The sequence below is a fragment of the Daphnia carinata genome, unplaced genomic scaffold (assembly GCF_022539665.2).
Source record: "Daphnia carinata strain CSIRO-1 unplaced genomic scaffold, CSIRO_AGI_Dcar_HiC_V3 NW_026453105.1, whole genome shotgun sequence".
NCBI lineage: Eukaryota > Metazoa > Arthropoda > Branchiopoda > Diplostraca > Daphniidae > Daphnia > Daphnia carinata.
In genome coordinates this window covers 1-246,134 of record NW_026712534.1, presented here as the reverse complement: position 1 = coordinate 246,134, position 246,134 = coordinate 1, and the positions used below count along the sequence as shown (strand labels likewise).

At 40.5% G+C, this 246,134-nt stretch overlaps 8 protein-coding genes, 12 long non-coding RNA genes, 2 other non-coding genes and 1 pseudogene across 41 annotated transcripts; 12 read left to right on the top strand and 11 right to left on the bottom strand.

Moving 5' to 3' along the window:
• Positions 1-1,960: 1,960 nt before the first annotated feature.
• Positions 1,961-2,566, bottom strand: LOC132088554 (uncharacterized). The gene is made up of 3 exons (XR_009422030.1): positions 2,339-2,566; positions 2,134-2,282; positions 1,961-2,076 (listed from the first exon to the last, which is right to left on the bottom strand). It is a non-coding gene; the product is annotated as an uncharacterized LOC132088554 (long non-coding RNA).
• A 2,826-nt stretch (positions 2,567-5,392) lies between these two features.
• On the top strand, positions 5,393-47,668 carry LOC130699943 (endocuticle structural glycoprotein SgAbd-1-like). Of its 3 annotated transcripts, XM_059497459.1 has the most exons (5): positions 5,393-5,433; positions 5,507-5,624; positions 5,685-5,814; positions 5,897-6,137; positions 47,506-47,639. In XM_059497459.1, exons 1-5 carry the CDS (start codon positions 5,425-5,427, stop codon positions 47,590-47,592), a joined length of 585 nt encoding a protein of 194 aa, XP_059353442.1. In that variant the 5' UTR covers positions 5,393-5,424; the 3' UTR covers positions 47,593-47,639. The 3 variants fall into 3 exon arrangements, with proteins under 3 accessions (XP_059353442.1, XP_057377981.2, XP_059353441.1); XM_057521998.2 differs by having other exon boundaries at positions 5,507-5,814; positions 47,506-47,637; XM_059497458.1 differs by lacking the exon at positions 5,897-6,137 and having other exon boundaries at positions 5,507-5,814; positions 47,295-47,668.
• LOC130699939 (synaptojanin-1-like) lies at positions 21,736-23,729 on the bottom strand (annotated as a pseudogene).
• Positions 45,435-46,258, bottom strand: LOC130699944 (endocuticle structural glycoprotein SgAbd-1-like). Its single transcript, XM_057522000.2, has 3 exons — positions 46,230-46,258; positions 45,898-46,160; positions 45,435-45,815 (listed from the first exon to the last, which is right to left on the bottom strand). The coding sequence occupies exons 1-3, from the start codon at positions 46,236-46,238 to the stop codon at positions 45,524-45,526; spliced, it is 564 nt and encodes a 187-aa protein (XP_057377983.2). The 5' UTR covers positions 46,239-46,258; the 3' UTR covers positions 45,435-45,523.
• Positions 47,089-62,497, top strand: LOC132088555 (pupal cuticle protein Edg-78E-like). Its single transcript, XM_059497468.1, has 2 exons — positions 47,089-47,209; positions 62,206-62,497. Exon 2 carries the CDS (start codon positions 62,258-62,260, stop codon positions 62,495-62,497), a length of 240 nt encoding a protein of 79 aa, XP_059353451.1. The 5' UTR covers positions 47,089-47,209; positions 62,206-62,257.
• On the top strand, positions 49,618-51,424 carry LOC132088551 (uncharacterized). Of its 2 annotated transcripts, XR_009422027.1 has the most exons (5): positions 49,618-50,082; positions 50,141-50,298; positions 50,379-50,568; positions 50,643-50,907; positions 51,050-51,424. It is a non-coding gene; the product is annotated as an uncharacterized LOC132088551 (long non-coding RNA). The 2 variants fall into 2 exon arrangements; XR_009422026.1 differs by having other exon boundaries at positions 50,141-50,568.
• On the top strand, positions 52,819-52,891 carry Trnar-ccu (transfer RNA arginine (anticodon CCU)). Its single transcript has one exon. It is a non-coding gene; the product is annotated as a tRNA-Arg (tRNA).
• A 27,215-nt stretch (positions 62,498-89,712) lies between the features above and the next one.
• Positions 89,713-159,539, bottom strand: LOC130699942 (endocuticle structural glycoprotein SgAbd-1-like). 4 transcript variants are annotated; one of them, XM_059497461.1, is made up of 4 exons: positions 159,494-159,517; positions 90,298-90,415; positions 90,108-90,237; positions 89,713-90,025 (listed from the first exon to the last, which is right to left on the bottom strand). In XM_059497461.1, exons 1-4 carry the CDS (start codon positions 159,500-159,502, stop codon positions 89,728-89,730), a joined length of 555 nt encoding a protein of 184 aa, XP_059353444.1. In that variant the 5' UTR covers positions 159,503-159,517; the 3' UTR covers positions 89,713-89,727. The 4 variants fall into 4 exon arrangements, with proteins under 4 accessions (XP_059353444.1, XP_059353445.1, XP_057377980.1 ...); XM_059497462.1 differs by having other exon boundaries at positions 90,108-90,240; positions 90,301-90,415; XM_057521997.2 differs by having other exon boundaries at positions 90,108-90,415; positions 159,494-159,539.
• LOC132088552 (uncharacterized) lies at positions 93,361-93,966 on the top strand. The gene is made up of 3 exons (XR_009422028.1): positions 93,361-93,588; positions 93,645-93,793; positions 93,851-93,966. It is a non-coding gene; the product is annotated as an uncharacterized LOC132088552 (long non-coding RNA).
• Positions 127,346-128,690, bottom strand: LOC130699955 (uncharacterized). Its single transcript, XR_009003604.2, has 4 exons — positions 128,569-128,690; positions 128,297-128,499; positions 127,774-128,238; positions 127,346-127,704 (listed from the first exon to the last, which is right to left on the bottom strand). It is a non-coding gene; the product is annotated as an uncharacterized LOC130699955 (long non-coding RNA).
• LOC130699952 (uncharacterized) lies at positions 128,691-129,490 on the bottom strand. Of its 4 annotated transcripts, none has more exons than XR_009003596.2 (3): positions 129,082-129,488; positions 128,839-129,023; positions 128,691-128,786 (listed from the first exon to the last, which is right to left on the bottom strand). It is a non-coding gene; the product is annotated as an uncharacterized LOC130699952 (long non-coding RNA). The 4 variants fall into 4 exon arrangements; XR_009003599.2 differs by having other exon boundaries at positions 128,693-128,716; positions 129,082-129,489; XR_009003598.2 differs by having other exon boundaries at positions 128,698-128,781; positions 129,082-129,489.
• LOC130699953 (uncharacterized) lies at positions 130,235-131,782 on the top strand. Of its 4 annotated transcripts, none has more exons than XR_009003603.1 (5): positions 130,235-130,355; positions 130,419-130,602; positions 130,671-130,872; positions 130,930-131,394; positions 131,464-131,782. It is a non-coding gene; the product is annotated as an uncharacterized LOC130699953 (long non-coding RNA). The 4 variants fall into 4 exon arrangements; XR_009003601.2 differs by having other exon boundaries at positions 130,239-130,331; positions 130,384-130,602; XR_009003602.2 differs by having other exon boundaries at positions 130,308-130,331; positions 130,389-130,602.
• Positions 135,719-135,791, bottom strand: Trnam-cau (transfer RNA methionine (anticodon CAU)). Its single transcript has one exon. It is a non-coding gene; the product is annotated as a tRNA-Met (tRNA).
• On the bottom strand, positions 137,186-138,809 carry LOC130699958 (uncharacterized). Of its 2 annotated transcripts, XR_009003609.1 has the most exons (5): positions 138,528-138,809; positions 138,312-138,469; positions 138,042-138,231; positions 137,703-137,967; positions 137,186-137,560 (listed from the first exon to the last, which is right to left on the bottom strand). It is a non-coding gene; the product is annotated as an uncharacterized LOC130699958 (long non-coding RNA). The 2 variants fall into 2 exon arrangements; XR_009003607.1 differs by having other exon boundaries at positions 138,042-138,469.
• On the top strand, positions 142,372-143,198 carry LOC130699946 (endocuticle structural glycoprotein SgAbd-1-like). Its single transcript, XM_057522003.2, has 3 exons — positions 142,372-142,403; positions 142,473-142,735; positions 142,818-143,198. Exons 1-3 carry the CDS (start codon positions 142,395-142,397, stop codon positions 143,107-143,109), a joined length of 564 nt encoding a protein of 187 aa, XP_057377986.1. The 5' UTR covers positions 142,372-142,394; the 3' UTR covers positions 143,110-143,198.
• LOC132087715 (cysteine-rich and transmembrane domain-containing protein 1-like) lies at positions 144,372-168,566 on the top strand. 2 transcript variants are annotated; one of them, XM_059497467.1, is made up of 2 exons: positions 144,372-144,386; positions 168,270-168,566. In XM_059497467.1, the coding sequence occupies exons 1-2, from the start codon at positions 144,378-144,380 to the stop codon at positions 168,564-168,566; spliced, it is 306 nt and encodes a 101-aa protein (XP_059353450.1). In that variant the 5' UTR covers positions 144,372-144,377. The 2 variants fall into 2 exon arrangements, with proteins under 2 accessions (XP_059353450.1, XP_059353449.1); XM_059497466.1 differs by lacking the exon at positions 144,372-144,386 and adding an exon at positions 168,178-168,199.
• Positions 151,214-154,936, top strand: LOC130699957 (uncharacterized). The gene is made up of 5 exons (XR_009422031.1): positions 151,214-151,580; positions 151,650-152,207; positions 152,276-153,796; positions 153,859-154,034; positions 154,095-154,936. It is a non-coding gene; the product is annotated as an uncharacterized LOC130699957 (long non-coding RNA).
• Positions 164,005-165,897, top strand: LOC132088556 (uncharacterized). The gene is made up of 3 exons (XR_009422032.1): positions 164,005-165,025; positions 165,383-165,466; positions 165,551-165,897. It is a non-coding gene; the product is annotated as an uncharacterized LOC132088556 (long non-coding RNA).
• Positions 165,341-166,204, bottom strand: LOC130699956 (uncharacterized). The gene is made up of 3 exons (XR_009003605.2): positions 166,125-166,204; positions 165,942-166,042; positions 165,341-165,855 (listed from the first exon to the last, which is right to left on the bottom strand). It is a non-coding gene; the product is annotated as an uncharacterized LOC130699956 (long non-coding RNA).
• LOC130699945 (endocuticle structural glycoprotein SgAbd-1-like) lies at positions 166,807-209,699 on the bottom strand. 4 transcript variants are annotated; one of them, XM_059497465.1, is made up of 4 exons: positions 209,669-209,699; positions 209,481-209,595; positions 209,303-209,435; positions 208,866-209,220 (listed from the first exon to the last, which is right to left on the bottom strand). In XM_059497465.1, exons 1-4 carry the CDS (start codon positions 209,675-209,677, stop codon positions 208,923-208,925), a joined length of 555 nt encoding a protein of 184 aa, XP_059353448.1. In that variant the 5' UTR covers positions 209,678-209,699; the 3' UTR covers positions 208,866-208,922. The 4 variants fall into 4 exon arrangements, with proteins under 4 accessions (XP_059353446.1, XP_059353447.1, XP_059353448.1 ...); XM_057522002.2 differs by having other exon boundaries at positions 208,868-209,220; positions 209,303-209,432; positions 209,478-209,595; XM_059497463.1 differs by lacking the exons at positions 208,866-209,220; positions 209,303-209,435; positions 209,481-209,595 and adding exons at positions 166,807-167,109; positions 167,192-167,469 and having other exon boundaries at positions 209,669-209,696.
• On the top strand, positions 171,711-172,615 carry LOC130699959 (uncharacterized). Its single transcript, XR_009422025.1, has 3 exons — positions 171,711-171,909; positions 171,991-172,447; positions 172,517-172,615. It is a non-coding gene; the product is annotated as an uncharacterized LOC130699959 (long non-coding RNA).
• On the bottom strand, positions 176,881-179,046 carry LOC130699950 (protein Jade-1-like). Of its 3 annotated transcripts, XR_009003595.2 has the most exons (10): positions 179,002-179,023; positions 178,858-178,934; positions 178,682-178,779; positions 178,460-178,616; positions 178,093-178,308; positions 177,900-178,026; positions 177,712-177,834; positions 177,363-177,630; positions 177,123-177,287; positions 176,881-177,049 (listed from the first exon to the last, which is right to left on the bottom strand). XR_009003595.2 is itself a non-coding variant. In XM_057522007.2 (7 exons), the coding sequence occupies exons 4-7, from the start codon at positions 178,128-178,130 to the stop codon at positions 177,490-177,492; spliced, it is 429 nt and encodes a 142-aa protein (XP_057377990.1). In that variant the 5' UTR covers positions 178,131-178,308; positions 178,460-178,616; positions 178,682-178,779; positions 178,858-179,044; the 3' UTR covers positions 177,362-177,489. The 3 variants fall into 3 exon arrangements, 1 of the variants encoding a protein (XP_057377990.1); XR_009003594.1 differs by having other exon boundaries at positions 178,858-179,046; XM_057522007.2 differs by lacking the exons at positions 176,881-177,049; positions 177,123-177,287 and having other exon boundaries at positions 177,362-177,630; positions 178,858-179,044.
• A 2,847-nt stretch (positions 209,700-212,546) lies between the features above and the next one.
• LOC132088553 (uncharacterized) lies at positions 212,547-213,152 on the top strand. The gene is made up of 3 exons (XR_009422029.1): positions 212,547-212,774; positions 212,831-212,979; positions 213,037-213,152. It is a non-coding gene; the product is annotated as an uncharacterized LOC132088553 (long non-coding RNA).
• Positions 213,153-246,134: the final 32,982 nt, after the last annotated feature.

Genomic DNA, 246,134 nt, shown 5'->3' with positions numbered 1-246,134 from the left:
AGTAAAATCGTTGCTATAAGCTGCCTGGCGTGCAGGAATTGGCTGCCAACACCGTCGGCCGCAACAAACAATACCTCAACAAGATTGAAGCCCTGCTTAAGAGAACATTACCCAACGCAAGAAATCAGTCCTGGGAGAACCTAGTGGAAGACATCAATAAAACGACCAGTATGAAAAAAGTCTGGAACTTTACCAAAAGCTTGCTTGGAGCAAGAAAAATACAATTTCAATAAATGGTCCAACATTCCAGCCCCTCCAACGGTTCCACTGTCCGATAAACACAAGGCTCTAGCGTAAAGGTTAATAAGCCACTTCACCGGTCACATCTCCAACTCCAATACTCAAAGCGACGCAACCTCAAAGGGCCTCCTGAAGCAAGTCAAAATCGCCATTAAAGATATTAGAAATCCTCTAAATGAAGCAATAACATTTGACGAACTCCACCTCTGCTCTTGAAGTGTCCAAGAGCAATGCCACAGGCCCCGACCTTATCCACAACAAAATCATTTCCAATCTGAACGCCCCAAATAGAAGCCACCTTCTTCACATTTTCAACATCTTGCTAGCCAACGGGTACTGCCCAGTCGATTGGAAAACGTCAAACATTATCCCCCTTCTTAAAAAGTGGAAAGATTGCAAGGACCTGGACTCCTACATGCCAATCTCTCTTACCTCCTGCTTTGGAAAACGATTTGAAAGAATTTTGAAGAATAGACTTGCCTGGCACCTCGATCACTACAACATACTCCCATCTAGCCAAGCAGGATTTCGCAAGGTTGTTCTCTACTGGATTCCCAGTCACGTAGGTATCCCAGAAAACGAACTTGTGGACCGTCTGGCAAACGATGCAAGAACGGACCCCAGCTGTAAAAAAATCGACTACGCCGACCCGTCTAAACTCGCATCAAATGTATTCCGCAGAGCTTGGTCCAAACTGATGACTTCATACCTGGAGAGTCACCATGGTTTCTTTGATTACCACCCCAGGAACTCGCTTTCTCCTGAGCCTTGGATGGTGCATCCTGACAGACTTAAAAACAGCATTCTCCAGAAACTCCGCTCGAACCGGCTACGTTTAAACGCTCGTGTCTCGAAATTTGATCCCTCTGTATCCCCAAACTGTAGCTATGGATGTCCTGTACAGGGAACTCCCTCCCATCTTTTAATAGAATGTCCCTACGTCGCTGCCGAAAGAGAGGAGCTAAAAAGCTTCCTATCGGAGCTCAAACTGCAGCTGAACCTGTCCATTCTTCTTCATCCACCGCAAAACTGTGACAACCACGCCAAACTCAAGATCAGGGATCTGGTGTTAAATTTCTTCTGGAAATCAGGAATTCAGGAACTTCACAAACGCTGCTGAACCAAGTCAAAGTCCCCTCATCTACTCAAGTAATTTTCCGGTGCTAATTTTGGTCTCCTAGGACGACCCGTTCCCGATATGGCAACGCCACACGGGAGGCACCTTAAACAACATAAAAAAAAAAGTTGTTGTGGTGTTTACTATTACCGGGTTTGTTGCATTCGAAAGATAAAGGAATGCTCTTTAACTCCAATTATTTATGTCAAATCCGTTCAGGATTCTATGAAATAAATCATAGACATCAAATATTGGATCACCCCTAAAATCGCAAGCATGGAGTGTCCCTACCCGCGGCCTAGCCCTAGGATATGGGGGTGGCAAAAAAAATTCACGATAATATACAATACGTCCCATAATTCGAGCAGAACGTGTATAGCATATAAAACACAGACGAGACTTCCACGCTAAATGCTGACTTCTAAAAGAAGCTGTAGCGCCACTTGTCGATCCCATAGAGGAATGGAACATAAACTATCTCTAAATAAGAAGAGGAGTTCCCGTAATTTTTGTTGGTAGGAAAGTTTTAAAAAAATTAAAAATCCGTACTCGAAAAAATGGAACGCAGAAATGAGACAGATTTGTTGAGCAACCTGAATCAGAGTCATATGTGCTATTATCCACTTGATGTAGAAGGTGAAAGATAGACGCGAGAGGTCAACTGCGATGTGATTCTAGTGCGTGAATCAGCATCTCAAACCAGGCAACCCCCTCTTCGCCTATTGCAAAACAAGGTGTTAAACATTTTGCCGGCTATAGTAGAATCTTATGTTTACCTGATTGCCATACGCGACGGAAAAATGCAAACAGAAAGTTAAGTGCAGCATTAGATCCTACTTCAGTTAAGGTAGCGACAATTGTGTGAGGTGACGACGCAGGATTTTTACTCTTCTCTGATGAAATGCTGGCTATTTCTTCATACACCCTTGCATGTACAGTCTACAGTTGTAAGAAAACAAGACTAAAAGGAAAGACTACTACCATTTTCTCTGGACATTAGATTTATCCAGTTCGTTTTTATTCAGATTTTCAATCCCTCGAGTTCTTGAATCCTCCGCAAGGCGAACTTTCCTCACCTGTTCAATGTATCGACGGGAAAAGGATGAGCTACTTCGTTAAATTTTGAAGATTCAAACTGCTTTGTGAAGATCTGATGCAGAGATCCTCTAACTGTGTCTCAAGATTCTTTCTACATTCTATCACATCCCTCAAACCTAAAAATAAAAGGTGAGTAATCTTCAACCAACAAATAATAATGTAACAAATGTAAATCAAATCTACCAGCAACCTTGTTCCATGTCCATGTGTTACGAAATTTTATAACTAGTTTCTCAGTACATAAAGATCCAATTGAGCTTTGGGACATGCTTTGACATTTTAACTCACATTCCCCATCGCAGCATGCACAAGGGAAATTTCCACTTGGACTTCTTATTGATTTGTTATTTGTAGCTTCAACCAACAGATTAATCTGTTCAGATGTCAGTATCCCATTTTTCTCTAGTTTGTTCCAGTTTTCATTTAAACACTGCCATTCAAGTAGTAATTGGAGATCAAACTTTATGCCAAGATGATGGCCACTTTGAAATGGACTTTTTCTTAGTGCTGAAACAATTGCCAAACTATCCCTTTGAAAACGCATTTGGCTGGGGTGACAAAAAAGGCGGTATACTCGTTTAGACACCTTTCTTTCAAAAAAAAAAGAAATACGTCAATACTAACGATAAATCTAATTTAAGCATTAAACCAATTTACCCACGATCATAGAGCACTATGAAATTAGGCTAAGAACTGGTTTCTTAACCTCATCGTCACGTATATCTAGCCATACGTCTATTGCCTAAACAGAAAGTGATTGTCACAGCTTGAATACAAAAAATTATATATTTGATTGAGAGCTGTGATGCGATTAGGTACGTCTGCTAGTCTTTGGCAGCGCCGGGTTGTCAACAAAATCTCCATACTTCCGTATGGAGAACAGACTACAGTGCTGGTGCAATCTATTGCAATGAAAGCTTTCGTTGCGCGAAGGGCCTTTTTCTCCTACTGTAACGGAATGTTTCGTTGCGCTAAGACCCTTTTTTCACCCTTTTTTTCAAACGCTGCAGCGGCGCTTGGGAAGTTTGGACTACGCAAAGGTTTGCTGTTGAAATCGTTTGTCGTAAAAATCGAAATTGTCGTAAAAAATTCATTTTTGAACATCTGATTTCTCCAGCCCCAAATAGGTCCTCCAACTACTTGGGCTTCAACAAATATAATGTACCTTTTGACTTGAACTTTTGACATGCCTTGCTGTTTATCCAATATAACACTGTCAATTTTTCTTATTCTCAGACATAGTTTTGAATTCCATCGTAAAACCATTTGTTTCATATTATAAGCGTATTTTGCCGCGCAATTCGTCACTTTTTATCATGCGCTACCGTTTATCTTATTCACCCTATTTTACGCTTTTTTCCCTTCTTTCACGGCAACGTGTTGTATAGTGTGAATAAAGCCCATATGAAAGACACTGCAACGCAGCTCAGATTGCCGTAAAAACGTCGCATCGAGGCGAGGCTTGCGTTCCAAATATCGTTATTTTTCACGAATGACGAGTTGCATGATTTTCATGCGATACATCGCAACTGATTATCTTTTCCATTAACATCGGCAGAAGGATTTTTAAAAATTTAGCAGACATCCACGATAGTTCTTTGTGTGTTTTCACCAGAAGCTCCATTCAGACGTGGTATTTGCTTTACGACATTTTTCTGGGCATAGGAGATTTCAGTTCTTCTTTTGGCAACTCTCGTCCACCGATGAAGAAACCATCTTTGCGCTGCGTCGGATTAGGCCGACCGTGCAGAAATTTTTCGCAACAATAGCTATCGTGAGCCACGATACTTACTAGCTTTCCCGATATGTAATTGAATATTAAAAACATGTCCTATAAGTTATATGTGTACATCGAACGCATGATGCAAATATAAATGCCGTCAACGTAAGCAAAATGTCTTTTATTTCTACAAAGTGGTGGACAGCTTTACACGTTTCGTTGTCATAGATGGTCATGCTGTGGACGTCGTTTATGGAATCACACACTACTCTAACTCTTTCGGTTCGGTAAAATTTTTGTTAGTGACAACTATAAAATTATTAAACACTCATAAAAAATATTTTTGAAGTTTAACTTACCTGTAACGTGAGAAAAGAGTGGGTTTGGTCGCCATATCCGTATTAATCCACCGTTTATAATTCATGTGGACACCTAATTTCCATTTAGAGTTGATAGCGTTTGCTTTCCATGGAACCAGCCAGCGTGGTCACAGCTCATCGTTGTTTTACCTGGCACGACCTTTGCGTCACTCTTTCCAGTCATTCCCAGACCTGCAATTAGAATTAGATAAACATTAGTAAGGCATATACACGCAGTAACGGCGCTAGCGAACCAACACCGTTACCAAACATAAATTGTTTTATCAACTCTTTTATACTGTCAATAGATGATCTAACTACCACTGATAAAAGGCTACGGTTCATTATGGGAAAAGCTTACGTTTAATGTTAAACTTAGAAAACAAAATAAACAAAATTGGGAATTTTAATAAATGAACTTTATTCTTTACTTCCTTTAATGTCTGCTGGATAGAATTTCTGTTACGCTAGAACAACAATTACATGTGAAAAAACCCAAATAGAAAAATCGGATGGTCTAATCACGGGTCGGAATTGAGCAAATTATCGTTCACCCAACCTGATTTTAGTAAGATAAATTATATTATTTGTATTTCATAGACACAGACGTGTGAATACTCCTATAACACGATATTGATTTCTGTTCATCAAAGACCAGGAGACAAAATAAATCCTTCACCAGCCAAACAAAATAAAAAATGCACCGTGGTTAACGTGAAAAGCGAAAGTAAGGTATTTTATTCAACGCCCAAAACCTAATTTGCTCTGGCGAAATCTAGCTGCCAAAACAACTAGGTCAACTGAATGCTCTTTGCCTCTCACTCGACTATAAAAGTCCAGGATGGAAGGACTCAGAAAATCAGTTGTTTATCAAACCCTCCTAATACAACATGAAGCTCGTAAGGCATTTCATCTCTTATTCTTATTTTGAAATAAAATTAACTTTATATTTAAAACGACATTTTCTGACAGTTCATCGTCGCCGCTTTCTTGGCCGTCGCTGCCGCTGTTCCATCCAGCTACAAGCCGGAGTACAACGCACCCGGCTACCCAGCCCCAAGCTACCCTGTACCGAAGTACACTACTCCTAGTTACCCCGCAGCGGCCTATCCTGCACCAGCCTACCCTGCACCAGCCTACCCTGCACCAGCCTACCCTGCACCAGTCTACCCCGCACCAGCTTACCCTACTCCCAGCTACAACAAGGATAACAAATACGCCGACATCACCGCCACCAGCCAATCTGACGAGCGCAATCTCGATGGCAGCAGCCAATGGAGGTAAATCTATTTCATACTTTATACTCATTATTTTAAGAACTAAAGATAACCATTAGACAAATTTTATTATTTCAACCGATAGCTATGCCCAATCTGACTACACCACCCGCGAAGAGTCTCAGGTTCAGAAGAAGATGCAAGGAGTCACCTACGATTCCTACGGCAAAGAATCGTACGGTGAAGTCCTAGGCAACACCAACAAGGGATCTTCTTACTGGGTTTCTCCTGAAGGCGAGAAGTTCACTTTGACCTGGGCGGCTGACGAAGCTGGATTCCAGCCAAAAGGTGATCACTTGCCCGTCGCTCCCGTCCACGAATATGAGCTCCCAGTTGCACCTGTTCACATCCCTTTCAACGGCAAAGGCTATAAGATTTACTAAATTATATAAAATCCTGGCTGAACACATTATTTAAATTTATGTTCTGAATGCACTGGCATCTCTTGTATTATCGGTACAAAAAATACATGTGAATATGAATGTCAATCTAAAATCACGTGAGAAAGGAGTGGGTTTGTGCGTCGTAACCGTATTAACTTTAACCACATTTTATAATCGACGTGGGCACCTATAGTTTCTTCGATTTAGAATTAAGTGCTGGTTCCCAATGCAACCAGCCAATGTAGTCGCAATTTAAAGTTATTCAAACTGTTCCGATCCTTAAGTCCCTCTTTCATCCATTATCGCCTTGCAATTAGCATCAGATTTATCAATGAAGTCGAATGATTAACTTAACCTGTATAGATATTTACGAACAGGCTTCTCTAAATTTTTTATTTTAAATTTAATAGAGCTAATTTTAAGGAACATGAAAACAAGGTGGGATCGGTCGAATTACCGGTCGGTAATCCGTGTTGACTCTAGCTTCCTTCATTTAGGGGTACAGCGTTCGCTTTCAATTCGAGCCAAGGTTGTTCAGACTATATGGATCTTTACGACAGTCTTGAAGGCATTTCGACATGGAATGAGCGTCAGACAATCTCCAAATGGTCGGACTACGTTCATCACAATATAGCCACCATATACCATGAGTGCAGCCATGTGTAATAGCATATTGTAGCTAATGTGGATCTTTACGACAGTCTTGAAGCCATTTTGACCTGGAATTAGCGTCAGACAATCTCCAAATGGCCGGACTACGTCCATCACCATATTAGCCACTGTATGCCATCGCACATAGTTGTACCCAGACTTGCCGTCCGATTATTTCTTGAGCGATTATCGGTAACCGTCGATAATCGCAAAAAAAATGATCGGCGATCATTCGTCTGTTGAAAAAATTTGATCGGCGATTAAATTTCTTAGCGATTGTTTTTCCGATTATTTTTGAGCGCCATCTAGCAGTAAGAAAATAGCTTAACACTGTTTAAATTGAAAAAAATTGAAAAAGTGAACATTTCAAAAAGCGTCTGCTACAAAAATGACAAAGCTATGAGTAGACTTTCATATAGTCTCATCTACCGTTCATAGATGTCGCTAAATAATCGAAAAATAATCGCGATTAAAAATTAATTTTTTTCCACTTTAATCGCCGATTGCGATTATTTTTAAATAATTTGATCGCCGATTAAAATTTTAATCGAAATCGCAATCGCGATTAATTTTCAATCACGATTACGGCAGCTCTGGGTGTAACAAGCATTCGTGACGGGAATCTAGCAGTCCCGCTACAAAATTTGGAAACTTCTCTTCGGTTTGGCGCTAGGTGGCAGGTAAGCCGCACATTCACGCATATCTTCTAATTTCTTTAGTCGTCTGCTGTGTAGTGTCACATCAGGAATTTTTCAGAGCAAACAACAATCAATGGTATTTATAATATTATCATTGATTGCTTTCAGCCAACAATCAAGCCAAAGGTATTCTTTTCTCCGCCATGCATCAAAGAAGCCTTGTGTGAGACCTGCCTTCGGTTGTGTACAAATCGACAAAACTTATGCTCACACAGAGAAGTAACGTTTTTCAAACTGTTCATGCCCTGCGTAATAATGCTAAACGTAAATGGAGACATATCATACTTTATTTCACATCAGTAAATTAAACTTGCATAGTACGTTCGTATTTGAAGGCAAGAGATCCGGCATGAGCTTAACGATTTTTAAGGCCTCGGTGTACCAGGTATTAGCTGACGTTGTTACATGCACTGAAAGACCTTATTTAAATACACTGAGTAATCGCTTTTCGTTGTCGCTGAACTGCCGCAAACCAAACGTACAGGCCATTGTTGCACCGACGATAAATGCGTAATAATCCTTACATGAGCTACCGAGTTGAACGTAGCGGATTTTTCTTTCAACAGTAAAGTCTCACGTAGTCCAATGATTTTACCATCATGCGTAATAGCACACAGGGGGAGGGGTACACACTCACGATATTTCCCTAATGTATGGAGTGGGTGAGGGGGGTTATCCTTACGGAAATAATCCTCTCATTATTACGATTTCCACCCTCTCATCTCTTAACCTAGGCCATCTGGGCGGCGTCCAACCCATAGAAAACAACTTGATTTTTATTGCAACACACGTGGAACACAACATGCTCAACTGCTTTTTCAAATCGGCTGCATAATACAGTAGCCCCCCAGTTACTAATTCAGGAGTGTTAAGACAAAAAAACGTCACATGAGAAGCCGCCCAGCATCACCATCACCATAGTTTCACTTATTTATTAATTTGTCTCATGAAAACTAATAAGAATCAAAATCGGCTACTACTTGAGACAGACACTGGTTCGTGAACTAACGGTGGCAAAGTTTCCGCGTGACCGCTCCATATGCGGGCAGGACAACTCGGCCGTTCAGATTTTGTGTATTTGAAAATTTCTAGATGTTTTTATAATTTCAGAAAAATAATTTACTGCATCTAGTCATTTTGCTATGGTTTTAAGCATATGCTGCAACTTACAGTTCATAAAGAAACGTAGTTGTCAGTAACTTGGTCTTTATTACCTTCTATTTTTATGTCTCTTCCCAGCAATCATGTGGCTCCCACAATTGCAGGGCCTGCGAGTACACGTCCATGTTAGGGAGCTGAACTGCCAGGTTGCCAGTTCCCAACAGGACGTGGTGAGAAACAACAGAATGCAGTCATTACAAGGTGCATGTGGTAAAAAAAAAAGAAAATAAAAGATTGATGTTCTGTGTTATTGCAACTGTGGGGAAAAAATAAGTTGAAGCAAATTTAGGATCGTCATTATTCATTTTTGTCATTTATTGTTAATCCTGTAATTCTAGGATTGACATGGCGTTATCATTATAGGACGTATCTTTATTTCCCCTGTAAACTGGTGAAAATCAAGGCGAAAGGTTTCGATTTGTGCAACAGTAGAGAATACCCTAGTTTTCACAGATTATGTGGGTTTCAATCGCAATCGCCAACAGCCGGAAGGGAAGAGAATGTCTTCAGGTACATGACAACGTCATTAAAGGACGGGTTACAATATTATACCTCATTTCTTATTACCAATGCCACAGGCTAGTGGCGTGCATTAGGGGTGCTTATAAAATGAGGATAAAACAAATATGGAATACGTCGAATGGGCTCATGGAACAGCAACGGTAGTATATCGAGTGTCACACAGCTGTTCGCTATCAAGTCTACATTATTTTACAATCATGGGTAAGTATCGTTTTCAAACTTAATAACACGTTTTATTAATAAATTCGTGGTAGATTCTTTCAGAGTTTTGACTTTTCCTTCAATTAGTTGCACCATTTTGATAAGGCCCTTTGTTTGATTCATTTATTAAATCGCATTCGTTTTCCACTTGTAGCTAACTAGGCCATAAGGCTGCTGTTGGCTGTTGTATCTTGATGGCTGGTGAGTCCATGGGTGGACCAATGACGCTCGTTTTCTTCTGGATACTATACACCACTCCGGCGTCCTATACGACACCACCAAGGCACCTGAGCACTACAGCGAAGAAGCCGAGTATTACACAACAGCATACGCTACTCCAAGCTACTACACCGATGCTCCCAAATACTACGCAACGAAAGCACAGGAGCATTATACAATGGCCGTGGGTATCCATCAGTCATCACCAAGGAAAATGATACTCTCTCGATGAGTGTATACAAGGAATATGCAATAGAGGGATATAGTGTTTGCTACCTACTAGCAAACCAGTTCAGTGGTTTCTCATTTATAACGGCCTGGACGAAAGTCAATCAAAAAAGTATGGTTTCTGAGATTATGAAACTGTTATATATAATATTCAGTGGTCGCCAAATCATAAATGATTTAAATCAAAAATGATTTAAATCATGATTTAAATCGGATTTTTATGATTTTGATTTAAAAATCATTTTTAAAATGGGGATTTTGATGATGATTTTATCGTTCACACAAATCGATTCCAAATCAAAATCAAATAGTGTTTAGGTTTACTTTAAGTACAGGACCATTAGCCATTGTTCTTATTCCCTTTTGACAGGATTATAGAACATAGTGTTTATAGTAAAGTATCTAGTGCTGAAGTGTTTGTGAGGATAATAAAAACATGGCTTCAAACGAATCGTTAGATGAAATTGATTTTGAGGACATTAATGTTGTTGGCTTAGAGCATAGTTCGACTCAAAATTCTTTCTTGTGGTTCAAGGTGGGTATTTTTTCCCTGTTTGTTTTTCCAAAAGATTTGACTGATTCAACTCCCTTACAACCAAAACATTCGTGGGAAGTGTGGATTGTGTAAGAAATTGATTTCTGGGCGTCGAGGTGCAAATACCAATTTTTCGAGACACTACGATCAGGTACAAACAATTTTATGCGAAAAGTGTTGACTCTTTAAACTATGCTATTTAGATCCACCCGTCTGAATATTCCACGTTCAAGCTTCAAAATGAAAAGGATAAATTAGCAGAGAAATCTGAAAAAGAAAACGGGTAGAAACCCTGCCAAGACTAAACTTACTGATAGCCAGAAAATTGCAGCTAAAGCTAGGGCGAGTGAGTTTTTTGTCCGAGCTCCACTTCTTATAACTGAGCAAGAAAAAATCAATCAAAGAATTCTAGATTACATCATAGCCGACGCTTTACCCTTATCAACATTGGATTCCTATTTTTCAAAAAGATGTTGCAGGCCTTAAATTCAAAAACTATTTTGTTCTCGTCCAAAACTCTTTGCTCTTTGATCGCTAAAGATTTCGCAAAATTTCATAGCAATTTAAAGGCTACATTTAGCAAAGTAGCTGTTGTTTCTTTGACTACCGATATTTGGAGTTCGAGGCGCAGAAGTTTTCTGGGTGTGACTGCCCATTGGCTAGATGGAATTACATTAAAGCGCCACTCAGCAGCAATCGGTTTAAAGAGATTCATAGGTATTACTTTATACATTATATACATTATGTCATGATTTTTTTCCATAACTTACTTTTACTTATAGGAAGTCATACGTATGACAAAATCGCAAATTTCATCCATTCCATCATTCTCGACTACGAACTTGCAGGAAAAGTCCAACATATTGTCACAGACAATGGGTCTAATTTCGTCAAAGCTATGCGGGTTTATTTTGCCTCTCCCTCCATGGCTTCTGCTGATGAAAACAATAGCCAAGAAATCAGTTCTAATGTTTGTGTTGAAACTATAGAAACAGACAGAGACATGGAAGAAATTCCAGAAGAAATTCTATCCCAATTAGCTGGAGAGGAAGTCGATAGCGTGTCAGTGAATGACAATATTGAAGAAATTGATTCTTACGAGCTTCTAAGTTCTACTGTTTGTGACGACGATGAAGACAGAAACATTTGGCTACCGGCTCATATTCGTTGCGCAGCTCATACTTTAAACTTATTGGCAACAACCGATATGGAAGCTATCTTAAAATCTAACTCGTCTTTTAAGGTTTTTTTCAATCGAGCTTTGAAAAGAGTTACAGATCTATGGAACAAGTGTGGCAGAAGTACCAAAGCTAGTGATCTGGCAAAACAAATACTAGGTACAATTATTGTGTCACAATCATATAACAGTATAATTTTCATCTCTCGAAATCGTTCGGTTTGCCACCATATAGGTCGTTATCTCCCAACTCCTTGCCCAACGAGGTGGAATTCTTTGTTCGATTCTTTGGCTGTGGTACTAAACCTTGACCATAAACTCCTGATTTCCTTATGCGAACAGCTTGCCATCCCATCTATAAACGAAGAAGATCTTGAATACCTATTTGAATATGTTGCAATAATGCAGCCTATTTCAATTTATCTGGATCTTCTTCAGGGTGAGGACAACTGTTTCTTGGGCCATGTTTTGCCGACGCTAACCAAAATACGAGTTAAGCTTGAAGGCTTAGTGCTGGAAAAGGGCAATTTAATCCGCGACAAATTACTTGAGAAACTTGAGCAAAGGTAACTAGTATTGCTAAATTAGTAGCCTACTGACCATGTAATGTATTGCCTACTTTATATTTGGTGCTCTTTTCACTAAGGATGACTACATATTGGCATCCGTCTCCCATCCTAAATTCAAGTTTACCTGGATGTCATCTAAAGATGATAGGGAACACGCCCGAAGTAGATTAAATTCTAGAATTAATAGTTTTTCTAAACGTGTTGTCCCTTCTGCTTCTTTGTCCTCAAATAACGATCCCTATAGCTTTACTGATGATGAGACCTCCCCAACTAAAGATGAGATTGATCTATATTTGTCTGACAAAGACACTAGTTTGTCAATGTTAGACAGGAATCCATTAATTAAATCTATTTTTATTAAGTACAATACTGCTGTACCTTCCAGTGCCCCTGTAGAACGTCTCTTCAGCATTGCTTCATTGGTGTTAACCGCAAGAAGAAGCCGGCTGAGAGACAAATTGTTAGAGTACATGATTTTGCTGAAAATAGCCAAAAAACTCTAGGAAATTTACAAATTCAAAGTGTTTCTGCTTATTTATTCACTACTTCTTCTACATGACTAAAAGATTTGATTTTGATTTGATTTTGATTTGATTTGAAAAAAAATTCTAGAAAAATGATTGATTTTTGATTTGATTTTTAGTGATTTTTGAAATGTGATTTGATTTGATTTAAAAATCATTTTTCAAGTGATTTGCCGATCACTGATAATATTGGACTACCTACCCGATACCATATACCGTTGCAATCAATTTTGTCTGATGAGTTTATTTTAAAATTTTTTTATTTCGTTGGTTTAGTGTTAAACAATATTTTTTATTTAATTATCACACGGTGCCCAAAACAAACGGATGAAAACACTTTCTCTGTGTGAATGTCGTTGGTTTATTGTTTTCCTCTACTTTCGCCATTATGTTCGCCATCAATAGGATTGCGCGTTGAGATTGTTGTCTACTGTTACGGATGTTGCCGGCGTCGGACCCAGACCGTGGAAGCAGTGGATGATGCGGCGAATAGCGGGGAAGACGAAGATGAAATAATCCGATGGATATACGGGACAAGTATATTTACTACACAATTGGGGTACAACACAATTCACTTAGGGGTTACGCGAAGGGAAGCCAGCAATATGCGGAGCTCCTTCTTAGGACCACTTGGTAGACGGCGAGTTAACTAACTGCTTTTCATGATTGACAGCAGATGACCCGTCGCATACCTTTCGGTCTGCCATCTAACAAGCGGAGGTGGAATCGGGACACTAGATGGGGGTACATGATAGGATATAGGGTTTCTCGTAATATTCGGCTCTTCCTGACTCGAAGTTCCACGTGAAAAACACAAATAAAACACAGAGGGTTTTCTGGAACTTCGAAATGGCCCCGAAGAAAAGAAGATAAACCAAAAAGAAAACAAAAAGGAAAAACACTACTGACTACTGAAGAAGAGAAAAAAAGTACGAGAGAATGAAAGAAAAAAAAAATTCTCCCTGAGGCTCACGGCTCTTTACACCCACCCAAATGACGGCGATTTACGAAAGCAAAAAAATAATAAATAACAAATAACATCCCCGGCATAAAGAAGAAAGAGAAAAAAAAGAAAACAAACAACGATTTATCAAAACAAAAGAAAAACAAAACATCAAATGACATCATCACCCCCCGCCCCAAGAAAAAAAACAGAAAAAAAAACAAAAAAACACTGTAGCAAAACCAATAACTTTACCCCAAAAACGAACACGATAGAGAAAGAAGAGCGTGTACGTGTTATGTGTGGTAGTCTTTCATCCACGCAGGCCTTTTTGTCCGTCTCCTAGCTCTAGTAGTTGTTGTTGGCCTGTCTTCTTGTGGCAGCTCTTCCGACTCGGACGAAGATGCGTCGCTCGAAGATGACGAAGATGAAGACTCGTCGACTGCCACATTTTCCGAAGCGTCCCACTCCACATCCGACCGACCATGGAAGCGACGAATCTGGCAGACGTGGACGTTAAAACGCCTGTACGATGATTTCTTCCGTTGCGCGGGCAGATCTTCGACTAGGTAGATTGTTTGTGATAGCTTCCGCACCACCTGGAATGACCCCACAAATTTAGGAAGAAATTTTTTGGTGGAATTTTTCTTTCTAGGCTTCCGTCGAACTAGAACAAGGTCACCATGGAGAAGCTCGGATTCCGGCTTCCGAACTCGATCTGTTCTTTCCTTGCTTTTCCGCTGTTTTTCCACAATGCGCAAACGAGCTGACGACCTCAATTCCGAAACGCGTGACAAAAAAGTGGTATGTGGTTCTTGTTCGTTCTCTGGCCAAGGAAAGAGATTCTCTATGGCCAGGACTGGTGGACGACCATTCACTAATTCAAACGGCGTTACCTCGGTTGGGGCTTGGCGGGCAGTATTAACAGCGTACGTTGCGGCTGCTAAATGTAAGTCCCAGTCCGTATGTTCGGCGTTGACGAAGGCGCATAATGCAAGGGTTAATGTAGGATTAACTCATTCCACTAATCCATTGGTCTCCGGATGGTCTGCAGTGGCCAAAATGTGTTTAATATGCCAGCGCGTTACCCACTCGGCAAATATCTGAGACGTAAAGGCTGATCCCTGGTCGCTAATAATACGTTGTGGTGTACCGTGGCGAAAGATAATGTTCGTCTCGAGGAACGACGTAACAAATTTTGTCGACGTGTCAGGAACAGCAGCAACCTCGACCCACTTCGACAAATAGTCTATGGAGACAATTATATGACGATGGCCAGAAGCAGTTACCTTAAACGGGCCCAAGTGATCAATTCCGATCAGCTGGAACGGAGAAGACGGTGGTACGATGGGCTTGAGCCGGCCAACCACCTGATCAATTGCGTGTTTGTGTGTTTGGCAAAAAGAACAAGATTGTACAAACATTTTTACGCTCCTATCCAGCCGTGGCCACCAAAATCGACTTTTAATTTTAAAAAGAGTTCTCTCCACACCCTGATGTCGAGATGAAGGAGAATCATGACATGCTTCCAAGATTTTTCTACGAAGGATAGAGGGAATAACGAGTAGCAACTTCCTGCCAGAATGTATGTTTTTTTTATACAGAATTTTACTACGGATGACAAAAACTTGGGAAATTTTACAGGGCGTAAGGGTGTCTAATGCTACAAATATTTTCCGTAGCTGGCCGTCTTGTTGTTGCAAGAGGGCGAGCTCTTTTGAGGCATAACCGACTTCGGGTTCCCTTTACAGTGACTGCTAGACAATCATCTGGCCGAGAAACAATGCCGTCGGCAGGGTTCCTGGACAGTGTGTCCGCAACAATATTATCCGTACCTTTCACGTGCTCTATCGTGAATGTAAACTCCTGCAAATCAAGCACCCACCTAGCAAACTTCCCCTTTAAGTCCCTTTTCCCCATCATCCACTTGACGGCTGAACTATCCGTCTTAACAAAAAAATGTCTCCCATAAACGTAGGTACGCAATTTCTTGAGTGCCCACACCACCGCCAAACATTCCAATTCATTGGCGTGATATCGTGTTTCGGTGTCCGAAAGCCTTTTGCTGATGAAAGTCACAGGTCGATGTCCTTCACCAGCATCTTGCGTCAACACTGCTCCAAGACCAGTTGAAGTAAACAAGACACATATGCCATTTTAAGCCAGCTAAAACCCTATCCATTAAACGTTGGAACGTCGCCGGAGCATTGCTCAACCCGAACGGCAGACGTGTAAACTGATAAAGACCGTCTGGGGTTACAAATGCTGTCTTCTCCCGATCTTCCAACGCTACAGGCACCTGCCAATATCCACTGGCCAAATCCAAACAAGAAAAAAAGTGCGCACCTGCTAGCCTGTCCAAAACATCGTCAATGCGAGGTAACGGATAAACATCACGTTTTGTTACCGCATTTAGACGTCTAAAATCAATACAAAAACGATAGTCACCACATTTTGCTTTACGAACTAAAACGACGGGCGAACTCCAAGGGCTAAAAGATTCTTCGACAACACCGTCTTCTAACATCTCTTCAATCTTTCCCGCAATAATCTGACGTTCGAATGCTGACACCCTGTATGGCGCAGACTTCACCGGACAAGCATTCCCCGTGTGAATATGGTGCTCAACTTCGGTGGTTTGACGATCAATTTCCCTTTTTGACGTCGGGAAGCATTTTCGTCGGCGTCCAAGCATACCCAGAAGTTTTTCTCGTTGACCAGAGTCTAGTCCCTCCCCAATTTTAACTTGAGTGGTGAATTTGGCTTCATCATGTGCTGGAAAAACGGTGGCACAGATCTCAGAGGCCCCGTCTGTCAAAGTAGACAAAACGGCGTCGTCGTTGACTTCAACGGCATAAAAGAAATGACGTCGCCTTAGTTTCAACTCTACAGGGGAATAATTTACAAGGGGTATCTCCGTCAGTCCTCTATTTACCGTCACGACACTGGCTGGTATCACCCACTCCTTCCCCGGCTTCGAACAACAATTGAACTTAACAAAAGCCGTACCAGAGACATTTGACGATAATCTTCACTTCACAAAGACTAGCGAGTTGGGCGGAACTACCTGGTGTCCATCTGCCTTAACTGGCATCCATCCACGTCGTTTCGAAGGCGATTCCTCCGCGAAAGACTCTATCAGACCGTAGCTTACGTCAAAATCTTCTTCATTACTCCCCTCTTCATCCAAAAATGTTTCCTCCCTGCTGCTTTCCTCGTTAATTATGTGCACCTCTTCCGCCCATCGCACTATCTTTTTCTCCTTCGTCAAAACTTCCTCTACCCTCTTTCCTTCGCCCTCTTCGATTTCCCTGTACCGTTTATTTAAATTTCTCTCAATTAACCCTATTTCCCCCCCCTTACACCTTTCCCCGTTACGTTAATCTCCCCCTTACTTGATCTAACTCCCTACTTTCCTTCGCCACTACACTCTTATTTTGCTCCTCAACTAACCCTTCCCCGACTAATTCAATTCTCCTTTCCCTTACTACAATGCTGGTTTTACTTTCCACTACCCAAGATTAACGCGAATGGAGCGGTCCTTAGTACGGTGACGGACTTGAGTTTGACAAAATTGTGCTTCCACTTACGTTCAACGGTAGTGCTCCCTCTACTCGCACTAGCTTGTTGTCGACGCCTCTCAGTTTAGTTTTCGTGGCCTTCCGATGAGGGTCCATAAATTTCCGCACGACGGTTAGCCGTACCGCACTAACGCTAGCCCCCGAGTCGACGAGTGCCGTAACTTCCCCAACGTTTTCTACCCAGACCTTAATAAGAGGCCGGGCTGGACGACTTTCAGACAAAAAAAAACCTTTTAAGGACGCCATTGTCCTCGACGAGATACCCCGTCGTTTTTTGCAGGACAGTCCCTAACGATATGGCCGTGTCGATTGCACGAATAGCACAATCTTTGCGCGGGCCCTCTTGGTGCAAAGCTTCCATCACCCATCCGCGGAGCACTAGGTCCGGGATTAACAGGGAGTCGTGATAGCGACGATGAAATTTGGTTGACCAAGCGGTCGCGTAGACTTTGAAAGAGTGCGGTCAAATCCTGTGTTGCTGGCGCAGGGACAGTTGACTGAGTGGCTGTTAAAACAGGGGGCGTTGGTTGTAATGTATGTGCATTTGTAGACGCTGGCACGCTGGGCACTGGAGGCGTTAACCCAAGTTCCTCCAAGTCTCTGAGTCGCGTCAAGAAGGCCATAAAGTCTACCGGTAAGGGAGAAGTTAAGGCTGCGACGTGAATGGGGTTCACGAGACCTCTCAGCAACATCTTGATGACGTCAGCCTCCGGTAACGGGACGGGACAACGAAGGCACAATCGTCGCTTGTCCAACCCGAATTCAAGGCAAGATTCCCCTGGTTTTTGTACCCTAGACTCTACGAGCGAACTCCACTCCAAAAACGAAAGCGCTCGAGCAAAGTTTGTCACTAGTGCGGCTGACCAAAAAGCCCAGGTAGTGTGATGGTGTCCCGTTTGCACGTGCCATTGGGAGGCAGTGCCCTCGAGACGTGTCACAGCAACCAAAAGTCGATTCTCCTCTGTCCAACCCTCTAACCCACCAACGCGTTCCACATGGTCAATAAACCCTTGCGCATCTTCGCCAACAGCACCCGAGAAGCGTGGTATAGAACTGACAGCAATCGTCGACGGACGGACTGTCTGGGCAGCTGGCAAAGCGGCAGCAAGTGCTTGGATAGCTTCGTTGTTCTGTTGTTGTTGCACGTTAATCATTTCGACGAGTTGGGCAACCTGATTTTGCCTCGCCGCACCGTCAGCCGCTGCTACTTCAGCAAACCTATTCAATGCCACGATTAGCTCGTTATTGTCTGCCATGTCTGTTGATGGAGATGCTTCTGCCGCCAGTACAAACTCCAACTTCGGACAGCTCGTTTTCGTCGCAGGTGAACGCGGCACCGGACGAACAATACGTGCTCTTGCTGTTGTTTGACGAGCTTTTCCCCTCTGATTCCGCAGGTAGTACTGTGGTTCGAAGCCAAAAAAGGGATCTGGGACGTCGGGATTCAAATCCAACATGCAGAACCAACCGTACGAAAATTCCAAAATACCAAAACAAAAATAGAAAAAAAAAGAAAAACAAGCGCGAAAGGCAAAGAAAACAAAAAGAAGGCCCAAAAAATGAGAAGAAAAAAAAACAACAAAAGAGCAGAGAAAAAAAACAAATAAGTACGTTCCTACTAAGACACCTCCCCAAGATCAGAAGGTCGACAAAACAAAGCAAAAGCCAAAAAAAAAAGTTGTTGAACGCAACCAAAATGGCGAGCCAAAAAAAAAAAAAAGCAACACCATAACAAAAAAGTACAACAAAAAAAAAATATTCTCTGTGGGTGAGAGGGGAAACAAATCACAAAAAAAAAACACAAAACGCCGTCAAACCCAAAAAAGGAAAAGTGAGAAGCCGAGCGAGGTCTCACAGCGTAATTCGCACCCAAAAATCTTTTCCTTGTCCACACGAAAAAAAAGTAGAAAAGAAAAAAAAAAACACTTCCGCACCGTAAATCCGATCGCTAAGGGAAAAAAAGAAGAAAAAACAAAATATCACACGTGACAAAAAAAAACGTGTGAGGCGTCCCAAAAAGAAAAGAAAAAAAAAAAAAAAGGCGGAACGTGCAAGACAAAGCGGGGCGGACAAAAGGCACACCGCAAAAAAGATACAATTCCTAACTACACACAGTACAAACCAAAATCATGCGCTGGAATTGTTTATTTAATAGCCCGTGGCTATAGGTAACAAGGGTTGAAATACTTACCTGTACCGTTCCTCCACCCTTTAACAAAGACGTCGCGGCGGGATGGGATCCACTCCCCTTCGGCGCAGGTAAGGACCATCCACAATGGCGGCGACCAGGTACGCGAAAATTTTCCTTCTCACGTGGGCGGTACGCGGGTCCGCTGCAGGCAACTTTTTTTTTTAAAAGTTGTTCGATAGCCTGGCGGAGATGAACATCCTCGATCTTCAATCCTCCTCAATCCCTCTTCTGACACCAATTGTTATGGATGTTACCGGCGTCGGACCCAGACCGTGAGAAGCAGTGGATGATGCGGCGAATAGCGGGGAAGACGAAGATGAAATAATCCGATGGATATACGGGACAAGTATATTTACTACACAATTGGGGTACAACACAATTCACTTAGGGGTTACGCGAAGGGAAGCCAGCAATATGCGGAGCTCCTTCTTAGGACCACTTGGTAGACGGCGAGGTAACTAACTGCTTTTCATGATTGACAGCAGACGACCCGTCGCATACCTTTCGGTCTGCCATCTAACAAGGGGAGGTGGAATCGGGACACTAGATGGGGGTACATGATAGGATATAGGGTTTCTCGTAACATCTACCAGTCAGGTGGGCATTATAGCGATACAAAACCGACACAGCAACGCCAGGCGTGAGTGTATCGCATTCACCAGTGACGAACTTCAGGTTGGCATGGACGAGTAAAGGCAAGACAAAAACCGCATCCAACAAAAAACTCTGCGTATTTTTATACTGTACGCAATAATTTACCGTATACGCGGAACTTGACCACCGGTGTGACGTTGTCGGAACGGACATCGGCCCGTGCTGCTCGTACATAACAGCACCGGGTTTACTATTGGGATGTTACTACTTGTTGAGTTTCCTGTCAAGTTTGATGGTACAGTTGTGCCATTGAGGGTCTGACGTGCGTTAGCTGGACGACGATGCTTGACTCACTACGTCCCACTTATTTCTAATCGAAACTGCTCAGAACGTTGTAACAGAAGGAACTGAAGGCGAATTGATCATCTTATCTGTATAACTTTGTACCGTATAAGAAGGAGTCAATACGATAAGTTTGTGTTTGGAATTTTTAACTTAAATGGATGCAATAGATTTCATTTTATTATCTAAGACGGTTTCCTTGTACCTTGTGATACAAAATTAGGAAAGACAAACAATATAAACGTCGTACCAGTGCCGATCGGTAATACCACAGTTACAGGCCGTGGAGCGCTGCCTTCCGTGCAAAGGTATCAGATTATACTATGCCAACTCCATTGACGATCTTTTCCTGTCACGCAAGTGCCCATTTCGCACATATTCACATTGTCTCGAAGCAAAGCAAACAAACGACCCACAAGCCACGGATAAAAAGAAAAAACAACCGGGAAAGCTAAAAGGCAAAAGAAACGACACCGAGTGCCCCAATATGATACCAGGAAACATTTCTTCCATACCTGAGTCGCAATTTCTGTTACGCAACGCTAGTTAGACATTATTTTCGCTACCTTATTTTTAATAGACGCCTAGTGGTACATGTCACAAGGAAAATTTTTCCACAATAACGTTGGGTAACCAACGTAATCCCTCACCGTACTCGAGAACACGTAGTTTCGCAATGACGATGAATTCACCATAAGCCGTAATTGATTTGAATTCACTACTTCCATTACTAGAACTAAAGTCAAGGACTATTACGGATTATGCATTTTCCTGTACTCTCTATTATGATAAATTGTATGGATAAAATCTGCGTACGTAGTAGTCATGTTAAGCAATCTGCTTTCTTTACACGATTAGATTTCATTTGAGGACAATCACTTAATGATGTTCTTGATCAATCGCATAAAATTGAATGAAAAACATAAAATATTTTATCTCTGGGGCAAAATATGAAAAAAAAGGTGAATTTAACAAACACTTTGTACCTATTGCTGTTAATTGTTTATCTCTACGTGTTCACACGACATGATCTCTTCCGTTAAAACCTCCAAAAGTGGAACGGCATTGCGGTCATGGCGTTTGAACATTTCGCGAGGACGATGGAAAGCAAGTTCCACGTGCGTTCCGCCTCTCGACCCCTTAATGAGCGCAACAGGCTGCTTCATTCAGCCGCTGCGAGGGGCGCGGTCGAGCTCAAGTAATTTACATCACTGATTTATGAAAACTAGACCGTTAGTTTCCTGTAAAACTCTTATAAAAAAAAACGGCGTCAAATTTTGTTACCTGAATACCGTCGGTGACGGTACCGCAAAATTTAATCAGGATTTTCCGAATATTCTCGTGAAGTGTATTTTCATCGAGGCACCATGACGTCTGTTCACTAGCACACGCACCCGCAATCGGGTCAGAGCCTCCCAACCACGTCTTCCAAGACCCATAGAGTTTTTTCTCTGCGTGTAGCAAGAATTTCTATGTCTATGAAGGCCATCACAGGCCTATCATCACTCTGTTTTAGTTCTGCACGACCGTAACAGGCAGTTCATCCTTGGTTTTTGACCATGATCACGTCGTTTGCGTAACAGTACACGATCTATTCATGCCGGGGTGTCATAATCGTGAGAGAAAGGATAGTATTTGTGCATTGGCGAAAGCTGAATTCACATTCAACGTAATTCACGAATGCCTTGCGCTTGTTGAATTTTTTAAAACGAAATCTGCTGCTCCACTTTGTTTCCATGATGGAGAGAGATGCGTCGCGTGACCTTGCGTAGTCAGCATTGCGCTCAACCCACTGAGATTGGCCACCGGCAAAGTGGCTGCAGATAAAACACAGCGAAGTGTTGCGCAGCAAAAAGCGGATAGGTACGCCACTTTTATTTCCCATTGCACCACCAAGCCCGGTTTTGACTGACTCTGTGGCCACGTCTCGCACGTCAACCGCTAATTCGTGTCGAATAAAAACGTAGCGACATACGCCAACAAGTTGAACATAGGTCAGTAACGCGAATGGGCGATCCCGTGAAAGCACCTTGAACGAAATCATTCACACATTACTGAATGTCTAATTGGTTGATTTCATGTCCACTAAAACCTTTTGTAGCTCAGTTGCCTAGGCTTTGGCGTTCTCACTGCTCGCTGCCATCCATAGTCTTTGGTCCACCATGTTAAAATAATACCATGGTTGTTAGGTAGAAGCTAAAAGCAGCTAACACAAACAGTCACTGTGATTCTGGAGGTTTCCACCTCTGCATTCTTGGTGATAGTCGAACATGGTATGAGGCATCGACTCATAACAGCGTTTCTGGTCAGCTTGGAAGAGTTGACTAAGTGAAGCTTCCCCTTCTTTTGCACCGACCATGTAGAGACCGAGTAGATTCACGATAGCTGTGTCATGATAACGCCCTTGCATGAGCTTCAAATGGCGTTCTAGAGCTGGTGAAGAGGCTTCGGGGCCGCGTGAGAATCTGACTTTGGGGGCCGCGTGAGAATCTGACTTTGTGCGACCCTACTTGAACTCCTGGTTTCAACGTACGGATTTCAACACTGCCACATGTTACTCGTAACAGCCAGTGAGAACAATCAATTCCATAGTGTTGCAATGGTAAGTGCAAAAGCCTGCCAATTTTAGAGGATCATTTTTAAAATTATAATTGTACAGTGAACCAGCCTATAGGGAATATCTACCTATTCCAGAAGAATCTGTTGTCTGTTCCACGATTCTGCTGAAGCTTTTGGGTGCATAATGTAGCATCAGTTGGGTCTTCACCAGATGACTAGAGGAAATAGAATGTTCCAGAGTTAAACAGCTTCCGAAAGCTCGGTCACTCTCTCTTCTTCTACTGTCTGTGGCCTTCAAAGGTATAAAAGTTGTTTAATTGATGCGTAAAACTTCAGATTCCCCAATCTTCCCAACAGAAATACAACTTGTAACCAAGACTAGGTATTGGTAAGACAACGTATATTACAAGGGCCCATCTCCTAAATAAATTGAACTATCAAAGTTCAAAATTATTTTCAATTTTTATTCTAGTTCATTTGACAAACCTGTATTAACTAGTAGTACACCAACACATCCCTATGAGTCAGAAAGTTTTGTATACAACATTTTTACTACGTCAACCTCAGCAGGACCTAGGAAATATTTAGGAGTTATATATGCAATTTTGTTGGTTTGTTTTTTAGCTTTTTTGTGAAAAAAATTAGTTTGATTACCCAAAGCAGCAATAACTAAAGATTCAAAGAGAAGGGCTTCGTCTCGGTTCCGTTGTTCAAGCAAAACACTGTCCGGTCCCTGTCCATTAATTTTATGCCAAATCTTGTAACATTTTCCCATAGCCATTTTCGTGATCTAAATTTCAAAACAATACCCGGTCGATTGTATTTAGAATGTCATTAGCTAATATGTGTAACGAAGCCGAATATACTACTTTAACTTTTTCTCGCTTTTGCTTCAGTAGTGAATACAAGTCTGGGCACGACAATTGCAACACTATGTACGCTGTGCAGCTGACCCAAATGAGCACCTGCAGCTGATTCACGCAGTCGATACGCCCCAACACCACGCCACATCGAACGGCATCCTCTGATTGGCTGCACGCGTGAGTTACACAAGCTCCGCCCAATCACGCCACTTTTGCAAGATGCAAAGTTTCGTGATGAACCCAGCTATTGATGAAGATCAGACAAGTAGTTGCAGCCGAGAGAAGTAGTTGCCTTAAGCCTATCTTCCTTGCCTTATTGAGTAGTATTGTGTCTTAGTTAATGTTTCCATACTTAAACCTTTGAGTAAAATCTCGTTCTCGTCCCAAGTTTTTTCGGACATTGTTGTCCACTCTAAAGTGTCTGAACTCTTGTCGTGTACCGCTTGCGTAGAAGCCGAATTCCAAGTTTGCCTTGTGTCGTTTCTCTTCCATTCTTTCACTCGTGAGTTCACGGTAAGACCACCTGGTTATTTGTTCTTTCTTTTAACTGTTTCCTCAAATGTTCCTTCTTATCTGTTACTCTCTTATCTTTTTAATTCTTGTATCTTAGCTATAATAAACACAGACGTCATTGTGGGTAAAAACGCCTCTGAGTTCACTATCATTTTTTTATTGTCTTAATTCCGTAAAGTTCATCTTCCCACACGGGAAGATGCTTTACATTATGGTGGCAGCGGTTTCTCGAACTCAACCACAATGACGGATGGTGTTATTTCTGGCGGACATAGGATACCTCGCACGCCTGTAAGCACCCCCTTGTTCCCCTAACGCCAGTGGTACAAATAACCGACGAAACAGTTGCTAAGTTAATTGATTTTGAGAAACTATCAGGTCGTTCTTCGTCCACGTTAGATAAGTTTCAGGGCTGTAAAGCGTCAAAAGCAGACACTGAGGCCGTTAAGAAATCTGCTTCCCCTGTTTTGAAACCTGAAGTGCAGACAGATAATACTCAGTTACGTAAATTACGGTCGAATCCTGCTTATGAGGAAGTCGCTCCGTTCGTTAAACCCACCAATAAACAAACTGGTACACGTGCTAAGTCTACTGCCGCAGCCACTCAACGTCCACGATCGGTTTATGCTAAGTTCTTTTCTCGTCTTGCTCCTCCAAAATCACCTACGAAAAGCGAATCAAAGGCTAGTCTCCTCTCGAGTACTCTTTTAAGCTTCTTTCAAAAGAAAAGCCCAGTGAATGGACGATCACCTCAACTTGAGTCTCCATCACCTATACCACGAGATCCAGAGCAATCCATCCAAAGTATTTCCGACGCCGTCGAGTCCAATTCCGTCCCTGATATTAGCACTCAAGTGCCTGAAGGAGAGGGTGTTGGACTTCCAGTCACACGACCCGAAAATTTGGGACCAGCTGAACCGGCTACTGAACGATTTCGGGCTGAGGGACCGCCCCCTGGGCAAACCGCAGTTGCTGACGGACGTGGAGACGCCGACAATATTCCTGAAATACTTAGCTGCGATTCAAGAAGTGAGGGCCAGCGGGCAGATAAAGCGGACGACGCGGAAGGCGGATCAACAGGCGTCCGAGTTGACGACGTCCTTTACGACGTATGCGAGGCAGTTTACGACGTTCCTGCTAGGACAGACGTACAGCATAGAGGAACTACAGACGCTCGTACCAGCGAAGGACACGACCCTCTTCGGCTTTGTGCCGAGAGTGACGACGCAAATCAGCGAGGAGGAGAGGCGATACGAGTTTCTGATCCTGGAAACGTTCGAATTCTCGATCCACCTAGAGAAAACCTTGTTGGAATTCCAGCTGTCTCTTCTCACGGCCATACTAAACCTACTCTCGTTCATAAGAAAACTACAATCAATCACCAGCTTGGAATCACTGTTACCCGAACTGATACTCCTCGGGAACAGATTGACCCACTTCCGGAGAGTGGCAAGACCGTGCCACAAGCAGCTATCGGCCATCGTCAAAGACCTCCTCGCCCAGACTGCCAAACAATTGAAACAGTTGCTATCGTCCATTCGGGAAACCCAGGAAGAGCTGGAAATTACCCCAACTTGTCCGACATTATCACAGCAGAACGACAAGCGCAAGACAGAACAATATTGCCATAAGCAAGGGGATAATCCAAAGTCGGACAAAGATGAGATCAAGGATGTTCTTCACGAACTCATACAGGCTGTTAATCGACTCCAGCAAGATAGGAAAGATTACTCTGCGGCTACACCAGGCACTCCTTATAGGAAACAAGTTTCATTCCAATTGAATAACGCCAATCAAGACAGAAACTGGAGGCCTCCCCAGCATCGTCCCAGTAACAATTATAATAATAATAATAATTTTAATCCTAACCCTTACCAACACCAATCTTCTCGATTTCCAAACAGACCGACGCTAGTTGCGTCCTCTTTATCGAGGCCACCTAGCAATAATAATAATAACAGGTCAGATCAGCAGACCATAACGTGTAATTTTTGTGGTTACCGCAGTCACACTCAGTCCAATTGTCGTCAATTTCAGCGTCACACTCTGGAACAAGCCCAGCCTCCAATCTGCTATTCCTGTCGAGAAATTGGGCATAAGTCTAATATTTGTCCAAAATATAGGAATTCGCAAAGACCTAATATTCCAGGCCCCCCTCGACACCAGGGAAACCAGTAGCTATCAACTGTAGCTTCGGGTCAGTTGATAACGAGCCTCATACTAAACCCCGACAAGTCGCAAAATTAACCACTATTACGAATGAATCGACCCCTAGAATTCCATTGAAAATTTTTCAGATCCCGTTACAAGCACTATTTGATACAGGTGCGTCTAAAAGTATTATCCATGAGGGATTATTTAATAAGTTACCCCCTAGAGGTCAGGTGATCTGTAGTCAGCTTGACTTCGATTTATATGATGTAGGGGAAAAAAATTTACATACGCTGGGAAGAGTTATTTTACCCGTACGATACGGAGAAACAGTCTTTGAGCAAGAATTTATTGTAACTAATGGTGTTTCTGAGGACTGTATCCTTGGATGGGATGCAATCCAGAAGCACGGATTTCGGCTTGACGGAGAAGCCAGGAGCATTTACCTAGCGAGGGATGAGCAGGGATCAGCCATCTCTGAGATACCCGACATGGCAGTTACTACGATCTTAAAGACGACGCTATTTCGTCAGACGTCGATAGTAATTGCAGCGGAAATGAAGGGTTCATTTCCGTATGTCCCACAAAATACAGCGTTTATATTTTCCCCAGCAAAAGATCTGCCAGCAGGCAATTATATCGAAGAATTTATCGGCAATGTATCGGGAGATGGAACTTATAAAATTTTGGTCGAGAATCATTCACTACATCAAATCAAAATTCCTAGAAACACTAAATTAGGCATAATTGACATAGTTGGAAGTGTTATCGGAAAAATTTCTTTAGCGAAATTAGAAGATAATCCTAAACCAGTAATTGAGCCAATTTTACTCACAGAAGTAGATTCCGAATTTCAAGAACCGCTTTCAAAATTATTAATCGACTTTCACGACTTGTTCGCGTCCAAAGATTCAGAATTAGGAAACACCAACCTTATAAAACATACGATTGATACACAAGGACGAGGCCCCATTCGACAACGCCCATACAGAGTAACGAATAACCAAAGGAAATTATTAGATGATAAAATTCAAGAAATGCTTGATGCAGATGTAATTCAATATTCGCATTCCCCACGGGCTTCACCCGTGGTTTTAGTAGAAAAGAAGTGTGGAGAAGTAAGATTTTGTGTTGATTATAGAAAATTAAATAGTATTACGAAAAAAGATTCATTCCCTATGCCTAGAATAGACGAAACATTAGACAAATTATATGGGAAGAATTTTTTCACAACTCTTGACTTAGCTTCAGGCTATTGGCAAATTCAAATTGATGGTCCAGCTATTGAGAAAACAGCGTTTGTAGTGGAAACCAACCTCTACGAGTTTAAACGTATGGCATTTGGCTTGTGCAATGCACCTGCCACATTCCAACGGCTAATGAATTACGTACTGAAAGACGTTTTGGGAAGTAAAGCATTAGTTTATTTGGATGATGTTATAATCTTTTCCGACACTTTCGAAGATCATTTACGTGATATTCGAGAAATTTTTGAATTATTACGAGATGCCAAACTGAAATTGAAACTCAAGAAATGCCAGTTTATTAAACGCTCAGTAAATTATCTAGGTCACGTAATATCGACCGATGGTATTAAGCCTGATCCGAGCAAAATTGACAAAATAGTCAATTATAAAACACCGACTTCAGTCGACGAAATCAGATCATTTCTCGGATTAGCTGGATACTACAGAAGATTTATTAAAGATTTTGGATCGATTGCCAAACCGTTAACTCGTTTAACTCATAAAGATTTTAGCAGGAAGCCTTTTAGTTGGGGACCTGAGGAACAAGTTGCTTTCGAGAAATTGCGCAATTCTCTAGTAACGCCACCAGTTCTCGCTTACCCCAATTTCAATAAAAAATTTATCCTTTTCACCGATGCCTGCGATTACGGCATTGGAGCAGTGCTATCTCAAATTCAAAATGGCCAGGAACATCCCATAGCCTACTCCAGTAGACAGTTAACAAAAGCAGAATCGAATTATAGTACGACAGAGAAGGAAGCCTTAGCAGTCGTAGATGCCATTAAGCATTTTAGGCATTATCTTTTGGATAAACCTTTTGAAATTATTAGTGACCACCGTCCCTTGCAATGGCTTAAAGAATAAAAAGATAATAATGGTAGATTAGGTAGATGGGCTATACCATTGGTCGCAACGAATTATGAATTAAAATATAGGCCGGGACGTGTCCGCCAAAACGCAGATTGCTTGTCACGCTTAAAAGTAGCCAGTATCCAAACTGAAAGCAAAATTACCTTAATTTGCGAGAAACAATTGGAAGACGACCTTTGCATAGCCATTCGTAATTATTTGGATAACGGAGAACTCGAGGAATCTTTTTGTTGTAACCCTAGCCTCAGGCTAATGACCGAGTTAGGTCATAGTGTATCGTAGAGGTAACGTTGATGACCCAACGAAGGTCACTGGGTCTTGGGGGTGTTCATCCTCAGTTGATCCTGGATATTACACCGAATAAGACGACTTAACCGCGTTCTATTCCTTGAGTAATTACGGAAGCAATAAAGCAAAACGGAAGCAAAGACATAACAGTGGCGACGAGTAATTAAGAACCATGGGGGACGCATTATTAGAACAAATTCGTGACATTTTGAGGGGGAATCGATCTGGACCTACTTTTGGCCGTATCAGTGAGTTCGACTCTACCAAGGTGTCGTGGTCAGTGTACGAAGAGCGAATGGACCAGTATTTTTCGGCAAACAAAATCACAGAAGAGGAGGACAAGAAAGCAGTGTTCATTACAGTTATCGGCGATGACACTTACACACTTTTGCGCGATCTTCTTTCTCCGGATCTACCATCAACAAAAACCTTCGACGAGCTCCGCACCAAGCTACGTGAACATCTCAGTCCAAAACCTCTGGTAATTGCTGAAAGATTTCGTTTTAATAATCGCGTACAAAAATCAGACGAATCCGCTAGCCAGTTTATGGCAGCTCTCCGTCATCTTTCTCGTACGTGCGAATTCGGGCCATTCCTAGACGATGCCCTTCGCGATCGTTTTGTTTGCGGCTTACAAAATGAAAGCACAAAACAAAAGCTGATCTCCACGGATAGATTAACGTCGGTAACAGCATTAACAACTGCCGTGGCAGATGAAAGCATTAGAAAAGATGTGTCGGAGCTACGTCTTCCTGATTCAAGCGTTACTCCGGGAGTAAGCCGATTACAGCAGCAACGATCAGAAGCATCGGGCGGCTGGGAGTGTAGACGATGTGGAGGCACAAAACATAAGGCGTCGGATTGCCCTTTCCTAACAGCTGAGTGCCACCGTTGTCATCGAACCGGACATATTCAGTCTAAATGTCGAACTAAGCTAGGCAATCAAAAAGACGAAGCAGAGCGGCAAGATGACGAAAAAGCCCAATAAGTCGGCCTTGAAGAAGAGTACTAAATTTCGGCAACATCAAGTTGAGGTAGATTCCTCAGATGAAGAGGATGACGACCGACCAATATTTCCAATTCACACCATGCTTGTTGAGGAAGCCGAAGCAGAGCCTCCGGTTCAACTCAAAGTGCTACTTGACGGGGTGCCTGTGGATATGGAGGTAGACAACGGCGCAGCAGTGTCCGTTGTTTCAAAATCAACTTGGATTCACTGTGGCAAACCTAGTTTGGAAGCAGTCGAGTTCAAGTTGCGGGCTTTCCGATCGTCTTTAACCATTCTTGGTGCGTGGCGCCCGATTGTTAGTGTTCGGGGTGAAAAGATGAAGCTGCCGATCGTCGTGGTAAAAGAAGAAGGACCATCTCTTTGTGGTCGAAATTGGATTCGAAAAATTTGCCCAACAATCCTATCTATCAACCATCAACTACTCGAGCAGCCATCGATTTCTTGGATCGAACGTTTTCCAAATGTTTTTAAGAAGGGCAATGGGACCATTAAGGGATTTGAAGCAGTGTTGGAGCTCAAACCAGGTGCTGTACCGAAATTCTTCAAGGCAAGACCAGTGCCGTATGCGATTATGCCGCAAATAGAAGCAGAATTGTTGAGAATGGAGCGTGAAGGTGTTATTGAAAAGGTCAATTTCAGCCAATGGGCATCACCGATAGTAGTAGTCCCAAAACCATCGGGCGACGTGCGCATTTGCGGCGACTACAAACCCACTTTGAACCCGCAGCTGAAGGTAGACATCTATCCCCTCCCCACTCCGCAAGATTTATTTGCAAAATTAAGCGGAGGTAAAGTTTTCACAAAATTGGATCTATCCAAAGCTTACCAGCAGCTCCGGCTGGCCGTAGAAAGCCGTGATTTAGTAACAATAAACACACATAAAGGGCTATTCAGACCCTTAGTATTTCCATATGGAGTCGCTTCTGGCCCCGCGATTTTCCAGCTATTAATGGATACATTGCTGCAAGGTATTGAAGGAGTCTATGTCTTTTTAGACGACATTCTCGTGTCAGGAAAAGACGACGAGGAGCACGACAGTCGTTTAGAAGAAGTTTTCAAACGACTGAACGACGCTTGTGTCGTGTTGGAGCAAACGAAGTGCCTCATCAAGAAGAAAAGTCTAACCTTTCTTGGCTTTATTCTGGATGGGGATGGCATAAAGCCTACAGCGGCCAAGGTAGAAGCTGTGAAAGAGGTTGCCCGTCCAGAAGATGCCCAGCAAGTACGAACATTCCTGGGTCTTGTAAATTTTTATGGCAAATTTGTTCCTCGATTGGCGACTATAGCTGCCCCACTCTACGACCTTTTAAAGAAAGAGTCCAAATTCCAGTGGACGGAAGCAGAAGAAACAAGTTTCCAGAAAATCAAGACGATGCTATGTAGTAAACCAGCTCTCGTTCACTATGATCCAAAGAAACCAATTCGAGTATATTGTGACGCGTCAGCGGTGGGGGTTGGCGCCGCTCTTAATCACGTTTATCCGGACGGAAGCGAGAAACCAGTTGCCTATTCTTCTAAAAAGCTTTCTTCGACCGAGCAACATTACGCGCAAATAGAGCGTGAGGCATTAGCTTTAGTTATTGGAGTTACAAAATTCCATCAATACTTATTTGGCAGAAGTTTTGAGCTCGTGACCGACCACAAGCCTTTGCTTGGAATCTTAAGCAACTACAAACCGAGCAGCCCAATTGCTGTGTCACGCATACAACGTTGGTTTTTGGCATTAGCTAACTACTCTTACACACTGGTGTTTCGACCTACAGACCAAATGGGGAATGCAGACTCATTATCGCGAGCCCCGATTGGACGTCCTTGCATCGACGAGTGCAGTCGCGAATTTGCAATCTTGACTGCTACATCGATTGCTAAAATCAACCTAGACGCCAAACTAGTTAAATCCAAGACGCAGTGTGACCCCATCTTAAAAGAAGTTTTATTATTTGCTCATCGCGGTTGGCCTGAAGATGTTCCGGACACGTGGAAACCGTTTTTAGCAAAGCGTGATGAGATCGGCGTCTCGAATGGAGTATTACTATGGGGCGGCAGAGTTATCGTACCTCAAGCCATTCGCAGTTCGGTGTTGGACTTGTTACACGAAGGACACAGCGGCGTATGCAGAATGAAATCCGTAGCCCGCAGCACAGTTTGGTGGCCCGGATTAGATTCCGAGATTGAAAAGCGAGCTAAGGAGTGCGAAAAATGCGCAAAATTTAAAGAGAACCCTCCTGCTGTTCCGGTTCATCGCTCGATTTGGCCCGCTAAACCATGGTCCCGCATTCACATCGATTTCGCCGGTCCATTTATCGGCAAAATGTTTTTTATCGTGGTGGATGCTCATTCCAAATGGCCGGAAGTAGGCGTACTCAACATCGGTCAGACGACGACAGCTGCAGTAATAGCTGTTTTGCGTAACATTTTTGCACGCCATGGCTTACCAGACGAGATAGTGTCCGATAATGGCACCCAATTTACTTCCAACGACTTTGAAATTTTTTTGCAAGGCCTCGGCGTTAGCCATATATTGACGCCACCCTATCATCCATCGTCTAATGGCGAAGCCGAACGTTTTGTACGGGAGCTGAAGATAAAGTTGAAAATTTTAGAGACGACGTCGTCTACTATCGATGAGAATTTGTCGACGTTTCTTTCAACTTATCGCACAACACCACATACCACCACAGGCATTTCACCAGCAGAGTTGCTGTATGGACGAAGAATTGTCACTCAACTGGATAAGCTACGCCCAGCCGTGGACAAGACGTTTTCCAGACAATTGCCCCCGCAATCGGCCGAGGAAACGAGAAATTTTTTAGCCGGCTCACCAGTATGGTTAAGAATGTACAATAATCCATTGTTAAAATGGGTCAAGGGGGTTGTGACAAAAGTTCTCTCCCCAGTTTCCTACTTGGTTCGCCCAGAAGATGGCGTCGAGACAAAGCGTCATGTAGATCAACTGATGGCACGAGCGGAAGCAACATTAGCCGAGATTCCAAGTGACCAACAGCCGTCCCAATCTACCAGTGTGGAGCGTTACCACCCCCCACTTCCATTATTGGTTAGTCCACAATATCTACCGAAGCAGCTGGAGAGTGATCATCAACCAGAACGAGGTCAAGATGAAGTTGGCGACAACACTGGAAGTTTTCCTTCCCATCCAGCCGTAGCTGAAGAAATTCCGGTAGCAAGGCAGCCACTTAGTTCAGGTGCGGCAGGTCATCCCGTTGCAGAGCCGTCGGTGATCCGGACTTCAAGCAGGCAAAACAAAGGATACTCATCTGGCAGATTTCATTACAAGCAGTTGGGAGTTCCTTCCCCTTAATTGTGTTTTTTTTTTATGTTGAAATTTTGTTGCCATTGACGCAGTTATAATTGGAACGATCATTCATTATCATGTCATGCTTACCCTAATTGCTCCATGAGGAAGGAAGGAGTGTTGTAACCCTAGCCTCAGGCTAATGACCGAGTTAGGTCATAGTGTATCGTAGAGGTAACGTTGATGACCCAACGAAGGTCACTGGGTCTTGGGGGTGTTCATCCTCAGTTGATCCTGGATATTACACCGAATAAGACGACTTAACCGCGTTCTATTCCTTGAGTAATTACGGAAACAATAAAGCAAAACGGAAGCAAAGACATAACACTTTTCTTCAATCTAAGCCGGATTGGGTTAAAGAAATTGATTATTTCGGAGTTATTGATGGTACACTTTACCGGCACGTGCTGCCACCTGCCGATAGCAAAAGAAACGAAACTAACCATCAGTTAGTCTTGCCTGCATCGTTACGCCATCTAGTGCTCAAAGAATTACATGACGCACCGATGGGCGGACATTTAGCTTTTTATAAAACCTATTTGAAAATAAAGAATCATTATTATTGGCCAAATATGAGAAAGGAAATTAAAGAATACTGCCAGGCTTGTGTGGTGCGCACCGCCAACACTTCTTCAACATATAGGGCAATATTGCACCCTCATGAAATAGCTAAAGCTCCTTTCCAAGTCATTGGGATGGACTTTTTGGGCCCAATTACGCCAATTTCACCCAATGGAAATAGTTTTATTTTAGTCATTACCGATTATTTTAGCCGGTGGGTAGAAGCTGTTGCGTTAAAAGACCAAACAGCACAGACGACAGCAGAATGTGTATATAAGACAATTATAGTTAGACATGGTATGCCTAAAGCTATTCTTTCCGACCGTGGAACCAATTTCACATCGAAGCTATTTCATTATTTCTGTAAAACATTAAATATTGAGCAAAGATTAACTACCGCCTATAATCCAGCTAGTAATGGAGAAACTGAAAGATTTATATGGAAGCAAGAGCCGCAGAAAACGCGGATGTGGAAAGTGCGGAACCCGAAACGGTGGAATTGGAGTCAGCGGAGTTACAAATGGCCGCCAACCTAAACAATAAACGACATTCTCCTTTAGTCAGCGAAACCCAAGAAATATATAATTCAGACGATAATAAGTCGGCTTTTGATGACATGTGCAATAGCCTACTTAACACCACAATAATTCACGAAAACAACGCAGCTGCAATAATAAATCCTGAATCTGATGCTCGTCAGGTGGCGCCAGCCATCGATCAGCCTGAAGAATTGCCACCCCAAAATGCTACCGGACGCCCGCACAGAAATCGAAGACTACCAATGCGTTATAGAAATTAGAAGCGTTTTTCCAAAACAAAGTCAACGATCACATAACGAACGACGTGTATTTAACAGCAAGAAATTTCAAAAGGGGGACTTCACAACGTTTTTGACACTTGTTGAGTCGAGTTCACCAAAACCGCGCTCCAAATTTAAACTTCCGTAAAGATGGACCCGTGCGCCAACTCAATCAATCAGCAAACCCAGGCAGCTTCCGAGTGGCTAAGTGCCGAAGAGCAAGCCGGAAAAGCGATGGCACCAATGGTGGCCATCCCAATCTACGACGATTGGACTCCGGTGCCCGACAAAACTACCACCGTCGTCAGCCAGACGCCTCGGTCCCCGGAGCTCGACGACATGGAATCGTGGGAGATGGAACGTCAACGTTACGAGCGCCGTGTGGAAGAACGTACGGTTGCGCTCACCCGTCAGCTGAACGCGGATCTCTTCGCCGAAGATTGGGGAGGCGCTGTCACCACCCTAAAGCTGATTTTAGACTTGGATCCAGCTAAGCGCCCTCTTTTCAACTGGTCGCCCGACCAGTGGGACACTGGCCGGAAACGTCAGAGGCGCGATGGCCCCAACACTTCCCGTTGAACACATCATGAAGAAAAGGAACGAAAAAAGGACACCGACAACGACGACAACCCCTTTTAGTTACTCTCACCCAGTAGGAACATGTGTTTATTCCCCTTAGAATAGAGCTCTATCCCAAACCATTTTGTTTTCCTCTTCGCATTATATTCTCTACCTTAACAAACAATAAAATAAACACAGTAGGACGCAAACAAAATCTCCGCCGGCTTTTCATTATACGTAAGATAAAATTCAAAAGAAAAGAAAAGAAAAGTTTAAGGTAAAGGAAAAATAAGATAGGAAAAGAAAAGAAAAGCCAGCACATCGTTTAAGGGTATTTCAAAAACAGCCGAGGCAAGGCTCGAACATAAGACCCCGCGAGTATATAACAAATTTTAATTGTTCAGAAAAAAGACAACATTTCGACGAAGGGAATTTCGGCAGCCGAGCCGGGTTTCGAACCCGAGACTCCCGAGTGGTGTTCCGAGACTGAGTCGCTATGGCGTCTAGACATATGTCTACCCTAGCGTAAATATAAAAGCCATTTCAAACCCAACCAGAAATAAAACATAAAATAGTCAATAATAATTCAATCACAGTAGCATAATTGCGAATATGATTAGCTCGCCTACTCTTGAGGGATCTGCCAGAAAATTTTTAGTTAAGATCACAGAGTGATTTGAACCCGACACTTCCGAGCCGTGGTCGAGGGCTATACCATCTAGCCATATAACTATATGGAATACCAAATTCAATACCCAGAATTATTAGAAAATTCGAAACAGGATCAATAAAAATTTTAATATCTATTGCCAATCAACCCACAGAATAGTAATTAGGGAATAGTTAACCTCACCAACTCCTGAGGAATCTACCAGTAAATTTTTAGTCAAGGTCACGGCGTGATTCGAAATTAAGACTCCCGAGTGACAGTCAGAAGCTATAGTATTATGCCACATAGCCAACACCCATACTCCGCATCCCTCTCAAGTTGATATACCCAATTTATCCATAATCAACCTTACTCTCTAGCAGAAGCACTGCACTTCGTCATTTCTTCTTTCACTTTTTCTTCTTTCTCTATCCACAATTAATAAACAGTAGTAAAAAAAATTAACTGTAAAAGAAATGGAAGAAAAATGAACCGTGGTGCGCCACTGGAAGAACGCTATCCGACTCCCCCCCCACAGCAATAAATAAACCCCCCCCAAGCCAACGACAAAGAAAGCTGACACCTGTTGAAACAATCGGGTGACACCTCAAGAGACTTAGTGTTGAACTCGAACTTTTAACAGAAAATAACGAATCTAAAAACTACGGGAAGAAGGCTTGACTATATAAGTCAATACTTCTCGGACGTCGGGACCACACTCGCAACTCATCAACGCTGCCGAACAGTAGCACCAAACTAAAAGCTGACCAATTCCCAATCTAAGATGGCCGGAAACCACTTTCGCCAACCGCGTTTGCCCACTATCGAACGCGTTCGCCGTAGTCCTGGTACCAAAGACACCGTAGTGATTCAAGAAGCCACAAGCACCACTTCAACAAAAGAAGAAGTCGACCAGGCAATAAGCGCAGCCTGCGCAAACAATTCTATCAACAATCAACGTCCGTTCCGGAGGCGGCTGATGGATATGGAGCACCATCTACAGAACCGATGGAGAGTAGCGCGGCTAACAAAAACGCGGACGAAAGAACTTGTCCAGTTAATCGAACAGCAAGAGTGGCAGAGGGCCACAGAAGTATTCGCATCAATCCTCGACTTGGACCCAACAAGCCGCCGTCCACCATCGCAAGAAGAAAATTAAAAGGACTTTGATTTATATTTTTACGCATCCACTCATGCCTGTATGTATCTGTTCTTGCCCTTTACCGAATAAATTAGGCCGAAAACTAGCTATTCATGCTCTTGTTCATATATATCTATATATGAACTACCTCACAATCTAAAGTCAGGTAAAGGAAAGGGAAAGGGGTATAAGAAAAAAAGACCCTATAAGCCGATACACAAAAACATATACCTACACTTAGAATAGAAAGATATCAAAGTAACTACCCGCGTTAGCGTATGCCTTATTTTACAGTAAATTCTCTAAGTTCAGTTCTAAGTCTTGTTTTGTCTTTTTCTTTTTTTTGCGCCAGAATACTCCTTTTAACGTAGGTTTCCTTGAGATTCTTCCCTCTTAACAAAGTCTTCCCCTCTTTTCGTCCTCTCCTTGATCCCTCGCGCATATAGAATAAAATAAATCAATGGCCCATATATCTCATAAGCTTACAGACCTTTTTACATGAAATTTACGCCTATTTTACCCCAACCTCTTGTGTCTGCGACAAATGTCCCTTGTCTCGCACAAGCCGCTTTTTCTTTCTTCCCCAGATGTTCGTTCCCCTTTTTAGCGCCCTTTTATTTCCTTCTCTATACCATTTCTCATGTGTTGGACTTAGAAAATAAAAGCTAGTCTTCGCGTCGTTTCTTTTATCAAAAAACAATGAATGATAACCTTGCGTAGTATAGCACCCTCATAGATGGATGAGTTATCTAGTTCTACTGAGGATTCGAACCTCGAACATCCAGCATCACAGCTGACCGCTCTACCTTTTGAGCTGTTAGCACCTGTATTACGCCTTGCGTTGAGCTTAGGAAAAATGCACCCTTCAAGCCTATCGCGCGCCCTTTTTCCCTTACTCGTGCTTCACTTGCCTTTTGCCTTATCTGTACCCGCCCTTTGTTGTACCTCAAAATGAAAATTGACCATGTGTTTTTCCGTCGTTAAAATTATTTCATGCATCTTTTTATTCTCCTGCCTAAACGATACATTCTATCCATGATTTTTCTTTTGCATCATTGAGGTCATTCTTTCTTCTTTCTAATGACACCAATCACTACACAAAAATATTCACCCTTTATTCCGAATGAAGCGTATTTTCCATGCCCTATATGCGTATTTTTGCTCGCTCGTGACCATCGGCAATTGTCGAAAAGCCGACGGAAGATCGTTGACCTTTCTCCTTGCCGTCTTACATACTCCCCGCTTTTGCTTATTATTTTATCTTCTTTATTATTTTTCGCTATCTAGTTTTAAGAAACCCACATGACGTGATGTTATGCTTTTATCTTTATTATCCGATGCTGACTTGATCATGATGTTCACCCTACGTTTCCATTTATAGAAAATGTCGCTGCTTCCATTTATGCTGTTATTATGCCTTTATGGGTTACACCCGCAGGCATTTGAAACGACTGTATGCGACTGTTCGGAAACATCGAAAATGGGAATTCTACAATTTTCCGATGCTAATTGTCAACCAATTGCGCCTGATGACAGGGCCGTTACGGTGAAATATGCAATTTATAGTGAAGAACGTGCCGCAGCTAAATTTCCCGGTTATGTTTGCGCCCGATGGAAGAATATACGCCGCATCACAATGAACTTTTTCGGTCAATTGGTGATAGTGCCGGATAAAATTCCAATTGATACGTCGCCCGCCGTGTGCAACGACATGATTAACCATAAACGATGTGATGATTATCGTATGACTTTTTCGGACGATAAATATGTTTTTGATCGCGAACCTGAGATTTTTGGATATTGGTTGCAGACGATTGATTCCGAAATTATAAATTGTGTTCTCGAAAAAATCCAACTTTTTCAAGAACATGAAGACGGCGACTTTTCGACACCTATCGGAACGGCTTCTGCTACCACTGGAAATTTATCTCATAATCATTTGACATTGATCTGGGACAAAACCTACAATCAAAAAACTAAAATGAGTGCTCGATTGGTTGAAGATGGAATAGGCTCACTGGTCCGAATAGCAGCAGACGACACAACTTTCAGACTACAAGACGATGCCAAACAACTTGATTTTCATTTAACTCCTATAAAACGCTGTGCCTCACTGCAAAACGAATGCACCAATAGAACTTCATCGTTTGAGGTCATCGGCCAATCAAAACTCACCGTTTCGACGGCGGCCATCATGGAAAATTTAACAGCGCTTTTGGAGGCCCCAGAGCCATCTAGCGACGAAAATTTAAATGTACCCGCGAATATACAATATATTCGAGACCAACTTACTGATCATGAAAATGAATTGGCCAGACAAATTCGACTAATGCAATGTGAAGCTCGCAAAGCCAAACACGAAAGGGCTGTTACAACTGCTCAATATAACGGATGGTTAGCAGCTTCGCAGTTAAATTTACCACAGTGTGCGAAATTACAAGCTTTTGGTAAAACGGTTGTGTTGATTCAATGTAAGGCTTTAAATGTTACATTTGAAACTGTACTGACATCTTGCGGACCGCAGCCAAAATTTCAAAATTATACTATTAATCTCGACGGATGGGAACTTGTGAAATATTCCCCTTGTTACTGGACCAATGGTTTTGTTAATTTCAATGACAAACCTTTTGCGTACCGGAACGACACCTGGAAGCCGATCGAAGCTAATATTGTGTTACCGGAACAGACTCTTGCGCATTCTTTTCGGTATGAGAATGTTGAGTTTTTCGATTATGAGCATCGAAGTAACCCGGCTTACACTGACAATATGCTGAACCATATGAACATTGTGGCCGATATAATCGCCGCAATAAACGAACATCCTCCACCTGAATTTACGTTGCGCCACAAATACAGTGCGTCGAGTGTTTTAGTGACATCGGCTAGCGTTGGAACTTCTACATCTTGGTGGGACACCATCACGAGTTATTTCTTCATCGGCATATTATGCCTTTTGGTACTACTTTTCTTACGCATATGTTACGCTTGCGGTCTTTTTACCTTCATCTGGGCTGTATGCTGCCGCCCTTCCGATGATCCAAGACCTGCAGCTCCCGAATCCATTCCGATGCATCAACTCTGATTACGGGACGTAATCTCACGCCGCCGGGAGTGATGTAACGAAGCCGAATATACTACTTTAACTTTTTCTCGCTTTTGCTTCAGTAGTGAATACAAGTCTGGGCACGACAATTGCAACACTATGTACGCAGTGCAGCTGACCCAAATGAACACCTGCAGCTGACTCACGCAGACGATACGCCCCAACACCACGCCACATCGAACAGCATCCTCTGATTGGCTGCACGCGTGAATTACACAAGCTCCGCCCAATCACGCCACTTTTGCAAGATGCAAAGTTTCGTGATGAACCCAGCTATTGATGAAGATCAGATAAGTAGTTGCAGCCGAGACAAGTAGTTGCCTTAAGCCTATCTTCCTTGCCTTATTGAGTAGTATTGTGTCTTAGTTAATGTTTCCATACTTAAACCTTTGAGTAAAATCTCGTTCTCGTCCCAAGTTTTTTCGGACATTGTTGTCCACTCTAAAGTGTCTGAACTCTTGTCGTGTACCGCTTGCGTAGAAGCCGAATTCCAAGTTCGCCTTGTGTCGTTTCTCTTCCATTCTTTCACTCGTGAGTTCACGGTAAGACCCCCTGGTTATTTGTTCTTTCTTTTAACTGTTTCCTCAAATGTTCCTTCTTATCTGTTACTCTCTTATCTTTTTAATTCTTGTATCTTAGCTATAATAAACACAGACGTCATTGTGGGTAAAAACGCCTCTGTGTTCACTATCATTTTTTTATTGTCTTAATTCCGTAAAGTTCATCTTCCCACACGGGAAGATGCTTTACATATGCGACTTCGAATCAGTTAGCACGTCAGGTGTGATTCCTTCTGCTCAAATCAATTGAAATCAGCTGTGATAGTCCAAATGGTACCGTGTTTATTGTGTATACTTGGAACGTTGAACGCTATGGCGAGGAAATCACCGTGGAAATCGAGGCGCCATCAATTGTGGAAACCACCACCGGAAGGGTTTTCGCGGAACAAATTTGATGAAATCGTGGAATATTTTATCATACGGATAAGATGAAGATGAAGAGCAAGAAGGTGGGGGTTCCCATCAGTTATCTTATAATAATAGAAAGATAAAACTAGACAATTTGAAAACTATTTATATTTTTTAAATCAAAATGAAAATTCAAACAAAGTTCATTAAACGATTTCTTACGAAATTCATTTATTGACACTAAAAACGAATCACTGTTCGGGACTCCCGCAACTTCTTACAAACGCAGTTTTCGTGCAGAAAGACACGTATAAAGCACTTGTGTGTGCCTCTGCTTATTGGAGCCGTGGTGGCCATCTCGTGATCCAGTTGTGAGTCGCGGTTCACAACGCATTGCGTCACCGTTACGGTTCCCGTGAGTTGAGTTTCACCCTGCTACGCCATATGAGGTGTCATCGGCATGCGTCTGGAACAAACTCATGTAATAAGGTGCTAGGCAATATTGAGATGTCTAATCATCACGATATGCCTTCAAACGGTGAAGAAACAAGTAAAAGGGCCTCTCGATGCGTTGAGATTGAGCATTGAGAACCTAACCGGATTTACACTTCTTCCATAACCGCCTTGACGAACAGTAAAGCTTGTTCAAAGTATCTGATGGCCTATAGACTAGGCTTCTTTGGGAGGGATCATCAAGTTGATAGTATCAGCTTGGTGGTGTTGGTTGATTCTCCTGTTAGAAGAAATCTACCCTAGTGGTGATGAAGTTCATCTACCTAAATTAAGTCACAGATGCTTTGGATGCGGGGCTTTAGTAGTTACGTAACGTAGCCTGTTGAAGTCAAGGAGCACTTTTTACCACTATGAATACAGGGCCTTGCGTTAAAAACCCGTGCAAGTTCAGAGACGGAAAACCCTGTATTTTACGACCCTCCTGTAGTTTAAGCGAAAGTCTATCCTATTGTGGAGTTAACAGAATAACAGTCGGTAAGGATTACTACGATGCTAGGCAATATTAATATGTCTAATCATCACGATATGCCTTCAAACGGTGAAAAAACAAGTTAAAGGGGGGTTTGAAGCCAATTGCGGAGGGCAAATATTTCCCTTTTTATCACTTACACACGATGTAAACCTTTTCATAAACTCGAAAGAATCTGATTTAAATTTTGTTCCTATTACATTTTAGTTTTCAGAAACTCAGTGGTCGACAATCATGACTTCCATTCACCTCTGGGCTATTCTAGTTGCCCGTTTGGGACATAGTGTAGTATTCAGCAGCCTTTGTGCTGTAGTAAGATGGGACAACATAAGTTGTGGTGTAGTAGGTAGGTTCCACATAGTATGAAAGAGCAGCGTTGCTGTAGTAACTTGGGGCAGCGTAGAATTTCGGGGCTTCAGTGTAGTAGGTCGTCTCAGCGTAAAAAGATGGAGCAGCTGCGGTATAGTATGTTACGGGGTACGTAATACTGGGCGCCTCTGCAGTGGTGTAGTACAACGCACTTGTCGTGTAGCTCGGAGCAGAGTAATATATTGAGGCCTCAATGTAGTAAGCCGGGGAAGCGTAGATTGTAGTGTAATACTACGAGCGCGAATAGCCATTAGTATAAGTACACTAGCGGACAAAGAGGCGTGTAACAACGAGGGATACCAGTGAGCGAACCAAGAGGTAGTAGAAAATAAAAAAAAGAACGTGATAAGAGTGGGCGATACCAGTGAGCGAACTAAAAGGCAATGGGAAGAAAAGTGGGAGATACGAGTGAGTGAAATAAAAGGCAATGGGAAAAAAATTGTGCGATTCCTCCTATAGCTGGCGATTGAGGTAGGGTTTAATAGTCGTTTGATTTTTAGTTGGGAGGAAAAGGAGGAAACTTTCGTTTCACAGGAAGCCAGTAAATAGAAGAAGGTAGGTATGGCGTAATACAAATCTATCTGTTTAATGTTTAAGGCGGCTAAAAGTATCCATTATGGGTGCATCTTAATCACAGAGGTAATGTAAACGAACTGCTCAGACATGGTAAAAATGTAACGTAGCTCAATCCCAGCGGTAACCTTTCGAGGTTGAAACTGAAACGTGAGACAATATGACAGAAGAAAAAAAAGAAAAAGGGATAAAAATAAGGCAGCGGCCATCATTATTATCATATTTAAAATTATTAGCATTATTAGAAAAAAACAAGAGAAGGAGTAAAGTAATAAAAAAACGAGATTACGTCATAGCTGTTTTTTATTATTAGTTTATTTCAGCAAATTCGCTATTTAATACCAAGGTTTATTGAAAGAGGAACCTTGGACTCTACACTTAAAATTTTAATCGTAAACCGATAATCGAACATGAACAATAATTTTGATTAGTTACTATATTAAGCACTTTTTTAAGTGTTTATCTCTCCGTCCGTTTCTGCTCAATATCCAGCATGGTTTCACATCATGTTGCACCTACATATAATTCAGTCGTATCCCAGTACTCTTCCACAACAAATCAACGCCGAGCAACCAGCTTCGACGCAACAACCCAATTTCATGAAGAACTAAATAAAATTTCAGACGAACACGTTTGCTAGATGCTATTAGTTTTATATGTACACGTTTTTACACCGAAAGCAACAGAGGCGTAAGGCATAGAATAAATGACTTTGAATTATTTACTCAACTGAGGTTTCATTAATTTAGTAGATCTTGTAGCCTTTGCCGTTGAAAGGGATATGGACAGGGGCGACTGGAAGTTCGTATTCGTGGACGGGAGAAACGGGAAAGTGTTCTCATTTGGGCTGGAAACCGGCTTCATCAGCGGCCCAGGTCAAAGTGAATTTTTGGCCTTCAGGAGAAACCCAGTAAGAGGATCCTTTATTGGTGTTGCCTAGGATTTCACCGTACGATTCTTTGCCGTAGGAATCGTAGGTGACTCCTTGCATCTTCTTCTGGGCCTGAGACTCTTCACGAGTTGGTAGCCAGACTGGCCGTAGCTGTAGGTGAATAGAATAGAATTTAATAAAAAAAAATATGAATACTTTTAAACCATACGTTGGTGAGTATAAGGTAATGCGCCTACCTCCATTGGCTGCTGCCATCGAGGTTGCGCTCGTCAGATTGGCTATTGATGGTAACGTCGGCGTATTTGTTATCCTTGTTGTAGCTTGGAGCAGGGTAGGCTGGTGCGGGATAAGCTGTTACAGGGTAGGTTGATGAAGGGTATTTTGGTGCAGGGTAGCTTAGGGCAGGATAGCTGGGAACTTTGTATACCGGTTTGAAGCTGGATGGTATGGCGGTAGCAACAGCCAAAAATGCAGCGACAAAGAACTGTCGGGGAATCCCGGTATTAGTTTAAAGTTCGAATTTTTTCCACTAAAAGAAGAATTAAAAATAAAAGCCTTACCAGCATCATGTTGTACTTTGGACAAAAATATTAAAAACATGTCCGATAAATTATATCTATATATCGAACGCATGGTGTAAATATAAATGCAATCAACGTAAGCAAAATGCCTTTTATTTCTATAACGTATTGAACAACTTATTTACACGTTTTGTTTTCATAGATGGTCATGCAAATATTTGTGGTAAGGAGCTTGTGGACGTCGTTTATGGAATCACACACTACTCTAACTCTTTCGGTTCGGTAAAATTTTTGTTATTGACAACTATAACATTATTAAACAATCATAAAAAATATTTTTGAAGTTTAATTTACCTGTAACGTGAGAAAAGAGTGGGTTTGGTCGTCATATCCGTATTAATCCACCGTTTATAATTCATGTGGACACCTAATTTCCATTTAGAGTTTATAGCGTTTGTTTTCCATGGAACCAGCCAGCGTGGTCACAGTCCATCGTTATTTTACCTAGTCCGACCTTTGCGTCACTCTTTCCAGCCATTCCCAGACCTGCCATTAGAATTAGATAAGCATTAGTAAGGCACATACGCGCAGTAACGGCGCTAGCGAACCAACACCGTTACCAAACATAAATTGTTTTATCAAGTCTTTTATACTGTACAATAGATGATCTAACTATCACTGATAAAAGGCTACGGTCATTATGGCGCAAGCTTACGTTTAATGTTAAATTTAGGAAAAAAAATTAACAAAATTGGGAATTTTAATCAATGAACTTTATTCTTTACTTCCTTTAATGTCTTCTGGATAGAATTTCTTTTACGCTAGAAAAATAACTACATGCGAAAAAAGCCATAATAGAAAAGTCGGATGGTGTAATCACGGGTCGTGATTGGATCGTGTCCCGCCGTAAGACCGGCAAGCTTCTCCTCGGTCGTCACTAGGTGGCACGTGACTAGCACGCATAACTAAATCTTGCCAGTCCTGAAATTGCACCTGTCTTGCAACGTTGGCAATATAATCAGAGAAAACATGATTAGCAGCTTGGTTGATTTAATTTGTGTGTGAAACCGGTCACCTTCGTCGCTTTGTTTTCGACGAATGGAAATGACGGAAATCGGTGGAAACGAAGGTAATAACTGCGCTGGCTACGTCATTCTTCTACAAGTAAAGAAGTTCCATGCGTATAATGAAACATTTGTTTAGTCTACTCAGATAATTAGCTTTTACGGAAATCAAAACATAATTTGCGTTTATTTCTCATCAGTAAATTACACTTGGATGGTTCATGCCATTCAAATTTCACGTAAGGAAAGTTTACAACTTAGTAACCGGGTCCAGTGCGTGAATAAGGGAGAGCAGGCGCAACTGGGAGCTCGTATTCATGAACGGGGGCGACGGGCAAGTGGTCACCTTTGGGCTGGAATCCAGCATCATCAGCGGTCCACGTCAAAATGAATTTCTGGCCTTCAGGAGAAACCCAGTAAGAGGATCCTTTGTTGGTGTTGCCTAGGACCTCACCGTATGATTCTTTGCCGTAAGAATCATAGGTGATTCCTTCCATCTTTTTCTGAACCTGAGACTCTTCGCGGGTGGTGTAGTCAGACTGGGCATAGCTATCGGTTGAAATAATAAAATTTTTTTAATGGTTATTTTTAGTTCTTAAAATGATGAGTATAAAGTATGAAATAGATTCACCTCCATTGGCTGCTGCCATCGAGATTGCGCTCGTCAGATTGGCTGGTGATGGTGATACCAGCGTATTTGTTATCCTTGTTGTAGCTGAGAGTAGGATAAGCTGGTGCGGGGTAGGCTGGTGCAGGGTAGGCTGGTGCAGGGTAGGCTGGTGCAGGGTAAGCCGGTGCGGGGTAGCTTGGGGCAGGGGAGCTAGGAGCCTTGTTTTCCGGCTTGTAGCTGGATGGAACAGCGGCAGCGACGGCCAAGAAAGCGGCGATAATAAACTGCGAAAAAAGCTTTTCAATAAGCTATGAAATTGTAAATAAAAGAAAAATTTAAAGAAATTATATTACTAGTTTCATGTTGAGAGCGGGTTGAAGAGTTGAACAACTGATGTCTTCAATCACCTTCAGACGGCCTTATATAGTCGAAAAAATATTGGGTGTCTTTCATTTTCATTTGATTTCTTTACTTAGTTTTTGAAAGCGGCGATCACCGCCTTGTGGTGGCTAAATGATTTGGTTTGCATTACAGGTCATGGCCCTTGTAATGCAGTGATTGTTTTCGATAAGTAGAAACCTAACACAATTTGCTGATGATTTTCCTTCAGAATTGTCACATATTACCACCGACTGATGATTTAGGAATTGAGCAAATTATCGTTCGTCAATCTGATTTTAGTAAGATAAATTATATTATTTGTATTTCATAGACACTGACGTGTGAATACTCCTATAACAAGATATTGATTTCTCATCATCATAGACCAGGAGACAAAATAAATCCTTCACCAGCCAAACGAAATCAAAAATGCACTGTGGTTAAGGGGAAAAGCGAAAGTAAGGTATTTTATTCAACGCCCAAAACCTAATTTGCTCTAGCGAAATCTAGCTGCCAAAACAACTAGGTCAACTGAATGCTCTTTGCCTCTCACTCAACTATAAAAGTCCAGGATAGAAGGACTCAGACCATCAGTTGTTTATCAAAACCTCCTAGTACAGCATGAAGCTCGTGAGGCATTTTATTGCTTATATTTTCCGAAAACTAAAAATTTTAGATATTTATTTAATTAATACATTGGACGACAGTTGTTGTTCGCTGCCGTCTTGGCTATTGCCGCTGCCGTTCCTTCCAGCTATAACCCTGAATACAAAGCTCCCAGCTACCCTGCATCAAAATTCGCTACCCCTAGCTACACCGCACCCAAGTACCCTACGCCTAGCTACCCCACACCAGCCTACCCCACACCAAGCTACAAGGATAACAAATACGCTGACATTACAGTCACTAGCCAATCCGACGAGCGCAACATCGATGGCAGCAGCCAGTGGAGGTAAATAATTTTCATGGTTTATGCGTAATAACAAAGAGACTATAGATTCTCATATTTCAAAACATGAAATTCCTTTAACCCACAGCTACGGCCAGTCTGACTACACAACCCGTGAAGAATCTCAAGTTCAGAAGAAGATGCAAGGAGTCGCTTACGATTCTTACGGAAAGGCCACCTACGAAGATGTTATGGGCAACACCAACAAGGGATCTTCCTACTGGATTTCACCTGAAGGCGACAAGTTCACTTTGACCTGGACCGCTGATGATGCTGGATTCCAGCCCAAAGGTGATCACTTGCCCGTGGCCCCCGTCCATGAATACGAGCTCCCCGTTGCCCCCGTTCACATCCCCTTCAATGGAAAGGGTTACAAGATTTACTAGATTTCCCGACACGTGATTGAATATTTAAAGTATGTCCGATAATTTTTGTATATCTCGTTTATCGCAAGTGTGGTGTAAATATAAATGCAATCAATCTACCAGGTGCATTTTGGTAAATTTCGACAAGCACATGAAGGTTATATTCAAGTTTAACCATCGAACATTCATGGCATCATGCCAATAATCCAATACTATTTTATTTCTGTCAGATAAGAAAGAAATATTACATTTTTTGAAAGCTGAAAAACCTGTCTTTCAACTCTTTCTAACCTAATCTAACGTTTGAATATGGCAAGACTATTCATCTACAATTGCCATTTGTGTTGTCATTTTGCTGCATTATTTCTTCATAACCAACTGCTCAAAGATGCTTTGAATCTTGTTAATGGAATCCAGAATCCGTATTTATCGAGTATTGTATCCCAAAGTATTGTTACTTATCTGCATTGCAATCAATTTTTCGCCACATACAGCAAGCTTTTCCGCTATGCTCAACTTAAACGTTTTCATTTACGAATTCGAATTGATCTAGGACTATTAAACTAACTGTGTGATGTAGGTAATGGCCAAACAAATTCGGCCCGCTGGCACCCGCTCTATATGCCGGTCGGTACCACCAAACTGGCTAACATTTCGCATAGACAAGTGTGCATGCTTTTTTTGTTCCCAAACCAAAAGTATTGCTGTTCTCCGTTCTTTGTCATCCCACCATGAAAAGTCAACACCGTTGAATTGCAATAGGGCACTGATGGAACCGTACTAGACGATTTAATTAAAGCAATTGAAGAGAAGTGTTGTATCTGAAATTTATTTTCGAAACAAAATGTACCGTGATGGATTGTTGGCATTTCGCGGATAATGAGATCAGTGCAGCAATTTGTCTGCTGGATGCAACGTAGTTAAATGGGTGGCCACGGGCGGCCAAAAAAAGCATCATAACAAAGGACGGATAATTTCACTTTAATTCAATTTTTTTATTTTAGTTTCGGGGCAGCGTAATATTCAAGCTTGTCCCGCAGGGCATCGCGAAAAGGCGGTCGTTTCGGGGTGAAAAACATACATGCTTTTCAAGCGGGGTGGGTTTTCGGGGCAACGGCGGGAACCCCGCTATTTTTCAAAATTATGCCATGGTGGAAAAATGTTCAACAAACAGAAACAAATGTACTATCAGCACCAAGTTTAAAGTCTACAAGAGTTATGAAATTAAATGAATTTTTTCATTTGGTAAAAAAAAATATTGTTTTACAAAGTTTAAAATAAAACTCATATAAGAATGCATGAAATGAATTTGACAATGTCCTAACGGGTTTTGTAACATTAAACTGCTCTATGGAAGGAACATTAAAAGTAATTCGAAAACACATTAAGTTGGGCGTCCATAGCCGAGTGGTTATGGCGTCTGATGATCATCAATGACCCTAGATGAGGCTTAGAGGGATTGAAGGAATGTACATGGAAACATGGGACATGGAACCTGAACTTGGGGCGCGAGTCTACGGTCGATGATCACATTTTTTCGAATTAATGGCATTTGAGAAATAAAATAAAACAAAGGAAAAAGCAAAATGTAAAATTAGCAATTCGACGTAATTATTTTATTAATAATTAACAATAACTTCCGGTAAATTACAACGTTATGTCCGTCCAGACGATCGCCAGGGCCAAAGGTTCAAATCGGGACCCGCACTAAAACATTTTTTCAGCTTCAATTTTAGATTTTATTACATTTTTAGGTTCGTTGTATGTTTTCGATTCATGGAATGGCTTTCTAGAATATTTTCAGCTTATTAATTAGTTTTAACAAAAGTTGAAAGATGCGTGCTTGTCTTTTCAATCTGCCTCGTGTGGGCATGAATTGTACAATACTAACAGGTTAGGTAATGTGTGTATTAAAGTTAATAGAACCCCGCCTTGATTTTGAAAATTAGAGAAAATTATTTTCATTATTTGTGGATCTGGCAACGATTTAGGCTTCAAGCAGACGATGAAATGCGTTATGAAAGTAAACAAACCAACGAACGCCGAACGGAAAAAGGAGAATTCTTAGTTGGCTGGTGCATTCTGCCGTTGTCTGTTAAATAATAAAATCAAAACAATTTGCTGGAGTTTCTTAAAGTTTTGTGGTGCCTTAAGTACTTTTCTTAGCGTATAGTTCTGTGAAATTTTTTTTCATTTCTTTTTTTTTTTTGAGTATCTTTGTAGTTTTACCAAAAGAATAGTAATTTTTCTTATTATATAGATTGTATGATTTTCTTACGCCTATTATCGGCCTCCATTTGTATATACACATTTAATTAGGCAATCGTAGGAGCACAGAGGGCGTCGAAATGACGTGCCACATCCTGATGCACACAGACAACCTGAAGAGCAATAATAACACATCTAATTTCTTTACATGAAAAGGAAAGGCAACACAGATTAAGTGTTGGTTAATGTGTACTAAGACTTGTACTAAAGTGTACGAGAAGCAAGCAGGAAATTCCTATTCAGGTAGTATACAATTTGACTTAGAAATCTTTGCATTTCAATTTCTGCAATCGTATTTCAGTTTATTTTGAAAATCAATCGCGTCATTCGCTTCCGAAGTGGAAAACAACTTTAATATGCACAGCACCTTTGACGTTATTCACCATCGTTGTTGACACACAGAACTTCTTTCTACTAGAAACTCGAGATGGTGTTGAAAACTCTTCTAAACCGTTTGGCGTAGCTATTCATAAAACAACAAAGCCTTTACATTATCTTTTCCCAGTTTCTTATGGCAACGGTATTGTTTTCTATTGTAGCGCTTCATCGTTGAAACTGAATCACGCGTGATTGCAAAGATTTCTAAAGGGACCCTATTTAGCGCGTGAATGAAAACTATAACACCAGGTATTAACATCAATAGCAAGTGCTTCATCACAAAACGAAACTCTAGAAAAACAAAATTCCAACTAGTTGGAATGACTCGACGGCATCCGGAATGAATCACAGGTATAGAATTTAAACGTACTGTACAAGAACAAATTAAACTAGGTGACGCACATTGAAAGCAAATTACTAATTAGGTAGCTTTGGAACAACATGTTGGCGGATAGTTTTGACTAGTGGACACACGCAATTGCGCTACTGATGCTCATTATTCATAGCCATTTCGTGCCATTGGATAACTACACCATCGTCAATAATGACGAAATCGAAACAAAAAAAAGGCGGTGAAAAATGATCATTCCGCAACGTTTATGAATGACGAAGAAAAAGAAGAAATATAAATACTTCTGTATACGCGATACATGGGTTTGCAACGATGCTGGAAGCCTCACAGTTCTTCACGTAAGGAATGATATTGAATTAATAATTCTTACTGTTGAACCTTTATTTCTTTTCAGTAAGTTCTAAGATTCGCAGCAAATAATCTTGAATATAATTTCATTATTGTCGATATTACATTTAAATCAGCATTCGTTTTTTCTAGGCGCTTCATTCGCTCGCATAACAATGGTTAGTGGGATGGGGAAGATAATTATGCGTTTCTTCGATATTTGAAAATGCATACGACACGAGCGATTAGAGGTAGTGTAGGAATAGTGGTTGTTATGTCAGAATGAACAGGTGGACCCTCTGGCCTGAAAAGACGAATCAGGATGATAGAAAACCTTATAAAACGAGGTCAAATCGAAGGTAGAGGTTAGTCGAGTGAACATCTCTGACACAGTATAGTACTAGCAGTCTTTCAAATACCAATAGCTGATTTAATATAGTGTCTTCCAGTTCCAACCTGCAATCATGGGTAATGTACACACTTCAACTTGTTTAATGATTTTAGTTAATGTGATGATGCAATTGTTGATTAAATTGATGTTTGAACGAGGTGAAATGATTCTTTATTGTCGTTTTAAGCATTTCAATGTCATAATGGAATTATGAAAATTAATGTTTGTTTTTTTTTTCGTCAGGTTATGATGGCATTATGCTGCTACTAGCTGTCGTCTTCTGATGACTGGATCGACTTTAAGTGTGCCGATGGGTTCATCTTGTGGATACGGTATCTATTCATACCAGACAACCACTGCTGTGTCGTATTACGCTACGAAGGCGGCCGAGCACTACACCACGACATATGTGGCCCGTACTTCCTACACCGATGCGCCCAAGTATTACAGCACCAAGGCATCTGAATACTACACCACTACGTATGCAGCTCCGACTTACTATACGGAGGCCTTGAAATACTACTCCGCACCGAGCTATTACACAGAAGCGCCAGTGTATTACACAACAACATATGCCACTCCAAGTTACTACACCGTAGCTCCCACCTACTATACGCCTCTGACTATTACACGACAATCTACGCTTCCCCGCCTACCACGTACGCTGTCCCAGCTTACTATACTGAGGTTCGCATGTATTACAAGACGGAGGGTCCACGATACTACACGACGAAGGCTCCCGAGTACTACACCACCATGTACGCGGCACCAAGTTATTACACTGAAGCTCCAACATACTACACAACAACATCTGCCACTCCTAGCTACTACAGCGAGCCACCAAAGCACTATTTCCAAATACTACACTACCACTTACGCCGCTTATATGTCAGTAATGTGAATGTGCGAAGGAATCTAAAGATTTCCGAAGGAATACCGAAATCGCGAGTTCAATCCTCACCTGGAGCGTTGGGTTTTTATTTCTATCTCTTTACGAGGATTGTAGCTGCCTGCGATCACCTGATTGAACTGTGTTACTTTGGTAAAACTAGCAGACAAAATGCTGGAATACATCTCCTGAAGTTGGAAGTTGGACAAAACTCTTGTGGAAAATGGATACAAAGCACTGACTGTTCATTCAATTAGCAAACGTAGTTTCAATTACTTTCCTCTATTTCATTAAACCTGTCGGGATCGGGCAGGTTAAAAATAACACATTCTCCAGGCGAGCATCGAACTCGTGGCCTCGGCATTACTTAGAGAATCGTTCAATCCCGAAACACAATGAAATTACTGTCGCATAAGTTCCATTCGCCAACCAGCTGCGCTACTGGAAACAGAAATACTAACCTCAAAAGTGGTCCTTTAAATGTATCCGCTAGTGTATTAATATAAGCAGAAGAAAACGGACATATTTGCGCTTGGGTCCTTACGATAGTTTGTGGAATAAAGGCAATGATATAAATAACCTAGACCTGACCCAAATGAAAAATTTGCGGCTTGCAAATTGGAAGGCAGGTATACTTTTACAGCCTCTGTGGCCTAATGGATAAGGCATCGGCCTCCTAAGCCGGGGATTGCGGGTTCGAGTCCCGCCAGAGGTTAATTAACTTCCGCTGTATTGATTAAGCTTACCCGTATTAACAGTCTGCCAACATTAGTATTATCTACAGCTTCCTTGTCTTGATTCTTGGGTCTGAGTGATGCATTTCCACAGCATAACCTGTGTAAAGGAAACAAAAGTTTGGCTCGTACGTTTTTCAGCAAAGCTTTTCGGTTGCTCTTTGCGTAAAAACGGAAACCACTTTCGTATCGTATAGCCGGATTGCTTCTAAAAGCCAAGGCGATAAACGAAAACTATTTTTGGTGGTAAATGTTTATCATCAGGAAGGTGCGTACTGCCTGACTTTGTTTTCAACCTCATACGAAATACTAACGCGAAACCACATCATTCGAGCTCCGTAATCGTGAGGCATTAGAATATGCTGTACAAGGATTTATTGAATTTATTCTAGTTTGTTTGCGTCTCAAAGAAACTTCATCTTCAGAGCTTTGGTGTGAACGACACATTTCTATCGATTGCATTTCTTCGATTATCCTCATTTACAAGTGATTTCCAGCTTTTATCGTGCGACCAGAATCTTTAAAAAGATCATGGAATGTCTGATTTGTTTTTCACAAGAAAGTTGGGCTTCAAAATACAAGCCCGACATTATAAGCCCGACTTTTCCTTTTTTTTTATATTTTGATAAGAAAATATGATATAACTATTAAAATACAAGATTTATATTCAAAATTCAATGAGGATCACGAAAAGTGACTTAATATTTACTTGATACATACATTTTGTGAGTTATTTTACATTTGGATAACTGCGGAATCGGTTCAATGCACACCGGCTGTCCGGGCAGTCCACCTTTAGCAATACTGCGGTGACAACCTCTATGAAAAATGTGACGAAATTTCAGCCAGTTTACATATTAAAATATCAAAAAACGGGCAGCGGAAAGCCTATAGCAAGCACACAGTTGCACTCAGCATGGCTGTATTCCCCTATGCAGAGTTTCACTCAATTTGTCATTTTTTTTTAAATTTTCATAAATTTTTGTTTCATAATGAAGTCGAATCGTATTCTACACAATATTTCGAATAATGTCCATTTATTACATTTACCAATTGTTATTTCATTAAATATTTGAAATGAGATTGTTGGCGGAAAACTGCATCACGGCGTTATCAACTGTGTTTCGGGACCCAAGTCACGGTACATAAGGATTGTAATGCAACTTCACAAGGTAGCGGCACTTCCAACGAACGGGTGTTGCACTCATCCCAGCATTGGGCTTGCTAGGCGGCATTTGTCACTCTACGTGCAGTTGGCATGGCTCGTACAGGTGGCGGCCGATACCAGTACTATCCAACCAAAACTGGTTAGAGAGGTAAGAGCTGTCATAACACTTACGGAATCCGAGGTAAAGAAGTGGTAGCTTGTTGGTTAAACCTCCACCTCCAACAAGGTGGGATAGGCAGTGATGACCCACTTCGAAACTCGAATACTCGGTCTTGAGGATATATCATGAATATCAGTCATGAATGAATATCATGAGGATAGCTTAGCATGGAGGAAGTCCGCTTTTTGAGGGAGGTACAAGGGGTACAAAGTAGCTTCCATTTTATTTTAATATATTACATATACTATTAGAGATAGCTTTCCCGTTAAAACACATTAGCCGAATATCTACGCTAGAACTCTTAAAAAACAACAACAACTAACTACGCAATGGTGGGGAATCAGGAAAAATTATGCAAAAGAAATGGAACAGTGCGATGAAGGATTCCCACCATACCCTGTAGCTGTACCTCACCCCCATCGCTGCCGTATTCCACCTGTCGTGATGGCAATGGAGGAACGGGAATCAGAATAAGTTATCTCAAGAGCAGCAGAAATGAAAACAAAACGACTTGGAACATCCTGAACAGTTTTCCGTAGATGAGCAGAGAAGCAAAAGGTTTTAGTAGAGCAAAAGAAAGCCGAAAGCGTTTCGGTGATACCGAAACAAGTTCCAGTAGGTGTACCCCAACCGGTGCAAGTTCCAGCTGTGCAAACGAAACCGGAACAGGTTCCAATAGAAGAAAAGAAACCTGAAGACGTCCCGGTTATGCGTACGAAGCCATTTGTTTTAGGGAATTCATTTTCTACCAACTGATGATGGGAAGTTTTAAAATTCGGAAATCACTGATCCTCCTACTGTCTCTTCTTGTTGCATAAAAGCGCTCTCATACCAATAGTTAGATGTGAAGATCTTCAGCTCCAGTTTATTAGATGACAAAAGACGGTAGGGGAGGTAGGGCGTTGTTGGAACACAAAACTTATTTTTGTTCCGTACGATTACAAAAATCGTCTAAGTAAATTAAAAAATATATAGATTTGTAGCTAGTTATCTCAGCTACATAACAGTATTTTTTTTGGGTAGGTTCGGCAAAGTTGAACATCTGCTATGTGTAAAAAACTGGAGGTACCCCAAGTTGTTTCAATTGCCATTTGTACTCGGCAATTGAAACAGGGCGTCTGGGCAATTGAAACGTGGGTTTTCCCATAAGAGAACTCCCTGTTTTATGAAGAAACTAAAATGACGATATCTCAGAATCTGGGATACGTATTTTGATGATTTTTTTACAGTAATATAAAGAATTTTAATCTTTATTTTTTAAGATATTTTATAACTTTCTATAGTAACTAAATATTATTTAATGATTTTCGGTAGTTTTCTGAATTAGGTTCAGAACCCTGTTAGTAATCCAAAGAACGGTTAATAGTATGGAGATCAAATTTTTATTATCGAATATTGCATGTCCAGCTTTACATCATAATTGTTGTTAAATGTCGGTAATTTAATTTTTAAAATTTAATTTCTTTCATCAACGTTGTAAATACAAACACAGACATTGTGGCAGACGATATATGTCAGCCACCCAGCAGACGAAATAAAACACAAAATAACAACATTCAAAAACAAATTGAAAAAAGAGCTCTGCTAATACCAACTTGGTCTCCGTCACCTAGGCCAACTGTTTGGCTCTTGCATTGAGCCAGACAGTTGGCTTAGGTGACGGGTTTTTCGAAGTCTCTTCTAACTGATGCCCTTATTCCTGTTGAGCGCAATTGCCTGTATGTCGGCTTTGACATTTGAATTTCGTCTGCTTAAGTGACGCTTCAGTGATTTGTTTTGACATTTGGACATTTAAGTGACATTTTTAATTTCGTAGCAGTGAAACCCAAGAGAAGAAATCGTGTAATTTTCAAAATGGAATCTAAAAGCAGGAAGCGAGTCGTAGTATGGGAGGAAAGAGGACCGAAAAAGTGTAGAAAAAAATATATAAAACAACAGATCCCAAGCAAATCGACTGGGCTTCGAGTTAAAAAGCTATTTGTGATCGATAACGTCAGGTGCAAACAGCCTTCGGTCGACACTATATCAAGTATAACTAACACTAACTAACACTACTTATCAACCCATTTTTAAAGTAACGTTTGGTTGTTTTCAATAGGTAACATTGCTGCGATGGAATACCCAGGCACTTCAAGTGCTTTCCAATCTGATGCTGGACCTGCTGCGAATACAGATAACCTTTGTCCGTTTGTTGAGGACTAAGTAAAAAATTATCAATGATTGCAATTCTCTCACAAATTCTCGTTTTAGATAACACAGATCTACTCGCTGTCCTACAAAGAAGCCGAACAAGAAATCACAATTCAAGTCAACTCATTTTTAAAGTAATGTTTGGTTTTGTTTTAAATATGTAACATTACTGATGCGATGGAACAACCAGGCACTTCAAGTGCTTTCCAATCTGACACTGGACCTGCCTAGAGTACTGGTAACCCGTGACTGTTTGTTCAGGACTGTAAGTAAAAAATTGTCAATGATTGCAATTCCCTCACTAATTCTCGTTTTATATAACACAGATGTACTAGCTGTCGTGCGTAAGAACTAATGAAGCATTCTTATGTGGAGACATAATAAGCCATGATACTTGATAGCTGGACCTTATTTCAAGAACAGAAGAAAGGTCCCAAAGGTAGATCATTATTTTATGGAATGTACTGTATTGTTTAATGTTTTTAATATTGGTTTACAAGGGTAAAGGAGTTGCTTGTGTATTATGAGGTAGGTTTTCTGTTTTTAAAGATTAATAAAAGATCTAAAAATCTTTGAATCATTCATCTTTTATTTCTGGATTTTATCCTCTGGGTAACAACAAAGTTTAGAATTACATTCATTGAGGTAAATTATAATTTCTTGAGTCCTGGTGCCGGGGCCACTTTGGAGATAAAGGGAATAAGGACCTAAATATTTAGTTGTTCTTCAGTCATTCTTTTTGCTTAAAACATGGAAAGTTAACTGTTTTACCTCGCTATTCTTTAATTTCATAAAAGTCCCCTGAGCCGTTTTAACAAGAACACCTTGGGGCGCCTTCGCCAATGGAATTAGGGAGATTGGCGGTGAAGTAACCGATGGCGAAGAAGCTGGACCATTAACTCCCACAGCAACCGGACGTTTTGTTACTTTACTTTGAGATGTATCGCGGCTCGGCGGTGAAGAGATAACAACTGTTTGCGACGTAGCAGGTATTTGCAAACAAAATTCCAGAAGTGATTGCGCAGAAGATAGCGGAAACTCTCTTGTCTCAATGGAACCATTATTGGTAACAGGTGCATTCCCACATAGCACAATTCGGTCCCACGGACATCCGTGGTATATCCTAGTTGGATAACGGTGACATCTTACGGACATCCGTGGAACTGCCTGACCTCCGAGTTGGATGTCCTTCGGATACCGACTGAATATTGGAAGACCTCCCGGGAATATGCCGATTGATATCCGAGGGACGTCCTGCTGGGCGGGAAAAGGACAAGCCGTGGACATGTATCAATTATGCAAAAATACCTTTGTTTTACCAATTAAAATAATTCCAAAATGGCAAATAACGGAAACGAAGAAAGAAGTTGAGGGTTCATGAGCAGACTAATGTTTGCTAGCTGAAAGCATTCCTGACTACAGATGGCTCTTCTAATCCTCCCCTCCCCCGCTCCCAAGAACTGAGTAATGAATTAAGTAAAACAAAACAATTGCATTGTTACAAGAAATTTCTTTGTATTGAGAATGATGACATAAATACCGCAAGATAACATTTTACTGTTTACTTCAAACGAGAAAAAAACACCAATGAATTGCATAAAATTAAACAACCCTCGCATTATTTTTCTCTTTTCTTTGCAGTTACGCAGTAAAGCCAATCACCTTGATGGCATTCAGTTCTGTTATTATTGGTTGTGGCCTTTTCGCGGCCCCTATAATGAAAAATATTAGACACTCTTTAAATCTATCACTGTACCCATTATACTTTTAATAGATTTACCATCATGTTTTCCGAAGTTCTGAGCAGTCTATTGTTATCACAGTTTCCATTACATTTCAATGATGGGCTGTTTGAAATGGGTGGAATGTGATTTTCAGAAGCATTTAAATACTTGATGACCAATGATTTCCTCTACAGTCTACAAAACAAACAAACAAACAAAATAAAAATCCAAAACATAAGAACTGTATATATAAGTTTGAATAGTATATACTACCATTATTCATTCTCAACCTCTTTTCCTTGTTAGTACATACATTAGTATTGCAACCCTTTAAGGTAGAAAATCAAGTAATGAATTTGACGAACGCTCAACTGGTGTGCCTAGTAAAAAATAAACAAAATTAGCGTTAGTTTAAAATTGTAAGCGGAACTGGGAATTCTAATAGAAAAGATTTGGTAAGGTAAGGTTTTATGTGAATTTTATTTAGTAGTTACCTATACGAGACGGCAGGGGCAAAGAAGTTGGAGGTGGGGACTCCTCTTCAGAATCGTTTAACAAAGCACCCTGTCAACACCAAGAAAAAAAATTAATTGAATTAAGCGTAGGCAAAGAGCAATTGCCAAACAATAATTAGAAATAGTTAAAGCTTTTAAGCGTCCTGAAGAACTGATTAAAACATCGTTGGCCAAAACCCCTTATCAACGTTCGCGATAAAAGAAAATTAACTAAGACAAAAACAAAGATCAATGGCCAAAAAGAGTAATTAAGAAATAACAGAAGCATTAGAGCGGCTGGTAAAAACAGTTTAAAAAATTGTCGGATAAAGCCCCCTTTTGAAACCCACAAAGAAAAAAAGAAATTAGTAAGGCTTAAAAAAAGTTCAGTTCAAAAAAATGAAAAGAATTATTAAAAGCATTAAGTGGAGTGAAGAAACAAAGCAATTCATCACGCATGGAAAAGTAACACACCCCATAATTTAAATAATAGTTAAATAACTCTTTCTAAAGTATTTCTAATCCTAGTCGGCCTATGTCCCGACTAAGATATTCATCTAACTGAAGGTCCACTGACCATGGCCAGACAATTGGTTTCACGACGACACTGTGAAACCAATCCCGATACCTGTGCCCATTGAGGTGACAAGTCTCAATGCCCTTAAACTTATAGTAACAATGCCAGCACTCGAACCGTTGCCTATCCTTTCCTAGCCTGATACACATATACAACTCAACAATGACTGGCTGAAATTCTGAAACCGCATGCGAAAATTGGTAAGTCGAAACTACCATTATTTGCAATTTTAGTAGTCTTTCCCTAAACACCGGTGAATGGTTTCTTCTAAAAAATCCTTTTATAGAACAACTTTCATTATTGAAGCAGTTTTTTACACGGAGATAGTTTAAATATTACTTTAAGTTTGTAAAGTCTGTTTCAAATACTAATTGCGAATTACTTAAAAAAACAGCAAAAAAATATGGCAAACATTGGCTAACCTGTCGATGCTAAACTTCGATTCAGTTGGCGAAAGGGGCGCGAGTGAAACAGCAACGTAAGTAAAAGGGTAAAAGAAACAGCAACAAAAAGTATTTTTAAACATTGTGCATTATTTGGAGGTAACGTTCAATTCAATATGCCTCGGTTAATATCATTTTAAAATACCTTTTAAAGCTGTTTGGTTGAATTAGGGCCCAAAAGGTATTTTGTATTCCTATTGATGTTGTGGCTCCCGAGCCAAAATGATCCCAAAATGAAGCAGAAATTTCCACTCCACACAATTGGTGAGTTCAACGAACAGTTTCATTAACATGTACGTTTCAGCAAATACTTACTTGTTCTTTTTTAAGGTATCGATGGGATTCTTGGTGGTAAATGGTTACCCAATATTCCTCGTTTTCACACAAACAACTCAAACAACTCTTGACGTGTTAGCAAATGTTTTTAAAGACAATTTGCTAACTGTTCTTTTATCAATTCTGAAGGATACGCTTTTCTGTGTGGATTGGGAGGAATTTTGGCACTTCAAGTGATTGCCAAATGCAGAGTTGAAACGAGCTTCGCGTGAGCTTGAGTTTTTCGTGAGCGCGCTCACTCATTTGGTGAGCTTTGAGCTTGAGCGCGCTCTTTTTAAAAAACGTGAGCTTGAGCGTGAGCTTTTGGTCCATGAGCGAGAAGCTCACAGAACGCAATCTATGAACCAAAATTTAAAGTTTTTACAAGAAATTAAACATGTCAAACAAGGTCCAATCTTGAAGTTTAAACTGAAAAGCAGGCTGGCTTGAGCTTGATGGATTTGTCGCTAGATGGCGAAGATCGACCAATTTTTCGATCGCGATGGCGGTAAGTCTGATCGGAAATTTGATTTATAACAAGTTGTTGACCGCCACTACGCTCGAAACAATTAGTGATAATTAGTTAATTTGGAATTTCAGTAAAATTTCAAAAAAAAATTTAATGGCGGTTCAAACCGGTTATGCCCAGTTGCAAACCGAAAACCAAACCGCAGTCAAAAATGTCTAAACCGAACCGACGGTTTGACGATTTTAAAATGAAAAACCGCGGTTTGCCCCGATCAAAGACGATCGGGGCCGAGCCCTAGTTGGCACTTACTAGTTTTATTTTTTAAATAATTGTTTAAAAATGAGCTTGAGTGAACGTGAGCTTGAGCGGAGCTCAAATTTTTTTTTACGAGCTTGAGCTTGAGCTCCGCTCACTTTTTAGCCATGAGCGAAGAGCTTGAGCTAAGCTCACGTTTCGGTGAGCTAGTTTCAACTCTGTTTAAGATTTTCTATCTAAGACAGAATACTGAAATTCTCTAAACACAAACAAAATGTAAATATGTACTTATAATTACAATTTTTTACACTTATTTACCCTTTTAAAATTTGAACTTGGCGCGGTAAAAAAATGGCCGCCATAATGGTTTATCAAAAACCACTTTTCAAACGTAATTTTTGGGATTAAATAATGCATCCTAAAAATAAACGTTTATAACAACTTGTTCCTGGAATCACCACAAACAAAAATATTATAATGATTTCGTGTTTTGACGAAGGCTAAGCATCAAACAATCAATGCAAAGTTTCGTCTTTTTCACACACCCCCTCCCCTTTCTAAAATCATGAAATCCCTTAATAATTATTTATGAGGAAAATAAACAGTCAAAATTGACAAATTTTGCATCAATCGATAGCTCTTATCAAGAACTATCTAATTCTATGAAAGTTATGTTAAATTTTCAGAAAAGGAAAAGTTTAAGCGTAACATAAATTTTTTGTTTTTATCAGTTGCGTCCATTAGAACCTTAGATCGAAAAACAACAAAAACACATTTTGCCTTTAAGATTTTTTCCCTTTGAAAATGTTAATAACAATTACACAAAAATAGATAGCCCTTACCAAGAGCTATTTACTGTAATTAATCAACTAATTATTGCAATTAATTTAGCTGACAAATAATTAAAAAAATTTCTTTTATATTTTTTATTTCAATTACCACACAAATTGTACATATTCATTATATAAGCAGAATAAATATATATAATATATATTATAGTATTTTATATGTATAATAGTATCGTACATATATAATAGTAATATATATAAATATCTATGTATAATTGTAACTTATATATTAGTATTTATATTGTACATATTACCTCATTGGAAAAATTTACATCAAACGAATTCATGTTATTTTAAGTAATTTCATTAATTTAAAAGACATGCGCTACACGCATTATTGTTTAACTGGTTTAACTTTAGTGGTTTAACCACTAAAGCAACCAAATCAAGGCCCTAGTGGCGACAACGCACACTTTCTCCATATAGAAAACTGTAGGCGCGATTATGTACTAAGTAGTACATATTGCCTCGCGACCAGCCTGCAGCTACAACAAGGATAACAAATACGCTTGGTATCACCATCACCAGCCAATCTGACGAGCGCAATCTCGATGGCAGCAGCCAATGGAGGTGAATCTATTTCATACTTTATACTCATCATTTTAAGAACTAAAAATAACCATTAAAAATTTTTTATTATTTCTACCGATAGCTATGCCCAGTCTGACTACACCACCCGCGAAGAGTCTCAGGTTCAGAAAAAGATGGAAGGAATCACCTATGATTCTTACGGCAAAGAATCATACGGTGAGGTCCTAGGCAACACCAACAAAGGATCCTCTTACTGGGTTTCTCCTGAAGGCCAGAAATTCATTTTGACATGGACCGCTGATGATGCTGGATTCCAGCCCAAAGGTGACCACTTGCCCGTCGCCCCCGTTCATGAATACGAGCTCCCAGTTGCGCCTGCTCTCCCTTATTCACGCACTGGACCCGGTTACTAAGTTGTAAATTTTCCTTACGTGAAATTTGAATGGCATGAACAATACATCCAAGTGTAATTTACTGATGAGAAATAAACGCAAATTATGTTTTGATTTCCGTAAAAGCTAATTATCTGAGTAGACTAAACAAATGTTTCATTATACGCATGGAACTTCTTTACTTGTAGAAGAATGACGTAGCCAGTGCAGTTATTACCTTCGTTTCCACCGATTCCCGTCATTTCCATTCGTCGAAAACAAAGCGACGAAGGTGACCGGTTTCACACACAAATTAAATCAACCAAGCTGCTAATCACGTTTTCTCTGATTATATTGCCAACGTTGCAAGACAGGTGCAATTTCAGGACTGGCAAGATTTAGTTATGCGTGCTAGTCACGTGCCACCTAGTGACGACCGAGGAGAAGCTTGCCGGTCTTACGGCGGGACACGATCCAATCACGACCCGTGATTACACCATCCGACTTTTCTATTATGGCTTTTTTCGCATGTAGTTATTTTTCTAGCGTAAAAGAAATTCTATCCAGAAGACATTAAAGGAAGTAAAGAATAAAGTTCATTGATTAAAATTCCCAATTTTGTTAATTTTTTTCCTAAATTTAACATTAAACGTAAGCTTGCGCCATAATGACCGCAGCCTTTTATCAGTGATAGTTAGATCATCTATTTTACAGTATAAAAGACTTGATAAAACAATTTATGTTTGGTAACGGTGTTGGTTCGCTAGCGCCGTTACTGCGCGTATGTGCCTTACTAATGCTTATCTAATTCTAATGGCAGGTCTGGGAATGGCTGGAAAGAGTGACGCAAAGGTCGGACTAGGTAAAATAACGATGGACTGTGACCACGCTGGCTGGTTCCATGGAAAACAAACGCTATAAACTCTAAATGGAAATTAGGTGTCCACATGAATTATAAACGGTGGATTAATACGGATATGACGACCAAACCCACTCTTTTCTCACGTTACAGGTAAATTAAACTTCAAAAATATTTTTTATGATTGTTTAATAATGTTATAGTTGTCAATAACAAAAATTTTACCGAACCGAAAGAGTTAGAGTAGTGTGTGATTCCATAAACGACGTCCACAAGCTCCTTACCACAAATATTTGCATGACCATCTATGAAAACAAAACGTGTAAATAAGTTGTTCAATACGTTATAGAAATAAAAGACATTTTGCTTACGTTGATTGCATTTATATTTACACCATGCGTTCGATATACAGATATAATTTATCGGACATGTTTTTAATATTTTTGTCCAAAGTTCAACATGAAGCTGGTAAGGCTTTTATTTTTAATTCTTCTTTTAGTGGAAAAAAATTCGAACTTTAAACTAATACCGGGATTCCCCGACAGTTCTTTGTCGCTGCATTTTTTGGCTGTTGCTACCGCCATACCATCCAGCTTCAAACCGGTATACAAAGTTCCCAGCTATCCTGCCCTAAGCTACCCTGCACCAAAATACCCTTCATCAACCTACCCTGTAACAGCTTATCCCGCACCAGCCTACCCTGCTCCAAGCTACAACAAGGATAACAAATACGCCGACGTTACCATCACTAGCCAATCTGACGAGCGCAACCTCGATGGCAGCAGCCAATGGAGGTAGGCGCATTACCTTATACTCACCAACGTATGGTTAGAAGTATTCATATTTTTAAAAATTAAATTCTATTCTATTCACCTACAGCTACGGCCAGTCTGGCTACCAACTCGTGAAGAGTCTTAGGCCCAGAAGAAGATGCAAGGAGTCACCTACGATTCCTACGGCAAAGAATCGTACGGTGAAATCCTAGGCAACACCAATAAAGGATCCTCTTACTGGGTTTCTCCTGAAGGCCAAAAATTCTTTTTGACCTGGGCCGCTGATGAAGCCGGTTTCCAGCCCAAATGAGAACACTTTCCCGTTTCTCCCGTCCACGAATACGAACTTCCAGTCGCCCCTGTCCATATCCCTTTCAACGGCAAGGGCTACCAGATCTACTAAATTAATGAAACCTCAGTTGAGTAAATAATTCAAAGTCATTTATTCTATGCCTTACGCCTCTGTTGCTTTCGGTGTAAAAACGTGTACATATAAAACTAATAGCATCTAGCAAACGTGTTCGTCTGAAATTTTATTTAGTTCTTCATGAAATTGGGTTGTTGCGTCGAAGCTGGGTGCTCGGCGTTGATTTGTTGTGGAATAGTACTGGGATACGACTGAATTATATGTAGGTGCAACATGATGTGAAACCATGCTGGATATTGAGCAGAAACGGACGGAGAGATAAACACTTAAAAAAGTGCTTAATATAGTAACTAATCAAAATTATTGTTCATGTTCGATTATCGGTTTACGATTAAAATTTTAAGTGTAGAGTCCAAGGTTCCTCTTTCAACAAACCTTGGTATTAAATAGCGAATTTGCTGAAATAAACTAATAATGAAAAACAGCTATGACGTAATCTCGTTTTTTATTACTTTACTTCTTCTCTTGTTTTTTTCTAATAATGATAATAATTTTTAATATGATAATAATGATGGCCGCTGCCTAAGTTTCCTCCTTTTCCTCCCAACTAAAAATCAAACGACTATTAAACCCTACCTCAATCGCCAGCTATAGGAGGAATCGCACGATTTTTTTCCCATTGCCTTTTATTTCACTCACTCGTATCTCCCACTTTTCTTCCCATTGCCTTTTAGTTCGCTCACTGGTATCGCCCACTTTATCACGTTCTTTTTTTTATTTTCTACTACCTCTTGGTTCGCTCACTCGTATCCCTCGTTGTTACACGCCTCTTCGTCCTTTAGTGTACTTATACTAATGGCTATTCGCGCTCGTAGTATTACACTACAATCTACGCTTCTCCGGCTTACTACATTGAGGCCTCAATATATTGCTCTGCTCCGAGCTACACGACAAGTGCGTTGTACTACACCACTGCAGAGGCGCCCAGTATTACGTAGCCCGTAACATACTTTACCGCAGCTGCTCCATCTTTTTACGCTGAGACGACCTACTACACTGAAGCCCCGAAATTCTACGCTGCCCCAAGTTACTACAGCAAGGCTGCTCTTTGTACTATGTGGATCCTACCTACTACACCACAACTTATGTTGTCCGTCTTACTACAGCACAAAGGCTGCTGAACACTACACTATGTCCCAAATGGGCAACTAGAATAGCCCACAAGTGAATGTTATTCATGATTGTCGACCACTGACTTTCTGAAAACTAAAATGTAATAGGAACAAAATTTAAATCAGATTCTTTCGAGTTTATGAAAAGGTTTACATCGTGTGTAAGTGATAAAAAGGGAAACATGTGCCCTCCGCAATTGGCTTCAAACCCCTTTTACTTGTTTCATCACCGTTTGAAGGCATATCGTGATGATAAGACATATTAATATTACCTAGTATCGTAGTAATCCTTACCGACTGTTATTCTGTTAACTCAACAATAGGATAGACTTTCGCTTAAACTACAGGAGGGTCGTAAAATACAGTGTTTTCCGTCTCTGAACTTGCACGGGTTTTTAACGCAAGGCCCTGTATTCATAGTGGTAAAAAGTGCTCCTTGACTTCAACAGGCTACGTTACGTAACTACTAAAGCCCCGCATCCAAAGCATCTGTGACTTAATTTAGGTAGATGAACTTCATCACCACTAGGGTAGATTTCTTCTAACAGGAGAATCAACCAACACCACCAAGCTGATACTATCAACTTGATGATCCCTCCCAAAGAAGCCTAGTCTATAGGCCATCAGATACTTTGAACAAGCTTTACTGTTCGTCAAGGCGGTTATGGAAGAAGTGTAAATCCGGTTAGGTTCTCAATGCTCAATCTCAACGCATCGAGAGGCCCTTTTACTTGTTTCTTCACCGTTTGAAGGCATATCGTGATGATTAGACGTCTCAATATTGCCTAGCACCTTATTACATGAGTTTGTTCCAGACGCATGCCGATGACACCTCATATGGCGTAGCAGGGTGAAACTCAACTCACGGGAACCGTAACGGTGACGCAATGCGTTGTGAACCGCGACTCACAACTGGATCACGAGATGGCCACCACGGCTCCAATAAGCAGAGGCACACACAAGTGCTTTATACGTGTCTTTCTGCACGAAAACTGCGTTTGTAAGAAGTTGCGGGAGTCCCGAACAGTGATTCGTTTTTAGTGTCAATAAATGAATTTCGTAAGAAATCGTTTAATGAACTTTGTTTGAATTTTCATTTTGATTTAAAAAATATAAATAGTTTTCAAATTGTCTAGTTGTATCTTTCTATTATTATAAGATAACTGATGGGAACCCCCACCTTCTTGCTCTTCATCTTCATCTTATCCGTATGATAAAATATTCCACGATTTCATCAAATTTGTTCCGCGAAAACCCTTCCGGTGGTGGTTTCCACAATTGATGGCGCCTCGATTTCCACGGTGATTTCCTCGCCATAGCGTTCAACGTTCCAAGTATACACAATAAACACGGTACCATTTGGACTATCACAGCTGATTTCAATTGATTTGAGCAGAAGGAATCACACCTGACGTGCTAACTGATTCGAAGTCGCACATTAGCTAATGACATTCTAAATACAATCGACCAGGTAGTATTTTGAAATTAAGATCACGAAAATGGCTATGGGAAAATGTTACAAGATTTGGCATAAAATTAATGGACAGGGACCGGACAGTGTTTTGCTCTAACAACGGAACCGAGACGAAGCCCTTCTCTTTGAATCTTTAGTTATTGCTGCTTTGGGAAATCAAACTAATTTTTTTCACAAAAAAGCTAAAAAACAAACCAACAAAATTGCTGTTGCAATATTAAATTGAATACTATAATACTTCACTTTGCAACAACTGAGTTTTGTATTTTCACGTGATGCTCCCTTTAGGTCACTCACACATTAAAACAGTACAGTCACTCTGGGTGTTGCTAAACGGCAACCTTGAGGTTTGCATAAAACATCGCAATATTTCAATATCCCCACTCAAAACGAACATGGAAGAACTTGAATCTTGCTCCGCATTTCCCGAAAAATAGGACCTCCTAAGGGCTTAGTGAGAAGATCTGCCAGTTGAAACTTTGTGTTGACATAATCCACATTTACGGATCGTTCTTGGAACTGCTGGCGAATAAAATGATACTTCACATCAATGTGTTTCGTCCGACGATGAAATTCCGGATTGTGTACTAACTTGATAGCACCCTGGTTGTCACAGTAGAGAGTCGATGGACCAGTTTGTTCACATCCAACACTTGCAAGTAGTCGACGCATCCATATCAATTCCTTTGTTGACTCGCACATGGCTACAAATTCCGCCTCCGTTGTCGAAAGAGAGATACACTGTTGTTTGCGACTGGCCCAGGATACAGGACCTCCATTGAGCACAAGGAGATAACCAGATATGGAACGCCTAGTGTCCACGTTGCCAGCATAGTCAGCATCTGAGTAGATGGTCAGGCGATTCGACTCATTCGTACCTCTGTCACCTCTGTAGACAATTCCATAGTTATAGGTTCCACGTAGATAAGCCATAATCCTTTTTACTGCATTCCAATGGGCTTTCTTCGGATTCTGACAAAATTGGGCAACCTGCCCCACAGCAAATGCTATGTCAGGACGAGTGCATACCATAATAAACATCAAACTCCCCACTGCTTCTTGATATAACTGTTGATCGGCGCAAACCGTTTCACCATCATTGCCTTCCGATGAGAGGATTGTGTAGGGATCGGCCGGTACGACTTTTGAGTCACAGTTTTCCATCTTGAAGCGTTTCAGGATTCTCTTGATGTAATGAGGCTGGCTAAGTTGGATTGTGTGTTGAATCCTGTTTTGTTTGACAGAGATGCCAACAAAGCAATCGACTTCTCCTGATGTGATTTCGAAGTTTTTGTTAAGTTGTCTGACCACTTCATTCAGTAGAGCTCGGTGTGTACCGCAGAGCAGTCCATCATCAACCCAGAGTGTAAGGATCATTTCAGATTCACCTTGGCCTTGAAAATAGACGCAAGGATCCGCTGAGCTCTTGATAAATCCAAAGGTTTTAAGAAATTGATCAAATTTTTCGTTCCATGAACGAGAGGCTTGTTTTAAACCATAAATACTCTTTAGTAAATGACAGACATCACTTGGCCTACTTGTGTCTCCGAAACCCTCGGGCTGCTCCATGTACAGTTCTTCCTTGAGGTCACCGTGAAGAAAAGCCGTCTTCACATCAAGTTGAAGGATTTCAAGATTTTTTGCTGCTGCAATAGAAATTACCATCCGAAGTGACTCATGGCGAACCACAGGAGCATAAGTCTCATTGTAGTCAATGCCCTCTTACTGGGAGAAACCTTTGGCAACCAAGCGTGCCTTGAAACGTTGGATTTGTCCATCCGTAGAGTACTTTACTTTGTACACCCATTTGTTCTTGATTGGCTTCCTCTCTGGTGGTAGGCTGGTCATCCTCCAGGTGTTGTTGATTTTTAGTAAGTTGAGTTCTTCCTGCATTGCAATTTTCCATTGATTTGCTTGAGGGCCGTTCATTGCTTCTTCGTACGTTTGTGGTTCATCAAGGACTTGTGGGACATGCTGATCAAAACTTAGAAAATTTGTATCTTGTATCAGTCTTTGTGGTTTTTTGATGATCCGTGTAGATTGACGTGTTCTAGTTTCGTTGTCTGGTGTATCAGTACTTTCAAAGCCATGAAAAGGTTCTTCGTGTTCATTGGCATCTTCTGTTGTTTCAACATTATCAAGAGTCTCCCCAGGCAGAGAGTTGAACTCGGCGGCACGTCCAGTGGACACTTGCAAATCCCCGCCCACTTCAAACTCAACTGGGGTGATTGGATCGCTAAAACTCTCAGTACCGCTTCTTTGTTTTGAACTCAATTGTTCGTCAAATCGTACATCTCGTCCGATCTTAACTTTACGATTAACTGGATCCCACAAGCGAAAGCCTTTTTGCGTATCTGCATAACCAACAAAACAACACTTGAGACTCTTGGATTCAAACTTGGAACGTTCTTCTTTAGGCACATGTAAATATGCATCACATCCAAAAACTCTAAGATGGGAGAGATCCGGTTTGCTGTTGAACCAATGTTCATAAGGTGTCTTGTTAGGAGTAGCTTTAGATGGGACACGGTTGAGAACATAATTGGCGCAATTGACTGCTTCAGCCCACATTTCTCGTGGCAAATTACATGTCAGCAACATACTTCTAGCAGATTCAACTACTGTCTGATTCTCTCTCTCCGAGACTCCGTTTTGTTCCGGTGTTCTTGCAATGCTGGTCTCATGCCGAATTCCATTTTCTTTAAGCCAGGTATCAAGCTCTTGACTCATATACTCTCCACCATTATCAGAGCGAAATGTCACGACAGGATAGCCAGTAAGAGTCTTCATTCGGGCTGCAAAATTCTTGAAATGATTTGTCACTTCCGATTTAGCCTTCATGAATTCAATGAAACAATAGCAAGAAAAATCATCCTTAAAGATAACAAAATATTTTGAACCTCCTATTGAACTTGGTGTGATTGGACCACAGACGTCACTATGAATTATCTCTCCAATTCTTGTAGCACGGGTGCGACCATTCTTTGGGAATGGTTGGCGATGATGTTTGCCCATAATGCACCCTTCACAAATCGATGTATCTTGACAGCCGAAAGTTAATTTCATTCCCTCAACCAGCGACAATGATTGCATCTTCTTGATGGTTGGAAAGTTGACGTGGCCAAGTCCTTCATGCCACAGTTGAATGTTTCCATCTCGTGCCACAGCAGCAAAATCCTTTGTCTCCATGGTTGGTTCTGATACAACAAAGTCCACCATTGCAACACTATGGAATTGATTTTTCTCACTGGCTGTTACGAGTTACATGTGGCAGTGTTGAAATCCGTACGTTGAAACCAGGAGTTCAAGTAGGGTCGCACAAAGTGAGATTCTCACGCGGCCCCGAGGCCTCTTCACCAGCTCTAGAACGCCATTTGAAGCTCATGCAAGAGCGTTATCATGACACAGCTACCGTGAATCTACTCGGTCTCTACATGGTCGGTGCAAAAGAAGGGGAAGCTTCACTTAGTCAACTCTTCCAAGCTGACCAGAAACGCTGTTATGAGTCGATGCCTCATACCATGTTCGACTATCACCAAGAATGCAGAGGTGGAAACCTCCAGAATCACGCAAAATTCAAACAAAGTCTGCAGCCTATCTTTGAGCGCCATTCGTTCTTCTTATTCAAGAATCAGCAAGTTTTTTCTCAACAAAAAGGAGTTATCCCAACCAACTGCCTCGACTGTCTTGACAGAACAAACTGGTAAAAATTACAAATTTGAACGGTAATTTGAACGTGATTCGATTTTTCGAATATTGTTACAAGCTTGTAAATAGTGCGCAGAATTCATCGGCTTAGAGATCTTAGTGCTTCAATTGGATGCTCCAGAACCTCAAACGAAACCCAACAACAACACAAAGTTCGCGCTATTTTTCCGGTCAACGTGGGTGAACAGCGGAAACGAAATCTGTAAAATCTACCCTGGAACCGGAGTTATCGGTTATAAAAGTGACTGTTTGTGTTAGCTGCTTTTAGCTTCTACTTAACAACCATGGTATTATTTTAACAGGGTGGACCAAAGACTATGGATGGCAGCGAGCAGTGAGAACGCCAAAGCCTAGGCAACTGAGCTACAAAAGGTTTTAGTTGACATCAAATCAACCAATTAGACATTCAGTAATGTGTGAATGATTTCGTTCAAGGTGCTTTCACGGGATCGCCCATTCGCGTTACTGACCTATGTTCAACTTGTTGGCGTATGTCGCTACGTTTTTATTCGGCACGAATTAGCGGTTGACGTGTGAGACGTGGCCACAGAGTCAGTCAAAACCGGGCTTGGTGGTGCAATGGGAAATAAAAGTGGCGTACCTATCCGCTTTTTGCTGCGCAACACTTCGCTGTGTTTTATCTGCAGCCACTTTGCCGGTGGCCAATCTCAGTGGGTTGAGCGCAATGCTGACTACGCAAGGTCACGCGACGCATCTCTCTCCATCATGGAAGCAAAGTGGAGCAGCAGATTTCGTTTTAAAAAATTCAACAAGCGCAAGGCATTCGTGAATTACGTTGAATGTGAATTCAGCTTTCGCCAATGCACAAATACTATCCTTTCTCTCACGATTATGACACCCCGGCATGAATAGATCGTGTACTGTTACGCGAACGACGTGATCATGGTCAAAAACCAAGGATGAACTGCCTGTTACGGTCGTGCAGAACTAAAACAGAGTGATGATAGGCCTGTGATGGCCTTCATAGACATAGAAATTCTTGCTACACGCATAGAAAAAACTCTATGGGTCTTGGAAGACGTGGTTGGGAGGCTCTGACCCGATTGCGGGTGCGTGTGCTAGTGAACAGACGTCATGGTGCCTCGATGAAAATACACTTCACGAGAATATTCGGAAAATCCTGATTAAATTTTGCGGTACCGTCACCGACGGTATTCAGGTAACAAAATTTGACGCCGTTTTTTTTTTATAAGAGTTTTACAGGAAACTAACGGTCTAGTTTTCATAAATCAGTGATGTAAATTACTTGAGCTCGACCGCGCCCCTCGCAGCGGCTGAATGAAGCAGCCTGTTGCGCCCATTAAGGGGTCGAGAGGCGGAACGCACGTGGAACTTGCTTTCCATCGTCCTCGCGAAATGTTCAAACGCCATGACCGCAATGCTGTTCCACTTTTAGAGGTTTTAACGGAAGAGATCATGTCGTGCGAACAGGTAGAGATAAACAATTAACAGCAATAGGTACAAAGTGTTTGTTAAATTCACCTTTTTTTTATATTTTGCCCCAGAGATAAAATATTTGATATTTTTCATTCAATTTTATGCGATTGATCAAGAACATCATTAAGTGATTGTCCTCAAATGAAATCTAATCGTGTAAAGAAAGCAGATTGCTTAACAGGACTACTACGTACGCAGAGTTTATCCATCAAGCCTGAACCACAAAAAAATGACAGGCGTACTTCAATCTGGTAGAATGATACAATTTATCATAATAGAGAGTACAGGAAAATGCATAATCCGTAATAGTCCTTGACTTTAGTTCTAGCAATGGAAGTAGTGAATTCAAATCAATTACGGCTTATGGTGAATTCATCGTCATTGCGAAACTACGTGTTCTCGAGTACGGTGAGGGATTACGTTAGTTACCCAACGTTATTGTTGAAAAATTTTCCTTGTGACATGTACCACTAGGCGTCTATTAAAAATAAGGTAGCGAAAATAATGTCTAACTAGCGTGGCGTAACAGAAATTGCGACTCAGGTATGGAAGAAATGTTTCCTGGTATCATATTGGGGCACTCGGTGTCGTTTCTTTTGCCTTTTAGCTTTCCCGGTTGTTTTTTCTTTTTGTCCGTGGCTTGTGGGTCGTTTGTTTGCTTTGCTTCGAGACAATGTGAATATGTGCGAAATGGGCACTTGCGTGACAGGAAAAGATCGTCAATGGAGTTGGCATAGTATAATCTGATACCTTTGCACGGAAGGCAGCGCTCCACGGCCTGTAACTGTGGTATTACCGATCGGCACTGGTACGACGTTTATATTGTTTGTCTTTCCTAATTTTGTATCACAAGGTACAAGGAAACCGTCTTAGATAATAAAATGAAATCTATTGCATCCATTTAAGTTAAAAATTCCAAACACAAACTTATCGTATTGATTGTTTCTTATACGGTACCAAGTTATACAGATAAGATGATCAATTCGCCTTCAGTTCCTTCTGTTACAACGTTCTGAGCAGTTTCGATTAGAAATAAGTGGGACGTAGTGAGTCAAGCATCGTCGTCCAGCTAACGCACGTCAGACCCTCAATGGCACAACTGTACCATCAAACTTGACAGGAAACTCAACAAGTAGTAACATCCCAATAGTAAACCCGGTGCCGTTATGTGCGAGCAGCACGGGCCGATGTCCGTTCCGACAACGTCACACCGGTGGTCAAGTTCCGCGTATACGGTAAATTATTGCGTACAGTATAAAAATACGCAGTGTTTTTTGTTGGATGCGGTTTTTGTCTTGCCTTTACTCGTCCATGCCAACCTGAAGTTCGTCACTGGTGAATGCGATACACTCACGCCTGGCGTTGCTGTGTCGGTTTTGTATCGCTATAATGCCCACCTGACTGGTAGATGTTACGAGAAACCCTATATCCTATCATGTACCCCCATCTAGTGTCCCGATTCCACCTCCCCTTGTTAGATGGCAGACCGAAAGGTATGCGACGGGTCGTCTGCTGTCAATCATGAAAAGCAGTTAGTTACCTCGCCGTCTACCAAGTGGTCCTAAGAAGGAGCTCCGCATATTGCTGGCTTCCCTTCGCGTAACCCCTAAGTGAATTGTGTTGTACCCCAATTGTGTAGTAAATATACTTGTCCCGTATATCCATCGGATTATTTCATCTTCGTCTTCCCCGCTATTCGCCGCATCATCCACTGCTTCTCACGGTCTGGGTCCGACGCCGGTAACATCCATAACAATTGGTGTCAGAAGAGGGATTGAGGAGGATTGAAGATCGAGGATGTTCATCTCCGCCAGGCCATCGAACAACTTTTAAAAAAAAAGTTGCCTGCAACGGACCCGCGTACCGCCCACGTGAGAAGGAAAATTTTCGCGTACCTGGCCGCCGCCATTGTGGATGGTCCTTACCTGCGCCGAAGGGGAGTGGATCCCATCCCGCCGCGACGTCTTTGTTAAAGGGTGGAGGAACGGTACAGGTAAGTATTTCAACCCTTGTTACCTATAGCCACGGGCTATTAAATAAACAACTCCAGCGCATGATTTTGGTTTGTACTGTGTGTAGTTAGGAATTGTATCTTTTTTGCGGTGTGCCTTTTGTCCGCCCCGCTTTGTCTTGCACGTTCCGCTTTTTTTTTTTTTTTTTTTTTTTTTTTTTGGGACGCCTCATACGTTTTTTTTTGTCACGTGTGATATTTTGTTTTTTCTTCTTTTTTCCCCTTAGCGATCGGATTTACGGCGAGGAAGTGTTTTTTTTTCTTTTCTACTTTTTTTTCGCGTGGACAAGGAAAAGATTTTTGGGTGCGAATTACGCTGTGAGACCTCGCTCGGCTTCTCACTTTTCCTTTTTTGGTTTTGACGGCGTTTTGTGTTTTTTTTGTGATTTTTTCCCCTCTCACCCACAGAGGATATTTTTTTGTTGTACTTTTTTGTTATGGTGTTGCGTTTTTTTTTTGGCTCGCCATTTTGGTTGCGTTCAACAATTTTTTTTTTTGGCTTTTGCTTTGTTTTGTCGACCTTCTGATCTTGGTCGAGGTGTCTTAGTAGGAACGTACTTATTTGTTTTTTTTCTCTGCTCTTTTGTTGTTGTTTTTTTCTTCTCATTTTTTGGGCCTTCTTTTTGTTTTCTTTGCCTTTCGCGCATGTTTTTTTTTTTTTCTATTTCTGTTTTGGTATTTTCGAATTTTCGTACGGTTGGTTCTGCATGTCGGATTTGAATCCCGACGTCCCAGATCCCTTTTTTGGCTTCGAAACACAGTACTACCTGCGGAATCAGAGGGGAAAAGCTCGTCAAACAACAGCAAGAGCACGTATTGTTCGTCCGGTGCCGCGTTCACCTGCGACGAAAACGAGCTGTCCGAAGTTGGAGTTTGTACTGGCGGCAGAAGCATCTCCATCAACAGACATGGCAGACAATAACGAGCTAATCGTGGCATTGAATAGGTTTGCTGAAGTAGCAGCGGCTGACGGTGCGGCGAGGCAAAATCAGGTTGCCCAACTCGTCGAAATGATTAACGTGCAACAACTACAGAACAACGAAGCTATCCAAGCACTTGCTGCCGCTTTGCCAGCTGCCCAGACAGTCCGTCCGTCGACGATTGCTGTCAGTTCTATACCACGCTTCTCGGGTGCTGTTGGCGAAGATGCGCAAGGGTTTATTGACCATGTGGAACGCGTTGGTGGGTTAGAGGGTTGGACAGAGGAGAATCGACTTTTGGTTGCTGTGACACGTCTCGAGGGCACTGCCTCCCAATGGCACGTGCAAACGGGACACCATCACGCTACATGGGCTTTTTGGTCAGCCGCACTAGTGACAAACTTTGCTCGAGCGCTTTCGTTTTTGGAGTGGAGTTCGCTCGTAGAGTCTAGGGTACAAAAACCAGGGGAATCTTGCCTTGAATACGGGTTGGACAAGCGACGATTGTGCCTTCGTTGTCCCGTCCCGTTACCGGAGGCTGACATCATCAAGATGTTGCTGAGAGGTCTCGCGAACCCCATTCACGTCGCAGCCTTAACTTCTCCCTTACCGGTAGACTTTATGGCCTTCTTGACGCGACTCAGAGACTTGGAGGAACTTGGGTTAACGCCTCCAGTGCCCAGCGTGCCAGCGTCTACAAATGCACATACATTACAACCAACGCCCCCTGTTTTAACAGCCACTCAGTCAACTGTCCCTGCGCCAGCAACACAGGATTTGACCACACTCTTTCAAAGTCTACGAGACCGCTTGGTCAACCAAATTTCATCGTCGCTATCACGACTCCCTGTTAATCCCGGACCTAGTGCTCCGCGGATGGGTGGTGGAGGCTTTGCACCAAGAGGGCCCGCGCAAAGATTGTGCTATTCGTGCAATCGACACGGCCATATCGCTAGGGACTGTCCGGCAAAAAACGACGGGGTATCTCGTCGAGGACAATGGCGCCCTTAAAAGGTTTTTTTTTGTCTGAAAGTCGTCCAGCCCTGCCTCTTATCAAGGTCTGGGTAGAAAACGTTGGGGAAGTTACGGCACTCGTCGACTCGGGGGCTAGCGTTAGTGCGGTACGGCTAAGCGTCGTGCGGAAATTTATGGACCCTCATCGGAAGGCCACGAAAACTAAACTGAGAGGCGTCGACAACAAGCTAGTGCGAGTAGAGGGAGCACTACCGTTGAACGTTAAGTGGAAGCACAATTTTGTCAAACTCAAGTCCGTCACCGTACTAAGGACCGCTCCATTCGCGTTAATCTTGGGTAGTGGAAAGTAAAACCAGCATTGTAGTAAGGGAAGGGAGAATTGAATTAGTCGGGGAAGGGTTAGTTGAGGAGAAAAATAAGGGTGTAGTGGCGAAGGAAAGTAGGGAGTTAGATCAAGTAAGGGGGAGATTAACGTAACGGGGAAAGGTGTAAGGGGGAGGAAATAGGGTTAATTGAGAGAAATTTAAATAAACGGTACAGGGAAATCGAAGAGGGCGAAGGAAAGAGGGTAGAGGAAGTTTTGACGAAGGAGAAAAAGATAGTGCGATGGGCGGAAGAGGTGCACATAATTAACGAGGAAAGCCGCAGGGAGGAAACATTTTTGGATGAAGAGGGGAGTAATGAAGAAGATTTTGACGTAAGCGACGGTCTGATAGAGTCTTTCGCGGAGGAATCGCCTTCGAAACGACGTGGATGGATGCCAGTTAAGGCAGATGGACACCAGGTAGTTCCGCCCAACTCGCTAGTCTTTGTGAAGTGAAGATTATCGTCAAATGTCTCTGGTACGGCTTTTGTTAAGTTCAATTGTTTTTCGAAGCCGGGGAAGGAGTGGGTGATACCAGCCAGTGTCGTGACGGTAAATAGAGGACTGACGGAGATACCCCTTGTAAATTATTCCCCTGTAGAGTTGAAACTAAGACGACGTCATTTCTTTTGTGCCGTTGAAGTCAACGACGACGCCGTTTTGTCTACTTTGACAGACGGGGCCTCTGAGATCTGTGCCACCGTTCTTCCAGCACATGATGAAGCCAAATTCACCACTCAAGTTAAAATTGGGGAGGGACTCGACTCTGGTCAACGAGAAAAACTTCTGGGTATGCTTGGACGCCGACGAAAATGCTTCCCGACGTCAAAAAGGGAAATTGGGCAAACCACCGAAGTTGAGCACCATATTGACACGGGGAATGCTTGTCCGGTGAAGTCTGCGCCATACAGGGTGTCAGCATTCGACCGTCAGATTATTGCGGGAAAGATTGAAGAGATGTTAGAAGACGGTGTTGTCGAAGAATCTTTTAGCCCGTGGAGTTCGCCCGTCGTTTTAGTTCGTAAAGCAAAATGTGGTGACTATCGTTTTTGTATTGATTTTAGACGTCTAAATGCGGTAACGAAACGTGATGTTTATCCGTTACCTCGCACTGACGATGTTTTGGACAGGCTAGCAGGTGCGCAATTTTTTTCTTGTTTGGATTTGGCCAGTGGATATTGGCAGGTGCCTGTAGCGTTGGAAGATCGGGAGAAGACAGCATTTGTAACCCCAGACGGTCTTTATCAGTTTACACGTCTGCCGTTCGGGTTGAGCAATGCTCCGGCGACGTTCCAACGTTTAATGGATAGGGTTTTGGCTGGCTTAAAATGGCATATGTGTCTTGTTTACTTAGACGACATCTTGGTGTTTGGCCGATCTTTTGACGAGCACTTGGCACGCCTAGAGTTGGTGTTAACTGCTCTAGAGCGAGCAAATTTGACTCTGAACATTGACAAATGCGTTTTCGGCGCCACCAAGGTGTCCCACCTAGGACACGTAATCGATGCAGAAGGCATTCACCCGGAAGGCGAGAAAGTGCGCGCTTTGACTTCCATGCCTGTTACAAATTTAAAATCACTACGAGGTTTTCTTGGACTTGCGTCGTACTATCGGCGTTTTGTCCCTGATTTTGCGTCATTGGCTCACCCTTTGCACGCGCTCCTCAAAAATAATGCTGTTTGGCAATGGACGGAACGTCACGAAGGCGCAAAGATCAGTATTGTAGAGCGTCTTACGACTGCTCCTGTTCTGGCTCATTTCGATGACGCTCTGGAAGTTACCATTCAGACTGACGCAAGTCAAACTGGTCTTGGAGCAGTGTTGACGCAAGATGCTGGTGAAGGACATCGACCTGTGACTTTCATCAGCAAAAGGCTGTCGGACACCGAAACACGATATCACGCCAATGAATTGGAATGTTTGGCGGTGGTGTGGGCACTCAAGAAATTGCGTACCTACGTTTATGGGAGACATTTTTTTGTTAAGACGGATAGTTCAGCCGTCAAGTGGATGATGGAAAAAAGGGACTTAAAGGGGAAGTTTGCTAGGTGGGTGCTTGATTTGCAGGAGTTTACCTTCACGATAGAGCACGTGAAAGGTACGGATAATATTGTTGCGGACACACTGTCCAGGAACCCTGCCGACGGCATTGTTTCTCGGCCAGATGATTGTCTAGCAGTCACTGTAAGGGAACCCGAAGTCGGTTATGCCTCAAAAGAGCTCGCCCTCTTGCAACAACAAGACGGCCAGCTACGGAAAATATTTGTAGCATTAGACATCCTTACGCCCTGTACAATTTCCCAAGTTTTTGTCATCCGTAGTAAAATTCTGTATAAAAAAACATACATTCTGGCAGGAAGTTGCTACTCGTTATTCCCTCTATCCTTCGTAGAAAAATCTTGGAAGCATGTCATGATTCTCCTTCATCTCGACATCAGGGTGTGGAGAGAACTCTTTTTAAAATTAAAAGTCGATTTTGGTGGCCACGGCTGGATAGGAGCGTAAAAATTTTTGTACAATCTTGTTCTTTTTGCCAAACACACAAACACGCAATTGGTCAGGTGGTTGGCCGGCTCAAGCCCATCGTACCACCGTCTTCTCCGTTCCAGCTGATCGGAATTGATCACTTGGGCCCGTTTAAGGTAACTGCTTCTGGCCATCGTCATATAATTGTCTCCATAGACTATTTGTCGAAGTGGGTCGAGGTTGCTGCTGTTCCTGACACGTCGATAAAATTTGTTACGTCGTTCCTCGAGACGAACATTATCTTTCGCCACGGTACACCACAACGTATTATTAGCGACCAGGGATCAGCCTTTACGTCTCAGATGTTTGCCGAGTGGGTAACGCGCTGGCATATTAAACACATTTTGGCCACTGCAGACCATCCGGAGACCAATTGATTAGTGAAACGAGTTAATCCTATATTAACCCTTGCATTATGCGCCTTCGTCAACGCCGAACATACGGACTGGGACTTACATTTAGCAGCCGCAACGTACGCTGTTAATACTGCCCGCCAAGCCACAACCGAGGTAACGCCGTTTGAATTAGTGAATGGTCGTCCACCAGTCCTGGCCATAGAGAATCTCTTTCCTTGGCCAGAGAACGAACAAGAACCACATACCACTTTTTTGTCACGCGTTTCGGAATTGAGGTCGTCAGCTCGTTAGCGCATTGTGGAAAAACAGCGGAAAAGCAAGGAAAGAAAAGATCGAGTTCGGAAGCCGGAATCCGAGCTTCTCCATGGTGACCTTGTTCTAGTTCGACGGAAGCCTAGAAAGAAAAATTCCACCAAAAAATTTCTTCCTAAATTTGTGGGGTCATTCCAGGTGGTGCGGAAGCTATCACAAACAATCTACCTAGTCGAAGATCTGCCCGCGCAACGGAAGAAATCATCGTACAGGCGTTTTAACGTCCACGTCTGCCAGATTCGTCGCTTCCATGGTCGGTCGGATGTGGAGTGGGACGCTTCGGAAAATGTGGCAGTCGACGAGTCTTCATCTTCGTCATCTTCGAGCGACGCATCTTCGTCCGAGTCGGAAGAGCTGCCACAAGAAGACAGGCCAACAACAACTACTAGAGCTAGGAGACGGACAAAAAGGCCTGCGTGGATGAAAGACTACCACACATAACACGTACACGCTCTTCTTTCTCTATCGTGTTCGTTTTTGGGGTGGAGTTATTGGTTTTGTTACAGTATTTTTTTGTTTTTTTTTCTTTTTTTTCTTGGGGCGGGGGGTGATGATGTCATTTGATGTTTTGTTTTTCTTTTGTTTTGATAAATCGTTGTTTGTTTTCTTTTTTTTCTCTTTCTTCTTTATGCCGGGGATGTTATTTGTTATTTATTATTTTTTTGCTTTCGTAAATCGCCGTCATTTGGGTGGGTGTAAAGAGCCGTGAGCCTCAGGGAGAATTTTTTTTTTCTTTCATTCTCTCGTACTTTTTTTCTCTTCTTCAGTAGTCAGTAGTGTTTTTCCTTTTTGTTTTCTTTTTGGTTTATCTTCTTTTCTTCGGGGCCATTTCGAAGTTCCAGAAAACCCTCTGTGTTTTATTTGTGTTTTTCACGTGGAACTTCGAGTCAGGAAGAGCCGAATATTACGAGAAACCCTATATCCTATCATGTACCCCCATCTAGTGTCCCGATTCCACCTCCCCTTGTTAGATGGCAGACCGAAAGGTATGCGACGGGTCATCTGCTGTCAATCATGAAAAGCAGTTAGTTAACTCGCCGTCTACCAAGTGGTCCTAAGAAGGAGCTCCGCATATTGCTGGCTTCCCTTCGCGTAACCCCTAAGTGAATTGTGTTGTACCCCAATTGTGTAGTAAATATACTTGTCCCGTATATCCATCGGATTATTTCATCTTCGTCTTCCCCGCTATTCGCCGCATCATCCACTGCTTCCCACGGTCTGGGTCCGACGCCGGCAACATCCGTAACAGTAGACAACAATCTCAACGCGCAATCCTATTGATGGCGAACATAATGGCGAAAGTAGAGGAAAACAATAAACCAACGACATTCACACAGAGAAAGTGTTTTCATCCGTTTGTTTTGGGCACCGTGTGATAATTAAATAAAAAATATTGTTTAACACTAAACCAACGAAATAAAAAATTTTTAAAATAAACTCATCAGACAAAATTGATTGCAACGGTATATGGTATCGGGTAGGTAGTCCAATATTATCAGTGATCGGCAAATCACTTGAAAAATGATTTTTAAATCAAATCAAATCACATTTCAAAAATCACTAAAAATCAAATCAAAAATCAATCATTTTTCTAGAATTTTTTTCAAATCAAATCAAAATCAAATCAAAATCAAATCTTTTAGTCATGTAGAAGAAGTAGTGAATAAATAAGCAGAAACACTTTGAATTTGTAAATTTCCTAGAGTTTTTTGGCTATTTTCAGCAAAATCATGTACTCTAACAATTTGTCTCTCAGCCGGCTTCTTCTTGCGGTTAACACCAATGAAGCAATGCTGAAGAGACGTTCTACAGGGGCACTGGAAGGTACAGCAGTATTGTACTTAATAAAAATAGATTTAATTAATGGATTCCTGTCTAACATTGACAAACTAGTGTCTTTGTCAGACAAATATAGATCAATCTCATCTTTAGTTGGGGAGGTCTCATCATCAGTAAAGCTATAGGGATCGTTATTTGAGGACAAAGAAGCAGAAGGGACAACACGTTTAGAAAAACTATTAATTCTAGAATTTAATCTACTTCGGGCGTGTTTCCTATCATCTTTAGATGACATCCAGGTAAACTTGAATTTAGGATGGGAGACGGATGCCAATATGTAGTCATCCTTAGTGAAAAGAGCACCAAATATAAAGTAGGCAATACATTACATGGTCAGTAGGCTACTAATTTAGCAATACTAGTTACCTTTGCTCAAGTTTCTCAAGTAATTTGTCGCGGATTAAATTGCCCTTTTCCAGCACTAAGCCTTCAAGCTTAACTCGTATTTTGGTTAGCGTCGGCAAAACATGGCCCAAGAAACAGTTGTCCTCACCCTGAAGAAGATCCAGATAAATTGAAATAGGCTGCATTATTGCAACATATTCAAATAGGTATTCAAGATCTTCTTCGTTTATAGATGGGATGGCAAGCTGTTCGCATAAGGAAATCAGGAGTTTATGGTCAAGGTTTAGTACCACAGCCAAAGAATCGAACAAAGAATTCCACCTCGTTGGGCAAGGAGTTGGGAGATAACGACCTATATGGTGGCAAACCGAACGATTTCGAGAGATGAAAATTATACTGTTATATGATTGTGACACAATAATTGTACCTAGTATTTGTTTTGCCAGATCACTAGCTTTGGTACTTCTGCCACACTTGTTCCATAGATCTGTAACTCTTTTCAAAGCTCGATTGAAAAAAACCTTAAAAGACGAGTTAGATTTTAAGATAGCTTCCATATCGGTTGTTGCCAATAAGTTTAAAGTATGAGCTGCGCAACGAATATGAGCCGGTAGCCAAATGTTTCTGTCTTCATCGTCGTCACAAACAGTAGAACTTAGAAGCTCGTAAGAATCAATTTCTTCAATATTGTCATTCACTGACACGCTATCGACTTCCTCTCCAGCTAATTGGGATAGAATTTCTTCTGGAATTTCTTCCATGTCTCTGTCTGTTTCTATAGTTTCAACACAAACATTAGAACTGATTTCTTGGCTATTGTTTTCATCAGCAGAAGCCATGGAGGGAGAGGCAAAATAAACCCGCATAGCTTTGACGAAATTAGACCCATTGTCTGTGACAATATGTTGGACTTTTCCTGCAAGTTCGTAGTCGAGAATGATGGAATGGATGAAATTTGCGATTTTGTCATACGTATGACTTCCTATAAGTAAAAGTAAGTTATGGAAAAAAATCATGACATAATGTATATAATGTATAAAGTAATACCTATGAATCTCTTTAAACCGATTGCTGCTGAGTGGCGCTTTAATGTAATTCCATCTAGCCAATGGGCAGTCACACCCAGAAAACTTCTGCGCCTCGAACTCCAAATATCGGTAGTCAAAGAAACAACAGCTACTTTGCTAAATGTAGCCTTTAAATTGCTATGAAATTTTGCGAAATCTTTAGCGATCAAAGAGCAAAGAGTTTTGGACGAGAACAAAATAGTTTTTGAATTTAAGGCCTGCAACATCTTTTTGAAAAAATAGGAATCCAATGTTGATAAGGGTAAAGCGTCGGCTATGATGTAATCTAGAATTCTTTGGTTGATTTTTTCTTGCTCAGTTATAAGAAGTGGAGCTCGGACAAAAAACTCACTCGCCCTAGCTTTAGCTGCAATTTTTTGGCTATCAGTAAGTTTAGTCTTGGCAGGGGTTTCTACCCGTTTTCTTTTTTCAGATTTCTCTGCTAATTTATCCTTTTCATTTTGAAGCTTGAACGTGGAATATTCAGACGGGTGGATCTAAATAGCATAGTTTAAAGAGTCAATACTTTTGGCATAAAATTGTTTGTACCTGATCGTAGTGTCTCGAAAAATTGGTATTTGCACCTCGACGCCCAGAAATCAATTTCTTACACAATCCACACTTCCCACGAATGTTTTGGTTGTAAGGGGGAGTTGAATCAGTCAAATCTTTTGGAAAAACAAACAGGGAAAAAATACCCACCTTGAACCACAAGAAAGAATTTTGAGTCGAACTATGCTCTAAGCCAACAACATTCCCACATAGCACAATTCGGTCCCACGGACATCCGTGGTATATCCTATTTGGATAACGATGACATCTTACGAACATCCGTGGAATGGTTGGATGTCCATCGGATGCAGACGGAATATTAGAAGACCTTCCGGGAATATGCCGATTGATATCCGAGGGAAGTCCTGTTGGACGGGAAAAGAACATGCTCTGAAGATGTGAGAATTATGGAAATACCTTTGTTTAAGCATTCCTGGATAAAGTAAAGTATGAAAAATAAATAATGTAACACAACGATGGAATTATGGTGAGAAATTTCTTCGTATTGACATATACCGACATATAAGATACAACATGTAACTTTCAAGTTTGGAAGACAAATAAAAAACTGATCCATTTTAATAATCTACAGTGAGGGGCCTCAGTTAGGAACAGAGCAGGCCGCTGGACAGCATCGAGAGAAGCACATAGGCACTGAAAGTAATCCGGAACGGCACAGCACAGACAAAATCGGAAGACGGTAGTAGCCCACAGAGTAACAGAAGCACTAGTTGCTAACGAGAAAAGTTCCAAACGCGAAATTCACTTAATGTTACACGAAAACTGACGCAGCACATAAACACCACAGACGATAAACTACACCACGAACAACTAAACGATGACTTTGAAATGCTGAATCAGCATGCGAAAATGGAATTCGAAACTACCATTATTTATCATTTCCTTTTCGGGGAATCAAAAATCTTTTTATATAATAACTTGATTATTGAAGGAACGCTTAAACATTACAGTAAGTGTTTAAAGTGGAATGAATTCGATTGTTAAAGTAACGTCTGCTCGAGTGAGACATCAGAAGAATATCAGGCAAGTTTACATTTACTGTAGTTTATTTTGGTTAACGTTACATTTTTCTTATATTTAGATATCAGAGTTCGACAATTTATACTTAGAGATGAATGGGATTTAATTGCTATCTTCCAAATGATTTTTATATTTTTCTATTGAGGTTGTGGCTCCCCGAGCCAAAATGAACACTTTTCACAGTAAAAACTCTACACAATTGGTGAGTCCAACAGACAGTTTCATTAACATGTACGTTTCAGCAAACACTTTACGTGCTCTTCTTTAAGGTATTGATGGGGTTCTTGGCCGTAAATGGTTACCTATCTTCCCCATTTTAACACAAACAACTTTTGAAAATACCTGTTCCTTTATATTCTGAAGGAGACACTTTTCTGTGTGGATTGGGAGATAAAAACAGTCAGAAATCAATTGCCGAATGTATTTACTTTTATCATTATTAAGAATCCATCTACTTGTAGGATGAACGAGGAGATAAGGTATTTTAATCTAGTTTTGTTGAATAATGTTAGGAATTGTAATTATTTAATTAAAAAATAATTGAAAATTAAAATTATTATTGTAACGTATGTTGAAAATTAAATAAGATTTGAGGAGATAAATATATTGCAATGTACAATGTATTATGTAATATGTTAAACATTTTGTCATTTCATTCGCCATGGTCTAATTTTTAATCAAATAATTTTTTTCAACGACCGTTCAATTATATAACATCATTTTTACGTATGGTGATCTTTAACAAAGCTTTTTCAAGTTGAATCAAAACCTAAGAGGTCTTTTCGATATCGATTTAAAACATGGTTTAAATTCTCTTTTTTTAACAACGTTTATTTAGAAAAAGAAAAAAAAAATGAAACTCTTCTTTGCTGTTTTGATCTTGTTTTGGCACCTCCACCGGGCTTCAAATTCTAATCGACGGACATCCATGGAACTCGATATGGCGCAGGAACTAACATGTTAATCGGACATCCGACGGCAGAAATCTCAAAATCAATTTCATCTAACGATTCGTTTGAAGCCATGTTTTTATTATCCTCACAAACACTTCAGCACTAGATACTTTACTATAAACACTATGTTCTGTTATAATCCTGTCAAAAGGGAATAAGAACAATGGCTAATGGGCCTGTACTTAAAGTAAACCTAAACACTATTTGATTTTGATTTGGAATCGATTTGTGTGAACGATAAAATCATCATCAAAATCCCCATTTTAAAAATGATTTTTAAATCAAAATCATAAAAATCCGATTTAAATCGAGATTTAAATCATTTTTGATTTAAATCGTCCATGATTTGGCGACCACTGAATATTATATATAACAGTTTCATAATCTCAGAAACCATACTTTTTTGATTGACTTTCGTCCAGGCCGTTATAAATGAGAAACCACTGAACTGGTTTGCTAGTAGGTTGCAAACACGATATCCCTCGAGTGCATATTCCTTGTATACACTCATCGAGAGAGTATCATTTTCCTTGGTGATGACTGATGGATACCCACACGGCCATTGTATAATGCTCCTGTGCTTTCGTTGCGTAGTATTTGGGAGCATCGGTGTAGTAGCTTGGAGTAGCGTATGCTGTTGTGTAATACTCGGCTTCTTCGCTGTGTAGTGCTTGGTGGTGTCGTATAGGACGCCGGAGTGGTGTATAGTATCCAGAAGAAAACGAGCCCATTGGTCCACCCATGGACTCACCAGCCATCAAGATACAACAGCCAACAGCAGCCTTATGGCCTAGTTAGCTACAAGTGGAAAACGAATGCGATTTAATAAATGAATCAAACAAAGGGCCTTATCAAAATGGTGCAACTAATTGAAGGAAAAGTCAAAACTCTGAAAGAATCTACCACGAATTTATTAATAAAACGTGTTATTAAGTTTGAAAACGTGATACTTACCCATGATTGTAAAATAATGTAGACTTGATAGCGAACAGCTGTGTGACACTCGATATACTACCGTTGCTGTTCCATGAGCCCATTCGACGTATTCCATATTTGTTTTATCCTCATTTTATAAGAATTTTGCACCCCTAATGCACGCCACTAGCCTGTGGCATTGGTAATAAGAAATGAGGTATAATATTGTAACCCGTCCTTTAATGACGTTGTCATGTACCTGAAGACATTCTCTTCCCTTCCGGCTGTTGGCGATTGCGATTGAAACCCACATAATCTGTGAAAACTAGGGTATTCTCTACTGTTGCACAAATCGAAACCTTTCGCCTTGATTTTCACCAGTTTACAGGGGAAATAAAGATACGTCCTATAATGATAACGCCATGTCAAGCCTAGAATTACAGGATTAACAATAAATGACAAAAATGAATAATGACGATCCTAAATTTGCTTCAACTTATTTTTTCCCCACAGTTGCAATAACACAGAACATCAATCTTTTATTTTCTTTTTTTTTTTTTACCACATGCACCTTGTAATGACTGCATTCTGTTGTTTCTCACCACGTCCTGTTGGGAACTGGCAACCTGGCAGTTCAGCTCCCTAACATGGACGTGTACTCGCAGGCCCTGCAATTGTAGGAGCCACATGATTGCTGGGAAGAGACATAAAAATACAAGGTAATAAAGACCAAGTTACTGACAACTACGTTTCTTTATGAACTGTAAGTTGCAGCATATGCTTAAAGCCATAGCAAAATGACTAGATGCAGTAAATTATTTTTCTGAAATTATAAAAACATCTAGAAATTTTCAAATACACAAAATCTGAACGGCCGAGTTGTCCTGCCCGCATATGGAGCGGTCACGCGGAAACTTTGCCACCGTTAGTTCACGAACCAGTGTCTGTCTCAAGTAGTAGCCGATTTTGATTCTTATCAGTTTTCATGAGACAAATTAATAAATAAGTGAAACTATGGTGATGGTGATGCTGGGCGGCTTCTCATGTGACGTTTTTTTGTCTTAACACTCCTGAATTAGTAACTGGGGGGCTACTGTATTATGCAGCCGATTTGAAAAAGCAGTTGAGCATGTTGTGTTCCACGTGTGTTGCAATAAAAATCAAGTTGTTTTCTATGGGTTGGACGCCGCCCAGATGGCCTAGGTTAAGAGATGAGAGGGTGGAAATCGTAATAATGAGAGGATTATTTCCGTAAGGATAACCCCCCTCACCCACTCCATACATTAGGGAAATATCGTGAGTGTGTACCCCTCCCCCTGCGTGCTATTACGCATGATGGTAAAATCATTGGACTACGTGAGACTTTACTGTTGAAAGAAAAATCCGCTACGTTCAACTCGGTAGCTCATGTAAGGATTATTACGCATTTATCGTCGGTGCAACAATGGCCTGTACGTTTGGTTTGCGGCAGTTCAGCGACAACGAAAAGCGATTACTCAGTGTATTTAAATAAGGTCTTTCAGTGCATGTAACAACGTCAGCTAATACCTGGTACACCGAGGCCTTAAAAATCGTTAAGCTCATGCCGGATCTCTTGCCTTCAAATACGAACGTACTATGCAAGTTTAATTTACTGATGTGAAATAAAAGTATGATATGTCTCCATTTACGTTTAGCATTATTACGCAGGGCATGAACAGTTTGAAAAACGTTACTTCTCTGTGTGAGCATAAGTTTTGTCGATTTGTACACAACCGAAGGCAGGTCTCACACAAGGCTTCTTTGATGCATGGCGGAGAAAAGAATACCTTTGGCTTGATTGTTGGCTGAAAGCAATCAATGATAATATTATAAATACCATTGATTGTTGTTTGCTCCTGAAAAATTCCTGATGTGACACTACACAGCAGACGACTAAAGAAATTAGAAGATATGCGTGAATGTGCGGCTTACCTGCCACCTAGCGCCAAACCGAAGAGAAGTTTCCAAATTTTGTAGCGGGACTGCTAGATTCCCGTCACGAATGCTTGTTACACCCAGAGCTGCCGTAATCGCGATTGAAAATTAATCGCGATTGCGATTTCGATTAAAATTTTAATCGGCGATCAAATTATTTAAAAATAATCGCAATCGGCGATTAAAGTGGAAAAAATTAATTTTTAATCGCGATTATTTTTCGATTATTTAGCGACATCTATGAACGGTAGATGAGACTATATGAAAGTCTAATCATAGCTTTGTCATTTTTGTAGCAGACGCTTTTTTGAAATGTTCACTTTTTCAATTTTTTTCAATTTAAACAGTGTTAAGCTATTTTCTTACTGCTAGATGGCGCTCAAAAATAATCGGAAAAACAATCGCTAAGAAATTTAATCGCCGATCAAATTTTTTTCAACAGACGAATGATCGCCGATCATTTTTTTTGCGATTATCGACGGTTACCGATAATCGCTCAAGAAATAATCGGACGGCAAGTCTGGGTACAACTATGTGCGATGGCATACAGTGGCTAATATGGTGATGGACGTAGTCCGGCCATTTGGAGATTGTCTGACGCTAATTCCAGGTCAAAATGGCTTCAAGACTGTCGTAAAGATCCACATTAGCTACAATATGCTATTACACATGGCTGCACTCATGGTATATGGTGGCTATATTGTGATGAACGTAGTCCGACCATTTGGAGATTGTCTGACGCTCATTCCATGTCGAAATGCCTTCAAGACTGTCGTAAAGATCCATATAGTCTGAACAACCTTGGCTCGAATTGAAAGCGAACGCTGTACCCCTAAATGAAGGAAGCTAGAGTCAACACGGATTACCGACCGGTAATTCGACCGATCCCACCTTGTTTTCATGTTCCTTAAAATTAGCTCTATTAAATTTAAAATAAAAAATTTAGAGAAGCCTGTTCGTAAATATCTATACAGGTTAAGTTAATCATTCGACTTCATTGATAAATCTGATGCTAATTGCAAGGCGATAATGGATGAAAGAGTGACTTAAGGATCGGAACAGTTTGAATAACTTTAAATTGCGACTACGTTGGCTGGTTGCATTGGGAACCAGCACTTAATTCTAAATCGAAGAAACTATAGGTGCCCACGTCGATTATAAAATGTGGTTAAAGTTAATACGGCTACGACGCACAAACCCACTCCTTTCTCACGTGATTTTAGATTGACATTCATATTCACATGTATTTTTTGTACCGATAATACAAGAGATGCCAGTGCATTCAGAACATAAATTTAAATAATGTGTTCAGCCAGGATTTTATATAATTTAGTAAATCTTATAGCCTTTGCCGTTGAAAGGGATGTGAACAGGTGCAACTGGGAGCTCATATTCGTGGACGGGAGCGACGGGCAAGTGATCACCTTTTGGCTGGAATCCAGCTTCGTCAGCCGCCCAGGTCAAAGTGAACTTCTCGCCTTCAGGAGAAACCCAGTAAGAAGATCCCTTGTTGGTGTTGCCTAGGACTTCACCGTACGATTCTTTGCCGTAGGAATCGTAGGTGACTCCTTGCATCTTCTTCTGAACCTGAGACTCTTCGCGGGTGGTGTAGTCAGATTGGGCATAGCTATCGGTTGAAATAATAAAATTTGTCTAATGGTTATCTTTAGTTCTTAAAATAATGAGTATAAAGTATGAAATAGATTTACCTCCATTGGCTGCTGCCATCGAGATTGCGCTCGTCAGATTGGCTGGTGGCGGTGATGTCGGCGTATTTGTTATCCTTGTTGTAGCTGGGAGTAGGGTAAGCTGGTGCGGGGTAGACTGGTGCAGGGTAGGCTGGTGCAGGGTAGGCTGGTGCAGGGTAGGCTGGTGCAGGATAGGCCGCTGCGGGGTAACTAGGAGTAGTGTACTTCGGTACAGGGTAGCTTGGGGCTGGGTAGCCGGGTGCGTTGTACTCCGGCTTGTAGCTGGATGGAACAGCGGCAGCGACGGCCAAGAAAGCGGCGACGATGAACTGTCAGAAAATGTCGTTTTAAATATAAAGTTAATTTTATTTCAAAATAAGAATAAGAGATGAAATGCCTTACGAGCTTCATGTTGTATTAGGAGGGTTTGATAAACAACTGATTTTCTGAGTCCTTCCATCCTGGACTTTTATAGTCGAGTGAGAGGCAAAGAGCATTCAGTTGACCTAGTTGTTTTGGCAGCTAGATTTCGCCAGAGCAAATTAGGTTTTGGGCGTTGAATAAAATACCTTACTTTCGCTTTTCACGTTAACCACGGTGCATTTTTTATTTTGTTTGGCTGGTGAAGGATTTATTTTGTCTCCTGGTCTTTGATGAACAGAAATCAATATCGTGTTATAGGAGTATTCACACGTCTGTGTCTATGAAATACAAATAATATAATTTATCTTACTAAAATCAGGTTGGGTGAACGATAATTTGCTCAATTCCGACCCGTGATTAGACCATCCGATTTTTCTATTTGGGTTTTTTCACATGTAATTGTTGTTCTAGCGTAACAGAAATTCTATCCAGCAGACATTAAAGGAAGTAAAGAATAAAGTTCATTTATTAAAATTCCCAATTTTGTTTATTTTGTTTTCTAAGTTTAACATTAAACGTAAGCTTTTCCCATAATGAACCGTAGCCTTTTATCAGTGGTAGTTAGATCATCTATTGACAGTATAAAAGACTTGATAAAACAATTTATGTTTGGTAACGGTGTGGGTTCGCTAACGCCGTTACTGCGTGTATATGCCTTACTAATGTTTATCTAATTCTAATTGCAGGTCTGGGAATGACTGGAAAGAGTGACGCAAAGGTCGTGCCAGGTAAAACAACGATGAGCTGTGACCACGCTGGCTGGTTCCATGGAAAGCAAACGCTATCAACTCTAAATGGAAATTAGGTGTCCACATGAATTATAAACGGTGGATTAATACGGATATGGCAACCAAACCCACTCTTTTCTCACGTTACAGGTAAGTTAAACTTCAAAAATATTTTTTATGAGTGTTTAATAATTTTATAGTTGTCACTAACAAAAATTTTACCGAACCGAAAGAGTTAGAGTAGTGTGTGATTCCATAAACGACGTCCACAGCATGACCATCTATGACAACGAAACGTGTAAAGCTGTCCACCACTTTGTAGAAATAAAAGACATTTTGCTTACGTTGACGGCATTTATATTTGCATCATGCGTTCTATGTACAGATATAACTTATAGGACATGTTTTTAATATTCAATTACATATCGGGAAAGCTAGTAAGTATCGTGGCTCACGATAGCTATTGTTGCGAAAAAATTCTGCACGGTCGGCCTAATCCGACGCAGCGCAAAGATGGTTTCTTCATCGGTGGACGAGAGTTGCCAAAAGAAGAACTGAAATCTCCTATGCCCAGAAAAATGTCGTAAAGCAAATACCACGTCTGAATGGAGCTTCTGGTGAAAACACACAAAGAACTATCGTGGATGTCTGCTAAATTTTTAAAAATCCTTCTGCCGATGTTAATGGAAAAGATAATCAGTTGCGATGTATCGCATGAAAATCATGCAACTCGTCATTCGTGAAAAATAACGATATTTGGAACGCAAGCCTCGCCTCGATGCGACGTTTTTACGGCAATCTGAGCTGCGTTGCAGTGTCTTTCATATGGGCTTTATTCACACTATACAACACGTTGCCGTGAAAGAAGGGAAAAAAGCGTAAAATAGGGTGAATAAGATAAACGGTAGCGCATGATAAAAAGTGACGAATTGCGCGGCAAAATACGCTTATAATATGAAACAAATGGTTTTACGATGGAATTCAAAACTATGTCTGAGAATAAGAAAAATTGACAGTGTTATATTGGATAAACAGCAAGGCATGTCAAAAGTTCAAGTCAAAAGGTACATTATATTTGTTGAAGCCCAAGTAGTTGGAGGACCTATTTGGGGCTGGAGAAATCAGATGTTCAAAAATGAATTTTTTACGACAATTTCGATTTTTACGACAAACGATTTCAACAGCAAACCTTTGCGTAGTCCAAACTTCCCAAGCGCCGCTGCAGCGTTTGAAAAAAAGGGTGAAAAAAGGGTCTTAGCGCAACGAAACATTCCGTTACAGTAGGAGAAAAAGGCCATTCGCGCAACGAAAGCTTTCATTGCAATAGATTGCACCAGCACTGTAGTCTGTTCTCCATACGGAAGTATGGAGATTTTGTTGACAACCCGGCGCTGCCAAAGACTAGCAGACGTACCTAATCGCATCACAGCTCTCAATCAAATATATAATTTTTTGTATTCAAGCTGTGACAATCACTTTCTGTTTAGGCAATAGACGTATGGCTAGATATACGTGACGATGAGGTTAAGAAACCAGTTCTTAGCCTAATTTCATAGTGCTCTATGATCGTGGGTAAATTGGTTTAATGCTTAAATTAGATTTATCGTTAGTATTGACGTATTTCTTTTTTTTTTTTTTGGAAAGAAAGGTGTCTAAACGAGTATACCGCCTTTTTTGTCACCCCAGCCAAATGCGTTTTCAAAGGGATAGTTTGGCAATTGTTTCAGCACTAAGAAAAAGTCCATTTCAAACTGGCCATCATCTTGGCATAAAGTTTGATCTCCAATTACTACTTGAATGGCAGTGTTTAAATGAAAACTGGAACAAACTAGAGAAAAATGGGATACTGACATCTGAACAGATTAATCTGTTGGTTGAAGCTACAAATAACAAATCAATAAGAAGTCCAAGTGGAAATTTCCCTTGTGCATGCTGCGATGGGGAATGTGAGTTAAAATGTCAAAGCATGTCCCAAAGCTCAATTGGATCTTTATGTACTGAGAAACTAGTTATAAAATTTCGTAACACATGGACATGGAACAAGGTTGCTGGTAGATTTGATTTACATTTGTTACATTATTATTTGTTGGTTGAAGATTACTCACCTTTTATTTTTAGGTTTGAGGGATGTGATAGAATGTAGAAAGAATCTTGAGACACAGTTAGAGGATCTCTGCATCAGATCTTCACAAAGCAGTTTGAATCTTCAAAATTTAACGAAGTAGCTCATCCTTTTCCCGTCGATACATTGAACAGGTGAGGAAAGTTCGCCTTGCGGAGGATTCAAGAACTCGAGGGATTGAAAATCTGAATAAAAACGAACTGGATAAATCTAATGTCCAGAGAAAATGGTAGTAGTCTTTCCTTTTAGTCTTGTTTTCTTACAACTGTAGACTGTACATGCAAGGGTGTATGAAGAAATAGCCAGCATTTCATCAGAGAAGAGTAAAAATCCTGCGTCGTCACCTCACACAATTGTCGCTACCTTAACTGAAGTAGGATCTAATGCTGCACTTAACTTTCTGTTTGCATTTTTCCGTCGCGTATGGCAATCAGGTAAACATAAGATTCTACTATAGCCGGCAAAATGTTTAACACCTTGTTTTGCAATAGGCGAAGAGGGGGTTGCCTGGTTTGAGATGCTGATTCACGCACTAGAATCACATCGCAGTTGACCTCTCGCGTCTATCTTTCACCTTCTACATCAAGTGGATAATAGCACATATGACTCTGATTCAGGTTGCTCAACAAATCTGTCTCATTTCTGCGTTCCATTTTTTCGAGTACGGATTTTTAATTTTTTTAAAACTTTCCTACCAACAAAAATTACGGGAACTCCTCTTCTTATTTAGAGATAGTTTATGTTCCATTCCTCTATGGGATCGACAAGTGGCGCTACAGCTTCTTTTAGAAGTCAGCATTTAGCGTGGAAGTCTCGTCTGTGTTTTATATGCTATACACGTTCTGCTCGAATTATGGGACGTATTGTATATTATCGTGAATTTTTTTTTGCCACCCCCATATCCTAGGGCTAGGCCGCGGGTAGGGACACTCCATGCGTGCGATTTTAGGGGTGATCCAATATTTTATGTCTATGATTTATTTCATAGAATCCTGAACGGATTTGACATAAATAATTGGAGTTAAAGAGCATTCCTTTATCTTTCGAATGCAACAAACCCGGTAATAGTAAACACCACAACAACTTTTTTTTTATGTTGTTTAAGGTGCCTCCCGTGTGGCGTTGCCATATCGGGAACGGGTCGTCCTAGGAGACCAAAATTAGCACCGGAAAATTACTTGAGTAGATGAGGGGACTTTGACTTGGTTCAGCAGCGTTTGTGAAGTTCCTGAATTCCTGATTTCCAGAAGAAATTTAACACCAGATCCCTGATCTTGAGTTTGGCGTGGTTGTCACAGTTTTGCGGTGGATGAAGAAGAGTGGACAGGTTCAGCTGCAGTTTGAGCTCCGATAGGAAGCTTTTTAGCTCCTCTCTTTCGGCAGCGACGTAGGGACATTCTATTAAAAGATGGGAGGGAGTTCCCTGTACAGGACATCCATAGCTACAGTTTGGGGATACAGAGGGATCAAATTTCGAGACACGAGCGTTTAAACGTAGCCGGTTCGAGCGGAGTTTGTGGAGAATGCTGTTTTTAAGTCTGTCAGGATGCACCATCCAAGGCTCAGGAGAAAGCGAGTTCCTGGGGTGGTAATCAAAGAAACCATGGTGACTCTCCAGGTATGAAGTCATCAGTTTGGACCAAGCTCTGCGGAATACATTTGATGCGAGTTTAGACGGGTCGGCGTAGTCGATTTTTTTACAGCTGGGGTCCGTTCTTGCATCGTTTGCCAGACGGTCCACAAGTTCGTTTTCTGGGATACCTACGTGACTGGGAATCCAGTAGAGAACAACCTTGCGAAATCCTGCTTGGCTAGATGGGAGTATGTTGTAGTGATCGAGGTGCCAGGCAAGTCTATTCTTCAAAATTCTTTCAAATCGTTTTCCAAAGCAGGAGGTAAGAGAGATTGGCATGTAGGAGTCCAGGTCCTTGCAATCTTTCCACTTTTTAAGAAGGGGGATAATGTTTGACGTTTTCCAATCGACTGGGCAGTATCCGTTGGCTAGCAAGATGTTGAAAAGGTGAAGAAGGTGGCTTCTATTTGGGGCGTTCAGATTGGAAATGATTTTGTTGTGGATAAGGTCGGGGCCTGTGGCATTGCTCTTAGACACTTCAAGAGCAGAGGTAAGTTCGTCAAATGTTATTGCTTCATTTAGAGGATTTCTAATATCTTTAATGGCGATTTTGACTTGCTTCAGGAGGCCCTTTGAGGTTGCGTCGCTTTGAGTATTGGAGTTGGAGATGTGACCGGTGAAGTGGCTTATGAACCTATCCGCTAGAGCCTTGTGTTTATCGGACAGTGGAACCGTTGGAGGGGCTGGAATGTTGGACCATTTATTGAAATTGTATTTTTCTTGCGCCAAGCAAGCTTTTGGTAAAGTTCCAGACTTTTTTCATATTGGTCGTTTTATTGATGTCTTCCACTAGGTTCTCCCAGGACTGATTTCTTGCGTTGGGTAATGTTCTCTTAAGCAGGGCTTCAATCTTGTTGAGGTATTGTTTGTGTAACAAAGCCAAATAGACATCTTCAACATATACTTCTTCTTCACATCTTTATTAATCATCAAGGGTGAACATATTAATTGCACCGCAACATACGCAGCGCAGGTGACCTAGATGAACACCTGCTAGCTAGATGACGCATCCATGTGTCATCAGCATCACGCCGCTTATAAAACATTTTGATTGGCGGCACGGGCGACCCATCATCACACCATTATCACGCCATTTTAAACATCTTTGATTGGTGGCAAATACTCGCACAGCAACTCACCAATTTGCCAATATGCAAAGTTTCCTGATGAACCCGGAATCTGAAGAAAGTCAGTCTCCGACGTGTGCGACTTCAACAGTCGGTTTCAAATCATGTGGAGCCTCCCTTAATTGACCGCCGAATTGTGTTACATTTTTTGTCTTACACTTGTTTTGTTCTCGTGTTCAACTCGTGCTACCACGGTAAGCTTATATTACAATTATCTCCCTTCACTTCTAGTTTCCCTATTGTATCGCAAGACGATTCTTATATTCTTTATTCAAATTCCCCTTGTATTCTAATACCTAGCTTAGGAAAATATATTCATCATTGTGGGTAAAACGCCTCTGAGTTCAGTATATTTTTATTGTCTTAATTCCGTAAAGTCAGTCTTCCCACACGGAAAGATGCTTTACATTTGTTTGCGGCCGACGGTGTTAGCAGCCAATTCCTGCACGCCAGGCGACTTTTAGCAACGATTTTACTGCAGTCTGCAGTCCACCAAGGCCTTAGCTTCTCCTGTTTTTGGACATTTTGGGACCGTGGTGAGAATAACTTCAAGCTTTCATTAATCAATATGGATTTGAATGTTTTTTAGGCCGTGGACGGGTTGTCAATGTTAGTGAAGTTGCTTGCAGTCAGCGAACTGTTGATGGCTTCGTTCCATGAACTCCATTTTCCAGCCCTAAAGGTCCAGGCTTTGCTAAGGGGTGCTGTTGGGGTGTGACACAACAGTGAGATGAATATGGGAAGATGGTCACTGTTCCAATATGGACCAGTCGCGATGTTCTCCGGGAAACCCAGATCAGTGGTTACAAAAGTGAGGTCAATCGTGGATCCGCGGCTGGACCTGGCGCATCTTCTGGTAATTAGGTTTTTTGGAGTAGCTAATACCCAGTTTGTGTTTTCGTGTAGGAACTCTAGGATCACTCTGCCTCCTTGGTTGTCCTCGTGAGTGGACGACCAGAGACGTTGGTGAGCATTGAAGTCACCACCCACGATAGCTGGTCCAGAACATGAATTGAGAATAGATGTAACATATTCTGTGTTGTAATTGTTGCCGTTGGGAAAGTAAACTGAAAGGATGGACACTTCACTTGCGAGTAAGTTATGTATTTTAATGCCTAAAACTTGGATATTCCGATTTACAGTTACAGCTGGAAGATGTGAGTAGTGGATGTGTTTTTTGAGGATGATAGCTACTCCGCCGTAGCCGTCAGGTCGATTTTGGTATACTAGATTGTATGAAGAGAGTTTTCCGATCATGTGAGCAGCAACAGACCCATTCCAATGAGTTTCATTGAGAGGAACAACTTTTGCGTTGAGACTCGCCAGATGTTGAAGAAATAAGTCTTTTTGTGTACCTTTTAAACCGTTGGCATTCCATTGGATGATTGCTGGACTAATCATCGAGAGTGTCATTAGCAGGCTCCGGGTGCGTCGAAGTTGAGTCGCTTGTAGAGTCAGTTGGAATCTGCACGATTACGTGGTCGGTGAGGAGAGCTTGTTTTTCTGCTATTGTAAGGACTTAAAGTTAAAAATAAGTTAGTTAAGTATTTCGTATATTGTTCATGTTGCTTTTTTTTACCCTCATTGACCTCCTTTTACTCGAATTTCCCTTTTATTACCTTTTCCCGTTTGACCGAGGTGTCAACGACACCAACCTTATCAGTTGACCTCGCTTCCCCTCTTGACACTCTTTTTCTGATTTATTTATTAGCGTCCCCACGCTAACTTTAGCGTCCCCACGCTAACTTTAGCGTCCCCACGCTAACTTTAGCGCACCCACGCTAACTTTAGCATCACCAAGCCAAAGCGTGGTATAAAACCCACGCCTGAGCTGTGCCTTTTTTTTAGTCTTCTCGCGCCTTGCCATCCGTGTAGTCGTGTAGTAGTGTAGCAGCGTTTTAGCCACGTTCGAGTATGTAGCTTGCCTTGTGTTAGAGTGTATTAGTTATCTTGTGTCGCGTAACCCTGACTGTGAGAGTGAATACACTGTGACCCAACACACATCTACCGTGTTCCTTAATCTACCGCTACGAGCACCGGCCGAGGCGCTGCTCCCACTCTGTCCGACGCCGCCCTCCGTTCTTCCTGACGCCGCTGCCGTGCTTCCGACGCCACCCTCCGTTCTCCCCGACGCCACCGCCGTGCTTTCCGACGCCGCCTTCCGTTCTCCCCGACGCCGCGCCGTAACATCTCCGACCCGCCAGAGCCATGGCCTCCATGTAAGTATCCTCACGCCCTCATCCTTCTTAACTTTCTACCATTGTTATCATATCCGTGCAGCCGACGTGACCGGCTGGCGGATCCTAACAAACCTTATTTGTGTACCACGCACCAAATGCTGACCAGAATACTAGATTAAGAAATTAACCTGACCGTTGTCAGTATTGTTGCGTATGGTAATCTCCCAGTCGCGTCAGACGTGACTGGGATTCGATTATTGCACTATGTAGTTGCACATTTCTTCGATCAGTGGAAGGCGCGGAGCTAATCTCGCAATCGTTGGAGCTAACGTTTCGATGGACGATTTCAAGGATGTTAGGAGTTTGGTATTCGCGTTACAGTTTTCTTGGATCTTGAGAGCAACAGAAATTGGAGTGCAGCTGTGGAGTTTTCTTTTGATCCCCGAGATTTCTGAATGGAGTTTTTCTAACTCCTGGGTTAAGCTAGTGATCTTGGATTCTATGGCTTCGTTTTGAGGGGATGGGTAGCTATTCCCTAAATGCACGCGAGCGGCCGACTTTGTAGAGAGAGTAGAAGGTTTGAGGAAGGCTTTGCTAACCGGTGTATCATTTGATGAGCATGGTCGTAACTTTAGAGCTTCGTGGAATGAAATATTTTGAGAATGGGCTAGGTTTAGGATGTGAGCTTTTTCCCGATAGGTGAGGCAGTTCTTATCGTCTGCCTGGTGGTACTTGCTTCCGCAGTTGCGGCATAGAGCTGGGGCTGAGCATAACGGAATAGGCGCGTGCGGTGTGGCACAATTTTTGCAGTGTGGCTTTTGGCGGCAGTTTCGGGCAGAGTGACCTAAGAGACAACAAAGGTTGCAGAGTAGTGGGCGTTGTCGGAGCTCATGAGTAGTGAACGATTGATTGGCTATCAAAACCTTTGCTGGGGGTGGGCAGTTGAAAGTGAGGATGATAGTTTCAGTAGCGATGAGAGTGTCGCCAACCTTCTTCTGTAATCTAGAGCCTTGATCGCTCCGTACGACGCTAGCTCTGCCACTATTTCCTCTTCTGAATCGTCAACTGAAACACCGAAGATAATTTTCCTCGGCTCCATTTCCCGTCTTGTACGTGATGTCTGGACGCAGATGGAACTTAATTTTTTTAAGGCAAGGAGTGAGTTCCTTGTCGCCTCATCCGGGGGAACGACTAGTAAATCTCCGCTCGCGGTGACACGATGTGAGGCTGTCGGGAATGAGGCAGTCAGGGCAGACATCAGTGACTTACGATCTTTGATGGATAGTAGTTTGAAGCACTTGTGTTCGGATGAGGATATGATGACAGGTAATGGAGAAGGAGATGGCCGATGATCTGTGGAAAGGTGGCTGTCGATGGGTGAAGATGAGAAATTTCTTGGACGCTTCAATGGTGTGGGCTCGAATGGAGGACTTAAGTCCATTTCTAGCGCGTCTGCGTTCATGACAAAGGTATTCATTTACCGGCGCGAGTTTTCAGAGAGCTACCTCTAAGGTGTGCGGCGGTTCGAACGAGACTGCCACAACAACCTTTCCAACACGAGAAAATTTTCACGATTAACGATGAGAGGTTAAAACGTGTATGCTGCCATGATATGCGTCTTGTGAATTTCTCGTCTATGCTGCAGTTCAGTACTAAATCGACAAAAAGTTTAGCAGTAGTAATGCCTGAAAACAATTTCAGCTACGTATATTACTGCGGCGATGGCGTATTAAACAGCAGAAACTTCATTTATAGGGCACAACATGCGGAGCTCAAGTTCTTTCGTGTAAAGCCTTGTTTCCTTCCGTACTGTTTATCGCAGTAACTTAGCGTAAATATCTCATTTGTAAAATTTTTGTAATCTATAACTATTGTATAATGTAAACTTTAGAGCTTTAAAAGCAGACACATTTCTGGCTGCTTTTACGTAGTGAGTTCCGTCGGGGGACGCTTCGCATATCGGGTAAATTGGTTTTTGACGTTTTGATTCGTTGCCTTATTTTGTTGAAGAAACTACGAGTATATCAACTTCGTAAAACATTAGTTCTAAATCTAATGTTGACAAAACTAATAATAACTTTAATCACACTCCGTTACCAAAAGGTTTTATTTACTTCGACGGTTGGTCAGGCCATTTTTGTTAGTAGCTGATGATGCATTAACTCCAAGTGCCTGTCCGACTGCATTGAATGAAGAACTGAAAATTATTTTGTACTACTTGATTTTAAGAAGTAGGTAACTGTAGCATACTTTAGGTGTGTTGTTTCTACACGAGTGTCACCACTACCAGAGGTCATCTTGTAATTTTTTACTTTAGATTAGAATTGCTATACCTGAATGTAAATACAAATTATTTAGCAAGTTAGAATACATTCACTTTACATAATTTTGCAACATATTTTGTATGCATGTGGCTTCGAATTTAACATCATACTTTCTTGCAGACATTAAGTTCTATTAACAAAAGAATTGTCATATTAAGAAATCGATATATGTCAATATTATGATGGAGACATACAGTGTTAAGCTTTCAATGTCTGCTCTGGTCTAGATGTTTGTCTTAGTAGTTGATAAGGTATTCTTTTAAATAAACACTCCTCATTAATCTTTCCACAAACAATCTGCCACTGAATTTATTTACTTATTATTTTAAGTTTACCATATGTGCTGTGGTGAAAGAGTGATCATATAAAACCCAGCAAATTTGAGGATCTGTGGCCTGTACGCTCCTGCAATGGATAAGGAAAGGTTAAATTAATTTTCATTTGGTGCTGGGCTATTGCACTAGGGTAATCTTTTCTTCATTTACCATTTCTTCAAATCTATGAGAATCTTCATTCGATGCCTTTGCCATTCTGGTTGGGCTGTACTGAAAAAAACTATCCTTCTACCAAAATAGAACTCTTTTCAATCATAAATGAGATTAATGGACGTTTGATTCCTTTCCTTCTAATTCCAAACTGGAAAAAAAAACAACAGATGTAAGAGTTTCATAACCCACTTGATTATTTTCTCATAGTAGCATTCAAATTTCTACTGTAAAGTAGTGAAAGTGAAGTGTGCTTTTAACGTATTCCTCAACTTCTTTTCCAGGTAGAGGAATATATTCCTCATGAGTTTTTAAAAAAATCTTTTGTTAAATTATGTGGGAAATCCGTGCTTGGTTGTTATTTTTACTGGCAGATGGCATGGCGAAATATCGGTATCATATTTACATATCGGATTTTCCGATGTGATATATCATATCGGTTTCAGCCGTGTTTTCCGATATGATATATCGATAGTCGACATCCCTACTGTAAAGCGATAAGTTGCTTTGTAAGCGTAATAAGCCACGCTCTTACGTTTCAAAGCGTGGAACTGGGTAACGTGTTTCAACGTTTCATTTGGTGATTCGCTATTAGTTTGATAAAAAAAATATTGAAATCGCGTAACTTGAAAGAAGACCGGTCAGCCAATGTGTTTTCGTAATAATTTACGCTTTGGCTAACAATTGGGGCCGATGTTCGGTAAAAAGCCAGAAGAAATGCGACGCGTAGGCTCAGTAGAAATATGAATGAAATAAAAACCAAAAGAATGAAAAAGGTTAAAAAGTAAATGGCACACTATTGGTTTATGTCGAACCTTCCATTGGATGTAACACAATTAACAAATAATAGCAAACCGCTTGCGATAGGTTTCACAAGTTACACGGACTTCAAGCAGACGACAAAATACAAGGACGCCATCTTTCATCCTAATTTATAACCACAAAATGTAAGTTTTTAAAACAATTGCAAATTTTTAAAAGGGGGACGTGCATTTACGTGAACTTGTTAATTCTATTTCTATGGCGCTAATTGTAACGCGTAGAGCGGAAAAACAAATTACGGGTGGCACGAGAGAATCAATTTTGTACCCACATAAAATAACACAAATGCACGAGAAATAATGTGTGTACATACTGTAGCTGTTCTTCATCATGTCGGTTTCTTCTTGCATAGTTCTCTAGTTTTCCTCAGTGTTTTCGCGTACCACTTCTCGGCTTAAGTCTTCACCGCCTCTACCACCCTATGGTAAGACCCTCTGCGTTCCAATACCTCCACCATCAGGCCGTCCCAAAATTCAGGTAAGCAAGCATTGTATCATCGATATGCCCGATGAGGTGGAATCCGAAGGCAAATCGGCCTCTTATGTCCGTTACGGCCCAATGCCGCAAGGAGGCGGTAACTCAGGCATCGACGCTTATTGGAACCGAACTCCACCTCTAGCCTTTGTACCTCCACCGCCTTAATGGCCGCCTGTCTCGTACGTACCACCTCTGCCACAAGCGCCACCACCAAATTTTGTACCTCCGCCGCCTTGCTGGCCGCCCGTTTCGTACGTGCCATCTCCGCCGCAAGAGCATACAGCTGAAGCTCGTGTCTGCGAATATGCACCACAGACAACGTTGCAAGAGGTATTCGTAGTGAAAGACGGCGACGATCTTATAGACCTGAACACTGAAGCCTCACCGTATGAACCTACCGGCCATTGGGTTCGTGACGCGTCCAATTATCGTGAACGACCGCAAAATGTGGCTGAGCATGGTTGCCCAGCAGGCGATGGAATACCACTCTCAAGACTTGCTTGGCCTGGCCCCATGTCTTCACTGACGAACGGGCGAAGGACTGCCCAAGGACCTAACATACCATATATGGGGGGTTACTATGCTGAAACGGAAACGTCCCCCCCCCCCCCCCCACCGGTCAAAGAGGCCACTCCATTCGTCGAACAGAGATATGTGCCTCTCAATCCTCAATATCGGAATAATCCATCCTGGGTAACTCAACCACCTGGACGCGTCGTCTTGAACTAAATTCGCTTTCCCTAAAAACGAAATTAAATTCAACTTTGCAGATATGCAACTTGAATTTATGTCCACCGTTTAGCGAAATGTGACTGATATTCATTTTTTATTTTTCCCATCACTGTTCTGTCAGCCGAATATTCTTATCTTTTTGGCACGTAAAAATCCTAAAACATGTAACGTCGTTTATATCGTGTGGTACTTCAACTGAATTGAATGGCAAACCCGTACACGGTGTTGTTCATTGTCGCGAATTTGATTCTTCCATTCACGTTCTATTCTAATTGGCTTCGCCCGGCAAGCTTGTTTGCATGAGTAAGAGAGTAGCAGCACTTTAATTCGTTAAAGGCGCTGGCCAACTTTTCGTAGGGGAGACCGGACCCATCTTGGACACTGTACCAAGTTGTACAGTGCCGCGAAAAATACAAGTTATCATAATAAAAATATAATAATTACAAAATATGTTCAAAATAGGTTTTTATACATGATGTAAAAGTTTGATTGCCGTGTCTGTATTATTTATTGAATTGATTAACAAATAATAAAAATACGAAAAAGTCTGTATTTTTCTTCGTGCTTAATCAATGATTTTTTAAATGTTATTTTATAATTATACGTTAATAGATATTAGAAGTAAGTAGATTAGAGATTTCTAAATAATATTTTAAAAGCAAAATAATTTTCCTTATTCAACTTTAAGCACAATGATTTATTCTGCGAAAATTGTTTTTGGGGGCCAAGTTGTACAAACGGCAGGGGTGATGTTGGACACCAAATTGGCGTGCATGGGATGGGCCAAGTCTAAGCGCGAAAATTTGAAATTTTAGAAATTTAAGGAAACATTTACAATATAACATGACAAACACAAATTAGGGAAATCGACGTGAAAAATTGATATTACCAAATTATCGATTCTATGTTTGCTCCACCTCCCCCTATGTCTTCCTTATCAGTAAAATGAAATTTTTCCGGTATAACAAAAGTATTTTATTTCACATAACATCTTAAAATTAACATCAATTAAAATTACATTAAAATTGTTCACTAACTTAGTAGCAAAAAGTAGACAAAAAATTAAAATTTTCATTCAACACAATCTACCTCTTTTGACCCCGTCCAAAGTGGTACAGGTGTCCGTACAAAGTCACCCCGATTCGGTCGAAATTCACGGCGAAATAGAAATGGTAATAAATTCTAAAAAAATGATATTGCATCTTTGACAAAAATTCAGGGGGTAGCGGAAATGTTGGCAATTCAATTTTAACAAATTTTCCTAATTTCGCGTAAGTAGGATGGTGAATAATGGGGTTAAACCGAAACTGTCCAAGGTGGGTCCGGTCTCCCCTACCACATTAACGTCTGTTGGATGAGGGCAATAGAAGAAGGTGTTGGTCGTTGTCATTTTCGCGACCGTGACACGACTACCTCTACGGGGTATTCGTCATCGTATCTTTCATTATCCTTAAATGAGTCGTTCAATTTCAGTGGAGCAACACACGAGAAAACGTCGGGCATGTTTTAGTGTCAAACTTTGGTTCCAAATTTGTTAGTTCATCAATAAATGGATTCTGTTCCATATTAACCTGTATTTTTAAATTTTTTAAATAGTAAGTATTAATGAGGACATCAAACGAGATCGAGTTACATTTCAAGTTTTAGCATTAAACACTTCGTTAATGATGCATAATTTTTGCATAACGGGAGAATCGAAAGATCGCTTTAAATATTCGAAAAATTGTATATGTTATCAAAACTATCATTCTTGAACTGCGGACTTACATATGAATGGTTCATTTGTCATTAGTATTCGAGAAACAAATGCGATAAAAATGTTGAGTGTTTCTGTGCCTCAAAAATTGATACAAAAATGCCATATGACTAATCTGGCATCATCATTAGTATTGAGAAACAAATGCGTGTCTGTGAGAAAAATGCCATAGCCTGCACCAAGATAGCCAGATGAACTAAATCGGGACAACTGAAATAAGCTTTTCTGTTAAATTCAAGATCGTTACGAGGTAGGGCGAAACAACTACAGATGTATTCTTCAATGATCCAATCACCTGTGTTCCATAGGATAATCCCACTGTCCCTATAACATAAAGAAAAGAAAATTTCGGTCACGTGATTTTCAATGCCAATAAATACGGTGATATGCCTCAAGATATAGTCAACCAATGAACTGAACTGTTAAATGGATGGCCTGGCCTGAATCAAGTTGCTCATGTGATTGTAAAAGATGCTGGATATAATTGGATTGTGCTGGATAAATGACCGTGTACTGCTTCACCCAAACCTTCTGTTATGTTTAGCGACATGTTCCAGAATTGGCATGAGCTCAGTCAACCCTCTCTTAAACTTTGAACATTGAGACTTATCGTCTTGCAGACGCGTTATGTGATCTAAGGCCATACCTAGCAGGAAAAGTCAATATAGAAGAAAATAATTTCCATGCAAACAACAATATTAGCAAGGATATCCAATTACCGAGAACCATCACTTTGACAATGACATCGTCTTTGGAAGTGGAATTTAATAAAATATTGTTCGTCCTGTTTGAAAATCGCGGTTCCCAACGAAAAGAGGCGCTGAAATTTAATATGCGGCTCGTTACATTCGAGTCCTTCAGTGCTGCAGCTCGGTATAGCGAAATGCGCGGTGTAGTACTCCGGGTGCCTTCGTTGTGTACTATTTGGGAGCATCGGTGTAGTAGCGTAGAGTAGGGGAGGTAGGGCGCAATTGGAACACGCGGCAATTGAAACAAAAATTCTACCACTTCAAGTATGTAAGAGATTTAGTTTAAAAATTTGAGGTAACGGGAATTAGGGTTTTACATTTTTAGAAAAAATTGGAGGCTTTAGACTCTAAAAGTTTTCGAGCTATCCCAGAAAGTTGTTTTTTGACTGTCCATTTCTAGTTTTTGCCCAGACAATTGTTTCGTTTTCACACCTAAAACGATGGAGGAAATCATTAAAAAAGGTCTTGAATCATTCTTCGTTCATTACGCAATAAATTGATAACATTAACTTTTTCCTAGCTAAATTTTATCCCCTATAAACATTAAAACTCCGTGAAGACCCATGATAGGGGCAATTGGAACACGTTGTTCCAATTGCGACCCTTCCGTATGCGCGTCTCCCTTACTGTAGTCTGGCAACGGTGTTCCCTACGCAGCAAGATAGGCCAACTGTTTGGCTCTTGCATTGCCAACAGTTGGCTTAGGTGACGGAAGACTGAACTGAGCGCAATATGTCGGCTTTGACATTTGAATTTTCTGTTAAGTGATTCAGTGATTTGTTTTGACATTTGGACATTTAAGTGACATTTTTAATTTCGTAGCAGTGAACCCAAGAGAAGAAATCATGTAATTTTCAAAATGGAATCTAAAAGCAGGAAGCGAGTCGTACTATGGGAGGAAAGAGGACCGAAAAAGTGTAGAAAAAAAATATATAAAACAACAGATCCCAAGCAAATCGACTGGGCTTCGAGTTAAAAAGCTATTTGTGATCGATAACGTCAGGTGCAAACAGCCTTCGGTCGACACTATATCAAGTATAACTAACACTAACTAACACTACTTATCAACCCATTTTTAAAGTAACGTTTGGTTGTTTTTCAACATAACATTGCTGCGATGGAATACCCAGGCACTTCAAGTGCTTTCCAATCTGATCTGGACCTGCTGCGAATACAGATTTTCCGTTTGTTGAGGATAAGTAAAAAATTATCCAATTCTCTCACAAATCTCGTTTTAGATGATATGCCTACAAGAAGCCGAACAAGACAATCAAAAGTACATTAAAACCAATGAATACCAAGAACTGACACTTTGGAAAATGGAAATGAAAGAAAAAAAATTCAAAGAACACCGGTATTTCCTCTATGAAAAAATTCAAGAACAAACTTGTGGTGCAGGGACTTTTTCTTGTATTCGTTGCCATGCACCAAGCTTAGTACGGTGTACGACATGTCGTCAACATTTTGGTGGGAAGTGTGATTTGGACACACACTGCCTACTTTTCACCCATCAGCGTACTCTTTTGCATACGTATCTGCTACGTATCCTTGGGCCATCCGAATTTCTAGGTCATGATCTCAATCGTGTACTGACTAATTCCTTTTTTCTTCACCCAAACCTTCTGTTATGTTTAGCTCCGATGTGGTCCAAATGTTCCAGAATTGATTTAAAAAACACAGAAGTTCCGAATATCAAGCGGTCTCGTTTGGCCACTAATGAGGATCGAAACCCAAATTGAGGAAATCTCTTTGGATTGCAACCGGGTAAGTCGAGTAGAAATAATTAAATCAAAAATGAAAATTCGTATTTAATTAATAAGTAAAAAATTATCAATGATTGCAGTTCTTTCACAAATTCTCGTTTTAGATAACACAGATCTACTAGCTGTCCTACAAAGAAGCCGAACAAGAAATCACAATTCAATTCAACTCATTTTTAAAGTAATTTTTGGTTTGTTTTAAATATGTAATATTGCTGATGCGATGGAACAACCAGGCACTTCAGGTGCTTTCCAATCTGACACTGGACCTGCCTAGAGTACTGGTAACCCGTGACTGTTTGTCCAGGACTGTAAGTAAAAAATTGTCAATGATTGCAATTCCCTCACTAATTTTCGTTTTATATAACACAGATGTACTAGCTGTCGTACGTAAGAACTAAGGAAGCATTCTTATGTGGAGACATAATAAGCCATGATACTTGATAGCTGGACCTTATTTCAAGAACAGAAGAAAGGTCCCAAAGGTAGATCATTATTTTATGGAATGTACTGTATTGTTTAATGTTTTTAATATTGGTTTACAAGGGTAAAGGAGATGCTTGTGCATTATAAGGTAGGTTTTCTGCTTTTAAAGATTAATAAAAGATCTAAAAATCTTTGAATCGTGACTTTTATTTCTGGATTTTATCCTCTGGGTAACAACAAAGTTTAGAATTACATTCATTGAGATAAATTATAATTTCTTGAGTCCTGGTGCCGGGGCCACTTTGGAGATAAAGGGTATAAGGACCTAAATATTTAGTTGTTCTTCAGTCATTCTTTTTGCTTAAAACATGGAAAGTTAACTGTTTTACCTCGCTATTCTTTAATTTCAACAAAGTCCCCTGAGCCGTTTTAACAAGAACACCTTGGGGCGCCTTCGCCGATGGAATTAGGGAGATTGGCGGTGATGTAACCGATGGCGAAGAAGCTGGACCATTAACTCCCACAGCAACCGGACGTTTCGTTACTTTACTTTGAGATGTATCGCGGCTCGGTGGTGAAGAGATAACAACTGTTTGCGACGTAGCAGGTATTTGCATACAAAATTCCGGAAGTGATTGCGCAGAAGATAGCGGAAGCTCTCTTGTCTCAATGGAACCATTATTGGTAACAGGTGCATTGGTAGGTAAGGAATTTGTGCCCTGCGCTCTTACTGTTGAGATAACAATTGTTATCAGGTAAATATTTGGACAGAAGCATAAAGTATAATACTTACTCTTTTGTTGATCATCTACCAACTTCTGCCATTGGTCAGAAAGACAATTGCCAACTCTGCTTTTTAAAAACTGTTTGGCCAGTGGCCCAAATGACTTAACGGTGGAAGACCACACTTTGTCATTAGGAGATGCAGCCAGCAAAATATATTGACCGTTGAAATCCTGTGCCAATGATGCAAGCTGTGAAAAAATAATGTTAAAATAAAATACCCTAGTTTTACTATTGTCAACATGAATCTTACCCTCTCAGTAACTCGGTCCATCCTGTTGTTCTTGGTTCGTGTCCTGCCCTTTATTGTCTTGCAATGCAGTGCACGTTTAGTGGTATTGTGATTAGCCTAAGCAGAAAATGTATAATAATGCAATATAAAAGGTTAAGGTGTAATTTGAGATACTTGCTTTAACAAATTCAACGTTTTTCAATGCTGTGGACTGCCTCAACCTTTTCACTTTTTGGTTGTTTGCACAAGATGTCTCAGTGATTAATAAAACTTCTTCCAACTCACTTGTTGTTTCCTTTTCTTCGTTTGAATTTGAATGTAAAATGATGTTTTCCATCTCAGAGCTCGATGAATTTGATAGATCTTCCATGGCAGTGTTAATGCTATCCATTTTTGTATCTGTAAGAAAAAAAAATAGGAAATCACCACGTTCAAAAAACCAAAACAAATCACAAGATATTATTTCCTTTTTTCCTATTGGCCAGTTTTGGTCAAGTAGCCCAAGGCAAAAACGACAGGCGGCAATAATGGACGACTTAAGGGACGTGAATTCGAAACGGTATATAGCCATTAAACTCTGAATTTCCATGGAAAGACAATGATATAAAATTGATCTGATTGATCAAAACATAGCTATATAAAAGAGCTGCATTATGTCGGAAAAGCAATGCTTAATAATTACGACAAGTAGCCGAACGTGAGACCTTTTGAGTCCAAATTCAGGCATTTATGAACAACTATGGCAGCTTTTAGGTTTTTTTTCTATTACTTTAATACCCCAGATAATTTTACTCATCGGAAATGATGGGGACTAGACAGGGCTATAACATCCTAAAAAATGAAAAATTTATTTAAATAATAAAAGCGAGTAAATGGCAAAATTTTCAATTTATTTAATGAAAGATTTCAGCATATTATTAAATACAAAATTTCACTAAAAGAAAACAAATTTTACTGCGTAATGGCCGCATTTTCTGGAGCTTTAGAAAAACCTACGATTGAAGGATAAAACATAAAATAATAACTCAAAAGAACTTTCAAATCATTTTTTTGCTTAAGCAAAAAGCTTTCAAGAACCTATATGGAACCCGTGCGCAATTTGCAGATATGAAATTTTTTTTTTCTGATCCCATAGTCGCCAGTTTAAATTTTTCGGGTTAAATCATTTATGTTTGCAGAGCTTGAGTCAATGTGGTTAGTTTGCGTACAACATTAAGAACTCTTAATGAGTTTTCACTTAAAACAACCGCAAATAAAATAAAGAAATTAAGCGCACAGAGGGAACAATGCGTATTTTAGCAAATAAAATTTCTTTGGAGTTGATGTACCTATTCCTTAAATAAGCACACAGTGTTCTCATGAATGAAATAGAGTTTTTGAATTTTTTATTCCGTTATTCATTTTTGTTTAATTTTACAATTGCGCTATTGATGAAACATAACACAGTAAAATTAGTTTTCTCCCTCCTCTTCTGATGATTCTTCTCCGCTGTCGGTATAATAATCATCATCAGATGCTTCTTGCAGAGAATCTAATAGATTATCTTCTTTTTCTATTCTGTCTATGAATTCCTGAGGATCAATTTCTATGTCCTCTCTGAACTGGAGCGCTTCGGTAAACACATGAACAGCGTCGCTGATGATTCCGCTGAGGCGGACAATTTCTGTGTTGGCCATTACTGATCGACTATAGTCGAGAAGAGTAATAGGTCTTAATCCTGGATATAAAAATCATTAATATGGTTACATTAACTACAATAAATGAGAACTTACTTTCATAGTTCTTTATATCTCTGTGAAGATCCTTGCAGAGAGACGTGAGGGATCGCGTGAATTCTCCCATTTCCCTGCCCATTTTGTTATTGTAAAGCATTCTTTTAGTGATTGAAAAGAATGACTTTACGTTATTAAAGACAAATTGTAATAAGAAAAATGAACTCGGGAAGGCGTTACCACAATGCCGAATATGTTTTATTCTAATAGGCCAAAGATAATAAAAGCATTACACAGATATAAGATATAAATGGGAAACGGAAATACAAAATGGAGTCAGGCGAATTTAGTCTTACCGTCACCGCTGTAGCGAAGATGGAATAAAGATGTCAAACGTTGAAAGAGAAAAGATAAGGAAAAACGGGACTTGTCGGTCGCACAAGAAGCGATGAAGACACTCACAATAATTATTGAATAAGAACAAATTAAACTCACTATATTTGAAGAAAATAATAGCACTTGGAGCACTAAGAATGAGAGTTGGAACTAGAACTGGAACTAGAACAAGAGAGAGCTGAAGATCTGTGGAACTAACTTTTGGGAACAAAAAGGGTATCCTTTTATACGTTTTACATGTTTGAGGGAAACATAGTATTTCCGACAGATGAGCTCCGGATATAAGTTATTGAATATCTCACGCAGCAACATTTCTTATTCATGGAAATGTATGGCGCGATGTTCTACGCATTAAGCTCATCCAATCAGCAATAAGCAGGATGTAAAGTATAATATAAAAATAGAATTCCAGGAAATGTCAATGACACTTGAATTACTATATTTATAATGTATACTTTAAATATAATGCAAAACAAACATAATATATAATTTTAATATAAAGAAAACAAACAATGAAGATAAAATATAATCAAAAGTTGTATTTTGGTGACTTCGTTACATCACTCCCGGCGGTGCGAGATTACGTCCCGTAATCAGACTTGGTAAGCGATATCAGGCTCCGGTTCTTGAATTGGGCGACAGCATTACTTGCTGATAAGTCCGAAAAATCCACAGCCATAACAAATGCGTAAGAAAAGTAGACCCAGGAGGCATAGTACACCGATGAAGAAATAATTTTTAATAGTTTCCCACCAGCTGGTATAACTAGCCACTCCAGATGCGGATAATAAGACGTTGGTGACACTTGGACGATTATTGGTTGAAAACTCACTCGGCGAATGTTCATTCATAGCTGCGGCAATATCAGCCATTATACTCATATGATCCATAATAGTTTCACTATACGCAGGGTTACTTTTATGTTCATAATAAAAAAATTTCACGTCTTCATACCGAAAAGAATGCGCAAGAGTTTGTATTGGTAACACGATACTTGCGTTCACGGGCTTCCAAGTGTTATTGCGAAACGCATAAGGTATGTCATTGAAGTTCACAAATCCATTTGTCCAATAACACGGCGAATATTTAACGAGTTCCCAACCGTCCAGGTTAATTGTATAATTTTTAAATTTTGGTTGCGGTCCGCAAGACGTTACGACTGTTTCGAAAGTCACATTTAAAGGTTTACACGAGATGACAATGGCGGTTTTTCCAAAGGCTTGCAATTTTGTGCACTTGGGTAGATCTAGATGTGAAGCAGCTAACCAGCCGTTATATTGTGCTGCAATAATTGCTCTTACATGTTTCGCATTTCTTGAATCACACTGTAAGATTTGAATTAATCGTGATAATTCATTTTCATGGCCCGTAAGTTGATCACGAACATATTGTAAAGTAGCGGGATGGTCCAAATTTTGGCCGCCAGGTGGCGCGAGGTCTGCCAATGTTATTGTCGACAAATTTTCCATGATGGCCGCCGTTGTAACGAAGAGTTTTGATTGGCCGATAATATTAAAGGCATCAGATTTCTTTGAACAAGAGTTTTGTATGGGAATACAACGCGGTTGAAAAGTTAAATGAAAATCCAATTGTTTTTTGTCATCTTGAAGGCGAAAAATTTTATCATTTCCCGTTTTTCGTATTAATTTTCCAATACCAGATTCAATGAGATGAGCTTTTGGTTCAGATCGTTGAGTATATGTTTTGTCCCAAACTAATGTCAAATGATTATGCGACAAATGACCTGTTGAGGCAGAAGCAATTCCTATCGGCGTAGAAAAATTACTATCTTCCACATCTTGATATAGGCGAATTTTTTCGAGCACACAATTAATAATTCCCACGTCGATCGTTTGTAACCAATGACCAAAAATTTCAGGTTCACGGTCGAATACAAATTTATTTTCCGCAGCAGTCATTTTTTGATCTTCGCACCGAAGACTGTTAATCATATCGTTGCACTCATTTGGCGTAGTGTCAAGTGGAATTTTATCCGGCACAATCACCAATTGTCCAAAAAAATTCATGGTGACATGTCGAATTTGTTTCCACTTCGCACAAATATATCCTGGAAATTGAACTGCGGCGCGAACTTCACTATGCACTGAATATTGTACGTCAATGGAGTGTTTATCATTTATTTCCGGATGACAATCGTCATCCGAAAATTGAATTATTCCCATTTTTGATGATTCAGTACAATCGCATACGGTCGTTTCAAAGGCTCGAACGTGAAGCCCAAAAAGACATAGCAGTAAGACAATTGGAAAAGGCGACATTTCTACATATGTCAGAAAATAAAAAAAAAAAAAAAAAAAAAAAAAAAACAATACATAAGAAAAATTTAACAATACACAGAGCAGTGGCCAAAAATATTCTACATCGACATTGGGTTTTTATAATATTATGGATTATATATATATATATAGTTGAAATAAAATAAAAGGTAAAGAAAGAAGAGAAGAGAAGGTAAAAGTAAAAAAACTTTCCGACGGCTTTGAAAGGTCAACGGTCTCCCGTCGGCTTTTCAGTAGCCGCGCTACAGCAAAAGATAGGAAAATAAAAGGGTATCGCATTATAACTGTGTTTTGGGCAGAAGGAAAATTTATTTTTAATCGAAAGTGATATTACTGGAAAGAGGAGAAGATGCTCGTATTTTTCAGAAAGAAATAATTGAAAAAGATGGTTTCGCTTAATTATGCGGAGAAGAAAAGAAACGTTTTTTAAAATTTTTACGGCAGAAAAAGTCCGTGCGCCAAAGGTCAAACTCAGATTTTCGATTTTTTTTCTAAGTCCAACGCAAGGGAAAAAGGACTTTGCTAGAAACGGAGGAGAAAAGATGTGAAACATGAACAGGTGGGCGGAGCTAACGCGCTTGGAGGGGGACAAGGAATTTTTGGAAATATGAACGCGAGTGGAAGGGGAGGCTTGTTAGTTGCCCTCTGGCAAAATTGGGGGAGTAAAAATATTTTTTCTTCGCTAGCTGCGAAGTGTTGGAACAAATTCAGTGTTCGCTCGTAAAGTGAGAGACGCGTTGTGAAAAAAAATCTGGGCGGTGGCTACATTCAAGAAGAAAAAGTGACTTGGAGATGCAGTAGAAGAGGAATTGTGTGTGTAAAACAATTTGTGCGTTTAGAAGAAAAGTTTTGTTTCTACATCATTGATAGTTTTTCATGTTTGTGCTATTGCTGTTAATGTAATTGTATGAAATAAAGGTTTAATAAAATGTTCTAAACTTACTCGGTATTCGGATTGTTAATAATGTTATACTTAAGAAAAACGGAACACAGAATTTAAGGGCTTATAATTTTGAAGGAAAACATTTTTCAAAAACACATATAATTTTTAACATCGTTTATAAGATAAAAAGAAAACAAAAGTGAGAAATAGAAATATGAAAATAATTAAGACACAAAAAAGTAATGATGAATGTTGTCATTGTCTTTTCCTTTCTCTTTTTTTTTTTTTTTTTTTTTAACTCAGAGGTTATCCTCTTTGTTATTATTATTATTAGCGAATTCTGTAGTAGCATGTTTTGTGCATTCGCTATAACTTTTTTTTTTTATTATTATTGAGAAAGAATTAAGACAAGACAAGTGTAAGAATAAAAAGTTGTATATAATGAATAATAATATGAAGAAAACAAGAGATACAATTATAAAAGAAATGAATGTGGAAAAAAAACAAACAAAAATAATAGTATAACGAAAACAATAATGAAAGGTCAATCATCAATGGTCACGACAATCGGGCCATTGGGCCGTCTTCCGGCCCGTCCGCAGGTAGGGCAGACGTCTTGTATCCACCATTGGGATAGCGCCCAATTTGGTGGTGGCGGCATGCGGTTCTGTGGGTCAAGCTCTAAAATTGCTTGAAGTTTTTCCACCGCTCCTTGCCAATTCTCCTCGTATAAAGCGTTTAGTAGCGCCAATCTTAAAACTCCGGTGCGAAGGTAAAGTTCATGAAGATTTAAATCGCGTCGGGTAGGCCAGGTGGGGCGTGCGGGTTCCGGCATAAGTGTAGCGATTGGCCTTACGCGCACCGGGTTGGATCTTGTTTGTGGTGGAGCCGGGTTGGGCTGGACCCGGGGTGGAGCACGGAGCCGGATACGGGATGGCAAAGTCACTTGCGGTGGGAAAGGTACCCGGGGCGGAACAGGTGGAGGGGTAATGCGGTTAGATGGTCACGCTTCCGGCTCATCGAAATCAATTGGCCTTAGCCGCCAAGCACTGTTGGAACTATGCCGACGAGTGGTGTACGGGGAAAGCCGATAATCTCCCGTATGGTCCTTAGACATTTTGTTAAAATGATTTTTCAAGACTTGTGAGAAAGGGTTGATCCCTTTCCTTGCACCCACGTTTGTTATATAGGCAAAAAGTGTCATTGTCAGCTTTCTTGAAATAACTTTTAATGTTTCTTCTTGATGTTGTAAGCAATTCTTCTTTTGTTTCTGAATCCATTTTTGTTGCAAAGAAAACGAAGAGATAACCATATATGGGTAACATGAAAAAGGGAATTGATTACAATTTCCAAGAAGTACAAGCATATATATAAAAAAAATTTCATTTATAATAAACATATATATATATAACAGAATTAACAATTCGTACAACTTAAAAATAACTATAAGAAACAGACAAAAATTGTCGTCAAATTCTATTTATATATATTTGAATATATATATATATATTGAACTGTATTCGCACCCTTGCCGTTCGCTTATCCAATTTCTAATACAGTAGTGTAACACTACTCTTTCTTCTGCTATTTTTGAATTTCTTTTATTCATTATTAAACGAACATTTTTTTTTCTAATGTCTACACCAACTGTGGCTCGTAAAAGAAAAGAAAACCCCTTTTTTTTCTTTTATTATCATTCGTAAGAGCCAAAATTAAAATTGTATACCCAAAATTTGTACCTAAAGGATAAGTATATTGTTTCTCGGATAAGCGCAAGAGCAAGAGATACTAAAAGTTGACAAAAGGACACATGAATAGTCATAAGAAAAATAACACATACACAAAAGGAATAATATAATAGGCCACACGAAAAGCACTACAACAAATAAATAAATTTTATAAAGACGATAAAATCTTCAGCTGTCCTGCTTCTTTAATTATTCTTGCAGAATCTGCAACGGTAGTGGGGATTCCAATCCTCAGGAAACCATCCGTAGAGAGGTGGGCTCCTGTTCTCAGGGTCCAGATCCAAAATCCTTTTCAATTTGACAACTGCTTTTCTCCAATTTTCCTGGCGGATGTGGAGTTGAAGTTCGTCCGCCAAATCCCTGGTCCGTTTACGCCTCTTTTCTTTACGCCAGTTGTGTTCGTCTTCTGAATCTTCAGAATGACATTCTTGGTTTCGGTAGGGTTCTAACATTTCATCACAAATCTTATGGGTTTCATCTCTATACTTTCGTTGTTCTTTAGTCACTGCTGGATGCAGAAACTCCTCTAAATCCTTCTCCCTCTTGATTTCTTCTTCTTCGTCAGTGCTTTCTATCTCTCCTTCTTCGAGCTTGCACTTTTTTTCCGCGGGCTCTTCCTCTCCCATGGACAATTGCGAAGTCATCGCCACTTCGATGGTTTGGGCGACGTCCCAGGCGTTCAGCTCAACGGTACTGTCAGAATCCATGTTGTGCTCAAGATCACCAACAAACTGTTGAATATCTGCCACTATGTGTCACGAGCTTATATAGTCCTTTTTCCATCATTAAAAAAAACCGATAATCTCCCGTATGGTCCTTAGACATTTTGTTAAAATGATTTTTCAAGACTTGTGAGAAAGGGTTGATCCCTTTCCTTGCACCCACGTTTGTTATATAGGCAAAAAGTGTCATTGTCAGCTTTCTTGAAATAACTTTTAATGTTTCTTCTTGATGTTGTAAGCAATTCTTCTTTTGTTTCTGAATCCATTTTTGTTGCAAAGAAAACGAAGAGATAACAATAAAATAAGAACCATATATGGGTAACATGAAAAAGGGAATTGATTACAATTTCCAAGAAGTACAAGCATATATATTTTAAAAAATTTCATTTATAATAAACATATATATATATAACAGAATTAACAATTCGTACAACTTAAAAATAACTATAAGAAACAGACAAAAATTGTCGTCAAATTCTATTTATATATATTTGAATATATATATATATATTGAACTGTATTCGCACCCTTGCCGTTCGCTTATCCAATTTCTAATACAGTAGTGTAACACTACTCTTTCTTCTGCTATTTTTGAATTTCTTTTATTCATTATTAAACGAACATTTTTTTTTCTAATGTCTACACCAACTGTGGCTCGTAAAAGAAAAGAAAACCCCTTTTTTTTTTCTTTTATTATCATTCGTAAGAGCCAAAATTAAAATTGTATACCCAAAATTTGTACCTAAAGGATAAGTATATTGTTTCTCGGATAAGCGCAAGAGCAAGAGATACTAAAAGTTGACAAAAGGACACATGAATAGTCATAAGAAAAATAACACATACACAAAAGGAATAATATAATAGGCCACACGAAAAGCACTACAACAAATAAATAAATTTTATAAAGACGATAAAATCTTCAGCTGTCCTGCTTCTTTAATTATTCTTGCAGAATCTGCAACGGTAGTGGGGATTCCAATCCTCAGGAAACCATCCGTAGAGAGGTGGGCTCCTGTTCTCAGGGTCCAGATCCAAAATCCTTTTCAATTTGACAACTGCTTTTCTCCAATTTTCCTGGCGGATGTGGAGTTGAAGTTCGTCCGCCAAATCCCTGGTCCGTTTACGCCTCTTTTCTTTACGCCAGTTGTGTTCGTCTTCTGAATCTTCAGAATGACATTCTTGGTTTCGGTAGGGTTCTAACATTTCATCACAAATCTTATGGGTTTCATCTCTATACTTTCGTTGTTCTTTAGTCACTGCTGGATGCAGAAACTCCTCTAAATCCTTCTCCCTCTTGATTTCTTCTTCTTCGTCAGTGCTTTCTATCTCTCCTTCTTCGAGCTTGCACTTTTTTTCCGCGGGCTCTTCCTCTCCCATGGACAATTGCGAAGTCATCGCCACTTCGATGGTTTGGGCGACGTCCCAGGCGTTCAGCTCAACGGTACTGTCAGAATCCATGTTGTGCTCAAGATCACCAACAAACTGTTGAATATCTGCCACTATGTGTCACGAGCTTATATAGTCCTTTTTCCATCATTAAAAAAAAAGTTTCAAATTAAAATCCAGCGGTGTATCGAATAGGCTTCCTGCGATTTCTTTGTGGACGTCCGGTGTTCGAGACCGTTTGAGGATCATCTTTTTTCAAATTTTCTTGAGAAGTTCCAGAATCTTGTGAATTCCGTTGAATGAAATCCGTCTTCATTGGGATTTCCATAGAATTTTGTTGATTTTCCGTTGCTTGAAATTGCTGTTTCAAATCCATTTCCGGTGTGTATTTTCATCTCTTCATCCAGAAGTGCGTTGTTTACGAGAGAAGGGTTTACAATTTCTTGGACATCACACAAATCATTAAACTCATCTATAAGCCCATCCTCGTTTTTTGATAAATTAATTGTTTGGGTTGAAATCATTTTACGAAATCGGCTCTCAAACTCAAAAGGGGTCTCAAATGGTGGACAATGTTCGGTCTTCCAAAGCATTGTTTCGTACAAAGGTTTTAATCTGTTAACGTGAGTACGTTGACAGATATAAGAGTTATCCGCTATATCTACAGTATTATTAGAATACACTTTTACTACCCTATATGGTCCTTTATATTTCGAAGTGAATTTCCTGCTATCCCCATCTTTAACTACGCGAATATCCAATAACACTCTATCGCCTACCACATATCGTCTTTCTTTGGCGCGTTTGTTATATTGTTCCCTCTGACGCTCCCTAGCTTTTCCGCTTTCTTCTCTAACCCTTGGAAAACTATAACGCAAACGTTCCGCTAAATTACCTACATAATCCGAAGAAGATTTAAATGTTTTTGGGGACGCATCAAGAAATTCATTTATTGGAATATTGGGATCCCTACCGTGGAGTAAATAATAAGGGGTGTCAAGTGTTGAGGCGTGCACTGAGCTACGATAAGCAAATAATACGTCGTCTAACATATCTTCCCAATTGGAATGCTCTCCATGTTTTAATTCTTTACTTAACATTGTTGTTAATGTCCTATTGAATCTCTCTGTTTCCCCATTACTGGCTGGATTATATGCAGTTGTTAACCTTTGATCAATCTTTAATTTCTTACAAAAATATCGAAATAATTTTGAAGTGAAATTAGTTACGATCAGAAAGAATTGCTTTTGGCATCCCATGACGTACAATTATAGTCTTATATATACACTCGGCTGTTGTTAACGCAGTTTGATCTTTTAAAGCGACTGCTTCTACCCATCGACTAAAATAATCAGTAATAACTAAAATATAACTATTTCCGTTAGGCGAAATCGGAGTAATAGGCCCTAAAATGTCCATTCCAATTACTTGAAAAGGAGCTTTGGCGACTTCATGAGGGTACAAAACTGCTCTATATGTAGAGGAGTGTTAGCTATACATATTTCGCAAGCTTGGCAATACTCCTTAATATCGCCCCTCATGTTAGGCCAATAATAATGGTTTTTCACTTTTAAATACGTCTTATAAAATGCTAAATGCCCTCCCATCGGTGCGTCATGTAATTCCTTGAGCACTAGATGGCGGAGCGCTACAGGTAACACCAATTGATAATTTACGTCGCTGCGCTTGCTATTTGACAAAGGCAACTCATGCCGATAAAGAGTACCTTCGATGACTTCAAAATATTCAATTTCTTTTACCCAATCTGGCCTAGTTTGTTGAAAAATTTCATCCAATTCTCCTTTCTCTAAATAATTCCTAATAGCTATACAAAGTTCATCTTCTAATTGTTTCTCACAAATAAACTTAATATTTTTCCCAGTTTGAATACTCGCCACCTTTAAACGTGACAAACAGTCAGCATTTTGGTGAATACGACCAGGCCTATACTTTAACTCATAATTGGTCGCAGCTAATAATATAGCCCATCGTCCTAATCTCCCATTGTTATCTTTTTGATCCTTAAGCCACTGTAGTGGACGATGATCACTAATAATCTCGAATGGCTTATCCAAAAGATAATGTCGAAAATGTTTAATTGCATCAATCACTGCTAAAGCTTCTTTCTCTGTAGTGGCATATTTCATCTCAGCTTTTGTTAATTGTCTACTAGAATACGCTATCGGATGTTCGTGGCCATTTTGTATCTGCGAAAGTACCGCTCCTATTCCATAATCACATGCGTCTGTGAAAAGTAAAAATTTTTCATTGAAATTGGGGTAAACTAATACTGGGGGCGTAACGAGAGAAGTTCGTAATTTTTCAAAGGCATTTTGCTCCTCAGTACCCCAAACAAAAGGTTTTTTGCTAAGGTCTTTATGAGTTAATCTGGTCAATGGCTTAGCTATTGATCCAAAATTTTGAATAAATCTCCTATAATATCCGGCTAATCCCAAAAATGATCTTACTTCGTCTACAGAAGAAGGTGCTTTATAATTCACTATTTTATCGATTTTCCCTGGATCTGGCTTAATTCCTTCAGTCGAAATGACATGGCCTAAATAATTTACCGATCGTTTAATAAACTGGCATTTTTTTAGTTTTAATTTTAAATTTGCATCCTGTAGTAGTTGAAAAATTTCCCGAATATCCCTCAAATGGTCCTCGAAATTATCCGAAAAGATTATTACATCATCCAAATAAACTAATGCCTTACTTCCCAAAACGTCTTTCAGTACATAATTCATTAGTCTTTGAAATGTGGCAGGTGCATTGCACAAGCCAAATGCCATACGCTTAAATTCGTATAGATTATTTTCTACAACAAATGCTGTTTTTTCTATAGCTGGCTCATCTACCTGAATTTGCCAATATCCCGCAGCTAGGTCGAGAGTAGTAAAAAATTTCTTCCCATACAATTTATTCAATGTTTCATCTATCCTTGGCATAGGAAACGAATCTTTCTTTGTGATACTATTTAATTTCCGATAATCGACGCAAAACCTGACTTCTCCACCTTTTTTCTCAACTAAAACCACAGGTGAAGCCCATGGCGAATGCGAGTATTGAATTACATTCGCATCAAGCATTTCTTGTACCTTATCCTCCAATAATTTTCTTTGATTATTTGTAACTCTATATGGGCGTTGTCGAATAGGGCCTCGTCCCTTTATATCAATTGTATGTTTTATAAGATCTGTGTTGCCTAATTCTGAATCTTTTGCAGCGAACAGGTCGTGAAAGTCATTTAATAATTTAGCGAGCTGTGTTTGAAATTCGGGGTCGACCTCCGGAATTACAATAGGCTCTTTTACTACGTTAGGCCTGTCCTCAACTTTATTTAAAGAAATTTTTCCGATCGCTCGAGTAGTAACTTCGATGCCACCTAACTTCGTACCCCTAGGAATTTTGACTTGATTTAACGAATGATTTTCAACTAGAATATTATATTTTCCATCTCTCGATACTTTTCCTACGAACTCCTCAATAAAAACGCCGGCCGGCAAATCTTCTGCTGGGGTAAATATAAAAGCTGTATTCGGCGGAACAAACGGAAATGACCCTTTCATTTGCGCGGCAATTACTAGCGACGTCTGACGAGATAACGTCGTCTTTTTGACCGAAGTAACTGCCATGTCCGGAATGCTAGAAATAGCTGATCCCTGCTTATCTCTTGCTAAATAAATGCTCTTGGCTTCTCCATCAAGCCGAAATCCGTGTTTCTGGATTGCGTCCCATCCAAGGATACAGTCCTCAGAAACACCATTTGTAACAATAAACTCTTGTTCCAAAACTGACTCTCCGTATCGCACGGGTAAAGTAACGCTCCCCAGCGTGTGTAATTTTTTCTCCCCTACATCGTATAAATCAAAATCAAGTTGACTGCAGATCACTTGACCTATTGGGGTAATTTCTTAAATAATTTCTCATGAATAATACTCTTAGACGCTCCTGTATCGAATAATGCTTGAAATGGGATCTGATGAATTTTCAATGGAATTCTCGGTGTCGATTCATTCGTTATGGTTGTTAATTTTGCGACTTGTCGGGATTTACACGGAGGCTCCCTATCAACTGACCCGAAGTTACAGTTGATACCTATTGGTTTCCCTGATTCGGAGGCGGACCTGGAATGTTAGGCCTATTCTGGTTTTTTGCCTTTGGACAGTTGTTTGATTTATGGCCAATTTCCCGACATGAATAGCATATTGGTGGCTGAGCTTGTTCCAAACTTTGCCGTTGATATTTGTAACAATTTGTCTGAGAATGACCCTTATATCCACAAAAATTGCAAATCAGCTGTGGCTGTGTAGGCTTATGGTGGGAGTCACCAGCTGGTTTTGAAAAAGGGGTTTTATGAGCTGTAGGCCTATCCGGGAATTTATTGAAAGGTTGTGCGCCATTGTTATTGTTATTCTGCTGCGGAGGTCTCCAATTCCTATCCTGTTTACTGTTACTAGTTTGGAACGAAACTTGCTTCTTATACGGTGCGCTTGATACGTTTTTATCAAATTGCAATTGCCTTACCGCTTGCGTTAGCTCAAGAAGTGCGCTCTTAATTTCCTCCTTTTCAGTTTTTGGGTCATCGACTTGTTTGCTTCCCTGTCTGATATTTGCTACGGCATTTTTGACGAATTCTTTTTGCTCCAATATTATTTCCTTTAGTTCTTTTAATTCTGCGTCTTTGGTGTCAGGAGGCTCAGTCACTGCCCTAATAAAATCATGTTTTTCCCTATCCGTTTCCATGGCCTCCAGTCGCAATGCATACATTCGTGTTGCCGAAATAAGATCATTAAAATTCTTAAATTCTTTATATTTAACTTTCGATTGTAATTTGGAATCCAACCCCTCAATAAATTTTTGCATAAGAATTATAGCAAAAGATGCTTCTGAATAGCCTACAGGATATGCGCGTTTGAAAATTTCCTGCAAACGATGAGCATATTCTATAATCTTTTCCCCTGGCTTACGCTTAGCTTTTTTAAACTTCTTTTGATAAAAATCAGCATTTTCGTCACCATGAAAATGATCAAGAAGAGATTCTTTAATTAAAGCATAGTTGTGAGGATGACCCTTCAAAGTTGCCTGAATAATCGAGAAAGCTTTATCAGCCAATTTTGCCCTTAACATCTGAATAATTTTCCCCTCAGACCAACCTGATCCTTCTACTATACTTTCAAAAGATTCTAACCAGGTGTCAAAACGCACAAGGGGATTTCCAGAAAAAGAAGGAAGTAGCTGTAAACGGAAAAAAGTGTGTTGATTATTTTGGAAATCGTTCAAATCATCGACTGTGGCCGCTCTTGATGGAGAACAAGATTCCGCCATGTTTGGATTAAATTTTAAAAAATTCAAAGTTCTTCCCTGTGAATTCTGAGGGTGTTCTGAAATGTTGTTCGTAATTGCCTTAAATTCCCCTGCGTTGTATCCGATTGGCTGGGTGGGCGGGCTCGAGGACAGGGTAGAGGGTACGTAGGACAGTGTAGGGTTGGTGACTGATTGAAATGATAGTTTCTTCTGCGCGACCGTTTCCTCTTTGGAATGCTTCCCGACAGCGGCGATGTTTGTTGGATTGGCGTGCTTTGTTGCTGCGTTGGTATCGTTTGTATGAACGTCAGCGATTGTCTCAATTTTTGTTCCGTTTGCGTGATTATTGGCTTGATGTCGCTCGCCTGCTGTGCGAAGAACGGGTTGTTGGCTTCCGGAAAATTGTTCAGTTTGTCCAAAAGGAATATGATTTCCGGCTGTAGTACCTCCAAATTGTTGATGAGTTGTAGTTTCTTTAGGTATGCCACTAGGTTGGCTACTTCCTTCAGGAACGTTCGTTGGGACGCCAGCAAGATCTCTTCCAGATGAAGAGATCTGTCGCTCACTTTGGTGATGATTTCCACGTATCTCCCGTCCTCGTCTCTGTCGGTGATGTCCCGTCTTGGAACGAAGCCGAATAGTTCTCGCTTTGTTGTTGGTGTGACCACTTGAAGGTCTATTATGTTGTAAATTTGTCCGTGTAGGCAAGTCAGAACCTGTCTCGCGTGTCGTGTGAAAATTTCCTTGAGCTCCGTCACAATTTCCTCCGTCTGCTTCTTCGTCTTCTTCGTGATCGGTACACTGGCTTTCACCTCCAGAATGGATGTCAGATACTTCAGAAGTGTCTTCGGTTGTTTCCAATCCGTTAGTGTTAATTTTTCGGCGTCGTAATTCCTCTGAATGTCGCGCATCAACGCGACAAGATGATCCCAGATTTTCGGGTCGCTCGATTGGAAGTCCTTCTCCCTCTCCTTGAGGCTCTTGATGGCTAGCAGTAGGAACGGTAGCTGGCTGTTCGGTAGTTGGAAGATGCTGTCCCCTTTCTTCTTGATCTCTTGGAACAGGTGCTGGAGGTTGACGTTGAGCTGGTCTTCCATTGGTTGTCTTCTTTTTTGCAAACAAACCCGAGACTTGTTCAAAAAAAGCGTTTGTTGGGGAAGTGTTTGTGGAAACGGTTTTCTTGGGTGAAAGACGGTTTACTAGTTGGGCTATGAAGGAAGGAGAATTTCTTACGGTCGAGGTGTCAGCTTTACTTTGGGCTCGTGGTTTGCGAACGTTTGAAAGGTCTACTGGCTTTACCAACTCATACGCAGAGTTCGATCTTAACTTTCTTAGCTGGGGATTATTTGGAATTGCACTAGGCTTCAAAACAGGAGAAGCAGATTTCCTGATAGTTTCTGTTGCTTTTCTCGAAGTTTTATTACCCGTAAACTTATCAGATCCAGCAAGATTTGAAGTGGAAGTTTTATCAAAATTAAGGGTTCTGGCTATACCTTCATCAATTTGAATAACTGGCTCAATAGGACTTTTAATAGTGGATACAGGTGTGCGAGAAAGTTTATGCTTACTAGAAAAAATATTATCCGTCATTGTGGGTGAGTTCGATAGATCGCTGCCACCATTATGTAAAGCATTCTTTTAGTGATTGAAAAGAATGACTTTACGTTATTAAAGACAAATTGTAATAAGAAAAATGAACTCGGGAAGGCGTTACCACAATGCCGAATATATTTTATTCTAATAGGCCAAAGATAATAAAAGCATTACACAGATATAAGATATAAATGGGAAACGGAAATACAAAATGGAGTCAGGCGAATTTAGTCTTACCGTCACCGCTGTGGCGAAGATGGAATAAAGATGTCAAACGTTGAAAGAGAAAAGATAAGGAAAAACGGGACTTGTCGGTCGCACAAGAAGCGATGAAGAGACTCACAATAATTATTGAATAAGAACAAATTAAACTCACTATATTTGAAGAAAATAATAGCACTTGGAGCACTAAGAATGAGAGCTGGAACTAGAACTGGAACTAGAACAAGAGAGAGCTGAAGAACTGTGGAACTAACTTTTGGGAACAAAAAGGGTATCCTTTTATACGTTGTACATGTTTGAGGGAAACATAGCATTTCCGACAGATAAGCTCCGGATATAAGTTATTGAATATCTCACGCAGCAACATTTCTTATTCATGGAAATGTATGGCGCGATGTTCTACGCATTAAGCTCATCCAATCAGCAATAAGCAGGATGTAAAGTATAATATAAAAATAGAATTCCAGGAAATGTCAATGACACTTGAATTACTATATTTATAATGTATACTTTAAATATAATGCATAACAAACATAATATATAATTTTAATATAAAGAAAACAAACAATGAAGATAAAATATAATCAAAAGTTGTATTTTGGTGACTTCGTTACATTATCGATCACAAATAGCTTTTTAACTCGAAGCCAAGTCGATTTGCTTGGGATCTGTTGTTTTATATATTTTTTTCTACACTTTTTCGGTCCTCTTTCCTCCCATACTACGACTCGCTTCCTGCTTTTAGATTCCATTTTGAAAATTACACGATTTCTTCTCTTGGGTTTCACTGCTACGAAATTAAAAATGTCACTTAAATGTCCAAATGTCAAAACAAATCACTGAAGCGTCACTTAAGCAGACGAAATTCAAATGTCAAAGCCGACATACAGGCAATTGCGCTCAATAGGAATAAGGGCATCAGTTAGAAGAGACTTCGAAAAACCCGTCACCTAAACCAACTGTCTGGCTCAATGCAAGAGCCAAACAGTTGGCCTAGGTGACGGAGACCAAGTTGGTATTAGCAGAGCTCTTTTTTCAATTTGTTTTTGAATGTTGTTATTTTGTGTTTTATTTCGTCTGCTGGGTGGCTGACATATATCGTCTGCCACAATGTCTGTGTTTGTATTTACAACCTTGATAAAAGAAATTAAATTTTAAAAATTAAATGGAGGTCGGAGAAAAAGGCCCAGACGAAAAAGGCCCAGACGAAAAAGGCCCGCGAAAAAGGTTCAGACGAAAAAGGCCCATACGAAAAAGGCCCACTTTTTTCCAAATTCAAAAGTGGGCCTTTTTCTCCATTGGACTGGGCCTTTTTCTCCGATCAATTTCCATTTTCTTACAAACTTTATGTTTGTTTCGAAAATTGTATTTCCCACCTTCTATTCCGTGGAATTTGGAATGTACAAAAGTTGCTGAAACCGTGATCTTCTTTAAGGTTTGCAGAGATCAAACAATGTTAGCGTTTGTGCGCTAGTTAATCTTTGATTATTTATTGGGTTGCAATCTAATTTCGGATTATATTAGTATTTATATATTGCTAATATCCCGTTTAATAAAGTTCATTTTTCACAATTTTTGTTTATTGAACTACCATCGCTTTTTTAAATATAATACAAAAAATAAATGTTTTTTGCACTTAGCCTTGTTCTGTCCACCCTCTTTCATTATTCCCCCAATCCCCAGTCCATCTCCCATATAGCTTCTTTTTGTCGATACTTATGCCATAGGTAAAGACCACTGATTCGTTGGGAATACGGAAACTGAATGAGTTCCGCGGGGCTTTTGTGGTTGCTGGGAACAAAAATATATGTTACCACGAAGACTAGTTTATTATCATTAACATTTGATAAATAATGTTTATAGGAATAATATTACAAACTTAAATTATCGTCTGAGGCAAGGACCAAAACAAAGATTATGTAATTCAATATTGATTCTAATACCATTTATTCCTTATACATTTTCAATTCTTTTAACACTTACAAAGAGCCCAATAAATATATTAAAATCATAACCTACTGCTATAAATGATTCTGTTCGTTCTTCGTGTCCTGTTTTCACCTTTTGCACATTTTCAAGCAGCTATTGATTACCTAATTACACATCACATAATACATTGAGATATAAGGAAGCTTTACACTTTACGTTAACAAAGCTACTAATAATGACAAATCAATTTTCTACCATGACGGACTTTTTTTAAAATGAGAGTCTGTTATTAGTGAAGACACTAAACCTTTTTAAATGAATCTAAGATATTTTTTCTTCAAATTTTCCACGATCATGGAAGGCATGCCAGTGTATTTTTCTATAAAACTATCACGACATGGCTGCACATGAAAGAACAAGAGTTTAGCTCATCCATGAGTCAGTATCAGTCTTTCATACGGTAAATTTGCCTTTTTTCTTTAGTTTATTCACTTTATGTTCTTTCTTTTCAGTTTTATTTTTCTTAATGTTGGCTTTTCTCTTTTTCTGTTGTTATTCCTTTCTCTTTTCCTTTTCTTCGATTCGTTCAGCGCAATTTATGTTACTTTCTGATTTGATCTCGTTCATTAATTGATTTGGCAAGCAATTCCACATAGCCTTTTACCTATTGCAATACAGAAAGGTTAAAAGTTTTGAAGATCTTACAAATATTTTTGTCAAATTGAAAGTTTACCTGAAAACCTTCAGCTATTTGCAGAGCACCATTTCATGCCTGTTTCTATTCAATGCTTCTTGCATTCTCAGCTTCAGCTTGGCCTACCAAGATATTCATTTTTGGTTTAAGTTTTATTTTCTTTCATTTTAATCGTTGCCACTTCTGGATATAAAGTGGTCTTTTTCAGAATGGGTGAGGAATTAGATAGTTCTCCAAAATCACATTTGCTGGAAACTAGGCAGCCTTCACTGTTAAAAATTGGTGTTGCCAGTGTACTTGCTAGTCTTGGTTGAGGAATTTCTGTTTTAACAAACTCTGAAAGACCAGAGGTTGATGACACAGATACTGCCTTGGTGGCTCGAGCATGTTTGGCAATTCAGGACCTCTTCTTCTTACTTTTTCTTTTTAATTTCTTCTTCATTCCCTCTAACTTCCGTTTAAATTGGATTTTCGTTGTCTTATCAGACAATTCCAGCTTTTCCCCTGAAAATCAATGGAATAAACTGGCCGGTCTTCCTTAAATGTAAATGTTAACACATACCTGTTAAGTGTGAGGCGTTCATTCAGTTTATGTTCTTTCTTCTCAGTTTTCTTTTTCTTAATGTTGGCTTTTCTCGTTTTCTGTTGTTATTCCTTTCTCTTTTCCTATTCTTCGATGCGTTCAGCCAACTTCTTTTTACTATCTGATTTGATTTCATCTTGTTTCATAATAGATTTAGCAAGCCATTCCACATTGTTTTTTACCTATTGCAATACAGAAAGGTTAAAATTATTTAAGATCTTACAAATATGTATGTCAAATTGAAAGGTTACCTGAAAACCTTCAGCTCTTTGCAAAGCACCTTTTCATGCCTGTTTCTCTTCAATACTTCTCACATTCCAACTTCAGCTTGGCCATCCAAGATTTTCACTTTGGCTTTGAGTTTTTTTTTTATGTTGCTACTTTTCAATCTAAAGTGTTCTTGTTCAGAATGGGTGAGGGATTAGATGGTTCTCCTAAATCAAATTTGCTGAATACTAGGCAGCCTTCGCTGTTGAAAATTGGTGTTAGCGGTGTACTTGTTGGTCTTGGTTCAGGAATACCTGTTTTGACAAACTCTGTGGGATCAGAGGTTGATGACACTGATGCTGCCTCGGTGGCTTGTGCAAGTTGGGCAATTCAGGACCACTTCTTGTTATTTTTCTTTTTTAATTTCTTCTTCTTCAATTTTTCTAACTCCTTTTAAGTTTGGTTTTCATTGTTCTATCAGACAAATCCAGCCTTTTCCCTGAAAATAGATGGAATAAGCTGGCCCGTCTTCCTTAAACGTAAAGATTAACACATACCTGTTAAGTGTGAGGTGTTAGCTGCTAGACATTCTTCCTGTTCAACACCAACCTTATTGCTATTGAGATCGTCAACTGTAGATACACTTTCAATTGCAATGTTGGTCAATAAGCTAGAAATCATGATTTTTTGGGTCCTCATTTCCTATAAATTTTGTTTAGACGACACTTTCAAGTTCTTGTTTTCTCTTTTTCCATTTACAAAAACTGCCTCTCATATTATAACCTTTAAACTTTATTATTATATACCTTGATTTCTCAACATTATCACTGATCACTCCATAGATCAAACTATACGAAACAAGTCTATTGTTATTTTCTTCAGGGAACGGCATTTTCAAGTCAAATCTAGCGTCAGGACGCCACAAACAATGGCGGACGGTTTTTAACATAAAATTTTAAAATTTTTAATTCTTTTATTACAAATTCAACAAAATTTAGTTCCTTTGTACAACAATAATAATGAATTATAATAATAGAACAATAACAAAGGAACTAAATTTTGTTGAATTTAATAAAGCTTTAGCTAAAAGTTTTAATAACAGCTTTCCACCGTCCGCCATTGTTTGTGGCGTCCTGACGCTAGATTTGGCTTCAAAATGCCGTTCCATAAAGAAAATAACAATAGACTTATTGTTTCGTATAGTTTGATCTATGGAGTGATCAGTGATAATGTTGAGAGATCAAGGTAAATAATAATAAAGTTTAAAGGTTATAATATGAGAGGCAGTTTTTGTAAATAGAAAAAGAGAAAACAAGAACTTGAAAGTGACGTCTAAACAAAATTTGTAGGAAATGAGGACCCTAAAAATCAAGAGCCTTATAAAACGCGAGGGTCCATTGACATCGTCGCTCTTAAAAAGCAACTCTCTCCTGAAGAGTTTTTCATTGCTAGCTTATTGACCAACATTCCAACTGAAAGTGTATCTACAGTTGACGATCTCAATAGCAATAAGGTTGGTGTTGAACAAGAAGAATGTCTAGCAGCTAACACCTCACACTTAACAGGTATGTGTTAATCTTTACGTTTAAGGAAGACTGGCCAGCTTATTCCATCTATTTTCAGGGAAAAGGCAGGATTTGTCTAATAGGACAATGAAAACCAAACTTTAAAAAAATTAGAAAAATAGAAGAAGAAGAAATTAAAAAAGAAAATAACAAGAAGTGGTCCTGAATTGCTAAACTTGCACAAGCCACCGAGGCAGCATCAGTGTCATCAACCTCTGATCCGACAGAGTTTGTCAAAACAGGTATTCCTGAACCAAGACCAACAAGTACACTGCTAACACAAATTTTCAACAGTGAAGGCTGCCTAGTATTCAGCTTATTTGATTTAGGAGAACTATCTTATCCCTCACCCATTCTGAACAAGACCACTTTAGATTCAAAAGTGGCAACGATAAAAAAAAAAACTCAAAGCCAAAGTGAAAATCTTGGATGGCCAAACTGAAGTTGAATGCGAGAAGTATTGAAGAGAAACAGGCATGAAAAGGTGCTCTGCAAAGAGCAGAAGGTTTTCAGGTAAACTTTCAATTTGACAAACATATTTTTAAGATTTTAAATAATTTAACCTTTCTGTATTGCAATAGGTGAAAAACAATGTGGAATTGCTTGCTAAATCTATTAAGAAACAAGATGAAATCAAATCAAATTGTAAAAGAAGTTGGCTGAACGCATCGAAGAATAGGAAAAGAGAAAGGAATAACAACAGAAAACGAGAAAAGCCAACATTAAGAAAAAGAAAACTGAAAAGAAAGAACATAAACCGAATGAACACCGCACACTTAACAGGTATGTCTAACATTTACATTTAAGGAAGACCGGCCAGTTTATTCCATTGATTTTCAGAGAAAAAGCTGGAATTGTCTGATAAGACAACGAAAATCAAACTTTAACGGAAGTTCGAGGGAATGAAGAAGAAATTAAAAAGGAAAAGTAAGAAGAAGAGGTCCTGAATTGCCAAACATGCTCGAGCCACCAAGGCAGCATCTGTGTCATCAACCTCTGGTCTTTCAGAGTTTGTTAAAACAGAAATTCCTGAAGCAAGACTAGCAAGTACTCTGCCAACACCGATTTTTAACAGTGGAGGCTGCCTAGTTTCCGGCAAATTTGACTTTGGAGAACTATCTAATTCCTCACCCATTCTGAATAAGACCACTTTAGATCCAGAAGTGGCAACGATTAAAATGAAAGAAAATAAAACTTAAACCAAAAATGAAAATCTTGGTAGGCCAAGCTGAAGTTGAAAATGCAAGAAGTATTGAAGAGAAACAGGCACGAAATGGTGCTCTGCAATTAGCTGAAGGTTTTCAGGTAAACTTTCAATTTGACAAAAATGTTTGTAAGATCTTGAAAACTTTTAACCTTTCTGTATTGCAATAGGTAAAAGACTATGTGGAATTGCTTGCCAAACCAATTAATGAACGAGATCAAATCAAATCAGAGAGTAACAAAAATTGCGCTGAACGAATCGAAGAAAAGGAAAAGAGAAGGGAATAACAACAGAAAAGGAGAAAAGCCAACATTAAGGAAAAGAAAACTGAAAAGAAAGAACATAAAGTGAATAAACTAAAGAAAAAAGGCAAATTTATCGCATGAAAGACTGATACTGACTGATGGATCAGCTAAACTTGTGTTCTTTCATGTGCAGCCATGTCGTGATAGTTTTTTAGAAAAATACACTGATATGCCTTCCATGATCGTGGAAAATTTGAAGAAAAAAATCTTAGATTCAATTTAAAAGGTTTAGTGTCTTCACTAATAAGAGACTCATAAAAAAAAATCCGTCGTAGTAGAAAATTGATTTGTCATTATTAGTAGCTTTGCTAACGTAAAGTGTAAAGCTTCCTTATATCTCAATGTAGTATGTGATGTGTAATTAGGTAATCAATAGCTGCTTGAAAATGTACAAAAGGTGAAAACAGGACACGAAGAACGAACAAAATCATTTATAGCAGTAGGTTATGATTTTAATATATTTATTGGGCTCTTTGTAATTGTTAAAAGAATGGAAAATGTATAAAGAATAAATAGTATTAGAATCAATATTGAATTACAATAGTCTTTGTTTTGGTCCTTGCCTCATACGATAGTTCAAGTTTGTACTATTATTCCTATAAACATTATTTATCAAATGTTAATAATAATAAACTAGTCTTCGTGGTAACATATTTTTGTTCCCAGCAACCACAAAAGCCCCGCGGAACTCATTCAGTTTCCTTATTCACAACGAATCAGTGGTCTTTACCTATGGCATAAGTATCGACAAAGGGAAGTTATAAGGGAGATGGACTGGGGGTTGGTGGAATAATCAAAGAGGGTGGACAGAACAAGGCTAAGTGCGAAAAACATTAATTTCTTGTATTATATTAAAAAAAGCCGATAGTAGTTCAATAAACAAAAATTGTGAAAAATGAACTTTATTTAACGGGATATTAGCAATATATAAATACTAATATAATCCGAAATTAGATTGCAACCGAATAAATAATCAAAGATTAACTAACGTACATACGCTAACATTGTTTGATCTCGGCAAACCTTATAGAAGGTAACGGTTTCAGCAACCTATGTACATTCCACTTTCCACGGAATAGGAGGTTGGAAATATATGAACGGAGAAAAAGGCCCAGTCAATGGAGAAAAAGGCCCACTTTTGAATTTGGAAAAAAGTGGGCCTTTTTCGTATGGGCCTTTTTCGTCTGGGCCTTTTTCGCGGGCCTTTTTCGTCTGGGCCTTTTTCTCCGCCAATCAATTAAATTACCGACATTTAACAACAGTTATGATGTAAAGCTGGACATGCAATATTCGATAATAAAAATTTGATCTCCATACTATTAACCGTTCTTTGGATTACTAACAGGGTTCTGAACCTAATTCAGAAAACTACCGAAAATCATTAAATAATATTTAGTTACTATAGAAAGTTATAAAATATCTTAAAAAATAAAGATTAAAATTCTTTATATTACTGTAAAAAAATCATCAAAATACGTATCCCAGATTCTGAGATATCGTCATTTTAGTTTCTTCATAAAACAGGGAGCTCTCTTATGGGAAAACCCACGTTTCAATTGCCCAGACGCCCTGTTTCAATTGCCGAGTACAATTGGCAATTGAAACAACTTGGGGTACCTCCAGTTTTTTACACATAGCAGATGTTCAACTTTGCCGAACCTACCCAAAAAAAATACTGTTATGTAGCTGAGATAACTAGCTACAAATCTATATATTTTTTAATTTACTTAGACGATTTTTGTAATCGTACGGAACAAAAATAAGTTTTGTGTTCCAACAACGCCCTACCTCCCCTACCGTCTTTTGTCATCTAATAAACTGGAGCTGAAGATCTTCACATCTAACTATTGGTATGAGAGCGCTTTTATGCAACAAGAAGAGACAGTAGGAGGATCAGTGATTTCCGAATTTTAAAACTTCCCATCATCAGTTGGTAGAAAATGAATTCCCTAAAACAAATGGCTTCGTACGCATAACCGGGACGTCTTCAGGTTTCTTTTCTTCTATTGGAACCTGTTCCGGTTTCGTTTGCACAGCTGGAACTTGCACCGGTTGGGGTACACCTACTGGAACTTGTTTCGGTATCACCGAAACGCTTTCGGCTTTCTTTTGCTCTACTAAAACCTTTTGCTTCTCTGCTCATCTACGGAAAACTGTTCAGGATGTTCCAAGTCGTTTTGTTTTCATTTCTGCTGCTCTTGAGATAACTTATTCTGATTCCCGTTCCTCCATTGCCATCACGACAGGTGGAATACGGCAGCGATGGGGGTGAGGTACAGGTACAGGGTATGGTGGGAATCCTTCATTGCACTGTTCCATTTCTTTTGCGTAATTTTTCCTGATTTCCCACCATTGCGTAGTTAGTTGTTGTTGTTTTTTAAGAGTTCTATCGTAGATATTCGGCTAATGTGTTTTAACGGGAAAGCTATCTCTAATAGTATATGTAATATATTAAAATAAAATGGAAGCTACTTTGTACCCCTTGTACCTCCCTCAAAAAGCGGACTTCCTCCATGCTAAGCTATCCTCATGATATTCATTCATGACTGATATTCATGATATATCCTCAAGACCGAGTATTCGAGTTTCGAAGTGGGTCATCACTGCCTATCCCACCTTGTTGGAGGTGGAGGTTTAACCAACAAGCTACCACTTCTTTACCTCGGATTCCGTAAGTGTTATGACAGCTCTTACCTCTCTAACCAGTTTTGGTTGGATAGTACTGGTATCGGCCGCCACCTGTACGAGCCATGCCAACTGCACGTAGAGTGACAAATGCCGCCTAGCAAGCCCAATGCTGGGATGAGTGCAACACCCGTTCGTTGGAAGTGCCGCTACCTTGTGAAGTTGCATTACAATCCTTATGTACCGTGACTTGGGTCCCGAAACACAGTTGATAACGCCGTGATGCAGTTTTCCGCCAACAATCTCATTTCAAATATTTAATGAAATAACAATTGGTAAATGTAATAAATGGACATTATTCGAAATATTGTGTAGAATACGATTCGACTTCATTATGAAACAAAAATTTATGAAAATTTAAAAAAAATGACAAATTGAGTGAAACTCTGCATAGGGGAATACAGCCATGCTGAGTGCAACTGTGTGCTTGCTATAGGCTTTCCGCTGCCCGTTTTTTGATATTTTAATATGTAAACTGGCTGAAATTTCGTCACATTTTTCATAGAGGTTGTCACCGCAGTATTGCTAAAGGTGGACTGCCCGGACAGCCGGTGTGCATTGAACCGATTCCGCAGTTATCCAAATGTAAAATAACTCACAAAATGTATGTATCAAGTAAATATTAAGTCACTTTTCGTGATCCTCATTGAATTTTGAATATAAATCTTGTATTTTAATAGTTATATCATATTTTCTTATCAAAATATAAAAAAAAGGAAAAGTCGGGCTTATAATGTCGGGCTTGTATTTTGAAGCCCAACTTTCTTGTGAAAAACAAATCAGACATTCCATGATCTTTTTAAAGATTCTGGTCGCACGATAAAAGCTGGAAATCACTTGTAAATGAGGATAATCGAAGAAATGCAATCGATAGAAATGTGTCGTTCACACCAAAGCTCTGAAGATGAAGTTTCTTTGAGACGCAAACAAACTAGAATAAATTCAATAAATCCTTGTACAGCATATTCTAATGCCTCACGATTACGGAGCTCGAATGATGTGGTTTCGCGTTAGTATTTCGTATGAGGTTGAAAACAAAGTCAGGCAGTACGCACCTTCCTGATGATAAACATTTACCACCAAAAATAGTTTTCGTTTATCGCCTTGGCTTTTAGAAGCAATCCGGCTATACGATACGAAAGTGGTTTCCGTTTTTACGCAAAGAGCAACCGAAAAGCTTTGCTGAAAAACGTACGAAATTTTGTTTCCTTTACACAGGTTTACTAACGGTTTTGAACTTAATGAAAACTACTAAAATTCATTAAATAATATTTAGTTAGTATAGAAAGTTATAAAATGCATCACTCAGACCCAAGAATCAAGACAAGGAAGCTGTAGATAATACTAATGTTGGCAGACTGTAATCAATACAGCGGAAGCTTAATTCAACCTCTGGCTAATGTTGGGACTGTTAATACAGTTTAATTCCGGAAGTTACCTCTGGCGGGACTCGAACCCGCAATCCCCGGCTTATGAGGCCGATGCCTTATCCATTAGGCCACAGAGGCTGTAAAAGTATACCTGCCTTCCAATTTGCAAGCCGCAAATTTTTCATTTGGGTCAGGTCTAGGTTATTTATATCATTGCCTTTATTCCACAAACTATCGTAAGGACCCAAGCGCAAATATGTCCGTTTTCTTCTGCTTATATTAATACACTAGCGGATACATTTAAAGGACCACTTTTGAGGTTAGTATTTCTGTTTCCAGTAGCGCAGCTGGTTGGCGAATGGAACTTATGCGACAGTAATTTCATTGTGTTTCGGGATTGAACGATTCTCTAAGTAATGCCGAGGCCACGAGTTCGATGCTCGCCTGAAGAATGTGTTATTTTTAACCTGCCCGATCCCGACAGGTTTAATGAAATAGAGGAAAGTAATTGAAACTACGTTTGCTAATTGAATGAACAGTCAGTGCTTTGTATCCATTTTCCACAAGAGTTTTGTCCAACTTCCAACTTCAGGAGATGTATTCCAGCATTTTGTCTGCTAGTTTTACCAAAGTAACACAGTTCAATCAGGTGATCGCAGGCAGCTACAATCCTCGTAAAGAGATAGAAATAAAAACCCAACGCTCCAGGTGAGGATTGAACTCGCGATTTCGGTATTCCTTCGGAAATCTTTAGATTCCTTCGCACATTCACATTACTGACATATAAGCGGCGTAAGTGGTAGTGTAGTATTTGGAAATAGTGCTTTGGTGGCTCGCTGTAGTAGCTAGGAGTGGCAGATGTTGTTGTGTAGTATGTTGGAGCTTCAGTGTAATAACTTGGTGCCGCGTACATGGTGGTGTAGTACTCGGGAGCCTTCGTCGTGTAGTATCGTGGACCCTCCGTCTTGTAATACATGCGAACCTCAGTATAGTAAGCTGGGACAGCGTACGTGGTAGGCGGGGAAGCGTAGATTGTCGTGTAATAGTCAGAGGCGTATAGTAGGTGGGAGCTACGGTGTAGTAACTTGGAGTGGCATATGTTGTTGTGTAATACACTGGCGCTTCTGTGTAATAGCTCGGTGCGGAGTAGTATTTCAAGGCCTCCGTATAGTAAGTCGGAGCTGCATACGTAGTGGTGTAGTATTCAGATGCCTTGGTGCTGTAATACTTGGGCGCATCGGTGTAGGAAGTACGGGCCACATATGTCGTGGTGTAGTGCTCGGCCGCCTTCGTAGCGTAATACGACACAGCAGTGGTTGTCTGGTATGAATAGATACCGTATCCACAAGATGAACCCATCGGCACACTTAAAGTCGATCCAGTCATCAGAAGACGACAGCTAGTAGCAGCATAATGCCATCATAACCTGACGAAAAAAAAAACAAACATTAATTTTCATAATTCCATTATGACATTGAAATGCTTAAAACGACAATAAAGAATCATTTCACCTCGTTCAAACATCAATTTAATCAACAATTGCATCATCACATTAACTAAAATCATTAAACAAGTTGAAGTGTGTACATTACCCATGATTGCAGGTTGGAACTGGAAGACACTATATTAAATCAGCTATTGGTATTTGAAAGACTGCTAGTACTATACTGTGTCAGAGATGTTCACTCGACTAACCTCTACCTTCGATTTGACCTCGTTTTATAAGGTTTTCTATCATCCTGATTCGTCTTTTCAGGCCAGAGGGTCCACCTGTTCATTCTGACATAACAACCACTATTCCTACACTACCTCTAATCGCTCGTGTCGTATGCATTTTCAAATATCGAAGAAACGCATAATTATCTTCCCCATCCCACTAACCATTGTTATGCGAGCGAATGAAGCGCCTAGAAAAAACGAATGCTGATTTAAATGTAATATCGACAATAATGAAATTATATTCAAGATTATTTGCTGCGAATCTTAGAACTTACTGAAAAGAAATAAAGGTTCAACAGTAAGAATTATTAATTCAATATCATTCCTTACGTGAAGAACTGTGAGGCTTCCAGCATCGTTGCAAACCCATGTATCGCGTATACAGAAGTATTTATATTTCTTCTTTTTCTTCGTCATTCATAAACGTTGCGGAATGATCATTTTTCACCGCCTTTTTTTTGTTTCGATTTCGTCATTATTGACGATGGTGTAGTTATCCAATGGCACGAAATGGCTATGAATAATGAGCATCAGTAGCGCAATTGCGTGTGTCCACTAGTCAAAACTATCCGCCAACATGTTGTTCCAAAGCTACCTAATTAGTAATTTGCTTTCAATGTGCGTCACCTAGTTTAATTTGTTCTTGTACAGTACGTTTAAATTCTATACCTGTGATTCATTCCGGATGCCGTCGAGTCATTCCAACTAGTTGGAATTTTGTTTTTCTAGAGTTTCGTTTTGTGATGAAGCACTTGCTATTGATGTTAATACCTGGTGTTATAGTTTTCATTCACGCGCTAAATAGGGTCCCTTTAGAAATCTTTGCAATCACGCGTGATTCAGTTTCAACGATGAAGCGCTACAATAGAAAACAATACCGTTGCCATAAGAAACTGGGAAAAGATAATGTAAAGGCTTTGTTGTTTTATGAATAGCTACGCCAAACGGTTTAGAAGAGTTTTCAACACCATCTCGAGTTTCTAGTAGAAAGAAGTTCTGTGTGTCAACAACGATGGTGAATAACGTCAAAGGTGCTGTGCATATTAAAGTTGTTTTCCACTTCGGAAGCGAATGACGCGATTGATTTTCAAAATAAACTGAAATACGATTGCAGAAATTGAAATGCAAAGATTTCTAAGTCAAATTGTATACTACCTGAATAGGAATTTCCTGCTTGCTTCTCGTACACTTTAGTACAAGTCTTAGTACACATTAACCAACACTTAATCTGTGTTGCCTTTCCTTTTCATGTAAAGAAATTAGATGTGTTATTATTGCTCTTCAGGTTGTCTGTGTGCATCAGGATGTGGCACGTCATTTCGACGCCCTCTGTGCTCCTACGATTGCCTAATTAAATGTGTATATACAAATGGAGGCCGATAATAGGCGTAAGAAAATCATACAATCTATATAATAAGAAAAATTACTATTCTTTTGGTAAAACTACAAAGATACTCAAAAAAAAAAAAAAAAAAAAAAAAAAGAAATGAAAAAAAATTTCACAGAACTATACGCTAAGAAAAGTACTTAAGGCACCACAAAACTTTAAGAAACTCCAGCAAATTGTTTTGATTTTATTATTTAACAGACAACGGCAGAATGCACCAGCCAACTAAGAATTCTCCTTTTTCCGTTCGGCGTTCGTTGGTTTGTTTACTTTCATAACGCATTTCATCGTCTGCTTGAAGCCTAAATCGTTGCCAGATCCACAAATAATGAAAATAATTTTCTCTAATTTTCAAAATCAAGGCGGGGTTCTATTAACTTTAATACACACATTACCTAACCTGTTAGTATTGTACAATTCATGCCCACACGAGGCAGATTGAAAAGACAAGCACGCATCTTTCAACTTTTGTTAAAACTAATTAATAAGCTGAAAATATTCTAGAAAGCCATTCCATGAATCGAAAACATACAACGAACCTAAAAATGTAATAAAATCTAAAATTGAAGCTGAAAAAATGTTTTAGTGCGGGTCCCGATTTGAACCTTTGGCCCTGGCGATCGTCTGGACGGACATAACGTTGTAATTTACCGGAAGTTATTGTTAATTATTAATAAAATAATTACGTCGAATTGCTAATTTTACATTTTGCTTTTTCCTTTGTTTTATTTTATTTCTCAAATGCCATTAATTCGAAAAAATGTGATCATCGACCGTAGACTCGCGCCCCAAGTTCAGGTTCCATGTCCCATGTTTCCATGTACATTCCTTCAATCCCTCTAAGCCTCATCTAGGGTCATTGATGATCATCAGACGCCATAACCACTCGGCTATGGACGCCCAACTTAATGTGTTTTCGAATTACTTTTAATGTTCCTTCCATAGAGCAGTTTAATGTTACAAAACCCGTTAGGACATTGTCAAATTCATTTCATGCATTCTTATATGAGTTTTATTTTAAACTTTGTAAAACAATATTTTTTTTTACCAAATGAAAAAATTCATTTAATTTCATAACTCTTGTAGACTTTAAACTTGGTGCTGATAGTACATTTGTTTCTGTTTGTTGAACATTTTTCCACCATGGCATAATTTTGAAAAATAGCGGGGTTCCCGCCGTTGCCCCGAAAACCTACCCCGCTTGAAAAGCATGTATGTTTTTCACCCCGAAACGACCGCCTTTTCGCGATGCCCTGCGGGACAAGCTTGAATATTACGCTGCCCCGAAACTAAAATAAAAAAATTGAATTAAAGTGAAATTATCCGTCCTTTGTTATGATGCTTTTTTTGGCCGCCCGTGGCCACCCATGGCCACCCATTTAACTACGTTGCATCCAGCAGACAAATTGCTGCACTGATCTCATTATCCGCGAAATGCCAACAATCCATCACGGTACATTTTGTTTCGAAAATAAATTTCAGATACAACACTTCTCTTCAATTGCTTTAATTAAATCGTCTAGTACGGTTCCATCAGTGCCCTATTGCAATTCAACGGTGTTGACTTTTCATGGTGGGATGACAAAGAACGGAGAACAGCAATACTTTTGGTTTGGGAACAAAAAAGCATGCACACTTGTCTATGCGAAATGTTAGCCAGTTTGGTGGTACCGACCGGCATATAGAGCGGGTGCCAGCGGGCCGAATTTGTTTGGCCATTACCTACATCACACAGTTAGTTTAATAGTCCTAGATCAATTCGAATTCGTAAATGAAAACGTTTAAGTTGAGCATAGCGGAAAAGCTTGCTGTATGTGGCGAAAAATTGATTGCAATGCAGATAAGTAACAATACTTTGGGATACAATACTCGATAAATACGGATTCTGGATTCCATTAACAAGATTCAAAGCATCTTTGAGCAGTTGGTTATGAAGAAATAATGCAGCAAAATGACAACACAAATGGCAATTGTAGATGAATAGTCTTGCCATATTAAAACGTTAGATTAGGTTAGAAAGAGTTGAAAGACAGGTTTTTCAGCTTTCAAAAAATGTAATATTTCTTTCTTATCTGACAGAAATAAAATAGTATTGGATTATTGGCATGATGCCATGAATGTTCGATGGTTAAACTTGAATGTAACCTTCATGTGCTTGTCGAAATTTACCAAAATGCACCTGGTAGATTGATTGCATTTATATTTACACCACACTTGCGATTAACGAGATATACAAAAATTATCGGACATACTTTAAATATTCAATCACGTGTCGGGAAATCTAGTAAATCTTGTAACCCTTTCCATTGAAGGGGATGTGAACGGGGGCAACGGGGAGCTCGTATTCATGGACGGGGGCCACGGGCAAGTGATCACCTTTGGGCTGGAATCCAGCATCATCAGCGGTCCAGGTCAAAGTGAACTTGTCGCCTTCGGGGGAAATCCAGTAGGTGGATCCCTTGTTGGTGTTGCCCATAACATCTTCGTAGGTGGCCTTTCCGTAAGAATCGTAAGCGACTCCTTGCATCTTCTTCTGAACTTGAGATTCTTCACGGGTTGTGTAGTCAGACTGGCCGTAGCTGTGGGTTAAAGGAATTTCATGTTTTGAAATATGAGAATCTATAGTCTCTTTGTTATTACGCATAAACCATGAAAATTATTTACCTCCACTGGCTGCTGCCATCGATGTTGCGCTCGTCGGATTGGCTAGTGACTGTAATGTCAGCGTATTTGTTATCCTTGTAGCTTGGTGTGGGGTAGGCTGGTGTGGGGTAGCTAGGCGTAGGGTACTTGGGTGCGGTGTAGCTAGGGGTAGTGAATTTTGATGCAGGGTAGCTGGGAGCTTTGTATTCCGGGTTATAGCTGGAAGGAACGGCAGCGGCAATAGCCAAGACGGCAGCGAACAACAACTGTCGTCCAATGTATTAATTAAATAAATATCTAAAATTTTTAGTTTTCGGAAAATATAAGCAATAAAATGCCTCACGAGCTTCATGCTGTACTAGGAGGTTTTGATAAACAACTGATGGTCTGAGTCCTTCTATCCTGGACTTTTATAGTTGAGTGAGAGGCAAAGAGCATTCAGTTGACCTAGTTGTTTTGGCAGCTAGATTTCGCTAGAGCAAATTAGGTTTTGGGCGTTGAATAAAATACCTTACTTTCGCTTTTACCCTTAACCACAGTGTATTTTTGATTTCGTTTGGCTGGTGAAGGATTTATTTTGTCTCCTGGTCTATGATGATGAGAAATCAATATCTTGTTATAGGAGTATTCACACGTCAGTGTCTATGAAATACAAATAATATAATTTATCTTACTAAAATCAGATTGACGAACGATAATTTGCTCAATTCCTAAATCATCAGTCGGTGGTAATATGTGACAATTCTGAAGGAAAATCATCAGCAAATTGTGTTAGGTTTCTACTTATCGAAAACAATCACTGCATTACAAGGGCCATGACCTGTAATGCAAACCAAATCATTTAGCCACCACAAGGCGGTGATCGCCGCTTTCAAAAACTAAGTAAAGAAATCAAATGAAAATGAAAGACACCCAATATTTTTTCGACTATATAAGGCCGTCTGAAGGTGATTGAAGACATCAGTTGTTCAACTCTTCAACCCGCTCTCAACATGAAACTAGTAATATAATTTCTTTAAATTTTTCTTTTATTTACAATTTCATAGCTTATTGAAAAGCTTTTTTCGCAGTTTATTATCGCCGCTTTCTTGGCCGTCGCTGCCGCTGTTCCATCCAGCTACAAGCCGGAAAACAAGGCTCCTAGCTCCCCTGCCCCAAGCTACCCCGCACCGGCTTACCCTGCACCAGCCTACCCTGCACCAGCCTACCCTGCACCAGCCTACCCCGCACCAGCTTATCCTACTCTCAGCTACAACAAGGATAACAAATACGCTGGTATCACCATCACCAGCCAATCTGACGAGCGCAATCTCGATGGCAGCAGCCAATGGAGGTGAATCTATTTCATACTTTATACTCATCATTTTAAGAACTAAAAATAACCATTAAAAAAATTTTATTATTTCAACCGATAGCTATGCCCAGTCTGACTACACCACCCGCGAAGAGTCTCAGGTTCAGAAAAAGATGGAAGGAATCACCTATGATTCTTACGGCAAAGAATCATACGGTGAGGTCCTAGGCAACACCAACAAAGGATCCTCTTACTGGGTTTCTCCTGAAGGCCAGAAATTCATTTTGACGTGGACCGCTGATGATGCTGGATTCCAGCCCAAAGGTGACCACTTGCCCGTCGCCCCCGTTCATGAATACGAGCTCCCAGTTGCGCCTGCTCTCCCTTATTCACGCACTGGACCCGGTTACTAAGTTGTAAACTTTCCCTACGTGAAATTTGAATGGCATGGACCATCCAAGTGTAATTTTTTGATGAGAAATAAACGCAAATTATGCTTTGATTTCCGTAAAAGCTAATTATCTGAGTAGACTAAACAAATGTTTCATTATACGCATGGAACTTCTTTACTTGTAGAGGAATGACGTAGCCAGCGCAGTTATTACCTTCGTTTCCACCGATTTCCGTCATTTCCATTCGTCGAAAACAAAGCGACGAAGGTGACCGGTTTCACACCAATTAAATCAACCAAGCTGCTAATCATGTTTTCTCTGATTATATTGCCAACGTTGCAAGACAGGTGCAATTTCAGGACTGGCAAGATTTAGTTATGCGTGCTAGTCACGTGCCACCTAGTGACGACCGAGGAGAAGCTTGCCGGTCTTACGGCGGGACACGATCCAATCACGACCCGTGATTACACCATCCGACTTTTCTATTATGGCTTTTTTCGCATGTAGTTATTTTTCTAGCGTAAAAGAAATTATATCCAGAAGACATTAAAGGAAGTAAAGAATAAAGTTCATTGATTAAAATTCTCAATTTTGTTAATTTTGTTTCCTAAATTTAACATTAAACGTAAGCTTGCGCCATAATGACCGTAGCCTTTTATCAGTGATAGTTAGATCATCTATTGTACAGTATAAAAGACTTGATAAAACAATTTATGTTTGGTAACGGTGTTGGTTCGCTAGCGCCGTTACTGCGCGTATGTGCCTTACTAATGCTTATCTAATTCTAATGGCAGGTCTGGGAATGGCTGGAAAGAGTGACGCAAAGGTCGGACTAGGTAAAATAACGATGGACTGTGACCACGCTGGCTGGTTCCATGGAAAACAAACGCTATAAACTCTAAATGGAAATTAGGTGTCCACATGAATTATAAACGGTGGATTAATACGATATACGACCAAACCCACTCTTTTCTCACGTTACAGGTAAATTAAACTTCAAAAATATTTTTTATGATTGTTTAATAATGTTATAGTTGTCAATAACAAAAATTTTACCGAACCGAAAGAGTTAGAGTAGTGTGTGATTCCATAAACGACGTCCACAAGCTCGTTACCACAAATATTTGCATGACCATCTATGAAAACAAAACGTGTAAATAAGTTGTCAATACGTTGTAGAAATAAAAGGCATTTTGCTTACGTTGATTGCATTTATATTTACACCATGCGTTCGATATACAGATATAATTTATCGGACATGTTTTTAATATTTTTGTCCAAAGTACAACATGATGCTGGTAAGGCTTTTATTTTTAATTCTTCTTTTAGTGGAAAAAAATTCGAACTTTAAACTAATACCGGGATTCCCCGACAGTTCTTTGTCGCTGCATTTTTTGGCTGTTGCTACCGCCATACCATCCAGCTTCAAACCGGTATACAAAGTTCCCAGCTATCCTGCCCTAAGCTACCCTGCACCAAAATACCCTTCATCAACCTACCCTGTAACAGCTTATCCCGCACCAGCCTACCCTGCTCCAAGCTACAACAAGGATAACAAATACGCCGACGTTACCATCACTAGCCAATCTGACGAGCGCAACCTCGATGGCAGCAGCCAATGGAGGTAGGCGCATTACCTTATACTCACCAACGTATGGTTTAAAAGTATTCATATTTTTTTTTATTAAATTCTATTCTATTCACCTACAGCTACGGCCAGTCTGGCTACCAACTCGTGAAGAGTCTCAGGCCCAGAAGAAGATGCAAGGAGTCACCTACGATTCCTACGGCAAAGAATCGTACGGTGAAATCCTAGGCAACACCAATAAAGGATCCTCTTACTGGGTTTCTCCTGAAGGCCAAAAATTCACTTTGACCTGGGCCGCTAATGAAGCCGGTTTCAAGCCCAAATGAGAACACTTGCCCGTTTCTCCCGTCCACGAATACGAACTTCCAGTCGCCCCTGTCCATATCCCTTTCAACGGCAAAGGCTACAAGATCTACTAAATTAATGAAACCTCAGTTGAGTAAATAATTCAAAGTCATTTATTCTATGCCTTACGCCTCTGTTGCTTTCGGTGTAAAAACGTGTACATATAAAACTAATAGCATCTAGCAAACGTGTTCGTCTGAAATTTTATTTAGTTCTTCATGAAATTGGGTTGTTGCGTCGAAGCTGGGTGCTCGGCGTTGATTTGTTGTGGAAGAGTACTGGGATACGACTGAATTATATGTAGGTGCAACATGATGTGAAACCATGCTGGATATTGAGCAGAAACGGACGGAGAGATAAACACTTAAAAAAGTGCTTAATATAGTAACTAATGAAAATTATTGTTCATGTTCGATTATCGGTTTACGATTAAAATTTTAAGTGTAGAGTCCAAGGTTCCTCTTTCAATAAACCTTGGTATTAAATAGCGAATTTGCTGAAATAAACTAATAATGAAAAACAGCTATGACGTAATCTCGTTTTTTTATTACTTTACTCCTTCTCTTGTTTTTTTCTAATAATGATAATAATTTTTAATATGATAATAATGATGGCCGCTGCCTTATTTTTACCCCTTTTTCTTTTTTTTTCTGTCATATTGTCTCACGTTTCAGTTTCAACCTCGAAAGGTTACCGCTGGGATTGAGCTACGTTACATTTTTACCATGTCTGAGCAGTTCGTTTACATTACCTCTGTGATTAAGATGCACCCATAATGGATACTTTTAGCCGCCTTAAACATTAAACAGATAGATTTGTATTACGCCATATCTACCTTCTTCTATTTACTGGCTTCCTGTGAAACGAAAGTTTCCTCCTTTTCCTCCCAACTAAAAATCAAACGACTATTAAACCCTACCTCAATCGCCAGCTATAGGAGGAATCGCACAATTTTTTTCCCATTGCCTTTTATTTCACTCACTCGTATCTCCCACTTTTCTTCCCATTGCCTTTTAGTTCGCTCACTGGTATGGCCCACTTTATCACGTTCTTTTTTTTATTTTCTACTACCTCTTGGTTCGCTCACTCGTATCCCTCGTTGTTACACGCCTCTTCGTCCTTTAGTGTACTTATACTAATGGCTATTCGCGCTCGTAGTATTACACTACAATCTACGCTTCTCCGGCTTACTACATTGAGGCCTCAATATATTACTCTGCTCCGAGCTACACGACAAGTGCGTTGTACTACACCACTGCAGAGGCGCCCAGTATTACGTAGCCCGTAACATACTTTACCGCAGCTGCTCCATCTTTTTACGCTGAGACGACCTACTACACTGAAGCCCCGAAATTCTACGCTGCCCCAAGTTACTACAGCAACGCTGCTCTTTCATACTATGTGGAACCTACCTACTACACCACAACTTATGTTGTCCCATCTTACTACAGCACAAAGGCTGCTGAATACTACACTATGTCCCAAACGGGCAACTAGAATAGCCCAGAGGTGAATGGAAGTCATGATTGTCGACCACTGAGTTTCTGACAACTAAAATGTAATAGGAACAAAATTTAAATCAGATTCTTTCGAGTTTATGAAAAGGTTTACATCGTGTGTAAGTGATAAAAAGGGAAATATTTGCCCTCCGCAATTGGCTTCAAACCCCCCTTTAACTTGTTTTTTCACCGTTTGAAGGCATATCGTGATGATTAGACATATTAATATTGCCTAGCATCGTAGTAATCCTTACCGACTGTTATTCTGTTAACTCCACAATAGGATAGACTTTCGCTTAAACTACAGGAGGGTCGTAAAATACAAGGTTTCCCGTCTCTGAACTTGTACGGGTTTTTAACGCAAGGCCCTGTATTCATAGTGGTAAAAAGTGCTCCTTGACTTCAACAGGCTACGTTACGTAACTACTAAAGCCCCGCATCCAAAGCATCTGTGACTTAATTTAGGTAGATGAACTTCATCACCACTAGGGTAGATTTCTTCTAACAGGAGAATCAACCAACACCACCAAGCTGATACTATCAACTTGATGATCCCTCCCAAAGAAGCCTAGTCTATAGGCCATCAGATACTTTGAACAAGCTTTACTGTTCGTCAAGGCGGTTATGGAAGAAGTGTAAATCCGGTTAGGTTCTCAATGCTCAATGTCAACGCATCGAGAGGCCCTTTTACTTGTTTCTTCACCGTTTGAAGGCATATCGTGATGATTAGACATCTCAATATTGCCTAGCACCTTATTACATGAGTTTGTTCCAGACGCATGCCGATGACACCTCATATGGCGTAGCAGGGTGAAACTCAACTCACGGGAACCGTAACGGTGACGCAATGCGTTGTGAACCGCGACTCACAACTGGATCACGAGATGGCCACCACGGCTCCAATAAGCAGAGGCACACACAAGTGCTTTATACGTGTCTTTCTGCACGAAAACTGCGTTTGTAAGAAGTTGCGGGAGTCCCGAACAGTGATTCGTTTTTAGTGTCAATAAATGAATTTCGTAAGAAATCGTTTAATGAACTTTGTTTGAATTTTCATTTTGATTTAAAAAATATAAATAGTTTTCAAATTGTCTAGTTGTATCTTTCTATTATTATAAGATAACTGATGGGAACCCCCACCTTCTTGCTCTTCATCTTCATCTTATCCGTATGATAAAATATTGTCACGGCCATGGATCTTGTACCAAGATAGAGACGTTGTGCTTCAGATTAAAAGATAATGTGTATTTCACCAGAAGGTTTAATGACACAACTGCTAACTAACTGCCCTAACCAATTAATCAAAAAGCCAAACAGGTGTGCCAAGTCGCCCCTTTTATATCCGGCGACGAGGGTGGTGCTCCAAAGGACGGCCATAACTGGGGCGGGATTTCCATCCTAGCGCTGTTGTCGCTACCGCGGTGACGAATCGAATATTTCCGACTCGACATCCTCCTCCTTAAGTCGCGACTCGTCCCGATCGCGCTCGTGTGCCAGGAAAATAGAAGTCTAAAATCTAATATTTGTGTTACGGGGTAGAGGGATTACAGGGTTAGAGGAATTACACGACATTGACTTCATTTATCAGGGGGAATAAAGTAAATAAAAGCATTTTCCATGAATAAAAGTTGGGGCCGCCGCAACGCCATCTAGCGCTCGTAGTATCAATACTCACCGGCCAGTCAAGAGATGGCGTGGCCAGTTAGTGTCCTTTTCCAACCACGCTATTCAGTCTCTTCTCATGTCCTCACGTTCTCGCCGGCTTCCATCACGTCCGTTTGGTCCCCTTTCGTCCTCCCTTCCTTCCCGATCGGGTGTTGGTGATCGTGGTCTCGTATTACCCGAGCTGGTCTCGCAAAAACGAGCAATATGACCGGAGCGTCCACATCGGTAGCAGATTGGTTTTCCGTCTACTGTACGAGAAGGTTTCTCTCCTCCCCCTCCCAGGCATAATTGTTTAGTGCCTCGTTCCAGCTCTTCTATCCAAGCTGCCATATCGCGTATTAAATTTTTTAACTCGTCATGCGACCCTGGGCGCGTGCTGTCTCGCTTTGCGTCGGACTCGTAGGCTTCTTGTTTCAACGGAGTTCGCCTTTCTTCGTAGTCATTATACGTGACTCGCCTGGCTGGAATAGGATCCTTCGCTTGTCCCATAAAATTAACTGCTTGATTCGGCTTCTCTGAATCCTCATACGCCCTAGTATAAATTTTGAGTGCCCTCAAAAATTCATCTGTCGTCCGGGGCTGTTTAATTGTCATTTCTCGCTTCAAAGGCTGATTAAGCCCACGCAAAAGATAATCTATTTTCTTCGCTTCAGGCATCATAGGGTTCAACCTACGGCACTGATAGAAATATCCTACGACTGTTTCCGAAGCTTCCTGCTTCCGATTACGTAGCCTAGCTTTATGATAACGGTCGTAATCATCCGATCGAAATGTTTCTAAAAATCGGGTTCGTAGGCCCCTTATCCTGGTTTCGGCCTCCCTCTCAGGCGCGGCTTCACGCGGAGCAACGTCGTCCCAGACCACCTGTCCTATTTGAAAAGCTAGTCAATCCTTTTCTGTGCCTTCTAAGAATAATCCAAAGTATTCCGCTTTCTCAACGGGACCCTATCCATTAAAATTGGCGGTCCTCTCGAAACGTTCTATCCATTCAGCGGCGTCGTCGTCTGGTCCTCCACGGAAAACTGGTACTTCACGATACTGCGATGGATGAGCCGGTGCACGCTGAGCGGCTCCTCCTGCCTGTGCAGTTACACGGGCGGGAGGTCCATCGTTTCCTCTAATTTCAGCACGCTGGGCCATTTCAAGCGTTGGTGCTACAACGAGCGGTGAAGCTCCAGAAAAATCGTTTAACCCCTTATCTCTTCCTTCCCTTGAGCACTCGTTAAAAGGTTCCTTGCTTTTCGGCTATCTTCCGTTGTTCCCTCGGATCAATACACGTTTGTTCTCCTACACCACTATCTCTCGATCTTGCTTCCTGATCAAGCTTCCGATACCTACAAGAGGAATTTGTCCTCGCGCTCGACTTTCCGATCGGGTTCAGTGATACGATTCCTCTTCTCGGAAAGGTATGGCCGATCGCTTGGGCAGTCTATGCCCCAACTTCTGAAGAATTTGTCCTCGCGTTCGACTTTCCGATCGGGTTCAGTGATACGATTCCTCTTCTCGGAAAGGTATGGCCAATCGCTTGGGCAGTCTGTGCCCCTACTTCTGAGGAACTTGTCCTCGCGTTCGACTTTCCGATCGGGTTCAGTGATACGATTCCTCTTCTCGGATAGGTATGGCCGATCGCTTGGGCAGTCTGTGTCCCTACTTCTGAGGAACTTGTCCTCGCGTTCGACTTTCCGATCGGGTTCAGTGATACGATTCCTCTTCTCGGAAAGGTAAGGCCGATCGCTTGGGCAGTCTGTGCCCCTACTTCTGTAACTCTCTTTAGAGATTCCGCCTGACTTCCGTCAAGACCATCATTGCGTTGTCCTTCCTCGCTTATCGGGGACGCGGCTAACCCTCGTAAACGCCTGCTTTGCCTAGGCGGATCCGTACTCATGCACCGAGCTACGTCTCTCTCTCCCACCCAATGGTAGGCCTGTCGGGCTTGTACTACGCGCTTTCCATAACTTACTCGGACAGGTCTCAAACTAACAGCGAATCAAGGAAATCGGCCAGGTCTGTGGTCCTGTACCACGGCAATTTAAGGCACTTTCTAGCCGGCCGGTCACACTTCCCAAGGACCCCTAAACAGCACCTGCCTCCAAGTCCCTTATTCAAAAACTTCCCAAGACCCGTGCGAAAAGAACAACAATTGCGTTTACCTTACTCAGCCTAATAGGTGGTACCCTGCATCTCCACCATGTCACAGCCATGGATCTTGTACCAAGATAGAGACGTTGTGCTTCAGATTAAAAGATAATGTGTATTTCACCAGAAGGTTTAATGACACAACTGCTAACTAACTGCCCTAACCAATTAATCAAAAAGCCAAACAGGTGTGCCAAGTCGCCCCTTTTATATCCGGCGACGAGGGTGGTGCTCCAAAGGACGGCCATAACTGGGGCGGAATTTCCATCCTAGCGCTGTTGTCGCTACCGCGGTGACGAATCGAATATTTCCGACGCGACAATATTCCACGATTTCATCAAATTTGTTCCGCGAAAACCCTTCCGGTGGTGGTTTCCACAATTGATGGCGCCTCGATTTCCACGGTGATTTCCTCGCCATAGCGTTCAACGTTCCAAGTATACACAATAAACACGGTACCATTTGGACTATCACAGCTGATTTCAATTGATTTGAGCAGAAGGAATCACACCTGACGTGCTAACTGATTCGAAGTCGCATATTAGCTAATGACATTCTAAATACAATCGACCAGGTAGTGTTTTGAAATTTAGATCACGGAAATGGCTATGGGAAAATGTTACAAGATTTGGCATAAAATTAATGGACAGGGACCGGACAGTGTTTTGCTTGAACAACGGAACCGAGACGAAGCCCTTCTCTTGGAATCTTTAGTTATTGCTGCTTTGGGTAATCAAACTAATTTTTTTCACAAAAAAGCTAAAAAACAAACCAACAAAATTGCACATATAACTCCTAAATATTTGCTAGGTCATGCTGAGGTTGACATAGTAAAAATGTTGTATACAAAACTTTCTGACGCATAGGGATGTGTTGGTGTACTACTAGTTAATACAGGTTTGTCAAATGAACTAGAATAAAAATTGAAAATAATTTTGAACTTTGATAGTTCAATTTATTTAGGAGATGGGCCCTTGTAATATACGTTGTCTTACCAATACCTAGTCTTGGTTACAAGTTGTGTTTCTGTTGGGAAGATTGGGGAATCTGAAGTTTTTCACATCAATCAAACAATTTTTATACTTTTGAAGGGGCCACAGACAGTAGAAGAAGAAAGAGTGACTGAGCTTTCGGAAGCTGTTTAACTCTGGAACATTCTATTTCCTCTAGTCATCTGGTGAAGACCCAATTGATGCTACATTATGCACCCAAAAGCTTCAGCAGAATCGTAGAACAGACAACAGATTCTTCTGGAATAGGTAGATATTCCCTATAGGCTGGTTCACTGTACAATTATAATTTAAAAAATGATCCTCTAAAATTGGCAGGCTTTTGCACTTACCATTGCAACACTATGGAATTGATTTTTCTCACTGGCTGTTACGAGTTACATGTGGCAGTGTTGAAATCCGTACGTTGAAACCAGGAGTTCAAGTAGGGTCGCACAAAGTGAGATTCTCACGCGGCCCCGAGGCCTCTTCACCAGCTCTAGAACGCCATTTGAAGCTCATGCAAGAGCGTTATCATGACACAGCTACCGTGAATCTACTCGGTCTCTACATGGTCGGTGCAAAAGAAGGGGAAGCTTCACTTAGTCAACCCTTCCAAGCTGACCAGAAACGCTATTATTATTAATTTTTAAAAAAAGAGTTTTATAGGAAACTAACGGTCTAGTTTTCATACATAAGTGATGTAAATTACTTGAGCTCGACCGCACCCCTCGCAGCGGTTGAATGGAGCAGCCTGTTGCGCCCATTAAGGGGTCGGGAGCCGGAAAGCACGTGGAACTTGCTTTCCATCGTCCGCGCGAATTGTTCAAACGCCATGACCGCAATGCCGTTCCACGTTTGGGGGTTTTAACGGAAGAGATTGTGTCGTGTGAACAGGTAGTGATAAACAATTAACAGCAATAGGTACAAAGTGTTTGTTAAATTCACCTTCTTTTATATTTTAGATTATGGTCTGGTGGTTTAACACCAAGGTGGCATTACACAATGGAAGTGCAGCTGGATACGGTAGCGGTATCAAATCAAGCAACCTGGGAAGCCAATCGCAAGCTTCTGAGCACGCTTGCTCTTCTTTATGTGACGAAGTGGTTATCCTTTAGCGATTGGCTGCACTCAATCCAGGCCTTTCTGGAGAAGAACGCGATCTACTTCGTCAACAGTTCAGCGAATGGCATGTCAAAGTCATTGACAAGGTCACGAAAAGCAAAGGGTTAACAATCAGTGCTACTCATGGCGCACCTCATGTTGCTGGCGGAAATGGTGCCGAACCGTCCACACCTCGTCGTACTAGCCAATCATTAAAGGCAGAAGTTGAGGTGTTTACTGGCTTCAAACCTTCAGTTGAAGCTCGTTATCTTAACTGGGACGATTACTCAATTCCCGGTGTTACTTACACTCAAGGCCACCGTCTTTACCATTGTCCTTTTACCTGCTTTCGACACACAGAGGCTCATGGTCGCTTTCATATCGGCCGTCATCACCAATGACCTACCCGTTCACATGCTCCAAAGACGAGCGGTAGTGCAAAGCGATTATGCCCAGGCTATGGACGACATGCGTCACGTGAGGGAAAGGATTGGCTGATTTCACCCTGCATCACCTCTTGTCCGGCCGAAAAGAGTAATAGATCAAGCGGGCAAATAGAAGCAGCGTTAGCATCGAAGATTTCTGCGAAAATGAAGGCGATCCAGCAGTCGAAGCGTTTGAGCCGGCAGTACCTTCAGGTCTGCGGGATCTAACCCGCCAAGACAGTGACGATCCGGCTCTGGGCTATGATACCAATGAGCTGGAAGTTTTGGCGGTGGATAGTTGCACTTTGACAGATAAAGAAAAATCATCATCTGAAGATTTTGATGCTGACTCGGACTGGTTGGGAGTTGATGCACGTTTAAAGAATTCACGACTTGAAGCCAGCAGTGGAGTGCTACTCCTGCCTGGATCAGGATTGGTGGCTGGATCTTCACGAGATACTGACGATATGGCCAGTTTGTCTGCCAGTCCTCGAGAATCTAGAACAATGGGCTTACCAGCAGCTCAAGGTGCCGTGCCACAAGAGCCTTGCGTTGTTACCGTTCCTAACCGGAACGGTGGAGTCTTTGGCGAGTTAAACCCACTCGATGATCCACTGGAGATCCTCTTTGCAAGTGCGGAGGGACTTCACACTCATGGGCATAGTTCCGAAGCTTGTGAATTGGGCATAGAATTGGCAACAGAACTATTAGCAAATACACCCGATTTGATGGTTGAGTTGCCTCCTGTCATCACGCAGAATGGCAAGAAAATGAAGACGAATCCTGCTTGTCATCAAATTAGCTTTGGCGGAAAATTGCGACTATTACCATCTCGCCTTCAGGGTAGAAATGTTTGGATTGGAATTGGCACGGCCACCTGCTACAACGAAACCATTAGAAGTGAACTGGCTCACCAAGAATCTGAGTTGGTTACACTATTGAAACGAATACCTTTAGGTAATTAAATATTTTTTCTTTAAAATTGTTCAAGATATTCAATCTATTGTTTTAATTCACAGGTCATCCATAATTGTCGATTGAGTGAGAAAGCTGAAGAATTACCAGATGGCATATTACGACCATACCATCATATCACGAAGCATTGGTCACTGTGTCAGGAGCACAGCAAGTTCTTGCTGACGAGACTCTTGGACTCTTTCGCTTCGAAGCAGCCGTGTCTGCCCTAGGATTTAAGGTAACAATATCGTAAATAAAAATAGTCAAGAAAATCAGCAATGTAATGCATAAAAATCAGGCAAATGTATCGGAGGCGGACCATCCTCTGCTTTGTGAAGTAACGCGTCGTCAACGAGATGATCTCGCTGTCATGTTACTGGTTCATTACAAGGACGACCCAGACAAGCTAGCCAAAAGTATGAAAAGCTACTGGATCGTCAAGTGCATCCGATGAGCCTATCCTCCCAACACGTCTTCCAAGACCCATCGAGTTTTTTCTATGCGTGTAGCAAAAATTTCTATGTCTATGAAGGCTATGACATACCAGTGATCGCTCTGTTTTAGTTCTGCACGACCGTAACAGACAGTTCGTCCTGGGTTATGACCATGATCACGCTGTTTGCATAACAGTACACGATCTATCTATGCCGGCGCTCGGCTCGCTCGTTAAAGGGCAAGGTTACCACCTTGCATTCTTAGTGATAGTTGATCAAGGTATGAGGCATCGACTCACAATAGCGTTTTTGGACAGCTTGGAAGAGTTCACTAAGTGAATCATCCCCTTCTGTTCTTCCTCTTTGTTCCACGATTCTGTTGGAGCTTATGGATGCATTATGTAGCATCAATTGGGTGTTACCCAGATGACAAGAGGAAATAGAATGTTCCATAGTTAAACGGCTCCAGCCGCTCAGTCACCCATTCTTCTTCTACTGTTTGCGGCCCCTTCAGAGGGATAAAAGTCTATTGATAGATGCGAAAAACTGCAGATACCCCAATCTTCCCAACAGAAACACAACCTGTAGCCAAGACTAGGAATTGCAAGCGCCAATCTCCTAAATAAATTTAAGTATCTAAGTTCAAAATTATTAAAATTTTTTATTCTAGTTCATTTGACAAACCTGTATTAACTACTAGTACACCAAGACGTCGAATGTGTCAGAAAGTTTTGTGTACAACTTGCGCCAGTTTCGGCTGCTAGATCAATAGTTTAAATACCTATGGCTGATCTAATGACAGAAATTTATTTACATCAAAGCAGATCTAAGAGAAATTCAATACCTCCGTAAACGCTCGTACAATTACATAACACACATTTAAAAATTCTGCAATTCCACAAGGAATTGAATTATTTACCCATTTAGTTAAAAATTAGATCTCCACAATCATTTTTCAGTAGTTATTGCCCCATTTAAAAGACTTTGGCATGGCAGGCATATTTGACAGATGAAATGCGATTGATCGCAAAAGCTAGATTCTGGACAGTCCAAATCTAAGCGGCACTTATCCATAAAAAAAAACCTCAGTAAAACGTATGAATCCCGCTACTACAGTTTGCTAGGGCTAAATTTATCTCGTGGGACGTAGCAGCAGCATTGAATAAACGAAGCAAATGCACGAACAAAATTCACACCATGAAGTTCATCGAATGAAAGGTGTACATGTTGTGAACGTCCTGCGAATACTGAATGAGTAAATTATCTTACACTTAAACGTACGCTTGTGTAGTATTTGGGAGCATCGGTGTAGTAGCTTGCAGTAGCAGATGTTGTCATGTGGTAAACTGGAAACTCTTTGTAATAACTTGGAGTAGAGTAGTATTTGGTGGTTAGGGTGCAGTACATTTGAGCAGTATAGGTGTTGGTGTAGTATTCCAGATTTTGGACATGTAGTACTTGGGGGGTTCGGTGCACTAGCTAGGGGCAGCCTGTATGGTCGTGTAATACTTGGTCTTCTTCGTTGTGTAGTAGTCACGATCTTGGTGGTATACTAGGATGACAGGGTAGTATAGTATCCAGAATAAGACGAACCTATTGGTCCACCCATGGCATTTCCAGCTATCTGAAATGCAACAGCCAACATCAGCATTGTGGCGTAGTTAGCTACAAATTGAAAACGAATGTGGTTTAAAAAATCATTCAAGCAGCCATAATTTGGTTGGTATTACAAATACCAGCCAATTTACTGTACCTTTTGATTAAATTGAGGCTTTTACCTGATCAAATGATGTCAGAACAGGTCAACTTTTTTCAGCTTGTGTATGAAGATCAAGTTTAATGCATACAAAAGGAGACGAACGGAACACGATTTCAATATTCAAAATTTCAAAAGAAATATCGTAACTTACCGTTTAAAAAAAAAGAAATGAATTAAATTAGAATAGCAGGCTACCCATTGTTATTTATTTACATGATAATTCGTCTGATTTTGAACAATGCTCTACACTACGATGCCACATTTACAGAAATTCCGATTAGGGAAAAAGTCATGGATGAAATTAAAACGGATGAAATGAGTTTAGTAACTGTATATTTAAATAACGTCTCAGTGCTAGTCATTCTTGGGAAGGAATAGTACTTTACTAGTCTCGCTGTAGTAGCTGGGATTGAACCTTTGTTGTAGTGTAGTAAACCGAAGGTTGGGAATGCTAGCTTGAAGTCAAATGGTATTTAAAAGCAGGTTTGAGTTTAGGATGTGGTTGAGTAGTAATAATACGTTATGGTCATGCAGAATTTTGTAATACACGATTTTTGTGATAACTGGTACCAATCATTCAATCCAAAATGTGTTTGGCTCGACAACTTATAATTTCACAGCACACCTGGAATAACACTTTGCCAATGTATCAACACATTAGTGACAAGATTGGCCGCACGGTGATACGTAGGATTCTTGCATAGCATTAACGGTATTGTTGCGTGATGCCACACCTATTTCGTGAATGCTAGATAATAATTGAATTTTAAACGTTTAGTTTGTTTTTGGCTTTATAACGACGTTGAATAATATTCATTACTATTTTCTCGATAATGTTCATTTATTACATTGTATAATAGTTTCTCTGAATTTAAATGAGAGTTACTTTTACTACGGAAAATGCACGCTTGTGTTATCAACATGGTTTGGTGCCGTAATTCACTGTATATAATAGTTGCGTGTATATCTAAATATAGCGGCACTTGAAATGACTGGTTATGGCACCCTCCCAATGTTGGAATTGCTAGTAACCAAGAGTCTGTAAGCAATTACAACTCGAAACGTCAAGCGTTGGTATGGGACTGGCCATCCATTCCAACGCAAGACTGAATAGAGAAGTAAGAGCTTTCAGCTGATGTCACGGTGGGGATCATGTAGTACAGCAATATGATCCGGGCCAACATCGTGACAGTTCTGGAGGATACTAGCATGTCAGTCAAGTGCTTAGCGCAACCATTTTGACTATTTTCCTAATAAGTAAAATAAAAACTGGCAAACCGAGGCTTCTATCTTTACCGATTATTTGAGTATTTCCTTAACATAGAAATTTCAGATTGAAACTAGGAATTAAGTTAAATTAAGTTTAAAATGTTAAAATAATTAGACTATTCCGTCCTCGAGCTTAAGTAGTAAATATAAAACTCGAATTGGGGGCAACAATGTAGTAATGGGGTTGCATAGGTTGCTGTGTAGTTAGCTTTAGCCTCGGTGTAGTAGCTGGGTACGGCGTATGTGGTAGTGTAGTGCCCTGGTGCATTTGTGGTGTAGTATTTTGAGGCTTCGCCTTGGTAATACTTGGGGCATCAGTGTAAGAAGCTGGAGCAGCGTATGTTGTTGTGTAATACTCATTAGCCTTTGTGGTGTAGTATTGGAACGCCTCGGTGTAATAAGCCGGGACAGCGCAGGTGGTGGTGTAGTAGTATTTGGGAGCCTCGGAATAGCACCTCGGTGCAGCATACGTTGTTGTGTATTGTATATTCATATGTATTGTATATTCATCTGTATTGTATATTGTATATCAGATTCTTCTTTTGGTAATTTTCATCCGCTGATGAAGGAACAATCTTTGAGCTGCGCCCGATAAGGCTGACCGTGCGGAATTTTTCCGCAATAATAGCTAGCGTGAGACATCTGCATTATTATAGCACATACCAGATTTTTCAATCAAATGCTTTATGGAACAATGTTCCAGTGTAGATTATCCAGGTTTCTTTTGGTCATTAGCAATTTTTGGCGCATGGTCGGTAATGATTTTATGCTGTGCATTAGAGTGTATAACTATGCATTAGAAAAAAAAGTACGTATATATATGTGTGACGTGCCGCTCATTTTCCACCATCCCTAACACCAGTCATAAATTTGGATTATGGATAGTTAAAAATTTAGATAACTACACCATAATATTTATAATCGCATCATGGAAGTTTTGATACTCTAAGAGATGTGCTAAGGAATTAAACAATATTTATTGCAATAAGCTTGCTGTATGTGGCTAAAGATTGATTACAATGCAGATAAGCAACAACACTTCAGGATACAATACTCGATAAATACGGATTCTGGATTCCATTAACAAGATTCAAAGCATCTTTGAGCAGTTTGTTATGAAGAAATAATGCAACAAAATGACAACACAAACGGCAATTGTAGATGAAGTCTTGCCATATTAAAACGTTGGGTTAGGTTGAAAGAGTAGAAAGACAGGTTTTTCAGGTTTAAAAAAATGTAATATTTGTTTTTATCTGACAGAACTAAAATACTATTGGAATATTGGCATGATGCCATGAATGTTCGATGGTTAAACTTGAATGTAACCTTCATATGCTTGTCGAAATTTACTAAAACGCACCTTGGTAGATTGATGGCATTTATATTTACACCACGCTCGCGATAAATGAGATATACAGAATTTATGGGACGTAGGCCTACTTTAAATATTAAATCATGTGTCGGGAAATCTAGTAAATATTGTAACCCTTTCCATTGAAGGGGATGTGAACGGGGGCAACGGGGAGCTCGTATTCATGGACGGGAGCAACTGGGAGCTCGTATTCATGGACGGGGACGACGGGCAAGTGATCACCTTTGGGCTGGAATCCAGCGTCATCAGCGGTCCAGGTCAAAGTGAATTTCTCGCCTCCAGGTGAAACCCAGTAGGAAGATCCCTTGTTGGTGTTGCCCATAACATCTTCGTAGGTGGCCTTTCCGTAAGAATCGTAAGCGACTCCTTGCATCTTCTTCTGAACTTGAGATTCTTCACGGGTTGTGTAGTCAGACTGGGCGTAGTTGTGGGTTAAAGGGATTTCATGTTTGGAAATATAAAAATCTAAAGTCTCTTTGTTATTACGCATAAACCATGAAAATGATTTACCTCCACTGGCTGCTGCCATCGATGTTGCGCTCGTCGAATTGGCTAGTGACTGTAATGTCAGCATATTTATTATCCTTGTAGCTTGGTGTGGGGTAGGCTGGCGTGGGGTAGGCTGGTGCGGGGTAGGCTGGTGTGGGGTAGCTAGGAGTAGGGTACTTGGGCGCGGAGTAGCTAGGGGTAGCGTACTGTGTTGCAGGGTAGCTGGGAGCTATGTATTCCGGCTTATAGCTGGAAGGAACGGCAGCAACAACAGCCAAGACGGCAGCGATAACAAACTGTCGTCCAATGTATTAATTAAATAAATATCTAAAATTTTTAGTTGTTCAGAAAATATAAGCAATAAAATGCCTTACGAGCTTCATGTTGTACTAGGTTTACTTGGTAAACAACTGATGGTTCTGTTTCTACGTTTCTAAGCTTATATAGTCAAGTGAATGGTACGAAACATTCAACTGACCTAGTTGTTGTGCAGCTCAATTTGGGCGTTGTGCAAAAAAATAGTTCACTCTCACTTTTCACGTTAGACAACACATCGAAAAAAATTTTCTTAATAGTAACAGCTAATTGCTTTTTTTGTGCATGATTTGAGCTAATAGTGCTCTACTGGCGTTCTCATTTTCAACAGAATCTGATTATTCACTCTCATTGATTTTTTAAAATGATAACTCGTCAGGGGGTGTTAACTTTCGCTAAGGATAGTAAATTTAATCCATGAACTAGACGTCAACATAGCATTTGTCTGAATCGGGTATTGGTATTCCCGGCTACCAATTCAATGTTAATCTATTGGAAATATTAGGCAAATGAATTGTTGTATGCCAATTCAAAAGCGAGCCGTAAGTGGAGGAGGTGAATGTTGATTTATAATGAACAAAAAAAAATCTTTTTGATTCCTACTTGTCGAAAACAATAACTACATGATAGTCTGGAATACAAACCATAGGTAACCACCAAGGAACGGTTGATCGACGTTTTCAAAAAAAAAGGTTAAGAAACGAAATGAATGGAAAATTGCACACCCTTTTTTGTCGGCTACATAAAACTGTTTGGAAACCATTGAAGTCATCAGTTGTTTAAGCCTTCCACAATAGCCAACATGAAACTGGTCAGTGTAACGAAGCCAAATAGACATCTTCAACATATATTTCTTCTCGATGTCTTTATTACTCATCAAGGGTGAACATATTAATTGCACCGCAACATACGCAGCGCGGGTGACCTAGATGAACACCTGCAAGATGATTCACGCAGGCGATACGTCATCAATATCACGCCATATTGAACGCGTCTTTTAATTGGTCAACTGCGTGCAGCCTACAAGCTCCTCCCAATCACGCCACTTTGCAATATGCAAAGTTCCGTGGTTAACCCAGCATCTGAGGAAGATCAGACTAGAACTTGCAGCCGATTCGAGTAGTTGCCTGAAAGCATTTCTATTACTTTATTAATGTTATGCTTGAATTTGTGCCTTTTACTTAACATTTTATTCGCCGAGTCAGTCCAGTAAAATTGTTTAGACTTAGAATTATTCGCGGTGATTCGACTGTCTAGTTCCATTTGTTTTGAACTATTGTTTGTGTATCGCTCTCGTGGAAGTTGCGTATCACGCCCGCCTTGTGTCGTTTTTCTTCTCGTTCTCTATACGTGTGATCACGGTAAGACCCAATTATATTTGTTTCTTTTGACTTGTTTCTTGAATGTTTCTTCTTCTTCTTTGTTCTTTGTCTTTTTAACTCTTATGTCTTAGCTGATATAATACATACATCATTGTGGGTAAAACGCCTCGAGTTCAATTTACATTTATTTGTCTTAATCCGTAAAGTCCATCATCCCACACGGGAAGATGCTTTACATTATGGTGGCAGCGGTTTTTCGAACTCGATCACAATGATGAATGATGTTATTTATGGCGGACATAAGATTTCTCGTACCCTTGTGAACACCCCATAATTTCCGTAACGCCAGTAGCAAAAGATCGTGGATTATGCTCGTCGCTTACAAAAATTTAAAACAACAGCATATCCGGAAGTCTATACAGAAAAGTCTTTTTCGATCCTAATTATGCATAAATTTATTGAGGGATTAGAATCACAATTGCAAGCTAAAGTAAGGTACAAGGAATTTAGTGCCTTCAACGAATTTGTTGCATCAATGCTTGTTTATGGCGTTCGTTTAGAAGCTTTGGAGACGGACCGTGAGGAACATGAATTTGTTAGAGCGATTGACGAGTCATAGGACACAATAGATTCGGAACTGAGGGAACTTACACAAATATTAATTGATCAGAAGGAAATAGTCAAGAATGAGGTGCTAAAATCAGTCAGGGCTATAGACACGCAGAGAATCCAAAATTCGGAGAAGGATGAAATTAAAGAAGTTCTGCACGAGCCTACGCAGGTTGTAACACAGCTCCTAATGGATAAAATGGGTTATGTTTCTTTGACGGGTGCTCCGTATGGGATGCAAGTTTCATTTCAAACGGATAGCATCAGTCGAGAGAGAAATTGGAGACCTCCCCCTCATCGCCCCAATACTAACACCAATTCTTACCAACATGCTAGATTCCCGAATAGACCTACGCCATTCTCGCCCTTTTTCTTTAGACCAGCTAACGATGTTAATTACAGATCAGATCAGCCCATAGTAGTTTGCAATTTTTGTAGAAATCGTGGACACAGTCAGTCCAATTGTCATCAATTTCAGCGTCAAAACTGGGAACAATACCAACCTCCAGTCTATTATGCTTGTCGTGAATTCGGACATAAATCTAATACTTGTACTGAGTTAAGAAATTCCCATAGACCTTATATTCCAGGTCCATTTCAGCGTCATGGAAACCAATAATTATCAATTGTAACTTCGGGTCAGTTGATAGGCAGCCTCACGTTAAATCCCAAAAAGTCGCAAAATTTACCCACTATATTAACGAATGAATCGACCCCAAGAATTCCAGTAAAGATTTTTCAGATCCCGTTACAAATACAGACGCGTCTAAAAAATATTATTCACGAGAGATTATTTAATAAGTTACCCCCTAGAAGTCAGGTGATCTGCAGTCAGCTTGACTTCGATTTATATAATGTGGGAGAAGAAATTACATACGCTGGGAAGAGTTATTTTACCCGTTCGATACGGAGAGTCAGTTTTTAAGCGAGAATTTATCGTTACTAATGGTGTTTCTGTGGACTGTATCCTTGGATGGGATGCAATCCAGAAACACGGATTTCGGCTTGACGGAGAAGCCAGGAGCATTTACCTAGCGAGGGATGAGCAGGGATCAGCCATCTCTGAGGTACCGGACATGGCAGTTACACGGTCAAAAAGACGACGCTATTTCGTCAGACGTCGATAGTAGTTGCAGCGGAAATGAAAGATTCATTTCCGTATGTCCCACAAAATACAGCATTTATATTTACCCCAGCACAAGATTTGCCAGCAGGCATTTATATTAAAAAGAATTTATTGGAAATGTATCGGGAGATGGAACTTATAAAATATGGTCGAAAATCATTCATTATATCAAATCAAAATTCCTAGAAAAACTACATTAGGCGTAATTGAAATTATTAATAACGTTATCGAAAAAATTTCTCTAGTGAAATTGGAAGATAACCCTAAAGCAGAAGCTGAGCCAGTTTTCATTTCAGAAGTCGACTCTGAATTTTAAGCACCGCTCTCAAAATTAGTAAATAACTTTCACGACTTGTTAGCATCAAAAGATTCAGAATTAGGGAAAATTAATCTTATAAAACATACAATTGATACAGAAGGACGAGGCCCTATTCGACAACGCCCTTATTGAGTTACAAGTAATCAAAGAAAAATTTTGGAGTATAAAGTACAGATCTTAGTAGGAAACCTTTTATATGGGGAGCCGAAGAACAAATCGCTTTTGAGAACTTGCGCACTTCTCTAGTGACACCACCAGTTCTCGTGTATCCCAATTTTATTAAATTATGAATTCAAGTATAAGCCAGGGCATATTCATAAAAATGCAGATTGTTTATCACAATTGAAAATAAATAATATTGGTAAAGGGCAGAAAAAGTACATTCATCTGCAAAGAGAAAAAAACAGTCAGAGGACGAACTCTGTATTACTTATTGAAGTTCGATACAACACGTTCGACTTCATGCTTATCCGTAAATTGAAAAAAAAAAAAAAAAAAATGAAAAAAACTGATCTTGAAAAGAATAATTATTTCGATAAGCAGAACCATTTATACATGAGCATATTCATGAAAAAAAAAAAAAAAAAAAAAAAAAAAACGAACAATACGTTTTTCTTATGTGCCGTATGCTTTCTTATGATACTTTTCTGGCACCCTTCTTCATCCAATCATTATTTTGTATTCAGTAGAACAATGTTATATAATACTTGTTCTTTTCCCATTTTCTCTCTAGTGTATGTCTCTTATAAAATCTCCCTCTCCCAGTGCCGTAAAATGAGTAGTAGTATAATTTCGAAAAATAACAAGATACTAAAACCTAACAAGTAGCATTTGAGACCCACCACAAACGAAAATTTTTCCTAAATAACGATGTAGAATTTCCTTGTACTTTATTTCCACTGTGAATCTCTTTTCCTTTACACTCTCCAAAGTCGTAGCTCCAACTCTTTGCATTTTAGTTTCCAACTCTTGCACACACTAGTTTTCACTTTCCCTTTCGTTTCCACACCGCAGTGTATGACCTTGCGCGGCAAAAACTTTTCCGCCGTAGAATTTTTAATTTTTTTCTTGTCCACCTCGCTAAACCATAAACTATTTTAACATTTTTCTCTTTTCGATAATTAAGATTATCTTCTCCTCTTTCCAACGATACTAGTTATTATGATGGATAAAATTTTCTTCCCCCGAAAACACAGTTATATTCCAGTGCCCTATATTTTTCTTCCCCTTTTGCCATAGCTCAGCTATTGAGACACCGACGGAAAATCGTTGACTTTTCAAAAGCCGTAGAATATTTTTCACCTTCGATTTCTTACCTCCTTCTTTTAAATTTTTGTTCTATTTAGTTTAAGAAACCCACATGATGAGGTGAAACATTTTATTTTATTTTCTGCCAAATTATATAGTCTCGCTCTATTTTGTATGGTTTGTTTTCTATATTGTCCCCACTTATTGAAATGTCACCTTTCACCAACTATTAAAAAAGACTGCTTCTTCATCGGCATTTGAGGTCCTCTAGTCCTAATCTTCATTCGCGGCTTCATCGGCTTCTTTAAACTCATCTGGATCACTTGCTGTCGCCCACGGACGGTTCAAGACGAACAGCTTCCGAATTCATTCCCATGCAACCAGTCTGATTACGGGACGTAATCTCACGCCGCCGGGAGTGATGTAACGAAGCCAAATAGACATCTTCAACATATATTTCTTCTCGATGTCTTTATTACTCATCAAGGGTGAACATATTAATTGCACCGCAACATACGCAGCGCGGGTGACCTAGATGAACACCTGCAAGATGATTCACGCAGGCGATACGTCATCAATATCACGCCATATTGAACGCGTCTTTTAATTGGTCAACCGCGTGCAGCCTACAAGCTCCTCCCAATCACGCCACTTTGCAATATGCAAAGTTCCGTGGTTAACCCAGCATCTGAGGAAGATCAGACTAGAACTTGCAGCCGATTCGAGTAGTTGCCTGAAAGCATTTCTATTACTTTATTAATGTTATGCTTGAATTTGTGCCTTTTACTTAACATTTTATTCGCCGAGTCAGTCCAGTAAAATTGTTTAGACTTAGAATTATTCGCGGTGATTCGACTGTCTAGTTCCATTTGTTTTGAACTATTGTTTGTGTATCGCTCTCGTGGAAGTTGCGTATCACGCCCGCCTTGTGTCGTTTTTCTTCTCGTTCTCTATACGTGTGATCACGGTAAGACCCAATTATATTTGTTTCTTTTGACTTGTTTCTTGAATGTTTCTTCTTCTTCTTTGTTCTTTGTCTTTTTAACTCTTATGTCTTAGCTGATATAATACATACATCATTGTGGGTAAAACGCCTCGAGTTCAATTTACATTTATTTGTCTTAATCCGTAAAGTCCATCATCCCACACGGGAAGATGCTTTACATCAGCATAGATATTTTTTTTTGACAGTTCACAATTTCATCACTTATTGAAAAACGAATATTTTGTTTTCGCAGTTTTGGCTGTTGCTACTGCCCTACCATCCAGTTACAAGCTGGAATACAAAACTAACAGCTACTCTACTCCTCTATTCTGCTTCTAGGTACAATAAGGATAACAAGTACGCTGACATTACCATCACCAGTCAATCCGACGAGCGCAACATCGATGGCAGCAGCCAATGGAAGTAAGTACATTTCATGTTTTACATTTATTAACAAAGGGATTAAAGACACTCACATTAAAAAAAATTTATTTTTCCAACCTAAAGCTATGCCCAGTCTGACTACACTACCCCTGAAGAATGTCAAGTTCAGAGGAAAATGCAAAGAATTACCTACGACTCTTACAGAAAAGAAACTAATGGCGAAGTCCTAGCCAACACCACCAAAGGGTCATCTTACTGGGTTTCCTCTGAAGGCCAGAAGTTTACTTCAACGTGGACTGCTGGATTCCAGCCTAACGGTGAACACTTGCCTGTCGCTCCTGTCCATATCTATGAGCTCCCAGTTGCTCCTGTTCCAAATATGAACTCCAGGTTGCACCTGCTCTTCCTTATTCACAAACTGATCTTGGCTATTAAGATTGAAATATTAATGTACTATGCAAGTTTAATTTGCTGATGTGAAATAAAAGTATGATATGTCTTCATATCCGTTTACCGTTATCACGCAGGGCATGAACAGTTTGAAAGACGTTACTTCTCTGTGTGAGCACAAATTTTGTCGATTTGCACACATTCGAACGCAGGTCTCACGCACAGCTTCATTTAATGCATGGCGGAGTAAAGAATACCTTTGGCTTGATTGTTGGCTAAAAGCAATAAATGATAATGTTGCAAATACCATTGATTGTTGTTTGCTCCTGAAGAATTGACTTGACTTGACTTTAGCTTTTAAGTGCGACTGGTGTACTGAAGAATTACTGATGTGACAATATAGAATACACAGCAGACGACTAAAAAATTAGAAGATATCCGTGAATGTGCGGTTTACCTGCCACCTAGCGGCAAACTGAAGAGAAGTTTCCAAATTTTGTAGGGGGACTGGTAGATTCCCGTTACGAATGCTGGTTACACTAAACAATTCATCTATCATAACATTTTTTACGTAAAATTGTTTTTCTTCCATGAAAATAATTTTATTAATAGAAGCCTGTTCGTAAATATCTATACAGGTTAAGTTAATCACTCGAATTTCAGTGATAAATCTGATGATAATTGCAAGGCGATAATGGGTGAAAGAGTGACTTAAGGATCGGAACAGTTTGAATAACTTTAAATTGCGACTACGTGGGTTGGTTGCATTGGGAACCAACACTTATTACTAAATGGAAGAAACTATAGGTGCCCACGTCGATTATAAAATGTGGTTAAAGTTAATACGGCTACGACGCACAAACCCACACTTTTCTGACGTGATTTTAGATTGACATTCATATTAACATGTATTTTATGTACCGATAATACAAGAATGTCAGTGCATTCAGTACAGAAAATTTAAATAATGTTTTCAGACAGGATTTTATATAATTTAGTAAATCTTATAGCCTTTGCCGTTGAAAGGGATGTGAACAGGGGCAACTGGGAGCTCGTAGACGTGGACGGGGGCAACGGGCAAGTGGTCACCCTTGGGTTGGAAACCGGCCTCATCAGCAACCCAGGTCAAAGTGAACTTCTGACCCTCAGGGGAAATCCAGTAGGAAGATCCCTTGTTAGTGTTGCCTAGGACTTCACCGTACGATTCTTTGCCGTAGGAATCGTAGGTGACTCCTTGCATCTTCTTCTGGACCTGAGACTCTTCGCGAGTGGTGTAGTCAGACTGGGCATAGCTATGGGTTGAAATAATAAAATTTGTCTAATGGTTATCTTTAGTTCTTAAAATGATGAGTATAAAGTATGAAATAGATTTACCTCCATTGGCTGCTGCCATCGAGATTGCGCTCGTCAGATTGGCTGGTGACGGTGATGTCGGCATATTTGTTATCCTTGTTGTAGCTGGGAGTAGGGTAAGCTGGTGCGGGGTAGGCTGGTGCAGGATAGGCTGATGCAGGGTAGGCCGGTGCGGGGTAGCTAAGAGTAGGGTACTTTGGTGCAGGGTAGCTTGGGGCTGGGTAGCTGGGTGCCTTGTATTCCGGCTTGTAGCTGGATGGAACAGCGGCAACGACGGCCAAGAAAGCGGCGACGACAAACTGTCAGACAATGCCGTTTTAAACATAAAATTGATTTTAGCTCAAAATAAGAATAAGAGATTAAATGCCTTACGAGCTTCATGTTGCACTAGGAGGGTTTGATAAACAACTGATGGTCTTAGTCCTTCCATCCCGCACTTTTATAGTCGAGTGAGAGGCATAGAACGTTCAGTTGACCTAGTTGTTTTGGCACTAGAATTCGCTCTAGCAAATTAGGTTTTGGGCGTTGAATAAAATACCTTACTTTCGCTTTTACCCTTAACCACAGTGCATTTTTGATTTCGTTTGGCTGGTGAAGGATTTATTTTGTCTCCTGGTCTATGATGATGAGAAATCAATATCTTGTTATAGGAATATTCACAAGTCAGTGTCTATGAAATACAAATAATATAATTTATCTTACTAAAATCAGGTTGACGAACGATAATTTGCTCAATTCATAAATCATCAGTCGGTGGTGATATGTGACAATTCTGAAGGAAAATCATCAGCAAATTGTGTTAGGTTTCTGCTTATCGAAAGCAATCACTGCATTGCAAGGGCCCTGTCCTGTAATGCAAACCAAATCATTTCGCCACTACAAGGCGGTGAACGCCGCTTTAAAAAACTAAGTAAAGAAATCAAATGAAAATGAAAGACATCCAATATTTTTTCGACTATATAAGGCCGTCTGAAGGTGACTGAAGACATCCGTTGTTCAACTCTCCAACCCGCTCTCAACATGAAACTAGTAAATATAATTTCTTTAAATTTTTCTTTTATTTACAATTTCATAGCTTATTGAAAAGCTTTTTTCGCAGTTTGTTATCGCCGCTTTCTTGGCCGTCGCTGCCGCTGTTCCACCCAGCTACAAGCCGGAATACAAGGCACCCAGCTACCCAGCCCCAAGCTACCCTGCACCAAAGTACCCTACTCCTAGTTACCTCGCACCGGCCTACCCTGCATCAGCCTATCCTGCACAAGCCTACCCTGCACCAGCCTACCCCGCACCAGCTTACCCTACTCCCAGCTACAACAAGGATAACAAATACGCCGACGTTACCATCACTAGCCAATCTGACGAGCGCAACCTCGATGGCAGCAGCCAATGGAGGTAGGCGCATTACCTTATACTCACCAACGTATGGTTTAAAAGTATTCATATTTTTAAAAATTAAATTCTATTCTATTCACCTACAGCTACGGCCAGTCTGGCTACCAACTCGTGAAGAGTCTCAGGCCCAGAAGAAGATGCAAGGAGTCACCTACGATTCCTACGGCAAAGAATCGTACGGTGAAATCCTAGGCAACACCAATAAAGGATCCTCTTACTGGGTTTCTCCTGAAGGCCAAAAATTCACTTTGACCTGGGCCGCTAATGAAGCCGGTTTCAAGCCCAAATGAGAACACTTTCCCGTTTCTCCCGTCCACGAATACGAACTTCCAGTCGCCCCTGTCCATATCCCTTTCAACGGCAAAGGCTACAAGATCTACTAAATTAATGAAACCTCAGTTGAGTAAAAAATTCAAAGTCATTTATTCTATGCCTTACGCCTCTGTTGCTTTCGGTGTAAAAACGTGTACATATAAAACTAATAGCATCTAGCAAACGTGTTCGTCTGAAATTTTATGTAGTTCCTCATGAAATTGGGTTGTTGCGTCGAAGCTGGGTGCTCGGCGTTGATTTGTTGTGGAACAGTACTGGGATACGACTGAATTATATGTAGGTGCAACATGATGTGAAACCATGCTGGATATTGAGCAGAAACGGACGGAGAGATAAACACTTAAAAAAGTGCTTAATATAGTAACTAATCAAAATTATTGTTCATGTTCGATTATCGGTTTGCGATTAAAATTTTAAGTGTAGAGTCCAAGGTTCCTCTTTCAATAAACCTTGGTATTAAATAGCGAATTTGCTGAAATAAACTAATAATGAAAAACAGCTATGACGTAATCTCGTTTTTTTATTACTTTACTCCTTCTCTTGTTTTTTTCTAATAATGATAATAATTTTTAATATGATAATAATGATGGCCGCTGCCTTATTTTTATCCCTTTTTTTTTTTTTCTGTCATATTGTCTCACGTTTCAGTTTCAACCTCGAAAGGTTACCGCTGGGATTGAGCTACGTTACATTTTTACCATGTCTGAGCAGTTCATTTACATTACCTCTGTGATTAAGATGCACCCATAATGGATACTTTTAGCCGCCTTAAACATTAAACAGATAGATTTGTATTACGCCATACCTACCTTCTTCTATTTACTGGCTTCCTGTGAAACGAAAGGTTCCTTCTTTTCCTCCCAACTAAAAATCAAACGACTATTAAACCCAACCTCAATCGCCAGCTGTAGGAGGAATCGCACAATTTTTTTCCCATTGCCTTTTATTTCACTCACTGGTATCGCCCACTCTATCACGTTCTTTTTTTTATTTTCTACTACCTCTTGGTTCGCTCACTGGTATCCCTCGTTGTTACACGCCCCTTCGTTCACTAGTGTACTTATACTAATGGCTATTCGCGCTCGTAGTATTACACCACAATCTACGCTTCTCCGGCTTACTACATTGATGCCATAATATATTACTCTGCTCCGAGCTACACGACAAGTGCGTTGTACTACACCACTACAGAGGCGCCCAAGTATTACGTAGCTCCATAACATGCTATATAGCAGCTACTCCATCTTATTACGCTGAGACAACCTACTACACTGAAGCCCCGAAATTCTACGCTGCCCCAAGTTACTACAGCAACGCTGCTCTTTGTACTATGTGGATCCTACCTACTACACCACAACTTATGTTGTCCGTCTTACTACAGCACAAAGGCTGCTGAACACTACACTATGTCCCAAATGGGCAACTAGAATAGCCCACAAGTGAATGTTATTCATGATTGTCGACCACTGACTTTCTGAAAACTAAAATGTAATAGGAACAAAATTTAAATCAGATTCTTTCGAGTTTATGAAAAGGTTTACATCGTGTGTAAGTGATAAAAAGGGAAACATGTGCCCTCCGCAATTGGCTTCAAACCCCCTTTTACTTGTTTCATCACCGTTTGAAGGCATATCGTGATGATAAGACATATTAATATTACCTAGTATCGTAGTAATCCTTACCGACTGTTATTCTGTTAACTCCACAATAGGATAGACTTTCGCTTAAACTACAGGAGGGTCGTAAAATACAGTGTTTTCCGTCTCTGAACTTGCACGGGTTTTTAACGCAAGGCCCTGTATTCATAGTGGTAAAAAGTGCTCCTTGACTTCAACAGGCTACGTTACGTAACTACTAAAGCCCCGCATCCAAAGCATCTGTGACTTAATTTAGGTAGATGAACTTCATCACCACTAGGGTAGATTTCTTCTAACAGGAGAATCAACCAACACCACCAAGCTGATACTATCAACTTGATGATCCCTCCCAAAGAAGCCTAGTCTATAGGCCATCAGATACTTTGAACAAGCTTTACTGTTCGTCAAGGCGGTTATGGAAGAAGTGTAAATCCGGTTAGGTTCTCAATGCTCAATCTCAACGCATCGAGAGGCCCTTTTACTTGTTTCTTCACCGTTTGAAGGCATATCGTGATGATTAGACATCTCAGTATTGCCTAGCACCTTATTACATGAGTTTGTTCCAGACGCATGCCGATGACACCTCATATGGCGTAGCAGGGTGAAACTCAACTCACGGGAACCGTAACGGTGACGCAATGCGTTGTGAACCGCGACTCACAACTGGATCACGAGATGGCCACCACGGCTCCAATAAGCAGAGGCACACACAAGTGCTTTATACGTGTCTTTCTGCACGAAAACTGCGTTTGTAAGAAGTTGCGGGAGTCCCGAACAGTGATTCGTTTTTAGTGTCAATAAATGAATTTCGTAAGAAATCGTTTAATGAACTTTGTTTGAATTTTCATTTTGATTTAAAAAATATAAATAGTTTTCAAATTGTCTAGTTGTATCTTTCTATTATTATAAGATAACTGATGGGAACCCCCACCTTCTTGCTCTTCATCTTCATCTTATCCGTATGATAAAATATTCCACGATTTCATCAAATTTGTTCCGCGAAAACCCTTCCGGTGGTGGTTTCCACAATTGATGGCGCCTCGATTTCCACGGTGATTTCCTCGCCATAGTGTTCAACGTTCCAAGTATACACAATAAACACGGTACCATTTGGACTATCACAGCTGATTTCAATTGATTTGAGCAGAAGGAATCACACCTGACGTGCTAACTGATTCGAAGTCGCACATTAGCTAATGACATTCTAAATACAATCGACCAGGTAGTATTTTGAAATTTAGATCACGAAAATGGCTATGGGAAAATGTTACAAGATTTGGCATAAAATTAATGGACAGGGACCGGACAGTGTTTTGCTCTAACAACGGAACCGAGACGAAGCCCTTCTCTTTGAATCTTTAGTTATTGCTGCTTTGGGTAATCAAACTAATTGTTTTCACAAAAAAGCTAAAAAACAAACCAACAAAATTGCATATATAACTCCTAAATATTTGCTAGGTCCTGCTGAGGTTGACATAGTAAAAATGTTGTATACAAAACTTTCTGACTCATAGGGATGTGTTGGTGTACTACTAGTTAATACAGGTTTGTCAAATGAACTAGAATAAAAATTGAAAATAATTTTGAACTTTGATAGTTCAATTTATTTAGGAGATGGGCCCTTGTAATATACGTTGTCTTACCAATACCTAGTCTTGGTTACAAGTTGTGTTTCTGTTGGGAAGATTGGGGAATCTGAAGTTTTTCACATCAATCAAACAATTTTTATACTTTTGAAGGGGCCACAGACAGTAGAAGAAGAAAGAGTGACTGAGCTTTCGGAAGCTGTTTAACTCTGGAACATTCTATTTCCTCTAGTCATCTGGTGAAGACCCAATTGATGCTACATTATGCACCCAAAAGCTTCAGCAAAATCGTGGAACAGACAACAGATCTACCTATTTTTCTGGAATAGGTAGATATTCCCTATAGGCTGGTTCACTGTACAATTATAATTTAAAAAATGATCCTCTAAAATTGGCAGGCTTTTGTACTTACCATTGCAACACTATGGAATTGATTTTTCTCACTGGCTGTTACGAGTTACATGTGGCAGTGTTGAAATCCGTACGTTGAAACCAGGAGTTCAAGTTTTAATCTTTAGTTATTGCTGCTTTGGGTAATCAAACTAATTTTTTTCACAAAAAAGCTAAAAAACAAACCAACAAAATTGCTGTTGGAATATTAAATTGAATACTATAATACTTCACTTTGCAACAACTGAGTTTTGTATTTCCACGTGATGCTCCCTTTAGGTCACTCACACATTAAAACAGTACAGTCACTCTAGGTGTTGCTAAACGGCAACCTTGAGGTTTGCATAAAACATCGCAATATTTCAATATCCCCACTCAAACCGAACATGGAAGAACTTGAATCTTGCTCCGCATTTCCCGAAAAATAGGACCTCCTAAGGGCTTAGTGAGAAGATCTGCCAGTTGAAACTTTGTGTTGACATAATCCACATTTACGGATCGTTCTTGGAACTGCTGGCGAATAAAATGATACTTCACATCAATGTGTTTCGTCCGACGATGAAATTCCGGATTGTGTACTAACTTGATAGCCCCCTGGTTGTCACAGTAGAGAGTCGATGGACCAGTTTGTTCACATCCAACACTTGCAAGTAGTCGACGCATCCATATCAATTCCTTTGTTGACTCGCACATGGCTACAAATTCCGCCTCCGTTGTCGAAAGAGAGATACACTGTTGTTTGCGACTGGCCCAGGATACAGGACCTCCATTGAGCACAAGGAGATAACCAGATATGGAACGCCTAGTGTCCACGTTGCCAGCATAGTCAGCATCTGAGTAGATGGTCAGGCGATTCGACTCATTCGTACCTCTGTCACCTCTGTAGACAATTCCATAGTTATAGGTTCCACGTAGATAAGCCATAATCCTTTTTACTGCATTCCAATGGGCTTTCTTCGGATTCGGACAAAATTGGGCAACCTGCCCCACAGCAAATGCTATGTCAGGACGAGTGCATACTATAATAAACATCAAACTCCCCACTGCTTCTTGATATAACTGTTGATCGGCGCAAACCGTTTCACCATCATTGCCTTCCGATGAGAGGATTGTGTAGGGATCGGCCGGTACGACTTTTGAGTCACAGTTTTCCATCTTGAAGCGTTTCAGGATTCTCTTGATGTAATGACGCTGGCTAAGTTGGATTGTGTGTTGAATCCTGTTTTGTTTGATAGAGATGCCAACAAAGCAATCGACTTCTCCTGATGTGATTTCGAAGTTTTTGTTAAGTTGTCTGACCACTTCATTCAGTAGAGCTCGGTGTGTACCGCAGAGCAGTCCATCATCAACCCAGAGTGTAAGGATCATTTCAGATTCACCTTGGCCTTGAAAATAGACGCAAGGATCCGCTGAGCTCTTGATAAATCCAAAGGTTTTAAGAAATTGATCAAATTTTTCGTTCCATGAACGAGAGGCTTGTTTTAAACCATAAATACTCTTTAGCAAATGACAGACATCACTTGGCCTACTTGTGTCTCCGAAACCCTCGGGTTGCTCCATGTACAGTTCTTCCTTGAGGTCACCGTGAAGAAAAGCCGTCTTCACATCAAGTTGAAGGATTTCAAGATTTTTTGCTGCTGCAATAGAAATTACCATCCGAAGTGACTCATGGCGAACCACAGGAGCATAAGTCTCATTGTAGTCAATGCCCTCTTACTGGGAGAAACCTTTGGCAACCAAGCGTGCCTTGAAACGTTGGATTTGTCCATCCGTAGAGTACTTTACTTTGTACACCCATTTGTTCTTGATTGGCTTCCTCTCTGGTGGTAGGCTGGTCATCCTCCAGGTGTTGTTGATTTTTAGTGAGTTGAGTTCTTCCTGCATTGCAATTTTCCATTGATTTGCTTGAGGGCCGTCCATTGCTTCTTCGTACGTTTGTGGTTCATCAAGGACTTGTGGGACATGCTGATCAAAACTTAGAAAATTTGTATCTTGTATCAGTCTTTGTGGTTTTTTGATGATCCGTGTAGATTGACGTGTTCTAGTTTCGTTGTCTGGTGTATCAGTACTTTCAAAGCCATGAAAAGGTTCTTCGTGTTCATTGGCATCTTCTGTTGTTTCAACATTATCAAGAGTCTCCCCAGGCAGAGAGTTGAACTCGGCGGCACGTCCAGTGGACACTTGCAAATCCCCGCCCACTTCAAACTCAACTGGGGTGATTGGATCGCTAAAACTCTCAGTACCGCTTCTTTGTTTTGAACTCAATTGTTCGTCAAATCGTACATCTCGTCCGATCTTAACTTTACGATTAACTGGATCCCACAAGCGAAAGCCTTTTTGCGTATCTGCATAACCAGCAAAACAACACTTGAGACTCTTGGATTCAAACTTGGAACGTTCTTCTTTAGGCACATGTAAATATGCATCACATCCAAAAACTCTAAGATGGGAGAGATCCGGTTTGCTGTTGAACCAATGTTCATAAGGTGTCTTGTTAGGAGTAGCCTTAGATGGGACACGGTTGAGAACATAATTGGCGCAATTGACTGCTTCAGCCCACATTTCTCGTGGTCAATTACATGTCAGCAACATGCTTCTAGCAGATTCAACTACTGTCTGATTCTCTCTCTCCGAGACTCCGTTTTGTTCCGGTGTTCTTGCAATGCTGGTCTCATGCCGAATTCCATTTTCTTTAAGCTAGGTATCAAGCTCTTGACTCATATACTCTCCACCATTATCGATTGCCGGAGAAATAGGACCTGGAGAAATAGGACCCGGAGATTTAGGACCCCAAAATAGGACCTGGAGAAATAGGACCCGGAGAGATAGGACCCAATAATCAATCATATTTTGAAGGGTCCTATTTCTCCCTCATAAGGGTCCTATTTCTCCATAGTAATGGTCCTATTTCTCCTTGGGAAATAGCCCTAAAGCCCGCTGTTGTAAAGGAAGAACCGGACGGCTTATGTAGTTTTCCGCACTCCAAACCACGTTATCAATTGCTCGTGTAATCAGTCCATCATAACTTTTTTGTTTGAATTCATATTTATATTTTTTTTGCATGATTACACGCATTATCTATTGCTTTACACAGCTCATGTATAAAAGTTATATTTATTTTTACACAGTGTTTGATTTTTTGCCCTTGACCTTTCGTTAGTGGCGTTTCCAGTCCTAGTATCGCCCTCCCCCCTGGCTGATATCCTTATTCCATGCGAATTCCCGGAGACGAGGGGCATGCTTTCCCCTAAGTACTCCTTAATACACTGATAAATAATAAAAAAATTATATATATATAATTTAAGACAAGCACATTTTTTAATAAAAAAAATATATGCCGCAAAACCATAAATAGAGACCTACGTGGCAAGAACGAAAATAATGAGTTCCGCTCGGATCATTGAAGGCATGCCAGTGTATTGTTATACAAAACTATCATGGCACGGCTTGTAAATAATGGAACACGAGGCAGCTCATCCATGTCAATATCGGCAATTCATACGATAAGTTTGTTTTTTTCGCTAGTTTATTCAGTTTATGCTTTCCTTTCATTTTTCGTTTTCTTAATGTTGATTTATCCCTTTTCTGTTGTTGTTCCTTTCTCTTTTCTTGTTCTTCGATGCGTTCAACCAACTTCTTTCTCGTTTGTGATGTTGATTTTATTCTCTTTCTTAATTGGTTTATCAAGCGCGCAATCAATTCCACATTTTTTTTTAACCTATTGCTCTTAGTATTCTTTTATCTGTTATAATACAGAAAAGTAAAATTAGTTGAAGGTCTATTTTTTTTTTGTCGAAATCAAAGTTTACCTTGGCATCTGTTATTTTTCCTTTGTTTGTTTAGTTTCTTCTTCTCCAACTTATCTAACTTCCGTTTAAGTTGAGTTTTCATTTTATCAGAGTCCTGCTTTTCCCCTGAAATTGGATGGCATATGCTGGCTTGCCTTCCTTAAACAAAAAGATTATAGCACATACATACCTTACTAGCCTTTGTCCGTCCCAGGGACATCCCATCTACGTCCTGGCTGGCCGATCGGGACGTCCTATTCTGACGGCAGATGTACGTCACCAGGATGTCCTAATGTCCGGTTTTAGGGACGTCCACTGGAGGACGTCCTACGGACGTAATTAATTGGAAGTCCTGGTAACGTCCTTATTTGGGAGTACTACGGACGTCCTTAGTTGGACGTCTGCAGGATGGCAAATCCGTACGTTCAGTGAACGTACGTATTGGAACATCCGCGGAATGTTCGGATCGCGGCAGCCAAAGGACGCAAGAAAATTTGTTTAAATTAAAATAAAACCATAAATTTTTGGTAATTGATTTACATTTATTTTTACAAAATACAAACAATTAAACAACAATTTAGCAGGTAACATCAAAAGCCTAAAAGGTCCCGCTTCTTCTTCACTGTCGGTGTAAATGAACTTGCCAGCTCTATCACTAGTTTTCGAACTGGCTTTTTTGGAACCAAGCTGTGTAATGGCTACATCGAAATCGCTGTCGACCGAGGTAATTGATGTTTGCGAAGGTGTTCTCACCTGGACGGAAAGAATAAAAAATGGGAAATTGTGATCGGCGTAGAAACTCGAACAGGAAGATGATTTGAAATACCGGTCTCTTCCATCTACTGTTTGTTTCAGTATCAGAGGCAGCCGATTCGGCACTGATGGAAGATAGCGAGCGGAATCAACGACTTTCGCCCCCATTCATGTACGTGCGTTTGTATGGGTTGTCTTCCTTTAAATGATTGGGACGACCAACGATTCCATTTTTATCCTGCAACCAAATAAATTCAACGCACACAGATTGAGAACTGTTTCCTTGTCATCGATAATTACGGAAAAGCCAAACCTTTTTCATTGCGGGGATGTTCGACTGTACGCCTGCTATGAGTTGAATGACTTGTTCAAAGCCTTCTTTTTGGATCGTTTCCCCACGTAAATATACAAGGTCATAGACATTGGAGCCATGATTGGCGTCAGTTCTGCTGGGGTGATAGTTTTTTGTAGATCAGACAGAGACAAAATCGCTGTTGCTTGTGGAAGGTTTGTTCTCGCAATCGAAAATACGATCGTGATAATTTCTCTCTTCGGCTGACCATGTAACACAAATTTCGAACCTACAGCGAAGAACAGTTTTTACTGACAACTCTGCATTTAACGAGATAAAATAATAAAGTTAATGAGAAGTATGTTCATACCCTCTCTAGGTCTTGTCGTAGCTGTACAAACAATTTCATACGTTCCATATCTTGCTGTTGTTGCTGACTTAATCTTTCCGTTTCAGTGGTTTTGGGCGGTAGCAATGGTCTGTCTCGGTTGGACTGGAAATTTTAGAAAAGAAAATTGATTGCTTGTAGTAGAGACACATGAATTTGGGAGCACACACCTTTCGTTTAAGAACCCAAAAGTTGAAAATTTGATCAACGACAACGACATCGAGATCAAGATCTAGCGTCCGCGCCGTTTCATTAATGCTGGCATGCTTATAAAAGTCCGATTCGATGAGTTGTTGCCTTTTCACACACAAGTAACTCTAAATAATTAAACGCAAAACGTAAAAATGTTTATGTATCCTATACTTTTGGGCACGGATTAAGTGCCTTTCTTCGACGGTCATTTCTTTTTTCAGCTTTCTAACGGATTGGGTGTTCTCCTCCCCCTCGCCTTCAACATGAGATCCCGTGATCCATATCCAATATTGATATCATGGAAATCAATAATAAGGAATAGTGTTACGTGCTCCTGGACATTTTCTTGGGCACTGCTCAGCGATGGTACCGATTTCGGTTTGCTACCTAAGACGATAATAAATTAATGTAGTTACTAGTTGAAAATGCATCTAAGTGAAATGATAATTAAAGAATGGCTCTCAGATACTATCTAGCAGGAAGATTAGAACGAAAAGCCTTTAAACCATAAAAATAAAATTAATTTAGATTCAATTACACATGTGTCCATTCATAGCTGGGTGTGTAGTTGGTTTTCTCCTCAACAACAGAATTGGATGTCTTGCTTCTGTAAATTGAAATCCGTTAAAGCTCAGTACTTGCATCTTGAGATTAATGTTTTGACGTAACTAACAGCTGTAATGCTGTTATTTCATCTGAACGATAAGAAAAATGATTACATAAATTTCACGAACAAAAAATCTGTGAAAATCTAGATTACCAGAAGGATGATAGCTATAAGGCAGCTAACAAGTTGGTTCCCAAATGGTTCATGGTAAATCATGCTCTAGTTTCATGATTCTCCTTGAAAGTAACCACCTAAGAAACATTTCGGATTAGTAATGTGTGTCAAATTTCCAACTGCAACTAATAAAATTATGTCTACACTTTAAATACCTTTCCTTCCAAGTAAATTTTTTTCTTCTGTGGTGCTAATGCCAACATGAATTTGAAATGTACCAAAACTGCCAAACCTAGGTAATAGAAAATTTTTAATTTTACTGAAACTAGCCACTTACCTGTCAAACAAACACCGCTTACAATAAGCAACTTCAACGATTCATAGAATTGTAGGATGTTGACACTTCGAGCTTGAAACAGTCGTCTGCTTGTAGTAACCGTTGCCATATATATCGTAAAAAACAATATTTTGCGCAAGGGCAAACAGTGTTTTATTATGAAATTAACGTTTCTTAAATTATTTTTACATAATAATTTTCTTAGTTATCTGTGTATTAAGAGGTACTTATGTGCCCTCCCAAGAATCCTCATTGAGGCACGAAGAAAAAAAAAGTGAATAGCGACACTAGTAAAGGGCGGGTGATGGTAGGCCTGAAAACACCAGTAAGAAAATGTGAAATGCGAAAATCCAAATACTGTATAAACAAAACTACTTTTCTATTGAATGAGCTCTAAAAAGCAATAGAAAAAGCATATAATCCTGCAAAAATATTATGAATGTAAATTTTTTTAAAAAAGTTATAATGCAGTGAAAAGGCGTCATATTGATAACGGTGTTTGAAGTGCAGAAACCAATATAACCCGTTCGGTTTTTTTTTTCAACATATCGGAATATTAAGCCCATTCCACATTTAATTTTTTTAAGATGGAGAAATAGGACCTCAAGGCTGGAGAAATAGGACCCTAAATAGGGAGAAATAGGACCCTTCAAAAAATGTTTGAAGATTGGGTCCTATTTCTCCAGGTCCTATTTCTCCAGGTCCTATTTGTAGGTCCTAAATCTCCGGGTCCTATTTCTCCAGGTCCTATTTCTCCGGCTACCACCATTATCAGAGCGAAATGTCACGACAGGATAGCCAGTAAGAGTCTTCATTCGGGCTGCAAAATTCTTGAAATGATTTGTCACTTCCGATTTAGCCTTCATGAATTCAATGAAACAATAGCAAGAAAAATCATCCTTAAAGATAACAAAATATTTTGAACCTCCTATTGAACTTGGTGTGATTGGACCACAGACGTCACTATGAATTATCTCTCCAATTCTTGTAGCACGGGTGCGACCATTCTTTGGGAATGGTTGGCGATGATGTTTGCCCATAATGCACCCTTCACAAATCGATGTATCTTGACAGCCGAAAGTTAATTTCATTCCCTCAACCAGCGACAATGATTGCATCTTCTTGATGGTTGGAAAGTTGACGTGGCCAAGTCCTTCATGCCACAGTTGAATGTTTCCATCTCGTGCAACAGCAGCAAAATCCTTTGTCTCCATGGTTGGTTCTGATACAACAAAGTCCATTCGATATAATTTTTCTCCTGAACGAGTGCCTGATGCAACATTTTTTCCATTCTTTGACAAGGTTACTCGATCGTCTTGAAAGGTAGCAGTGATTCCACGTTGGGTTGCAACTCCAATGGAAAAAAAATTAGCACCGAGATTAGGAACATATAAAACATTATGAATAGTTCCTAATGACCATTTTCCACCGACTTTTCTCTTAATGCGGATGTTCCCTATGCCATGAGCAGAAAGTAAGGCATTGTCTTTGCCAATACCTCGAACTGTCCTATTACCCGGTTTGATAGAGTGGAATGTTTCAAAGAAATACCGTTTGTCCGTCATATGAGATGTTGCCCCGGAATCCGCATACCATTCATGCTTGTCCATTTCAGGGATGTTTGAGGCAAATGCATAGTCATCATCACTGCTTGGAGTATTAGATGGATTTGTTTGTTTAGTATGGCCAGAATTGGTTGCAGCGTAGGCTGTATCGCCAGCATCTCGTCTTCCTTGGATATATGAAGCTTTTCTCCAACAATCTTCTTCACGATGGCCTGACTTGTGACCATTCTTTTTGCAGAAGCCACATGGCTTTCTTTGATCTCCATTTCCAGGCTTGTTGTAAGATTTGTTTCCCTTAAAACTTGATTTTTCCTTCTGGTTTCGCGAGAAAAGAGCTGAATCACTTTTGTCAGCCGTTCCGAGTTCTTGAAACTGATGAAGAGTTTCTTCCGCTTGAAGTCTTGATGTTAATAATGCAACTGTTTTCTTGTTGCTTTCAACATTGTTCCATGCAGAATGAAAGCGCCTATAACTTGGTGGCAAAGTCATGATAATCTTTCCAATTACTTGTTCTGGTGGCAATGAGATTCCAAGATCGCTTAAATCTGTTGCCATTGTTTCAATTGCAGTTATATGACTTGTAACGTTACCACCTTCTTTATATTCATATGCATAGAACTTCTGTAACAAGTAGTGCTTATTTTCTTCAGAATTTTGCTCGTGTTGAGATTTCAATCTGGTCCACATTTCATGAGCAGTTTTGCAATTAATCAGTGATCTTTGTGCATGTTCTTCAATGGTGGAGACAATGAAGCAACGAGCTGAATTGTCCTTCTTGTTCCACAACATGATTTCTTTGTCTCGTGCAGCAATCAGAACTGCATCACTGCCAGCAGGCAAAGGTGCTGGTTTTGTTGACTTACCAAGCGCAATATCACACAACTCATGTTGCCCTAGAATGAGGGTTATTTGAAACTTCCAAAATGAAAAATTTGTACCGTTAAATTTTGAAACATGAGACACATCTTTTGAAGAAAACACTCCAGTTGCCATTTTTCTGTGAATAATATTTCTTAGTAGCTCTGTAGGTTAATTGACAGTACTCAAATGGCACTGGGCCCATAACCTGTTGGAATATTAAATTGAATACTATAATACTTCACTTTGCAACAACTGAGTTTTGTATTTCCACGTGATGCTCCCTTTAGGTCACTCACACATTAAAACAGTACAGTCACTCTAGGTGTTGCTAAACGGCAACCTTGAGGTTTGCATAAAACATCGCAATATTTCAATAATTGCATATATAACTCCTAAATATTTGCTAGGTCCTGCTGAGGTTGACATAGTAAAAATGTTGTATACAAAACTTTCTGACTCACAGGGATGTGTTGGTGTACTACTAGTTAATACAGGTTTGTCAAATGAACTAGAATAAAAATTGAAAATAATTTTGAACTTCGATAGTTCAATTTATTTAGGAGATAGGCCCTTGTAATATACGTTGTCTTACCAATACCTAGTCTTGGTTACAAGTTGTGTTTCTGTTGGGTAGATTGGGGAATCTGAAGTTTTTCGCATCAATCAAACAACTTTTATACCTTTGAAGGGGCCACAGACAGTAGAAGAAGAAAGAGTGACCGAGCTTTTGGAAGCTGTTTAACTCTGGAACATTCTATTTCCTCTAGTCATCTGGTGAAGACCCAATTGATGCTACATTATGCACCCAAAAGCTTCAGCAAAATCGTGGAACAGACAACAGATCTACCTATTCTTCTGGAATAGGTAGATATTCCCTATAGGCTGGTTCACTGTACAATTATAATTTAAAAAATGATCCTCTAAAATTGGCAGGCTTTTGCACTTACCATTGCAACACTATGGAATTGATTTTCCTCACTGGCTGTTACGAGTTACATGTGGCAGTGTTGAAATCCGTACGTTGAAACCAGGAGTTCAAGTAGGGTCGCACAAAGTGAGATTCTCACGCGGCCCCGAGGCCTCTTCACCAGCTCTAGAACGCCATTTGAAGCTCATGCAAGAGCGTTATCATGACACAGCTATCGTGAATCTACTCGGTCTCTACATGGTCGGAGCAAAAGAAGGGGAAGCTTCACTTAGTCAACTCTTCCAAGCTGACCAGAAACGCTGTTATGAGTCGATGCCTCATACCATGTTCGACTATCACCAAAAATGCAGAGGTGGAAACCTCCAGAATCACGCAAAATTCAAACAAAGTCTGCAGCCTATCTTTGAGCGCCATTCGTTCTTGTTATTCAAGAATCAGCAAGTTTTATCTCAACAAAAAGGAGTTATCCCAACCAACTGCCTCGACTGTCTTGACAGAACAAACTGGTAAAAATTACAAATTTGAACGGTAATTTGAACGTGATTCGATTTTTCGAATATTGTTACAAGCTTGTAAATAGTGCGCAGAATTCATCGGCTTAGAGATCTTAGTGCTTCAATTGGATGCTCCAGAACCTCAAACGAAACCCAACAACAACACAAAGTTCGCGCTATTTTTCCGGTCAACGTGGGTGAACAGCGGAAACGAAATCTGTAAAATCTACCCTGGAACCGGAGTTATCGGTTATAAAAGTGACTGTTTGTGTTAGCTGCTTTTACCTTCTACTTAACAACCATGGTATTATTTTAACAGGGTGGACCAAAGACTATGGATGGCAGCGAGCAGTGAGAACGCCAAAGCCTAGGCAACTGAGCTACAAAAGGTTTTAGTTGACATGAAATCAACCAATTAGACATTCAGTAATGTGTGAATGATTTCGTTCAAGGTGCTTTCACGGGATCGCCCATTCGCGTTACTGACCTATGTTCAACTTGTTGGCGTATGTCGCTACGTTTTTATTCGGCACGAATTAGCGGTTGACGTGTGAGACGTGGCCACAGAGTCAGTCAAAACCGGGCTTGGTGGTGCAATGGGAAATAAAAGTGGCGTACCTATCCGCTTTTTGCTGCGCAACACTTCGCTGTGTTTTATCTGCAGCCACTTTGCCGGTGGCCAATCTCAGTGGGTTGAGCGCAATGCTGACTACGCAAGGTCACGCGACGCATCTCTCTCCATCATGGAAGCAAAGTGGAGCAGCAGATTTCGTTTTAAAAAATTCAACAAGCGCAAGGCATTCGTGAATTACGTTGAATGTGAATTCAGCTTTCGCCAATGCACAAATACTATCCTTTCTCTCACGATTATGACACCCCGGCATGAATCGTGTACTGTTACGCAAACGACGTGATCATGGTCAAAAACCAAGGATGAACTGCCTGTTACGGTCGTGCAGAACTAAAACAGAGTGATGATAGGCCTGTGATGGCCTTCATAGACATAGAAATTCTTGCTACACGCATAGAAAAAACTCTATGGGTCTTGGAAGACGTGGTTGGGAGGCTCTGACCCGATTGCGGGTGCGTGTGCTAGTGAACAGACGTCATGGTGCCTCGATGAAAATACACTTCACGAGAATATTCGGAAAATCCTGATTAAATTTTGCGGTACCGTCACCGACGGTATTCAGGTAACAAAATTTGACGCCGTTTTTTTTTATAAGAGTTTTACAGGAAACTAACGGTCTAGTTTTCATAAATCAGTGATGTAAATTACTTGAGCTCGACCGCGCCCCTCGCAGCGGCTGAATGAAGCAGCCTGTTGCGCCCATTAAGGGGTCGAGAGGCGGAACGCACGTGGAACTTGCTTTCCATCGTCTTCGCGAAATGTTCAAACGCCATGACCGCAATGCTGTTCCACTTTTAGAGGTTTTAACGGAAGAGATCATGTCGTGCGAACAGGTAGAGATAAACAATTAACAGCAATAGGTACAAAGTGTTTGTTAAATTCACCTTTTTTTTATATTTTGCCCCAGAGATAAAATATTTGATGTTTTTCATTCAATTTTATGCGATTGATCAAGAACATCATTAAGTGATTGTCCTCAAATGAAATCTAATCGTGTAAAGAAAGCAGATTGCTTAACAGGACTACTACGTACGCAGAGTTTATCCATCAAGCCTGAACCACAAAAAAATGACAGGCGTACTTCAATCTGGTAGAATGATACAATTTATCATAATAGAGAGTACAGGAAAATGCATAATCCGTAATAGTCCTTGACTTTAGTTCTAGCAATGGAAGTAGTGAATTCAAATCAATTACGGCTTATGGTGAATTCATCGTCATTGCGAAACTACGTGTTCTCGAGTACGGTGAGGGATTACGTTAGTTACCCAACGTTATTGTTGAAAAATTTTCCTTGTGACATGTACCACTAGGCGTCTATTAAAAATAAGGTAGCGAAAATAATGTCTAACTAGCGTGGCGTAACAGAAATTGCGACTCAGGTATGGAAGAAATGTTTCCTGGTACCATATTGGGGCACTCGGTGTCGTTTCTTTTGCCTTTTAGCTTTCCCGGTTGTTTTTTCTTTTTGTCCGTGGCTTGTGGGTCGTTTGTTTGCTTTGCTTCGAGACAATGTGAATATGTGCGAAATGGGCACTTGCGTGACAGGAAAAGATCGTCAATGGAGTTGGCATAGTATAATCTGATACCTTTGCACGGAAGGCAGCGCTCCACGGCCTGTAACTGTGGTATTACCGATCGGAACTGGTACGACGTTTATATTGTTTGTCTTTCCTAATTTTGTATCACAAGGTACAAGGAAACCGTCTTAGATAATAAAATGAAATCTATTGCATCCATTTAAGTTAAAAATTCCAAACACAAACTTATCGTATTGATTGTTTCTTATACGGTACCAAGTTATACAGATAAGATGATCAATTCGCCTTCAGTTCCTTCTGTTACAACGTTCTGAGCAGTTTCGATTAGAAATAAGTGGGACGTAGTGAGTCAAGCATCGTCGTCCAGCTAACGCACGTCAGACCCTCAATGGCACAACTGTACCATCAAACTTGACAGGAAACTCAACAAGTAGTAACATCCCAATAGTAAACCCGGTGCTGTTATGTGCGAGCAGCACGGGCCGATGTCCGTTCCGACAACGTCACACCGGTGGTCAAGTTCCGCGTATACGGTAAATTATTGCGTACAGTATAAAAATACGCAGTGTTTTTTGTTGGATGCGGTTTTTGTCTTGCCTTTACTCGTCCATGCCAACCTGAAGTTCGTCACTGGTGAATGCGATACACTCACGCCTGGCGTTGCTGTGTCGGTTTTGTATCGCTATAATGCCCACCTGACTGGTAGATGTTACGAGAAACCCTATATCCTATCATGTACCCCCATCTAGTGTCCCGATTCCACCTCCCCTTGTTAGATGGCAGACCGAAAGGTATGCGACGGGTCGTCTGCTGTCAATCATGAAAAGCAGTTAGTTACCTCGCCGTCTACCAAGTGGTCCTAAGAAGGAGCTCCGCATATTGCTGGCTTCCCTTCGCGTAACCCCTAAGTGAATTGTGTTGTACCCCAATTGTGTAGTAAATATACTTGTCCCGTATATCCATCGGATTATTTCATCTTCGTCTTCCCCGCTATTCGCCGCATCATCCACTGCTTCTCACGGTCTGGGTCCGACGCCGGTAACATCCATAACAATTGGTGTCAGAAGAGGGATTGAGGAGGATTGAAGATCGAGGATGTTCATCTCCGCCAGGCCATCGAACAACTTTAAAAAAAAAAAGTTGCCTGCAACGGACCCGTGTACCGCCCACGTGATAAGGAAAATTTTCGCGTACCTGGCCGCCGCCATTGTGGATGGTCCTTACCTGCGCCGAAGGGGAGTGGATCCCATCCCGCCGCGACGTCTTTGTTAAAGGGTGGAGGAACGGTACAGGTAAGTATTTCAACCCTTGTTACCTATAGCCACGGGCTATTAAATAAACAACTCCAGCGCATGATTTTGGTTTGTACTGTGTGTAGTTAGGAATTGTATCTTTTTTGCGGTGTGCCTTTTGTCCGCCCCGCTTTGTCTTGCACGTTCCGCCTTTTTTTTTTTTTTTTCTTTTTTTTTTGGGACGCCTCATACGTTTTTTTTGTCACGTGTGATATTTTGTTTTTTCTTCTTTTTTTTTCCCTTAGCGATGGGATTTACGGTGAGGAAGTTTTTTTTTTTTCTTTTCTACTTTTTTTTCGCGTGGACAAGGAAAAGATTTTTGGGTGCGAATTACGCTGTGAGACCTCGCTCGGCTTCTCACTTTTCCTTTTTTGGTTTTGACGGCGTTTTGTGTTTTTTTTGTGATTTTTTCCCCTCTCACCCACAGAGGATATTTTTTTGTTGTACTTTTTTGTTATGGTGTTGCGTTTTTTTTTTGGCTCGCCATTTTGGTTGCGTTCAACAACTTTTTTTTTTGGCTTTTGCTTTGTTTTGTCGACCTTCTGATCTTGGTCGAGGTGTCTTAGTAGGAACGTACTTATTTGTTTTTTTTCTCTGCTCTTTTGTTGTTGTTTTTTTCTTCTCATTTTTTGGGCCTTCTTTTTGTTTTCTTTGCCTTTCGCGCATGTTTTTTTTTTCTATTTCTGTTTTGGTATTTTCGAATTTCCGTACGGTTGGTTCTGCATGTCGGATTTGAATCCCGACGTCCCAGATCCCTTTTTTGGCTTCGAAACACAGTACTACCTGCGGAATCAGAGGGGAAAAGCTCGTCAAACAACAGCAAGAGCCCGTATTGTTCGTCCGGTGCCGCGTTCACCTGCGACGAAAACGAGCTGTCCGAAGTTGGAGTTTGTACTGGCGGCAGAAGCATCTCCATCAACAGACATGGCAGACAATAACGAGCTAATCGTGGCATTGAATAGGTTTGCTGAAGTAGCAGTGGCTGACGGTGCGGCGAGGCAAAATCAGGTTGCCCAACTCGTCGAAATGATTAACGTGCAACAACTACAGAACAACGAAGCTATCCAAGCACTTGCTGCCGCTTTGCCAGCTGCCCAGACAGTCCGTCCGTCGACGATTGCTGTCAGTTCTATACCACGCTTCTCGGGTGCTGTTGGCGAAGATGCGCAAGGGTTTATTGACCATGTGGAACGCGTTGGTGGGTTAGAGGGTTGGACAGAGGAGAATCGACTTTTGGTTGCAGTGACACGTCTCGAGGGCACTGCCTCCCAATGGCACGTGCAAACGGGACACCATCACGCTACATGGGCTTTTTGGTCAGCCGCACTAGTGACAAACTTTGCTCGAGCGCTTTCGTTTTTGGAGTGGAGTTCGCTCGTAGAGTCTAGGGTACAAAAACCAGGGGAATCTTGCCTTGAATACGGGTTGGACAAGCGACGATTGTGCCTTCGTTGTCCCGTCCCGTTACCGGAGGCTGACATCATCAAGATGTTGCTGAGAGGTCTCGCGAACCCCATTCACGTCGCAGCCTTAACTTCTCCCTTACCGGTAGACTTTATGGCCTTCTTGACGCGACTCAGAGACTTGGAGGAACTTGGGTTAACGCCTCCAGTGCCCAGCGTGCCAGCGTCTACAAATGCACATACATTACAACCAACGCCCCCTGTTTTAACAGCCACTCAGTCAACTGTCCCTGCGCCAGCAACACAGGATTTGACCACACTCTTTCAAAGTCTACGAGACCGCTTGGTCAACCAAATTTCATCGTCGCTATCACGACTCCCTGTTAATCCCGGACCTAGTGCTCCGCGGATGGGTGGTGGAGGCTTTGCACCAAGAGGGCCCGCGCAAAGATTGTGCTATTCGTGCAATCGACACGGCCATATCGCTAGGGACTGTCCGGCAAAAAACGACGGGGTATCTCGTCGAGGACAATGGCGCCCTTAAAAGGTTTTTTTTTGTCTGAAAGTCGTCCAGCCCTGCCTCTTATCAAGGTCTGGGTAGAAAACGTTGGGGAAGTTACGGCACTCGTCGACTCGGGGGCTAGCGTTAGTGCGGTACGGCTAAGCGTCGTGCGGAAATTTATGGACCCTCATCGGAAGGCCACGAAAATTAAACTGAGAGGCGTCGACAACAAGCTAGTGCGAGTAGAGGGAGCACTACCGTTGAACGTTAAGTGGAAGCACAATTTTGTCAAACTCAAGTCCGTCACCGTACTAAGGACCGCTCCATTCGCGTTAATCTTGGGTAGTGGAAAGTAAAACCAGCATTGTAGTAAGGGAAGGGAGAATTGAATTAGTCGGGGAAGGGTTAGTTGAGGAGAAAAATAAGGGTGTAGTGGCGAAGGAAAGTAGGGAGTTAGATCAAGTAAGGGGGGAGATTAACGTAACGGGGAAAGGTGTAAGGGGGGAGGAAATAGGGTTAATTGAGAGAAATTTAAATAAACGGTACAGGGAAATCGAAGAGGGCGAAGGAAAGAGGGTAGAGGAAGTTTTGACGAAGGAGAAAAAGATAGTGCGATGGGCGGAAGAGGTGCACATAATTAACGAGGAAAGCCGCAGGGAGGAAACATTTTTGGATGAAGAGGGGAGTAATGAAGAAGATTTTGACGTAAGCGACGGTCTGATAGAGTCTTTCGCGGAGGAATCGCCTTCGAAACGACGTGGATGGATGCCAGTTAAGGCAGATGGACACCAGGTAGTTCCGCCCAACTCGCTAGTCTTTGTGAAGTGAAGATTATCGTCAAATGTCTCTGGTACGGCTTTTGTTAAGTTCAATTGTTTTTCGAAGCCGGGGAAGGAGTGGGTGATACCAGCCAGTGTCGTGACGGTAAATAGAGGACTGACGGAGATACCCCTTGTAAATTATTCCCCTGTAGAGTTGAAACTAAGACGACGTCATTTCTTTTGTGCCGTTGAAGTCAACGACGACGCCGTTTTGTCTACTTTGACAGACGGGGCCTCTGAGATCTGTGCCACCGTTCTTCCAGCACATGATGAAGCCAAATTCACCACTCAAGTTAAAATTGGGGAGGGACTCGACTCTGGTCAACGAGAAAAACTTCTGGGTATGCTTGGACGCCGACGAAAATGCTTCCCGACGTCAAAAAGGGAAATTGGGCAAACCACCGAAGTTGAGCACCATATTGACACGGGGAATGCTTGTCCGGTGAAGTCTGCGCCATACAGGGTGTCAGCATTCGACCGTCAGATTATTGCGGGAAAGATTGAAGAGATGTTAGAAGACGGTGTTGTCGAAGAATCTTTTAGCCCGTGGAGTTCGCCCGTCGTTTTAGTTCGTAAAGCAAAATGTGGTGACTATCGTTTTTGTATTGATTTTAGACGTCTAAATGCGGTAACGAAACGTGATGTTTATCCGTTACCTCGCACTGACGATGTTTTGGACAGGCTAGCAGGTGCGCAATTTTTTTCTTGTTTGGATTTGGCCAGTGGATATTGGCAGGTGCCTGTAGCGTTGGAAGATCGGGAGAAGACAGCATTTGTAACCCCAGACGGTCTTTATCAGTTTACACGTCTGCCGTTCGGGTTGAGCAATGCTCCGGCGACGTTCCAACGTTTAATGGATAGGGTTTTGGCTGGCTTAAAATGGCATATGTGTCTTGTTTACTTAGACGACATCTTGGTGTTTGGCCGATCTTTTGACGAGCACTTGGCACGCCTAGAGTTGGTGTTAACTGCTCTAGAGCGAGCAAATTTGACTCTGAACATTGACAAATGCGTTTTCGGCGCCACCAAGGTGTCCCACCTAGGACACGTAATCGATGCAGAAGGCATTCACCCGGAAGGCGAGAAAGTGCGCGCTTTGACTTCCATGCCTGTTACAAATTTAAAATCACTACGAGGTTTTCTTGGACTTGCGTCGTACTATCGGCGTTTTGTCCCTGATTTTGCGTCATTGGCTCACCCTTTGCACGCGCTCCTCAAAAATAATGCTGTTTGGCAATGGACGGAACGTCACGAAGGCGCAAAGATCAGTATTGTAGAGCGTCTTACGACTGCTCCTGTTCTGGCTCATTTCGATGACGCTCTGGAAGTTACCATTCAGACTGACGCAAGTCAAACTGGTCTTGGAGCAGTGTTGACGCAAGATGCTGGTGAAGGACATCGACCTGTGACTTTCATCAGCAAAAGGCTGTCGGACACCGAAACACGATATCACGCCAATGAATTGGAATGTTTGGCGGTGGTGTGGGCACTCAAGAAATTGCGTACCTACGTTTATGGGAGACATTTTTTTGTTAAGACGGATAGTTCAGCCGTCAAGTGGATGATGGAAAAAAGGGACTTAAAGGGGAAGTTTGCTAGGTGGGTGCTTGATTTGCAGGAGTTTACCTTCACGATAGAGCACGTGAAAGGTACGGATAATATTGTTGCGGACACACTGTCCAGGAACCCTGCCGACGGCATTGTTTCTCGGCCAGATGATTGTCTAGCAGTCACTGTAAGGGAACCCGAAGTCGGTTATGCCTCAAAAGAGCTCGCCCTCTTGCAACAACAAGACGGCCAGCTACGGAAAATATTTGTAGCATTAGACACCCTTACGCCCTGTAAAATTTCCCAAGTTTTTGTCATCCGTAGTAAAATTCTGTATAAAAAAACATACATTCTGGCAGGAAGTTGCTACTCGTTATTCCCTCTATCCTTCGTAGAAAAATCTTGGAAGCATGTCATGATTCTCCTTCATCTCGACATCAGGGTGTGGAGAGAACTCTTTTTAAAATTAAAAGTCGATTTTGGTGGCCACGGCTGGATAGGAGCGTAAAAATTTTTGTACAATCTTGTTCTTTTTGCCAAACACACAAACACGCAATTGGTCAGGTGGTTGGCCGGCTCAAGCCCATCGTACCACCGTCTTCTCCGTTCCAGCTGATCGGAATTGATCACTTGGGCCCGTTTAAGGTAACTGCTTCTGGCCATCGTCATATAATTGTCTCCATAGACTATTTGTCGAAGTGGGTCGAGGTTGCTGCTGTTCCTGACACGTCGATAAAATTTGTTACGTCGTTCCTCGAGACGAACATTATCTTTCGCCACGGTACACCACAACGTATTATTAGCGACCAGGGATCAGCCTTTACGTCTCAGATGTTTGCCGAGTGGGTAACGCGCTGGCATATTAAACACATTTTGGCCACTGCAGACCATCCGGAGAACAATGGATTAGTGAAACGAGTTAATCCTACATTAACCCTTGCATTATGCGCCTTCGTCAGCGCCGAACATACGGACTGGGACTTACATTTAGCAGCCGCAACGTACGCTGTTAATACTGCCCGCCAAGCCACAACCGAGGTAACGCCGTTTGAATTAGTGAATGGTCGTCCACCAGTCCTGGCCATAGAGAATCTCTTTCCTTGGCCAGAGAACGAACAAGAACCACATACCACTTTTTTGTCACGCGTTTCGGAATTGAGGTCGTCAGCTCGTTAGCGCATTGTGGAAAAACAGCGGAAAAGCAAGGAAAGAAAAGATCGAGTTCGGAAGCCGGAATCCGAGCTTCTCCATGGTGACCTTGTTCTAGTTCGACGGAAGCCTAGAAAGAAAAATTCCACCAAAAAATTTCTTCCTAAATTTGTGGGGTCATTCCAGGTGGTGCGGAAGCTATCACAAACAATCTACCTAGTCGAAGATCTGCCCGCGCAACGGAAGAAATCATCGTACAGGCGTTTTAACGTCCACGTCTGCCAGATTCGTCGCTTCCATGGTCGGTCGGATGTGGAGTGGGACGCTTCGGAAAATGTGGCAGTCGACGAGTCTTCATCTTCGTCATCTTCGAGCGACGCATCTTCGTCCGAGTCGGAAGAGCTGCCACAAGAAGACAGGCCAACAACAACTACTAGAGCTAGGAGACGGACAAAAAGGCCTGCGTGGATGAAAGACTACCACACATAACACGTACACGCTCTTCTTTCTCTATCGTGTTCGTTTTTGGGGTGGAGTTATTGGTTTTGTTACAGTGTTTTTTTGTTTTTTTTCTTTTTTTTTTTCTTGGGGCGGGGGGTGATGATGTCATTTGATGTTTTGTTTTTCTTTTGTTTTGATAAATCGTTGTTTGTTTTCTTTTTTTTTCTCTTTCTTCTTTATGCCGGGGATGTTATTTGTTATTTATTATTTTTTTGCTTTCGTAAATCGCCGTCATTTGGGTGGGTGTAAAGAGCCGTGAGCCTCAGGGAGAATTTTTTTTTTTCTTTCATTCTCTCGTACTTTTTTTCTCTTCTTCAGTAGTCAGTAGTGTTTTTCCTTTTTGTTTTCTTTTTGGTTTATCTTCTTTTCTTCGGGGCCATTTCGAAGTTCCAGAAAACCCTCTGTGTTTTATTTGTGTTTTTCACGTGGAACTTCGAGTCAGGAAGAGCCGAATATTACGAGAAACCCTATATCCTATCATGTACCCCCATCTAGTGTCCCGATTCCACCTCCCCTTGTTAGATGGCAGACCGAAAGGTATGCGACGGGTCATCTGCTGTCAATCATGAAAAGCAGTTAGTTACTCGCCGTCTACCAAGTGGTCCTAAGAAGGAGCTCCGCATATTGCTGGCTTCCCTTCGCGTAACCCCTAAGTGAATTGTGTTGTACCCCAATTGTGTAGTAAATATACTTGTCCTGTATATCCATCGGATTATTTCATCTTCGTCTTCCCCGCTATTCGCCGCATCATCCACTGCTTCCCACGGTCTGGGTCCGACGCCGGCAACATCCGTAACAGTAGACAACAATCTCAACGCGCAATCCTATTGATGGCGAACATAATGGCGAAAGTAGAGGAAAACAATAAACCAACGACATTCACACAGAGAAAGTGTTTTCATCCGTTTGTTTTGGGCACCGTGTGATAATTAAATAAAAAATATTGTTTAACACTAAACCAACGAAATAAAAAAATTTTAAAATAAACTCATCAGACAAAATTGATTGCAACGGTATATGGTATCGGGTAGGTAGTCCAATATTATCAGTGATCGGCAAATCACTTGAAAAATGATTTTTAAATCAAATCAAATCACATTTCAAAAATCACTAAAAATCAAATCAAAAATCAATCATTTTTCTAGAATTTTTTTCAAATCAAATCAAAATCAAATCAAAATCAAATCTTTTAGTCATGTAGAAGAAGTAGTGAATAAATAAGCAGAAACACTTTGAATTTGTAAATTTCCTAGAGTTTTTTGGCTATTTTCAGCAAAATCATGTACTCTAACAATTTGTCTCTCAGCCGGCTTCTTCTTGCGGTTAACACCAATGAAGCAATGCTGAAGAGACGTTCTACAGGGGCACTGGAAGGTACAGCAGTATTGTACTTAATAAAAATAGATTTAATTAATGGATTCCTGTCTAACATTGACAAACTAGTGTCTTTGTCAGACAAATATAGATCAATCTCATCTTTAGTTGGGGAGGTCTCATCATCAGTAAAGCTATAGGGATCGTTATTTGAGGACAAAGAAGCAGAAGGGACAACACGTTTAGAAAAACTATTAATTCTAGAATTTAATCTACTTCGGGCGTGTTCCCTATCATCTTTAGATGACATCCAGGTAAACTTGAATTTAGGATGGGAGACGGATGCCAATATGTATCATCCTTAGTGAAAAGAGCACCAAATATAAAGTAGGCAATACATTACATGGTCAGTAGGCTACTAATTTAGCAATACTAGTTACCTTTGCTCAAGTTTCTCAAGTAATTTGTCGCGGATTAAATTGCCCTTTTCCAGCACTAAGCCTTCAAGCTTAACTCGTATTTTGGTTAGCGTCGGCAAAACATGGCCCAAAAAACAGTTGTCCTCACCCTGAAGAAGATCCAGATAAATTGAAATAGGCTGCATTATTGCAACATATTCAAATAGGTATTCAAGATCTTCTTCGTTTATAGATGGGATGGCAAGCTGTTCGCATAAGGAAATCAGGAGTTTATGGTCAAGGTTTAGTACCACAGCCAAAGAATCGAACAAAGAATTCCACCTCGTTGGGCAAGGAGTTGGGAGATAACGACCTATATGGTGGCAAACCGAACGATTTCGAGAGATGAAAATTATACTGTTATATGATTGTGACACAATAATTGTACCTAGTATTTGTTTTGCCAGATCACTAGCTTTGGTACTTCTGCCACACTTGTTCCATAGATCTGTAACTCTTTTCAAAGCTCGATTGAAAAAAACCTTAAAAGACGAGTTAGATTTTAAGATAGCTTCCATATCGGTTGTTGCCAATAAGTTTAAAGTATGAGCTGCGCAACGAATATGAGCCGGTAGCCAAATGTTTCTGTCTTCATCGTCGTCACAAACAGTAGAACTTAGAAGCTCGTAAGAATCAATTTCTTCAATATTGTCATTCACTGACACGCTATCGACTTCCTCTCCAGCTAATTGGGATAGAATTTCTTCTGGAATTTCTTCCATGTCTCTGTCTGTTTCTATAGTTTCAACACAAACATTAGAACTGATTTCTTGGCTATTGTTTTCATCAGCAGAAGCCATGGAGGGAGAGGCAAAATAAACCCGCATAGCTTTGACGAAATTAGACCCATTGTCTGTGACAATATGTTGGACTTTTCCTGCAAGTTCGTAGTCGAGAATGATGGAATGGATGAAATTTGCGATTTTGTCATACTTATGACTTCCTATAAGTAAAAGTAAGTTATGGAAAAAAATCATGACATAATGTATATAATGTATAAAGTAATACCTATGAATCTCTTTAAACCGATTGCTGCTGAGTGGCGCTTTAATGTAATTCCATCTAGCCAATGGGCAGTCACACCCAGAAAACTTCTGCGCCTCGAACTCCAAATATCGGTAGTCAAAGAAACAACAGCTACTTTGCTAAATGTAGCCTTTAAATTGCTATGAAATTTTGCGAAATCTTTAGCGATCAAAGAGCAAAGAGTTTTGGACGAGAACAAAATAGTTTTTGAATTTAAGGCCTGCAACATCTTTTTGAAAAAATAGGAATCCAATGCTACTTTGCTAAATGTAGCCTTTAAATTGCTATGAAATTTTGCGAAATCTTTAGCGATCAAAGAGCAAAGAGTTTTGGACGAGAACAAAATAGTTTTTGAATTTAAGGCCTGCAACATCTTTTTGAAAAAACAGGAATCCAATGTTGATAAGGGTAAAGCGTCAGCTATGATGTAATCTAGAATTCTTTGGTTGATTTTTTCTTGCTCAGTTATAAGAAGTGGAGCTCGGACAAAAAACTCACTCGCCCTAGCTTTAGCTGCAATTTTCTGGCTATCAGTAAGTTTAGTCTTGGCAGGGGTTTCTACCCGTTTTTTTTTTTCAGATTTCTCTGCTAATTTATCCTTTTCATTTTGAAGCTTGAACGTGGAATATTCAGACGGGTGGATCTAAATAGCATAGTTTAAAGAATCAATACTTTTCGCATAAAATTGTTTATACCTGATCGTAGTGTCTCGAAAAATTGGTATTTGCACCTCGACGCCCAGAAATCAATTTCTTACACAATCCACACTTCCCACGAATGTTTTGGTTGTAAGGGGGAGTTGAATCAGTCAAATCTTTTGGAAAAACAAACAGGGAAAAAATACCCACCTTGAACCACAAGAAAGAATTTTGAGTCGAACTATGCTCTAAGCCAACAACATTAATGTCCTCAAAATCAATTTCATCTAACGATTCTTTTGAAGCCATGTTTTTATTATCCTCACAAACACTTCAGCACTAGATACTTTACTATAAACACTATGTTCTGTTATAATCCTGTCAAAAGGGAATAAGAACAATGGCTAATGGGCCTGTACTTAAAGTAAACCTAAACACTATTTGATTTTGATTTGGAATCGATTTGTGTGAACGATAAAATCATCATCAAAATCCCCATTTTAAAAATGATTTTTAAATCAAAATCATAAAAATCCGATTTAAATCGTTTATGATTTGGCGACCACTGAATATTATATATAACAGTTTCATAATCTCAGAAACCATACTTTTTTGATTGACTTTCGTCCAGGCCGTTATAAATGAGAAACCACTGAACTGGTTTGCTAGTAGGTTGCAAACACGATATCCCTCGCGTGCATATTCCTTGTATACACTCATCGAGAGAGTATCATTTTCCTTGGTGAGAACTGATGGATACCCACACGGCCATTGTATAATGCTCCTGTGCTTTCGTTGCGTAGTATTTAGGAGCATCGGTGTAGTAGCTTGGAGTAGCGTATGCTGTTGTGTAATACTCGGCTTCTTCGCTGTGTAGTGCTCAGGTGCCGTATAGGGTGGTGTCGTATAGGTATGGGTGGTGTCGTATAGGACGCCGGAGTGGTGTATAGTATCCAGAAGAAAACGAGCCCATTGGTCCACCCATGGACTCACCAGCCATCAAGATACAACAGCCAACAGCAGCCTTATGGCCTAGTTAGCTACAAGTGGAAAACGAATGCGATTTAATAAATGAATCAAACAGAGGGCCTTATCAAAATGGTGCAACTAATTGAAGGAAAAGTCAAAACTCTGAAAGAATCTACCACGAATTTATTAATAAAACGTGTTATTAAGTTTGAAAACGTGATACTTACCCATGATTGTAAAATAATGTAGACTTGATAGCGAACAGCTGTGTGACACTCGATATACTACCGTTGCTGTTCCATGAGCCCATTCGACGTATTCCATATTTGTTTTATCCTCATTTTATAAGAATTTTGCACCCCTAATGCACGCCACTAGCCTGTGGCATTGGTAATAAGAAATGAGGTATAATATTGTCACGGACGGATCTTGTACCAAGATAGAGACGTCGTGCTTCAGATTAAAAGATAATGTGTATTTCACCAAAAGGATTGATAACACAAATGCAAACTAATTGCCCTAACCAATTAATCAAAAAGCCACACAGAAGTGCAATATCGCCCCTTTTATATCCGGCGACGAGGGTGGTGCTCCAATGGACGGCCATAATTGGGGCGGGATTTCCGTCCTAACGCTGTTGTCGCTACTGCAGTGGCGAATCGGATATTGCCAACGTAACATCCCCCACCTTAAGTCGCGACTCGTCCCGATCGCGTTTGTGTCGAATTCTAAAATGTAATTTTTTTTTTTTTTTTTTTTTTTTTTTTTTTTTTTTTTGTGTTACGGGGAAGAGAGGGATTACACGACATGGACTTTACTTATAAAAGGGGATAAAGTAAATAAAAGCATTTTCTACGAACAAAAGTTTGGGCAGCCGCCACGCCATCTAGCGCTCGCGGTACAAATACTCATCGGCCAGCCAAGAGATTGCGTGGGCGAGTTAGCGTCCTTTTCTACCCACGCTATTCAGTCTGTTCTTAACTCTCGATCCTACAAGACACCGTGCCCGCTGCTTTGCTAAAGTGCCGTTCTAGTGCCGATGTTTGTGTGAGTTTAACAAATAAATGGAGTGAAAGGAACCATCAATTACTACAAAGTAATGTGAACACCAAAAAGAGTAAGTAAAAAAAATCAGACTACTGTGGGACTACAAACACACATAAAATTACTCCAATGCAGGTAGAATTACACTTCCTCCTCTATCAACGCTTCATGTGTCGCAAGGCGGCGTTCCAATTCAGCCACTCGGTTGGATAGATTTCCGAGCGTGAAAAGGGCATAGCGGCGAGAGAAGAACGCGAATAATGATAGGCCGGTACATACAGCCAGCAGTACGGCGACCCATTCGTAGGGGTAACGAATTGTCCCTAGATGATCGACGCCTTTTCTCTCTTGCTCCTCTTCTTCCAATGAGCGTAAGTGTTGTGCCATCAGGGAAATCCGTGCTTGCGTCATCGTGCGGCGAGATAACAACGTGCCATTGTTCCAGTCCGTGATATAACGAGGCCGTAGGTTTGTGATATCAGGTGCCTTGTCCTCTTGCCACACTTGTCCTTCTTCCTCTAATTCGGCTAAAGAAGGGAGTGTTCTATTGCTTGAAGAATGGCGGATATATTTCTTGAGGCTGGCTTGGAAGATCCAGTCATCTGTATATGCCGAACAGGACATGGGCACTTCGAATATGTCGAACGACTCTCGTTTGATTATTGTATTTGACGTTCGTCGATTACTTGGACAGGATATCGTAATTGTAGTATCTTTGACGGCAGAAAAACCCCAGCGACGGTTTTCCAAATACGCCGTCTGTTGTCCATCCCACTTTGACAATTTGGTTGCACAATTCTTATGACTTAATTCTTCATCTTTTAAAAATAGGGCCATGGCACATCCCGGCTCGCGGTGTTTTTTGTTGATGGCTCTACTTATTGGACAAATTGCCGTGGGCGATGTTAAGCAACGAGACGCGTCTTTTGCTGATAGTTCCACAAATGTTTGCTGATCGGTTGCCACAGCCAGATACGGTGGTAAAGGATGAAATTGGGCACCTTGTGTCGCATCATTCACCGGGCGCGGCAGACTAACCACTTCGTAAAGCGTAAAGCTAAATGGAAATTCAAACACAGGTAAGTGAATAAAGATCCTTAAAAAGTCATCTACCGCGGCTACTAAAACTGTGGCTTCTTTATAGAATTTCCAAACATCACCCATTTGGATTGAAGGACTCAGCGTCCAACCCGTTGGCAAGGTGTTTTTCACTTCTTTTAACACTAACTCTACTTGCTTAGGCGGAAAAAGCGTAGCTGGTAGCCTTTCTGTCGCCATTGTCGCTAGTCCAACGGCGAAATTGGTCACCGATTCGTCTATCCAAGCGAGGGATTTCTGAACGTGTCGAAAGACATTATCGATTTTCTCGGTGGCTGACGCTTGCCGCTCCATCTCTTGCTGAAAACTTCCAACTTGTTGGCTGACCTTCCACGCTTCGGCTTCGACGTGGTTAAAGGCGACCCGTAACTCTCCGATGGCTTTTGCTGCAGCCTGAGTTTCCCACAAGGTTTCATTAATTAGAGATGCGTGAACCTCCATGGCGTGCACAATTGACGTGGTTTCTGTGGATAATTTGTTTATTCTCTCGTTCACATGTTCTAGGTCTTCCTGCGTGGCTACTCCAAACAGCCAGTTTAGGATCTTTCCTCCGCCATCAGCTATTGCTCTCTTCCTTCTTGGATCCTTTATTCCAACGGCCACCTTCAACTCATTAAGTCGTAGATGGCTTTCACGCAGTTTTGCTATTTCTACCTGTGTGCGAACATTCAGCTGCCGCCGAAAACGTTCTTTGAATTTGTCTTCCAAGGCGTCGTTCCGGTAAATCAATGTACCCATTCGCACTTCTAATATAAACTGTAATTGTTTAATGACTTTTTCTAGAGTGTCGAAGGTGAAGTCGGAGACAACTATCCATTCTGAGTCTGAGAAGGCTACATCTTTTTCGGGTTTGAAGATTACTCCTTGGTAGGCCACGATCTCTTTTGCCGATATTTTCAACGGTGCGTTTAGTGTCAAAAACAAAAGGAAAAATGGTAGTGCTAGTATGAATTGCTTCCTCGGTATCCTTCCTCGAGCTGATCGTCTTAAACCAGTCCCATCCGGGGTTGCTGTTGGTATTCCTGGTTCCGGTACCGTCTCCTCTGCAGGCGGGGTCCCCACGCATGCATCACTTTCCTGATTCCGTTGACCATCGTCAGTTTCCGGGGTCGCTGACCCTTCTGGGGCGGCAGTTGGCGACGCCTCGTGTAAGTTAGATTGTGACGTTTCCGGGGATACATCCTTGCTGTCCGGCTTGGGGAGCGGTGGCGGAGTTCCAACGACATCAATGAATGATTTCATACGCTCGACATGTACTATCTCTGTTTTGGGCGAGCGGCCTAGGCGTATTTCGTAGTTGCTTGGGGTGGTCTGGCGTACCACTTTATATGGACCATACCATCGATGCAAAAGTTTTTCCGACCTTCCTACCTTTCGAATAGGTTTGTACACCAGAACTTCGTCTCCAGGCAGGTAAGTGGGTGCTTCTCTCCTTCTTTTGTCATATTGTTCCTTTTGGTCACGGTGTATAAGGGCTGCGCGCTCCTGCACTAACAATCGTGCCTGTTGGAGACGTTCGATTGCCCATTTGGTCGGATCCCTGTCCTTTGGCGACGCAGGGTTGGGATCCGCGCCCACCATAGCGTCGATGGGGAGAACGGCTTCTCTCCCATACACCAAGTAAAATGGCGTCTTTCCGGTGGTCTCTTGACGGCTGGTATTGTACGCGAACGTCACGTAGGGTAGTGACTCATCCCAGTCCCGATGATCTGAGCTGACATACATTGAAAGCATGTCAGACAGCGTGTGATTCAGCCGTTCCACCAAGCCGTTCGCTTGCGGACGATAGGCCGTTGTCATACGGTGGTTAGTCTCCATGGCCTTCACCACATGTTGGGTGAGTTCTGCGATGAAACAGCGGCCTCTATCCGTAGTTAGCTGGCGCGGGGCGCCATGACGTAACAACACACTTTTTACCAGGAAATCGGCCACTTCTTTGGCGTCGGCACTCGGAAGCGCTCTAGTTTCTGCCCATTTCGTAACATAATCTACTGCCACGACGATGTGTTTGTTCCCCATTTTTGATAGTGGGAACGGTCCTAGGATATCTATTCCCAATCTTTCAAACGGACGTTCTGTTTTTATTACTTCCATGTACCCGGCTGGCCGCTGGTACACTGACTTACGTGATTGGCATTCTCGACAACTGCGAACGAATCTACTAACGTCTTCGTCCATTTTCCACCAATAGTAACGAGCTCGCACTTTCGCTAGAGTGCGTCTCAATCGAGGTGTCCAGCCGTGATGTCATGATGGCAAGCGCGCATAACCTCTTCTATGAATGTTTGGGGTACACACAGTTTTAGGAGTCGTCCATCATCGAGGATCTTCTCGCGGAATAACAGGCCATCTTGAATCCGATACTGCCCTCGGAGTTTTCCTCGTTTGATTGCAGCAAACACTTGATCCCATTCCTCTTACTGGGCGCGTTGTAATTTCTCTTTATTGTCATGATCGATACTTAAGGCTGCCACTATGCAGGTTAGTGACACATCTGTTTCTGTGACAATGTTGACTGGATAACGCGATAACGTGTCCGCATCCGTATGCAGTCTACCGTTACGGTGTACAATCCTTAGTAAAAATTCTTGTAATTGCAGGCTCCAACGAGCCAAACGTCCGGCCAGATCCTTTTTACTTAACAGCCAACAAAGCGCGTGATGGTCAGTCACAACCACGGTCTCAATTCCCCAAATGTAGCTTCTAAATTTCTTCACCGCCCAGACCATCGCGAGGCATTCTTTTTCCGTGATGGAATAATTGTTCTCGCCTTTTGTCAAGAGGCGATTCGCGTAGGCGAGGGGTCTCTCCACGTTGTCGATGCGTTGTAACAACACCGCTCCAAGACCGTAATCGCACGCGTCAGGATGGATCTTGAAAGGTTTGGAAAAAACAGGATAGGCTAACGTAGCGGCTCTGATCAGCGCTTGTTTTAATAAATTGAAGCTTTCTTCTTGAGGTTCTTGCCATATAAAGCATGCCCCTTTTTTAAACATGTCTGTTAGGGGTTTAGCAGTATGCGCAAACTGCGCAATGAATCGCCTGTAGTACGAACAGAGTCCGATAAAGCTCCTAACACATTTTAGTCGGTCAGCGGGTTTATGAAAGGAACACGGAGACGGAAATTTTTCAGTTGCCTTTAGTTTTTCTGGGTCTGGGCGTATGCCTTCCCCGCTGATTACGTGCCCTAAGGCTTTTACTTCTCGGGCTGCAAATTGGCACTTTACTAGTTTGATCTTTAATCCAGCTTTGTGTAAGGCACTCAGTACCTGCCGGAGTCGTATTAGATGTTCCCTGGTATCCCCCGCGTAGATGATGATATCGTCTAGGTAGACGAGGCAGATCGTCCATCGGAGCCCGGCTAGTACCAGGTCCATCATCCGTTGGAATGTTCCGGGAGCGGAAGCTAAACCAAACGGCATTACCAAAAATTGGTAGAGCCCGTCGGGCGTGATAAATGCTGTTTTGGCTTTATCAGCTTCGTCCATAGGCACTTGCCAGTATCCGCTTTCTAAATCCATTGTCGAAAAAATGCAGGCGTTCCCCATCCTGGCTAGGGTTTCCTCAATCCGCGGTAGTGGGTAAACATCTTGCACAGAGACGACGTTTAGCTTCCAATAGTCCACGCAGAATCTCCAATTTCCATCTTTCTTTTTCACCAAGACAACTGGTGATGCCCAAGGGCTGGTGGAAGGCTCAATGACACCTTTTTCCAGCATCTCGTCGACCTGTCGCTGTACAATGGCTCGTTCTTTCCATGCGCTTTTGTACGGAGGTTGGTGAACTGGTGGTGTGTTACCCGTGTCGATTCGATGCTTGGCCACACGACAAACTCCCAGCTCACTATCGGCCAGCGCGAAGCATGAATGAAATTCTTCTAACAGGTCAATCAATCTCTCTGTTTCTGGGGGTAATAAGCTTTCGGCAATCCTAGCCCTGAATGTCTCCCTGGGAATAGGGGCGACGCTGGACGGAGAGAACTTTCCTCGACTGAGTGCCATTACGGCTAGATTCTCCTCGTCATCCTTTATTCCCATTTTCTCTTCCTAATCTATTGTCACAACAACAGGTTCCATTTCTTCCATCTGTCCCAAAACGGTCCCCTCTCGGATATAGGCTCTCTGGTACGTTAAGTTCACAACAAACACTCGGTTTAGCGGGGATTCACTGGACACAAGTACCTTCCCAGTAGTAATGCCTTTGACTCGAGCTAACTTGTCCGAAGGCTCTACCATCCAAATGTTTTTCTCTTGTGCGGTAAGCTCTACTTCCACTAGAGCAAAGGTTCTTGGTGGCAGCATTCTTCCTATCTTGGCTACCAGCTTTGGAGGCGAGATTATCTGCTCGTTGATTACATTCACTGGCAATTCACCTAGAGATGCCACTGCCCCCGTCTTCTTGTACTGAACCACCAATCGCTCAAACTGGCTTAAAAAATCGTTCCCTAACAGTAGTTCTATTCCTTTCATTTCCAAGAGAATGATTTTTCCACTGGCCTTGTGGCCCCGATGTTCAATTTCCAACTGAATGGCACCAAGAGGTTGTGTACTTTGACCATTTACCATAATGATGGCCGGTCCTTCCCATTCCACCAACGGTGCTTTTAGCTTTTCTTGCAGGCTTGGCGAAGCAACTGAAATTACGGCTCCAGTATCAATAACTGCCTTGACGGCCAATCCCTTACAGTTGACTTCTTCGAATATGAGACGCGGAGAGTAGGTCAAATAGATCGGTACGTTTTCTCCTTTATCCTTTATGCCCTCTTCGACTTTACAATTCTCTTCCCCCTTTTCTCCGAGCGATTCCATCTCACAGCCAGCCCCTTTGTCTTCATTTTCAGCCTCCTTAAGCTCATCTTTCTTCTTCCCTTTTTCTTCGAGTGAAATCATTCCCACCGCCATTTGACCCTGATCACGGTCCGCTGGAGGTCTAGAAACCGTTCTAGGGCTACGACTTTCCCTACTATCGTCCCTATTATAACGCGAGCGTTCTCGACTTACGTTTCTCCTCCCATCTTGGCTTCCATCTCGTCTCGAGTTCTCACGTCCGCGTCGGTCCACATCACGTCCATCTGGTCTCCTTTCGTTCTCCCTTCCTTTCCGACTGGGTGTTGGTGATCGTGGCCTCATATTACTCAAATCGGTCTCACAGTTACGAGCAATATGACCGGAGCGTCCGCATCGGTGGCAGATTGGCATTCCGTCTGCTGTTCGGGAGGGTTTAGGTTTCTCCCCTCTCCCTCCCAGGCGTAGTTGTTTAGTGCCTCGTTCCAGCTCTTCTATCCGAGCTGCCATATCGCGTATTAAATTTTTTAACTCGTCATGCGACCCTTGGCGCGTGCCGTCTCGCTTTGCGTCGTACTCGTAGGCTTCTTGTTTCAACGGAGTTTGCCTTTCTTCGGAGTCAGCATACGTGACTCGCTTGGGTGGAATAGGATCCTTCGCTTGTCCCATAAAATTAACTGCCTGATTTGGTTTCTCTGAATCCTCATATGCCCTAGTATAAATCTTGAGTGCTTTCAAAAATTCATCTGTCGTCCGGGGCTGTTTAATGGTCATTTCTCGCTTCAAAGGCTAATTAAGCCCACGCAACAGATAATCTATTTTCTTCGCTTCAGGCATCCTTGGGTTCAACCTACGGCACTGATTTAGCACGTCGTAGAAATATCCTACGACCGTCTCCGAGGCCTCCTGTTTTCGGCTACGTAGCCTAGCTTTATGATAACGGTCGAAATCCTCCGATCGAAATGTATCTAAAAATCGGGTTCGTAGGCCCCTTATCCCGGGTTCGGCGTCATCCGGAGCAACATCGTCCCAGACAACCTCCCCTAATTGACAAGCTAGCCAATCCTTTGCTGTACCTTCTAAGAATAAGCCAAAGTATTCCGCTTTCTCAGCGGAACCCCATCCATTGAAATTGGCGGTCCTCTCGAAACGTTCCATCCATTCAGCGGCATCGTCGTCTGGTCCTCCGCGGAAGACTGGTGCTTCACGATACTGCGATGGATGAGCCGGTGCACGCTGAACGGCTCCTCCTGCCTGTGCAGGTGCACGGGCGGGAGGTCCATCATTTCCTCTAAATTCAGCACGTTGGGCCATTTCAAGCGTTGGTACTATCACGAGTGGTAAAGCTCCAGAAAAATCGTCTAACCCCTTATCACTTCCTTCCCTTGAGCACTCGTTAAAGATTTCTTGCTTTTCGGCTACCTCCTGTTGCTCCCTCGGATCAATACACGTTTGTTCTCCTACACCACTATCTCTCGATCTTGCTTCCTGAACGAGCTTCCGATACCTACAAGAGGAATTTGTCCTCGCGTTCGATTCTCCGATCGGGTTCAGTGATACGATTTCTCTTCTCGGAATGGTATGGCCGATCGCTTGGGCAGTCTGTGCCCCTACTTCTGTAACTCTCTTTAGAGATTCCGCCTGACTTCCGTCAAGACCAACGCTGCGTTGTCCTTCCCCGCTTATCGGGGACGCGGCTAACCCTCGTAAACGCCTGCTCTGCCTAGGCGGATCCGTTCTCATCCACCGAGCTACGTCTCTCTCTCCCACCCAATGGTAGGCCTGTCGGGCTTTTACTACGCGCTTTCAACAACTTACTCGGACGGGTCTTCAACCTAACAGCGATTCAAGGAAATCGGCCAGGTCTGTGGTCCTGTACCACGGCAATTTAAGGCACTTTCTAGCCGGCCGGTCACACTTCCCAAGGACCCCTAAACAGCACCTGCCTCCAAGTTCCTTATTCAAAAACTCCCCAAGACCCGTGCGAAAAGAACAACAATTGCGCTTACCTTACTCAGCCTAACAGGTGTTACCCTGCATCTCCACCATGTCACGGACGGATCTTGTACCAAGATAGAGACGTCGTGCTTCAGATTAAAAGATAATGTGTATTTCACCAAAAGGATTAATAACACAACTGCAAACTAATTGCCCTAACCAATTAATCAAAAAGCCACACAGAAGTGCAATATCGCCCCTTTTATATCCGGCGACGAGGGTGGTGCTCCAATGGACGGCCATAATTGGGGCGGGGTTTCCGTCCTAGCGCTGTTGTCGCTACTGCAGTGGCGAATCGGATATTGCCAACGTAACAATATTGTAACCCGTCCTTTAATGACGTTGTCATGTACCTGAAGACATTCTCTTCCCTTCCGGCTGTTGGCGATTGCGATTGAAACCCACATAATCTGTGAAAACTAGGGTATTCTCTACTGTTGCACAAATCGAAACCTTTCGCCTTGATTTTCACCAGTTTACAGGGGAAATAAAGATACGTCCTATAATGATAACGCCATGTCAAGCCTAGAATTACAGGATTAACAATAAATGACAAAAATGAATAATGACGATCCTAAATTTGCTTCAACTTATTTTTTCCCCACAGTTGCAATAACACAGAACATCAATCTTTTATTTTCTTTTTTTTTTACCACATGCACCTTGTAATGACTGCATTCTGTTGTTTCTCACCACGTTCTGTTGGGAACTGGCAACCTGGCAGTTCAGCTCCCTAACCTGGACGTGTACTCGCAGGCCCTGCAATTGTGGGAGCCACATGATTGCTGGGAAGAGACATAAAAATAGAAGGTAATAAAGACCAAGTTACTGACAACTACGTTTCTTTATGAACTGTAAGTTGCAGCATATGCTTAAAACCATAGCAAAATGACTAGATGCAGTAAATTATTTTTCTGAAATTATAAAAACATCTAGAAATTTTAAAATACACAAAATCTGAACGGCCGAGTTGTCCTGCCCGCATATGGAGCGGTCACGCGGAAACTTTGGCACCGTTAGTTCACGAACCAGTGTCTGTCTCAAGTAGTAGCCGACTTTGATTCTTATCAGTTTTCATGAGACAAATTAATAAATAAGTGAAACTATGGTGATGGTGATGCTGGGCGGCTTCTCATGTGACGTTTTTTTGTCTAAACACTCCTGAATTAGTAACTGGGGGGCTACTGTATTATGCAGCCGATTTGAAAAAGCAGTTGAGCATGTTGTGTTCCACGTGTGTTGCAATAAAAATCAAGTTGTTTTCTATGGGTTGGACGCCGCCCAGATGGCCTAGGTTAAGAGATGAGAGGGTGGAAATCGTAATAATGAGAGGATTATTTCCGTAAGGATAACCCCCCTCACCCACTCCATACATTAGGGAAATATCGTGAGTGTGTACCCCTCCCCCTGCGTCCTATTACGCATGATGGTAAAATCATTGGACTACGTGAGACTTTACTGTTGAAAGAAAAATCCGCTACGTTCAACTCGGTAGCTCATGTAAGGATTATTACGCATTTATCGTCGGTGCAACAAAGGCCTGTACGTTTGGTTTGCGGCAGTTCAGCGACAACGAAAAGCGATTACTCAGTGTATTTAAATAAGGTCTTTCAGTGCATGTAACAACGTCAGCTAATACCTGGTACACCGAGGCCTTAAAAATCGTTAAGCTCATGCCGGATCTCTTGCCTTCAAATACGAACGTACTATGCAAGTTTAATTTACTGATGTGAAATAAAAGTATGATATGTCTCCATTTACGTTTAGCATTATTACGCAGGGCATGAACAGTTTGAAAAACGTTACTTCTCTGTGTGAGCATAAGTTTTGTCGATTTGTACACAACCGAAGACAGGTCTCACACAAGGCTTCTTTGATGCATGGCGGAGAAAAGAATACCTTTGGCTTGATTGTTGGCTGAAAGCAATCAATGATAATATTATAAATACCATTGATTGTTGTTTGCTCCTGAAAAATTCCTGATGTGACACTACACAGCAGACGACTAAAGAAATTAGAAGATATGCGTGAATGTGCGGCTTACCTGCCACCTAGCGCCAAACCGAAGAGAAGTTTCCAAATTTTGTAGCGGGACTGCTAGATTCCCGTCACGAATGCTTGTTACACCCAGAGCTGCCGTAATCGCGATTGAAAATTAATCGCGATTGCGATTTCGATTAAAATTTTAATCGGCGATCAAATTATTTAAAAATAATCGCAATCGGCGATTAAAGTGGAAAAAAATTAATTTTTAATCGCGATTATTTTTCGATTATTTAGCGACATCTATGAACGGTAGTTGAGACTATATGAAAGTCTACTCATAGCTTTGTCATTTTTGTAGCAGACGCTTTTTTTTGAAATGTTCACTTTTTCAATTTTTTTCAATTTAAACAGTGTTAAGCTATTTTCTTACTGCTAGATGGCGCTCAAAAATAATCGGAAAAACAATCGCTAAGAAATTTAATCGCCGATCAAATTTTTTCAACAGACGAATGATCGCCGATCATTTTTTTTGCGATTATCGACGGCTACCGATAATCGCTCAAGAAATAATCGGACGGCAAGTCTCGGTACAACTATGTGCGATGGCATACAGTGGCTAATATGGTGATGGATGTAGTACGGCCATTTGGAGATTGTCTGACGCTAATTCCAGGTCGAAATGGCTTCAAGACTGTCGTAAAGATCCACATTAGCTACAATATGCTATTACACATGGCTGCACTCATGGTATATGGTGGCTATATTGTGATGAACGTAGTCCGACCATTTGGAGATTGTCTGACGCTCATTCCATGTCGAAATGCCTTCAAGACTGTCGTAAAGATCCGTATAGTCTGAACAACCTTGGCTCGAATTGAAAGCGAACGCTGTACCCCTAAATGAAGGAAGCTAGAGTCAACACGGATTACCGACCGGTAATTCGACCGATCCCACCTTGTTTTCATGTTCCTTAAAATTAGCTCTATTAAATTTAAAATAAAAAATTTAGAGAAGCCTGTTCGTAAATATCTATACAGGTAAAGTTAATCATTCGACTTCATTGATAAATCTGATGCTAATTGCAAGGCGATAATGGATGAAAGAGTGACTTAAGGATCGGAACAGTTTGAATAACTTTAAATTGCGACTACGTTGGCTGGTTGCATTGGGAACCAGCACTTAATTCTAAATCGAAGAAACTATAGGTGCCCACGTCGATTATAAAATGTGGTTAAAGTTAATACGGTTACGACGCACAAACCCACTCCTTTCTCACGTGATTTTAGATTGACATTCATATTCACATGTATTTTTTGTACCGATAATACAAGAGATGCCAGTGCATTCAGAACATAAATTTAAATAATGTGTTCAGCCAGGATTTTATATAATTTAGTAAATCTTATAGCCTTTGCCGTTGAAAGGGATGTGAACAGGCGCAACTGGGAGCTCATATTCGTGGACGGGAGCGACGGGCAAGTGATCACCTTTTGGCTGGAATCCAGCTTCGTCAGCCGCCCAGGTCAAAGTGAACTTCTCGCCTTCAGGAGAAACCCAGTAAGAAGATCCCTTGTTGGTGTTGCCTAGGACTTCACCGTACGATTCTTTGCCGTAGGAATCGTAGGTGACTCCTTGCATCTTCTTCTGAACCTGAGACTGTTCGCGGGTGGTGTAGTCAGATTGGGCATAGCTATCGGTTGAAATAATAAAATTTGTCTAAGGGTTATCTTTAGTTCTTAAAATAATGAGTATAAAGTATGAAATAGATTTACCTCCATTGGCTGCTGCCATCGAGATTGCGCTCGTCAGATTGGCTGGTGGCGGTGATGTCGGCGTATTTGTTATCCTTGTTGTAGCTGGGAGTAGGGTAAGCTGGTGCGGGGTAGACTGGTGCAGGGTAGGCTGGTGCAGGGTAGGCTGGTGCAGGATAGGCCGCTGCGGGGTAACTAGGAGTAGTGTACTTCGGTACAGGGTAGCTTGGGGCTGGGTAGCCGGGTGCGTTGTACTCCGGCTTGTAGCTGGATGGAACAGCGGCAGCGACGGCCAAGAAAGCGGCGACGATGAACTGTCAGAAAATGTCGTTTTAAATATAAAGTTAATTTTATTTCAAAATAAGAATAAGAGATGAAATGCCTTACGAGCTTCATGTTGTATTAGGAGGGTTTGATAAACAACTGATTTTCTGAGTCCTTCCATCCTGGACTTTTATAGTCGAGTGAGAGGCAAAGAGCATTCAGTTGACCTAGTTGTTTTGGCAGCTAGATTTCGCCAGAGCAAATTAGGTTTTGGGCGTTGAATAAAATACCTTACTTTCGCTTTTCACGTTAACCACGGTGCATTTTTTATTTTGTTTGGCTGGTGAAGGATTTATTTTGTCTCCTGGTCTTTGATGAACAGAAATCAATATCGTGTTATAGGAGTATTCACACGTCTGTCTATGTCTGTGTCTATGAAATACAAATAATATAATTTATCTTACTAAAATCAGGTTGGGTGAACGATAATTTGCTCAATTCCGACCCGTGATTAGACCATCCGATTTTTCTATTTGGGTTTTTTCACATGTAATTGTTGTTCTAGCGTAACAGAAATTCTATCCAGCAGACATTAAAGGAAGTAAAGAATAAAGTTCATTTATTAAAATTCCCAATTTTGTTTATTTTGTTTTCTAAGTTTAACATTAAACGTAAGCTTTTCCCATAATGAACCGTAGCCTTTTATCAGTGGTAGTTAGATCATCTATTGACAGTATAAAAGACTTGATAAAACAATTTATGTTTGGTAACGGTGTGGGTTCGCTAACGCCGTTACTGCGTGTATATGCCTTACTAATGTTTATCTAATTCTAATTGCAGGTCTGGGAATGACTGGAAAGAGTGACGCAAAGGTCGTGCCAGGTAAAACAACGATGAGCTGTGACCACGCTGGCTGGTTCCATGGAAAGCAAACGCTATCAACTCTAAATGGAAATTAGGTGTCCACATGAATTATAAACGGTGGATTAATACGGATATGGCAACCAAACCCACTCTTTTCTCACGTTACAGGTAAGTTAAACTTCAAAAATATTTTTTATGAGTGTTTAATAATTTTATAGTTGTCACTAACAAAAATTTTACCGAACCGAAAGAGTTAGAGTAGTGTGTGATTCCATAAACGACGTCCACAGCATGACCATCTATGACAACGAAACGTGTAAAGCTGTCCACCACTTTGTAGAAATAAAAGACATTTTGCTTACGTTGACGGCATTTATATTTGCATCATGTGTTCGATGTACAGATATAACTTATAGGACATGTTTTTAATATTCAATTACATATCGGGAAAGCTAGTAAGTATCGTGGCTCACGATAGCTATTGTTGCGAAAAAATTCTGCACGGTCGGCCTAATCCGACGCAGCGCAAAGATGGTTTCTTCATCGGTGGACGAGAGTTGCCAAAAGAAGAACTGAAATCTCCTATGCCAAAAAAATGTCGTAAAGCAAATACCACGTCTGAATGGAGCTTCTGGTGAAAACACACAAAAAACTATCGTGGATGTCTGCTAAATTTTTAAAAATCCTTCTGCCGATGTTAATGGAAAAGATAATCAGTTGCGATGTATCGCATGAAAATCATGCAACTCGTCATTCGTGAAAAATAACGATATTTGGAACGCAAGCCTCGCCTCGATGCGACGTTTTTACGGCAATCTGAGCTGCGTTGCAGTGTCTTTCATATGGGCTTTATTCACACTATACAACACGTTGCCGTGAAAGAAGGGAAAAAAGCGTAAAATAGGGTGAATAAGATAAACGGTAGCGCATGATAAAAAGTGACGAATTGCGCGGCAAAATACGCTTATAATATGAAACAAATGGTTTTACGATGGAATTCAAAACTATGTCTGAGAATAAGAAAAATTGACAGTGTTATATTGGATAAACAGCAAGGCATGTCAAAAGTTCAAGTCAAAAGGTACATTATATTTGTTGAAGCCCAAGTAGTTGGAGGACCTATTTGGGGCTGGAGAAATCAGATGTTCAAAAATGAATTTTTTACGACAATTTCGATTTTTACGACAAACGATTTCAACAGCAAACCTTTGCGTAGTCCAAACTTCCCAAGCGCCGCTGCAGCGTTTGAAAAAAAGGGTGAAAAAAGGGTCTTAGCGCAACGAAACATTCCGTTACAGTAGGAGAAAAAGGCCCTTCGCGCAACGAAAGCTTTTATTGCAATAGATTGCACCAGCACTGTAGTCTGTTCTCCATACGGAAGTATGGAGATTTTGTTGACAACCTGGCGCGCCAAAGACTAGCAGACGTACCTAATCGCATCACAGCTCTCAATCAAATATATAATTTTTTGTATTCAAGCTGTGACAATCACTTTCTGTTTAGGCAATAGACGTATGGCTAGATATACGTGACGATGAGGTTAAGAAACCAGTTCTTAGCCTAATTTCATAGTGCTCTATGATCGTGGGTAAATTGGTTTAATGCTTAAATTAGATTTATCGTTAGTATTGACGTATTTCTTTTTTTTTTTTTGAAAGAAAGGTGTCTAAACGAGTATACCGCCTTTTTTGTCACCCCAGCCAAATGCGTTTTCAAAGGGATAGTTTGGCAATTGTTTCAGCACTAAGAAAAAGTCCATTTCAAACTGGCCATCATCTTGGCATAAAGTTTGATCTCCAATTACTACTTGAATGGCAGTGTTTAAATGAAAACTGGAACAAACTAGAGAAAAATGGGATACTGACATCTGAACAGATTAATCTGTTGGTTGAAGCTACAAATAACAAATCAATAAGAAGTCCAAGTGGAAATTTCCCTTGTGCATGCTGCGATGGGGAATGTGAGTTAAAATGTCAAAGCATGTCCCAAAGCTCAATTGGATCTTTATGTACTGAGAAACTAGTTATAAAATTTCGTAACACATGGACATGGAACAAGGTTGCTGGTAGATTTGATTTACATTTGTTACATTATTATTTGTTGGTTGAAGATTACTCACCTTTTATTTTTAGGTTTGAGGGATGTGATAGAATGTAGAAAGAATCTTGAGACACAGTTAGAGGATCTCTGCATCAGATCTTCACAAAGCAGTTTGAATCTTCAAAATTTAACGAAGTAGCTCATCCTTTTCCCGTCGATACATTGAACAGGTGAGGAAAGTTCGCCTTGCGGAGGATTCAAGAACTCGAGGGATTGAAAATCTGAATAAAAACGAACTGGATAAATCTAATGTCCAGAGAAAATGGTAGTAGTCTTTCCTTTTAGTCTTGTTTTCTTACAACTGTAGACTGTACATGCAAGGGTGTATGAAGAAATAGCCAGCATTTCATCAGAGAAGAGTAAAAATCCTGCGTCGTCACCTCACACAATTGTCGCTACCTTAACTGAAGTAGGATCTAATGCTGCACTTAACTTTCTGTTTGCATTTTTCCGTCGCGTATGGCAATCAGGTAAACATAAGATTCTACTATAGCCGGCAAAATGTTTAACACCTTGTTTTGCAATAGGCGAAGAGGGGGTTGCCTGGTTTGAGATGCTGATTCACGCACTAGAATCACATCGCAGTTGACCTCTCGCGTCTATCTTTCACCTTCTACATCAAGTGGATAATAGCACATATGACTCTGATTCAGGTTGCTCAACAAATCTGTCTCATTTCTGCGTTCCATTTTTTCGAGTACGGATTTTTAATTTTTTTAAAACTTTCCTACCAACAAAAATTACGGGAACTCCTCTTCTTATTTAGAGATAGTTTATGTTCCATTCCTCTATGGGATCGACAAGTGGCGCTACAGCTTCTTTTAGAAGTCAGCATTTAGCGTGGAAGTCTCGTCTGTGTTTTATATGCTATACACGTTCTGCTCGAATTATGGGACGTATTGTATATTATCGTGAATTTTTTTTGCCACCCCCATATCCTAGGGCTAGACCGCGGGTAGGGACACTCCATGCTTGCGATTTTAGGGGTGATCCAATATTTTATGTCTATGATTTATTTCATAGAATCCTGAACGGATTTGACATAAATAATTGGAGTTAAAGAGCATTCCTTTATCTTTCGAATGCAACAAACCCGGTAATAGTAAACACCACAACAACTTTTTTTTTATGTTGTTTAAGGTGCCTCCCGTGTGGCGTTGCCATATCGGGAACGGGTCGTCCTAGGAGACCAAAATTAGCACCGGAAAATTACTTGAGTAGATGAGGGGACTTTGACTTGGTTCAGCAGCGTTTGTGAAGTTCCTGAATTCCTGATTTCCAGAAGAAATTTAACACCAGATCCCTGATCTTGAGTTTGGCGTGGTTGTCACAGTTTTGCGGTGGATGAAGAAGAGTGGACAGGTTCAGCTGCAGTTTGAGCTCCGATAGGAAGCTTTTTAGCTCCTCTCTTTCGGCAGCGACGTAGGGACATTCTATTAAAAGATGGGAGGGAGTTCCCTGTACAGGACATCCATAGCTACAGTTTGGGGATACAGAGGGATCAAATTTCGAGACACGAGCGTTTAAACGTAGCCGGTTCGAGCGGAGTTTGTGGAGAATGCTGTTTTTAAGTCTGTCAGGATGCACCATCCAAGGCTCAGGAGAAAGCGAGTTCCTGGGGTGGTAATCAAAGAAACCATGGTGACTCTCCAGGTATGAAGTCATCAGTTTGGACCAAGCTCTGCGGAATACATTTGATGCGAGTTTAGACGGGTCGGCGTAGTCGATTTTTTTACAGCTGGGGTCCGTTCTTGCATCGTTTGCCAGACGGTCCACAAGTTCGTTTTCTGGGATACCTACGTGACTGGGAATCCAGTAGAGAACAACCTTGCGAAATCCTGCTTGGCTAGATGGGAGTATGTTGTAGTGATCGAGGTGCCAGGCAAGTCTATTCTTCAAAATTCTTTCAAATCGTTTTCCAAAGCAGGAGGTAAGAGAGATTGGCATGTAGGAGTCCAGGTCCTTGCAATCTTTCCACTTTTTAAGAAGGGGGATAATGTTTGACGTTTTCCAATCGACTGGGCAGTACCCGTTGGCTAGCAAGATGGTGAAAAGGTGAAGAAGGTGGCTTCTATTTGGGGCGTTCAGATTGGAAATGATTTTGTTGTGGATAAGGTCGGGGCCTGTGGCATTGCTCTTAGACACTTCAAGAGCAGAGGTAAGTTCGTCAAATGTTATTGCTTCATTTAGAGGATTTCTAATATCTTTAATGGCGATTTTGACTTGCTTCAGGAGGCCCTTTGAGGTTGCGTCGCTTTGAGTATTGGAGTTGGAGATGTGACCGGTGAAGTGGCTTATGAAGCTATCCGCTAGAGCCTTGTGTTTATCGGACAGTGGAACCGTTGGAGGGGCTGGAATGTTGGACCATTTATTGAAATTGTATTTTTCTTGCGCCAAGCAAGCTTTTGGTAAAGTTCCAGACTTTTTTCATATTGGTCGTTTTATTGATGTCTTCCACTAGGTTCTCCCAGGACTGATTTCTTGCGTTGGGTAATGTTCTCTTAAGCAGGGCTTCAATCTTGTTGAGGTATTGTTTGTGTAACAAAGCCAAATAGACATCTTCAACATATACTTCTTCTTCACATCTTTATTAATCATCAAGGGTGAACATATTAATTGCACCACAACATACGCAGCGCAGGTGACCTAGATGAACACCTGCTAGCTAGATGACGCATCCATGTGTCATCAGCATCACGCCGCTTATAAAACATTTTGATTGGCGGCACGGGCGACCCATCATCACACCATTATCACGCCATTTTAAACATCTTTGATTGGTGGCAAATACTCGCACAGCAACTCACCAATTTGCCAATATGCAAAGTTTCCTGATGAACCCGGAATCTGAAGAAAGTCAGTCTCCGACGTGTGTACGACTTCAACAGTCGGTTTCAAATCATGTGGAGCCTCCCTTAATTGACCGCCGAATTGTGTTACATTTTTTGTCTTACACTTGTTTTGTTCTCGTGTTCAACTCGTGCTACCACGGTAAGCTTATATTACAATTATCTCCCTTCACTTCTAGTTTCCCTATTGTATCGCAAGACGATTCTTATATTCTTTATTCAAATTCCCCTTGTATTCTAATACCTAGCTTAGGAAAATATATTCATCATTGTGGGTAAAACGCCTCTGAGTTCAGTATATTTTTATTGTCTTAATTCCGTAAAGTCAGTCTTCCCACACGGAAAGATGCTTTACATTTGAGCCGACGGTGTTAGCAGCCAATTCTGCACGCCAGGCGACTTTTAGCAACGATTTTACTGCAGTCTGCAGTCCACCAAGGCCTTAGCTTCTCTTGTTTTTGGACATTTTGGGACCGTGGTGAGAATAACTTCAAGCTTTCATTAATCAATATGGATTTGAATGTTTTTTAGGCCGTGGACGAGTTGTCAATGTTAGTGAAGTTGCTTGCAGTCAGCGAACTGTTGATGGCTTCGTTCCATGAACTCCATTTTCCAGCCCTAAAGGTCCAGGCTTTGCTAAGGGGCGCTGTTGGGGTGTGACACAACAGTGAGATGAATATGGGAAGATGGTCACTGTTCCAATATGGACCAGTCGCGATGTTCTCCGGGAAACCCAGATCAGTGGTTACAAAAGTGAGGTCAATCGTGGATCCGCGGCTGGACCTGGCGCATCTTCTGGTAATTAGGTTTTTTGGAGTAGCTAATACCTAGTTTGTGTTTTCGTGTAGGAACTCTAGGATCACTCTGCCTCCTTGGTTGTCCTCGTGAGTGGACGACCAGAGACGTTGGTGAGCATTGAAGTCACCACCCACGATAGCTGGTCCAGAACATGAATTGAGAATAGATGTAACATATTCTGTGTTGTAATTGTTGCCGTTGGGAAAGTAAACTGAAAGGATGGACACTTCACTTGCGAGTAAGTTATGTATTTTAATGCCTAAAACTTGGATATTCCGATTTACAGTTACAGCTGGAAGATGTGAGTAGTGGATGTGTTTTTTGAGGATGATAGCTACTCCGCCGTAGCCGTCAGGTCGATTTTGGTATACTAGATTGTATGAAGAGAGTTTTCCGATCATGTGAGCAGCAACAGACCCATTCCAATGAGTTTCATTGAGAGGAACAACTTTTGCGTTGAGACTCGCCAGATGTTGAGATAATGAAATAAGTTTTTGTGTACCTTTTAAACCGTTGGCATTCCATTGGATGATTGCTGGACTAACACACATCGGGTGCGTCGAAGTTGAGTGTTAGAGTCAGTTGGAATCTGCACGATTACGTGGTCGGTGAGGAGAGCTTGTTTTTCTGCTATTGTAAGGACTTAAAGTTAAAAATAAGTTAGTTAAGTATTTCGTATATTGTTCATGTTGCTTTTTTTTACCCTCATTGACCTCCTTTTACTCGAATTTCCCTTTTATTACCTTTTCCCGTTTGACCGAGGTGTCAACGACACCAACCTTATCAGTTGACCTCGCTTCCCCTCTTGACACTCTTTTTCTGATTTATTACCCCACGCTAACTTTAGCGTCCCCACGCTAACTTTAGCGTCCCCACGCTAACTTTAGCGTCCCCACGCTAACTTTAGCGCACCCACGCTAACTTTAGCATCACCAAGCCAAAGCGTGGTATAAAACCCACGCCTGAGCTGTGCCTTTTTTTAGTCTTCTCGCGTCTTGCCATCCGTGTAGTCGTGTAGTAGTGTAGCAGCGTTTTAGCCACGTTCGAGTATGTAGCTTGCCTTGTGTTAGAGTGTATTAGTTATCTTGTGTCGCGTAACCCTGACTGTGAGAGTGAATACACTGTGACCCAACACACATCTACCGTGTTCCTTAATCTACCGCTACGAGCACCGGCCGAGGCGCTGCTCCCACTCTGTCCGACGCCGCCCTCCGTTCTTCCTGACGCCGCTGCCGTGCTTCCGACGCCACCGCCGTGCTTTCCGACGCCGCCTTCCGTTCTCCCCGACGCCGCGCCGTAACATCTCCGACCCGCCAGAGCCATGGCCTCCATGTAAGTATCCTCACGCCCTCATCCTTCTTAACTTTCTACCATTGTTATCATATCCGTGCAGCCGACGTGACCGGCTGGCGGATCCTAACAAACCTTATTTGTGTACCACGCACCAAATGCTGACCAGAATACTAGATTAAGAAATTAACCTGACCGTTGTCAGTATTGTTGCGTATGGTAATCTCCCAGTCGCGTCAGACGTGACTGGGATTCGATTATTGCACTATGTAGTTGCACATTTCTTCGATCAGTGGAAGGCGCGGAGCTAATCTCGCAATCGTTGGAGCTAACGTTTCGATGGACGATTTCAAGGATGTTAGGAGTTTGGTATTCGCGTTACAGTTTTCTTGGATCTTGAGAGCAACAGAAATTGGAGTGCAGCTGTGGAGTTTTCTTTTGATCCCCGAGATTTCTGAATGGAGTTTTTCTAACTCCTGGGTTAAGCTAGTGATCTTGGATTCTATGGCTTCGTTTTGAGGGGATGGGTAGCTATTCCCTAAATGCACGCGAGCGGCCGACTTTGTAGAGAGAGTAGAAGGTTTGAGGAAGGCTTTGCTAACCGGTGTATCATTTGATGAGCATGGTCGTAACTTTAGAGCTTCGTGGAATGAAATATTTTGAGAATGGGCTAGGTTTAGGATGTGAGCTTTTTCCCGATAGGTGAGGCAGTTCTTATCGTCTGCCTGGTGGTACTTGCTTCCGCAGTTGCGGCATAGAGCTGGGGCTGAGCATAACGGAATAGGCGCGTGCGGTGTGGCACAATTTTTGCAGTGTGGCTTTTGGCGGCAGTTTCGGGCAGAGTGACCTAAGAGACAACAAAGGTTGCAGAGTAGTGGGCGTTGTCGGAGCTCATGAGTAGTGAACGATTGATTGGCTATCAAAACCTTTGCTGGGGGTGGGCAGTTGAAAGTGAGGATGATAGTTTCAGTAGCGATGAGAGTGTCGCCAACCTTCTTCTGTAATCTAGAGCCTTGATCGCTCCGTACGACGCTAGCTCTGCCACTATTTCCTCTTCTGAATCGTCAACTGAAACACCGAAGATAATTTTCCTCGGCTCCATTTCCCGTCTTGTACGTGATGTCTGGACGCAGATGGAACTTAATTTTTTTAAGGCAAGGAGTGAGTTCCTTGTCGCCTCATCCGGGGGAACGACTAGTAAATCTCCGCTCGCGGTGACACGATGTGAGGCTGTCGGGAATGAGGCAGTCAGGGCAGACATCAGTGACTTACGATCTTTGATGGATAGTAGTTTGAAGCACTTGTGTTCGGATGAGGATATGATGACAGGTAATGGAGAAGGAGATGGCCGATGATCTGTGGAAAGGTGGCTGTCGATGGGTGAAGATGAGAAATTTCTTGGACGCTTCAATGGTGTGGGCTCGAATGGAGGACTTAAGTCCATTTCTAGCGCGTCTGCGTTCATGACAAAGGTATTCATTTACCGGCGCGAGTTTTCAGAGAGCTACCTCTAAGGTGTGCGGCGGTTCGAACGAGACTGCCACAACAACCTTTCCAACACGAGAAAATTTTCACGATTAACGATGAGAGGTTAAAACGTGTATGCTGCCATGATATGCGTCTTGTGAATTTCTCGTCTATGCTGCAGTTCAGTACTAAATCGACAAAAAGTTTAGCAGTAGTAATGCCTGAAAACAATTTCAGCTACGTATATTACTGCGGCGATGGCGTATTAAACAGCAGAAACTTCATTTATAGGGCACAACATGCGGAGCTCAAGTTCTTTCGTGTAAAGCCTTGTTTCCTTCCGTACTGTTTATCGCAGTAACTTAGCGTAAATATCTCATTTGTAAAATTTTTGTAATCTATAACTATTGTATAATGTAAACTTTAGGCAAGCTTTAAAAGCAGACACATTTCTGGCTGCTTTTACGTAGTGAGTTCCGTCGGGGGACGCTTCGCATATCGGGTAAATTGGTTTTTGACGTTTTGATTCGTTGCCTTATTTTGTTGAAGAAACTACGAGTATATCAACTTCGTAAAACATTAGTTCTAAATCTAATGTTGACAAAACTAATAATAACTTTAATCACACTCCGTTACCAAAAGGTTTTATTTACTTCGACGGTTGGTCAGGCCATTTTTGTTAGTAGCTGATGATGCATTAACTCCAAGTGCCTGTCCGACTGCATTGAATGAAGAACTGAAAATTATTTTGTACTACTTGATTTTAAGAAGTAGGTAACTGTAGCATACTTTAGGTGTGTTGTTTCTACACGAGTGTCACCACTACCAGAGGTCATCTTGTAATTTTTTACTTTAGATTAGAATTGCTATACCTGAATGTAAATACAAATTATTTAGCAAGTTAGAATACATTCACTTTACATAATTTTGCAACATATTTTGTATGCATGTGGCTTCGAATTTAACATCATACTTTCTTGCAGACATTAAGTTCTATTAACAAAAGAATTGTCATATTAAGAAATCGATATATGTCTATTATGATGGAGACATACAGTGTTAAGCTTTCAATGTCTGCTCTGGTCTAGATGTTTGTCTTAGTAGTTGATAAGGTATTCTTTTAAATAAACACTCCTCATTAATCTTTCCACAAACAATCTGCCACTGAATTTATTTACTTATTATTTTAAGTTTACCATATGTGCTGTGGTGAAAGAGTGATCATATAAAACCCAGCAAATTTGAGGATCTGTGGCCTGTACGCTCCTGCAATGGATAAGGAAAGGTTAAATTAATTTTCATTTGGTGCTGGGCTATTGCACTAGGGTAATCTTTTCTTCATTTACCATTTCTTCAAATCTATGAGAATCTTCATTCGATGCCTTTGCCATTCTGGTTGGGCTGTACTGAAAAAAACTATCCTTCTACCAAAATAGAACTCTTTTCAATCATAAATGAGATTAATGGACGTTTGATTCCTTTCCTTCTAATTCCAAACTGGAAAAAAAACAACAGATGTAAGAGTTTCATAACCCACTTGATTATTTTCTCATAGTAGCATTCAAATTTCTACTGTAAAGTAGTGAAAGTGAAGTGTGCTTTTAACGTATTCCTCAACTTCTTTTCCAGGTAGAGGAATATATTCCTCATGAGTTTTAAAAAAAATCTTTTGTTAAATTATGTGGGAAATCCGTGCTTGGTTGTTATTTTTACTGGCAGATGGCATGGCGAAATATCGGTATCATATTTACATATCGGATTTTCCGATGTGATATATCATATCGGTTTCAGCCGTGTTTTCCGATATGATATATCGATAGTCGACATCCCTACTGTAAAGCGATAAGTTGCTTTGTAAGCGTAATAAGCCACGCTCTTACGTTTCAAAGCGTGGAACTGGGTAACGTGTTTCAACGTTTCATTTGGTGATTCGCTATTAGTTTGATAAAAAAAATATTGAAATCGCGTAACTTGAAAGAAGACCGGTCAGCCAATGTGTTTTCGTAATAATTTACGCTTTGGCTAACAATTGGGGCCGATGTTCGGTAAAAAGCCAGAAGAAATGCGACGCGTAGGCTCAGTAGAAATATGAATGAAATAAAAACCAAAAGAATGAAAAAGGTTAAAAAGTAAATGGCACACTATTGGTTTATGTCGAACCTTCCATTGGATGTAACACAATTAACAAATAATAGCAAACCGCTTGCGATAGGTTTCACAAGTTACACGGACTTCAAGCAGACGACAAAATACAAGGACGCCATCTTTCATCCTAATTTATAACCACAAAATGTAAGTTTTTAAAACAATTGCAAATTTTTAAAAGGGGGACGTGCATTTACGTGAACTTGTTAATTCTATTTCTATGGCGCTAATTGTAACGCGTAGAGCGGAAAAACAAATTACGGGTGGCACGAGAGAATCAATTTTGTACCCACATAAAATAACACAAATGCACGAGAAATAATGTGTGTACATACTGTAGCTGTTCTTCATCATGTCGGTTTCTTCTTGCATAGTTCTCTAGTTTTCCCCAGTGTTTTCGCGTACCACTTCTCGGCTTAAGTCTTCACCGCCTCTACCACCCTATGGTAAGACCCTCTGCGTTCCAATACCTCCACCATCAGGCCGTCCCAAAATTCAGGTAAGCAAGCATTGTATCATCGATATGCCCGATGAGGTGGAATCCGAAGGCAAATCGGCCTCTTATGTCCGTTACGGCCCAATGCCGCAAGGAGGCGGTAACTCAGGCATCGACGCTTATTGGAACCGAACTCCACCTCTAGCCTTTGTACCTCCACCGCCTTAATGGCCGCCTGTCTCGTACGTACCACCTCTGCCACAAGCGCCACCACCAAATTTTGTACCTCCGCCGCCTTGCTGGCCGCCCGTTTCGTACGCGCCATCTCCGCCGCAAGAGCATACAGCTGAAGCTCGTGTCTGCGAATATGCACCACAGACAACGTTGCAAGAGGTATTCGTAGTGAAAGACGGCGACGATCTTATAGACCTGAACACTGAAGCCTCACCGTATGAACCTACCGGCCATTGGGTTCGTGACGCGTCCAATTATCGTGAACGACCGCAAAATGTGGCTGAGCATGGTTGCCCAGCAGGCGATGGAATACCACTCTCAAGACTTGCTTGGCCTGGCCCCATGTCTTCACTGACGAACGGGCGAAGGACTGCCCAAGGACCTAACATACCATATATGGGGGGTTACTATGCTGAAATGGAAACGTCCCCCCCCCACCGGTCAAAGAGGCCACTCCATTCGTCGAACAGAGATATATGCCTCTCAATCCTCAATATCGGAATAATCCATCCTGGGTAACTCAACCACCTGGACGCGTCGTCTTGAACTAAATTCGCTTTCCCTAAAAACGAAATTAAATTCAACTTTGCAGATATGCAACTTGAATTTATGTCCACCGTTTAGCGAAATGTGACTGATATTCATTTTTTATTTTTCCCATCACTGTTCTGTCAGCCGAATATTCTTATCTTTTTGGCACGTAAAAATCCTAAAACATGTAACGTCGTTTATATCGTGTGGTACTTCAACTGAATTGAATGGCAAACCCGTACACGGTGTTGTTCATTGTCGCGAATTTGATTCTTCCATTCACGTTCTATTCTAATTGGCTTCGCCCGGCAAGCTTGTTTGCATGAGTAATAGAGTAGCAGCACTTTAATTCGTTAAAGGCGCTGGCCAACTTTTCGTAGGGGAGACCGGACCCATCTTGGACACTGTACCAAGTTGTACAGTGCCGCGAAAAATACAAGTTATCATAATAAAAATATAATAATTACAAAATATGTTCAAAATAGGTTTTTATACATGATGTAAAAGTTTGATTGCCGTGTCTGTATTATTTATTGAATTGCTTAACAAATAATAAAAATACGAAAAAGTCTGTATTTTTCTTCGTGCTTAATCAATGATTTTTTAAATGTTATTTTATAATTATACGTTAATAGATATTAGAAGTAAGTAGATTAGAGATTTCTAAATAATATTTTAAAAGCAAAATAATTTTCCTTATTCAACTTTAAGCACAATGATTTATTCTGCGAAAATTGTTTTTGGGGGCCAAGTTGTACAAACGGCAGGGGTGATGTTGGACACCAAATTGGCGTGCATGGGATGGGCCAAGTCTAAGCGCGAAAATTTGAAATTTTAGAAATTTAAGGAAACATTTACAATATATCATGACAAACACAAATTTGGGAAATCGACGTGAAATTTGATATTACCAAATTATCGATTCTATGTTTGCTCCACCTCCCCCTATGTCTTCCTTATCAGTAAAATGAAATTTTTCCGGTATAACAAAAGTATTTTATTTCACATAACATCTTAAAATTAACATCAATTAAAATTACATTAAAATTGTTCACTAACTTAGTAGCAAAAAGTAGACAAAAAATTAAAATTTTCATTCAACACAATCTACCTCTTTTGACCCCGTCCAAAGTGGTACAGGTGTCCGTACAAAGTCACCCCGATTCGGTCGAAATTCACGGCGAAATAGAAATGGTAATAAATTCTAAAAAAATGATATTGCATCTTTGAAAAAAATTCAGGGGGTAGCGGAAATGTTGGCAATTCAATTTTAACAAATTTTCCTAATTTCGCGTAAGTAGGATGGTGAATAATCCCACATAGCACATCTCTGCCGTCGGATGTCCGACTGTGATCCGAACATCCGTTAGATATCCTGCGCCATATCGGGTTGTACCATGGATGTCCGTCGGCTATTAGAATTTGAAGCCCGGTGGAGGTGCCAAAACAAGATCCTGAGGACGTCCCTGCAACAGCAAAGAAGAGTTTCATTTTTTTTTTCTTTTTCTAAATAAACGTTGTTAAAAAAAGAGAATTTAAACCATGTTTTAAATCGATATCGAAAAGACCTCTTAGGTTTTGATTCAACTTGAAAAAGCTTTGTTAAAGATCACCATACGTAAAAATGATGTTATATAATTGAACGGTCGTTGAAAAAAATTATTTGATTAAAAATTAGACCATGGCGAATTAAATGACAAAATGTTAAACATATTACATAATACATTGTACATTGCAATATATTTATCTCATCAAATCTTATTTAATTTTCAACATACGTTACAATAATAATTTTAATTTTCAATTATTTTTTAATTAAATAATTACAATTCCTAACATTATTCATCTGATTTGTGTCAAAACTAGATTAAAATACCTTATCTCCTCGTTCATCCTACAAAGGTAGATAATGCCGTTACCAATAAACCAATCTTAATAATGATAAAAGTAAATACATTCGGCAATTGCTCGAAGTGCCAAAATTCCTGACTGTTTTTATCTCCCAATCCACACAGAAAAGTGTCTCCTTCAGAATGATAAAGGAACAGGTAACAAATTGTCTTTAAAAACATTTGCTAAAACGTCAAAAGTTGTTTGTGTTAAAATGGGGAAGATAGGTAACCATTTACGGCCAAGAACCCCATCAATACCTTAAAGAAGAGCACGTAAAGTGTTTGCTGAAACGTATGAAACTGTCTGTTGGACTCACCAATTGTGTAGAGTTGAAATTTCTCCCTCACTGTGGGCTCATTTTGGCTCGGGGAGCCACAACCTCAATAGAAAAATATAAAAATCATTTGGAAGATAGCAATGGTAAATAATCCCATTCATCTCTAAGTATAAATTGTCGAACTCTGATATCTAAATATAAGAAAAATGTAACGTTAACCAAAATAAACTACAGTAAATGTAAACTTGCCTGATATTCTTCTGATGTCTCACTCGAGCAGACGTTACTTTAACAATCGCCAACTGAATTCAAATTTAGCATTGAGAGGTAACCCAATGTTAATAAATAATTCACAATTATCATCTAAAACGGACTTTAAACACTTACTGTAATGTTTAAACTATATCCTTGTAAAAAACTCCTTCAATAATCAAGTTATTATATAAAAAGATTTTTGAGATGAAACCATTCCCCGGTGTTTAGGGAAAGACTACTGAAATGATAAATAATGGTAGTTTCGACATTCCAATTTTCGCATGCTGATTCAGCATTTCAGCTAGTCATCGTTTAGTTGTTCGTGGTGTAGTTTATCGTCTGTGGTGTTTATGTGCTGCGTCTGGAGTTTTCGTGTAACATTAAGTGAATTTCGCGTTTGGAACTTTTCTCGTTAGCAACTAGTGCTTCTGTTACTCTGTGGGCTACTACCGTCTTCCGATTTTGTCTGTGCTGTGCCGTTCCGGATTACTTTCAGTGCCTATGTGCTTCTCTCGATGCTGTCCAGCGGCCTGCTCTGTTCCTCTCCAGCTGCGTAGTCTTCCTACTGAGGCCCCTCACTGTAGATTATTAAAATGGATCAGTTTTTTATTTGTCTTCCAAACTTGAAAGTTACATGTTGTATCTTATATGTCGGTATATGTCAATACAAAGAAATTTCTCACCATAATTCCATCGTTGTGTTACATTATTTATTTTTCATACTTTACTTTAGCCAGGAATGCTTAAACAAAGGTATTTCCATAATTCTCACATGTTCAGAGCATGTTCTTTTCCCGTCCAACAGGACTTCCTTCGGATATCAATCGGCATATTCCCGGGAGGTCTTCTAATATTCCGTCTGCATCCGATGGACATCCAACCAGGAGGTCGGGCAGTTCCACGGATGTTCGTAAGATGTCATCGTTATCCAAATAGGATATACCACGGATGTCCGTGGGACCGAATTGTGCTATGTGGGATGGGGTTAAACCGAAACTGTCCAAGGTGGGTCCGGTCTCCCCTACCACATTAACGTCTGTTGGATGAGGGCAATAGAAGAAGGTGTTGGTCGTTGTCATTTTCGCGACCGTGACACGACTACCTCTACGGGGTATTCGTCATCGTATCTTTCATTATCCTTAAATGAGTCGTTCAATTTCAGTGGAGCAACACACGAGAAAACGTCGGGCATGTTTTAGTGTCAAACTTTGGTTCCAAATTTGTTTTTGGTTTTTTGTTTAGTTCCTCAATAAATGGATTCTGTTCCATATTAACCTGTGTTTTTAAATTTTTTAAATAGTAAGTATTAATGAGGACATCAAACGAGATCGAGTTACATTTCAAGTTTTAGCATTAAACACTTCGTTAATGATACATAATTTTTGCTGGTAACTAACGGGAGAATCGAAAGACATCATTCTGTGAAGCTTTAAATATTCGAAAAATGTAGTATATGTTATCAAAACGGTGACAATCATTCTTGAACTGCGGACTTACATATGAATGGTTCATTTGTCATTCAGCTTTCTCCCTCAACCCCCCCCCCTCGCTTAATCGTTCCCCACTCGCCTAACTTGGCAAGGCCAACGATGAGGCCAATTTTCACCGATAAAAATGTTGAGTGGTTTACATAAGAACGCAACACGTTGCCTCAAAAATTGATACAAAAGATGGTCCCCTGGAATTTAAATTAAAATAGGATAAAAGATAAATGTTTGGTGAACCATTTAAGATTACACGTCTTCTTCTTAGTGCTATGACTAATCTGGCATCATCATTAGTATTGAGAAACAAATGCGTGTCTGTGAGAAAAATGCCATAGCCTGCACCAAGATAGCCAGATGAACTAAATCGGGACAACTGAAATAAGCTTTTCTGTTAAATTCAAGATTGTTACGAGGAAGGGCGAAACAACTACAGATGTATTCTTCAATGATCCAATCACCTGTGTTCCATAGGATAATCCCACTGTCCCTATAACATAAAGAAAATTAAATTTCGGTCACGTGATTTTCAATGCCAATAAATACGGTGATATGCCTCAAGATATAGTCAACCAATGAACTGAACTGTTAAATGGATGGCCTGGCCTGAATCAAGTTGCTCATGTGATTGTAAAAGATACTGGATATAATTGGATTGTGCTGGATAAATGACCGTGTACTGCTTCACCCAAACCTTCTGTTATGTTTAGCGACATGTTCCAGAATTGGCATGAGCTCAGTCAACCCTCTCTTAAACTTTGAACATTGAGACTTATCGTCTTGCAGACGCATTATGTGATCTAAGGCCATACCTAGCAGGAAAAGTCAATATAGAAGAAAATAATTTCCATGCAAACAACAATATTAGCAAGGATATCCAATTACCGAAAACCATCACTTTGACAATGACATCGTCTTTGGAAGTGGAATTTGATAAAACATTGTTCGTCCTGTTTGAAAATCGCGGTTCCCAATGAAAAGAGGCGCTGAAATTTAATATGCGGCTCGTTACATTCGAGTCCTTCAGTGCTGCAGCTCGGTATAGCGAAATGCGCGGTGTAGTACTCTGGGTGCATTCGTTATGTACTATTTGGGAGCATCGGTGTAGTAGCGTAGAGTAGGGGAGGTAGGGCGCAATTGGAACACGCGGCAATTGAAACAAAAATTCTACCACTTCAAGTATGTAAGAGATTTAGTTTAAAAATTTGAGGTAACGGGAATTAGGGTTTTACATTTTTAGAAAAAATTGGAGGCTTTAGACTCTAAAAGTTTTCGAGCTATCCCAGAAAGTTGTTTTTTGACTGTCCATTTCTAGTTTTTGCCCAGACAATTGTTTCGTTTTCACACCTAAAACGATGAAGGAAATCATTAAAAAAGGTCTTGAATCATTCTTCGTTCATTACGCAATAAATTGATAACATTAACTTTTTCCTAGCTAAATTTTATCCCCTATAAACATAAAAACTCCGTGAAGACCCATGATAGGGGCAATTGGAACACGTTGTTCCAATTGCGACCCTTCCGTATGCGCGTCTCCCTTACTGTAGTCTGGCAACGGTGTTCCCTACGCAGCGTATTAGCCAACTTGGTCTCCGTCACCTAGGCCAACTGTTTGGCTCTTGCATTGAGCCAGACAGTTGGCTTAGGTGACGGGTTTTTCGAAGTCTCTTCTAACTGATGCCCTTATTCCTGTTGAGCGCAATTGCCTGTATGTCGGCTTTGACATTTGAATTTCGTCTGCTTAAGTGACGCTTCAGTGATTTGTTTTGACATTTGGACATTTAAGTGACATTTTTAATTTCGTAGCAGTGAACCCAAGAGAAGAAATCGTGTAATTTTCAAAATGGAATCTAAAAGCAGGAAGCGAGTCGTAGTATGGGAGGAAAGAGGACCGAAAAAGTGTAGAAAAAAATATATAAAACAACAGATCCCAAGCAAATCGACTGGGCTTCGAGTTAAAAAGCTATTTGTGATCGATAACGTCAGGTGCAAACAGCCTTCGGTCGACACTATATCAAGTATAACTAACACTAACTAACACTACTTATCAACCCATTTTTAAAGTAACATTTGGTTGTTTTCAATAGGTAACATTGCTGCGATGGAATACCCAGGCACTTCAAGTGCTTTCCAATCTGATGCTGGACCTGCTGCGAATACAGATAACCTTTGTCCGTTTGTTGAGGACTAAGTAAAAAATTATCAATGATTGCAATTCTCTCACAAATTCTCGTTTTAGATAACACAGATCTACTCGCTGTCCTACAAAGAAGCCGAACAAGAAATAACAATTCAAAAGTCTTCTGGCTACATTAAAACTACTGAAGAATACCAAGAGAGTGAGACACTTTGGAAGAGCCGCATGGAAATGAAAGAAAAAGAATTCAAAGAACACCGGTATTTCCTCTATGAAAAAATTCAAGAACAAACTTGTGGTGCAGGGACTTTTTCTTGTATTCGTTGCCATGCACCAAGCTTTGTACGTTGTGCGACATGTCGTCAACATTTTTGTGGGAAGTGTGATTTGGACACACACTGCCTACTTTTCACCCATCAGCGTACTCTTTTGCATACGTATCTGCTACGTATCCTTGGGCCATCCGAATTTCTAGGTCATGCAAGAGCAATCTCAATCATAGGTATAAATGTATAATCACTATGTTTGGATTCAGACTAATTCCTTTTTCTTTGGACAGATATTCCGGTTCCCCTATATGAGCCAGCTTGCTGCAATTCATGTTTTGCAGCAGGTTCCATGAAGCTCCGATGTGGTCCCACCAAAGTCGCTGTTGTAACCAAAGAAGGCCGCTTTGATTTAAAAAACACAGAATTCTGGTGCTCCGAATGCAAGCAGTCTCGTTTGGCCACTAATGAGGAGTACATGTGTTCAGGATATTGGCCTGGCTCGCTGTCAAATTGCTCCTACTTCTTCGAAGAAAATTTATTAAGAATGTGGCATCACTTAAGGCACAAAACACCAGGAACATCCGAACGGAAGTTTATCGAAACCCTTGAGGAAATCTCTTTGGATTGCAACCGGGTAAGTCGAGTAGAAATAATTAAATCAAAAATGAAAATTCGTATTTAATTAATAAGTAAAAAATTATCAATGATTGCAGTTCTTTCACAAATTCTCGTTTTAGATAACACAGATCTACTAGCTGTCCTACAAAGAAGCCGAACAAGAAATCACAATTCAATTCAACTCATTTTTAAAGTAATGTTTGGTTTGTTTTAAATATGTAACATTGCTGATGCGATGGAACAACCAGGCACTTCAGGTGCTTTCCAATCTGACACTGGACCTGCCTAGAGTACTGGTAACCCGTGACTGTTTGTCCAGGACTGTAAGTAAAAAATTGTCAATGATTGCAATTCCCTCACTAATTTTCGTTTTATATAACACAGATGTACTAGCTGTCGTACGTAAGAACTAAGGAAGCATTCTTATGTGGAGACATAATAAGCCATGATACTTGATAGCTGGACCTTATTTCAAGAACAGAAGAAAGGTCCCAAAGGTAGATCATTATTTTATGGAATGTACTGTATTGTTTAATGTTTTTAATATTGGTTTACAAGGGTAAAGGAGATGCTTGTGCATTATAAGGTAGGTTTTCTGTTTTTAAAGATTAATAAAAGATCTAAAAATCTTTGAATCGTGACTTTTATTTCTGGATTTTATCCTCTGGGTAACAACAAAGTTTAGAATTACATTCATTGAGATAAATTATAATTTCTTGAGTCCTGGTGCCGGGGCCACTTTGGAGATAAAGGGTATAAGGACCTAAATATTTAGTTGTTCTTCAGTCATTCTTTTTGCTTAAAACATGGAAAGTTAACTGTTTTACCTCGCTATTCTTTAATTTCAAAAAAGTCCCCTGAGCCGTTTTAACAAGAACACCTTGGGGCGCCTTCGCCGATGGAATTAGGGAGATTGGCGGTGATGTAACCGATGGCGAAGAAGCTGGACCATTAACTCCCACAGCAACCGGACGTTTCGTTACTTTACTTTGAGATGTATCGCGGCTCGGCGGTGAAGAGATAACAACTGTTTGCGACGTAGCAGGTATTTGCATACAAAATTCCGGAAGTGATTGCGCAGAAGATAGCGGAAGCTCTCTTGTCTCAATGGAACCATTATTGGTAACAGGTGCATTGGTAGGTAAGGAATTTGTGCCCTGCGCTCTTACTGTTGAGATAACAATTGTTATCAGGTAAATATTTGGACAGAAGCATAAAGTATAATACTTACTCTTTTGTTGATCATCTACCAACTTCTGCCATTGGTCAGAAAGACAATTGCCAACTCTGCTTTTTAAAAACTGTTTGGCCAGTGGCCCAAATGACTTAACGGTGGAAGACCACACTTTGTCATTAGGAGATGCAGCCAGCAAAATATATTGACCGTTGAAATCCTGTGCCAATGATGCAAGCTGTGAAAAAATAATGTTAAAATAAAATACCCTAGTTTTACTATTGTCAACATGAATCTTACCCTCTCAGTAACTCGGTCCATCCTGTTGTTCTTGGTTCGTGTCCTGCCCTTTATTGTCTTGCAATGCAGTGCACGTTTAGTGGTATTGTGATTAGCCTAAGCAGAAAATGTATAATAATGCAATATAAAAGGTTAAGGTGTAATTTGAGATACTTGCTTTAACAAATTCAAGGTTTTTCAATGCTGTGGACTGCCTCAACCTTTTCACTTTTTGGTTGTTTGCACAAGATGTCTCAGTGATTAATAAAACTTCTTCCAACTCACTTGTTGTTTCCTTTTCTTCGTTTGAATTTGAATGTAAAATGATGTTTTCCATCTCAGAGCTCGATGAATTTGATAGATCTTCCATGGCAGTGTTAATGCTATCCATTTTTGTATCTGTAAGAAAAAAAAATAGGAAATCACCACGTTCAAAAAACCAAAACAAATCACAAGATATTATTTCCTTTTTTCCTATTGGCCAGTTTTGGTCAAGTAGCCCAAGGCAAAATCGACAGGCGGCAATAATGGACGACTTAAGGGACGTGAATTCGAAACGGTATATAGCCATTAAACTCTGAATTTCCATGGAAAGACAATGATATAAAATTGATCTGATTGATCAAAACATAGCTATATAAAAGAGCTGCATTATGTCGGAAAAGCAATGCTTAATAATTACGACAAGTAGCCGAACGTGAGACCTTTTGAGTCCAAATTCAGGCATTTATGAACAACTATGGCAGCTTTTAGGTTTTTTTTTCTATTACTTTAATACCCCAGATAATTTTACTCATCGGAAATGATGGGGACTAGACAGGGCTATAACATCCTAAAAAATGAAAAATTTATTTAAATAATAAAAGCGAGTAAATGGCAAAATTTTCAATTTATTTAATGAAAGATTTCAGCATATTATTAAATACAAAATTTCACTAAAAGAAAACAAATTTTACTGCGTAATGACCGCATTTTCTGGAGCTTTAGAAAAACCTACGATTGAAGGATAAAACATAAAATAATAACTCAAAAAAACTTTCAAATCATTTTTTTGCTTAAGCAAAAAGCTTTCAAGAACCTATATGGAACCCGTGCGCAATTTGCAGATATGAAATTTTTTTTTCTGATCCTATAGTCGCCAGTTTAAATTTTTCGGGTTAAATCATTTATGTTTGCAGAGCTTGAGTCAATGTGGTTAGTTTGCGTACAACATTAAGAACTCTTAATGAGTTTTCACTTAAAACAACCGCAAATAAAATAAAGAAATTAAGCGCACAGAGGGAACAATGCGTATTTTAGCAAATAAAATTTCTTTGGAGTTGATGTACCTATTCCTTAAATAAGCACACAGTGTTCTCATGAATGAAATAGAGTTTTTGAAATTTTTATTCCGTTATTCATTTTTGTTTAATTTTACAATTGCGCTATTGATGAAACATAACACAGTAAAATTAGTTTTCTCCCTCCTCTTCTGATGATTCTTCTCCGCTGTCGGTATAATAATCATCATCAGATGCTTCTTGCAGAGAATCTAATAGATTATCTTCTTTTTCTATTCTGTCTATGAATTCCTGAGGATTAATTTCTATGTCCTCTCTGAACTGGAGCGCTTCGGTAAACACATGAACAGCGTCGCTGATGATTCCGCTGAGGCGGACAATTTCTGTGTTGGCCATTACTGATCGACTATAGTCGAGAAGAGTAATAGGTCTTAATCCTGGATATAAAAATCATTAATATGGTTACATTAACTACAATAAATGAGAACTTACTTTCATAGTTCTTTATATCTCTGTGAAGATCCTTGCAGAGAGACGTGAGGGATCGCGTGAATTCTCCCATTTCCCTTTGAGTTTTGGTAATAGCTTCCTGATAACGAAGCCCGAGCATCCAAGTGTCGATCAGCTCATAGTCTTCGCCGAGGAAATCTACAAAATAAGACTTATTAAATAATACAACAAAGTGAACAGGAAACATCTTACGTACTTTTGTTGTTTTGATGCCAAGGAAAGAATCCTGTGTCCGTGTTCTCCTTGGACACGATTATACCCTTCTGTTGAAGTAACTTGACAATTGTATCCACTCGTTTTTTCTTTTTCGACATTATCTTCCTATTGCTTGTACGTGTCTTGCAGGTATCTAAATGATTTTAAAGCGGAAAAATAGATTACTACAATGAGATATTTAGTTAGAAAAGTAGTCAAAGAAATTTACCAAAAAAAGTCGCGTTACGAGTATGCAGAACTTTGATCATGTGGCATTCACCTTCAATTTCTTTTTGGAGTAGCTCAACGTCCCAATCGCTGTTAAGATTTTTACTTTTCACAAGTTTTGCTTGATTCTTCAATCTGATCAGAATTTGTGGTAGAAGTTCCTCCTTTAGGCCACGGTGGTCAAGAAGGTCTTGTAATTTCTTCCCATAAAAATTAGATTTGCGTCTGGCCTACAAAATTCTGTTATTTGGAGAACTCAGAGTCAATAAAATAAATAAGACTTACTCTGTTTAACCGTAAACAAAGCGCAGCCATCATACGTTTTTCTTTGTCTACATTGTAGGCGAGAATAGCGCTTGTTATATCGTCTCTCCTACCTGCACAAAATATTTAAAATGTCCCGTTAAAAGAACTAAATGCGTACAAATAAACAAATATACTGGCTCTGCTTTGATGCTTCGTCGTTGTACCGAGACGGGCCATATAGGAAAAAACTTGTTCTTGTTCTTCTCCTAACATATCCGCTCCATCCTTTTGCCAATGTCCATTATAGAGTACCTAAAAGGGCTTACGATTGACTCGTCAATATATTGGTTGAAATATTTAAATATGTATTTACCCTGCAAGCCCATGAATGGCCTAGAGCATGAAAGCGGGAAAGAAAGGGAACCATGTCCTCAGTTAGCTTCTTGTATTCCGGATTAGATTCGCCGAAAAGATTGCCAACTTTAATAGCGAAAGGCCAATACTTGCAAACAACGTCGTTGCAGAAAAACTTTGTCCCCATTTGGTGTGACTTCAGATGCTGGAGATGGGTATGTTTGAATGTTTCTCCCTTGAACAAGTTGGCCGAGAAAATCACTGTGCCATGAGAGCAACTCATCATTTCCAGACCGGTGATGTCCAAATTCCTTTTACTTGAAGAATCACCCCGGGCAGCCTTCCATGTCGATGAGCCACATGCATCATCTCCTTTACCCTAAGAAAATTTATACTTAAAATATAGGCGACTGTTGATAAAAGAGGATTTACCTTCGGGATCTTTTCTTCTATTTTTGAAATATGTTCCAGTTGTAACTGATCGCTAGCCATTTTTACGTCTCCATATAAGGATTCTCCTTGACGACTTAAATAATTTAACGATATTAATAAGTAAATACAATAGTTTTAAACCAATTATGCTTACTCTTTTGCTGACGCAAATCGGTATAGTTTTCGATTCGCATCCGCGTGAATTTTGAGGATGGTTACCACATATTTTACAATGCCATGGCGTTATTCCTTTTCTTTCAGGTAAGTAAAATATTCAAAATTGTGAATAAGCCCAAAAAACAACTAGTTTTAAGATAAGAATTTTCATTTTTGATTTAATTATATCTACTCGACTTACCCGGTTGCAATCCAAAGGCGGATGTTACTGGTGTTTTGTGCCTTAAGTGATGCCGAATATATTTTCTTCTAATAGGCCAAAGAACACATAATAAAACGAGACTGCTTGCATTCGGAGCACCAGATTCTGTGTTTTTTAAATAAAGCGGCCTTCTTTGGTTACAACAGGAAATACAAAATGGAGTCATGGAACCTGCTGCAAAAATTTAGCTGGCTCATATAGGGGAACCGGAATATCTGTCCAAAGAAAAAGGAATTAGTCTGAATCCAAACACCATGTCGCGAATACAAGAAAAAGTCCCTGCACCACAAGTTTGTTCTTGAATTTTTTCATAAAGGAAATACCGGTGTTCTTTGTGGATCTTCCAAAGTGTCTCACTCTCTTGGTATTCTTCGGTAGTTTTAATGTAGCCAGAAGACTTTTGAATTGTTATTTCTTGTTCGGCTTCTTGTAGGACAGCGAGTAGATCTGTGTTATCTAAAACGAGAATTTGTGAGAGAATTGCAATCATTGATAATTTTTTACTTACAGTCCTCAACAAACGGACAAAGGCTATCTGTATTCGCAGCAGGTCCAGCATCAAATTGGAAAGCACTTGAAGTGCCTGGGTATTCCATCGCAGCAATGTTACCTATTGAAAACAACCAAATGTTACTTTAAAAATGGGTTGATAAGTAGTGTTAGTTAGTGTTAGTTATACTTGATATAGTGTCGACCGAAGGCTGTTTGCACCTAGATGTCAAACGTTGAAAGAGAAAAGATAAGGAAAAACGGGACTTTCGGAATAAAGATTCAAAGTTGAAAGAGAAAAGATGAAGACACTCACAATAATTATTGAATAAGAACAAATTAAACTCACTATATTTGAAGAAAATAATAGCACTTGGAGCACTAAGCATGAGAGCTGGAACTAGAACTGGAACTAGAACAAGAGAGAGCTGAAGAACTGTGGAACTAACTTTTGGGAACAAAAAGGGTATCCTTTTATACGTTTTACATGTTTGAGGGAAACATAGCATTTCCGACAGGTGAGCTCCGGATATAAGTTATTGAATATCTCACGCAGCAACATTTCTTATTCATGGAAATGTATGGCGCGATGTTCTACGCATTAAGCTCATCCAATCAGCAATAAGCAGGATGTAAAGTATAATATAAAAATAGAATTCGATGTTCAGGAAATGTCAATGATACTTGTATAATATAAAAATACTATATTTATAATGTACTATATTTATAATGTTACTTTAAATATAATGCATAACAAACATAATATATAATTTTAATATAAAGAAAACAAACAATGAAGATAAAATATAATCAAAAGTTGTATTTTGGTGACTTCGTTACATCACTCCCGGCGGTGCGAGATTACGTCCCGTAATCAGACTTGGTAAGCGAAATCAGGCTCCGGTTCTTGAATTGGGCGACAGCATAACTTGCTGATAAGTCCGAAAAATCCACAGCCATAACAAATGCGTAAGAAAAGTAGACCCAGGAGGCATAGTACACCGATGAAGAAATAATTTTTAATAGTTTCCCACCAGCTGGTATAACTAGCCACTCCAGATGCGGATAATAAGACGTTGGTGACACTTGGACGATTATTGGTTGAAAACTCACTCGGCGAATGTTCATTCATAGCTGCGGCAATATCAGCCATTATACTCATATGATCCATAATAGTTTCACTATACGCAGGGTTACTTTTATGTTCATAATCAAAAAATTTCACGTCTTCATACCGAAAAGAATGCGCAAGAGTTTGTATTGGTAACACGATACTTGCGTTCACGGGCTTCCAAGTGTTATTGCGAAACGCATAAGGTATGTCATTGAAGTTCACAAATCCATTTGTCCAATAACACGGCGAATATTTAACGAGTTCCCAACCGTCCAGGTTAATTGTATAATTTTTAAATTTTGGTTGCGGTCCGCAAGACGTTACGACTGTTTCGAAAGTCACATTTAAAGGTTTACACGAGATGACAATGGCGGTTTTTCCAAAGGCTTGCAATTTTGTGCACTTGGGTAGATCTAGATGTGAAGCAGCTAACCAGCCGTTATATTGTGCTGCAATAATTGCTCTTACATGTTTCGCATTTCTTGAATCACACTGTAAGATTTGAATTAATCGTGATAATTCATTTTCATGGTCCGTAAGTTGATCACGAACATATTGTAAAGTAGCGGGATGGTCCAAATTTTGGCCGCCAGGTGGCGCGAGGTCTGCCAATGTTATTGTCGACAAATTTTCCATGATGGCCGCCGTTGTAACGAAGAGTTTTGATTGGCCGATAATATTAAAGGCATCAGATTTCTTTGAACAAGAGTTTTGTATGGGAATACAACGCGGTTGAAAAGTTAAATGAAAATCCAATTGTTTTTTGTCATCTTGAAGGCGAAAAATTTTATCATTTCCCGTTTTTCGTATTAATTTTCCAATACCAGATTCAATGAGATGAGCTTTTGGTTCAGATCGTTGAGTATATGTTTTGTCCCAAACTAATGTCAAATGATTATGCGACAAATGACCTGTTGAGGCAGAAGCAATTCCTATCGGCGTAGAAAAATTACTATCTTCCACATCTTGATATAGGCGAATTTTTTCGAGCACACAATTAATAATTTCCACGTCGATCGTTTGTAACCAATGACCAAAAATTTCAGGTTCACGGTCGAATACAAATTTATTTTCCGCAGCAGTCATTTTTTGATCTTCGCACCGAAGACTGTTAATCATATCGTTGCACTCATTTGGCGTAGTGTCAAGTGGAATTTTATCCGGCACAATCACCAATTGTCCAAAAAAATTCATGGTGACATGTCGAATTTGTTTCCACTTCGCACAAATATATCCTGGAAATTGAACTGCGGCGCGAACTTCACTATGCACTGAATATTGTACGTCAATGGAGTGTTTCATCATTTATTTCCGGATGACAATCGTCATCCGAAAATTGAATTATTCCCATTTTTGATGATTCAGTACAATCGCATACGGTCGTTTCAAAGGCTCGAACGTGAAGCCCAAAAAGACATAGCAGTAAGACAATTGGAAAAGGCGACATTTCTACATATGTCAAAAAAATAAAAAAAAAAAAATACATAAGAAAAATTTAACAATACACAGAGCAGTGGCCAAAAATATTCTAGATCGACATTGGATTTTTATAATATTTTGGATTATATATATATATATAGTTGAAATAAAATAAAAGGTAAAGAAAGAAGAGAAGAGAAGGTAAAAGTAAAAAACTTTCCGACGGCTTTGAAAGGTCAACGGTCTCCCGTCGGCTTTTCAGTAGCCGCGCTACAGCAAAAGATAGGAAAATAAAAGGGTATCGCATTATAACTGTGTTTTGGGCAGAAGGAAAATTTATTTTTAATCGAAAGTGATATTACTGGAAAGAGGAGAAGATGCTCGTATTTTTCAGAAGAAATAATTGAAAAATATGGTTTCGCTTAATTATGCGGAGAAGAAAAGAAACGTTTTTTAAAATTTTTACGGCAGAAAAAGTCCGTGCGCCAAAGGTCAAACTCAGATTTTCGATTTTTTTTTTTCTAAGTCCAACGCAAGGGAAAAAGGACTTTGCTAGAAACGGAGGAGAAAAGATGTGAAACATGAACAGGTGGGCGGAGCTAACGCGCTTGGAGGGGGACAAGGAATTTTTGGAAATATGAACGCGAGTGGAAGGGGAGGCTTGTTAGTTGCCCTCTGGCAAAATTGGGGGAGTAAAAATATTTTTTCTTCGCTAGCTGCGAAGTGTTGGAACAAATTCAGTGTTCGCTCGAAAGGGAAAGTGAAAAGAAGTGTAAAGTGAGAGACGCGTTGTGAAAAAAAATCTGGGCGGTGGCTACATTCAAGAAGAAAAAGTGACTTGGAGATGCAGTAGAAGAGGAATTGTGTGTGTAAAACAATTTGTGCGTTTAGAAGAAAAGTTTTGTTTCTACATCATTGATAGTTTTTCATGTTTGTGCTATTGCTGTTAATGTAATTGTATGAAATAAAGGTTTAATAAAATGTTCTAAACTTACTCGGTATTCGGATTGTTAATAATGTTATACTTAAGAAAAACGGAACACAGAATTTAAGGGCTTATAATTTTGAAGGAAAACATTTTTCAAAAACACATATAATTTTTAACATCGTTTATAAGATAAAAAGAAAACAAAAGTGAGAAATAGAAATATGAAAATAATTAAGACACAAAAAAGTAATGATGAATGTTGTCATTGTCTTTTCCTTTCTTTTTTTTTTTTTTTTTTAACTCAGAGGTTATCCTCTTTGTTATTATTATTATTAGCGAATTCTGTAGTAGCATGTTTTGTGCATTCGCTATAACTTTTTTTTTTATTATTATTATTGAGATGGAATTAAGATAAGACAAGTGTAAGATTAAAAAGTTGTATATAATGAATAATAATATGAAGAAAACAAGAGATACAATTATAAAAGAAATGAATGTGGAAAAAAAACAAACAAAAATAATAGTATAACGAAAACAATAATGAAAGGTCAATCATCAATGGTCACGACAATCGGGCCATTGGGGCGTCTTCCGGCCCGTCCGCAGGTAGGGCAGACGTCTTGTATCCACCATTGGGATAGCGCCCAATTTGGTGGTGGCGGCATGCGGTTCTGTGGGTCAAGCTCTAAAATTGCTTGAAGTTTTTCCACCGCTCCTTGCCAATTCTCCTCGTATAAAGCGTTTAGTAGCGCCAATCTTAAAACTCCGGTGCGAAGGTAAAGTTCATGAAGATTTAAATCGCGTCGGGTAGGCCAGGTGGGGCGTGCGGGTTCCGGCATAAGTGTAGCGATTGGCCTTACGCGCACCGGGTTGGATCTTGTTTGAGGTGGAGCCGGGTTGGGCTGGACCCGGGGTGGAGCACGGATCCGGATACGGGATCGCAAAGTCACTTGCGGTGGGAAAGGTACCCGGGGCGGAACAGGTGGAGGGGTAATGCGGTTAGATGGCCCCGCTTCCGGCTCATCGAAATCAATTGGCCTTAGCCGCCAAGCACTGTTGGAACTATGCCGACGAGTGGTGTACGGGGAAAGCCGATAATCTCCCGTATGGTCCTTAGACATTTTGTTAAAATGATTTTTCAAGACTTGTGAGAAAGGATTGATCCCTTTCCTTGCGCCCACGTTTGTTATATAGGCAAAAAGTGTCATTGTCAGCTTTCTTGAAATAACTTTTAATGTTTCTTCTTGATGTTGTAAGCAATTCTTCTTTTGTTTCTGAATCCATTTTTGTTGCAAAGCAAACGAAGAGATAACCATATATGGGTAACATGAAAAAGGGAATTGATTACAATTTCCAAGAAGTACAAGCATATATATAAAAAAAATTTCATTTATAATAAACATATATATATATAACAGAATTAACAATTCGTACAACTTAAAAATAACTATAAGAAACAGACAAAAATTGTCGTCAAATTCTATTTATATATATTTGAAAATATATATATATATTGAACTGTATTCGCACCCTTGCCGTTCGCTTATCCAATTTCTAATACAGTAGTGTAACACTACTCTTTCTTCTGCTATTTTTGAATTTCTTTTATTCATTATTAAACTAACATTTTTTTTTCCAATGTCTACACCAACTGTGGCTCGTAAAAGAAAAGAAAACCCCTTTTTTTTCTTTTATTATCATTCGTAAGAGCCAAAATTAAAATTGTATACCCAAAATTTGTACCTAAAGGATAAGTATATTGTTTGTCGGATAAGCGCAAGAGCAAGAGATACTAAAAGTTGACAAAAGGACACATGAATAGTCATAAGAAAAATAACACATACACAAAAGGAATAATATAATAGGCCACACGAAAAGCACTACAACAAATAAATAAATTTTATAAAGACGATAAAATCTTCAGCTGTCCTGCTTCTTTAATTATTCTTGCAGAATCTGCAACGGTAGTGGGGATTCCAATCCTAGGAAACCATCCGTAGAGAGGTGGGCTCCTGTTCTCAGGGTCCAGATCCAAAATCCTTTTCAATTTGACAACTGCTTTTCTCCAATTTTCCTGGCGGATGTGGAGTTGAAGTTCGTCCGCCAAATCCCTGGTCCGTTTCCGCATCTCCCTGTTGAAACGCCTCTTTTCTTTACGCCAGTTGTGTTCGTCTTCTGAATCTTCAGAATGACATTCTTGGTTTCGGTAGGGTTCTAACATTTCATCACAAATCTTATCGGTTTCATCTCTATACTTTCGTTGTTCTTTAGTCACTGCTGGATGCAGAAACTCCTCTAAATCCTTCTCCCTCTTGATTTCTTCTTCTTCGTCAGTGCTTTCTATCTCTCCTTCTTCGAGCTTGCACTTTTTGTCCGCGGGCTCTTCCTCTCCCATGGACAATTGCGAAGTCATCGCCACTTCGATGGTTTGGGCGACGTTCCAGGCGTTCAGCTCAACGGTACTGTCCGAATCCATGTTGTGCTCAAGATCACCAACAAACTGTTGAATATCTGCCACTATGTGTCACGAGCTTATATAGTCCTTTTTCCATCATTAAAAAAAAAAAAGTTTCAAATTAAAATCCAGCGGTGTATCGAATAGGCTTCCTGCGATTTCTTTGTGGACGTCCGGTGTTCGAGACCGTTTGAGGATCATCTTTTTTCAAATTTTCTTGAGAAGTTCCAGAATCTTGTGAATTCCGTTGAATGAAATCCGTCTTCATTGGGATTTCCATAGAATTTTGTTGATTTTCCGTTGCTTGAAATTGCTGGTTTTCAAATCCATTTCCGGTGTGTATTTTCATCTCTTCATCCAGAAGTGCGTTGTTTACGAGAGAAGGGTTTACAATTTCTTGGACATCACACAAATCATTAAACTCATCTATAAGCCCATCCTCGTTTTTTGATAAATCAATTGTTTGGGTTGAAATCGTTTTACGAAATCGACTCTCAAACTCAAAAGGGGTCTCAAATGGTGGACAATGTTCGGTCTTCCAAAGCATTGTTTCGTACAAAGGTTTTAATCTGTTAACGTGAGTACGTTGACAGATATAAGAGTTATCCGCTATATCTACAGTATTATTAGAATACACTTTTACTACCCTATATGGTCCTTTATATTTCGAAGTGAATTTCCTGCTATCCCCATCTTTAACTACGCGAATATCCAATAACACTCTATCGCCTACCACATATCGTCTTTCTTTGGCGCGTTTGTTATATTGTTCCCTCTGACGCTCCCTAGCTTTTCCGCTTTCTTCTCTAACCCTTTGAAAACTATAACGCAAACGTTCCGCTAAATTACCTACATAATCCGAAGAAGATTTAAATGTTTTTGGGGACGCATCAAGAAATTCATTTATTGGAATATTGGGATCCCTACCGTGGAGTAAATAATAAGGGGTGTCAAGTGTTGAGGCGTGCACTGAGCTACGATAAGCAAATAATACGTCGTCTAACATATCTTCCCAATTGGAATGCTCTCCATCTTTTAATTCTTTCCTTAACATTGTTGTTAATGTCCTATTGAATCTCTCTGTTTCCCCATTACTGGCTGGATTATATGCAGTTGTTAACCTTTGATCAATCTTTAATTTCTTACAAAAATATCGAAATAATTTTGAATGAAATAGTCCCACGATCAGAAAGAATTGCTTTTGGCATCCCATGACGTACAATTATAGTCTTATATATACACTCGGCTGTTGTTAACGCAGTTTGATCTTTTAAAGCGACTGCTTCTACCCATCGACTAAAATAATCAGTAATAACTAAAATATAATAATCAATAATAACTATTTCCGTTAGGCGAAATCGGAGTAATAGGCCCTAAAAAGTCCATTCCAATTACTTGAAAAGGAGCTTTGGCGACTTCATGAGGGTGCAAAACTGCTCTATATGTAGAGGAAGTGTTAGCTATACATATTTCGCAAGCTTGGCAATACTCCTTAATATCGCCCCTCATGTTAGGCCAATAATAATGGTTTTTCACTTTTAAATACGTCTTATAAAATGCTAAATGCCCTCCCATCGGTGCGTCATGTAATTCCTTGAGCACTAGATGGCGGAGCGCTACAGGTAACACCAATTGATAATTTACGTCGCTGCGCTTGCTATTTGACAAAGGCAACTCATGCCGATAAAGAGTACCTTCGATGACTTCAAAATATTCAATTTCTTTTACCCAATCTGGCCTAGTTTGTTGAAAAATTTCATCCAATTCTCCTTTCTCTAAATAATTCCTAATAGCTATACAAAGTTCATCTTCTAATTGTTTCTCACAAATAAACTTAATATTTTTCCCAGTTTGAATACTCGCCACCTTTAAACGTGACAAACAGTCAGCATTTTGGTGAATACGACCAGGCCTATACTTTAACTCATAATTGGTCGCAGCTAATAATATAGCCCATCGTCCTAATCTCCCATTGTTATCTTTTTGATCCTTAAGCCACTGTAGTGGACGATGATCACTAATAATCTCGAATGGCTTATCCAAAAGATAATGTCGAAAATGTTTAATTGCATCAATCACTGCTAAAGCTTCTTTCTCTGTAGTGGCATATTTCATCTCAGCTTTTGTTAATTGTCTACTAGAATACGCTATCGGATGTTCGTGGCCATTTTGTATCTGCGAAAGTACCGCTCCTATTCCATAATCACATGCGTCTGTGAAAAGTAAAAATTTTTCATTGAAATTGGGGTAAACTAATACTGGGGGCGTAACGAGAGAAGTTCGTAATTTTTCAAAGGCATTTTGCTCCTCAGTACCCCAAACAAAAGGTTTTTTGCTAAGGTCTTTATGAGTTAATCTGGTCAATGGCTTAGCTATTGATCCAAAATTTTGAATAAATCTCCTATAATATCCGGCTAATCCCAAAAATGATCTTACTTCGTCTACAAAAGAAGGTGCTTTATAATTCACTATTTTATCGATTTTCCCTGGATCTGGCTTAATTCCTTCAGTCGAAATGACATGGCCTAAATAATTTACCGATCGTTTAATAAACTGGCATTTTTTTAGTTTTAATTTTAAATTTGCATCCTGTAGTAGTTGAAAAATTTCCCGAATATCCCTCAAATGGTCCTCGAAATTATCCGGAAAGATTATTACATCATCCAAATAAACTAATGCCTTACTTCCCAAAACGTCTTTCAGTACATAATTCATTAGTCTTTGAAATGTGGCAGGTGCATTGCACAAGCCAAATGCCATACGCTTAAATTCGTATAGATTATTTTCTACAACAAATGCTGTTTTTTCTATAGCTGGCTCATCTACCTGAATTTGCCAATATCCGCAGCTAAGTCGAGAGTAGTAAAAAATTTCTTCCCATACAATTTATCCAATGTTTCATCTATCCTTGGCATAGGAAACGAATCTTTCTTTGTGATACTATTTAATTTCCGATAATCGACGCAAAACCTGACTTCTCCACATTTTTTCTCAACTAAAACCACAGGTGAAGCCCATGGCGAATGCGAGTATTGAATTACATTCGCATCAAGCATTTCTTGTACCTTATCCTCCAATAATTTTCTTTGATTATTTGTAACTCTATATGGGCGTTGTCGAATAGGGCCTCGTCCCTGTGTATCAATTGTATGTTTTATAAGATCTGTGTTGCCTAATTCTGAATCTTTTGCAGCGAACAAGTCGTGAAAGTCATTTAATAATTTAGCGAGCTGTGTTTGAAATTCAGGGTCGACCTCCGGAATTACAATAGGCTCTTTTACTACGATAGGCCTGTCCTCAACTTTATTTAAAGAAATTTTTCCGATCGCTCGAGTAGTAACTTCGATGCCACCTAACTTCGTATCCCTAGGAATTTTGACTTGATTTAACGAATGATTTTCAACTAGAATATTATATTTTCCATCTCTCGATACTTTTCCTACGAACTCCTCAATAAAAACGCCGGCCGGCAAATCTTCTGCTGGGGTAAATATAAAAGCTGTATTCGGCGGAACAAACGGAAATGACCCTTTCATTTGCGCGGCAATTACTAGCGACGTCTGACGAGATAACGTCGTCTTTTTGACCGAAGTAACTGCCATGTCCGGAATGCTAGAAATAGCTGATCCCTGCTTATCTCTTGCTAAATAAATGCTCTTGGCTTCTCCATCAAGCCGAAATCCGTGTTTCTGGATTGCGTCCCATCCAAGGATACAGTCCTCAGAAACACCATTTGTAACAATAAACTCTTGTTCCAAAACTGACTCTCCGTATCGCACGGGTAAAGTAACGCTCCCCAGCGTGTGTACTCTTTTTTTTCTCCCCTACATCGTATAAATCAAAATCAAGTTGACTGCAGATCACTTGACCTCTTTGGGGTAATTTCTTAAATAATTTCTCATGAATAATACTCTTAGACGCTCCTGTATCGAATAATGCTTGAAATGGGATCTGATGAATTTTCAATGGAATTCTCGGTGTCGATTCATTCGTTATGGTTGTTAATTTTGCGACTTGTCGGGATTTACACGGAGGCTCCCTATCAACTGACCCGAAGTTACAGTTGATACCTATTGGTTTCCCTGATTCGGAGGCGGACCTGGAATGTTAGGCCTACTCTGGTTTTTTGCCTTTGGACAGTTGTTTGATTTATGGCCAATTTCCCGACATGAATAGCATATTGGTGGCTGAGCTTGTTCCAAACTTTGCCGTTGATATTTGTAACAATTTGTCTGAGAATGACCCTTATATCCACAAAAATTGCAAATCAGCTGTGGCTGTGTAGGCTTATGGTGGGAGTCACCAGCTGGTTTTGAAAAAGGGGTTTTATGAGCTGTAGGCCTATCCGGGAATTTATTGAAAGGTTGTGCGCCATTGTTATTGTTATTCTGCTGCGGAGGTCTACAATTCCTATCCTGTTTACTGTTACTAGTTTGGAACGAAACTTGCTTCTTATACGGTGCGCTTGATACGTTTTTATCAAATTGCAATTGCCTTACCGCTTGCGTTAGCTCAAGAAGTGCGCTCTTAATTTCCTCCTTTTCAGTTTTTGGGTCATCGACTTGTTTGCTTCCCTGTCTGATATTTGCTACGGCATTTTTGACGAATTCTTTTTGCTCCAATATTATTTCCTTTAGTTCTTTTAATTCTGCGTCTTTGGTGTCAGGAGGCTCAGTCACTGCCCTAATAAAATCATGTTTTTCCCTATCCGTTTCCATGAAGTCGCAATGCATACATTCGTGTTGCCGAAATAAGATCATTAAAATTCTTGAATTCTTTATATTTAACTTTCGATTGTAATTTGGAATCCAACCCCTCTATAAATTTTTGCATAAGAATTATAGCAAAAGATGCTTCTGAATAGCCTACAGGATATGCGCGTTTGAAAATTTCCTGCAAACGATGAGCATATTCTATAATTTTTTTTTCCCCTGGCTTACGCTTAGCTTTTTTAAACTTCTTTTGATAAAAATCAGCATTTTCGTCACCATGAAAATGATCAGAAGAGATTCTTTAATTAAAGCATAGTTGTGAGGATGACCCTTCAAAGTTGCCTGAATAATCGAGAAAGCTTTATCAGCCAATTTTGCCCTTAACATCTGAATAATTTTCCCCTCAGACCAACCTGATACTTCTACTATACTTTCAAAAGATTCTAACCAGGAGTCAAAACGCACAAGGGTATTTCCAGAAAAAGAAGGAAGTAGCTGTAAACGGGAAAAGTGTGTTGATTATTTTGAAATCGTTCAAATCATCGACTGTGGCCGCTCTTGATGGAGAACAAGATTCCGCCATGTTTGGATTAAATTTTAAAAAATTCAAAGTTCTTCCCTGTGAATTCTGAGGGTGTTCTGAAATGTTGTTCGTAATTGCCTTAAATTCCCCTGCGTTTTATCCTATTGGCTGGGTGGGCGGGCTCGAGAGGTGCTGTAAGAACGGACAATGATATATACCATGGCC

Bases quoted from the DNA above. Each gene is read 5' to 3' on its own strand.
- LOC130699943 (XM_057521998.2), top strand. The intron at 5,815-5,896 runs GTAAATCTATTT...TTCAACCGATAG, and splicing joins GATGGCAGCAGCCAATGGAG to CTATGCCCAATCTGACTACA. The intron at 6,138-47,505 runs CTCCCAGTTGCA...AAAGGTGATCAC, and splicing joins CTCCCGTCCACGAATATGAG to TTGCCCGTGGCCCCCGTCCA.
- LOC130699944 (XM_057522000.2), bottom strand. The intron at 45,816-45,897 runs GTGAATCTATTT...TTCAACCGATAG, and splicing joins GATGGCAGCAGCCAATGGAG to CTATGCCCAGTCTGACTACA.
- LOC132088555 (XM_059497468.1), top strand. From the start codon at position 62,258: ATGGAAGGAATCACCTATGATTCTTACGGCAAAGAATCATACGGTGAG.
- LOC130699946 (XM_057522003.2), top strand. The intron at 142,736-142,817 runs GTGAATCTATTT...TTCAACCGATAG, and splicing joins GATGGCAGCAGCCAATGGAG to CTATGCCCAGTCTGACTACA.
- LOC130699942 (XM_057521997.2), bottom strand. The intron at 90,026-90,107 runs GTAAATCTATTT...TTCAACCGATAG, and splicing joins GATGGCAGCAGCCAATGGAG to CTATGCCCAATCTGACTACA.
- LOC130699950 (XM_057522007.2), bottom strand. From the start codon at position 178,130: ATGACCGTCGAAGAAAGGCACTTAATCCGTGCCCAAAA. The intron at 178,027-178,092 runs GTATAGGATACA...GTGTGTGAAAAG, and splicing joins CACTTAATCCGTGCCCAAAA to GCAACAACTCATCGAATCGG. The intron at 177,835-177,899 runs GTGTGTGCTCCC...TAAAATTTCCAG, and splicing joins TTTGGGTTCTTAAACGAAAG to TCCAACCGAGACAGACCATT.
- LOC130699945 (XM_059497463.1), bottom strand. The intron at 167,110-167,191 runs GTAAATCTATTT...TTCAACCCATAG, and splicing joins GATGGCAGCAGCCAATGGAG to CTATGCCCAGTCTGACTACA.